Source organism: Trachurus japonicus, chromosome 19 (genome assembly GCF_045865225.1).
Source record: "Trachurus japonicus isolate A0001 chromosome 19, Traja_1.0".
Classification (NCBI taxonomy): Eukaryota; Metazoa; Chordata; class Actinopteri; order Carangiformes; family Carangidae; genus Trachurus; species Trachurus japonicus.
Genome location: NC_140925.1, coordinates 19977603 through 20230200, shown reverse-complemented (window position 1 = coordinate 20230200; position 252598 = coordinate 19977603). Strand labels below are relative to the sequence as shown.

Sequence of the window (252598 nt, the reverse complement as noted above, 5' to 3'; positions counted from 1 at the left end):
TCAATATGATGGTCCACTGAATATGAAACGACAACCAGGAGAGGGCTAGTCTTGGAGCAATGAAGAAACAGCGAGCCCAGCTCTGATAATAAAATACAAAATAGCCGCTACAGCCTATTATTTGGTTAATCTGAACAAAAAACAAAGGGCCGGATTTACTAAAGGTTTGCGTGTATTAAAACGTGTGCAAACGTGATTGCACGCGCAAACACATGTGGAACCTGATCTACTAACTGGACGCACCGAGGATTGCGTCCCTCACACGGGCAGAATAGCACGTGCGATCCATTTAGCGTGTTTGCCTTGATGAATATGTAAATATGGGCGTTTCTGCCAGAACGTGCAAAATACTGGGAGGAGTAGATGCAAATAGCTTTATTTAGCGCTCGCAATGTGATTTACCAAACCAGGAAGAGATTGCGGTGGCTGGTTTTGCGTCTTTATTCACCACGTCTGAAAACCATGTACTAACTGATACAACTTTGCCAAAACGTATGCGTTTATTGATTTGATACCTGTCAGAGCCCCATGATCTTACATCTCTGCATTTCCTCACGTCTGGGTAATTCTCTAACAGTTTTTCAGCCGTGTTAAAAGTCATTTACGCGCCGTTACGCACGGGGCACGTCTGTCCTGCAGTGCGTTCCTCTCCTTTCCTCTCCTCTCCTCTCCTCTCCTCCCTCTCCAGTAGCTACCTGGCTGCTCAGCTCCGTCTCTCAGTCCCGGTCTCGGACTGAGACACGTCACCGCTGCCTTTGCCCGTCTTTGATCCCTCTGGTCAGTGGTCAGAGCGTTTAGATCCGTGTGTCCCACCTGAGCTCTCTATTAATCCATTGGATCATGGACGGCACACACACACACACATATTATAGGTGTATTTTAGCGGGCGCAAACAATATAGCGCCCGCTATCTGGGATCTTAGTAAATCCGGCCCATAGTGTGGATTATGTGGAACACCAGCAAGCGGACCCTCTAAACTTGACAAGTAAATGAAAAGAATATCCAAAAATGTCAAACTGTTCATTAGATACTTGATCCTTTTTTAGTCCATTGTCCTGTGGTGACTTCGCAGAGGGTCACTTGAGATCTAAGGGAATAATATACAAATCTGCTAGATTAATGAGTTTCTGACCAAGAAAGCAGCAGAGAAACTTTCATGACTCTCTACAAAATCCAAAACAGCAGAGATCTCCTGTTAATGGGCCCAATAACCCCAAGATCATGAGAAATACCAGCAACAATGGCTCCGGTTGCCTCTGTTATTCTGCATATTAAATCTTTCAGTAAACACATCATAACTACAATAAGTATGAGGGAAAGCGAAGGACGGGAAAAACAGAGGTACTTACAGCCACAGACACAACCAAGGAACATGAATAATGGATAACACTGAAATACAGATCTGATTAATTTTATATTATTACACTGAGTTTTTCTAGCCATAGCTGCACTGTGCAGATTCCACTGTGTTTGTTCTTGAAAAGAATACAAATGATTCATGACCAAATCTGGTTTCTCTTTGGAAAGGCAAAGTTTTTCTATAAGTTCAATAATACATTCCAAACAGTTAGTATTTCACTAGACTTGATGTCACTGTTATTTAAACAGAGCTAATTCATGAAACTCTCGCTGATGTTGTATTCCATTATGAATAAGGGAAAAGCAGGACCATACTTTATGCACACCAGCCGTCCCACATGCCGTAAAATCAGCACCTTAACAAAGCAACACTGAATTGATTTAACAATCAGCTCATAAATGCCATTATTGTCATATGGCGTGAAACTGTGTTCTGCTTTGTACCATTTTTTAGGGGCCGATGCTCTACAATATAATGATTTCATTGTTCAGAGGAACACATGCGGCAAAGAAATTAAAGCTTCTGTTTCATATATCACTCAGTAATAATTGAAGAAATGTGTTTCTCCCCTCATTTGAAGGAAAGAAAAAAAACCTTCAATTTCTGTTTCCTTGATTTTGAAAGAAAAAAATTCACTCGGGGTGGAATCTGGAGAGAGATATTTTTGTCAGCGCTTGTCAGAGGGGAACTACCTAACCAGAGAAAGTTGTGAAGATGTTTGTGATAGACTGGGACAGCAGGACCAACTTTGATGTAGCTGAAATACAGCTCTGGGCCGTTCCACGGTTAAGATGATGAATGGATGAAAACGTTTCTGGGTAACATTAAATTGACAGTGGCAGTAAATCAAGAGGGATTTTTGTCCTTGCGGATGAAAAGTTTTGAACAGAGAAATGGGCTCGTTAGTAAAAAGCATGTAGCCTATAGGTATATGCACATAGACACATTTACATACACAACATGGATGACAAAATACACACACACCACAAATCATACAACATGCACACAGAATGTCCCGCGCAGGATTCATAAGACAATAGTGCACTGTTGTCCATATACTCTCAAAACAGACATTAGGGCTATATATCTCTCAAAGTCAGATATGGAAGTAATATATAGGCAGCAGATGAGTGTGTCTGTGCAAAAGTATGGAAAAAAACAAGATCCACAGATTTTAGCATGCTAAAAGCTCTGGGAACAGTGTGCTGGTTGGTTGCTCCACCACTTCGGTCCAGACTGAAATATTTCTACATCTACTGGATGGATTACCATGAAGTCTGGTGCATACATTCATCTTCCCATTGGAAGGAATTATAACCACTTTGTTATTCCCTTGACTTTTTATCTAGTGTCGTCATGAAGTTAACATTCAAAATTATCCACTTACTCAAGTTTATGATCAAATATTTTAAAAAATTATTGTCATGTGTTTAGTGCCATCTGGTGAATGTTAGCATGCTAACATGCTATGCCAAGATGATGCAGATGGTGCGTTTTACGTTAGCACATTTGTCAAATTTTCAGCCTGGTTGTAGCATAAATTGAACTGGAAATCTAAGCTTACCACAAATTAATTATAGCTACAGTTTTGTTGGTTCATTGAGAAAAACAGTGTGTCGTGTTAATTCTCCAGTCGGGTGCCATCAAACTATTTTCAAAGAATACAGCGCAAAAGAGATGTTAACAAAAGATTGATGGGCAGATTTCAAGATGATCACATGGAGAATATGTGATGTCTTTCTGTTTAATGTGGGTTTATTAATTTAAGGAAGGTTACAGTTTCCATCTTAAGTCTCATCAGTGGAGTGAAAGTCTTAGGGCCCTATTTTCCTGGCGCAACTCAGGGGGGCGCAGCGAGGCGAGCCCTGACGCAGCTGGCGAAGTGGTATTTTCCTCCAGTGCAACAAGGTGCGCAGCGGATTCGGTAAATTGGCAGACTGCTGTGCGCTGAGATGGGAGTGGTCGCGCAGCAGGGGGAGGTGTCGACAGATTCGCCGTGGCGCAGTGACAATTTGTTGCCGATAGACCGCGCGGAGAGTGCGCCGAAAGCTCGCCAGCTCCAACCTGGTCTAATCTCAGCGCAAGGCGAAGCGCAGCCAGCGGACTGGTATTTTGACTGCCCAGCGCGCAGTGCGTACACGTCACCAAGACCCCACAGGCAGATTTCCACAGTTCCAGGCACATTTAAATGCAATTAACAACAATAATAATAATAATCATCATCACAATAACCCCTATTTATTGTATCTGAATCAGCACATACACCTCTATCTATATAGATTGTCCCGTCACACTGATGGCAGATCAAAGGCTTGCGTAATGGAAACTCAGCCTGACTGAATTAACACAGATGAAACCAGGGAGGGACTGAGACAGCCGTGGATGTCCCAAGAGCAGGTGTTGACACTACACACTGTGCCGTTGCAGATTATCAGCTATTTATTTATTTATTTATTTACTTATTGATTTATTAGGGGCCAGCGCCGCATCGTCACGCGACCATAACAAATAAAACTGAAATGCCTCCGTTATGCACAGCTGTTTGTTTATGTTGTGATCTGTGCACACGTGTTTAAATATAGGTTAGATAGATAGATAGACCTGGGTAGCACTACATAATACGGCCCGCGACTTACAGCGTACCTACCGCTCTCTTGCCGCGTAGGTTGCCGCTTATTTCACACAAGTACTGAGTAACTGCAGCTCACTTTCCCCCCTGTTTCCCCCGTGCATTTACAGTGTAACTAGGCTGCGTCTTAGCGCGTAACTTACATCCTGCTTCACACCAACTTCCACAGAAGTACAGGGTAACTCTCGCTGTTTTACAGTTTAACTAGGCTGCGTCTTGGCACGTAACTCCTGTCCTACTTTACACCAAATTACACAGTAACTCTCGCTCACTCCGCCACTAATTACCCCGCATTTTACAGTATAACTAGGTTGTGTCTTAGAGCGTAACTCCCGTACAATTACGTCCTACTTTGCCCGGACTTACAGTGTAACTCCTGCCAGGCACATTAGAAATTAAATAGTCTACTGTACAATATGAGCACAGTTGCAATCCATGTTTTCCAAAAGTGTCAGCAGCGACATTTCACCTCTATTTCAGAGATTTATTATTCATTATTTAATTGTATGGTTTGGAATAGGTGAGAAATGGGTATAGAGTGTGGACATTTTCCAATACAGTAACAGGCTGGCTGGTAGCAAACTTACCTCTCTAAAATGCACATCTATGAAAGTCTATTTCTGTCATCCAAGGGCAAAACACAAACTATACAGTAATACATCCACAATAATGAGTCATTCGGAGAGTTAGAAAATGTTTTTATTATTTATTAACCAGAAAACACATGACACATCCACATCCATGATCATTCATAAACTTTAAGTACAGTAAGTACCCTACTGTAAGTGAGCACTGTTACCCCTCCTTAGTCTGCACCTATACAGTAGCTGTCATGCACCTACACACTACTTGTCTTAGAGTTACCCAGTAAGTAGAGGGTAACGGGCTGTATTATAAAGTAATGGCTGTTACTCCCTCCTTAGTCTGCACCTATACAGTAGCTGTCATGCACCTACACACTACTTGTCTTAGAGTTACCCAGTAAGTAGAGGGTAACGGGCTGTATTATAAAGTAATGGCTGTTACTCCCTCCTTACGCTGCACCTATACAGTAGCTGTCATGCACCTACACACTACTTGTCTTAGAGTTACCCAGTAAGTAGAGGGTAACGTGCTGTATTATAAAGTAATGGCTGTTACTCCTTCCTTACGCTGCACCTATACAGTAGCTGTCATGCACCTACACACTACTTGTCTTAGAGTTACCCAGTAAGTAGAGGGTAACGGGCTGTATTATAAAGTAATGGCTGTTACTCCCTCCTTAGTCTGCACCTATACAGTAGCTGTCATGCACCTACACACTACTTGTCTTAGAGTTACCCAGTAAGTAGAGGGTAACGGGCTGTATTATAAAGTAATGGCTGTTACTCCCTCCTTAGTCTGCACCTATACAGTAGCTGTCATGCACCTACACACTACTTGTCTTAGAGTTACCCAGTAAGTAGAGGGTAACGGGCTGTATTATAAAGTAATGGCTGTTACTCCCTCCTTAGTCTGCACCTATACAGTAGCTGTCATGCACCTACACTGTACTTGTCTTAGAGTTACCCAGTAAGTAGAAGGTAACGGGCTGTATTATAAAGTAATGGCTGTTACTCCCTCCTTAGTCTGCACCTATACAGTAGCTGTCATGCACCTACACTGTACTTGTCTTAGAGTTACCCAGTAACTAGAGGGTAACGGGCTGTATTATAAAGTATTCTTTGTTATTCCCTCCTTAGAGTGCAAATACACTGTAATTGTCCTGCAACTACAATGTAGTTGTCCCGGAGTTACCCAGTACCTACAAAGTAGCGGGCTGTATTATAAAGTATTCTTTGTTATTCCCTCCTTAGTGTGCAAATACACTGTAATTGTCCTGCAACTACACTGTAGTTGTCCTGGAGTTACCCAGTACCTTCTACTGCAGCTCTAACTACTGTCTAAGTAGAACCAGTAAGTTAGAACACAGTTTGTTTCACGAGATAACATCATCTGAAAGTACAGTAATACAAAGACAAAACTAACTGAAGTGTCCCTGACATCATAAAATAACAGATTTCTACTGGCTTTTGTTATTTACATTAAAGTTCATTTTTGTTCCTTCTGTTATAAACTGTTTCATTTAGTTTTGATCCATCTGTCTGGTCCTTCTAGGTCTAAAATAGTCAGTCAAGTCAGTTTCATTTGACAAAATGTACTTTCTAAGTTAGAAGAGTCAAGTTGAAAAGATTGTTGTGATACTACTATCACACCGGAGTGTGACACTCAGTAATGGAGAATGGATGGGCTCCTCCATAAAAGGTGATCTTGATCTTGATCCAGCTCCTTGGGTCAAGGCAGAGATCAGGGTCATGGGTGGCGTGCCATTTCCCTCGTCAGGCACCATTTTCATGGCATCTCAAAAACCTCACCTGTGTAGAAACATAATTATATATTGTATCATCAACTTCATCACATAAATGCATCACTGTAAAACAAAGTGAGAAAATTAATAACTTTGAACGGTACAGTTTTTCTCATCATGGAATACTTAATCCGGTTTTACCTTTCACATCATAAATCATTAGCCTTTTAAACCATAACTTGTGATTTTTTTGCATATTAATCAATTACAAATTATACATATTTTTTTCTTTAACTATTGAGTAAATATTTTAACCATTTAAAAATCTTCAATTTTACAAAATCAATGCTATGACCATACTGTTCACAACTGTAGGCTGCACCAGTACATTATTGTTACTCTTGACTGTATTCATCATACCATTCATTACCAACAGTAACGTTAGCTAATGGAGCTAATGTGGACAGTACTAACACAAATACAGTTCCCGGTTAGCGTGGTTCAGGGGAAAACACACACTATTATCTTTAGCACAAGCTAACATTGCTAGCTGCGTTAGCATAGCTACTTAACTCACCAAGAGGTTGATAACGCGGTCAAACTGCCGTCGCACAGGTCCTCGGTTCATCCCTCTCGTCTCCCGGGGTGTTTGCTCTGTGTTTATATCAACATATCACATCGTAGACATTGCATAATTTCCCTCATTTCTCCACTTCGTCTCCTCCTGTCGTCCCTGCGGCGGTGTCAACAAGCTCCGTCCTCGCTGTGAGGTGGGACTTTCTACCTTCTCAACAGGCAACCAATGGCAAGTGAGCAGCTTCTGGTCTGACCAATGACAGATGGTCAAATCTGAGAGACTGTGGTAGTCAAATAGGATGAAATAAGTTGTCAATCACAGTCACTCACCTTTGACCATCTGTCATTGGTCAGACCAGAAGCAGCTCACTTGCCATTGGTTGCCTGTTGAGAAGGTAGAAAGTCCCACCTCACAGCGAGGACGGAGCTTGTTGACACAGCCAGGGACGACAGGAGGAGACGAAGTGGAGAAATGAGGGAAATTATGCAATGTCTACGATGTGATATGTTGATATAAACACAGAGCAAACACCCCGGGAGACGAGAGGGATGAACCGAGGACCTGTGCGACGGCAGTTTGACCGCGTTATCAACCTCTTGGTGAGTTAAGTAGCTATGCTAACGCAGCTAGCAATGTTAGCTTGTGCTAAAGATAATAGTGTGTGTTTTCCCCTGAACCACGCTAACCCGGGAACTGTATTTGTGTTAGTAGCTACTGTCCACATTAGCTCCATTAGCTAACGTTACTGTTGGTAATGACTGGTATGATGAATACAGTCAAGAGTAACAATAATGTACTGGTGCAGCCTACAGTTGTGAAACAGTATGGTCATAGCATTGATTTTGTAAAATTGAAGATTTTTAAATGGTTAAAATATTTACTCAATAGTTAAAGAAAAAAATATGTATAATTTGTAATTGATTAATATGCTTAAAAATCACAAGTTATGGTTTAAAAGGCTAATGATTTATGATGTGAAAGGTAAAACCGGGATTAAGTATTCCATGATGAGAAAAACTGTACCGTTCAAAGTTATTAATTTTCTCACTTTGTTTTACAGTGATGCATTTATGTGATGAAGTTGATGATACAATATATAATTATGTTTCTCCACAGGTGAGGTTTTTGAGATGCCATGAAAATGGTACCTGACGAGGGAGATGGCACGCCACCCATGACCCTGATCTCTGCCTTGACCCAAGGAGCTGGATCAAGATCAAGATCACCTTTTATGGAGGAGCCCATCCATTCTCCATTACTGAGTGTCACACTCCGGTGTGATAGTAGTATCACAACAATCTTTTCAACTTGACTCTTCTAACTTAGAAAGTACATTTTGTCAAATGAAACTGACTTGACTGACTATTTTAGACCTAGAAGGACCAGACAGATGGATCAAAACTAAATGAAACAGTTTATAACAGAAGGAACAAAAATGAACTTTAATGTAAATAACAAAAGCCAGTAGAAATCTGTTATTTTATGATGTCAGGGACACTTCAGTTAGTTTTGTCTTTGTATTACTGTACTTTCAGATGATGTTATCTCGTGAAACAAACTGTGTTCTAACTTACTGGTTCTACTTAGACAGTAGTTACAGCTGCAGTAGAAGGTACTGGGTAACTCCAGGACAACTACAGTGTAGTTGCAGGACAATTACAGTGTATTTGCACACTAAGGAGGGAATAACAAAGAATACTTTATAATACAGCCCGCTACTTTGTAGGTACTGGGTAACTCCGGGACAACTACATTGTAGTTGCAGGACAATTACAGTGTATTTGCACTCTAAGGAGGGAATAACAAAGAATACTTTATAATACAGCCCGTTACCCTCTAGTTACTGGGTAACTCTAAGACAAGTACAGTGTAGGTGCATGACAGCTACTGTATAGGTGCAGACTAAGGAGGGAGTAACAGCCATTACTTTATAATACAGCCCGTTACCCTCTACTTACTGGGTAACTCTAAGACAAGTAGTGTGTAGGTGCATGACAGCTACTGTGTAGGTGCAGCGTAAGGAGGGAGTAACAGCCATTACTTTATAATACAGCCCGTTACCCTCTACTTACTGGGTAACTCTAAGACAAGTACAGTGTAGGTGCATGACAGCTACTGTATAGGTGCAGACTAAGGAGGGAGTAACAGCCATTACTTTATAATACAGCCCGTTACCCTCTACTTACTGGGTAACTCTAAGACAAGTAGTGTGTAGGTGCATGACAGCTACTGTATAGGTGCAGCGTAAGGAAGGAGTAACAGCCATTACTTTATAATACAGCCCGTTACCCTCTACTTACTGGGTAACTCTAAGACAAGTAGTGTGTAGGTGCATGACAGCTACTGTATAGGTGCAGCGTAAGGAGGGAGTAACAGCCATTACTTTATAATACAGCCCGTTACCCTCTACTTACTGGGTAACTCTAAGACAAGTAGTGTGTAGGTGCATGACAGCTACTGTGTAGGTGCAGCGTAAGGAGGGAGTAACAGCCATTACTTTATAATACAGCCCGTTACCCTCTACTTACTGGGTAACTCTAAGACAAGTAGTGTGTAGGTGCATGACAGCTACTGTATAGGTGCAGCGTAAGGAGGGAGTAACAGCCATTACTTTATAATACAGCCCGTTACCCTCTACTTACTGGGTAACTCTAAGACAAGTAGTGTGTAGGTGCATGACAGCTACTGTATAGGTGCAGCGTAAGGAGGGAGTAACAGCCATTACTTTATAATACAGCCCGTTACCCTCTACTTACTGGGTAACTCTAAGACAAGTAGTGTGTAGGTGCATGACAGCTACTGTATAGGTGCAGACTAAGGAGGGAGTAACAGCCATTACTTTATAATACAGCCCGTTACCCTCTACTTACTGGGTAACTCTAAGACAAGTAGTGTGTAGGTGCATGACAGCTACTGTATAGGTGCAGACTAAGGAGGGAGTAACAGCCATTACTTTATAATACAGCCCGTTACCCTCTACTTACTGGGTAACTCTAAGACAAGTAGTGTGTAGGTGCATGACAGCTACTGTATAGGTGCAGACTAAGGAGGGGTAACAGTGCTCACTTACAGTAGGGTACTTACTGTACTTAAAGTTTATGAATGATCATGGATGTGGATGTGTCATGTGTTTTCTGGTTAATAAATAATAAAAACATTTTCTAACTCTCCGAATGACTCATTATTGTGGATGTATTACTGTATAGTTTGTGTTTTGCCCTTGGATGACAGAAATAGACTTTCATAGATGTGCATTTTAGAGAGGTAAGTTTGCTACCAGCCAGCCTGTTACTGTATTGGAAAATGTCCACACTCTATACCCATTTCTCACCTATTCCAAACCATACAATTAAATAATGAATAATAAATCTCTGAAATAGAGGTGAAATGTCGCTGCTGACACTTTTGGAAAACATGGATTGCAACTGTGCTCATATTGTACAGTAGACTATTTAATTTCTAATGTGCCTGGCAGGAGTTACACTGTAAGTCCGGGGAAAGTAGGACGTAATTGTACGGGAGTTACGCTCTAAGACACAGCCTAGTTATACTGTAAAATGCGGGGTAATTAGTGGCGGAGTGAGCGAGAGTTACTGTGTAATTTGGTGTAAAGTAGGACAGGAGTTACGTGCCAAGACGCAGCCTAGTTATACTGTAAAACAGCGAGAGTTACCCTGTACTTCTGTGGAAGTTGGTGTGAAGCAGGATGTAAGTTACGCGCTAAGACGCAGCCTAGTTACACTGTAAATGCACGGGGGAAACAGGGGGGAAAGTGAGCTGCAGTTACTCAGTACTTGTGTGAAATAAGCGGCAACCTACGCGGCAAGAGAGCGGTAGGTACGCTGTAAGTCGCGGGCCGTATTATGTAGTGCTACCTAGACCTGGATAACATCAGTAACCTCCTCCCTCCCAGACTACTTTTGCATCATCAGCCCGTGAGGTCTGTTCGCGCGACCGGACACTGCCAGCTTGGACCGGACCAGAACATCAGTTTCCTCCCGTCTCACTTGCTCTGACAGATTGAGAGCTGTTGCCCAGTAAAAAAAAACAAAAAACAAAACACACACACCCCTTTTCCATTAATAAAGACACTCATATTTAGTAACCTATATTTAAACACGTGTGCACAGATCACAACATAAACAAACAGCTGTGCGTAACGGAAGCATCGCGGAGCGTCTCTCTTTTTCTTTTTTCTTTAGAATTTACCTGAGATGGAGATGTTAATATCTGCTCACTATGATGCCACGCTGATTGTGGTTTGCTTTGAGAGATGATTATTTATTTGTTTTCAGTTTTATTTGTTATGGTCGCGTGACGATGCGGCTCAATAAATCAATAAGTAAATACATAAATATAGCAGATAATCGTGTAGTGTCAACACAGCAGTAATCCATCCTCATCTTTCATCTGTGCAGCCTTTGATCTGTCATCAGTGTGACGGGACAATCGATATAGATGTGCTGAATGTCTATGCTGTAATCTGTATGTGCTGATTCAAATCTTCTCTTCCACGGTGAAATCAAACGTCCGCCTTGCGCGCGCGCGGATTTAAAGGCGAGGAGAGGAGCTCATTTGATTGGTGAAGATCTGACTCGGCTGTGTCGTGTACATTCCCACAGATGGCGGTCTGTGTGTAGGATTTACATACTGTTGAGAAGTATACGATAACATACTATAAAGTGGAACTTTAGTGGAACTTTATATTCCACGCCTTCTCTCCTCCCTCTATGCCATTTGCGCCGGTGGGAGGGAAGTAGGCGGGATGCGCTCCGCTGCGTTTCGAAGGAAAATTGCAATTTGCTCCTGACCACTCCCCGTTGGCGAAGCGAAGGCGAGGCGCAGGCCTGATCCGCTCCGCCTGCACCTAGTTCACGAAAATAGAGCCCTTAGTGGTCAATGACGTTTAGTCATAGGCCCTATATCTGATGCCCATTGCCCCTTTTTATATCTATTTGGAAAATATAAGCATGCTCACCATACAATATAGTCTGTCAAATAACCAATATAGCTTGAATATTGTTTCCATCTAAGCACAATTCTGTATTTAATTTGAACTTTTTGCTATTATCTTATAGGCCTACACATCTCGACCTCCATGATGGTACCACCACCAATAGTTGTGTAGCTGGGTTGAAGCCAAAACTGTGCAAACCAAACACCACGGAAATAGAAAACATGTTGGGTGTCTATAGCTGGTGGTACCTGTTTTGTGTAGATGGGAAGCCTGCGTAAAAGAAGCCAAACCACAGCTAAAATCAAAACAGCATGCGTGTTGATGTTCAGTTACAGTTTGCAAATGTTCACTGGAAACACACTGTGAATGAAAAGACTTTATGTTTCAATTGTCCCCTTGTTTTCTTTTCGTTTTTTAACGTCATGTAATGTAGTGTTTCTGGTCTAACAGGAGTTTCGTAGATTTGACCTGCAGAGAAAGAGAAGCCTTTAAATCAGCTAATAGCATATCAAACAGGCCCTCATTGCAAAAACATGACCATTGCCACAGTGTTCCTCCCATTACCTCAACATGGTGGCATAATGATGGGAGCTGACATCATGCATGCCACTGATTTCTCCCTCCGTGCTGCTTTTCAACAGCACGTTATTAACATCATTTAAGGTTTCCTCTGCAGCCGCGTGCCCTCGTCTCGCTGGACGTGGAGATGAAGAGACAGAGTGCATTGTTCCACCAGAACCCAGCTGGATCCAGTGGCTGTGAGCAGGGGCGCTGCTGCAGCTACAGTATATTCAGTCACACAGGTGGCAGGGAAATTACAGTGTACACATACTTGTAGTTTGGACGTCTTCCACTTCTGGGAGCCAATAAAGACTGCTCAGTCTGCTGCCAATGACTGCAAAAGCTATCCTTGGATGTAGATGCTTGGGCCATGCCAAGATATTGCTCACGTCCGTGCACTGCACTTACAGTACAATATGTTTTAATGATCGGATTCAATAAAATAATGATGATTGGTTCCATTAGATCCCGACAGAATATCTCTTTCAGGAGTTGGTGCACTGAAACAATTTATTTCATTCCTTACAATAGGCTTATTGTCTTTACATCTGTACCCACATAGGCTACATATGTGTGCACGCTTGCTTGTGAACTTGAACCCATTTGGTTTGCCAAACTAAAGGCTACAACTTTCTGCCCACTTCCTGTGCGGCATACGGATATCGTGTAAACACCAGATCACAAATGGTCATTTAGGTCAAACCACAGGTCTGTGTAGCACTGTTGTTGGACAAAAAACACTGACATACACACAGGCAACTTCAGAGGAAATGTGCAGCTGTCACATACTTTCAATTCATGCCGCTCTAAGAGGACTTGTGCTTGTTTTTGTGTTGTCTTTGTGCTGCCATGCCTCTGGGCAGTCACTGGTTGTCTTTACTTCCACCTCTGTTCTCATGTTTTATACAGAGTGACTAGTTTAACCACAAATCTCCTGTCTGTCTGGTGCCATCATTCACGGAGGTCCGGGAACAGCGATGGAAGAATATTTAGATCTTTTACCTTAGTAAAAGTCCCACATTGTAAAAAAAAAAAAATACTTTGTACAAAATGTACTTAGAGTCTGGTCTACAGAATGTCTCCTCTCAGTGTTCATAATCTAATATCATATTATTGGATTATTATTATTATTATTATTATTATTTAATGTTGGTTATGCTCTATTTATAGAGCTATGTAGCTGCTTAGATATAAGATGTTATATGCATCAGGGGTTCATGTTCATATTCTGCAAAGTAATTAGATACCATACCTGTCAACTAATGAATAAAGTGCAATACTTTCCACATAAGTGTTCAGGAACAAGAGATACAGCAGGTCAGGAGGTTCAAAACCCCGTTCCTCCAGTCCACCTGTCGAAGTGTGTGCAGTGCTGTGTGAAGGCCCTTTGAGTGGATTTTAAGACTAGGAAAGTGCTATGTAAATGCAGTACATTTTAATAAACATGAATATTAATGGGATGGAAAAGAAAAAAAAGTTATTTATTTCTATCCACCTTGCCAAAGTAAATAAGTTTCTCTTTACTTTCTTTTTAGGGGGAACGTCACAGATCTTACAAACTGGTGTTCACATGGATAGTGCTGCTGCAGATATGAAAACAACTGTGAAAAGTTTTTTGTGTCTCCAGTGGAAGCTGCACAAAATCTCACAAAGGGCCTTAAGTGGTGTCACTTGAGTCAGCATTAGATATAGGATTCAAGATGTAAGGTTGGACAGAACTGCGGACCTCTGAGGCCTACTCCACATCTCTGCTTGAGACTGCTGACTTGGGGTTACATTAGCCACTAAAGGCATAACACACCAGTGATCATGTATTGGTCCATAAGAGCACTCTCCTTTTTCTCAATCAATATATTCTATGCTTTAATCTTTATTGAAACTGGAAGTCAAGATGGCAACTATACTTACACAGAAATGGGATGCTGGGTGTCTGATGTCTGGTCTTTCACACTACCTCTACATTAAGATATGTTTTTCATATTTCAACTAAAAGTTACATAATTGTAGCTTTAATTTAAGAACAATATGGCATAGGACTGATACTATTTCAGTTATTTTCCTTATTTTCTATAGAAATATCTTTTCTGCATATTGAACAATCCAGTGATCACTGTGGCTTTGTGACAATGAATATGGCAGCTATTGATGTAATACATAGCCCTACTCTATGCAGTCATGCATGCAGAGTGAACAGCACACACACACATGCAGTGAGATGATAGATTAATAGTGGAGGAGTGGTCAGACCCTCCAGGGAGCCGACCTGAGGTAGAGAAGCCACCCAATCACAGCACTTCCCTGCAGTGACTCTGTTTCTGATGCTCTGCCCTGAACAAAGTCACGATGGCATCAGCAGCAACAGACAGGCAACCTTCACATGACTGCTCATCATAAAGACATCCAAATAGTTCAAATCACTTCAAAAGAACCCACTGGATATTGGATCAAAGTATGATTGATGACATATTAACAGAGACTATGAATTCATTATGAATAAATCATTGAACCAAAAGCAAGCTTCACTTGATTTATCTGATGGTGCTTTACAGTGCTGCTTTGATTAATGGACTCACAAACTGTAGTCTGAAGAACCTAATGAAATTAGAATTTGAAATTTTGTTTCATTTGAATAGCCAGCCACTGGTTTGAATAACAAATCGATTCCTCCGCGTCGTTAAATGTTCAATGTATTTAATCATTGCAGTTTTACATTATACAACATTATAAATCCATCAATACACTGAAGAAACATACAACACCTGGTTGTCTGCTAAAAGGCCCTCTCACCATGTTGTGTTATTGCTTTACAAAATGCCTTTATGTCTGCTACTATATGATGTTTTTGTCAGAGATTAGGAACAGTAGAATCCCATCACCAGACTATTACAGCCTGAAAATCAACATTAGTCACAGGGAGGAGACATATCTGATCCAAAAGCCCGACCACGAGGATTAGTCACTGTGGTAAAGGAACAAGGCTGAAGCTGAATGAGGGTTTAATGTTTCACCTTTTGATTCCTGCTTAAGTGTATAAGACAGTATCACATGTCAAATTTAGCTTTGTGCTATCAAAACAAAACCAGGAAACTGTCAAATTCATCTCAGCAAAACCGTCTGAGAGCAAATCCCACGCTGTGTATGATGACTGGGATGGATTACCAAGGCCATATCAAAGTCTGAGATGCAGGGATACTTTTCACAGCAGAGACTTTTAAAGATATGACTCATAGTGTACACATGCATGTGTGTGTGTGTGTGTGTGTGTGTGTGTGTGTGTGTGTGTGTGTGTGTGTGTGTGTGTGTGTGTGTGTGTGTGTGTGTGTGTGTGCGTGCGTGTGCGTGTGTGTCCCGTCAGTCAAGTTTGCTCAGCTGGGGTGTGTGTGTTGAAACTGTAAATTTCATCCAAGTAAAATCACATTAAACTCGTCTTTGTTGTGAGTGGAGCCAGATCTCTGTTACATGTAGTAAAATATGTTATGAAATGTTTTCACTTTTTTAAAACCCAAATATTTTTGAGCAATGGAGGAATCAATGGTGTGAGTGTTTAAACTGAACCTGGGTGACTGAACCTGAGTAGGTTATTTATTAGTTTTTATCTGATGACCTTTTTCAGGATTTGTGATTGCGAGTGTGAATTTGTTCAACTAATCTTTTCTAAAAGGGTAGGCTATATCATCACCAATACAACAAATTATCTTATTATCCTTATGATAAACCCAAAAGGGATGGTAGCAGTAGCACACACTAAGACATATTTGCTTTCATGTGCTTCTTCTTACTCCCTGACAACTGTTGGTTACAGGCAGTTGTTTGTTAGTTAGAAGTTTTTCCATTTTTTTCGGGGTGCACGTGAAAGCAGCACGAGTCTTGCAGATGTCGTCATAGTTGCCTAAATGATATTTGCCGCGAAAAAACGTTTTAACCCTATGCTAACAGGAAAACGTACCAAGGTAAAAACACAAAATAGGACACTAATACCTGAAATTACGCTGTTTTAATCAGACTAGCCGTGAAAGGAGAAGTTAAAAGAAAAAAAAGATGCGAAAAGTTAAATGACCGGTAGGCTTGTTACACTGTTGGCTAATATTAGCTATTTTATCAACAACTAGTAAGTTAGCTTGTTTGTTTTTGGTTTTAAGCTAATGTCTAGGGTATAATGTGGTGTTAGAAGACGGGAAATATTATATTTTTATTATATGTCTGTTGGACTGACAGGTAAATGTTATGTCACATTGTTTTACCTAGTTTTATTTCATTTTGCAGAGTCTGTTAATGTGATAAAAACTGAGCAGGCCTGTGTGTGTAAAAATATCAAAATGGCTGCTCAGACAATTATTGCCATCTCTGAGCTGCATCCCAACTTCTCTCATCCGGTGAGTTAATTTTCAGCCACTTACGGCAAATTTAACACCAATTTAACATCTCTCTGTTGTAGCAACAGCCCTTTACAAAAACAAGTCTCTAAGAAATTGTTGGTTCAATTGTAACTGTTTGTTGTTGGAACTGTTTTGTCTGACTTTGTTGTGTTTAAGTTGTGTTGAACTGGTAAAATAAACAAGTCCACACCCTGTAATTACTCCTCTGTTTTGTTTTGCACAGAAAGTGGCAGGCATCATCATTGGGAAAACTGATGTAAAAAGCTTCCCTGACAGAAAAAGTTGGTATCTTCTTAATAATAGTGCACTGTTAGTTTCTAAAGACACATTAATCTACCAGCACTACTCTTACTGTAGGTGTGCTGTACAGCAGCCCCCTCTACTGGATAGAGGAATAACTATCCTTTTCTTTGTGTCACCTCTTCCCTTTGGTGAACTGCAGCACTAACTGAACCTGTATGACTGCTTTTCAGATTTTGGCTCAGACAGATTCACTTTCAGCTTCACCATCAGGGACTCACACGACTTCTTCATTAATGTGACAGCCTGGGGAACCGACAGCTACATCAATGAGCTCTCCAGCAACCTCAGCGTTGGTGACTGTGGTGAGGAAGTTACTGTTGGTCTTGAAAATCTTTGAAAAGTGAAATACATCAGAGGTGTTCAATCATTTTCTTTAATCTATATAGTTTCCAGATTCATCAATATAGTAAAATGAATCTTTGGTCGTCCAGCCATAACCAGTCAGCCTGCTAATTCTGGGTGCCTAATTATTAATAAATTAAAGTCCCAGTTCTTGATTGTTACACTACAACACTATATGTTAATTTTTTGTGTAACATCTGCATTTAAAATGGATAAAGTGATATTCTGTGAGGTATAAGTTGCTGAATGAAAATGAACCTATAGTACACATGAAGAGGATTGTAACAAGATATTTTCATGAAGTTGAACACTTAACCATAGACATTTAGTTCTCGTGATTGTAAGATAAGAACATGAACACAGTGAAATGTCTGTGTACAAAATTGTTTATATTTATTATGTTTTCCAGTCACCATTGAAAATCCATTGGTCACCAACAAAGACCCAGAGAAAGGGGAGAGATTCTGTCCTACAACACCAAGGTAATTAACACATAACTCTTCACTATGGTCTTCCTGTGGTGCTCCTGGGAGGCTAGCAGATAATAACGACACAATGCTGTAATGATGTGTAAAATATGATGTATTAGTGTGTAATGTCTAATGACAGTGTCAAAATGTTGAGAGGCCTTTATCTGCTGTCTCAGCCACTACAGGCTGCTGGTGACAGAGGCTCATTCCCAGGTGTTGCTGTGTGCTGACACAGGCACCATCGACAGGTTGCTGCCACTGATCCACCAGCCAGTGAAGGACCCAGCAGATTTCTACTCTCTGGGCGACATAGAGGCCAATGGCCAGCAGCTGGACGGCACAGTGATAAATATACTGGCTGCAGTGAAATCGGTAGAGCTCAGTAAAACCACAGTCTTTCACTGTTGAATAGGGACATTTACAGCCACTCAAACACCAGTTAATAAGTTACCTTTTGCATATTTTTTTCATTAAATTGTTAGGGTTAGTTAGTATGTCCACATTTCCATCAACCTGCCTCTGGAACTTCCACAAAGTGGGAACTAGACTGATAGAAATGATTAGAAATCAATACACTGTCTATACACACTATACACTGTTTAAGTGTTTCCTTTAAGACCATGTGAGCTGAGGCCATCAGTCTGTATCCTGCAGAGAAGGTCACAGTGTCCACTCAAAATAAGTGTTTGTTGTCGAATCAATCACAGTTCAAACCGCTCGTGAAATCTGCTGGGATGTTATTAATTTTGGAGAGTTGTCTTCAAGGGGATATGCGGATTATTTATATTCTACCTATTAAATTCAAATGCTGTTGTAAAATTTTACTAACGATTCACCCTACGGGAATAAAGCAGAATGTATTTTTCCAACTTTTCCCACACACTGATTGCATTAGATTGTGGTTTTACAGCTGTCTTTTTCTCCGGCTCAACTACGGTGGAAAATAGGCTGTTAAAGTTTCCGGAGCTGAAAAACAATATTAACAAGGCGGGAAGAGTTGTTAAACAATGATCCGATGTAACCTCATGAAAGTCGGTCATGGAAAAGTCAGAACCTGTCGCCGAGGCCGTGGTGGGAAGCCGATTTTCGAGAATAGTCACAGACATTGAGCGAATATTAAGAAAAAATCAACAGGTCGAAGTCTTCAAAAGTTAAATTAATATCTAGATCTAATAGAAGTCATTGTGTCGGTGTTGACTGTGTGGTTATCCGTAAAGTTTATCCACTCGAAGGCCCTGCAGATGAGTTTCTGACATGGCCAGCGCTTACTGTAATATCACTGCATGATTTTGACATGAAGGCAAGATAACATGATAGGAACTTGAGATGATTCTGTTTACTTTTTTCAGATCGGAGAGCCAAAGCAGTTCACCACTTCAGACGGTCGCAAAGGGCAGAGACTGGAAGTGAAGCTCTTTGATGACTCTGTCTCTTCCTTCCCCCTTGTCTGGTGCGTCATGGCCATTTAGTCATTTGGAAAATGAATAAATATTTATTACTTGAATTGCTTTTCTGCCATGTTCCATCTTATTGGTCCCTTTGTATCTTTAAGTCGCCATAAATTTACCCTGGTGACGCGAAGCTGCAGATTAACCCGCCGAACTGCATGTGTGTTTGATTTTCACTCTGCTCTCCCTGACCTCTGCTTCACTCACAGCTGGGACAGAGAAGTTATTCAGCTTGTGCAAACTTGGATACCTAAGGAGACGGGTAGGTCGACGGCTGCTGCTCATTCTCAGCCACAAAAGGAATCTTTATTTAACTGTTATTCCAGCCTGTCATGTCCCATTAACATGTGGTGCTGAAGAGAGACATGAAAGTGGATATCTGAGATGTTATTGTGTGTTTGTGTTTCAGATAACTTACTGTTGTTTTAACTTTTACTCTTCATTCAAAGTCCTCTTCATAGCCGAAGCAAAAATTAGCTTTGACAGCTTTCGCAGTGGCATGGCAGCAACCGTTAACTCGAAAACCATTATCACTGTCAACCCTGGTAAGATGTTACGGCTTATTACGTTTACGTTAATTGTGCATTTACACAAAAAGAAAACTGATGCCCTGTTTTGGGAAACAAAACCAACCAACCTTGATGCGCAGTGAATGGAAAAAAAAAAAAAAACCTTCATCATCCTGCAGCTGTGTAGAATATTTAAAGCGAGGATTACATGTCAAAGTCAATCATAATTTGCTCTCAGACACCAGGGAGGCCAGCCTGCTGTTCAGCTATGCTAAACAAGTCTCCGAGTCTGGAGCCCTGGATCTAGATGAGAAGCCAGAGGATGTTCCTGGTGGGTTACAGTGAAGAATTCCCCTCATTCTGATGCTGTCTGTTATAATGAGTCTCTCTGGACCATGATGTAAAATGCTCTTTGTATTTCAGCTCTCTGCTTTTATTTCTCACACTCTTACTTTTCTGTCTCTTCTTGTAAGCTCATCTATAGGTGCTAAAAACTTAAATAAGAGGTGCAATATGCAAGCCAAAAACTCTAAGAAGTGATGTAAATGTAGAAGTCAGCACTCAGCAAACCAAGAAAGAACAAGTCTTGTGATATTCCATGTTTTTCTCACAGCCGTCAAATCCAACAAAAAGACCAAAACTAACAATGAATTGACCCTATAACAAGTACTGCCTGTGTGGCCTGTGTAGTTTTAAAGGGGGGTTGTGCAATTTAATGTCTTCACTCCCCTGATGTTTCAAGTCATTACAGAGCCTTTCATATAAATGAAACTCTGTATTTGTGAGCCATTTTTTTAAAGATTTACATCCTCAGCAGGACCAAGAACTGAGTCAGTGAGTGCTAGGGTGGAATAACGCATTCTTGGGTTTGATCTACTTGGCTTTCGTTGACAACTAAAAAGATATATAGCATAACACCTCACGGTCATTTCTTTTTTCTTGATGTAATCCAATAAATTGTCAGTGGAGTGAAAAGTGCAGCCTGTGTCACTGGCTGTTTTCCACTGTCGGAGGCTGCAGACAATGTGCAGATAATGCGGTGCTGCTTGTGTCTCTGCAGTCGACTCCATCAACGATGTGTACACAGTGAGCCAGCTGAAGCAGAAGGCCCGGGAGAACCCCGAGGCTTTCTTTGGCATCACTTACAGCTTCATTTCCAAGCTCGATCTCGATTCCTCTGTCTCAAAAGTCGTCAGGACGCACTGGTGAGTTCACACAAGTGGATGAATAGAAGGGATGCATTGTTAAAATAATGATCTGTGTGCTGCTCCAGTCATTAAACAAGCTTTTATTATTCTGTTTTTTCCTTCCTCTGTCTCAGCTCCAGATGTAAGTTACAGGTGAGCGAGGACACACAGAGCTGTGACAACCAGCTGTGTCCAGGCAGAGGTCAGGCCCTGTCAGCCACAACGGGCTTCTCCCTGCTGGTGGACGTCACTGACCACACGGGCACCCTGCACGCCTGCACCCTCAGGAGTCCAGTGGCAGAGAAGACACTCGGCTGCTCAGTCAGTACCACTGTACAGATAGATGATGATTCAGCTTAAATAATAAATGTAGTAGACCCTACATTGTTCAGTGATTGAGAACATAAGAATAGAGAGACATGCTGGTGCACATAAAAAATGTATTTTGTTTTACAACATTAAATGTGCTGCATATGTGCTTCAGCAGAGATAAACAGCATTGTACTCTCATCTGTTGCAGACGGACGAGTTCACCGGTTTGACCGATGATGAGCGAACTGCAATGAAGTGGAAATTTCTCTTGGAAAGATGCAAAATATATGTGAAGGTACCGAAGCCTCGGATTCTATGCTTTGTTGGAAAGCTATAAAAACAAAAAAACGTGTTTAAAAATGACTGCAATCTGTTGCAGATCCTCCCGTCTGCTAAGATGAAGAGTGGGATCAGAGGGATGGTCGTGGACTGTTCGCTGGCCGACCCAGGGGAGGTGAAACAGCACATGTCTGCTCTGTTGTAGTGCTGTGAACAGCACACACACCGGCCAAGCAGGAAAACACATGTTGCAGTCATAGTTCTCAGATTTGGCTGCTGTTTGGTGCTTTAATGATAAATATGTCAACAAGGGAAATTTACACATTTGTATTTTGTGACAGATGTCTGCATTATTTATTTATTTCACTTATTTATTTAAATATCTATATATTTAAGCATGTGCTGTGGGTTTGATTATTATATAACTTATACATTTAAAATAGTCAGTAGTTGTAATTGTCAATATTTAACATGTCACATATAGAGAGCAATTGTTATTGTTCCATATAGTTAAATTGAAGAGTTAAAAAGAAGATAGTAGTAAGACTTTATTTCTACATTTTTGTAATTAAAGTATACTCTCACCAACAGGATAAGGACTTTAGCCATGTTGGTGTTATGTTTGTGCCAATAAACTGGATTTGAATGAACAATTCTTCATTTTACTTTGGTCCATTTTTCTTGTCTTGATAAAATAAGTTGGGTCAATAGATGGCAGCACTGCACTGATAAATAACACGGAACTTTTAAAACGTCGTCGTATGATGCTGAGGGACATATTTCAGGGACGGACAGACTTGACATCAACACAAACAACTAAAGGTAACCATAACTTGTTATACCGTAGTTCTTCTGCAGGGAGTTGGAGAGCGTCACAAATAATGTCCAGCACTGAAATAATGTCACATTCACGACGTGTTAGCGTCAAGTAGAGACGTTTTTATGTGTTTGAATTGCACAGCTCTCAAAGAAAGCTAAGCTACATTGCTAACATTAGCCTGCACGTTCTGGGCTAAATGTTTTATTTCTGTAGCCTAACATAACTAAAGCACCTTGCTGTTGTATTGTTGTGCTGTTGGTATGTACTGACAGTACGTAAACTACAGCAGCTAACTGAGATGTGCCTTATATTTCTGCACAGCTCCTCCATTGTCGCGTCACTCCGAGCGGTGACCAGCAGCAGTCGAGCATGAATGTGAACCAGGGGACGGTGGGCAGCGACCCGGTCATTCTGGCCACGGCCGGATACGACCATACTGTCCGCTTCTGGCAGGCCCACAGCGGGATCTGCACCAGGACGGTCCAGCACCAGGACTCTGTATCCTTTATTCCTACTGACATGCTGTGACACCTTTACCCTTCAATAGTCTCATGAGTGTGTAGATGCCACAAACACAGACAAGTGTCTCTAAGCATGTAAAACCTAGGGTGTTGCAGACAATTACCGTAACTAATACACCTGTGTTTAATATGTTATTCATTGACCTATATCTAGCAGCTCCAGGATTTGTATGAACATAATATAATCACGCACACAGTTATATTCACTTATACATGCCACTTGTCAGTACGATGACCATTCTGAATGCACTTTCTGCTATTTTATTCCTCTTCTTAAGTTAGTTATATGTTTTAATGTGTTTTTTATGTTATGTTTGTATGCTCTTATATGTCAACAAGCTGCTGGATACAATACTTTCCCTTTGGGGATAAATAAAGTATGTTTGAAATTTCTTTATTTGGATAAACCCCTTGAGATGAGTCATCTATCTATCTATCTATCTATCTATCTATCTATCTATCTATCTATCTATCTATCTATCTATCTATCTATCTATCTATCTATCTATCTATCTATCTAGTGAAGAAAATCCCGCACACTTATTCCTCACTTGCAAATTATTTTTATTCTTTATGCCAACGTTTCGGTTAGAAACCTTCCTCAGGGCATCAGCCATAACCTTTCAGTAAAATGTTATAGACAAAAAAGTAAACAAACCTCCCCCTTAATGTTTGCCTCCAGCAAGTAAATTCACTTGAGGTCACGCCTGACAGGAGTATGATTGCAGCTGCAGGTTGGTTAAGAACTTTCTCAATCCTTTGCACACTTGTTCTGCGATATTAAACAGGTCTCTGCTTAAATTTCACAATAACCATTTTTCTGATATCCACTTTTTAGGTTATCAGCACATCCGCATGTACGACCTGAACTCCAACAACCCAAACCCAGTGATCAACTATGATGGAGTCAGCAAGAACATCACATCTGTGGGCTTCCATGAGGACGGGCGCTGGATGTACACAGGAGGAGAGGACTGCATGGCTCGCATTTGGGACCTGAGGTACAGCAGTGCGAGGTCATTAAGTAACCTGTGTCGTAGTATCTTCATATCAGCAGTCTAAATATTTGTCCCTGCTCATGTTATAGGTCAAGAAACCTGCAGTGTCAAAGGATTTTCCAGGTCAATGCTCCAATCAACTGTGTGTGCCTGCATCCTAACCAGGTTGGTAACATGATACAAGTCATTTACTTGTTATTTAGGCGGTTTAAGTTATGCCTGTTAAGCGTGTGCTGGTTGCCTGTAAATGTCAGTAAAATGTCAATGTTGTTTTTTCAGGCAGAGCTGATAGTTGGAGACCAGAGTGGAGTGATTCATATCTGGGATCTGAAGACTGACCACAATGAGCAGCTGATTCCTGAGCCAGAGGTCTCAATCAACTCGGTGCACATTGACCCAGATGCAAGTTACATGGCGGCAGTCAACAGCTCGGTCAGTACCCAAAACACTCTGGAAAGGCTGATACTGTGGAGCATTAAGTTAAACTCTGCAGCTAAAACAGCCTCCTTTGTCCTCTTTGACAGGGAAACTGTTATGTGTGGAACCTTGCTGGAGGCATCGGAGATGAAGTGACTCAGCTCATTCCCAAAACTAAGATCCCCGCACACAACCGCTACTCTCTGCGCTGCAAGTTCAGCCCGGATTCAACGTGAGTTCCCCTTCTCTACGAAACCTCATATGCTTGAACTAACCAATAACAATTGAAATCTTTTTTTTTTTTTGCAATATTAAGTAAGTTTGCATTTTTTGATAGTTTAACACCTGTCTTGCACTGAAATAAAATAATAAAAAGCTAGTTTTCTTGCTTTAATGTTGATATTATGTTATGGTAATATTATTATTGGTATTTTGTTTTTGTGTCATGTGCAGACTACTGGCCACATGCTCAGCAGATCAGACCTGCAAGATCTGGAGAACGACCAACTTCTCACTTATGACTGAACTTAGCATCAAGAGTAACAATCCTGGAGAGACGTCCAGAGGCTGGATGTGGGACTGTGCCTTCTCCGGAGACTCCCAGTATATCGTAACTGGTCAGTACATCAGTGCTGATCCTGATGGGAGGGTTATTACGACAGTGTGCCCCGTCACTACGCCATCAAACCCATCCGTAGTAGCTGCTTCCAATTTTTAAGGTTGTGTTTTTCTCTTGACAGCATCCTCTGACAACCTGGCTCGTCTGTGGTGTGTGGAAACCGGGGAGATCAAGAGGGAATACAGCGGCCACCAGAAGGCCGTGGTGTGTCTGGCCTTCAATGACAGCGTCCTGGGCTGAGGAGGAGGAGGAGGAGGAAGAGGGGGAAGGAGATGAAGCAACAGGAGGTGGCAGTCGGTCGCTGCAGAGGAGGCGTAAGGACTCTTAAGATGATGTGACTCACTTTTCGGATGGTTCATGTCTGTCTGCGTCAGTGGGACTTTGTAAAAGTTCTCCCTGAAATTATAATCTTCAGAAAGCTGAGGCTTGTGTTTGAACATAATGATGGTTCTTCAACAGGATGCCTGTAAGTATGCAATTATATAGATTGGTATAGGTCCAAATGAAAATACATGGTAGTGTTTAACCAAGGCCCTTACACAGGTTTAACTTTATCACTCTGTGCACAAACAAGACCAATTCCAAGTCTGTGTTTTTATATTACACCATATTTATTTTATCAGAAGGACCATTATTCACCATAACTGTGAGCTTGGACAGGCCGTGGAACTGATGAATCTCTCATGTGTGATTTATGTATAATTCATTTGATACTCTTCATTCAAAGTTAAGTGTACGGTTCTTGATGATCCCTTGCGGATTGGAGAGTAAATTAATTGAATTCCACGTCCTTGAGTTGTTCCTTTTCCCACTCTAACGGAGACAAAAAATACCTGACAGTCTTTTATTGGACAGATCAAAAACACTCACATTGCAACAGGAATGGTTACACATAATTACACAGCAGTAGTAGGTTACAGGAAATACAGTTAGGGGCATGTACAAAAAAAGGGGATCTTTCTTCTGTAATCTCTCAAGTGTGCCACCAGAGAAGGTATTAGACATGAAGGGAGTGACGATGGGGCTTTGGCGATAACCGTGACAACCTGTCTCCATCTCTTCTCTCTCGGAAGGATGGAAACGGTCTGGAAAGGGCTGGCTGCTTCACTGGTTTACTGGCAGCTGGATGGCACAAAGGGAACAGTCAAAGCTGGTTTTTGTTCTGTTTTTTTTTCTTTCTTTCTTGTAGAACAAGAGCTAAAAAGACAACTTTGTTTCCCTGATCTTTTTTCTGGGAGGAGAAGAATCTAATATACACACAGTCACTCAGGCAGGTAGTAGAAACACACAGACACGCAGATGTTGCTGGGAAAGCAGATGTCGATGCAGAAGTAGACCAGCCTCTGTTTGCCCGGGCCTGAGAGACAGAGAGAGGGTGATATGAAGCTGTGGATATCACATAGATCCGGTTTCACAGCTTCACTATGAAGACAAACCATTATAATGGAGACAGAGCAGAACACTCCTGGCACTGTTGCATTCATGAAATAGGTCACTGTCACAAATAGTTGATGATATGAAAGCAGCTTGATGAAAATGTGATATTCACACGACTATCAGCGCCACATGAACTAAGTAGTTGAGTGGGTATTAAGTAAAGGATGTGATGTTTCTTCAGTCTGCCATTTAGTGCCACAGTGGAAAGGTCACTGTGCATCTCTGGGGTCAGGTTTCAGACACTTACTGTACCGTAGCTTGATCATGAAGTTGCCAGCTGACTAATTTTAAAAACTGCCCATGCACAGCTCCGTGGGTCCTCACTAACGTCCTACTCCCTTCATGTGTAATTTCCTTTCTGATGATTTTTTAACCTTGCATCCATGCCAACATTTTGGTGAACATTTTGATCTATTTGATGGATGATAAAAAATGTTCTAGTTTCAGCTTCTAAAATGGGACGATTTGCTGCTTTACTTTGTTATTTGTGACATTCATCTGAAAATTGTTGGGTTTGGAACAAATATAATGTGAAAATATCATCTTGGCCCCTGTGGGAATTTATACAATTATTATTTCACTGTTTTCTGAGTCTGTATATTTGGTACATTTGCAGATCTACTCGTCACTCTCCTACACACTTGTCCAACAAATAGATGTGTTAATTATTTTTTCTCTTTGACATTTTTGTGACAAATTGATGAATTGAGGAAATAATCAAAAATGGTGTGGGGGGGGATTGTTGATCTTTAGGAAAACATTTCAAAAATCACTCGTGTATCTCTCAAAAAGTTAAATACGTCAATATTCTCTAATTTGTCCACCTTGTCTGCAGGGTCTCCTAAATCTTTAAATACAACAGGGAAACAATTGTGTCTTGTAATAGTCAAAATATATAGTCTAATTTTTAGAAGGACAAAAACAGCGATGGAGTTACCTAAATAGTTTTTAGAAGGAAATGTTATGACCACTGATGGACTTTGGCTCTTGGACTATTCTCACCTTTGACCCTCCTGGTCCAGTGGATGGACCTGTCCTGACACAGAGACTGCAGGGGCTCCTCAAGCATGGACACGTCCACCTGACTGTCAGCCAGCACCCCCAGGAACTCTGTCTGCCTCTGTGTCCCGTTCCCAGACAGCTGGAAGTCGCTCTGCAGGGAGACAGTATCACAGCGTCTCAATCAACAGAAAACCAAGATAAAAGTGATAGAAACTCCTGATCTGGAGTGTCATTCAGTCGCTATCGCAATTTACAGGGTCATTTGAAAACATTTGAGTGAATCAATAGTGATATGAAGAGGAACACCAAGGTTGAAACTCAAGCTGCTATTAGGGCCCATATCTTCGCCGATGAGGTCAACACGGCTGCCTATTTCCGCTCTTCTTCGTCACAAAGGCTGGGTGTAATTGCACCACTTACGCCTCCGATAGTGAACCACTTAGCGCGCTGTTATGCTTGAGTGGCTCATATTACAACCAGCTTTTCCTCAGCTGTGAGAGACCAAGACGGCCATTGTGCCCCCTCGGCACAAGAGACCCAACCACGTCTTCCCTCCATCCGTACGGGCTTAGCCCTCCTATCATAAGATTGAATGTCCACGATCAGCAGCAAAGTTTGAATACAGAGGAGCAGTGTGAGATATGTGACACCATTAGAAAGGATGGTGAAAATGCTCGGACTCAAACTGCAGCTTCTGATGCGTGGAAATGGGCTATTGTGTGAGAAGATAAGGCATAGAAGCAGAATTCCCTCTCAGTTTACCTACGTGGACCCACATCACATCTGGTTATCTGCATCACGGCCCATTCACCTGCTCATATTGTCAAATTAAGACTCCTCACATTGTCCATATAAATCATATGAGGGCAATAAGGCTCAATTCAGAACCAACAGTGTGGACATCAAGGTTCTGTTTGTGTCCAGGTATTTCCCATCCTGGTGGATACACACAACCCCTCCCAGACTAACCACTGCATCAGGTTGTATTTTAATCCAACAGGAGTCTTAAAAGCTAAAAAGCCCCTCACACAGAGCTGCCCATTGTGCCTGGCTCCAGGGCTCGGGCTCCTCTCCTGTAAGGAGATCCAGGACACGCTGTGGGGGCTGGAAGGGATCAGATGTGCTGAGGAATTCAGCCGTGGAGGCGAGAGAGAGAGGACTCTTCACGGCCCTGTACGCCTCACCTCACTCTGTGTACGGAGTGGCGAGGAAGTCATGCAAAACAAATGAAATCAAGCGGGCCCTGGCTAAGTGGAGAGAGCTATGACTCGCAGTCAGAAATGCCAGTTTGCACATTAGAGGAGACTTTAGAAAACAGCTGGCAAGACCTGAAAGGGCAACCCCCTGGCTCTGTTTCTTTTTTCTTAATATGAGTTTTAAAGTCTCACATATCCTGAACCCAGCGAGGGAGACCCTGTTATATAACACGACCACTCATTTCTCACGTGTTGAGGGCCGTTGTATAGGGGAGAAAGGTGATGATAATTCCAGGGGCCCAGCGCCCAGTAGGGCCCACAAAAAACCCCAGTGGTCTAATCTTTTTATGACTGAATTATTCTGCATAAGACCCTGACTAATACTCATAGTAAATTAGCATCAAAACAAAGTTAATAAAACGTGATAATACATAAGTAGTCCAAGAAAAAAAGTGGAAAAGTCAGGGGGCAGGGGCCCACTTTAGTATTCTTTCAGGGGGCCCAGAATTTCTAGCAACGGCCCTGGTTGAAATGTCACTACCTTGAGCGTTGACTCCTGGAGGAGGGAGTGCACGTTGTTATAGTCGGACTGCTCCATCTTCCGCAAGAAGCAACTGTCCTCCTCAACTGGTTTATAGCAAATCAATCCCTGCAGACACAACAGCAGACACTCATCACTTACAAACATTTATTTTACAAATTCTCCCATTATTAATATGTAAATCATTTTGTAGTTTACATACGTGTTTGATATCGAACAGCACAATGGACGTCCGGTTTGCCGGTGAGGTAACGGAGAAGGTCACCAGGTCATTCTGCTGGTCCACAACGGTCGACTGGTTGATCATAACTCCAGTCTGGTCCAGAGCTGCAATCCTTACAACCTGTAAAGACTGCACAAACACACTCTAGTTAATTAGAGAGGATGATAAAGAGATCGTTGATGCAACAAAAGCTGTGAGATCATGAGTTTTGGTCCTTAGTAAAGGTCACCAGCACACCTGCAATACCACACTCTTTTTAAAGTCCCAGAAACCAATCAGGATAAGTTCTAGTAACATCATCAGGGTTTATTTTTCTAGGATTTCAGTAAAAGGTTATGGTAGGTGGAGGTGTGTGCTTCATCACCTGTGAGTGGTGGTCCGACAGCCCGAGATGCCCCGTCAGACCGAGGACGATGACGACCAGGAGCAGAGAGGCTGATAGGCTTACCCAGAATGCCTTATGTGGGAAGTGACACTGGGGGGACGCAGTGGGGCCCCCATCCTGAAGAGATGTGAGCACACACACACACACAACACAGCAACCAATGACAAGAGGTTTTAAAAAGAGGATCTTGGTACAGGATGTAAGATGGAAGCTAAGGAAGCAAACAGCTGTTATCTTGCCCCTAAAATTTGCACTCATATCAAGAAAACTGCTTCCTGTCTTGACGCTGTCCTCAGTCAACGTGGATTAAAAGTCTCCTACTCACTGTGCACTGTGCTTCCTCCAGGCGGTTTTCTGAATGTTTCCAGCACCTCACCATCCTGTGTCCCTTGACGGCTCCTCACTCAAGTCTGCTCCCTTCTCGAGGCTATCGGCATGGAGCTGTGGTCATGACCAGCGCTGACTGAGACCCGATTCACCTGGCCAGCTTCTCTTTGTCCCCACAGACCTCAGATCCCCCTCCTTCCTCCACCTCCACCTCCTTCTCCTCCTCCTCAGGTCTCACCGTTTCCCTCCCCAAAAAACAGTCGCCCACTTTCACACAAAACTCTTCACCTTGCCAGTTTTCTACTTTTGTCTTCCTGCAATTTTCCTCCCGTTTTCATGTCTCCCTAGCTGCCTGATACGACTTAATATGCCTCTCTCAACCATTACCCATCTATCTCTCCATTGACTTTTGTCCCCCCTTCTGCCCATTCAAACTTATACACTTACACGAGAGACATTGGCCGCCCTCCCCAGGCCAGACAATGGACAAAGAAGTGAGGCAGGCGCAGTTTGGAAAGTCTCTCTCATCAGGTGAGAGCAGATATGCGTTTGCAACTGCTGCTGCATCCAGCCGCTGACAGCCCAAGGTGACTTTAAAGTGCAAGTTTTTGCTGTGTTCACGTTGAAGAGAGCAGAGTCTGGTTTTGGTAAAGACGGTTAATGTTTTATTACAGACTTTGACTTTGAGCATTGCTTTTGAGTGCGAGTCTGAGAGTCAGAAGGGGGATGCTGTTCCTGAAGACAAGTCAGAAAGTGGGTGGTAAAATTGTCATTGTTTCATTAATACATTTATATGACATGACAGACATTTAAACGACAGCAGTGGATGTCATTGCACCTTCCCGTGAGTGCAGATAGGAGAGTAATCTGTTGAGGTGTTAACAATAAAATAAGGAACACAGAGCTCAAGTCAAACCAGTTCAGTGCATTTTACCCCCATTCTCTCTCTTCCTGAACACACACATATCACCAGACTGTTGACATTTCTTGTGCACTTATTTCCCCTATTGAGTTGGACTCCTTGTTGCTTAAGGGGTAGTTGCACCACAGGACCTTTAAAGTACACTCAACTCTCTTCTTACTTAAAAAAGGAACATACACTTCTCTTCCTTAGCCACACTCTAACACTTAAATAACATTGAAAACAATACAATACTGAAAATTGTTGTTCTTATGTTATTTATCACTCATATAACGTAAAACTAGAATAATGGTTTAGTAAAAGACAAAAAAAGTGCTGATAAAATCTGGATAGTGTCTTTAGAGTCTTTGTCCTCCGTCACAAGACAGTTGTGACTTTGTTATAGAGATGATTTGAATCTTAGTGAAAAAATATTTCCTTTTAGAGGACCGTGGACCCTGGCATAGGACAGGCTACCCAAATTCCTCAGGTTCTCAACAGCTAGGCTGTCGCGTAGCTGCTCTCCAGTCTTGACAGACGTGCAGCAGCAGCAGGCAGTCTCATCCCTGCAGAGCTGGAAGGAGGTCTGCGATGCTCTCCACGTAGTAGTCCGGCACCATCCCCTGCCTCTCCGCACTGCCGCTCTTCTCGTGGGCCTCGGCGTCCGCCACCGTGCTGACCCCCGTGAGGGTGAGGAGGGTCTTCAGGCCGCAGTTGGAGCCCAGCATGATGTCCGTGTCAAGACGGTCGCCCACCATCAGGCAGCGCTCCCGCTCCACGCCGAACTGGGAGGCCACGCAGTCGAACATGAAGTGGTTGGGTTTGCCCACTGTCTGAGCCTGGCGCTGGGCCGCTGTCTCCACGGCCTGCAGCAGGCAGCCTGTACCTGAGGGAAGGGGGGGCAGGGTCAGGAGGTAAGAGAAACTATACTGCAACTATACAATTTTACTTTCTGGAATGTGTTTCTATGTTGTAAGATCTACAGATTTGGTTTTGTTTGCTTTCTTGAGCTTGCAGCATCTGTGTCAGTCAAGTTCAGCTTTGATAAAATTCACCTACAGGCAGAAGGTTTCCCTCTAACACAAAATCATATTCCTCAATGAAAGCTCTCAAATGGATTAAAGCAGAAGTAAGCCATCCGGTCGTTTTGGCTAACTTCCTGTCAGCCGATGGAGTTAGCAGTCCCCGCCCTCGTCCCTACGTCACCACATTCACGCGCATCCCTTCACTGCACACACAGAGAGGACCGCCCCTTTATGCCGTTCTCTCTCCTCATTGGATAAAGGTTGTAGGATACAAGGAAAGTTTTCTCCTCGGCTTACAGCAGAGCAGAGTGACTGACAGACCCGTGTTTCAGACCAAACACTATAAGTGATTGCTGTCGGAAGATATAACTATTAAAGACTTATATTAACACAAATATTCCGCTTACTTCTGCTTTAAGTATGACCTGGCTTTGATTTACAATTAGGGTGACAATTTTGAGAGTATCTTAATACTTTTGGTTATTTTAATGATGTCAGAGGAACACGGTCAGACAGGTAGTTCCCAGACCTGTATCATAGTATTTGCATTACCTCCCAGCAGCAGACACTTTAGATATTTAACCGTGTGACCTGAACAAAGACTTTCCAGGAAGAAGATAGAAGAATAGAGATGCACATGGAAATCAGTTTGGATTTTCAGCATGATCTGAAGGTAGGTTTTCTACTGTGTAGGCCTCAGCTCACTGGCCTCAACACAAATTGAGCAACATCACTTAATCCTGACATGAGATTATCCTCAAAACTTGTATTTCATGACCTGACAGACTCAAAACAAGGCCTTCGAGTTCACCAGTCAAAACAAAAACACTGTGTGTGAGTGTGTAAAAGCCTCAGTGTGTTAATCCCCCTTTAAGCCTCTTTAATGTGTCCGGGGGAGTTATTCAGTGTATTCCTACCTGGGACGGCCTTGCCCCCCTCCAGGGGCAGCCTGGTGTCCCTGTTGGTTCCCACGAACAGACAGCCCTGCTGGCTCAGGTACTGCAGGGCTCTGTTCAGCTTCATGTAGCTGAAGTGTTCATCGAAGCCCACCACCACCGCCTTCACCTCGGGGTCCAGGGGCACGTTGGCCCAGTCGATCTGCTTCCCGGAGATGTGGTCCGGCCCCACCCCGGTCTGCTGGATGCCCACCGCCTCCAGCTCCTGCTTCATGGCGTTGCTGCCTATCAGGTAGACCTTCCCCTCCAGCTTGCTCACCGTCTTCAGGTACATGGCGGAGCAGTACGCCGTGCCGAACACCTCGTCTTCCGTCACGTTGAACCCCAGCGTTGTCATTTTATCGGCGTACATCTTCCTCGTCTTGCTGCTGTTGTTGGTGACGAAGAAAACCTTCTTCCCTTTTTTCTTCAGCAGGTTGATGACCTCCGGGGCGCCGGGGATGGCCTGGTCCCCGCGCCAGATGACCCCATCGCAGTCGAAGAGGACGCTGTCCACCGACTCCAGCAGCTGCTTCACCAGCGCCCCGCTCAGCCGACTGCATTTGGACGGAGACATGGAGGAGGACGGACGGAAGGACGGACGGTAACAGAACCGGTGCGCGCTGCCTGGTTTCAAATGAAACGCCTCAAATGTGTGTCAATGCACGTCGCTCTGCTTACCGACCACAGGCACCGACGTTAGGGGCTGGAGTCAGGCTCGGTAACGTTAGCAAAGCAGGGTGAAAGTCCCAGTGTTGTCTTTGTGGTAGGTAGTAACTGGTTTGGTTTTAAAAGCGCAGTGTTGAAAGTGACAGGAGAGAAACCCAGAGCAGACCTGACCTTCTTCCTCTGAGCGTTGATTCAATTCTGACAGCTACTTCCGCACCGGTTTAAAGAGACAGGAACCACACACGAGGGAGTCCGGCCCCACTTCCGGTCTAGTCCCACAAACAGGGCGAATTTATAATACAACGCTGAATAATCCCATAATTGATCCCGTGCCATACAAAAAAAAAAAAAAAAAAATGGAGATGGAAGGCAAGGGGGGGGGGGTGGCTCCCATACACAGTGAAGTCGTGCCAAGAGACTACTTTTTTTCTACTCATTCTGTTTGTTTGTAGGAATGCACAACATCCTGAAATATATGAAGATATTAGTTAGCAACAAATCTATAATTGCCTCGATGTAGTGATCCTAAATATGAAAAGTGGCTCAATTTACCCCAGTCTCTCCTATACAAGATCATAAATACACCTATCTTGTCCAAATCTCCATAATATTCAGTGGAATTCTTTGTTGCATTCTTGTACATCTTTTGCCACCCTTAATCTTAATTTCTACCCATTCTCTTCATGTTTGTGTACACTGGTGCATGCTGTGATTGATATGTACCCATGCTCATTCTCATCTATGTAATGACTATTGAGCACTGCACTTTTGCACAGTAAGAAAACTATTAGAACGTCTCTGGTAATAGGTTGTTTTAACCACCTCAAGTATTCTGTCATATGTTACTATTGTACTTGCTACCAAAAACTGAAACCCCTCTTATTTGAATTAAACTATAAATGTCACTCATCTGTGAGGACAAAAAATGCTTCTGCGCTGTGTTGCTTGTGTCTTGTACACTAACAAATTTCTCAAACACAAAGAAATTGAAGTTTCATTTTTAATATTTAAATTCAATACTCACTTTATTCAAATCCATATTCCCAGATAAAATTGAACCTTACCAAAAACTTCCAGAAAGAAACGGCATGTTAAAGACTGTGAACATATCTGTTGTTTGCTCCAGCTCTGGGAGCATAAATGCTTTAATTAATGGCAACTATGTGACATGAAAAATTCTTTTTTTTTTAAAAGAGAGTTTGTTTACAGAAACTATTAACATAACATTTGTTTGTCCAGTCAGGAGGAGTTCTTTGGGTCAGTAAATTAGAGGTCACATACAATAAATGCAGCATGACACAAGGGACAGAAGCTTTTTTCAGTTGTCTTTTTTCTGAACAGGTTGTAGAGGGAAGAAAATCTCCCCCAGGTTTCTGAGAAGTCCTCGGCTGTAGAAGTATCTTTGAGAGTGGTCCGGCGCTGGGCCGCAGAGGTGGTCTGTTGTTGTAGTGGGGTGACAGTGCTGACACACATAACCTCGACTTTTGTACCACTCATTGGAGGTCTGGTTGACAAGAGCAAGGAAGGAATGGAACAAGGCATAACCCGCCAGCAGGAAGAAGACGAAAACCAGAAAGCCCAACATGAAGACAACTCGGGGAAAGGTCAGGAACAGATGCTGGAAGGACAGAGGGGGAAAAGAAAATTATTCGACTTGGAAATAAACATGGCTACGGTGCATGTATAGAAATAAGGCATGAGTACCATGTCCCACCTGTACGATAAACAGAGGCCCTGCCGGCTGCTGCTCTCCATTCTCATCTATGTAACTGGCCCTCAGGAGCCCTGAGTGCAGTACGGCATAAAACAGCATGTCTGCTGTTAGTAGCGCCATGTCTCCTGCCATGGCGCAGATGCTGAAGAGGTATAGCAAGAAGTAACGTGTGTTCTGAGCACCAATACAGTTGTTCACCCAGACACAGTGGTGGTCGAAGCGCTGGACACACCTATTGCAGACCCCTGAGAAACAGACAGGTGTTTAGAATCAGTAATAAATAAGATTTCCCTTTCCTTTTCAACGTGAACAATGATAAAATAATACACTCTTCAATGACAGTTTGGAATTCAGGTAAATTGTTTTGGTAGAAAATACAACACTCACTGCAATGTTTGGAGCGAGCTGGTTTTACAAGCTGGCAGGTGGGACAGGAGACCCCCGGGTGGAACAATCTTTTGTCATACGGATAGATGGAAAGCTGGGCAGCCACTTTCCTCTTTATCACAGTGCCTGGTGGATGGAGAGTCAAGAAGAAAGAGAGCTGAGTAAAAATGCTGCAGTGCAATAATCGTGTCCAGAATTACTCAGGGATTTTTTTCTGGCTATTCCTGTAAAACACCAGCTAAAAATAGCAAAATGAGACCCCTTAAAGTCAGTGATATCATTCTTCTAGACCTGATTGAATGAACAGAAAATAATGAATGAACAGAGAACAATCCTCCTGGGATATTATGAGAAGTAAATGACGCAGGCAACATGAAACAACAAGAAATAATTATGTTGTATTTTTACTGTTTTACTGAACCAAGGAAGATGCTATTAAGTTCAACCCTTGATTACTTGTTAAAATAGCTTTACCCTGCAGATGACAAAATTAAATTACTGATGTGCATGGATGCTATGTAATTACTAACCTCCTAGTTATTACGCATAAGGCTGTGTAATTTGGCAGCACGCTGTTGGAAAGGGTTACGAAAGTTCACATGCACGTTCTCACCCCTTCTACATATGTGCGAATATAATGCAGCTGATATAAAAATTAACCTGGATCTCTCCTGATGCAGAGGTAGAAGAAGACGGTCTTGATGACCAGCAGGATGTAAGGCACAGACAGGCTGATCAGAGTGGTGTCCATCTCCCTGCAGAAGCCAAACACCTCAAAGGTGAACTCTGCGTACACGGCAAACTCCAGAAGGATGTGCAGATAGATGAACATGTTGTTCCTGCAGTTAGAGGAAGATGATACAGCCTTGTTTAACAAGAAAAGGCAACATTTTCCAGACAAGACCATGCTGAAATACATTGTGAGAATAGGGGATATTTTAGTACAACAAACCTTTGATGAAACAGCCTGTGGAAGGTCCACTGTGAAAACCTCTGGAGCCATTTTGGTGTAATTGGAGCAACAACCTGTGAATTTAATTGGCAACAGCTCTGAATGCAGTGAATAACGTATTTCTAGATATTGATATAACAGCGCCACCAAGTGTCCGTTTAAAGCAGCAACAGTTAGTTGAAAGGCTCTTCTTTCTTTCTTACCTTCACCACAGAGTTGTACACTGTATTGAAGGGAGTTCGCTGCTGGCCTGAGTATTTGCAGACCAGGACCATACATGTCAGCACCACCACGACGTAGATAGCAAACAGAGTGAGGAAGTCCATGTCACCTGGCAGCTTCAGAGTCAATACAACAAGTGTTCATGGTCAAAACTCACCACCAACAGGTAGTAAACTCTACAACACTCTACCGGCATATTAACACAAAGTTTTTAGATTATTTCTGTTCATACATTGATAAGATTTGTGGACAAAAATAAGCAGTGCGTATCTTCTAAACAGAGTAGCACGTTTTGTAAGAGACGAGTCAGTTGAGTTTACGTTAGCATGCTAACCTGTGTCTATACCTACAGTCTATGGTCTATACCCGACGTTAGCTAAACCTGCAAATCGATTCTCTAAAACAGATACATAATTAATTTCTCCGTCACCTTACCTTCTGGTCTAATCACACATAGCTGCCTTGTAGTGTTTTCTCTCATGTCAACATAGCCGGTTCGGTTCTCGCCATAGCCACCAGCTTCACTTTCGGTCCATGGGTGTGTTTCTGAAAACAATGCTACTTCCTTAGCATCAATGTAGCTAACTCCCAAGCTAGTAGCTGTCTGAAGGCTGGTGGTGCTGATCGTGGTGCTGATAAGGTGGACTGTGCTACAGACATTCAAATGGTAACTTTGTCCTCATATTTATACTTGACCGTCCAAATATTGATAATATAAATTTTGAAGTTGAATACAGGCAAACTTCAAATAAAAGTTTAGCACTTTCCAATATGAAGAGATTTAGCCTATGTCGTCTTCAAGGTTTCAAATTAATTAGGCTACACTAAGTTTGTCAGCTCCCTGCTTGTTTTATCAGACTTTTTTCTTGTTTTCCGGAAAGAAAAAAAAGATGAAAAATGTTCATCTAGATTCATGAGGTCCGTTTATTTTAAGTACAAAAGCAGTGGGGGCATTATTCATAACTTTTACTTAAGTAAAACAAAGTAATATCTCACTGTAAAAATACCAGCTGCATTCAAAGTCTTAGAGTGAAAGCACATAAACAGAATCAGGGAACTGTATTAGGCTAAGTCAAGCAAAATAATATAATTTCAATGTTTAGCTAGGATCTGTGGTAGCCTATACTCATCCTATAGGCCCTCAACTAAGGATTATTTGTTCAATTGATTGATTTAGAAAAAAAAAAAAAACATCTGGGTGGGAAAAATCCAAGGTAGGCTATATTATGTCAAGTCAAACCTCAAACCACAAAATTATTTTAAAAAAAGAAAAGAATGGATGAATGAATTTAACTTATTAAAGAAAGCAAAATGAAGTGAAGTCACGTGAAATATTTGCCATTGAAATGTTGAGGATTAGAAGTATCAGCAATTAGAAATACTCAATTAAAGAGCCTTAAAATTGTACTTATGTACAGTAATTGTACTGTACAGTAGATGTACTTAGTTGAAGTCCACCAGTAGTAAGGAGTAGCTATATATTCTTTGTGCTCCAAAATTAAAACGCTTAACTCCAGTGCACACATGAATAACTAACTCAGAGTTACTTTGTATTGTTTTCCTTTTCTTACTGCCATCCAGTGCTCCACACAATGCGACGAGGCATCACAAGACACCTGTTGGATCTGGTTGCGGACATGGCCCAACACTCATATTACAGCACAACACGGTGCTGCAGAGTGGAGCATTGCTCAGGAGCTGTGTGTGCACGTCTATGGATGTTGTTTAAAAAGGTAAGGGATGTGTGGTTGTGCTGGACTTTGGATGTGCTGTTCTGTTGTAAGGGTAGTGGTGTAAGGTAATTATGAGTGTTTCTAATAATAGATAGGCAGACACTAAGCAGCCACAATGCATTGAATTAGTAGTGAAAAACATAAGACTTTTTTTTATTACCACTTATGGGAAATTGTCTTGGAACAGTAGCAGAGAAGTACAAGGCAGGAAAAAAGTAAGGAATGAATTATAAAGATACGATGTACAAATATATGTTACAGAAACTATATACTGTTCTGTACAAAAGTATTTAGGTAGAAACAGGTAGAACAAATAAAATAAAGTGTTTTAAACTATATTTCACACCATTTATGACCAATGAAACAGCAGTTTTACTATTCTAGGTAAATCCTTAACAATAAAAACAAAGTACAACATAGATAGATATGCTTAAAAGTAATATGGATTTTCTGAAGAACAAAGCTCTGCAGTTGTAGCCTACTAAGACAGTTTTATCAGACTCAGCTGCCTGTGAAATATCACTTGAGTGAGCAGTCTTGGCAGTGGTGTAAGAGGAGAGTTTGATTGAAGCAAACCGTGTGTGTTTGCAGTTATAAACCATTTGTGTTCAATTATTCATTTTGGACCGGACTGTCTATTCCTTACTGTGTGCTTTGCCACAGTCTGCCACCCAGTCCTCCCATCGAGCTGACCGGCTCATCTATTGCACGTCTGTCCGTCCTGGGTGAGGGATCCCTCCTCTGTTGCTCACCCTGAGGTTTCTCCGATTTTTCCCTGTTAAAAGGGTTTCCATGGAGTTTTTCCTCAGTCGATGTGAGGGTCTAAGGACAGAGGATGTTGTTACGATGCCATGTAAAGCCCTTTGAGACAAACTGTTTGTAAAAACGGGCTATACAAATAAAATTGCCTTGCCTTGCCTTGCCTTGCCTTGCCTTGCCTTGCCTTGCCTTGCCTTGCCTTGCCTTGCCTTGCCTTGCCTTGCCTTGCCTTGCCTTTGCCACTAATGACAGTTCACACTCCAATGGGTCCACCTGCAGGCTTACCCAGCTCCCTCTCATCAGCTGTAATCAGTTCTCATTTGACTTGTTAACTGCAGTGGATTATTGACTCACCAACTAATGACTTAATAACATGCAATGAAAACATCAGCAGTGCCCTATCAATAATATGAAATCTCATAATAATGTCTTGTTGATATCTCCACCATCTGCACAGTCTCTCATATTGTAGGTTGAATGGTTTTTGTGTTTTTCGTAACAGTCTGTTGTTATTGTTAAAATATGTTAAATATTAACATTTGAGAAGCTGAGACCAGTAAGTGGTTTCACTGTTGTTGATACATTTTCTGTCAATCAGTCTAACAATGAATTGTTTCAGCACAAAAACATCTTGTGCGTCAATAGATGGAATGGGGGACACAAGATCCTTGCTGTCCTTTGCCTATAATTAGGGCTGAAACTTACATTTTTATCAGTGATTGATATCCCAATTTATCAATTTCTTTAAAAATAGAAGGCTCTATTTGATGGACAAGAAAAAAGGTACTGTAATATAAAAAAAGGACAATACATTCTGTGGCAGCAGTGTGTGTCCCACACAGTCCAGCCCAGTGATTAGACCACATGACACAGAATGAATGGGCTGAAAGTGACAGAGACTGCACCAGTTTTCACTGCATCTGTCTCATTGTTCCACAAATAAACCTATGTCACCGGGATCATTGGAGCGATGATATTATTAAATAAATAAATTAGCACATTTAACATCAAGCTAAGCCTGCATTGTAAATTCACTCCAGCATTGACCTAAACTCTGTGCAGACTGATCATGACAGTGCTGTGTTTTCCTCATTTTGACTTGTCACCTGACAACACGTGTCCTGAGGTATGCCTGTTTCTTAGATGGAGCCACTATAGGGAGTGTATGTATTCATCAGGGAGGGGTGCATGTGTTCCTTCAGTGTTAATGACAAGGGGCTGGAGGAGAGCTGAAGATTCAGCTCATAATCCTGCTAATCCTACAGGCTAAAGTCTTAAATTGCCCCTGCTCCCTCTCAATGGGCTCAACATTTCAGCGTGCTCGCCTCACACACACACGGACACGCAGAATTCCAGGCAAGCAGACGCTCCAATTAGTACTCATCAGGCTTTCTCGCAGCGACGCAGAGTGATTCTGGGCCAGGAGCGGTCCCTCGGAGAGCCACCTAGCCAAGAGAGGAGGAGAAGGAAAAAGACACATTGGTGTATTTATAGAAAAATGAGGCCTCACAATACCCTTTTTGGAGAGAGAATTATTAAGGAGCCGAGGTGCGCGGGTGTACGCGTCCCAGTTTTCTGATTAACACTGTGCAAGCAGACTGGCCCAAGGATGAATCAGGGATGAGACGCAGGACTAACTCCTTGACATACTCACAAAGAGACTGCACTGGCTTTTCATGCACACTCACCCTTTGCTCATGAGGCGGCTGCTGTGGTTTCAGGGTGGATGAATGGGGCAATGTTTTGAGATTGTCACGCTTTCTGTTTGACCTTGGGTTGTGGGGTGGTCAGGGGGGAGGTTGTTTTTTTTTTGTTTTTTTTTGACATTATATTTGAAAGGACAGATTGGATATTAGCCTCCTAGCAGGTCACCTGCTATTTGACATTCAAGATGAAGAAGTTTTTGCAAAACAAAAAAGGCAGATACTCTTTTCGGCAGAGCAAACGGGGCTCTCGGTATCCATCTAAAGATTTCTGTAAGTCTTTTATCAGTTTTGTCCAATGTGTGAATCCTGCTGTGCTGTGGCTTTAGAGGCTGTGGAGCACATCATTAGCCTCCAGCTGAGCATGAGGCTTTATAGTAGATTATATTAAGCAAGAGCCAACATGTCAATTTTTTTGCAATTCTCTGTTTTTCATATTAGAGGTGTCAAATATGAGCTCAATTCATTCTGATTTAATATTTCAACCCAAGCCTTAGCTCTCAGATGCCTTAGATTTGCAATTTTGCCTTATTAATTCAACATTACTGCTGTTTTGATGTCCTTCCTGCTTATAACTCATGAGTGCAGTGCAGCCAGTGGTGTGCTCTCTTACTTTGCTGCCTAATTACTGTTCAACAGGCAAGACGTGCATGTGCGCTGAGTTAAAAAAAAAAAAAATTGCTGGAGGAACTTTTGCCTCTCAAGCTAATTAAGGTCACAATCTCTGCGACGCCTTAATTTGATTGGCTGCTATGGAGTTTGTGAACCAGGTCAGGGACCGCTGAGTGTGTCATGGCTCAGGGTAGAGGGTTACGGAGCCGTTCACGATAGTACAACCTGAGACACGGGAGACGGCAGGAGGAAGGAGGCTGGGAACAACTGCGTCAAATATAAATCTCCTTTAAAGCATGCAAAGGATTGCTTGATCTAAAGCGTGTATTTGCAGTGCCAGTAGACATGGACGCGTTTGCCGCTGTGGGTAAGTGTGTTTGACCATGTCTGTTTTCATTATTTCCCGCACCTTACATCCTTTTTCTCTCCCATCTCCATCTTTCCCTCTCCTCCCCTAAGTCCTCAGCATGCCGTCATCCAACCAGGGCTGGCCTGAGGATTTTGGTTTCCAGCTGGGTGGGAATGGACCCAGCTACATCCTGTTTGTGGAGGAGGGCAGCAGCGCTCACCTGGCCGGGCTGCAGGCAGGGGACCAGGTCCTGGAGATCGAGGGCCACAATGTTTCCACCCTGGGTCCGCAAGCTGTCGTCGCCATCGCCCAGACTCAGAAGAACATCCCTCCCAGTATCGGAGTGGTGTCCCGCATACAGCAGGTCTTGAGTCCATCACAGCAATACTGCATATGTGGATTAATGGCTGTGGAATTACATGGCATGTTTAAGTAACTAGTAGACCTGGTGTTTTTGTGGGTGATGATCTGGGCTCAAACATTGGAGCAGATTCTTACATTTTATAATTTTTTTCCCACCTTACAGATGGACATCATACCAGGTCCAGATGGTCGTTTTGGGTTCACCATCGTGGGAGACTGCCCCCTGCTGGTGGAGGACTGCTCGCCTTGCTCTCCAGCCGGCCGCGCAGGTCTGAGGGCCGGCGATTACGTCATGGAGGTCAACGGAATCCCAGTCAGGCAACACGAGACGGCCGCGGCGCTGATCAAGGCATCCCAGGGGAGGACGCTGCGCCTGGGGGTGCTGTGCCTCGGCCCCAGGCAGAAACACAGCATCAGCATAGAGGACAGTCAGATGGGAGGAGAGGGCGCGAGACTGGACCGTAAACATAAAGCCCTGGAGTTCAACAGGAAGGTAGGTCAAAGACACACACTCACCTCTAAGTCAGTGCAGTCCCACATAAACTCATTTGGTCGTTTCATAGGAGAGATTTGACTATTAGTGTTTTTTGTGCGGCTTTTTTACTGGTTTAAAGATGACTTACAAAATTGTATTTGAATATGGTGAGAACTGTGGCTTGCTTGCCTACGTTGCCAAGGAGATGCTACTGTCAGTCATATGTAATCAACCCTGCCTGCACAGCCCAGATTAAGAAGATTACCTGAGTGTTAAAGTCTTAATAAGTAATACCAACAATGTTTTTCTTCAATTTTAAAGGACCAAAAGCCACCCCAGTCTAGATTTACATCTCCTGTCTCTGGCTTCACTCTGGAGCCAGTCAAACGAGAGGAGGCTCTCTTCTGATTGGCTGACCACTTCCCAGTGGTACAATGAAAAATGCTCCAGATTTCAGGGAACCAAATCTTTTAAGGTGGGATGGCAGGTCTAGGTGGGCAGGGCTTTGGCATGGATAAGGTGGAATCTGGTTTGTTGTGACATCACAAAGTAACAGAAGTCCTGATGGTTCATTTTAAGAGTCTGTCTCTAAACACAGACTATGTGCATTTCTGGTGCACTGAGAGCTTTTATAATTAAAGAGACATGGAACTTTTACTTTCACTTAATACAATAAGGAATCTTTAAGTTTCCTTACTGCTTATTCACACTATAATATTTAATGTTATGGTGAAATGCTTGTGGTCAAATCAAATTGTTTTTTTGATTTTATAGTGAGAGAACAATACAAATAGAGACCTATATTGTCATGGTAACAATTTGGTACTGAACTACAAGGTTACAGCATCTTGTCCTCAAACTGCTCCTTGCTTCTGACATCACTCTGCAATCTCCATCAGGTTGACCAGATTTTAGGTGATGAGCCTGAGGTGAAAGAGAGACTGTTCTCGGTGTTGAAGCAGTACGCAGCGGAGAAGAGGGTTGAATGGTTGGCCTCTGTCCTGCCAGAGGTGCTCACCACTGACGAGCATCGCCAGCTCCTCTCCAACATCAGGTAAGAAGTGTTTTATCTCCCATCACAATGTACTATCTCATGTGCTAATACATAAGAGTAATGACAGTCAGCACTGCTCTTTTTGTTACTGTAAAACGTCCTCTGTTGTTTAGTTATTACACCCTCTCTTGGCTTTGTATCCTACATACTTGTCATTTTCAAGTCCCAGTGAAAAGTAAAATAATCTGCAGGGATTTAATTCATAATAACCACATAAACAAGCTTTTCCTGTTGCTCATTCTGTCATAGGATGGATTAGAGGGGGTCCCACCCACTGTCAGGCATTATCAAGCTTCACTTTAGGTTTAGGTGGGCCCCATCTGGCGTGTGGGGTTTAATCCACAGTGACCCTTCAAGTCGCTTAAAGACTCATCATCTGTGTTAGTGAAACTGAGAGACTAAACTGACTTGGATGGAGCGGAGCTTAGAGTTTTCAGCAGTAAATGAGAATTGGCAAAGTGAAGTGAATTCACAGCATGGAGGTGTCTGTGATGATGAGCCACGGACAGATTTAGTTGAGCGCTCGCGTCACGGGAATCTTTCAGCATTGATGGCCATGCTGCTCTGTATCTGCTGTTCATTAAAAAAAAAATACTGGATCTACACCCAACAGGTTTTTTTTTGATGGTGTGTTGAAATATGGAACAGCGCCAGGTAACTGAATGTGAAAAACCATTCAGACAGCCAGAATTACCTGATGGTCTGTGTGCCCAAATCCCCTCCATCCCTGCCTGTCTCTAAATCCCTGCACAGTTTGTGCACAGATTGCACTTTTCCCACAAGTTGAGCCAAACTAATCTTTTATTCTCTTACTACACTGGCTCCGTCCACTACTACTACACCACTTTCAGCTCTGTTTAGTGGTATTTATTTATATACTGTAAGAAGGGTTTCCAGCAGCGGCACGGACTCAGTGTTGGGGTAGTTGCCTCGTATTCTACCTGAGATGATGTGAGGCAACAGGATTTTTCTGTCTTTAATTGGTCATGAATAATTCAAACACCGTCCACCAAGAACTCCTCATTGGTATTTGTGTAATGAAGGACACTCCTATTTGCACGAGCACCAATAATAACACTGAAACCATCTCTCGGGGGTTTTTCCATCCCCCACTCATCTCACAACTCCATCTCTCTCTCCCTCTCTCTGAGGGGGTTTTTATGTTTTGTTCTGATGGATTTTCTTACTGTTGCACTGAGAGCTCAGGCACTTCCATGCTCTGTCAGTGTGGTGACCGTTTTCCCTTGACACCTGGTAAAGGCAGCCTCCCGCCTGCACCAGGGTCCCACCATATATCTGTTATCCTCCTCAGCCTGGGAGCTGTGTACTGTAGCAGTGGGTGTGTCTGCTGTTCTGATCATTCCTGCCATAGATGGTGAAACTGGTGTCTAGATTGGTTTGATTTCTGAGCTATGTGTGACAGCTAAAACGATGAACTGCCTGGGGTGAGTACATCTTTTTATTTCTTTTAAATGAAGCTTCTGTATAATGTGGTTTCGCTTGGTTTTTCGCTTTTGATGGAATTAAAAATGCAGCTTCTCTAAGTCTTGCAGCTGGGTTGATTTTTACCAGTGCCAACAGCAACATTTTTCTAAGTGAAATGGGAGGTGGGTGAATATTTAATGCAATCTGACACAGGAGACGTTGATTACTGCTGCTGATGTTTAATGACATGTTTGGAACTTTGATATGTCCCAGCTGTTTTCTAAAATCTCTTCCAGCCAATTTGCTGTAGAGCTTTAAATCTATCATTTATTAATTCAAGTGAACGCTTGACAACATGTTCATGCTGTTTGATGTGATGTGACATTACTTGGATGGATGGGCAGCGCTTGTTGAAACAGTTAACAATACACAGACCCGCTGCTGAAGTCATTAGGGTGAGTGATGCTGTGCTTTTAGGATGTAATCTCATGACACGTGTTTAGGTGGGTGGGGAACTGTGTGTATGTTTGTGTGGTACATGCTCCTGAGCACCATGTTGACTTTCAGATTACATAAATATTCCTTTTAAACTTTATCTGCCTGTATCATACTGAGTGTGTGTATGTGTGTGTCTACTCTGGAGATAGCAGTAACTTTAAAGGGACAATATGTGACATTTACCCCCATCTAGCGGTGCGGTTGCATGTCGGCACGTATTCTTGCTGTTGCGTTTACGTAAACTCGGGCAGAAGTCAGAAAAACAACACAAGCTGCATGTATCAGGATAAACAAGCCTCTATGTAAACAAACGGTCCGCCAGCACGAGGCAAAACAATACAGGCGTGACAATATGTTGTCATGGTGATGTCGTATTGTTTACCTGACCCACATTTTCCGGCTTTCTCTCGTCGAGTAAAATAACATCCAGTCGGTTTGCCGACGGCGTCACTCACGGCGTCATTCAGGTGTCTGACTGCACCTGAAGGCAACACCAGTGCCTCCGTCCTTCCTCACACTAGCTACACGGTGGTGACAGTTTTAACAGGCGCTGTCTGGAAAACTTTCTCCCCGAGCCGAGAAGCTCCGGCGGCCCGAGTTTGTGGTTACTTACAGCCACGGTGACACTGAACGTAAAACATGGCGATTCAACATGGCAGAGAAGGTTCGGTGAACCCCCCCCTGTATGTTTGTAACGACTTGTAACATCTCATTCTAAGGTACGAGAAAGCACTCGTTTGTATGCGGGCGCGATTCCACTTCAGTGAAATACGTATTTATGAAAGCGATATTTGATTTTTGTCAATAAAAAGCCAATAAAGTCCCATACTGTCCCTTTAATATCAGATGTGTTTAAAAGCAGATGTACTGTACTTATGTAGCTAAACCAGTCAACCAGTTCTAACTAGTCATCCAAATTAATACAAGAAGAGTGATCAGGTAATGGTTGGTCCTATCCAGTCACAATACTGTAGTAACCAGCTCCTCCATTCTGCACTACGCTACATGCACTAAGCTTACCGGTACTTTTTCAGTTGTGTTTATAATGATTGTGTTTAATCTTAACTATGGGTGCTATTAACTGGAGCCAGTTTTAAGCTGTCGCACTGCACAAAATGAGAAATATTAGCACCATAAAGCTGTTTTTATTACATTTGATGATGAACACAAACAGATAATAGAGAAAGTGCTCTCATAAATTCTCTATATCCATAAATATAAACACAATTTTTCACTAGAAAGAGAATTTCAGGCTTCTTTCCATGACAGTACAGTAATAACCACCTCTTACACACTGAAGGAGGAACAAACACCTCAATGGACCATTATGAAGAAAGAAAGAAAGAAAGAAAGAAAGAAAGAAAGAAAGAAAGAAAGAAAGAAAGAAAGAAAGAAAGAAAGGTGATAAAAGAAGAGAGAAAGATTTCATTTGGTATTGTTAATTGAGAACTGGAAATAGAAAATATGTTGTGTTTTGTGGTGGGTGAGTCTTACATACGTCAAGATAAAGGTTGTTCTGAGGTCACTGTAGGAAATAATAAGACAAACCAAATTATGTTTATTTTCTAGGCTTCTTTTTCCTTTTAAAGGTTGTAAAGCTTCTCCACCTCGTGTTTATAAAAACAGTGAAAATGAGACTGTGAGAAGCCAAAATCACTCTTGTTGAACTGGTCATAGCTCGAGCGGCTTCATTGGATCATTAGCAAAAACAACCGGGGGGTGGAGAGGGGGGACACTGATCTGACCACCTCCTGGTGATGGGTGACCAGTGACTGGAACCAGCATTCAGCTTTTAACAAATATTTAAAGCAGATTTAGAAACGTGAATAAAGGTGCAGGCATGTGCAGTACTCTGCATATGGGACAAGTATGTTTACATTATATGTATATATGCAGTGTTCAGCCCTGCCTGGACCTGCACATTACGTAACATCTTATTATACATTTCCCATTGTTCTCTCTGCTGGTTTTTTAATTTTTTTTTATCAGGATGCCTTCCATGGCCATGGGCACACTTTGATCACACATGTCGTTAACTTTATTAATCCAATGTGTGTGTGTGTGTGGATGAGACATGGCTGACCTTTTCCAATACCACTGTGTCTAAACACCCTGGACACAGACCCGCTCATCTGATTCTTTTATAATTCCACAGCTTTTATCCCTAAATGCCTCCACCACTCGTATTTCACTTCTTAATCAGTGTTAAAAAAAGAAGGAGGGCAAAACAGATCAATGAAGGAGGAGTCCACCACACAACTCCCATTAGTTTAGAGGAGGCATGTTGTTACATCACATCGCATGTGTTCAGACATGGCAACAAATCACACAGTTGAAGACTTGGTTACCTGAAAGCGGAGCCACATCTGGACACTTGAAATGAAATGAGGTCTCCTCTTTGTAGTTTTCTGCTTGTCATTCCTCCCTTTTGAGAAATCTGTCCCTTCCTCCCTGCTTGCTTCCTCCTCCACAACCCTCCTTCAGATAATTATAGATCTCTGTTCTTTATAAATGAGGTCAAATCAGAGCGCTCATTTAGTTTCCAGGAGTTGACGGCGAAAACTTTTAGTGATGAGGCGGCTGTTTCAACAGATGGCTGTTCGTTGTGAGGCCCATCAACATCTGCATTTATAAAAGCAGAATGCTGATAGCGGCAGCCACACGTATACTCTTGCTCTTACACTCACACAGACACGCATCCTCGCACAGACAGGTGCTGTATGTGTGTGAGAGACGGAGACGAATTAGCGCTGTCATATGAATAGATGACAAATAGCAGGGAGGCGCAGATAGCAAACAGAGGGTCTGTGTGGGCTGCTACACCTACATCACTACAGAACATGTATTTATATCTCTGGAGTTTGCCTCTTGTAGCCGGTAGTCTGCGCTCAGTCAACACCGTCTCAGACTGCAGTCGTGCATTTCAAACCTCATCACAATCTGCAGAGACAGTGACAGCAGACTAAGTATATGTGGCCTATATCTTTTACTGAAAAGATTTGTCCCAAAAATGAGACACCCGCCATTTGTTAAAACCAGCAGCTGCACTGAAAACAGTCACAGCAAACACTAATATATAAATAGTCTATGTTTAAGGATTGCATGTAATGTAATACTGACAGTGACATTATAGCATCTTTAAATGATTACCGGAATCTCTTTTGCTAAATATGGAAGACTGGTTGAAGATAAGATACCTTTTATTTTATTTTCTTCTTTAAAAAGTGTGAACATGTGAAAAAAATAAAATTTTCCTACATAAAAGTCAAATCTGCAGACCTGTACTCTCAGGTGTTTTAGTGCACTGTGACATCACAGTGAGGTGTGTTTGCAGGAGTAACAGAGCACACACCTGCTGACAGCGAACCCCACCTATTGGTGATGCTGAGAAAAAAGAAAAGGTAGTGAGAAGAGGAGACATCCTAACTTTTAGATAAAAGACTCACCTCAATCTGTCAGCCACAATCTGTCAACCTCCACACTGCCTAAATGACTCAATTGATCTTTTTGTTGGAAATCAATAAAGTAAGCAATACTTCAACATAGACAAGTATTCAATTGGCTGCTGAAAAACTGTGAAATCCACAATTCCATCAGGAGACATTGGAAAGTTTGTGAAAAACACCAGACAGCTGAATCGCTGTCCTTTTGTCTTGTGTTGTTGTGGTTCTGAAAGGAGAGCTCCTGAAGAGGGGAGCAGCATGTGTTGTCATTTACTAAACTGCCACTGGGGGGAAAAACAAATACTGTATGAGATCTTTTTTGTAAATTTCTGAATTCTGCCTCTTTTGCCTGCATAGATTTGGAGTATCAAACTTTTTTTTTTTAGCTCAATCGATCTGTGATGAATTTCCCCACATGCTGTAACTCATTATCATCAGTATATAGTAGGCTAGTGGACATGCTTCAGCTCAACTGCAGTGTGTTGTATTAACATTTCGGCAGCATCTACTGCACGACACATGGGGAGATTAGTTATTTGAGTTTGATTAAAAACTGAACTATCTTTAAACATGAAAAACAAACTGAGTTGTGATTTTATTTTTATCTGGTTGACAAAATATGAGCACAGATTAATAGAATGACATGATGTCTGTATCAGCACACATATATTATATCCCCACTGAGAACTTAGAGGAAGCAGTGCAGAGACACCAGTCAACAGTGTTGCCACAAAAAACCTTTAATTTTCAGCTATGACTTCTACCAGGAATAATTATTTGTTCGGCTGTTGCATTGTTATATCATCCTGGTAATGACCCTATAAAGACAGAATGGCTTTTGCTCTATTTGCATCTTTTCTATCTCTACCTCTCTTCTAGTGTTGTTGTGACCTTTAGATTCCACACATAAACAATATTTTAATATCTGCTGCACTATAAACTACAGAGGCAGCAGGTTCTTTGTATTTACCCAAATACCTTTTAAAGCCCCACTATGTAGGATTTGTGGTACTGGTACTCTGGTTGAGAACAGCAACTGTCTGTTACCTTGTTCCCAGAGAAGCACAGTAGCCTACGTGAATTTGTTGCCGGTGTCTGTGCCGGTGCTGGCACCATTGCCGGTACCACTGCCGTCGGTACCGGTAGCAGAACCAGCCGTGCCGTCGCAATTGCCAGTACCATTGCCGGTAGTGGTGCCGAGCAAAGCTCCAGAGCTCGAGCTCTGGAGGGGAGGCTGGTCGGCCGTGCAGCCCAGCACAGGGTGCTCATGTGTGGGTGAGAGGACCAGGGAGACTGGGCTTGAGCTCGGGCTCTGGAGCTTAGCGGAGCTGCAGTGTACCAGGACCACGGTGTTCCTACCCGCCCAGGAAAGTTACATAGTGCAGTTGCAGCCGACGCGGCCCCACTCAGGCTGCAGCAGCGGCACTGTTCATCCTATTAGTGATTTTTCTACCAATGAATTTGGAAATGAAAATGGATTTAGAAACAATATTTTAAGGTTGAAAAACTACATAGTGGGGCTTTAATGAAATGCACATAATAGTAAACAGCTGTGTCTAATGAAATGAGCTGCAGACATTCCTTGTGTTTTCTGTGAAGTTTTTTTTTATCCGCCTCTCTCGCTCTCCTTCCCTGTGTACAATAAGTGTGTCCTAATTGCCTTATTTACAGTAGCTGTCACAGTTGTTTTTACGCAGCTTAATTAGCTTCGCGTGGACACGTAGAGCGGTAGCTGTTGTCTCTCCCTCGCCTCCATCGCCGAGCTTGCTGCTAATTACTCGACTGGTGGTGGTTGTTCACAGCCCGCGCTGCGCCCTGTCTGCCGGTGGCTGATTCCTCTGATCAGCAGATCAGCCAGTCAGAGGCGCAACAGACGGGTGTAGGTGGGACCTCAAAATGCTTGTTTGTGCAAATCTGTGCTCCCTCTCCGAGCTCTCGGTTGGATCTTAACGATGCCGTGATTCAACAAACATGGAACCAAATGATTAACTTCTGACTCAGCTGACACATCTGATCGGTTCAGCGATGGTGCATGCTCAAATCTTTCCCACATTTCCTTTGGGTCCAGTTTCAGAAAAAGACGCAGTGAAAGCATATGTGACATGCTGTGTGTTTACACTGCGTATTCCACGAGAACTTATTCACCGTTGTCATAATAAAAACCTCCGACACTAAATGATTTTGGCGAGCTGTCATGGTGCATCCCCATAAATGTGGTTATAGAAAGTGTGTGTGTGTATTAAAAATCAGTTAGCAGCTGATGTTTGTATGTTTTTATGTGTGTGGGTGTGTGGGCACTTTGTCTTGTCTCTTGGCAGCTATTCTTATTACTTGAATGAAAAGTTGTCTGTTTGTTTGTGTGGTGGGGGAACAGTTCTTATTGTTCTGTTGTCATCGGCGGCGCTGCTGTGTGGTAAACAGCCAGCGCTCCATGTGAACAGAATAGCATGTGCAGTACACACTCATCCCCTCCGTCTCTGACATTTGTTTTGTACAGATAAGTGGAACCTCGCTGCTCATTTGGGCAGAGATGAAAACATGTCGGTAGCAGCAGCGAGTACTGGAAAAGGTCAAGCCAGATTTAGAGTTAAAGCAGCCTTATTTTATTTCGGTGAAGTTGTCATACACCTGCTGGTCATTAGGCTCCACATTATAACCAACCCTGAAAAGGCTAACACATGAGAAGTGTGGCTTCTAGGGATGTCAGGATTAGGCAAGGCATGGCAAGGCAATTTTATTTGTATATCCCGTTTTTACAAGCAGTTTGTCTCAAAGGGCTTTACATGGCATCATAACAACATCCTCTGCCCTTAGACCCTCACATCGACTGAGGAAAAACTCCACAGAAAACCCTTTTAACAGGGAAAAATCTGAGAAACCTCAGGGTGAGCAACAGAGGAGGGATCCCTCATCCAAGACGGGCAGACGTGCAATAGATGTTGTTACAGACAAGAAAACAGTTTATAACAGAGAATGTGGGAAACATGGAAATGTTAACGACAGCTGAAGAAGGAAGCTTCTGGTAGGCAAGAGAGGCAGGGAGAGCAGGCCAGCTTAATGGGAGGACTGGATGGCAGACTGGTTCATGGGAAGGGAGGGCAGGCCGGTTTAACAGCAGGAAACAGAGAGTGGGAGACACCAAAGCCAAACTACAAAGTGCAACAGATAACAGTTCAAAATGAGAGGAGAGGAGAGGAGAGGAGAGGAGAGGAGAGGAGAGGAGAGGAGAGGGCTCCATGTAACCAGATGTGTCCCCCAGCAGCCTAAGCCTATAGCAGCATAGCTATAAAATGGTTCAGAGCTACCTGAACCAGCCCTAACTAAAAGCTCTGTCATAAGCCGTTTTCCCACTAAAATTAGCGGGTCGACGCGGGTTTTTTAAACGCGGGTCGACCCGCAGTTGGCCCCTTTCCCATTGACCAAAATGAGCCGAGTCTGACCCCCCCGCTGAGGGATCAGACAGAGCATAAACCAGTCGCCCCGCTCTCATCCGCGGTGCAAGAGACACACACAGTCATGCCACAGCCGCCCGCCGAGTGTCCGTCCGCCGAGGCAGACTCTCTGGCTGGCTGACCTGGAGCACCAGGACCGCGGAGGACAGAGAGTCTGCTGCGGCCGGATGACGGACGTCCGCGGCACAACACGTCAGTTAAACAGACTGTCACTTCTTTTCTTTTCTCTTTTTCTATCGTTTTTGGTCAGTGTTCTCTGATCTTTTGATCCCAGTCTCGGATGAGAGCAGAGCGGAGCAGAGCCAAAGATTCACCGTCTTTGGCAGAGCTTTGTTTTGGTACGTGATATGAGACGCGACCGGCGCGATGACGTAGCGTCACGTAACGTTTAGTGTCATCACGTAAATTAGCGGGTTGACGCGGGTCTGGCGTTCCCACTGCAAGCCGTTCGGAGCCGAGCCGATTAAAGGCGATTTTGCTCGGTGCGCCTTTCCCACTGCCACCAAAAGCCGATTGTTAGCGGGTTTAAACGGGTTTTTTGGCCAGTGGGAAAAGGGTAATAGAGGAAGGTCTTAAGCCTAGACTTAAATGTAGTTAGAGTGTCTGCCTCTCTGACCCATGGAGAGAGCTGGTTCCACAGTACTTGTTTTCACAATTAATCACGGTATTTAACACTACAATTAATTGATCGTACAGATTCCTAAATACCGTCACTTTCTGAAAAAGATTATATCGGAACCAAAGTAAAGGAAGATGCACAGATACTGGTCCATTTACCTTACCTAACACTGAATTGGTAGGAATTTGAATGTTAGGGTGTCATTTGTAATTTAAAAAAATGATTAAAATAAACTTTTTGGTATAGATGACAATTAATGACTTAAATATTTCAAACACTTCCCCCGGGGGATTAATAACTGCTCCTATATTAAGAGTTTAGTAATGTAATTATATTTTGACTATATTTGATTTTACACATTCATAGTGTTGTAAAATGTATTGATGCATAATAATTGTGATAATCGTAATACCGTGATTATTTCTCTGACAATAATCATACCAAGAAAATCTATAATCGTGACGTCTCTAGTGGCTTCCTGATAGTATAAGTTGGAAATCAAGTGAAAACATCATCTAACAGGATGAAGCGGCTTGTTAATTGTTCTTCACAACTGAATCAGAGCAGTTTAGTAAAAGCTTATCCACCTACTCAGCGCTGTGTTAATTATGCTCATCTTTTATCTCATAAAGCTGCAAAACAAACTATCAAAATAGAAGAACAGTTAAGGTCCGAGGTCAAGGCGATGATGCCGGCTTCCTGCTCTGTGCTCAGTGACACAGAGGTGAGGCGTGGACGGAAGTGTGGGAGAGCGAGAGAGGGAGATACTGTAGAGAGAGAGAGAGCAGAGAGAGAGAGAGAGAGAGAGAGATAGCAGTGGAGAAATCCCATGCTCGCTCACTCCCACACCTTTTTTCTCTGGCTGTATTCTGGCTCTGGTACCTCACGCTGCAGCAGTGAGACTCCAGCAAGCAGCCGAGTGATGCCAATGGTTTCCTCGCCGTCTCTCTCCTCAGAGCAAGATCTTCTCCTCTCTCTGCCTCCTCGTTCAACTTGTCTTCTCGTCTCCCCTCTGGGGACAAACAGTCGTCTCCGCGTCATCTGTCCGTCAAAAGCCTGTTTTCTTTTCCTGTCTTTGAATCAGAGCGCAGGAGGAGGAGGAAGCCTGTTGATTTCAAATTAGCGTGGACTGGGATTGTGAAGATTGATCTTAGTGGATGTTTTGACTTGCTGCTGTTGTTTCACTGGGAATCCTAGATCCTAGAGTTATGGACTGTGTGCTTTCAGAGTGGATCGAGGTGGATCTGTGATGTGGATCCATCTTCTTCTCGTTGCTTTTTTTTTCTGAAGCAACTCTTGTGGACAAAAAAAAACAAAAAAAAAAACTTATATCACCCCTTATTATTTTTCTTCACATGCCACCATGTTTGCCAGAATCTTCATCCCCAAGAAGCACCGGCAGCGCTTCGACGAGGCCGTCTCCCAGAACGTGATCAACCGGCTGTGCCGCAGCAAGAGCATCAGCGAGCCACAGGGCAGAGTGCGGCGCAGTCGGAGCGAGGACCACTCGGAGCGCCGCCACGGGTCCAAACGGGCCAGCTCCGTGCCCAGGGATGGAGGAGAACCTGGAGGGAGGGGTGACGGAGAGAGAGACCGGGGCTTAAGGAAGTCCGTCTCTGGGATACCTGCACATCCCCCCATCGGACCCAATCAAAGGTAAGCAGATGAGTATGAGTTGTTTCCAACAGGTTAATCTCAATCCAGTCATTCACTGACTTACTTCAATATTTTTGATCATTTTGATAAAATAAGAATCAAAAGACAAAATATGTGATTTTATCTTGTTGCTGCTCTGTTTACAGCCTGAAGCTCTGAGTCCAGATATGAAACTAAACTTAAGAAACAAAATCTGTGTTGATAAGAATCATTTAATATAAGTTACAATGTATTTCTATTTCTGTCCTTCACCTATTCAACATGTTAAATCTGCATTTAGCCTCTGACCGTTCCACCTCCTCGGCTCAGTCTCCACCCACAAACACACTGATTACACGACTGTCCACTTAATAACAGTCCCAACGGGGTGTCGGTGCACTCCCACACTCCCACGCTAAGCCAGCTCACTAAATCCCAAGATCTGTCTTCATCCACAAGAGGAGAGGGAATCGGTGCGGGGCTGAATACTGAATATGTCAAGAGTGAACATTTGGCAGGTCACGCAGCAATACTGTAGGAGACGAACTGACAGTGTCAGATGGGAGAGATTACATCATGTGGTCACAATATAAAGTTGCTGATAGATAGATAGATAGATAGATAGATAGATAGATAGATAGATAGATAGATAGATAGATAGATAGATAGATAGATAGATAGATAGATAGATAGATAGACATTATACATTGTCTTCTAAAGAGATTTGGATTTTGAATGGAGTTGCCCCCAGATGTGTGTGAAGTATTGTTTTACTATAACTACAAAAGAACATATTGATACTCTAAATCAATCAGTATAGATTGACCATTGTCTACTGTGGCTGATATTGGAGCTGCAGTACAATGTGCCAGTCGTTGGCGTCTCAGTGGATTCCACTAGTGACTGATCGATTCTCTTTAGGTTGTTATGTAATATTTTGAGGCTCAGTGACTTCATATTAAATCAGAAGAGGCCTTGAGCAGCCTGACAGTCGTATACAGTCAGTTCCTCAAGTGTTCTCAAGGTTGATGTCGCTCGCTGTGGCTTTGCAGCTCCACATCCTCCTCACACACACACACATGCACGCAGAGCACAGAATGCACCGATCTGCATTTAGCTTGTCTTACATAACAGCCAGTAACTGCAGATATCAAACAATACGTTTGTCTGTTTTTTCTGTTTTTTCTGTTTCTCCCCCTTTTTCATCTTTTTTTTTTTTGCCCCCCCTCCCTGTTTACATATCAAGGCAGTGTTTCCTTGAGTCGTTTCCATGGCAACATGCTGCAAGAGTGTCTCAGCTTTAATGTAACGGGTACTTCCAGAGTGGCTTCCTCCACTGGGGGTGAAAGAAAATGAAGTGCCACCATCAGCAAAATGTCAGAGCTTGTTTCTAAGTTGAGGGGTCCTGAAATATTTTTATTTCCACCGGAAGATGTTTGAGCAAAAACACAAAGAGAGAGAGAGAGAGAGCAGGTGTGTGGAGTGATGTGCAGGGAGAAAAAAAAAAAAGAGCATCATCCTCTCCGCTTGGTCAGACTCCCACAACAGGAAGTGACGAATCAAAACAAAAGTGAAGCACAAACAGCTTCGTAAACAGCGGAAGGTGATGGCTCCCTCCAGGGGACAGCTGGGCCGCCGGGCCATTCACAGAGAGATTGTTACGCATCAGTGGCGCTAAATGATGTCACAATCTAAACAATTGACTGGTTAGTGGGCTGACAACAATTATAACAACTGATTAATCATTTAATCAATGACGATCAGAGGTAGCAGACCAAAGAAATACATGGTAAATAGTTGAGATTACACAGAGATAGCATTTTAATGTAATTTGACACATTTTTGTTTGAAACTGAAATGATTTATTGTCCTGTTAGTGCTCTATTGCTCAACAATACTTTGCACATCAACACAAAACAACATCTTCAAAATGCTGTCTGTGTCTGGAGCAGTCTGAAACTCAAATGAAGTGAATTTACATTTATCCAAAGCAGAGAATAAAAGCAATTGAAATAATAATCAACCTTGATATATTTCAGAGTTTCAACTCTGCACTGAACCATATAGTAGTGTGTGTAACCTTGAGAAATTAATAGCAGTGTCGCTCTGAAAGGAGAAGTGTGGAATAAATGTATTCTCTGGTAAAAGGTCGTACGGTTGCGACAGGAAAGGCTCTGTTCTATTAGTGATGCAAAAGAGGTGCATTACATAATTATATCAGCTAAAAATATTTTATTTCAGTGTGGAAAAGAAAAAATTGAAGAATTCGTGTCACCCCGCCGTAAATGATCTGTTCGCTCCTTCATCTCACAACCCATTTCCGTCTCCCCCTCAGGATCGTCCGTGTCTACAGGGGGAAGAAGAACTTTGGTTTCACGCTGCGAGGTCACGCTCCCGTCTGCATCGACTCCGTTATCCCAGGTAAGAACCGGTACAGCACGCCTCCTCACCGTGTGTGTGTGGAAGGTCGAACCAAATATTGTTCTACTGTATGCCGGCTGGCGAGGAGAGGGGGTGGGTGGTGGTGGTGGTGTCGGGAGGGGGAGTGGATGCATTTTATGTGGGAGAGTCTGTTGTGATGCCAGCCGCTGCAGGTCGAAGGTGATCAGGAGGTGTTTTGTGTGTGTGACTATGAGTGTACCAGGAAGTGGATTTGTCTGACTCACCAATAAAATGTTAAGAGGAAAACACTGAGGACAGGCTGTGCTGTGCTGTAACACACGCTTACAGCTGTCAGCGCTGGTACAGTCAGGGATTTTACACTTAACTCCTCTTTGGAGTCGGAGCTTTCTACCTGCTGCTTTTATGTTTTTCTTCACAGTGAAGGCTACTGTAGGTCTAACCATCAGGGAATATATCGGTTCTGTTGACTCTTATGTCCAGTGCCTTGAAATCACTTACAAATGAGCTCTAAAACAAATAAAGGGGTTACATAAGCATCACGTAGTTTTATAACACTTTAACACAAAGCTTTCTGCTGTAGTTTCCTTCAGAGAATCCCAGAAGAGCTTCATTGTATCCAGATCAAGCAGCTTTTATTTCTTTACTTGAATTCACTTATAATACACTAGGATTATATAGAGTTTGATGTTTTGCAAAATGCACAGTGGCACCGTATGTGGGTGAGAAAATCAGATTAGTAAGACTTGAAGGTGAGACTGACAGAAATACTGAAACTATTACCTGGTGTCACCCTGTTCATTCACTGTCTTACTGACAGTAAGATGCAGGGCCGTTGCATAGGGGAGAAATGTGATGAAGTAGGGCCCACAAAACCCCCCAGGAGACTGATTTTTTTGTGACTAAATTCCTCTTATACACAGTCAATCAAAAAAGTGGTGATGAAAAGGGGGTGGGGGCCCACGTCAGTATTTTTTCAGGGGGCCCAGAATTCCTAGCAACGGCCCTGGTAAGATGTGTAGATGGAACATGAAAAAACCTGACTCCAAATAAGTGATGAGTGGACTGCACTGCACTTATATACAGCATAACAGGCAGGTCTTATTGACCACTCAAAGCACGTAGCCAGGGTTCAAACTTAACTTTTTTGCTCACTGGCCAACTGGCTAGTGAGCTTTAAAAATCTACTGGCCAGAAAGATTTTTTACTGGCCAAAAATTATGTATAGCTGTTTTGTATATTTTTCATTGTGTTGAACTGTTATAATACACTCATAAGCATTTTTAACACATATCATAGCTATTAGCATATTTTTGTGTGGAATAAAGGAGTCAAGTTTGCCTTTTTTCCCTAAAAGGTTTATTTTAGGGATGCACATGGTTAACCGTTTAACCATTAACCTATAACAAGAACTTGACCGAATAATACTATCAGTTATTTATATATATTTATTTATTAGCTCCTTATGTCGTCAACTCATGGGGGCGTGTCGACATGTGCAGTCTTCCACTGCCTTCAGTCATATTATTTAGTAGCTAAAAGTTTCACAGGAGGACTGACACTGTGCACCATGAAGGAAGATCAGACAATAAATGTAGCCTACACGGACATAGATGTGGATAGGGGTGCACCGAATGGCATTTTTTTGGCTGAAGCCGAATACCGAATAAAGTCAAAACGCTTGGCCGAATAACCGAATAATACCGAATACCGAAAGTGGTTATAAAGTTTTTAAATAAAATATTTTTTTAAACTTAATTTTCAAAGAAAGTAAATGTTTATTGACTATTCTGACAGTTTTTGAATATTCCAGTTGCCGTTGCTCATCAAAAAAGCACAACAAGTTATATAAAGTTTTTCATTTAGCCTGTATCAGCCCATTGTGAGTGCTGAAAGATGCAAGTACATTCCAAAAAAACCCAGGTGTCTTTTCAAACAGTGGTTCCTAACCTTTCTTGGTCAGATTTTTTTTAATTCATCAATTAGGCTACTAGACATTTCAGGCGACCTCATTTGAATTTCAGGTGACCCCACATGGGGTCCCGACCCCAACGTTGGGAAACACTGTTTTAAAAGACGTCGGCCACGGACGGAGTGGGCGACAGCTGGGACGAGGAACTTTCGTTTTAACTGCTGCAGTCGTCTCTCCCTCTCGTAGCCTACTAGGCATGCTGTTCAGGGTGTTTGGTTTTTAAATGATTCATTAAAAGGCGCGTTGCTACGGGAACGGTCCCCTCACTCAGCATCTCAGTGGCCGTGTCTCCGCTGCAGACAGGACGCACCGCGCTCTTGGAGAATACACACGTGCGCCGGCTCACAACCCAAGCGTCACAACCGGGTCGGGAGGAACAGTAACAACAACTAAGTAGTTTTTTTTTTTCACTCGCCAGAGTGGCCAGTCAGCCGGCTTCATTACTCGCCAAAGCATCAAAGTTAGTCGCCACTGGCGACTGGCGACCGCTAATTTTGAACCCTGCACGTAGCATATTTGCCACATTCACTCATTCCTGAGTGACAAGGGCTTCAGTATTTTTCCTAAGAAGGAGCCAAGAATCAAACCAGCGATATTCTGATTAAATCCACCAGCGCTGCTAAAACTCACTAATAAACACATTATGTTTTGTTTGTTTCATTCACACTTATGAGTTCCCCAGGGTCCCTAGGAACTTTTTATTGCTCTAATTCTTAAGTAGCAACTCAGTTTAACTGTAGTTGGTCTGTTTTCACTGCTGAAGGAAGTTCTGGATAATGTATGACTGGCTGCTTTGTACCAGACACATTACTACCATTAAAATTAAACTCTGTTAAATATTTGTGGGGGTAATTTCTACTTGTAGCCCCAGGTGAACATTTTAATGACTTTTTTTTTTCTTCTAAATTTCCAGCACTTGAAGGTTATTTAATTAAGTGTTATTGCTTTGTGAAATAAAAGTAGCAGACAAGAGAACCTGTGAAGTTACTCCTCAGGGAATTTGCCAGATTCCTCTGTGAGTAGGGAGGTGTGTTGCACGCGTGTGTGTGTGTTACAGTACGTGTGTGTTTGATGATGACGGCACCATTCCCTCCCACCTCCATCTCCCACAATGGTGTGCTGGAGCGGCCAGAGCGGGCTGACTCAGTGGGCCTTATGGAGGCTGATATGGAGATGGCGGGGGCGGACAGCATGTGTCTCATCGTGATGTGAACACACATGCTTTATCGATAAGCAGGAAACAACAAGCTCCACGATATGAGGGTCTGTTCTCGCGGCCCGCGAGTGTGCCCAAAGCTGAACACACACACACACACACACACACACACTACCATCATCCCAACTGTAGCGATGACAGATGAGGAGGCGATGGATTCCAGATTCCACCGGAGATTGTTTTGACAGCACTGTTTCCTTACGTAATAAGATTTAACACGGAGATCATCCCGTTTGTTGATGGGCTTTGTTGGGTGTCACACACAGACTGACAGCATCACATTAGTCACCATCTCTCCCTGTTGAGCCGGCTGCTCCATGCACCTTGTTAGCCACTGCCTCGCTCTCTGGTTGATGTGTGACTGTCTGTCTCCCTCTCAGATAGCCCTGCTGAGGAGTGTGGACTGAAACCAGGCGATCGGATCCTCTTCCTCAATGGACTGGACATGAGGTTTGTCTTTAAATGGACACCATTTTATCATTATCATTAACCACAGCAGTAGTGTTGAATATCAGGGCTTGTTTGTGGTATGAAAACATCTCCCAAAGCGCCAGAGAGCACATGAAGCTTTTATATGATTTTGTCAAAAGTTTCTCTGTCATCGTTACTTCGCTGTCCCCCCAGGAGAAAATGGAAGACAGAGCCCTGAATTAAACCCTCAAAAATGTGTTGCTTTACAAAATTTATTACCACATCTAACTCTTCTTTGTGGCAGAAAGACGGTGAAGTTTTTTTTTTACTCTAGAGACAAGTCGAGTTTTAACAAGACTCAGAGTCTTCAGCCAAGTTAGCAGCCCTGTGAGGTGAATACTGATGTTAGTTTGCTTTAATGTAATTCTGACAGTGATGTTTGATGGGAAATGTTTCCTCTGGTCCCCATCTTATATTAGAGTCAGTGTGCCAGCATTTTCCTAATATGTTTTAACGCTAATCCGACTAGAGATTAATTAATCAAGAAACCTGAAGCTCATAGATTTTAATGGATATGTTTAAAGTGGAGAAGACTGTGCATTTCTAAATCATAAATTAGAATAATTAATGGATAACTGGGAAAAATGTATTCACAATGTTACAGAGAAACATCACTCGTGGCATTTGTGGCTCATTTTCTCAGTCAGTTTTTTCTTTCTATACAACACAAACTTTGTTGAGGATTATTTTGAGATCTGTTACAGACACAGCAACGTCATTCAGCTTGAAATCTGAGACACATTTGAAGAAAATATCCGACTGATGCTGAATGAAAAATAAAACAAAACAAAAAAAGATCACAAAGGGAATTCAAATCAAAACAAAATTGAATGACACATTCATCCAGCCGTTACATAACTGTTATTTCAGTCTGGACCAAAGTGGTGGGCCGACAAACAGACCGTTGGACCGATGCTGCCGTCCCCAGAGCCGTGCCTGGCTAAAAGAGATACACAAGATTATACACTGAGCAGGAAATTGATCGAACACATGACAAATGCACAATTTGCAGGATATAGCACTAGATTACACTGGTATTGATTAACCATGCTGCGTGTGGCTGCAGGTACAGCGTGTGTGCACGGGGGCAACGCACGTGAGCACAGGCCTTTATGTAAACTGGACTTCTCCCGTAGGAGTCGTGGTAGTTCTTTTGTGGACTTTGCAACTTCTCGACCTTCTGCCTCTGGAGCTTCAGAGATCGAATGTGGGAGTGCAGATAAGAAATTCATCATGGCTGAAATTGAATAGTGCTTATACAAGCTCGGCAAACACAGCCAATCAACGGGCGCATCGGCCAACATATCCAGTGCCGTGTGAACAAACAGTGTTGCTCACCCTGCCACCTTGATAGCCATGTGATAGGAGAAATGCAGAGCTGTTCCCATGGCTGCTTGATGTACTGGTTTGATTGGCGCTGTATAATTTTCGCCGCGCTCCCTGATAACACGGTGCCGCAGCAGTAGGAGGTGATCAGGAAAACAGTGGGAGTTGTTCACCACAGAGAGAAAGAAAATAAAGTACATGAGATGTGGGAGCTTTCACCGTGTTGTTTACAAAGTGAACGTATGCTGAATAGGAATGTTAGATACAGGACTTTTAGAGCAGTCGACACATTGTGAAGTAAAACATTTCAGTCCAAGTTTGTTTGTATTTGTTCATAGATTACTATTTATTTCTCTGCCAAGTTAATAATGTAATTTCCCTGCAGTAATAACAAGTGATCCTGTGTCTTTTTCAAAAACTTACATTCTCATTATAAGGTTTAAAAAATAATAATTGTTTATGAGCACAATGAAACAATTTGTAATTTTATCCTCTGAACCCTAAGGAGCTCTCAGAACTTTTAACAGCACCTCACCATCTTCATCAGTGTGAGACTTTGGCCACCAGGTTACAATTATACAGTTCGATTTACAAGTGACTATAAATATTCATATTATATCATTATGAGCTTTGGGAGCAGGATCAAATCGTTATGTGGGAGGATGTTTTCCTGCCAGGGGATCACAGCATGAAAAAAATGCTACATACAATTCTGTTTTATTTATTCATTTTTTCTTCTTTATGTTAGTTTAATAGTTTGTATATGGATAAAATATGTAAAATACCGGATAATTTCACTTCTTACATACATTATTTATGCCCTATAACACTTGGGAGACTTCATCTGAAAGTCCATCCTCTCTATCCATTATTAACATCTGTGAAATCTCTCTGTGTAGGAACTGTTCCCATGAGAAGGTGGTGTCCATGCTGCAGGGCAGTGGGGCCATGCCCACTCTGGTTGTGGAGGAGGGTCCCTCAGACTACTCTTCAGACCAAACGGACCCAGAGGAGTCTCCTAACCTGGCCCCCACCACCTTACCACGCTCTAGGTCAGTGCTCGCCAACAAAACTGACAAAGAAAAAAGCCCAACACATTTAGATAGATACACAAAATGAAAATGCCTAAATGGGGAAAAACTGGTGATGGTGACTGTGTCGGCTGTCCAGGTCTCCAGCCCTCAGCTCTTTGCAGTGGGTGGCAGAGATCCTTCCACCAAGCATCAAGGTCCATGGGCGGACCTTCAGCCAGCAGCTGGAGCACCTGCTGACCATCCAGGAGAGATACACAGTCTGCAAGGCCCTGGAGACCTTCTTCCAGCACAGGTCAGTGGGATGGAGGGGGATATGTTGGTCTCCAGCGTGAACTGATCCAGTGTTAAACATTGAGAAAAGCAGAGGAATGACAGAGAGGAGAGAAGCTGCTGCTGGAGGGAACATTTCTTTGTTCCAGAGATGGAGCAGCCCAAACATCTCCACACCACACAAATCTGTAAAATCCAAGGCAATATTTATATCACGTTTGATATTTCATCTTCTTAAAAAAAACATGAGAAAAGAAAAGAAAAGAAAACATGAGCTCCTGAGGACCAAGCAGTAGGTACAGAGTGTAACTTTAAGCTCAGGTTCCATCATCTGCTCCTCTACGTCTTTGGTAAGACAAATACTGTAAGAAAATTAGCTGTTGCTTGGGAAACAGTGTTTTTAGCATATATCAGGCTGCTGAAGATATTTTAATGCAGGCGAAAGGAAGAGACAATGATTGATGGATGAAGAGCGCAAAAACAATGAAGACGCAGAAGCTGAACAAGAGGCAGTGGTAATATTTCCTAAAGTATGGAGGGGAGAAGAGGAGAAGGAAGGTGAATCTACTCTGCAGATGATGTCAACGTGATGCAGCAGGATTATAGAGGAGAAAAGGCAGCTGAATTGTACTGTACATGGATACAGTATAAAACCCCAGAGGCATGAATCTTAGCACAACTGACATCCCTGTTATCCTCCCACCTTTTTTATAATCTGTTTTCATCCTCAGCTTTACGTGTCCGCACACATGCAAATACTATACATCTAAGTGAAATCCTTGCATCGCATGGCGGTAAATTACCCAGCAGCAAATAGGGTTGTGTTACATAAGGATTACATGTATGGCCATGTGTGTGTTTTGCAGGAACGTGGACACCCTTATAGTAGACATTTTTCCTGTGTTGGACACTCCAGCCAAACAGCTGATCTGGCAGTTCATCTACCAGCTGCTGACCTACGACGAGCAGGAGCGCTGCCAGGGCAAACTGTCTCGCTTCCTTGGTTTCAAGAGCAGTGGTGAGTTTGTTATGTTTTGTTATCCACAGTTTTTTTTTGTTTGTTGAAATAGACACAAAGAAACCAGTTTGTCCAATAATCGTTTAAGTGTAGCATAATGTGTGTGTGTGTGTGTTTTTGCAGCCGTGTTAGAGCCTGACGCAGGTCCGGAGCATCACCGGCGGAGCAGCTCCATGCGCGTGACGGGGACGTCGTACCGCGGCATCGTCCGAGAGAGGAGCTCCGACGACTGCATCATCGGGACTCACCTGGGAATGGGTACGAGGCACAGAACATCCAAAACAAAGACATTTCCCTCCAGTGAGACGTCGCTGATGAACAAGGTTTTATCGGCCTATAGCACAAAAACATTATCATCCATCTCCAGGGGGTTGTTTGCATTTATAGCGAGGTTTCATCAGCTTCCAGCTTCTTGCTGCATTAAAACCTCTCACGAGTATGAAAATTTCATAACTGAGCTGAGACTTTCTGCTCAGACACATCACCTTTGTCCTCTGTTTCTCTTTAGAAATTCTCTTAAAAATTTTCCTTTTTAAAAACACAAGTGTGCCTCAACAAACTCTCAACAAACCACACTGTTGTAGGTGATGGTGGTTTGTTTCATCCTCTACTCTAAGATAAAAAAAGATTTTATTGATCCCAAAGCTGAAATGTACATGTTACACAAGACACTGGCAAAGGGACAAGAAAGTGAAAATAACATGTACACAACAATAATAAACCACTGTTAATGTAGAATGTACATACAGTAGTATATATAACAGAGATTGAAAAAAGAACAATATGGTGTGTGAAATAGTTTGCATTGGTATCCAGTCAAATATTAGACACAGCACACAGCTCATTCATTTAGTTCTCATTGTTGTTGTAGTAGCCTTTTTTGGGTTCAAATCCCAGGATATATAGAGATATAATAAAGTCAAGGGAGAGATAACAACACAGCCTTTCCTTTCCTGCGCTGCTAATATTCCCTTGAGCAGGACATGGAGCCCCACCGGCTCTGAACTGCTCAGAACTCAGTAATCAGAGCTGGCTCTGCGCTGGTCAGCTCCCAGGAGGGGCTGTTTGTAAGTGCAGCGGGATGTTGCTGGAAAACAAGCGTTCTCAGCAAATCCTCTGCAGGTACTTGAAGGTTAAAAGACCAATAACTGTCACCACCTGTTCACACATGAACTCCACTTCTCAGCTCTCTTTGCTTTTGACCAGCTCTTTAAGACCTATTCATTCAAAAGCACATGTTTTTAATCCATCTGTGGCTGTTTTAGACTTCAGGAATTTCATTCATACTTTCTCTGTTTTTTGTCGTCACCATGGCTAATTCTCGTTTTAGTATCTCAGCTTTTCCCTTGTGCTCTTCCACACTGTCCTGCTCCTCCACACGGAAAGAACCTATAGGTATTAATATAGGTTTGAATATGTGACATACTGTACATAAAATTGGCCGTTTTCATATATACGCATATATGCTATATATGCACAGATAAACTGCATATAGGTTTCATATATGCGCATATATCCTCATGAGGATATATGCACCATATATATATATAGCATATATGCGTATATATGAAAATGGCCAATGTTATATATTCGAACCTATATTAAAACCTATAGGTTCTTTCCGTGTAGGCCGCTTCACCCTCTCTCCTCTCTCTCTGCTGGAGGTGGACAGATGACGAGGCTTTCCTTCCATGTGTCACTGTTCATGCTTTATTGTGCTTTAGGAATTCATGTCGATGAATCCGGGAGCCCGGAGGAGAGGCAATCAGGAGATGGAACCTCCTTCCCCGAGTCCCCTGACCTCAGTCATGTAGGTACAACCGCTGCTGGTCATGTTATCTGTGCTCTCTGCTCTCACATCATTTGAAGGTCTGCTCATGATTATTTGATTTCCTAAAAAAAAAACGAAAAAAGCAGCAGATCTTCAAAGCAAATAAAGTGTTGTGCTAACCATCTGGTCATGCCTCCACTCATAGATGACAGGTGTGTACACGGAGCTGGAGAACGTGTACGCGGGGAAGGGTGTGCCTCCGCTGCAGGGCGGCTCCTCGGTGGAGCCCGAGAGGCCGGGACAGACCGAGGCCTTCGGGCGCTCTCTCTCCCCCCTCACACTTCCCCCTCTCACAGGTACTCCGGGGCTGACACACACACACACGCCCCCCAACGCCCACCTACACACAACAGTGAACACACTCGACGCTTTCATCAGCGATTCCCACCCATCTGCCATCACGGTCCAAGATTTTGCACATGGGATCTTGATGTTGGGTCCTGGTGGTACATGACTGATGCCATGTTCATGTCATGTTGTATTTGTGTCAGTGCATTTAATTAGAGAAAATTAGCAGCTTTAATCAATCTTGATATGAACATGGCACAAGAGGAGTGGACGTTTGAATGTGTTTGATACAGAACTCATTCAAATCTTCCAATCTATTTGTGTGCGCATAAGCCTGCAGTTTACCTTTTTGTTGCCATGGCTCCCCTCTCAGAAGAAATTATCCCCAAGGCGACAACAAGAATGGCCAAGAGTGTCACACATTATTTCTAGAGGGATTAAGTAGTTGTGTAAAATGTAAAAATTTCCCAGCACCATGTGGCAGAAACATGTGCGGTGTTAAAGGAATAGTTCACTCAAAATTGAAATTTCACTCATTATCTACTCACCCTCATGTCGACTAAGGGCTGGGAGAAGATTCAGAGTCCTCCGTGGCTTCTCAGAGTTACAGGGGGTCTCGGCGTAGCAGTGCATGTCCATATAATGGTTGCAAATGGATACCAACTGTCTTCGTAACAAAAAGACACACCAAAAACATCCAAATACCTCCATGCTGCTTGTATGTAATGTCCGTCTTGTATTGAAGCCCCGAAATGCGAAATTGTTCCGAAAAAAATTAAATAAGTCTATATTTCAAGCTTGTGTACGAAGACAGTTGGTATCCATTTGCAACTGTTATATGGACATGCACTGCTACGCCGAGACCCCCTGTAACTCAGAGAAGCCACAGAGGACTCTGAAACTTCTCCCAGCCCTTAGTCGACATGAGGGTGAGTATAATGAGTGCAATTTGAATTTTGGGTGAACTATTCTTTTAAACATTCCCAACAGCAGCAGCAGCAGCCATCTTTCATCTCTTTTCTTGTACAGGGAACCGTAAATCGGGGCTGTCCCTGTCCTGGAAGGAGCCTCTCCCCACCCCCGTGTACGAGATCCACCACCAGAGCAGCGTGGACTCCAACCCCTACGTCAGCCTGGAGAGCCCCCCGGCCTCCCCGCAGCACCCAGGCAGCGACCCCAACACGCTCACCCGTCGCAAGAAGCTGTTCACCTTCTCCCGTCCGCCGCGCAGCCGCGACACCGACAAGTTCCTGGACGCCTTGAGCGAGCAGCTGGGACACCGGGTCACCCTGGTGGACGACTTCGTACCCGGGGAGAATGACTATGAGGAGGTGAGGAAACCACTGCCTCCAGTCAAGCACACACCATCAGCTCTGTTTATACAAACACAGCACATGCATGTGTTTATGCTATTTTAAGCCCTGATTAGTTTTTAAGCTTACGATGTCAGTATTTTAATATGTTAATTTGTTATTCTTAGCTGCACTATTTTTGGTTTTTCCTTTCACTGAACTGGCAGCTCTGAGAGTTAGCAGTATGCTACGGGGTTCCTCTCTCCTCCTCAAACTTTTTCTAGGAAATAAACGAAGTGGGAAGCACTTTGACACATTTCACACACAATAATTTTATCGCATCTACAGTATGCCTTCTACTCCTCAGAGATGGGATAACCACCTTAGTGTTTGCTACAGTAAAATGAATTCCAATTTCAATTTAATCTATATACAGTACTGCAGAATCTTAACCGTTATCTCAGCAATTTTCTTTTCCCTCCCTGACTGGTTGTGTTCAGCAATGCGGGGCCCAGCAGGAGGATAAAAAACAACACAGTACTGCAGCTGCCATATAAAGATGTTGCAAAGTCTTAGAGATTTCATGTTGCACTGTTTTGCAGCTGCACAAACAAGCTGAACTATATTTGTGGATTAAACAAGAGAAGCTGAATCCAAATGAACTGACTCACTGCCTTTAACTTGTCAGTTCGCTGACGTTAGCACCAGAATCTATAAAAAAAAGCTAAATACACCGCTGACAGTTACCCAAGGCCACTCTTCTAACCCTTCATACTACATGTATACTGTCCTTGAGTAGAAGTCACATGTGTGATCACACCTAGCATCGCAGCCAGCTGCTACTAACTCACAGTCACTGGTGCAGTGAAAGGAACAAGGCATTATGGGGCAAGGAACTTTAATTTAATTCAATGCTTCCCCTATTACATTTAAAGCTGCTACAGTACATGGAACATATACAAATATAATTTCTAACTTAGTTCAAGTGGGAAACCTCACTGTTATCATTTGACATAATGAATAAAATGAGGCTCTATTTAAAAGGCTGTATTTCATGCCAGTTTAGCTACTTCTACATTTCCTACCATAAACTTAAAAGTGATATAGTATCATCATTATCCTTGGTGCTGTAAAGCAGTACCACATATTTGCTGTGTAACCTCACCCAGCTGTACACAATGGGCCTCTGCACTGCAAATCCGTGTAGCGACTGTAATGGTCTTTGTGTTCATGGTAATTATACTACTGTCTCACATTCACATGCTAAAATGTTATATTTTGTCATGTTGTATTTACTATTTTATTGTATAATGTTGCACTAAGAACAGACAATCTGTTGTTTGAGCATTTCATTATTATCAACAACTGAGCAGATGAACATGTGATTATAGTCATCACGTTGTAGTGCATAGCTGCATGTTTACGCTACAATCAACACTTGTGTCACATGAACAGATATATGAAGGTGATTGTCTTGGTTTCAGAAGAAGAGGTGTGACTGTAAGTAACACATGATACTCAGTTATACAGTTATAGAGTCTAATTATATCGCAGTGTTTCTTAATGGAGATCTAAGGTTATGATAAGGTGCTGGCTGATGTTAATGTCCTGTGACCAACATTAGACCTTAGTCTCTGTTTTTAGAAATACATATAGTATGTAATTAACTGGGTTGCACTCAATTTAAAGCTGGCATTGTTTTTATGTTGTTTTGGGAATTTTACAGTAAACTTTGCATTGTAATCTTTGGCTGTTATAAATAGATGAGTAATGCATCTGATGCTGTCTATGTGCACGTGTGTCAAAGCTTGTAGACCAACAGCTTGCATTTTATTTTATTTTATTCTTTTTTGTTGCTTTTATGGCCTTTATACCCCATAAGAAGAAGAAAAAGAGAAAGAAAAATAAATAAAAGAAAAAGAATAAGTGCATTTAAGTTTTACAGTTGAAACTCTTGAGTTGTTTAATTGGCTATAGGAGTATTAGAGTAAGTTTCTGGCTCCAGATATCTAACAGCAACAAACTGTCAGAACCTAAATTAGACGAGCTACAGTACACTTTTAGATCTTCTGTTATGTGGACATTGTGGCTGTCGGGTCTGATGATACTCCTCTCCTCCCCACAGATGAGTTTCCTGGAGGACCAGGAGCTGGGCTTCATGCCGCGGCACCTGAGCAGCGGCAGCAGCGAGGAACACAGCAGCAGCGACGAGGCTTCATCTCCCTCCTACTCCTCTGGATCTGAACCCATCCCGCCTCCTCCCACCCAGAGCCCCCCACCTCCACCAACGTTCCAGTCTCTGATCCCGCCCCCCGTCCAGTTCATCGACCCTGTCCCGCCCATCCGCTTCTCCCCCGAGCACATCCCCCGCAGCCGGATGCCCTTCCAGCCGCACCACCCCATCATCCCTCCGCCCCCGCCCCCTCCGCGGACCCTCCTCTCCAGCCGCTCCCCTCTACACAACATGCTCCCCACCAGAGAAGATGCGGACAGCACCCACCAGCGCATCCAGACCACCTCCACCCGTCTCACACACGGCCACGCCACCACGCTGCGCTCCACCCAGCCGTCCCGCCCCTGCTACCTCCCGCGCCAGCTCAGCCAACCGCAGCCTATCCGCCAGCCGTCCCCGCAGCCGTCCCCTCAGGTGCTGAGACCGAGCCAGCTCGTCCTCCAGAGGCACCACCAGCTCCACCACCAACACAGCTACCAGGGCCCGCTGCCGCCGTCCCTCCAGGAGCACAGCACCTCCCAGTCCGCCAGCCAAGGCCCCGCAGGCTCCCAGCCTCCAGGCTCCCACTCCACCCTCCCCACTCACACCAAGACTTATGAAAGCACACGGAAGGAGAACCAGTCACAGCAGGTAATGTGTCCTCACAGTGGGTCAGTTACCCACAGTTACAATACCCAAAGACACATTTTATATCCTCTTTTTAAATTGCAGTCCCATACAATCATTATTTCCCAAAGAAGAAACAAACAATTTTATGAGATCTACTCTAGATATCCATCCCAATTATAAAGTTTTAGCATTATGGAGATACAGTTAAATACAATTGATCAATTCAAATTAAATTACAGATGATATAAGGTGATTAAATAGGTGAAGCATATTTAAAATCTATAGCTGTAGACTGGAGACCGGTCCAGTGTTTCCATGGAGACGTGGTAAAGCCTTTCCCCTCCTCCTTGCTCCCTTTCTCTGTCACTTCCCTTTCTCCTTTACTTTTCTTCCCCTTTTGCTTCTTCTTCTCTCTTCTCCAGTATTTCAGTAAAACAGCAAAGAGTAGAGAGAGATTTATCTTCTTTACTCTCTCATTAATCATCTCTACACCTTCACATTTATCTTATGATCCTGTGGTGGGGCCCAACTCCAGGTCTGGGAACCACTGGACTAAATTGATTTAACACTACAGCATAAAAAAGTTCAAATTTGCTCCATCTCCAACCAGACACAACAATAAAAATCCAGCTAAAATACAATGCCTCAGCCACATGAGACATTTTTATTGAACAAATAGTTCAACTTTTGTTACTTGAAGTATGTTCTGCTGATTTATCTCCTACAAAACAGCAGCTTGTTCCATTAAAATAAAATATCTTAGCACTTCTTCCACCACTGGTGACACATGAGAGATGTTCATTCATAAACAATGACAGTGCAGGGTGGTGCAGTGCAGCAGTACCACTGCATTAAGCACCTAGCAACAATAATGTCACAGAAAATAAAAAACAAGTGTTGGAAGCATCCCTCTGAAGAGCTGTTACTGTCTTAGTGCTTTTACAGAAATAGAAGAGTGTTGCTTCTATTGGCAGTTTGCTCACTGTGTTTCTGTAACACGTCTCAAGGGGACAGAACAAAAGCACAATGAAGGCAACAGGAATATGTTGCTCTGAAAGGACACGCTGCTTTAAGACAGAAAATATAAAGCACATTTCAGTTTGTGTTCAGTGCAGCTGGTTTTGTAAAGTCTGAGTCAAAGTCCTCAGGTTCTGACATCCAGACAGTTTACATGAAACTCTCTTGGTGGAAAGAAAACATTTGGGTTTTTTTTGGTTTTAACTTGTGAAACTTCCAGATGTAAAAATATCGAATAAATTAAACAAAGTGTTTTTTCTTTGTAATCTCTAAGGTTCCACCACCGCCACCTCCACCCCTGCCCCCACCCTGCGAGCCGCCTCCGCTGCCCAAGCCGGGCCACCACGCCTCGGACACCAACCACATGAGTGTGAAGAGGCTGCGCTGGGAGCAGGTGGAGAACTCTGAGGGAACCATCTGGGGTCAGGTGAGTGTGTGAGCTCTTATTACTCTTCGGCATAAGGCGGCGTTTCAGGCCGCAGCTCGGCTTCGGAGCTTAAACACGGTAAACAACAGTCTTCCCACTTCGGCTGTGAGTTTTCTCACTCCTACGTCTCTCTCCCCATATTTGGAAAAAAGAAAAAAAACTACTCATCTCTTCTGTGGTGTCTCTGATGAGTCATGGTGGCATCAAAGCAGAAGCCTTGTTTTTGTGACTAGAATTCATGCTGGGTTTATCTGCTCTTTTTAGACTTTCTGTTTGTCTCCACCAGCCTGTCAGACATGGATTAAGTCTGATGTCTGGGTATGAAGAGATTCTTCAGACATGTAGGGAATAAAGCCTTGACTGTGTGTGTAGAGAGTACAGTGTGTTCCCCCTGCCTGTGTTCAGCTCGGTGAAGACTCGGACTACGACAAGCTCACTGACATGGTGAAGTACCTGGACCTCGATCTGCACTTCGGGACCCAGCGAAGATCCAGTGAGTGGTTCTGTGCATCTGGTCACTGTTCCTCACCCCTGCATCATCACCATCACCATCATCATCATCATCATCACAATCATCAACAGCATTATTATTTATCAAAATTTGTGAATTTTGTGTTTATATATTGACATCGTCTGTTTTGTTTATACCTTCACAGTTGTGATGTTCTCCATGAGCTGCTTTGGAGCTGCTCCATTCACCTGCTCATCATATTCATTCTCCATAAGGCACCACTCCCCTCTTCTTCTTTCTTCTCCTCTTGTAATAACACGGCTCTGCCAGAGGAGAAACACACCTCAGCGTCTCCTACACGCAGCATTCTGGCCTCTAGCAATTCAAATGGCAGAGCTGTGTTATTAACCCATCAACCCCCCTCACTAAGCCACTGTGTGTGTGTCTGTATGTGTATGTGTGTGTGTTGACCCCCGGTGCCTGGAGAACACATCCTTACACTGTTGTTAAAATTATCAGTCTCTCCTCCAGAGCCAGCCTTCGTTTCCGAGAACTTTAAAAAGAAAGACGTGGTGGAGATTCTGTCTCATAAGAAAGCCTACAACGCTTGTGAGTACCACACACACACTCACACACACATCACAGAGAGCCACACACAGCTGAGAGGTTGAGACAAGATATTTTTATCACATTACACAACATTATTATTTTATTCTGTTTTTATCATTTTGGGTCAATTTCAGTTGTAATTCGCAAAACATTCTTAACCCAAACTCTGACTTTACAAATAAAGTGCAAACACTGAGCAGAAATTTTACTAATAGAAATGGGGTAAAACAAAAACTGAGCTGCAGTTCTCAGTGAATTTATGGACACTTTGTCATACAGCACATTGGTGCACAATGTAGAGCTTTGGCAAAAAATAAAATAAAATAAAGGTTGTAGTTTCTGTACTGACTGATACAAAGAAGAAAAAGGCAAAGTACAAAACAAAATGATCAACTCCCACACACTGTCTGTACTTGAATAAAAAAATTTAAAAAACCCTTTGTTTTGGTCAAGCAGCCTCAAAATAACTCATGAAATGCATTGAGCTGACTCATAATTATTGAAAAGCTCAGAACAGAGAACAGATTCCACCTGAGAGTCCTCTGCTCACAGTCTGGTTCCTAATGAAGAGACATCTGTTTGTGTTGTTGGCTCACTCACTGTGACAAGATGAAGAGGTGGAAAATGTTTGATCTGTAAATCTGAAGAACCAAAGAGAGAGACAAGAGTGTGGGAAGAGAAGCCGTGGTGAGAGAAAGGTGTGCCGTGTTTGTGCAGGTTTTCAGGAACAGATTCTTACGGCCATCCAAGAGAGAAAGCTGCGTTAGATCTGATGCGGATGAAACTCCATCATCTGATGTGAGCAGGTTTGAACTGAACAGGGCGTTGGCGTCAATAAGTTCAGACAGTGATGTTCCATTAGCGACAGTTGACAATCAATAACCATTTTATTTTGAAAGGTGATCAGAATTGAGTAATGAAAACAATGTTGTGATGCTCTGATAAAAAGCATTTTATTGCAGTGTTTTTTATGATTTTAAAACTGGATATAGTGAAAATTGAGTTAAAGTGAAAAGTTTCCTGTCATTTATATAAGTTCTAAATCTTCATTTCAGGATTTAGTCCTAAGAAGTAATACAGTGAGTTTCAATAGCATGTTGCATATAACAAAAACTTGCAGAAAAGCAGAAAACATGTTGTTTGCAAAGATTTTTATTACAATGAAGAATCATTTTGACAGCTGGGACTTCACTGTGATATGTAGACTGTAGTTTATGATACTGTGGATGACGGGTTCAGTTTCCTGTGTAAGTGAGACTTGTTTCACTTTCTTGTTGAAGTTTTTCCACTTTCTCTCTCGGCAGGTTTTTGGATGTAATTTGGAGTTTTATAATCTGACGCTCCTTTGAACACAGGAGGGAATCTGAATAATTCACAGTGGGAGATGACACATCTTCATAAGGGGATGAAAGGTTTTATGTGTAAATGAGTGATCCATTCCCTCCCTCCTCATCCTCCTCCTCTCTGCAGCCATCCTCATCGCCCATCTGAAGCTCTCGCCCACCGAGCTGCGTCAGGTCTTGATGAACATGACCACCAACAGGCTGGAGCCGGCCCACATCAAGCAGCTGATGCTCTACGCTCCAGACGAGGAGGAGGTCAAACAGTACGAGCAGTTCGACCAGGACCCGGCCAAGCTGAGCGAGCCCGACCAGTTCATTTTCCAGGTACAACCACAAAAATATAAATCAAATAAATCCAACCTGACCCGAGTTTTACAAGCAAAGCAACCATGTAGGTAAACGAGTGGTTTTATGTGTTACAGATGGCAAGGCAAGGCAAGGCAATTTTATTTGTATAGCCCGTTTTTACAAACAGTTTGTCTCAAAGGGCTTTACATGGCATCGTAACAACATCCTCTGTCCTTAGACCCTCACATCGACTGAGGAAAAACTCCATGGAAAACCCTTTTAACAGGGAAAAGTCGGAGAAACCTCAGGGTGAGCAACAGAGGAGGGATCCCTCACCCAGGACGGACAGACGTGCAATAGATGTTGTTACAGACAAGAAAACAGTTTACAGTTTGTCACAGAATGTGCGAAATATGGAAATGTTAGCAGGAGTTGATGAAGGCAGTCTCTGGTGAGGGGGGGGGGGGGGGGCAGGGGGAGCTGGCCAGCTCGATGGAGGGGGGCTGGGTGGTAGACTGGTCCATGGGAAGGAAGGGGAGCCCGGCCTAACAGCAGGGGAAGGGGAGGGGAGGGGCGGGGGGGGGGCGATGCAGGCGCGGCTGTGCAGAGAGATGGAGTTCCGGTGGACCTGCGGAACACAGAGAGAGTGCGAGACACCAAGGCCAAACTACAAAGTACAACAGAAAATGACAGTTCAAAATATACTGAGGAGAAGAGAGGAGAGGAAGAGGAGAGGAAGGAGAGGAGAGGGAGAGGGGAGGGGAGGAGAGAAGAGAAGAGAAGAGAAGAGAAGAGAAGAGGAGAGAAGAGAAGAGAAGAGAAGAGGAGGAGAGGGCTCTGTGTAACCAGATGGGTCCCCAGCAGTCTAAGCCTATAGCAGCGTAGCTATAAAATGGTTCAGAGCTACCTGAACCAGCCCTAACTAAAAGCTCTGTCATAGAGGAAGGTCTTCAGCCTCAACTTAAATGTAGTTAGAGTGTCTGTCTGCCTGTTTGACCCATGGAGAGAGCTGGTTCCACAGTAAAGGAGCCCGGTAACTGAAGGCTCTACCTCCCAGTCTGTTTCTAGAGATACTGGGAGTCACTAACACTAACAGACCTGCACTCTGGGAGCGGAGTGCTCTGGTAGGACAGTAAGGAATGATTAGTTCTTTCAGATAGGTTGGAGCTTTATCATTAAGAGCCTTATAAGGTCAGCAGAAGGATTTTGAAGTCTATTCTAAATCCACAGGAAGCCAGTGGAGAGAAGCTAAGGTGGGAGAGATGTGCTCTCTCTCTTCCTAACTCCTGTCAAAACCCTCGCTGCGGCATTCTGGGACCAGCTGGAGACTCTTTAGAGAGTTTCTTCGGACATCCTGACAGGAGAGAGTTGCAGTAGTCTAGCACTAGAAGTGATAAATGCATGTACTAGTATTTCTCAGCATCACATCTGGGAGAGGATATTCCTAATCTTAGTGATACTGCGCAGATGGTAAGAAGGCGGTCCTAGTCACGTGCTTTATGTGGGAGCTAAAGGAAAGGTCCTGGTCAAAATGACTCCAAGGTTCCTCGCGGTGGTAGTACTCGGGGTCAGGGTGATGCCATCTAGAGTAGCGATCTGATTGGAGAACGTTTGTCCCTGAGATGTTTAGGTCCAAACACGATGACCTCAGTTTTTATCTGAATTCAGTAGCAAGAAGTTAGAGGACATCCCGGATCTAATGTCTTTCAGACAGTCTTGCAGATTGATGAGGCGGCTTCTGTCATCTGGCTCCATGGACAAGTAGAGTTGCGTATCATCAGCATCACAGTGAAAATTTATTGAGTGCTTCCGGATGATGCCACCTAATGGGAGCATTGTAAAGAATGAAGAGGATTGGCCCTAAGAACTGAACCCTGCGGTTACATCCATACGTAACTCTGCTATACTCTGAGTGGTCGTTATTTAACATTAACAAATTGAAACTGTCAGATAAGTATGACTTAAACCATTTCAGGGCAGTTCCTTTAATCCCTATTTCATGATCTAGTCTCTGCAGCAGGATGCTGTGGTCGATGGTGTCGGAATGCAGCACTGAGGTCCAAAAGTACAAGAACAGAGACGAGACCTCTGTCTGAAGCTATAAGAAGATCATTAGAGACTTTGACAAGTGCTGTTTCAGTGCTATGGTGTTCTCTGAATCCAGATTGGAAAGCTTCAAAGAGCTCGTTGCTGTGCAGATGTTCATGTAGCTGCTCCAGGACAATCTTCTCAAGGATCTTAGAGAATGTAAGGAAGGTTGGATATAGGGCCGATAGTTGGCAAGGACATCTGGGTCAAGAGAAGGTTTTTTAAGTAAAGGGTTAATGACAGCCACCTTGAAGGCCGTCTGTGGCACGTAGCCTGCGCTAAGGAAAGATTGATTTGGTTCAGAAAAAGAAATGTTAATTAAGGGGAAGACATCCTTAAGTAGTCCTTGTCGGAACTGGATCCAGCAAACATGTGGCTGACTTGGAAGAAGTAATTGCAGAAGTTAAGTCTGACAGGTCGTATGGGGAGAGAAGCTGTCCAAGTGTGTACCAAGTCTGGGAGGTGCTTCTATGGGTAACCGTAATCTGTGGGCCATTACTAGCAATTTTTGTTCTAATATTATAACTATCTTTTCGGTAAAGAAAGTTTTAGGAAGTCGTTTGCTTGCTGAGAGTTGGAGGGATGGATGCTCAACAACACTATGGTTCTTTGGTTCAGCCTGCCACAGTGTTGAAAAGGAACCTGGGGTTGTTCTTATTCTTTCTATTAGAGATGAATAGTAATTGCTTCTAGCATTACGGAGTTCTTTTTTATATATTAATAAACTATCCTTCCAGGCTTGACGGTCTCTTCCTCATGTTGGCTGGAATGTGTTTTCCTTTCCAGCTGTCCTGGTCTTCTGTTTCAAAGCACGCAGTTTGGGCTGTACAGGGAGCTATTCTTTCTGATTGATAACTTTCTTTTTGAGGGGAGCTACAGCATCAAGTGTTCCAAGGAGTGCTGCTGCTGCAGTGCTATCCACAAGATAGTTCCACCTGTGTGGGGGTGAAACCAGCATAACTGCCCATAATATGGTTACAGAATGTGGTGAAGTCAGCATCACTGCCCATAATATGGTTACAGGATGTGGCAGCAAGCTCTGCTGGAATAAGCTCTTTAAATCTAGAAACAGCCGTGTCAGATAGACATCTACTGTAGCGGGATTTTTTCCCAGGTAGGATATAATTTGTTAAAGTAAATTCAAATGTTATTAAAGAATGGTCGGACAAGACGGGGTTCTGAGGAAGAACTGTGACATGGTCAGCTTCTATTCCATAAGTAAGTACTAAGTCAAGGATATGATTAAAAGTGTGAGTGGGTTTGTTTACCCTCTGAGAGAAGCCGACTGAATCCAAAAGTGACTTGAATGCAGTAGCCAGACAATCATCATCGACGTCCACATGAATGTTAAAGTCACCTACTATAATGACTTTGTCTGAACTCATTGCTAAATTTGACAGAAAGTCAGGGAATTCTTCTAGAAACTCAGAATAAGGTGCAGGAGGACGATACACTACAGCAAGTAAGAGTGGTTTTTCTGCTTTCAGATGCTGATGGTGCCTGAGTACAAGACTCGTCTGAGGAGTCTCCACTTCAAGACGACGCTGCAGGAGAGGACGGAGGAGATGAAGGTTGCGTACGATTACATCTACAAGGCCTCAGTGGAGCTGAAGAGTAGCAAGAAACTGGCCAAAATCCTGGAGGTAAACATCCAGAGCAGAGAACAGGGATGTAAAACTGTCAGTTTCTATGGTGACAGGTGTTATTAAATTCATTTTTTCCTGCCCACAGTTTGTTCTTGCGATGGGGAATTACCTGAACAACGGGCAGCCTAAGAGCAACAGGACGACCAGTTTTAAGATCAACTTCCTAACCGAGGTACAGCGTGGTCACCTGCGCTTTAACCACACTCTGTGTATCTGGATTTTATTTTTTTACCCTCCGGGCGTCATGTCTCATTCTTTCCCTTTATGTCTTGCAGCTGAGCACGACCAAAACAGTGGATGGAAAATCCACCTTTCTGCACATTCTGGCCAAGTCCCTGTGCCAACACTTCCCTGAGCTGCTCAACTTTTCCAGAGACCTTACAACGGTGCCTCTGGCAGCCAAGGGTACGGGGATGTTACAGCAGCGTGGCTCTTCAGCTCGGCTTTCCTTCCTGAGAATCACCGAGTAGCTGAATGTAGCCGTTCCATCCTGTAAAAAAAAATGCTAATTCCCACACAGCAGCCGGATGTCAGCGCAGAGCCGCCAGACTTTACTAAAAACATCCAAATTCATGCAGATTTATGCCGTGTTGGTTCACATTTCAGCTTGATGTTAAGGCTGGTTAATAGTTTGCATATTTTAATTTTGAAAGTGTTTCTAATGTTGTACTCATATTTCTTCATGTGTGCATCTGATTGGTCCAGTGAACCAGAGGGCCATCACCACAGAGCTGGGTGACCTTCACACCACCATCCAGGACATCAGGACGGCCTGTCTGAAGATCCCACCCACCTCCGAGGACCACTTCGCTTCTGTCATGAGCGTACGTTCATAATTAATACACAACAGGAAGTGTATCAGAGGTTTTCATTTGACACCAATTATTTTAAATGCAGCTACCGATTGATGAGATTTTAAATGATTAAAGGAACAGGTCAACATATTGCAAAGTACATTGAACTGACCATCACTGAGCTGCAGCTGGAGAGAGGAGAGGCATATATTTTCTCAGCAAGTAGCGAATAAGTATATTGTTCACCATTTTCATACCAGATAATAAAATTAAGCAAGTTGGTTTTAAAGGAATAGTTCAACATTTTGGCAAATTGGCCCAGTGCCATAATCCTTATAGTTTTAGCAGTAGGTTTGTTACCTTTAATCATTGGTGCAAGCTAATTTTAGAACGGTGGAGCAGAGCCGCGAGCTGCTCAGAGCTACGCTATGGAGGACAAGTGGACAAGTCGCCGTTCTAAAAGTAGCTTGCACCAAAGGTAACAAACCTACTCCTAAAACTATAGGGATTATGGCAATTGCCAATTTGCCAAAATGTTGAACTATCCCTTTAACAAATGTTACCAACCTACTGACATGACGTTATATATGTGAGATGAGACATACTGTGTGTCTGAGCTGATTCCTGATTTGTTCAGTAGCGTGTGAGTGAAGGAGGAAGTGATACAAGACTTCTTCAACAACTAATACAGCACTACCACAAATCTGATCTACAGATTTTGGAAAGTAAACTAGTCCCCAGTACAGATAAAGGTCCAGAACGCTGGATGCTACATTTCCCAGAATTCCCAGAATTTCCCAACTTGATAATAAGTAGTAGTAATTTGTTGTTAGATTCTCCATCCATGGTGAAAACTCCACTCCTCTGGTTGAAACACAAACAACTGTAATTTCCACATCCCATTCAACATCACACCGATGACATCATGGTGACATCATCAGGGTTATTTTCTCAGACTGTAGAAAACCTCTGCAGAGCCACACACCACTTTGTTATAATTGTTTCTATTGGCTGATTTTTACCCCACATGACGTGTTCCCCTCACCGCTTGGCCTTGTGCGCCCACAGAGCTTCCTGGAGAACAGCCACCCTGCCATCCAGTCTCTGGAGTCTCTGCAGACCCGCGCGATGGAGGAGTTCTCCAAGGTGGCCCTCTACTTCGGAGAGGACAGCAAGTCCACCAGCACGGAGGCCTTCTTCGCCATCTTTGGAGATTTCATTACCAAGTTTGAGGTGAGAGACTGTGCTGTTGTTTTTATGGTAGTCGACAGAACCGGTGAGGACGAGCTTGACGTGTTCTGGAGAGTGAGCAGCTCAGCTATATTCTGATGTATGCAGCAGGTGTGTATCCGACTGAAACCCCCAAAACATGGAGGTATTCATTAGTGTTAACACAGACTGACAGCCTGCAGCTAGAAAGTGATTATACAGCAAAGAGCCGCTGTCTGCAGAATAACCGAATGTGCTCTAAATCTGAAAATAATATGGCAAAATACGTATAAATCAAATGAGATTATGGGTTTTGTTTTGCAGAGGGCTCTGAGTGAGACCCAGACTCCAGAAAACCCCAGAAGCCCCAGACTGTCTTCCCCTCTGGCCTGGTAGAAGCATCGAATGCGGGCAGACGTCAGGCCAAACCAACACGGCCAGTTTGGCTCCATTTTCTCTCTGCTCTCCACAACCAAAGTGCCAAGATCACACACACACAGAGACACTGAAACCCAACAGGAACAGAGACCACATCATCTATAGCAAACGGAAAGAGACAGAAGGAGAGGAAATCTACTGTTACAGTGTGTAGTTAATCAGAGTGCAGCAGCGCTGTTATTCCAGGTGCTGGGTGGAGCAGAAACATTCAGGTGTCCACAGGTCGACTAGAATTCACCACACACTGAAGACTCACACTGGGTTTACATTACTTACATCTCCCTTTAATACACTCTTATACACTTTAATACATGTTACATAGTAAAGGATTCATCAGAGAAACCGTCCTCACACGTGCGGTTGCTTCACTTCATCTCGATGCTGCATTAAAATGAGATGTAAGCAATGAAAACAACTGGTCTGGATATTTACAGATTACTTGCTATGTTTATTATAAAACTATACAAAGTTTATATTTTCTATCAGGTCATATTTGAAAATTGTTAAGAAAAAAAAAAAAAGAAGCGTAGATGTAGACTGAGACAGTTATCTGGGATCAAGAGGATTCCCATGTGGTGTGTGTATAGTGTGTACAGACAGAGTGTTTGATCAGACAGTTCATACTCACTGCCTCCCACACAGCAGGGTTTCATCTAAAGGTCTAAAAATAGAGGATATTTGGAGTTTTTACAACAACGTGAATCCACATCACTGATTACAGATGTGGTCGTTTTCATCTAATTTACTGTGATTTTAAGGAGCATCGTTGGCGAGAAATTAGATTTTCTTCCCCCTCATGCAGTGAGTTGAAGTGGAAGTCGTCCACCCAGAGCTCTGTATGACTGTTGTCCTGCATATTACATTTCTAATCAGCTGATAAGGATCAGATGACCACTTCCAGTGGAAGTGAAACAAGACCATACAATTGAACCACTGCTGAATTCTTTACGTTGAAACTAAAATGTTAAAACTGAACTCAATAGTATTATAAGTTAAAAGTTTTAATTCCTTTCTTTGAATTTTCCAGTTAGTAATGTCAAGTTGTGTAATTCAGAAAACTTAATTTGCTCAAATTCAATGGGTTATGTGTGGATCTTAAAATGATATTCAAGCAAAAAAAAAAATTGTTAAATTGGATTAAGTTCAAATACCAAATCTTAATTTAAATAACACTAGAAATTAGCAAATGATCAGGAATTGAATTGATTAGACCCCAGTTCCATCAGTTTACAGCTGGTCAGTCAACATTTAGTATCTGTCTGAATCAGTGAACCTTAAAAAGAAAATAAAAAATGAAATAGTAAAAATCTTTAATGTTTAAGAGGTGAATTCAAAATTCATAATTTAATTTGTTTCAGTGGTTGGTAACTCAATCATATTTAAGTATTCAGAAGTGATAACATTTTACGTTTACATTTTGCTGCTTCTATTGTCATCATTTTGGCCTTACTTTAGCTTCCATAACATTGTTCACGGCGTGCTTTTAGATGAAAGAAAGAAAGAATGACATTAGCCACGTAGCTTCTAGTAAATGAGGCGCTGGTCATATTCACATGATCAAGGTGATTCTGCACGAGTGGCTAGAACTGTTTATGGACCACATCCTGTCACATCCACATCCACATCCACATCCTTTACTCTCAACCATTCAGCCTGTGTCTTATTCTGACTGTTCTTCCTAAATCAGATCCAGATTCATTCAGTAAATGCCCTCATTTCTTTACCCATACTGCACCTTTAAGTGAGGGAACACTGACTAGATCAGCACATGGTGACATTTGGCTCATACATCATCTGTTTGATGAAGCGTGTGGGTGGAATAATCAATCTTTATCAACAGTTAGCGTCGTCTCTGTCAGTCTGGTACATAAAAGCCTGGCTGAGGGGACGGCTAATGGCTCTGCACTTTGTCAAGTGTTTGTTTGAGTGTTGTGAACGCAGCCCCGCTTGATGACGTGGGCGACTGCTGAATGAATGAACATCAAAACGTGTGGGGAAGAAGAGGAGAAAGAAAGAAAAAAAAACACCTAACTGTAAATGGTTACTTCCTGCTTCTCTGGTCGTTATGGTGATCTCATGACTCATCTACAGTACAATGTACCTGTAGCTGTGTTGTTATTCATGACTCATGTTGATAACTATTGTTGAGATTGTAAATTTACCGTTTTTGCTATGCATTGCTCGTCATTCTGATTTTAAATTGTATGCTTTTGTCCAAAGTCCTAGTTTATTTCCTCCCTCCATCCCTCCAGACCTCCACCCCCCCCCCCCCCACAACAGTCTCATTTCATTCCTCCTCCGTGCACAGCAGCTTTAGCCAGGCAGACGAGGTGAGCGCCATCTCGTAGAAGTGCAATCCTAGCTGGTACGAGTGTATAAACTGTGTTTCTTGTCCCAATCAATTGCATGTTGGTGAAGTTAACGTATTAAGATGTGCAGCTGGTAGCATTTCCCCTCCCTGGATATTTTTAGGTTTAACCTGAAACCCATCTCTGTTAGGTTTATTCATTGGTTAATGGCCTACAGGTTCCCTTTTCTAACAGTTTTGTATGTTTTCATGGGTAATTGCTCATGTTTTGTGCTCGTTTTACCTTCTGTTTGGTTCAGTGCTGTCAAATAAAGAACATGTTTTTGATCTATAAAAAAACATCATGCTCGAAAGTACAAACTGTCTGATTTATCTGTGACTCCTGATGAAAACATCTATCTACAGTCTGGTATTGACTTGAATTACAGCAACACCAACTAATGTACTTTCCCCTTTACAGTGATGACATAAATCACTTCCCAGTGATCATATGAATGTTTTATACAGTGTAAAGCAGATTATTGAAGGTCAAGATTTAACTGAAAAATTTATTAGAGGTGTAAAAGGAACATTAGAAAAAAAAGTTGTTCCTCGAAAACACAGAAGAAATCATCAGTTTATTCTGACATAGTGGTGTAATGGTTTTTTGAGTGGATCCTCATTCTGTTTTTGTCCTTCACAAACCTTTTTACCTGTTTACAGTGAAACACCATGGGTAGTTTTTTATACTGCATTTTATTTTTAGAAATTAAAGTGAAATCGTAGTTTACAGTCAGAACAGAAGCTTCAGCCTCCAGGAACCAGGTATTCTCAGATATTTTTCTACATCTGAGTAATAATTGATAATTTACAGAAACTGATTAATTCCCTGGTTTTTACCTTTATAATCAATGTGGGTTGTTTTTTTCATATCAGAAGAATAACAAATAATTCAATATTAAATTCAGCTTTTTAGAGTTTCTGAGCATTTAACTCTCATATTTTCCACGCACACAGACAGAAACCATGACAGACTGAAATAGTTTCTTCATATACTTTATTTTCTTTGGAAAGGGGGTATAACCAAGCATTCATATTACATGTTTTTATTCCACATTTGAGCTCACCAGACAGCATACATACAAAACTATGGAGCTTAAAAACGCAGCATTATCCTTTTTGTGGTTTAATGGCATTTGTTTTGTCTCGACGAGCGTGGACATCCCAAGATCAGGGGATGCACGGGGATAAGGCAGCGAGGTACAGGAGCAGAGAGAGAGAGGAGGGGATGATGATAATAACAACAACAGTAATAATGCTTGATTGTCTCTGAAAAACACAGCAAGTTTTCAGGGCAACTGCAACATCTGAAACTCTCCATTGGTACCATATCAAGTCGGCTCTGGAGGAACCACACTCTGTGTTGTGTTCGAGGCCAAAAAGCAAAGCGTACATAGAAAATACAACAAAGCCATCTCTTTTTTTTTAATATATATATATTTTGACCCGGCAAAATCTAACACCACATCACTACTGAGGAGTCACAGCGGCGTGTGCTCTCAGCTCAGTGGGAAAGACTTGGAGAAAAAAAAAAAAATCCTCTACACTAGGAAACCACTCATCAGCCTGCGCTCAAGTGCAACATCAGCTGTTTTATGTGTCTTTCTGTTCAAAGATCCAGAGGCTGGGAAAACAAAAAGAAAGCTCTCCCTTCACTACATTCACTCTCACACAGCCTGTCGCGTCTAAGAACACCAAGATGGAGGAAAAACAGAAAAGGCAAAGAATCACTGACGGCGCTCAGGCTGGAGGTGGTGGTAGGGGGTGGGGAGGGGGGTCATTCACCCTGCTACTTCAGCTTCAAATAAACCCCAAAGAAATCAACGCATTTAAATACACAACTCATGTGGAATAATACACAACCGCTGACCACTTCTATTGCAGAGGGTCAGATCACCGTCCTTACATCCCTGAAACGTAACTGTTGCCAAGACAGCTTCTTGGAAATACTGTAAGTACTAGGAGCCGAGTATAATATCCTCCGTGTACGTTGTTGTAATAGTAAATATATAATAATGCTTATTGTATGGTCCTGGGAGGAACCGATAAGGCATGATTTACATTTAAAGACTGCATTAATTATGTCAAGCCACAGGGAATGTGTGTTTTTTTTTTTAACTTGGTAAATAAATACAAGAGTGAGGGTGGGAGAAGAGAGAGAGAGAGAGGGGTTTCCATACAAAAAGAAAAAGAAAAGAAAGAGGGGGAACGGGGGATAATCAAGTGTTTGAGGCGACTGGAAACCTGCAGTCACCAGCTACACCTTAAGCAACAGTTTTGGTTTCTATGTACTTTACTGGCTGACCCCCTCACCCCTTTCCTCCCCCTCCCCTCCCCTCTCCCTCCCTGTGCTGCAGAAATACCTTCCTCTTCTTCTAAGGCCATTTATTCAACAGTAAAAAATACAAAAAAAAAACACCTCACACCAAATTCCACACAGGTCCCATCAGTCCTATATTTTTTTAAGTTTGTTTGTTTCTTTTGGCTTTACCCCCCCCCTCCCCTCCCCATGACCCCCTCACTGTAGTCAGTACCCACGCTACATCCTTGTTAGCACAGTGGACTGACGGAGCTACTGGTCCTCGTGCTCTGCTGTTTGCCGCTGATTGTCTGGAGCTTGTTCTGCAGGGAGCGCGGTGTAAAGATAGACATGATGGTGACGTACATATAATGTGTGTGTGTGTGTGTGTTGCACTTTACAGTCTTTGAGTCAGAAGTCTCCTCGCAACCACATCTGGCACCATCATGGAGGTCAGGTGGCCTCTGCAGGTGAATAACGGCTAATGACAGCTTTTAAGGCTGCAGACGAGACGGTGGGGGTGTGAGGAGATCGCTTCACGTTGGCTGCGAGTCGATTTACCCCAAGAGGTTTCAAAGATTCAATTATTTTCATCATCAATTATTTTCTTAGAGCCAATATAGTGAGAAAAAAAAGAGTCCAATTATATTTACAGATGTAAGTTGCTCGTTTTGTCAGATTTTCCTCTTATTGTCACAAAACAGGCAAATATTCACATTTTAGAAGCAGGAACCAGTGAATTCTGGGCGTTTTTCTGAAAGCTGACTCATCGATTATGAAAATTGTTGCTGAGTCACTGACTCTCAGGATCCAACACCGACATTATTACATAAGTCACATCATGTATGAGATGGAAATAATCGCAGCTAAGCAGTTATATCAAAACTGATGTTCACATCAAGATGATACTTTAGTTTATGATGACATTGCCCGAGTGTATTTAATTCTGCCGCAACAGTGGTACAAAGCCAGTCCACCCAGAGCTGTGTGACCTCCATCATGGCTGCCAGAAGCTGCATTATGTCACATTAAAGTCCTTCATTTACGCTGGACTGGGAGAAGATAACAGCAGAGTTTGATCTCTCTGAGGAGGCTGCAGGTCCGGGCTGGGACTAAAACAGAAGGAGACTAAAATGAGGTGTGTGTATGAGAGGAGGTGCGTGGGCGTAATGGACCGGAGCGTGTCCTCGTCTCCTCCTTATAGGACAGTGCTCTCCGTGTCCAGGTCACAGTCTTTGGGAAGAGGCGGGGAGAAGGAGGAGGAGGAGGAGGCGGGGGCCGTCGCTGGCTGCTGGTCTACAGCGAGCTCAGGGACCAAAGCTCGACTCAGCCCTTTGAAAGACATCGCCGGGTCTGGAGGTGGGGAGAGACACAAGACGGAGGACAAACAGAGTCATGATGAGGAGAGAGAGGAAACTTCAAACTGAGATAAATGAAGACAAATCCACCAGAGCAGAGCCTCAGTCACTGTTTGTGTTTCCGTGCATGCAGACACTCGCACACAACACAACCAACAAGACTCTTCATGCCCACATTCATAATCACAAACATGTGCGGCCTCATCCTGCAGCATGAAAACATTTGAAGCCGGTGTAAGTTTGCCATCCAAATGAGACTGTGTCATATTTTCCATAACGTTAAAGACTGCAGCAGAGGCTCGGAGTCACAGCAGGGGGCGACGTTTGCTCAGAGACTACGAGGGAGCGAGGGAGCAAGCGAGCGGGGCAGCAGAGCAAACAGGCAGCGAGAGCAGATGGAAAAAGTGAAGTGTGGGTAATCTGAAGCAGGAGCAGTGAAGCGGTTTGGAATTAATCTGCTGTGGGGAGAATAACGCTGGGAATCCACAGTTGACATCTGAGTGACATACAGTAAGAGCTCAAACTGAAGGTTGAAACATCCTCAGCTACATCAGTGACAAGACACAAACAGTCCAGTTATAAACATGCATGTCATGGTTGCACATGCTACATAAAGGGACACTGCTTTTGAACCACTATAATAATACCGAACATAAAAAACAACACACAATACTTCACATTAAAGGGATAGTTCACCCAAAATTCAAATTTCACTCATTATCTACTCACCCTCATGTCGACTAAGGGCTGTGAGAATTTTCAGAGTCCTCCGTGCTTTCTCTGAGTTACGGGAGGGGGGTCCGCGCAGCAGTATTTGTCCATATAATGGTTGTGAATGGATACCACTTTTCTTCGTCCAAAAAGACACACCAAAAAACATCCAAATACCTCCATAGTGCTCGTTTGTAATGTCCCTCTTGTATTGAAGCCCCGACATGAGAAATTGTTCCGAAAAAAATTAAATAAGTCTATATTTTAAGCTTGTTTGTAGCGGAAGCTCCCAGTGTAGTGCAAATCTCACATGATTTGCACTGACTGGCGGAACAATTTTTCATGTCGGGGCTTCAATACAAGAGGGGCATTACAGACGAGCAGTATGGAGATATTTGGATGTTTTTTGGTGTGTCTTTTTGGACGAAGAAAAGTGGTATCCATTCACAACCATTATGGACAAATACTGCTGCGCAGACTCCCCTGTAACTCAGAGAAGGCACGGAGGACTCTGAAAATTCTCACAGTTCTTAGTGACAGTGAGTAAATAATGAGTGAAATTTGAATTTTGGGTGAACTATCCCTTTAAAAAAAACTCATTCTGCCCACCGACAGTTGAGGGTTTGGTAAATGACAGTTTGTACAAACACATCAGTTTCAAACCCTTATATACTTATATATCACATTTCAGAGACTGGAGATGAAGATGAGTGACTCATGATGGATGAAACGCTCTGATGCCAGACTGTCATATTTTACACATGGTGCCCTGGTGTTTACTCCTCATGGACTTGTGTAATAATAGCTACTGGAAATACCTCGGCCTCGGGAGGAAACAACACCTCGACAGTGACGGTTCAGGAAGGCGAGCGACAAAAGGACGACGCAAGACGGCGAGAAAGAAAAGATCAGGCTAATTTCAGTTTGTAGATTCTTATTTGATGTGATGGTTTCCTTGCTCACCAGCAATTAGCCTGTAATTACTTTAATAAGGCCTTAGGAAATAGGAAATCTATTTGTATGATTTTTCTTCCTTGCTCACCAGCTGGCAGCACTGCACTCTGTGTTTCCTGTGTACTGTATTTTTCATAATGACTTGAACCATCAGGTCACCTTCCCTCTTCCTTCTGTCTAATGTGTTTATATTGAGTGTTAAACATCAGACACAGGCCCCTCTTAAAAGGCCGTCCAGTGTAACAGTCGAGCATCAGGGCTGAAGTAAATGAGCTGTGATGGAGGCAGCAGGCAGAGGACGGTGTTCATGGTGCTGCTAGTGAAAAGGTCAATTAACGACAAACCTCTCACAGTGTCTCTTTAACCTGTGGAGGTATTAACAACGCGAGACTGTTAGAGAGAGTGCACAGTGTTAATCAGTGACATTCACATAGAGGCTAAAAGGAAAAGTACTGTCCGTGCAGTGAGAGGCAACACTCACCCATCATCTTGTAAGCAGTGGCACAGATCCCGTTAGTATCATTGGTCAGTGTGTTGGGTTGGGGTGGCGGCGGGATGCTGGGTCTGTTCCGCGGCTTGGGGACGGGTCGCGGCCGCGGGAGCGAGCCCGACTGGTAGGGGGACGGGGACGGAGGAGCGGCTACGTCCTGGGTGGCGGTGGAGGGCGGAGGGGTGTCCGGAGGGGTCGGGGTGCCCGGGGGCGAGGGGTCGGCGCCGTGCTGCTGCTGATGCTGATGATGCTCAGACGCGTGCTGCGGCGGGGGGCTGGCCTGCGTCGGGGGCTCGGGGGGCGGATGGCTGGGCGCGTGGATCGGCGGCTGGTTGCTGGAGTGGCGTCTGGGCGTGGCGCACGGCTGGGTGGCGGGAGAGGTGGGCGAGGTGGGGGAGTGGCTGGACAGCGGTCTGGGGGTGGGGCTGAGGGACTGGGAGGAGCCTGAGGAGAAGCTGTTGTTCACTGAGTTGCAGGGCTGGCAGGGAGGGGGGTTGGTCGGTTTGGGGGGAGCAGGAGCCTGCTTCTTTGTACCTGCTTGATAATCAGTCGTGGAAAAGATATATTCAAAAATATATTTCCTGGACGGCATACATGCTGTTTTCATCTGACATGTTGCTCCCACTGGAATACTGACACTGACACCAAGGGATAGTTCAACATTTTGGTAAATTCCCCTATTGCCATAATTCCTATAGTCATAAGAGTTGGTTCATTACCTTTAAATCTTGTTTTGAGATCTGCTGAGCAGAGACGCAAGCTGCTCAGGGAACACAGTGGAGGTGAACGGTACTGGTCCCCTGTCCCTCAAAACTCATAAAATACACAATCCAACAACTCCAAAACGCTCTTCTGGAGAAGTTGGGACCTGCACATTCACCACGCTATGAAATAATAATGTACCACTGTACCAGTACGTTACAAGTTTTTTTTGAGGCAAATGCGTAGCCGGAACTACATTCAAGATATGGCTGCTGGGCGGAGTGATTTCAAAAGTAGTTCCAAGTTTTTGCTTTGTGTGTCGTAATGTTACAGTACATAATTATACATGATTATTTCATAGTGTGGTGAATGTGCAGGTCACAATTGGTCCACAAGAGTGTTTTGGAGTTGTTGGATTGTGTATTTGATGAGTTTGATGAGGGACAGGGGACCTGTACCATTCACCTCCACTGTGTTAGCAGAGCAACTCACGTCTCTGCCCCGCAGGCAGATCTCAAGACAACATGCATCGATAATTAAAGGTAATGAACCTACCACTATGACTATGGGGGATTATAGTAATAGGTGAATTTGCCAAAATGTTGAACTATCCCTTTAAAAAAGATAGAAAAATTATAAAACTAAAAAGGTGGAATTAAGAAATAGGCTAATAACAAAAGCCAAAAGAACTATCTGCCATATATCTGCTAACAATATGATAGAAATATGTCTATTTGGACCAGATAAGTGCAACTCTTACCTCTGCGCATCATATGAGGACTAGGCCCCATGGATCCAGCCCCGGGGGTCCCAGTACCCAGCTGTCCTGCAGCCTGGCCGCCTCCTCCAGAGCCATTCCTCTGGAGCAGAGGCGTCTGGGCGGGCGTGGAGTCCCGTAGCTTTGGGTTGCTTTAGAGAAGACGGGAGAAGAAAGGCCTTTAAAATCCTATAAAATGTGAAAGTCTGGGCACTGCTGAGTGGTTTTTAATGAAGAATAGGCTGTTAAAGCAAATGTGGCATTGTTTCAAAGCGAGCTCGTCTGCAGAGTTGAGTTTGATAAATGTAATCTGGGCGTCTCATCTAAATTTACCTTCCCAACAGAGTCTGTGGGACAAAAGAATGCCGAGCTGAATAGTGTTATCTGTGTGGAAATGAATGTTGTCCTTTCACCAGCTAAATCAAAGACACCCTTCAGCCGTTGCATAACAAGCACCAATGTCCAGGCTTCTCAAAGCAGTTTGAGCCAGTTAGTGTGAAGTTCCTGCTGATTCCAGTGATTTGGGGAGGAAAAGCAGAGGGATGGGAAGTCGAGAGGCCCTGAGAGTGACTGTTAGCGGAATGACAGCAGCCATTGTTGTACTGTTTCAGTGGGCTGACCTCAGACAAGTCTGGGCTGCATAGCTGGAACTGGTGGTGGTGAAAGAAAACTTGCGGTTTTTCGCTGGAGAAACAAGCCGAACCAAACTGACCGAGAGACGAGGAGGTGTCCACAAGCTAGCAGTGAAACATGCATTACTAATCCATTACGCTGTAAAAGGGCCAGTCAGGCTGACCTCATCAGTTCTCAGAGAGGTGCATTAAAGTATAAAAGCATGTCTGTCTCTGTCTGTCTGTCTGCATGCTGTGTCATTCTCCAGCAGTGATGCAGGAGAGCAGCTCTTACCTGAGCTCTTCTGTGTGCTGGGCTAGAAGCTGCTGAGCGGCTGCGAGGGCAGCCAGACCCTGCGCCAAGCTATGCTGGGCTGTGTCAGGCCCCGAACCCCCCGGAGGAGCTTGTGGCTGGGGCTGGGGCTGGGGCTCGGCCGAGGGCTGGGGGACCTGCCCGGCCCCGTGCCCCTGCCCTGGAGCCTCCACAGGGGGTAAAGGAGGCTGGAAGGCAGGTGAAGTGTGCTGCTTTCTACCTAAGGTGTTACTGCCTCTACGAAGGGTGTGGTCCGAGTGCTTGTTAGGGGTGCTACACAGGGAGAGCAAGGAGACAGTGAGGGAGAGAGAGAGAGAAACAGAAAACAGAGCAGGATAGAAAATCACCACAACCCCAGAGCTCTGAGAGAAGTCAGTAAAAAATAGATTAAATATCGATTATAAGGATCAGATTTAGCCCAAATTATACCAGAAGCAAAAAAAAGACAGGGACCAGGAAGAAGCAACTGGATTATAGGTCAAATTATTTCCAAAGTATTAACTGGAGTAGGTAACGACAGCTGTGGGACGGGGAGATACAAAGCAAACTCCGGAGGTGATTACTTGTCTTTGCGCATTGTGTCGTTCTCTGGTCCCACCATACTGCCAGGCCTCTTCCTCTCAATGGTGCCGCAGTCGTAGTCCAGGTGGTTGTTGTGGTTGGACGCAGGTATGGGCATCGCAAACATGCCCGACACGTTGAACTCCACCTCTGCGGGAACAGACGAGGCTGGATTAACCCACACGGACTCATACAAGAGGTTGGGTCTACTCATCTTGTTGAATTAAATTCAAATGAAAAAAACTTAAAGGGACTACAAGCACTTTCGGAAAGCAAAGTGTTGTCACACTACATTTCAAGACGGATGAAAGCGAAAGCATTTGCCAAGAATGTTTTCATTAATCAAGAACGAAAGTCGGAGGTTCGAAGACGATCAGATACCGTCGTAGTTCTGACCATAAACGATGCCAACTAGCGATCCGGCGGCGTTATTCCCATGACCCGTCGGGCAGCGTCCGGGAAACCGAAACTAGGAAATGCTGGGTGAGTCGACCACTAAATAATAATATCAAAATAACTATAACGACAAAACGATATATTTATCGAAAATTGACCCATTAACAAGTGGGTAACGTAGATTCATCCACATTAATATGAGACTCTTTTATAACCAAAAGCAAACTCCTCGGGGTCTCAATAATAAAATTTAATATTTAAAGGGGAACTATGCAAGGTCACTTTTTTGGTGTTTTGCTAACCCTCCTCCCTCCCCTACCTGGCAATGTGCATTTGCTTTCAATGAAGCCGACTAGAAGGCAATACCTGGAGTGATGGATAACGTTAAATATCATATACGTGTTACGATGTGTATATTTGTGTAGTCTTATCTGTCATAAAGAGATTACAGGTTACGGGGTGTGCATGCGGTGCTGCTGACACGAGAGCCAGGACATCGGGTGGCTGGTTTTCGGCCAAGAGACGCCAGATGGAAGACAGAGAGCCTCCATTCTCCCCGAAACAAGTCATTTAACCATCACAATTACTCCAAAGCTGTTTAATAGATTAATTGTTTAAATTTAATAAAGGCAAAAATCCAGCATAGTTCCTCTTTAACCTGTGTTTTAATCACTACACTATAGGTCTTTGTCTTCATTCAAAGATGATGTCAGTGGTTGACAACCCCCAAACACAAGGTGTGGGTGAGTTATGATAAAAAAAAAAAACAAGGTCATTTTAGCTTCCGACACACAGATTTAAATCAAACCCACAATGAAAAAAATGTTTTGGACCAAAGAAGTGGAAGTATGTGACATCTGTTTAGTAAGTTTTCACTGCAACCTTCAAGTTGACCTCCAGAGAACAAACCACAGACTGGGCCTGGACAGACACACAAGTGATCTTTTTCTTTTCTTTTTTTTCTCATTATGGTGCCTGGAAGTTTTATTGTTGCTGACTTACTAGAACGTTAAGATGAATTGCCTTCAAAGGGTTTCTCACTAATGCAACAGTAGGCTGCGTAGCTGGGAAAAAAGACTGGGCTGTGATACGATACAATAGGTGGAGCCTCACCCTCAGGAAAGAACCAGTCTGCGTGCTGGATGATGGGCTCCACGATGGCCACCACGTGCACAGAGGTAGCTGCTGCCATCTCAGCCAGAGACCTGATTGGACGCGTACACAAGAGCAAACATGAGATGCTTCCACTATAATTAGAGTGGCATGGTGAAATACGCTAAAATAACAGACTACACAATCCAAGACAAGAAACATGTCTGTCAAAGAAGGTTTCATTTTTACAAACACCAACTGTAGCTATTTCTCCCTCACCAATAAACCCCCCCCCCCCCCTTCCCCTCTCTCTGTGCCCCCTCTCACCCCTCAGTCTTGGCCCAGAGCAGATTGGGTCCCAAGACAATAGCGATGTTGCTGGGAGTCATTTTGTTCACCTCGCTGTCCTGAGCCAGTTTGGCTAAAAACTTCACCAGATACCTGCATGAAAAAAAACAAACAGTGTAACCACAGTCACATATAACAGAACAATAATAGCATTAGTGTCACCGGTTTCTTCCAAAAACGACTAACCTCAGGTTGGTTTTGTTGTTCTTTGGTAGCTGATCACACACAACCCAGAGTGCCTGGAGCCTCTTGTCTGGGTCTGACACACTGGAGTGATAGGAAGCAAATATAACAAAAAAAAAAAAGCGGGTATGTACTTTGACCAGGCTACAAAAACATCCTTCCCTCATTTACTGCAGTGCAGTGACAGATCTGTTTAATACTGGCACACTTGTGTGTTTTGAGCCTTACATACCTGGATGCCTGGATCCATTCATCATAAAGCTGGTAGGACATTAGAGGTTCAGGCAGCTCCCTCAGGTAGGACTTCAGTGCTCCTGAAAACGCACAATTGAAAGTTTTCATGCCTAGGCCACTTATCTGGGCATCAAACATCACTAGAGGTCGTCACAGAGAGAATATTGGAAATAAATAGAGATTGGTTCGGGACGTACCAGCAACAGCGTGGGGGTCAGAGTAGAACTCCTCCAGTTGTGAAGTGGAACAGTCCAGTGCCGCCTTCAGTTTCTTTAGCTTGGACGCCCCTGCTGCGATCCTGAAGAGACCCTGACGCACAAACACGCACACACACAAAGACAAATAAACCACAGTAACACTGCCAGCAAACAAAGATACATGCAGGCATTCAGTGTGCGCACAACACCCTGTGCTTTCACTCGCACACGCGCGCACACAGACACACGCTGTCTGAACAGTCAATTACAGATAGACTGTGTATAAACCCACTACATAAACTACCCCTGCCAGCTGCACATAATGAAACCTTAAGGCAGGCAAACAAACACACCCTCACAGCTCAGCCAGCTCTTTACTTTGACACATAAACAAAAGCCGTCTTCACACCATAATGACAGAGACTGGACTCGCCACGGAATGAATAGGGTCACAAATAAAGCCCCTCGCAGTTAGCACTTGCACTCTCTCTCTCTTTTTTTTTTTTTTGCACAAACACAAACACAAAGAGATGTGATTTATGGACGGGGGACAAGTAGATTCTATTGTATTCTATATTTGTTTCGGGGGAAAGGACATAGAAAACATTTCATAAATCACCACAGTAGCATAACGGCCGACAGTGTCTCTGCAGCAGCTTTGGAGAAACACAGGAGCTTCCCCTGTTTACAGTTTATCTGTCCGGCCATCTCCCATCCCATCTCCTTCAGCCTTAAGATGTTCATGTGAACAAACAACTTGAAGGTTGGAGGTGGAGCTGCTTATCACAGCCACGGCTTCACGAGCTGTTAACGGCTGAAACAAGGAGAACGGAGGAGCAACAAACCAGATGAGCAAACAGAATCATATTGGATGTTATGCTACGCTACGGAGGCTGATGCCCCAACGGGATCATCAGTGGTTTTGCATGAATTTATATATTTTCTTTATTGTCTGTGTTTTTTTTCACTGGTTTGAAATGGACAAGATTTAGTTGGAAAACTGTGAACAACATCTACTCAGCTACATCCTGTCATAATGAAGCAGAATGAGTATTTGAGAATGAGAATAAGAATTACTTTATTAATCCTCCATGAGAAATTAATTTGTCTTTCAGGTTATCTCTTTATAATTACTAACTAAACAAGTCATCACTGCTTATTTAGTTCTGAATATTTCAGATTGTAGAAAATCACTTCACTTGTGAAGCCAGGTTTCCATGGGCTTTAGAATAAAATATAATAGTAGTGCAACTTTATTAAAGGTAGCAAAATTTGTCAAATCCCTTGGATTAAAAGTGAATCCACATGAGACCACTGGAGAAATAACAATACAGCAAAAAGAAAAAAAACTTTTAAATTATATTTGTCAGTTGAGTTCCCCTTTAGGCGGCGAATCCAAAAATATTGTGAGCACCTCCTCTGGGTCATGCTGCTTCTAAATACCCATCAAAACAGGCACTTCTTTCACTTCTTGGGTTAGGGTCGTTGCACAGAAGAATCCACCCACAGCTCACGGCCTACACTTTTTAATCGATCTGGAAAATAATCTACGCGAGGACTAGGTTTCTCCTCCTCCCTGCCGCTCCGACTCAACCTCCTCACCTCTTCCTTCATGCCAGTCTCCAGGAGCATCATCACACAGGCCTCTAATGGCAGCGCAATCTCCCTTCCGCTCCTTTTCAGGTGTTCATCCAGGCCTGTGCCAAACGCAGGCTTCTCTGTCCACGAGTCTAATCACAAAGGGAAGATTGATAGTGAGGAGAGAAAAAACAGTTGACAAGACACAGACAGACACATTCACATTGTTTATTAATCCGAGAAAAAAAGAAAAACGGTGGAAATGAAGCTGCCGTAGATATAACCCGTCTGTCATTCTGGTATGCAATAAAAAAAAAAAAAGATTGCAGTACTGATACAGGACTCAGTTGCGAACCAGCCTGTTGCCGGTCTGGACGGCAGATTTCTGGGTCAACAACGCTCCCTCGGGCTGCTTCCTAAACCAGTCCGCTCCTCCTCGCTCCCCCCACAGGGTGCTGTCAAATAATAACCACACGCTGTTCGCCCTGTCTCTGTGTTAACGTGTGAGCTAATGTGCGAGTGAAAGGACAGGACAGAGGAGTGTAGTGGTGGGGTGAGTGGGGATGGGGGGGTGGAGGAGGCTTCAAAACCCAGGTGGGTGTGATGTGAGACGAGGTGGGGTGTTTGTATGCATGTGTGCGTGGAGTTCATGAGTCACCACCACATGCTGGGAGACCAGGCTTGTCCGGTTTAGACCACATGTGTTTAGTGCAGGAAAAAAAAAAACATAAGCTCCTTGAACAGGACAGCTTTAATAGGAGACATTATATTGGTAAAATTTTGAAAAAAAAAAGATGATTTCTGAGGAGGAAAGCAGCGAAAACAAAAAGACTATTATTGAATATCTGGGCCAGTTGTGGCATTCAGCAGTGACCACAGCTGAGGTAAGTGTAGTTCAGAAAAAGACCCAGAATAGTTGGAGACAATGCGGACAACTAATAGCAGACCATACTCATATTTTTTGGACCTGCCCCGCCTTGCAACCTTTCTGGACCCAAGTAGAAGCTACAACAAAGAGGATTCTGGGATTTGATATTGACTTCACTTGTGTCACATCTTATTTGGGGAATATATCAAAAGATCTGCATAACAGGGACAGATATTTATTAAAGATCCTCATGGCAGCAAGTAAAAAAGCAATAACCAGATGCTGGCTTCTTAGAGAACCTCCCACCCTGATCCTATGGAAAAATATAATAAATGACATATACAGTATGGAACGTATAACTTGTACTTTGAGATTACAGAAGGAAATTGGGGAAAGATTACTAAATGGGCTAAATAGGTTACATACCTAGCCGACGCAGAGTGTGACAGCTGAAATTGTTGTAGATTGTGAACAAAAGTTTATCACCCTGTGGCGAGCACTTATGTGTATTATTCAATGTGACTGAATGTTTGTATATGACCTCATGTTTGTGTTATGAAAAGAAAAAAGAAAAAAAAGTATTAAAAAAAAGAAAAAGACCCAGAATGACGTCACCCAAAAGGTGTAGACAGTAGGTGGTGGATTTCTAGGAACACACACCTTCTCAAAAGTTAGACGCCAAAGAAAAACACATGCATCCTTCAGAGGCTATATATTTTGCACCGCACAGGGCCGTCTTGTATGTAAAACAACTTTGCACTGTTTCGTGTTAACTGGGCGTGTGCGGGGAAAAAAAGGCGTGTTTGTGTGTATTATACCTTGCTGAGCCTGGATGGTTGGCAGGACGCTCTCCAGAAGAGTGAGAGACTTTCTGTGGTAATCAGCTTGGGCTTCTAAGAGCTGCAGAAACAGACCGGAGGGAATGGATGGCCAGCAGAATGAGACGAGCAGTGAAAAGCACATGACAGAAAAGTAAATAAAAATCTCTGGCCAAGTCCTGCGTTTCCCCCCGGTTTTACTCTGCAGCTGTGAACGTTCCCACAGAAACTCAGGCAACAACACACTTTCTTTTTCGTTTTTTTTTTTTGACTTGCTGCGCTCACCGTGACAAAGAAGCGGGCATAGTCGCCTTCTTTTGAGAAAAAACTGTACATGTCTGCAGCGAGTTGATCCTGTGGAGAAAAAAGACAGAGAGTTAGGAGAAAAAAAAGCACTTTTCTAAACAAGATCACATCGGCAATCGATTATAAAATAGCGACAATAGAAGGAAAAGTGTAGTTTTATTGCACTGAGCCATGATTCATTTATCAAAGAACTCCCATTTCCACTTCAGTGTCATCAGTCAGAAGAATGGATACTTCAGGTGGCACGAGGACAGGCGTCAGTGGTCAGCTCAGCACCACGTGAGTCGTAAATCCTCCTGCTCCTGGCAGAGCTCAGAGGGACTGGGGAGGGAGGGTGGGAGGGAGGGGCTGGTGGAGGGGAAACACAAGGCTCTGCGCTTCCTGGACAGAAAACCTGACACACAACACGCAGCTTCTACACAACGAAACTTACCAGTGACTCAACTTAATAGAAGCACACGCACTGAGCTGACAGGGCATTTTGGGCCGTTGGTGTGCGTCAGCAAACTGGGTCAGAGGGCCCGAAGGTCTTGGACTGTCCACTCGCTGTGGTGGTGGGGGGGTGGATTTTATGGCGAAGACTATTTCCAGTTGTTTTGTGTTTTGTTTTGTGTTTTGTTTCTTTTTTTGTTTCAGTCCACCCAGTCAGACCATAAATGACCTTTAGCCTTTCCATTCATTTAGGATCAAAGACTCTAGACTACAATGAAGCAATAGCTTTCCATATAAAGATGTGTGAGTCATCTGGATGCATTAAGTCACCTTGCAAAGCTCCACTTTGTTCATGGCCTCATCCACCTCCTCCTTGAGTAGGTCAGCCTTGGCCGTCAGTGCTTGTGTATTTGTTCCTGAGATTATTGACTTGGTTGCCTGCAACCATCTGAGGAAAAGGAGAATTGGAAAACAGGATGAGACTATTTCTGTGACACAGTGCCGCGACGTGATGTTCGGGGAGGTCGAATGTGGAACTCGGTTTCGTTTTTTTTTTTTCTCTTGTGCCCGCAGGACACATCAATATGGATAAAGCGGTGAGGCAGACCTTGCTCTGGCAGAATCGTAGTCCAGCACTAGTTTGGCCAGCTGTTTCCTCTGCTTCAGGATGTTGGGGATGTCCACCTACAAAAACGAGACCCAAAAAACACAAAGTTGAGAAAGCCTAAGAAGTTATTAGATGAAAAAGACCTGAGATATTGCTTTTGCTCTTCCTGTTCCTGAATAATGATACAGAGGACCCTACTGTTGATTTAACCTTTTAATGGGGAAATAATAGAAAAACCTGTAATGGCTTTCAAGTTTTCAATACTGTTACTTCACTTGGATTAGCAGGCAACATCTGTGCCGTTTAATTAATATTTAAATGGCATAAAAGTACCGAGACACACCAGAAGAGAAGAGATAACTAAAGACAGAACAAAAGTTTCTGGAAACACAGATACAGATGTCTGATCGCCAACAGTTTCTCCTGTCAGGGGTAACTTGGTGTAACAAAGTGGACAGATGGCAAACCACAGTCAAAGTCCATTATGTTTAGCTAATGTAGCGAGAGCTGGAATCAGCTTTGTTTTGACTTTTTCTTCTCCTACCTCACAGGATCGCGTTACCAAAACTAACCAGCAGCATAGTATGCGAGTCCATGTGACCTGTGCTGGAAAGCTCCATTTCATTTGCAGCTGAGCAGCGCACAGCAAATAGACGGTCAACTAATCTTTTCCACTATGATTTAGACCAAACAAAGCAAAGAAAAGGGTTGTGATTGCTATTTTAAACAAGCAGAGGAGATGTGAAAAGGTTTTTTTAAATATTCAAACTTTGTGTTCAACTGTTGCTGTGTCCGGCCGGCCCGAGGATTTCTGACCTCTGCGAGCTGGCTGAGGGGATCCAGAACGTCCTTCTCTATCTGCAGCTCGTGTTGCATCAGTTCGGATGCCAGACGGTTCTCGGCCTCGCCGCACACTTCCATCATCTTCCTGTTAATGCGCACGCCAGCACAGAGAGAGAGAGAAAGAGAGAGAGGGGCGTTAAAATCGCAACGTATTCATGCATCATTATCTGTACTGGGTGAGGATGTGAGGCCTTCTGAAAACAGTGTCATGACACGTCAAATTATTCACATTACAATACAGATGGATTACAATCTGTGCCACTAGCACACTACGTAATCCTCTGTCCCAGTCAATAACTGAAAGCAAAAACAGGTCAACATAATGTTACCACACACACACACACACACACACACACACACACACACACACACACACACACACACACACACACACACACACACACACACACACACACACACACACACACACACACACACACACACACACACACACACACACACACACACACACACAGGCTCAGCGACAGTGATCCTGCATTGTTCTGGACAACAGTTTCTCAAATGATGAATTCCCCCCAGCCTAAAAATACACCGAGAACCACACAACAGTGTAGCTGACAGATGATATATCATAATTACTGGCGGACTGACTCTGATGTACTTTCTCTTCCTCATTATTTCCAGACAGACACATGGCTGCCGCAGAGACTTGGAGACATTCACTTTCTAGATCCTCAACTACAAACTGTCTGGTCCTTTTTTTCTACATGTCTCTTGGTCATGATGAACAATCTGATCCTCACGTAAGGGAACTGCCGAAAATCCCGTCAACACAAAAACCAAACAGTGCAGATTGGGTTGCACCTGAATGCGTGGCCTCGTATTTCACGCTCTCTGAGGGGTGCATCTGCTCCATATAGCAACAGTTGCCGGGGAGAAAGAAAGAAGCGGCAATGTGGTGATGTGTCAATCAATCGCCTACTACTCACCCTATCAAGGAGTCTTCTCCCAGTTGGTTTCCGCCTTCCACCATCGCTTGGGACAGTGATGTCAGGGGAAGCTTTTTCTGTGGATACAGATACAGACAGTGAGATTGAGGCATTCAGTACTTCATAGAGATGCATAGGTACCTATATCTTTACAGTAGTTCAATGGAAGACGTTGAAAACAATGGAAAGTCCATTACAGACTTTCCACTGAGCAGTTCAACGGTAAATTCACAGAGTCAGGAAGAGGAAGAGAGATTTCCAAGCAGGCGGAAAATACAAAGTTAAGTGGGATTTAAGATGCAAACTAGGGAAGTAAGACATCTATCAAGTGACAATACTGCAGCTTTTTTTTTTTTTTTTTACAGCTCTACAATTTATGTTTGGGCAAAAAACATTTATGAGTCTTCAACATCCTGTTTTTTTTTTTACCAAAGAATCCCAAAGGCAACAGTGTCATGCAGAGTGAATAAAGATGACAGATGTCTGAATGGGAAATGGAGCAAGTGGTGCTGAGGACCAGAGAGTGGAATAAGTAATCAGTGGTTTTTTACCTGCCCATTTCCTGTATAGAGGCGTGGTACGGACTGTGGTGCATTTTTGGGGGGGGTGGTGTGGGGTAGAAAACACAAAAGAGAAATCATGGATTGTCGTTGGCCTACTGTGGATAACTTGAAACTAAAACAAAACAGTGAGAACTTAACATTTGTGTGGGAAGTGATCTTAAAAAAAGATCATCTGGTACACTTCCTGTACGGTTGATTTAGTTAAGTGTGTCGAAAGTAAACTGGAGCTATAACAAAAGGTCTCATTGGAACATGCTCTGTGTCTTACATGTCTCTTCTCTGCGTCTGCGCCGATGTGTCCCTGCAGACACGACACCATCCTCTTGTGTGTGTTGTGGGACACCACGCGCACCAGCTCCATGCGCCGCTCGATCTGTGCAGGAGATAAAAAACGTGCAGGAAGAGCTGTTCAGCAAAAACATCCTTCATGTACAGTGTCTCACATCAAGTTATTCAAGAGCAGGATGAAAGATCTCCTGCAGAAAAAAAACAAAACAGCATAATACAAGTTTAATTTTGATAAAAACTCAGGACTGGACAACATCCTGTCTGTCTCCCTGTGTCAGCTGACATTGGCTGACATAAGGCAGGGGCACGGTTCACCCTGGATAGGTCGGCAGTCTATCACAGGGCCGACATGAAGAGACAAACAACACTCACATGTTCACTTTCTCACCTACGGGCAATTTCAGAGCCAGCTGTTAAAGGGATAGTTCAACATTTTGGCAAATTTGCCCATTGCCATAATCCATATAGTCACAGGTGTAGGTTGATTACCTTTAATTGTCTGTGTTTGTTGTTTTGAGATCTGCTGGGCAGAGATGCGAGCTGCTCAACAAACACAATGGAGGTGAACGGTACAGGTCCCCTGTCCCTCAAAACTCATCAAATACACAATTCAACAACTCCAAAACACTCTCGTGGAGAAGTCATAACCTGCACATTCACCACGCTATGAAATAATAATGTAACATTATGAGACTGAGTTGTTTTTGAGGCAAATGCATAGCAGACACGGCTGCTGGTACAGGTAATTCCAAGTATTTGCTTTGTGTGTAGTAATGTTACATAATTATACATGATTATTTCATAGCGTGGTGAATGTGCAGGTCACAACTTCTCCACAAGAGCGTTTTGGAGTTGTTGGATTGTGTATTTGATGAGTTTTGAGGGACAGGGAACCTGTACCGTTCACCTCCATCATGTTTGCTGAGCAGCTCACGCCTCTGTCCTGCTGATCTCAAAACAATATGCACCAAAAATTAGACATAATGAACCAACTCCTATGACTATAGGGATTATGGCAATGGGCGAATTTGCCAAAATGTTGAACTATCCCTTTAATCTAACATGCATGTCTCTGGTCTGTGGCAGGAAGCTGAAAGGTCCCAGACCTGGGAATCAAACCCAGAGCCAGAACCTTCTTGCTGTGAGGCAGCAGTGCTGCCACTGTACCTCTGATTGCTCCAGTACCAAAAATAAACACAGGTTGTTTGCTGTCTTTATTACCCAACATAATCATGCAAAACAACCTCTCTGGAGCCAGTGTTTGTTTGTCCTTTCAGGGCTACTATAGAAACATGACAGAGCAGCATGATGAGCTCTGTGGAAGATGACCCGCTCCCTATATAGAGATGAATCCTCGGTCTCAAGTGGTTATACACTGGGGGGGGGACATAACGTCTGCTGTATTTCTGCCAACAGATCCTCCTTCCTTTACTCTCACCAACACCTGTAACATGTCTCCATATTAAACCAACACATCAGTGTGACTGCACAGTGCACATTTAATGAGTGATGAGGTCCAGCTCCACGCAGAGTTACGACGTGCTGCGGCCCTGCGGGAGTCAGGGGTCAAAGTATAAACCTGATTGATAAGGCCCGTCCCTGCGGAGCGACACTGGAATGTTATCTTTGAAACACATGACTCATCGGAAGTGTCTCCATAGCAACGGCCACCGAGCTGTGACCGAGAGCGACGAGGGGTTCTTTGGCTTTAAAAAAGAAAGGAAAAAAAAGACCTTTTTGATTACACACAGGCTTTCTCCTGTGTACGAGGCCGACCACACAGATCCACTCTGTGCTTTTAGGGTGACAAGACATAATACTGTCATTGATGGGAAGGCACAGCTATTCTGGCTTAAGGACAGAGGCTGACTGAAGCTCGGCAGGGCGACTATTCACTGTCCCTGTCGTGCCAGGTGCCTGACAGGGACAGTCAGCGTAAACATTAGACTGACTGTCAGCAGCCTGTGAAAAGAACTGATGATTGCAAGTTACTGTTCAAGTCTACTTAAAAGTCAGGCCAGCGGAGTCTGATGATGCAAAGAGCTGCTTTAGATGAGCAACACTTGGACTTTCCCAGGCTGCGTGTTAACACAGCAGGTGTCCTCTACTAGGTCTTCTGGTTTTTTTTTTTTCATTTTTTTGATGAAACTCCGATGAGCTGATGAGCTGCAGCAGGACTCTGTGAGTATCTCAAAGGGACAAACATGAACCCGAGGAGTTGGGACAAACAGTGTTGCGAATATGAAATGGGAACGCTGAGGTCCAGAGGGCAAAGTGAGCAGAGATGGAGAGAGACAAACGCAGAGGGAGGATCAACCAAATACCAGACAATTGTGTTCCAAAAACAGAACGGAGTCGGAACTCAGGAATTCCACAGCAGATATCCGCCTCCGAAACATCGTTCCTCCCCTCTCTGCTTTGCCTCCCTCTGTTCTGGCGCTTCTTACGTCATTCCTGACCCGTGGTGGCCCCCGGCATTCCCAAAACAGCTGGGTCAAATACAAACTTACTAAAAACACACTCACCCACACACACACGGCTTCCATAGGCTATATGTTTGGGAACACTGATTAGACTCAGTCTAGTGAGTACCTGGCACAAAACAAGCTGGGGATTCCCCTCCCTGTGCTCCAGGGGTGACGTTCCTACGTGGGTGTATTGGAAGTGTTTTGGTTGCATGGCACTGGGAGCGCTGTGGTCTTCCTTTAATTGTGAGACACATTGCCTAACGCTGAAAAAAAATGGCATGGAGGAGTGGGAGAACCTAAGCAGAACCATAAGGAAGCCAAAAAGGATGATGGGTGTGTTTTTCCTCTTTGCTATGTGATGAGGTCAACAGCTGGTCAATCCCATGACGCATCAAGGAGCAGGGAATCCCGATGCAAAGTGGGACAGACGGGGGGAGAAAAAAGACAGAGAAGGTGTGTGTCTGTGTGCCAGTGTTTGTTTATTTGGTTCCTAAGAGAAATGATGTGAACATGTCTGGACAAATCCAGAATGAACAAAAATAGTACCACATGACACATTCAGCCTGGATTTCCTTCAGTGCCATTGATGAACAAAATAGTCTCTGTTTCCAATAGTGACGGGACGAACCTGGTTGCTACCGTGTGAAATGCCCTCGACTACTACGCCGGAGTTCTTCTGTGGTGATCGCTGCTGTATAGAGGAGCAGCGAGGAATGGACAGCTGGCACGGGAATGCTGGGTGGCTCCCTGGCTGGCACCCCCTGATGGGACAGGGTGGGAACTAAGAGGGGGGGGGCCGGGGTAGGACTGAGGAGCTGCTGCTGCTGCTGCACCCACCACCTCTCATCACAGAGGTCAGCAGCTGACATCTGACTTCTTATGGTCACTTTCAAATCTTTGAAGTAAGAGGTAATTAGAAGGAAAAGTGAACAGTGAAAATCCCTGTAAGTGTATTTGGTGGTGGATTGTTTGGAGGGGAGTTAAAGGGATAGTTCAACATTTTGGCAAATTGGCCCATTGCCATAATCTCTATAGTTTTAGGAGTAGGTAGGTTCGTTACCTTTAATTGTCGGTGCAAGCTATTTTTAGAACAGCAGAGCAGAGCCGTGAGCTGCTCAGAGCTACGCTACAGAGGCTAATGGGATTTCTTGGTTTCACTCATCAAACTAATCAACTACACAATCCAACAACTCCAAAACGCTCTGGTGGACAAGTTGTGACCTGCACATTCAACACGCTATGAGATAATAAGAGAAGAGTTGTTTTCGAGGTAAATTCATGCAAAACCGCTGATGCACGTTCTCGTTGGGGGCGGTTTTTCAGCAAGCAGTCTCTGCATTTGCCTCGAAAGAAACTCCGTCTCACAGTGTTCTGTTATTATCTCATAGCGTGGTGAATGTGCCGGTCATGACTTGTCCATGAGAGCATTTTGGAGTTTTTGGATTGTGTATTTGATGAGTTTGATGAGGGAAACCAAGAAATCCCATGAGCCTCTGTAGCGTAGCTCTGAGCAGCTCATGGCTCTTCTCCGCCGTTCTAAAAATAGCTTGCACCGACAAATAAAGGTGCAAGGTACAACCTTTATTTGTCATAATCCCTATAGTCATAGTATGACTATAGGGATTATGGCAATGGGCCAATTTGTCAAAATGTTGAATTATCCCTTTAATAGAAAACCCCTCATTGTGGTAGAAGAAGTGGGAAGGCAGAAAAAGGAGTAGGAGGCTGAGAGAAAAATTCAAATTCAAATTTAAGCGAAAAATAATGTAATAATACTATGGTTTCCTAAGCGATTGTGGGATTGAAAAGAGCATTTCTGTTCTGAGGGAAACAGCCATCTCAGGAATGAAGGGGTCAAGTGATTTCCGTGTCTCCGGCCCTCACTCCCTTTTCCTTTTATCGGACAGAAAAGTCCCTGTGAAGCGAGAAAGGGAGCCTGCAGAGTCACAGTGGCCCATTTCCAGACTGACGCTGAACAATCGTGTCTTTGAGGAACAGTGAAAGTCAATTGTCAGAGATAATACGACATCCTCTCTTCAGTGAGAAGCGCCCTGAGAGGTTAGTCACCGCTGCTGCTTGTCCACTTGCATCACGCTCACGCAGGCCTTAAAAACAACTAAGATGTTCTTGCTGTCACTCAAATGTGTTTCTTGACCATATATAGGCTCATTTTTTTTACTTCCACTCCACCTGACAGAGGAATTAAAGGATCCGTCAGCAGCTGTTTGTTTATGTGGTGGTTACAAAACAGGGTGGGGGAGAAGAATAATCAAACGGAGCATGTCAGACATTGTTTCTGTTCTCAAGTAAGCGACACAAAGCCAGCTGAGGTTTGTTTGTACATCTATGATGCCTCCCCGTTCACACACAAAGTCAAATCTTCATGGCTGGAATGTCTTTGCTGAGCAGCCAAATTTGTCCCAACCCCACCTGCTGTCTGCCTCCGGCAGGCCGCAGACGCTCGAGGTAGTTCACACACCCCGCCTCCCTCCCTGGGGAACACCTGCACCAGCAGCTTTCACACACACTGCATCCCTACTGTGTCAGCACTAGTCCTGTTTACAGGTCTTGATATCAACAAGGCAACGCTCAAGCCGAATGCATTGATTAGAGGAGATGAAGTGACTAATAAGTGACATCAACTGCTGCTTGGTCAGCATGAATACTTGCATACTTTTGGGCTTCGTCAGCACACCATCCAGCTGCTCTCTAAGCTACAATCAGACCCTTTTCTGTTGAAGTCAGTAATGAAATTGAAACTTAATTCTGCATCTTCTGTTACAAGTGGTCATTATTTTGGTGTTGCGGCCCGTCACACGCTGACATGAGAGACAAGTTAATGGAGACTTAGAGAAGATGAGTTGCCTGGGAATAAGGAAAAGCAACTGAGAACTAAAATGTCTTTTGATGGGCCGAGTATGGGAGCTGCATCGCTGCTGCATGAATCAGTAACCAAGTAGAAAATTGGTATTTAATGATATGTCTGAAGTCGCAGATCATTACCAGGGGAAAAATGCAATCATGTGTAATGGGGGCATTCTACCAATTTGTTATTCCAATTATAAACTGCACCGATGCTCATCAACGATTAACACACTTTTAACGGAACTTACTCATCTTTAGCTTGGCAATATTTTGAGCTGTAGGGAAGACAAAACTGAGCCTTCAATGGCATATGAGAGAAAATTAATAAGTGCCTACATGACAGGAAGATGGAATTAAAAGAAAACGTATTTCACCTGTTTGCTTAAAGCAGAAGTAAGCAGAATGTTTGCGTTAATATAAGTCTTAAATGGTTATATCTTCCAACAGCAATCACTATATAGAGTGTTTGGTCCGAAACACAGGTCTGTCAGTCACTCTGCTCTGCTGTAAGCCGAGGAGAAAACTTTCCTTGTATCCTACAACCTTTATCCAATCAGGAGAGAGAACGGCATGAAGGGGCGGTCCTCTCTGTGTGTGCAGCCAAGGGATGCGCGTGCATGTGGTGACGTAGGGACGAGGGCGGGGACTGCTAACTCCATCGGCTGACAGGAAGTTAGCCAAAACGACCGGATCGCTTACTTCTGCTTTAAGTAAAATTAATTTTAATCATCAACATCAAACTGCCACATTCATGTGAAATAATCTGAAACCAGAGCTGACACTGGGAATCAATTCAAACTGTTGGCATCATGATCACACCAACAGGTCAAACCTGACACCAGTTTTGAGATATTAATGTTTGACTACATCCTCTCTGTAAAGCAACATAAACAGAGTCATCTGATTCTGCCCAGGAATGAGGAGGAGATAAACCAAAGATTCACAAAACCTGCATCAGTTTAATGTAGAAAAAGCAAAACAATAGAGGTGGAGGGGGAAAAAATCCATACAGCATAGTGCTGCAATATTTTGTGGGACAAAAAAGAATAAACAAAAAAGTGAGATGAGCAGCATCTTATTGAATAAAGCAAATCACAATATGTTATTGCAAGTCAGGATATCATATTGATAATATCATGTCATGACTTAGGTATCATAATATCATACCGTGGGGCTCCTGGTGATTCCCACCTCTACTAAACAATAATATTGTGCCTAAAGCATGTTCATCTCTTATTTCACAGCCTGTCCATGGTGGACTATTGTTAGACAAAACCTGTTTGTCAAATGAACCATTTTAAATCAACAGGGACAAAAAAAAAGTGCAGCTACTGTTGAACAGATGCTCCCAGTGTTGGGAGCTGGTCGGAGCTGTACAGTCAGATTAATGATTTACCTGTAGGAGGTCATCGCTGAGGACTTCTGTTTTCTCCGCTCTGTGGGTGAGAACAGAGAGCGCTCACATTAGCATCGACAGACAATAATACAAGATAAGCAGATGTGCTTGAATGCTGCTCTGTTCAGTCACTGCGAAAACATCTGCCAGACAAATGACAGAGACTCGTCTCCAGGCGGAGGTTCGACATCAAAATAGCGGCAGGTATCGACCGGGGCATCCGTGGGAAACGCTTCAGAAGAGTAAGGGTGTATTGAGTTTTGTTGCCATGGCTCATCAAGGCTGGTATCTAGGCTGGAGGCCAAGGCAAAAAACCTGACTCTTCACACTACAACTGCAGCTGGATGCTCCTTTTTCAGGAGTCATGAACTGTGACGAGCTTGAATTTTATCTGACAGTGAACATATTCTGCTTAGCTGAATGAGAGAGAGTCAGGGAGAAAAAGTGCAGCGCCGTCCACGTTGCCCGACACGCTTTGATTTCCTTAAGCCGCCGCTAGCCGAGGGCTCACGGTGTGGTGCATGAGGCGGCCGCGCAGCCTTGCTCTGCCTGAGCCTATTAATAGTAAACTAATAGTTGGACTTGAAGAGGTCAGACAGATTAGATTCACTTAAAAGGAGAAGGCTGAGAAACACAGACTCAGCTCAAACTGCTTATCAACACCTTCACACAGGCTGGTGACTACGGGGAGGAAGAGGACGTGACGCTGCGGTCACAGCGTCACTGACCAGGAGTCAGGTTGGGTGCTGGGACTTAAATACAACCAGAGGACACATTAAGCAAATCTGCAACGTCTAGACTTAAGTGCACTTCCAGAAGGACATTTACACGACAGGACGTCACATTATGAAGCAATTACATCCAGGTATAACAATGATTTGATGCACATGTGTTGCAAGAAGGAGAAAAATAATCTCATTGGCATGTTTGGGTTTTTTTTTTTTAATGACGGATTGATCTCATGGAAACTGACACCTCGACAGATGGGAACTGCCAATGTGCATGACTGATGGGACTGATGCAACACCAGTGCTCTTGTTTCCAAATTTAAAATCTGTTTTTAAGTCAAGTTAAAATGAGGCCATGGACTGATGCTGAGGAGCTGCAAACTGGGTCGATGGCCAGCCAGTGATTTAATGACACGCCATAACACTGAGTTTTATTATGTTATTGATGAAGATGCTATTTAAAGAGAGGATTGGTCATGTCTAGTCAATACTCCATAAAAAGCTCTTTGCTGGCCTCACCATCTTGCTGCACCCATGCAGTTAAAGGGATACTTCATCCAAAAATCGATTCACCAATTATCTACTCACCGTCGTGCCAAGGAGGGGTTTGGAGAACTTTCGGAGTTATCAAAACGCTTTTGGAGTTCCAGGGGGGTCTGGCTGGAAACGGATTTTCATATAATGGCAGTGGATTTTGCTCATTTTTGAATCGTCCAAAACACACTATGAAACATCCAAATACCTCCACACTGCTTGTCCGTACTGACTAGGGATGGGACTTTTTGTCGACAAATCGACAAAAAATCGATACATGCTCCCCTCGACAAAAAAAATGGAGTGTCGAAATGTCGAGGGGGCGGGGCTTGTGGGATTTCCATGTGTAAATTGCCTTTTGTCTTTCAATATTTCCTATTCAAATAAACAGCAGAAAGTGCCACTTTTCCCCTAATGAAATAAAATATTTTAAATAAAACAAATCCACTTTTTCTAAATGGGATAGCTACTTGACCCTCATTCTGCTTCACATGTGACGGGAGCGTGCACGCATGCTGACAGGCGACAGAGTCAAGAGATCTGCTGTCCGGGCTCCCTGCAGTCTAGGTGATGGTGCGCTGTTGATGACGAGTCCGGCTCAACAAAAAGGGCTCCCAGTGGCTCTGTTGATGTTTGTGTGAATGTGCGAGATTTGCTGCGAGATGTTCTGTTTGTTGTTGCAAACCATTGGATGTATGATGTAGCCTAAACATGGAAGAACATCTTGCAGCAAATCTCACGCATCTAGTGCAGCCACTGGGAGCTTCTGCTACAACAAGGCTACAAACAGAGATCAAATTAATTTTTTACGTACAACTTTTTCATGTAGCGGCTTCAGGACATTTGGGTCAGTACAGAAGAGCAGTATGGAGGTATTTGGATGTTTCATAGTGTGTGATTCAAAAGTGAGCTCTATCCGCCGCCATTATATGAAAGTCCGTTGCCAGCCGGACCCCCCTGGAACTCAAAAAGCGTTTTGATGACTCTGAAAGTTCTCCGAACCCTTCCTTGGCATGATGGGGTGTAGATGATTGGTGAATTATCAATTTTGGGTGAAGTATCCCTTTAAAGGAGAACGCTAGGCACTGGATTGGCTGCTTGTATTCTCTTGTTATTGACTTTCAGTGGCACACAACTGGTTAATCCAGAACTAGAGTGGGAATTTATCCTCATCAAACAAACTTTGTTAAATTTTGACCATGGCCGGTTAGGTGTGTACTCTACCAGGAGCCAGGTAGCTGTGGGAAGTTTGGGAAGAGTAATTGCTTCTAGTAGAGCTGAGAGATAATTAATCAGCCTCGGTTTTGACTCATTAACTAATGAGTTCAAGTAAGAAATAAAAGGCCAGTGAATTGACTGGTTCAAGTTTCTCAGATTTTTTGTTTCTTTGTGTCTTTTACTTTTTTTCAACAGTGAAATATAGTTTTGGTTTAAGGCTGATAAAATAAAACAGCACTTGGGCTTTGGGAATGTGTGACAGGCATTTTATAACTTTAATGATTGATCAATTCACCCCAGCCAAAAAAAAAAAAGAGATTTGGATTTGGTTAAATGAAAAAAAAGTGAACTGGTTCCTTCAGCTCTTTAAAGGATAATTTCCGTTTTTTACAACCTGGACCTTATTTCTAGCATAAAATAAGATCATTTTACTCACCCAGACAACTTTGGTGTCATTTGGAGTTGTTTTGACGAAATTAGCCCCAGTGGAGTGGCGCGTATATCCTTATAATGCGAGAGCACGGGGCACGCAATGCAGCCTCTAAATAACACATTATCCGCCGCAAAACTCGTTCATTTCGCCAATATTTTGTTATGATACACTAGTGCTATTCCCCTCCGAGCCCGTGGTGGCATGTTATCAACATGCTGCGCCTGTAGGTTGACTACTAACCTCTATGTGGATGATGTCATCTCCTACCGCTGCCCGGCGCGGCTAATTTGCTACGGCTAATGCTATGGTTCGTTTCTGCGTGTTTCTGACTTGTCAGAACAAAATGAGCAGCTGGATGAAGTTCAGCTTCCACAGGCTTCCTCTACTCAACCTGGACTCACTAAAGCTCTGGCTAGTTGAGCTAAAAATGGACCCGAATGCCGAAGCAGAATGATTATTATCAGAATGAGCCGGGCATCATCCAGATCAGAGGTTAGTAGTCAACCTAGAGACCCCGGATGTTGTTAACATGCCACCACGGGCTCGGAGGGGAATAGCACTAGTGTATCATAACAAAATATTGGCGAAATGAACAAGTTTTGCGGCGGATAATTTGTTATTTAAAGGCTGCATTGCGTGCCCCGTGCTCTCGCATTATACGGATATACGCGCCACTCCACTGGGGCTAATTTCGTGAAAACAACTCCAAATGACACCAAAGTTGTCTGGGTGAGTAAATGATCGTATTTTATGCTAGAAATAAGGTCCAGGTTGTAAAAAACGGAAATTATCCTTTAATGTCGTGCAGCACCTCTGTGGCTGTAATCCTAAACTTTCTATATCTTCACTTGAAATGATGACAGGTGATGTACAGGTAGTGTTGTGTCTGTCACCCTCCTGAGCGACGGGACTGTAGACGGTGGTTTGCCTGCTTTTAGGGTAACTGGAGCTCCGGGCCCTCCTCCAAAAACTGCTTTCTATGAACTATAGTAACCTTGTCACAGCTGCTTTCAATTACGACATAGAGGCAGAGGCAGAGAGCAGGGGGAAACAGAAAGAGACGGACAGAGATGGGATGATATTATGGGGGTTCGAGAGAGGAAGAAACACAAATACAGAGATTTTGGGGGCGGGTGGGCTTAAAGACTCCTAAACGTGCCAAACCAGAATAATCTGAAGGCTTGAGATGAATGGAAAGAGTCTTTTTTTCTCTCTCTCTGGAGGAGCGCCACAGCCAAAGCTGGTGAGGTCACACTCACAGAAACCTACAGACAAGACTTGCAGTGAGCTGCAGGAAAAACATGAGCTGCACACACACATATTAAACTGCACACGGACATACACAGCGTGACTATGAAGCCACAGTATAGAATCCATGTTCTGGTGTAGTCTACATGCTGCAGAGCTCTTTATGTGGCCCTGTAGCAAAACCACTAAATTCATCAACAAGACTCATCCCTCCGTGAACACTCGCCTACAGATACATACCCTGCAAAATAGGTCATTCATCTTGTTCATATGCACAACTAATTTGGCCTATAACTTCTGTTCTACAACAAGATGCGTGCACACTGCACGTAGGAAAATCCCGGAAAAATGGAGGTGGTGCTTAATATTTTTCAGAAGTGATGAGTTTGCACGGGCCAGCTACCAGATTTCTGCCTGTTGCAGTGTGAGATGTTTTTTTTTTTATACGTGGGTTTTTGCAGTGGCTGCAAAAAAACATTTACTGTTTTTCCCACCACAACTACACATGCTGTTCAAACACCGCTTTACATCTGGTCCACTTAATGACCTCTGAGGCTCATGAGCTGAATCTAATCAAAACAGCAAAGGAGACCAGACTAAACTGTATACATGCCAAGAGTAATACAAAAGCTTGATGAGTGATCCAGCTCTAATAAGCGAGCTGTGCTTGCTTACTGTGGCTAATGTGAGCGAGAAAAATATGGGAATACATGATATTTGCTAATGTTGCCCCTAAACTGGTGTTTGCTGCTTAATGATCAGCACATGTGGAGGATAGTTGGAGTTTGTTGGTTCGTATAAAAAGCAACACTTGTGTGAACCGACCCCCCGCAAAAAAAGCACCGCGTCACAGCAGCAAAACTAGGCTGTGTTGCGGTGCCGAGCGGAGGACAAACAACAACAAAACAACAATTGTTTGGCCGGCGTCAGCTGACCCGGAGCGAACAGAGCCGACCCCATGGTGCCTGCATGCGCTGAAGCAGGAGCCTTTGGAGGAAAAGTGTGTCACTGCACGGCACGCTGCATGTGACTTCTTCTTCACGACGAGCGATCCTCCCCGTACAGAGACGTGGCCACTGGTTCAGAATGGTAACCATGACGATCTACTATCAAAAGTGGAAGGGGTAAGTGGAGGGAAGGGAGGGGGGTAAAGTGAATACTGCAGCCATAAGCACAAAAGAGCGGCTGTTGCGGGCCACTCGACACAATCAGCAGGCTGAGGAACAGGGAGGGTCCTCCTCTCATGGCTGCAACAGTTGGCAGCTTAAGGCTCAAAGTAATGGATACTGGACCCGGATGAAAGGAGCCCAGAGAATAAGAGAGTGACTCAGCCCATGCAACCTGCCTAATGTGGCTGATTATGTGAGCTCTTAGACCTGGGCAGGAGTGAGAATAACACTGGGCTGAAAACTGGACATGTAGGCTAGATAGCTCAAGGCTAACCTGTACATCATGCCACGGCTGACTGCTTCCTTCCCTGCAGAATATTTATATCCCATTACTGTAACAATTAACAATTTAAAGGGATAGTTCAACATTTTGGCAAATTCGCCTACTGCCATAATCCCTATAGTCATAGGAGTTGGTTCATTACCTTTAATTATCGGTGCATGTTATTTTGAGATCTGCAGGGCAGAGACGTGAGCACAATCCAACAACGCCAACACGTTCTCGTGGAGAAGTTGTGACCTGCACATTCACCACACTATGAAATAATCATGTATAATTATGTAATATTACGACACATGGAGCAAATACTCAGAACTACTTGCGCTTTTGAAATCACTCCGCCCAGGAGCAGTGTTGTTTTCGTTAACGATGACGATGACTAAATATTTTCGTTGACGCACCTTTTTTTCATGACGATAACGAGACGGTGACGAGATAAACATGGCTCTCTGATGACGAAAACATGACGAGACGTGTGTGAGTTTTCGTTGACGAGACGAGAACAGACGAAAATGTTAGTGGTAGGGCTGTGATCGCCTCTAAATTCCATATTATGGATTGTCATGACTCTAAGCTTCACATGATTTAGCAACGGCTCCGTCAACAACAGAACAACGCTGCTGAGACGAGCCGCGGTGCGCCCGGTGCTTGTGATTAGAGCAGCAGAGAGCAGCAGGCAGTGATCAGCTGCTCCGGTGACCGCGGTGCAGCGGCTCCGCGGCGCTGACGGGTGGTCAGACGTTCAAAATGCACGACATTTCTGCTTATTGTGCGTATAACCTGTCAATTAAAAATCAACAAGTATCTGCAACGCTGCTGCATCCCATCCTTGTGTGGTCACGCCCACCACCTGGCATGCAGCGCACATTCTGCTCAACACACCTGCCGTCACTCGACCAGAAGATATATGGACGCATTTTAAATATAATCCAGCAGAAAAAAAACTGAACCAGGCTACTGTTACCACTATCTGTGTGTAGGGTAATGCATAATCCTTAGACCATAAGCTATTGGGTGGAAACATTATGTAACCATTCCTTTATTGAATTAATTTGTTAAAAGACTTTTTTTTTTTTTTTTTTACTAAAACTGACTAAAACTAGACGAAAGTTTTCGTCGACTAAAACTAGACTAAAACTATCACATATAGAAATGACTAAAATTGACTAAAACTAATAAGTATTTTCGTCAAAAAGACTAAGACTAAGACTAAATCTAAAATGCCTGCCAAAAACAACACTGCCCAGGAGCCGTGTCTGGAATGTAGTTCTGGCTACGCATTTGCCTCGAAAACAACTCTGTCTCGTGATGTTAGATTATTATGACATAGCGTGGTGGATGTGCAGGTCACAGCTTGTCCATGGGGACGCTTTGGAGTTGTTGGATTGTGTATTTTTGAGGGAAGGGGGACCTGTACCATTCACCTCCATTGTGTTCACGGTCTCTGCCCCTACCCCTATGATTATAGGGATTATGGCAATAGGCGAATTTGCAAAAATGTTGAATTATCCCTTTAAATAATACTTGAGCATATGGTAAACAGTCATCTGAACATTTTGTCAGTTAACCAAATTAACTGTATAGTTACTGTTTTGAGGCCCTAATCCATTTAGTTTGTCACGTTGGTTTTAGACGACAGGTAAATGACGAGTTGAGTCAAAACCACCCAGCATGTTGCAACTCAGATGGTTTTGATTATCATGATTAAAAGAGTTGCATACTGCAGTCATCCATCTTACATTTTGTTCTCTCTCATTTATTATCAGGATGAAAGCAGAGATTACTCAGAAAAACAAACCTATCCAGAACCATGTTGGTCTAGTTTATCACTGGCTGGTACAGGAGTCATCCTGTCCTGGGTAATTCAGCAGTAACATATCGTTAATACTTGTCTGGAAATTTCCTTTCAACTTCGCTCCTTAATAAATGAGTCAAGGATTTTCAAATACAATAGATCTGCATTAGCTTGCGTAACACCAGGCTGATATGCCTATTGTTGTGGTTGGATATGGTATGAAAGAGGATTATATAATACAGCTGTTCATAATGCCAGTGAATTATTAACCGAGAGTGAGGAGAAAAGCTCCGATGAAAACCGTATACATTCTGTCACAGTGCACTGGAGGTGAAACTTTAACTATCTGTGATTTTGTCCATTCTGCTTTAGAAATCACTGACCTGCTACAGAACAAGGCATCTGTGGTTAACAGAGACTCATGGTTCAGTTCATTAGTGATAAACTCATCACTGACTAAAGGCCCATTTATGCTCAACGTTAAATACGCATACGGATACGGACGGAGCCTTTCGTCCGTACTCTGCGTTCATTTCGTCCGTTTTTCGTCCGTTTCCACAAAGCTTACGGATACGCACCAAACGGAGCAGTACCACCGGAAACCGTGGGGGCGCTGTTGCTGTCACTACCCGATACGGAGCCTAGAGCCAGTGTGAGACAGAAGAAGAAGAAGACACGACAGCTGAATGAGAGAAAAAAAATTCTCCTCCTCCAGCTGTGATTAATTTAACGGCCTTACCGACCACCGCATCACATAACGAGTCTTATAACGAGTTTTCTTCTTTTATTATGTACATTATCAAGATCTCCTCCGTAGTCGCCATGTTTGTTGTCATAAACTTTTGACTCTGAGCTGCCCCCTAGTGGATGTGTTGGATAACATCCATGCCAACGTTAAGGACGCATGGAAGTATGTGAGCAGTGACGGTAACAACGTTTGAAACGGACGCATACAATTACGTCCGTACGTGGAGCATAAATGAGCCTTAACTGGTGTTACTCTGGTGTGGCCAAATCCTGATACACTGGTGCATCAGTCTATACCAATGCAGCGTGTGACCCATCAGGAATGCCCACAGGGAATGGATTAGTTAAGGCTTTAAAGAGCTGGACTGTGAATCTTCAACTTTTATAAAATAAAAAATAAAAAATTCAACTAGGCAGGAAGTCACTTTGTCATTTGCAGGTAAGATTTATCCTGGCACATGTTCCCCTTATACTTTGAAGTGATGTTGAAGTGCTGATCTGCTTTGAACAGAGCCAGACCAGCTGTTGTCTTTCTCTCTGGTATTTCTATTCTATTTATAAGATTAATATTATAATTCATAAAAATGTACCAGCATAGTGACATCTGTTAGCTGCTGATGGCTGAGGAGCCTCCTGTGACTCAAATGAACTTGGATCTGTGTTTTACAGGTTCATATCAGGTGAGGTAACACGTTTTTAGGGCCGTTTCCTACACTATGCAACACCCTTCGCCTTCAATAGTGACTTCCGTGATCACTCCTTGATTAAACAACAACATCGCCTGACAAACTTTATCTCCAGCTCATTTCCTGACAATTACAGGAGGTGATCTCATTATCGCGAGCACAACAGAGAAAACGTGACCACTTCAAAATCACCCAAACAGTGACAAATTCCGCCCTCGTTCCTGGACCTACGGAGGAGGATTGTTAGCTTATCTTTACACAGACGGTCATTAGAGCCCGTAACTCTGTATTCATGCGTTATCTCCTGCTTATCTCCTCCCAGGTGTTACTATCTTTCCTACTAACCAGCAGCCACCACGCAGAAAAAGGGGCCAGGGAGCTCAGAGATAGCTAACCGCAATGAACTCCCACAAGGAGGTCCCAAACCCCCCCGCCTCCCCTGGCATGAATCATATTCTGTTTTTACCCTGCACCTCAGTTTCACTCTCTGCTCCTACATCCATTTTCCAAGCATTCTCTCTCTTCTCCTCCTCCTTCTCTCTAGAAAACATGGTTAGCATGTCTCTGGGAGGCAGTTTCCTGTTTGTAGAAGAAGAAGGAGAGATTTCCTCAGAGCGACTGCTCGCTGGACACAGTGTTCTGCTTTCACACAATCACAGGAACCCAGGGGGCAGAGGAGAGCGGGCCCTTTGCACTCCCAGCTTTTTTCGCAGACGCAGGTACGAACCCTTAATGGACAAAGCAGCAGAGCGCGCAGCTTGCTCACTTCCCCCTGACGAGATCCCTCGATTCATGAGGAGCATGTATATGAGAGCACCAGGGATTAACCCTAACGTGTGCAAACAGAATGAGCACGAGGCTACTGCACACACGCGCGCGCGCAAATGTCTGTTTTCTTCATCGCAGTCTCTCCGGTCTTAATTTACTGCTGCTACAGTTCAGTGAGGAAATTATGAGTATTCCAGCTGCCCGGCCTCCTCTGCTCTCCGGTCCTGACTGTAGGAACATTATTAGGGTAGATTCTCTTTGTGGGCTCTGCCGATAGTGTTTCCATTAAATAAACATGATGAGGATGGAGAGATGACAATTAGTATGTGTGGTGCATCTCTGCCAAACTTCCTGTCCAATAACCACTCTGCCTGCTTGCCTCTGCATATCCACGATTATCCCTATCCCTAACCCTCAATATATAATTAGTGTGACTGCTGAAGCAGTCACACTATTGTTCTTCTGTTTGGCCATTTTCTTCCGCCTTTTTACGGTCTTCTTCTAGTCCTTCATACTTTGTGCTATTTCAACAATTCATATATCAAAACGTGCAGCTTTTTTTGAACTTTATCGGCATTACTTTTCTCTTTTTAACTATTTATACTTTTTCAAATATTTAACTTTTTCACAAAAAATCTCACATTCATCAAAGTCTCAACCTGTCTTCTTGATAACTCCACTGTAGTGTAGTGGGTAGGGTAACTGCTTGCCAACCCTAAGGTCACTGGTTCGAATCCAAGGGAAGAACTCTTGTTATGTTATGTTGAATTCTGCTCTCCTCCCCCGCCTTCAATTGGTTACAGGTGTTTGTTATCTCCTTGATTACTCATACCAGTTTGCAGCACATCATCACATTACAATGAATGACAACAGTTTTGAAAGCAGTGTGCTCTCTGTAGCCGAGTGGCAGAGTAAAGGTTTAGTGATCATATGGTCATGGGTTCGATTCCTGCCTCAGTCTTTTCACTTCATTGCTTGACTTTTGATTCCAATTATTCAGCTGTCATTGGACAGTCTTTGATTCCTCATAGTATAAAGCTCATTGTAACTCAGGTTCTCTGTGGCCATATGGTTAGTGCTCAGCCTGAAATTCACAGACATTTTCATTCTAAGTCATTCAAGCTTGACTCTCAAGCTTTCTTGATGTTGACAGTGTGCAGATCATTAACAGACAACAGTCTCTGCAACTGTGTGTGCACTGTGGCCTAGAGGCAGAGTGGAAGTCTAATGACCATGAGGATGTGGGTTCGATTCCGACCTTGGTCAAACATTTGTATGGTGATCACAGCTTGCACTATTTGCTAATTCTGCAACAGCGTTCAGTTGCTGTCAGCAGTCACACCATTTCCATTCTTGGAAATGCTTTTTCTAGTTTGATCTGTAATATGACAAAAATGATCAGGACTGTTCATAAATAAATAACGAGATCCCCAAAGGTTAATTTCCCGGCTCAAAACATCACTTTTAATGGTTAAACTGAGATAGGGATGGATTAGTGAATGGGGATACAATACCTAAAGTAATGAAATAAAAGGATGATCAAAATATCAGTAACTTCTAATCAAACTACTGTATAGTGCTGGTCAATCAGACCATGTAAACTGACTCATAAAACACATAATCATGCTCTGTTCTTCTGGTTAAATCATAACTTTTTGTCTTAATAATTTGTCGTTGAATAACAGATAATCAATATGCAGTTAATCTGATGAATGATCAATCATATTTCAAACTTAGTCGTTCCGGATCCTCACATTTGAGTGTCTATGACTAACTGAATATAATCATGTCTCCTGTTGTTCCTGTTCTTCCCTACTGTTTGAAATTACAGATGCATGCCTGCATATATTTATTAGTATTTGGTGAGTTGATAGAAAAAATAATCATTGTTGCACACTTTTTTTTCCATCCATGAATTTCATTTTTTCATTTCATTTCCTTTTGCTTCTGTCTAATTGAAAAAGACACATTACTGTTCTCAGCCTGTCAGTGATGTCCAGTGCCTGGTGCACCCGCTGTCCGCCTGAGGTGGCAAACACTGTTGACTCCCTCACGCTAACAACCACTAAACACACATACAAAATGCCAGAAGTCATAAGAGCCGACCTCCGATGATGAAAACAACCTCTGACGTGTCTCACCCTCTTGTCCTCTAAAGGCCGGGGCCACAGTCACTGCTACTTTAGATATCCAGTTACACACACAGTGACACTGTGTGTCATCACACAACAGCATCATGTTACTAGAAAATAGGCCTAAACACAGCAGAACACATCCCCATTGTCAGGATTTACGCTCCTTTTCTAAAAGTGGATCCATTCACTTATTACCTTAGACGCTGCCACATGCTTCAAGTTAAGAGAGGAAGGAGGCTTGAAGCAGAGGCAGACACTCACATCGCTTCAACACATTAATCGGTTTTTTATGCTTTAAGTTTGATGTCTGGGCGTCTAGTGTTTCCCTAATGGAGAGGCTGTTTCTGCCACTTTATCAGCGCAGACTGAGAGTGAATCTTGCAGTAGAGTGGTGTATAAAAAAAGCATTCACATTAGTGCTGTCTCACTCAGGTCTCTTCCCTTAAGATCATATCTGAACTTTGCAGCGAGGAGCAGAACCCAGATGCTGACAGCTCATTGAAGGCTTTAACCCAATAGGGACACACCTACATATTGTCATAATTTGGTAGGCTATCTGTACAGGTCATGCTTGAACCAAGTTGCTGAACTGGTTTTTCCTAGGACTGCTGCAAAAATGCACATCGGTATGGGCTGATTATGGTGGGAAAATATCAATGTATTACCTCAGCTTCCAAAAATGTCTGTTAATGTACCACTAAACTACCCAGCCAGCCCAGCATGCCTAATGTTTTCCAAATATCCACAACACACATCTGCTATTTTACCCAACAAGCCATTTGGACCCCTGGCTTGTTGTTTATTTCCCACAATATAAGACAGAGCTCGAGCTAACACTGTGTAAAAAGGCTGATTCACTCTTCACAGAGGGACATCTGGTCGGACAGCAGTGTGGACGCTTGCACACATAAAGGAAAGCCTTTAACACTCCTCTATCCAGTTTTTATTAACAGCGCCGTGCCCTAAAGTCTTGTTGTCAGCTATTAAAAGCAAATGACTCATTCATAACAGACTTAATCGGGTTTGATTGCATGACTTTAAGTCATTTTCTCTTAGTTCGTTCCCACAGTTGTAAACAGAGCAAGTAAAGCGGGGGAGAGAGAAAAAAAAGACTTGCAATGGCTGGTTTCAAGATAAATCAAGATGCACGAGTCCTGGAGGTCACTGAAAGGAAAAGTGGTGTTTGCTGCTGTTGTGCATCAATGAGTAAACAACTTCAACACTTGCCTGCCAACTGTTTGATTGGCGAGCTGTTTCATCCGATTGAACTGCTTCTTCATCGTCGCTCCTCTGCCTCTCTTGTCTTCCACAGAAACGCTTCAAAGCCTTCAAAGCTTTGGTCGCTCATGAAGTTCCCAGGGCCTCTCTCCGGTTTAATTCCCCCCGAAACTGTCGCTATGACAGAGGAAAACAAGCGAGAGCCATTGAGCCCCAAAGCCAATTAAAAATAGTTTGTAGCCTCGCTAGCCCACTGAGCTAGCCTTTCCCAAGTGGAAATACTAGAGAAAAATCCCCGTTGGGGGAGACGGCATGTTCCGCGAGCCTCCTTTTTTGTCTGTTTCCGTACATTAAAGTCCCGAAGTTAAGCCGTGACTAACTTTCACCGGCTCCGGCCGCTTCTCATGCCGCTTCTCGGGTGTCTTCGTTCCTCCTGACCCGTTAGCCGACGAGCTAACGTTACCGAGCTGGATAATCCCGTTGGTCGCTTTTACCCCAGCGCGGAGCACGGAGCCGAGTGAACAGCGGCGGCGACGACTCACCTCTCACAGAGGGAGGGAGAGAGGGAGAGAGGGAGGGAGCAGCAGGAAATAACGTTACAGAGCACCGGAGCATCAGGCAGACAACAGCACCACCTCCCCCTGGACACTGACAGGAGAAACCCACTCACTCATGGAGGGAGAGAGTTGCACTGATGGGAAACACACTTACTGAAGAAGAGTTCAGTAACAACACTCAGACAAAGTCAGGTAAAGTTACTGAAATTCTAGGCTAGTAGATCAAAGTATTGTGCAGATTTAGTACAAGGCTCTTAAGAAAACTTTAGCCTACCTAACAACATCTAGACAAGATTTGAAAAAAGAGAAAGCCATTGTTAGCCAAAAGGAATAAAAGGAAAGGAAACCAGTTTGTGGAACAATCTCAACAAAGAGATCAAATAATCCAAAACAAACTTTTGTAAAAGTTGTTTTTTTTTTTTTTTGCGCAACTGCATTGGCCTGCTCTGGCCTCCACAGAACAGAATATCTATGACCAAGCAGATTTTTACAACACATGGAGAGGAAAATACATTTTGCATTGATCAAAGTGTCAGGAAACACCAAAATTGTGTATCAATAATTGTACATTTTGCCACCATACTGCAATATATCAGCCATCTTGATTCGACTGTGACAACCGGTGACAACTGCCCAACCATGTCAAACAGACGAATGCAGTCCTCTTAGGGGTGCATACAGTGTTTACTTTAGTATTTGTTTATACAAATGCAAACACAAACATTTTTTTGCACAAATAAAAGTAAGTTATACACTAATTGAATTATGGTTTACATCATAGTGCTTGAGGGCGTTGAGGAATGCTTTAAAATAAACAAAAATCCACCAGTATTTATCCTTCGTCTTTTTCTGGAACCACTTTCTGGACACTTTGCTTTATAAGAGACAAAAACAATCCTTTCCATTCCAAATACGGAGAACCATTATGGTGTCTTGGGGGTGAGTGTTTGTATGTGAAATTAAACTAATGTCTGAAGTGATTGGCCTCTTCAAAATGAGATGCAAGCAACGGCGGTATCAGGGAAATAGGCTTTATGGGAAACAAGCATTAGCACAACAAGTCTGGGAATTGAGCCCACATCCTTTTTCTGCTGACAACCAGGCTACACACTGGCACTTAATACCGTGAAACCCAAGTATAGCTAACTGACTCAGTAAGATGACTTAGACAGTCTTCAATCAGGATACAAATGCATTATGTCTCTGTAGAATCAAAGCTATAGATCTATACATTTCAGTTTGTTCCTAACTTAACAATCACTCCAGTCATTTATATGAGTTTTAACATTGCTGGAAATACTTCTGCAACAAGAGCTCTGCACCCTGATCACAGATGCATCTCTCACTTGGGGTTTTTCTATGAATGCAAAAAAAAAAAAAATTTTTTACATATTTGAAATCTTTGATGCCAAACTCACATGCAGCTGCATATTTCTTCCTTTGAGAGCTCTCATGTGTGCACACACAAATTTAGGTCACTGAGCTCTCTGCCACAGTCCCTGCAGCTGCACATCTTGTCATAGTCTTGCAGCTCAATGTGAGTAAATTGGATGAAGCATAGCCTACGTGGAATTTGTTGGGCTTCTCGCCTGTATGGAGCTTAGGTCTTACAAAATTTTCTGCCGCTGGCTTTGCAGCTGTATGGTTTCTCCCATGTGTGACTCTCACAAGGATTTCTTAAAAAATGATGAAGTTTCTTCCACAAGTAGGACAAGCCTTTCGCTTTGTAATTTGATTTCAACACTCTACATAAAGTCCTCTGAGGAATTCAGACACACTCCACAGATGCCACTAAGGAATTGTTGATTATCTGAGTGACATGAGGCGTCTTCGGGGAGGTTGGTTTGATTTTCCACACAATTTGCATGAACATGTGTCAGTGGTTTGGGATATTTCATGTGGCTCTTGGATGTCTGAACCTTTGTAATGTTTTCACCCTCTTTTTTTTGTAAATCCTCAGAGTGAGCCAAAGTTTTATTCCAGCAAATGCTACTGTCTGCTCTCTGGCAGACTTAACAACAGTAGCCTAGTGTAGGTTAAAATCAATCTGTGGATGACTAAAGGAAACTGGGGAACAGACAGTAGGCCTAGATATAAAAAGGAAAAACATGGTGATTAGCGATTAACACAGAACGTCTCTGGTAGGCTAGACATAGGCTACGTGGAGTAAAATAAAAATGTTTTTAAAAAATAAAAAATAAATAAAAATTTAAAAAATCATATAACGATAAAACAGAGACAGTGTAACTATTTGAATTTAATTGTAGGTTTGTTTTGTTTCATTACCAGCAAAAAAAAAAAAAACTTTTACGGCGATACCTTTACTCTGAAAAGAACAACCGGAAACGCAGTACCATCACTTCCGGTTGAAAATGTGAAAACATTCATAGCTGCGACCAACTTGTTCTTAGCGAGAAAAAAATATTGCAGCCTCTTTGTACACATTTCGTCTTCTCGTTTAACTCGTTATTTATTAACTGCACGGGACAACTCGAGCTAGCCGACTATGCTCTCCGTTTCATTTCCGCTCTCCCCTGTTTTGCTAAATAAACCTATCAAATTCACATTGAGTTAGCCAGCTAGCTTGTCGCAGCTAAAGCCGGGGGAGCAAAAGCAGGTGGATGAGGTTGTGCAACGTTTACGGTTTTAATGTTGACTGCATAACGTTAGGTCTAGGATCAATAAATGGCAGCTCGGCAGCCCTTCACAGACTCGGACACTGCAGACGAAGCAGTGAGGACGACATGTGACGATGCAACCACATGCAAAAGGTAACCTGAGCAGCACTAATAAAACCATTAACCTCAAATAACGTGCACCATGAAAAATATAATTTAAGGGGAAATTGATTGTGTATACCACCTTCTTATTCATATTTTATTTTTTTTTATCTTTTTTTTTCTAGGTTTGCCACCAGTAAAGGCTACTGGAAGGACCCATATATCCAGTACTTTGTTAGATCTGTAGGAGAAAGGAAGGCACCTGAAATCAACAGAGGCAAGTTACACAGTCCCATCTGCTCCATACAATAAAGTGGTACAAGCTATTATATGAAGACAGACTGTAAATAACATGATTAGTAGTAAATACCACAAGACAGGCCTGTAGCAAGTGCCGCATAAGCAAGTCATGTGTACAGTGTATGCTGCAGAGCAACTATGGGTCATAACGTTACTGTGTACAATGTGTTAAGTTAATTTTCACATTGATTGACCCAGTTGTCTTTTTTCTATAAAGTTATTCAAATACCATGTTTCTCAAATCATCTGAGTAATGTCTTTTACCATGCCACCTAACTCCCCTATCCTCTAATTTTCTTTCTCACGTGGTGTGACAGGATACTATGCCCGTGTTCAAGGGGTGAACCGTCTACTTGATGCGTTTCTAAGGAAAGCAGAGTGTGACTGTCAAGTAATCAACCTGGGTGCTGGACTGGACACCACGTTTTGGAGGCTAAAGGTTTGCAGATTTGCAGCTCTGTCCCTCTAATGTAGAGATTTACAAAATACAATTGATTGTGTCCTCAAAAAATCACAAGGCCCAGCTCTTTACTCTCCCTTTCTCTTTGTGTTTGTTGTAGGATGAAAACCTCTTGCCACGGAAGTTCTTTGAAGTTGACTTTCCTACCATTGTGGCTAGGAAAATACACAACATAAAGTAAGACAAACAAGGCAATGTACAAACCAAAACAGCCACAGGTTCCCTTTGTAGCTTACTGTTATAAATGTCTAACTACATTTGTATATTAACATGACTAAAAACAGATAACACGGGTTTGTAGTTTTATTTATTCATGACCACATTTACACAACTAATATTGATTCAAGCGATCCGGTTGTTTTCGCTAATGCTGCGTTCCTGGTAGGCTTTTGAAATCGTAAATTACAGCTTCAAGTCACAACTTACGACTTTGTAGCGTTTCAGGTAACCCACTCATGTTTTCCGACCTGTTTTACCTGTGAAAACTGCACTATAACGGCCACTCGTAACTCCCGACCCGTGAACTCGTACCAGATCAAACTGATACAACTTCACAGGTCGGAAAAACAGGAGTTACGAGTTGCCTTGAACGCACCATAACAGTCCTCGTCCCTACGTCGCCACATTCACGGCGTCCCTTGGCTGCACACACAGCCCTGCATGCCGTTCTCTCTCCTCATTGGATAAAAACTGTAGGATACGATAAATGTTTTCTCCTCGACTCAGAGCAGAGCAGAGGGACTGACAGACCCGTGTTTCGGTCCAAACACTCTATGTAAGTGATTGCTGTCGGAAGATATAACTATTTAAGACTTATATTAACACAAATATATCACTTCCTTCTGCTTTAAAGTGGCACCAGCAGATCATGTTTTCTCCAGTCTGGCCTCTTGTAATGTAGCCTAGAGAACTGTAGGGGGAGACAAAGGTCTTTGTTAAAGGAAACAACCTCTCAGCACGTTCAGTTGTTGTGTAGACGACTTCTAGGGACACTGGTAAATTTATATTGTATGCTATACACATACATGTCCCCTCCATTAATAGCCTTTTAGTCTATTGTATACAATAATTACACCTAGATTTACTTAATCTCTACATAAGATGTTGCATAGTTGACTCCGAAGTGCTTTTTCCCTTAAAAATGTACAAATGCAATAAATTATAAACAGTAATTTTAATTTATTTGGGTTTCTATTAGCTTGTAAAATCTATAACATATATAAATATGCATATAATTCGTCGCCATTTCACTGACTTTCCTTCTCTCATTCATAAATATGATTGACAAACTATTAGAAACACATTATTGCATAACAGAATTCATTAAATCACATATTAATAATTAAACAACTTTATGGAATAGATTTATTGCAGGACTGTTGTATTAGATTGCATCATTTGACTCTGTATAGAGTCAACTCTATATAGAGTCAAATGATGCAATCTAATACAACAGTCCTGCAATAAATCTATTCCTCCTAAAGTTGTTTAATTTGTGCAATAACTTTGTGTAGAGGGATGGTTTTCAGTTATAAATAAGTGATTTAATGAATTCTGTTATGCAATAACGTATTTCTAATAGTTTCTAAAAGCGCCACCAAACATCATCATATATTTATATATGATGTTTGGTAGAGCTTTTGAAACAGAGGACTATACATGATGATTATACACGTGTACTGGTTTGCATGCAACTTTTAGGTTAAATGACGACATGTAGCTGTTTGTTATTGTGAAATGTTATTTTCTCTTTTATCAGGACAAAGCCACCTCTGTCCAAGCCCATCATTGAAACCCACTCAACAGACTCCTTATTACTAGGTAGGCTAGGCATTGTGCATCTATGTGGTTCAGCTCTAAATATATTTTACTCCATGTTAGAAAATATCTCTAAATGTGTGTGCATTCTTTTTGTTTGTTTGTTCAGATGCCCACAGCCTGGACTCAGACCGTTACTGTATCATTGGAGCGGACCTCAGAGACATTTCAGGATTGGACGAAAAACTGAAGAAGTTCCAGCTCAACCCAGAGTATGCAGCCACCGCTGGGTCTCGTCCTAATATTATTAGCCGTACAGAGCAGCCGAGGGAGAATTTGACCAAAGTTTACAGCTCTCTACTGGTTCTTTTTTTTCTGGGCACATCTGTGTAGATCCAAGAATTTAAGCTTATCTCTTGCGTTTTCTCACAGTGAGTAACTATAGATAACAGACACAGTCTACACAGTGACGGTATGGCTGGCATTCAGATACAATGTTTGACGTCTGGGGTCTCATTTGAAAGGATACCCCACCCAAAGCGTACACTCTGACGTGAAAACCGTGCTCAGTATGTCGAAAACAGTCAGCGATAAGCTAAATGTGCTACTTCAAAGATGCATTGTTTTTAATCAACGTTTCTGAGGAGGGTTTAATCGTTTGTGATATTGTGAAACAGGTGGAATCCATTGTAATTTAGTTATGTAGTTAAATTCAGGAGGAGAAAAAAAAGAAGATGGAAACTTTCAATGTAATTTCACCAGTGACCATGGGCAGGTTGATATTTATTTGTTAGATGGTGGCTGTTTTTCTTTTTATATGAGAGGAAGTTTTCTTTGGTGAGGACAGCCAGACTGCCAGACTCTTTCATCTGAACTCATAAGTCCCTTTTTATTTTACCTTTATTTATCCTTAGAGGTTTTATAAAGCGGATCTCTCGCTTTCAGGAAGCTTCGGAGTATGAAATTATCTTTCTGGCACCAACACTAAAGACTGTAAAAAAGTAATATTCCCCTCCAATTATATTGTAGCGGAGTTGTTTGTCTTTGTATCCCTCCTGATGCCCAGGAGATTATGTTTGTTTTTTATTAATTAGGTGCTATATCTCAATAAGTTGACACATTAATGACATGTGGTGGGAAGGAAATGGCTTATTATCCTGATCTGTCACACGTAGCCAAGAGTTTTTGAGGCCAAGAAATCTTGACAGTTTGCTTTCATGCACTTATAAATAATATTTTGATTGAAATAAGATTAGAGCATTATTTTTATTTTAATGTCTCCAGATTACCCACACTGCTCCTGTCAGAGTGTGTGTTGGTCTACATGACGCCCTCACAGTCCTCTAACCTGGTCAACTGGGCGGCAGAGACCCTCCACACCGCCATGTTCATCAACTACGAACAGGTAAACACATCCTGGCTTCTGTTGTCCCTGTCTTATCACAAGGAAGTATCTGGTTGTAGTCTAAAAGGATTCTGTTAAAATGATCTTCTCCATCGGGGCGTCGCGTGGCGTAGTGGTTAGAGCGGGCGCCTGTGCTATACATAAAGGCATAAATGCCCAAAAAACATACTTTAAAAAAAAAAAAAGATCTTCTCCATGCATGCAGTTAATGGCTGAGGTTGTTTAAACGGACTTGGGAGAATAATATCCAGTAGTGTTTTTGTGTTTGAGCTTAGGACTCAGTAATATCACTTTCCTCAAGAACGAACCATCCAACTCAACATTATCTGTGTATCCAGGTGAACATGAGCGATCGATTTGGCCATGTGATGATTGAGAACCTGCAGCGCCGACAGTGCACCCTGGCAGGAGTGGAGGCCTGTCAATCTTTGGACTCTCAGGTAATCTCTTCATCTGGACTCACTGGAGTTACCTGTACCTATGTTTGTAAACTTAAAGGGATAGTTCAACATTTTGGCAAATTTGGAAATTCTAGAAATAGCTTGCACCAATAATTAAAGGTAACAAACCTACTCCTAAAACTATAGGGATTATGGCAATTGCCCAATTTGCCAAAATGTTGAACTATTCCTTTAAATTAAAATATGTTCAGATTTTCACCTACCGTAATTTCTTAATAGATAATTAATCTGTTCACAATGAAAACCTAATTCAAACATTCACAGAGTGGGCTAGACTAAGTATATGAACCTCTCAGTTAATAGCTTCAATAAAAGCCGATTGCACTCAGAGTGAACCAACCTGGAGTCCGACCCTCTGAGGACGAGGCAGAATGAAAACATTTAAAGGACATTTAGATAATATATTGTTAACATGGTGATTTCAGAAAGAGCGGTTCCTGAAGACGGGCTGGGAACACGCCGACGCTCTGGACATGATGACCATCTACAGTATGCTCCCTCAGGACGATGTGGCGAGGTAACTCTTCCATTAGACCCGTTGGTACACAACCTGTCATACTGTACCGTCCAGATTTAGTGTTCAGTTATACGTCTTATGCAATGTGAGCAACTCTTCTCACCACAGTCATCACATCCTCTTCTTCTCATCTGCCACTGTATGTGATGACTCAGGGCGGAGCTGTGTAACCACCTGTTGACAGAACAGTGTGTACTTAAATCACTGACTGTGAATTAGACACTCATGTTTGAATACACAATACTCTTCTTTTTTTTTTTTACAAAGATAAAAACAAATTAAATATTCTACAATCATTATCATAACCTTGCTGATGTGTTATATAAGAACTTTTTTTTTGTTGGTGGATGCCGCTCTGTTGATAGAAATGTGCCAGCAATGTGGCTGACCGCACCTCGTTTTAAGACCAGCACACCCATGGGTGCTCAGATGAGCGCAAGCACATTTGCTAATTGCACGACATGGACTGTCTACAGGAAAATAACAACTGTGTCAGTCTGAAACTAACAATGACACTATGCCTTTGGGAACTATTAGTTTAAACACACCTAAGATGAAACACTGAATAAACGATGAAATACCTTTTCCTGTCATTAATTCCTCTCAGGATTGAGCGACTGGAGTTCCTGGACGAGAAGGAGCTGTTGCAACAACTTCTCCAGCACTACAGCATCTGCTGGGCCACCAAGGACAAGCTCAACCTGGGTAGAGCAATGATTATGTCATGTCTGTTAGATTTCAGTCTTATGAATGGCGATGGGTCAACGCAAGGATCATTTCCGACCAACATGGCGCCACTTTGCGTCACCTTATTTACTTTGCGTTACTCAGATGCGTTTAAATGTTCATATTTCCACACATCCGCCCACTTTTTAGTGTCTGGTGTGGTCATTTACAAGAATGGGTCAATCTTCTGTTTCCTCAGGTCTGTCACAGTTGGCGTTTTGAGTGTGGAACTGCTCCGCTGTTTGGAAGTGCTTTACAACTCCGTTGGCCAAAATCAACAGCAGAGACGTTGTAAAGGAGTCACTGGGAAAGAGGAAACCCGTGTCCTCAGTCGGTCTGGCAGTAGTTCCAGTTTGAAAAACTCCCGGCATCAGCAGAATGTGATTGCAGCGGCGTCGTTTGTACCCAAGTTCACTTTTGAAAGATAAAGAAGGAATGTTGTGAACTGTGAAGAGGTTTGTCACTACACTAGCACCAAATCATACAAGAGTGTAATCGATTGTCTTTGATGAATTTGCTTCAAAGGCAAGTTAACAATCGCAGAAGTATTATTTCAAAATTTGCTCCTTTGTCCTTGTCTGGATCTTATGTGCCATTTTAATTTTATTTATTGATCAGTTGTACTTCCAGCCTCATTGACTCAAAAACATTTAGTGTAGATGCATGCAATAACTAGTGTCAATCCGCAACAATTACATCACACACAACTACCGGCCTGTTAAATCTTTTTCTATTCTTACCACTAGTTTTCAAACAGCAAAGATGACGTGACAGATTAGTTTGTAACAGATTATATTTGATGACTGCTGTTCATGTGCAGCTGATTAAAGATTTCCTTTTGTGTAAGACCATGTTTTCATGTTCATTTATGTACTTTTCACCACAATACATGAATCTGTAGTTACTGAATATCAATTTAGTTGACAATCTGAATAATTTCATAATATGACCATTGACCATTTTAATTTTGATCTTACATTCATTCAACTTTAAAGCTACAGTTGGTAAGTTGGTTGGAAATTTCAAGACGATACACAGTCAGGTCCCTTAGCCATAGCACAGGCACAGACGGCGTACCGTATCCATAGCAACCATAGACTCCAAAACTATCTTGCGTCTCTCTCAGCATGAAACAATGAAACACACGACACGGGCACAGCTAGCTCACTGTAACAACAACAGTCTTACTTAGACTTGTTTTCGCTGTGTAAACAGTCGTCGTCCACGGTGGCACCAGCAGTTTTACATTTTTCGGCTGCTCCACCATTGTACGAGCTGTGAGTTCCTGGCTGCTCCTCCTGCCCCCTGTACATAACTTTTGGCAAATATGACCGAATAATTGTTACCAACTGCAGCTTTAATTTAAGCTTTAATGGGTGTCTTAACATCCGAGTCCTCCTTTTATTTACTCGAAGAGATGCAAAATCATGTCTTAGATTGGGTCTTATGTCGCTGGTTATATTTATTCACATTAGGGTATCAAAACAGCTAATCTTCAAACCCAGGCAGAAGAATATGGTAGTTTAATAAGTTATTTCACACTCAAAACACTGCATATATCAATTTATTGCAAGCTTTCAGTTTTTCAGGCCTGAAGCACAGTGTTTTGAGTGCAGTTGCTGTTTTGTTGTTTTCTACGTTTCAAAGTTCAGCTCCAGCACCTCTTTGAAGTTATTTTGCCTACGGATAAGCGGTGGCCTCTTTCACAGTTTAATAAGTTATAAAATATCAATATTCAAAACTCTGGAACTCAAATCAGTGTCACTTTTGGATCAAAGTTCTAGTCGTAATTCAGCTAAACCAGAAAAGACCACCACATAACCTGTTTAGAAGTTAGAGAATAGAGAAGTTCCTCAGTAAGGGATCCAGTAATAGTCAGTAAAGCTAAATTACAAACAGGAGATTAAAACTAAAAATTTGGTTTTTCCAAAATTTAATAAAAATGGCCGAAAATAATGCACTCAAATTGAATCCATAGCAACATATTTTGGGTGTTATGCTTTATTTTGAGAGAGGTTTTTCTCATATTGATGAATCCACAGTAAATTATGACTTTTTACTTGACTCAGCAGTTTTCTTCGAGTCTATTGAGGTTTGTAGTACACCCACTGTTGAGTGACAAGAGGCTGCTCATCCTCATCTAATTATCTGTACCTTCTTGTTCTCTGACAGCGCTAATAATTTTGTGACCTTCGACTGATTGAATGCCAGCAGTCTGGGGAGTATAAACAATTACAGGAAGGTGGGGCATGGGAGGAGAAAAATAACTGGATGTGCGTATGTCCTTGATGCATCATCCTAAGAGTGGACTATATAGTGTGTGTACATTCCCCAGATCACCCAGTGCAGGATTGTGGTCCACGAGTGGAGCAAGTGAAAAAAAAAAGTTAATTTCCAACTAAGTCATCATGTCGGGGATAGAATCCACTAAGGCGGAGGTGTTCACGGTGTGTGAGCTGGGGGAGCAGGCGGCAGAGAAAAGCTCCAGCAAGGTGGACAAGCAGAGGTGCATATTCGAGCAGCACGTGCAGCCCTGTCTGGCTGAGCTCTTCGGGACCAGCCTGTTTGTGTTTGTGGGGTGTGCATCTGTGATAGGCAACGTGGGAGGTGGTGTGGTCCAGCCTGCTCTGGCACACGGACTGGCTCTGGCAGTGCTCATCATGGTGTTCGGGCAAATCAGGTAAAGACTGATGATACTGTATATATATGTTTATTTATTTTTTTACATGTTTTGAATGGTTGATGTCCAATGGTTTGGTTGTTTTTGTTTTTGGTGTCCAAGATGTAGTTGCTCTTGATTTCCTCCTAAAATCATGTTCTTCTCACTCTTTTTCGAATAAGTATGATTATGCTTTTGTGTTTTTATTTCCAAATTTTGTTCTACAACTTGTTTTTGTTATTTACATATGAAGGAACAAACTACAGGTTTAAAAAAAACAAAAGGTTCAGAGCTATTGATATTTTATATAAAATATAAGTGTCATTTAAATGGAGTTGACTTTCATATGTCATACGTTCATAATAATACAGATGATCATTACTCTATCCCATATCAGGTATATGGGTGTCATTATTATCATCTTACAGACACAGATTAAAGGTGTTATTTTTTTCTAAAGTGGGGGGCACTTTAACCCCGCGGTGTCCTTGTGCATCTGCCTGTGTGGAGGGATGGAGCTGATTCACCTGGTGCCTCATATCCTGGCTCAGATGTGTGGAGGGATGATTGGAGCTGCTTTGGCCAAGGTAAGAAATAAGTAAGAATAAAAATGTTGGATTTATATCTCATAATTTGAATTTAGTAAATCAGAATACTGGCTCAGCAAAATACCAGACAACTGGAATCTTTATCAAGCTTTAATCCTTGAGTTATTTAATGAAAATTGATCAATAAAAAATGTTGAAATGACTAAATACTGTGGACTCCATTCATGTTCATCATGATTTTTACTCATTTCACTCTGCTTTCAGGCAATGTGCCCCACCAGCAGCTACAGTGCTGCCGTCGGAGGAGCTCTTCAGCCCAGCACCAGTGACCTGGGTAAAGCTACGGTGGCAGAGGTGGCAATGACCGTGTTCCTCACCACAGTGGTGATCATGGGGGCCGTCAACAGGCAGACACGTTCGCCGTGGGCTCCTCTCTGCATCGGCCTCGCTGTGACGGCCAACATATTTGCAGGGTAAGTGCCTCAGTAGGGCGATCGAGGGCGTGGCCAGAAAGAATTGGTGTTAAGGTCCAAAAATCCCCAGCGCCACCGCCACCATTATTCCATTCAGTTCTATCACAGTCCATCAGAGGACAATTGGACAGCAGCCAGGACTTTATAAACACTCACAGTCAAGATGGCAAAGAGATAAGCATATCTACTTGTAGTAAGTTGTATATTTTCTTCATGTCTTTTAAATAATATCTTTTATTAATACTAATAATAATTAATTAGTTTCCTATAAAGAAACTTTTGTTTATGTTCTCTATTTGAGCTTTTTTTTTTATTTGAGAGAAATCCTTTGAAAATTATATTTAAAAAAATTATGGAGAAATAAAAATGTAAATAGAATGGAATAGAAATAAAAATGACCTGCTCTCTGGTGGTAAAATACCAAATCAATTACCTGTTAATCCGGACACCCCATAGACTGTACTCTCCCAGGATATTCAATGGTACAGTCCAATGACAACATTCCCCCACATTTGTATTTATTATCAGTTATCAGATTATTATTTATTTATTACCGGCCAGGGTAGCTGACTGTTTAATATTTAATATCTGTCTAGGGAGAATTTCCAGTTTCCACTTTCACACAATAACAAGCGTGACTGTGTATCTACTTCACCCAAAATTGTCTCCTTCCAGTGCAGTAGCCTTATCATTTAAGCAGTGTTTTATGGTTGTAGAAAGAATCATATTCAATGTATTGCTTATTTTTTAATGTTAACTGTTAACTAAAGGTTGATTAAAAAAAAAAAAAAGTAGTGGAGAACTTTTTTTTCTCCAGTACTAGTGTTTCTGTCTCTGTTGAATTTTTGTCCCAGTAGTAAATACTATACTAATATCAATTGCAGGAGAAATTGTCTTCAATGTCTTTTTTGTCTCTTGGTAGTCCTTAAATTAATTGTAATTAAAAAAAATAATCAGATTAAAACCACATTCAAATGTGAGGCACAGGTTTTGCACTTGAGGGAATCATGAGCAACAGATTAAAAAAGGAACTGAGGCAGCAGATGATGACATACTGATCTTAAGCCCCAAATGTATAAACCAGCTGGAGTTTCATTGTTGGTCTGTGCTGCCTGTTGTTTCAGAGGGGTGGTGTCTGGAGCCTGTATGAACCCTGTCCGAGCCTTCGGTCCTGCAGTAGTGGCCAACCACTGGAACCATCACTGGATCTACTGGGTGGGACCTACGTGTGGTGCACTCCTCACAGTCAGCCTCATCAGGTATACAGCACCCACTGATAGATTTAGAGTCATATTTAAAGGACAATTCCGGGCGAATTCAACTCTGGGGTGTATTTTCATATCATTTTAGGTCTAAAAGAATGAATCTGAAGATTTTCAGTTTAATCGCTCCTGTTTTGCGGTAGTTGCATCTGTCCCCGCGTCCCCACGGCAGCAATGAATGGGAGTGGATGTAAGTTCCGCTGTTTAGGCTGTTTCCAGCCCTCAAAGCCGCAATTTTTTTCCACAGACAGCGTCAGATGGCTACTCAAACATGCACCGAGAAGTTTATTTACTTCAAGCAAGCCGACATGTTTGTAAAACTAGATCTAATTCAAAGTCTCCCGGAGTCTCGCGCGAGACCCAGTTGCCGTGCGCGGTGTGTTCACATGCAGTGGGAAAAGCTACCGTTTGTGTCATAAACACAGGAATATCAACTCTTTACTTGCTTCAAGTAAAAAAAACTTCTCGGCGCATGTTTGAGTAGCCACCTGACGCTGTCTGTGGAAAAAAATGTACACTTCAAGCAAGTAAAGAGTTGATATTCCTGTGTTTATGACACAAATGGTAGCTCCGACTGCGCCTGAATACACCAGCACTGCAACTTCGGGCTCGCGCGAGACTCCGGGAGACTTTGAATTAGATCTAGTTTTACAAACATGCCGGCTTGCTTGAAGTAAATAAACTTCTCAGTGCATGTTTGAGTAGCCATCTGACGCTGTCTGTGGAAAAAAAATGCGGCTTTGAGGGCTGGAAACAGCCTAAACAGCGGAACTTACATCCACTCCCATTCATTGCTGCCGTGGGGACGCGGGGACAGATGCAACTACCGCAAAACAGGAGCGATTAAACTGAAAATCTTCAGATTCATTCTTTTAGACCTAAAATGATATGAAAATACACCCCAGAGTTGAATTCGCCCGGAATTGTCCTTTAATATACATACAGCTTTTAGCATTCACTGGGTTGGTTATAAACAGGCCAGTTGTTATTTTGTTAATGATATAGGGATCTCTTTTTTTTTATTTTTTGGATGTTATTTTAAATTTTTCGTTTGGAAGAAAAACATAATATAAGACTTTAAGACTTAAAGGAGACATATACCTATCCAAAAGTGACTCCACAGGACCTTGTGAAAAGGGCTATTTGTACATTTTCTCTGCTGATGAATGTGATTTTTCTGGGAGTGGTTGGTGGTTATAATCACCGTCTGAGCATTGCTACGTGTTCAGAGCTACTTTGAGGCTACAGTGACTTGCTATCAGAAAGGATGGGACGAGGTGGTGCTAGCTTGTTAGCATGCTAACTTTATGGACAAAATTAGTATGGACGTTTCTTTCTTGGAAACGGCTCTAAAGTAAAGACATGAAGTTTGATGATGAATTTACAACATTCTTTCAAAACTGGTAAGTAAACAGCTGGTAATACTAATGTAATGCTACTGTATGTTGTTGTTGCTTAGCACAACATGCAAATACCTCCTAGCCATCGTGTTCTAACCATGATGTTGAATCGTGTGTGGTGCTGTCATAAATGCCCTGGAACTGAAGTATGACTCTTTTTGCAGGTTGTTGTTTGGTGACCAGAAGACACGAATTATGCTGAAATAAATGTCTAAAACAAAGACGGGACACCCCGGCTGACTTGACGACAGCTTCTGCACTGACACAACCACTGTAATATAAAATTTGAAATACTTAATCAAAATGTTCACAGATGTATCTGTACTCGTATCAGCTCTGCCTGTTGGATCTAGGTCAGTCAGTGACATGTTTGTATTTCAAGATTCAATAAAGTTCTTGGTGATATGATAGGGCTTTGATAACCCGTCCACGTGTTTGATGTCAGCTGGAAAAAGACCAGAGATGTTTGGTCATAAATATCACACATCTAATTTTTACAAATGATCACATTGTGTTATCTGTTTACGGTCTTTTTGTGCTTATTGTTTGGGTCAAAGTCTCGAATGGAAAACTGTGCTTTGATAGTTTTATTGCATAAAAGAAGGTGCAAGGACAGGGCACTGCACTGCACAATAAAGCTAGATTAGAATCATAAACTAAAACTTGGCAACAAGTGTCAGTGAGAAGCCTTTTAAAAAACAGAGGTATTTCAAAATTATACATTCAGTGTGCATCCTGACAAATGGACGAAGATGAACCATCAGCACAGTAGACACACCATACGTCTGTGTGCTCATGATGACCGCTCACAGAAACTGCACATAATATTCTTGTTCTCTGTACATCTCAACATGGATAAAGACAGAACAAGCACAAACAAGACTAGTGTTTGAATTAAATCAGTTTTGTTATAAAAAATAAAAAAATTTAAAAAAAAGCAAGCCTCTGCAACTTGAACATTTTTACACAGAGTTCAAACAAGGGATTTGAACCGAAAATGCATGTAGGAGGCAAATCCTAATCTAAAAAATAACTAAAATGTTGAATAAATTTGGAGTAAAGTACCAGTATCTCAAAGTCATACTTCGGTGTAAAATGTACTTATAGAGACATAAACCTGAGTATCAAATGTCAAAACACTCTAATATAATCTAATCTAGACTGTTGCAGCGTGTTTTCACACATGAAGGTGAGCAGAGTGTGGAGTGTTTGAACGCACTGACCTACAACAGTGTAAAGTCTGTAGTCAAGGTTTATCTTATCTAACTAGGTTATTGTGGGTTACTGCAAGTTTGCTCGTGCATCTAGATAAATAAAATAATAGCGATGAAGAATAAAAGGCTTGTCTAGACAACACAGACTGTGGTTGACCTTGAACTTGTCATGACTTTTGCATGTCATCATCTCTTTTACAAAAAGGTGAATTTGAGGTCTCCGTCCAGGACCGGCTGGATCTTGGCAAGTGTCAAAGAACTCCAGGTCAGGGTGGGGGGTTATATTGACATTATGAATTCTCACCTTTGCCTTTTTATGAGATGTGATGCAATTGCAGTTCAGTGTGTGCCACTCGAAGGTGACGATTATAAATAACCACAACACCTTGACACAGTCTGCAGACGGGTGCATGCAGGTCTAAAGGTGCTGCAGGTTCCCGGGTTAGGATCGCAACAAACATCTCTGCAGAAATGGGAGTTGAGAAAATGCAGATGGAAGACACAGACTCTACTCTTATGGAGAACGGCAAGAAACAACCTGTGTCCAGACCTCCCAACAAATATGAAACCTTGTTCCAGCCCTGCTTTGCTGAGATAGTGGGGACTATGTTCTTTGTTTTCATCGGCTGCGTGTCTGTCATCGAGAATGTGCCGGCAGCTGGACGACTGCAGCCAGCTCTGGTGCACGGACTGGCTGTGGCAGTGATGGTGGCGGTCATGGACAACATCAGGTAAGAGGTTGGGATGTATGTTGGGGTGTTGTGTGTGACCAGGGCCGTTGCTAGGAATTCTGGGACCCCTGAAAGAATACTAAAGTGGGCCCCTACCCCCTGACTTTTCCACTTTTTTTCTTAGACTATTATCATTTTTTATTTAACCTACTTTATTTTTATGCTAATGCAGCATTACTATGAGTATTAGTCAGGGTCTTATGCAGAATAATTCAGTCATACAAAGATTAGACTACTGGGTTTTTTTGGGGGCCCTACTGGTCACTGGGCCCCTAGAATTATCATCACCTTTCTCCCCTATACGGCCCTGTTTGTGACATTTGGTGAACTTTTTTCAAACTTTTCACTGCCACTTCTCCCACTCACTTGCAGTGGCTCCCATTTCAACCCCCCCTTCACTATTGGCATCTACCTGTGTGGAGGCATGGAGCTGTCAATGGTGGGCCCATATCTTGTGAGCCAGTTGATTGGGGGAGTCCTTGGAGCTGGAATGTCAAAGGTCATTTGAAAACGCACCACATGCTAAACTGCACATTATTCTGAAAGGTTATCCCATTTAAAATGTAATCAAAAGTGTTCATGTCTTATAGATAATGACCCCTCCAGAGCGCTACCTTAATGCCACAGGAGCAGCCTTCGATATCCTCCAGTCAGAGAGCCAGCTGTACGGGGCCATCTTTGGAGAGGTGGCCATGACCTGTCTGGTCACCATGGTGGTGCTGCTGGTGGCAGTCAACAACAAGACAAAAACCCCACTGGCTCCTTTCCTGGTGGGCTGCACCGTCATCATCTGCGTCCTGGCTGGGTGAGATAAAAAGACGGATGACCATGATGCAGTAGCTCATGTGTTCAACATTTACACCCAGTTTGATGGAAAAGTAACCAGCTCCTCCTAAAAGGAGATGATAATAACTGACATTTATTTCAATTTAAATAAACTGTGGAAAAAATAATTAACATTTCTGTGAACTGAAATATTCAGTTTGAATGTTCTCCATCTGGTCATGACTTTATACAATGTCACATCTTGTTTTATTAATCATACTGATCTAATGTTACACTGTTGTTTAATTCTTCCTTGTTTTGAATTATTATAAATTTGAGATTTTATTCACATCCAGCTTGTAAGAGAAAAACAGATGTTAATGATAAAATGCAATATTTATTTTAATTGAATTTCTTTTCAGAGTGATTTATTCTATGGTTTTCTCTGAAAGACACTTTTTCTGTTTTATATTAACTTTTATAATTCCTAATTTCATTTTTTGAAATCGACACTTTACATGGTCAGAAACAGGCTGAATGTACCTTTATATGATCGAAGTTTTTTTTATTTATTTTTTTTAAAAATTTACTTTTCAGATAATTCATATGAGTAATTTTAGAACTCATAAATACATTGATGGTCTTTATTAATATATATATCATCCTACTATTAGGAAATTTGACAAATGTGAACGCACATTTACACATTTTAGATCTCAACAAACAAAAATGTAAAGGATGTATATCGTATAAATAATCAACATGTGGCTTATTCCTTCTGGTTGGTGCAGGGGTGATGTATCAGGAACGTGTTTGAACCCCGCCAGGGCTTTCGGTCCAGCTGTGATGACAAACTACTGGACCTACCACTGGGTCTACTGGGTCGGACCTGTAGGAGGAGGCCTGGTGGCCGCTGCTCTGCTCAGGTAGGAGACGACACTCCAAGACATAAATGAATACATAGAAATGTCCTGAGCCAGAACAGATGACTTACAGTGTCTCACTTTCTTCTGTTTCAGGATCGTACTCGGTGATAATAAGTTACGAGTCATTATGAACTCATGACAGCTGCTGTGTTTATTGCCCAGGTGATAATAAACCTGCACGTGTCTCACCAGATACCAGTATAGAATAATGTCATACTCAATGTGTAGTCTTCTTTTCTTTTCTTTTTTTTATATCAAATTGTATGATCGTGTGATCACTGCGTGGATTTTTCTGTATGAAATAAAGGATAGAAACTAGTTGATCTTTTTTGCCCAGTTTCTTTACATGCGACTGTTCCTTGTGCAAGATGGAAACCACAGATAAGAGACGACACAGTTGTTGTTTTTTTGTTTTGTTTTTTTATTCTTATGCTGTTTATTCGTCAACTTTTCACCATGGGTTGCATGGTCATGTTGTGACAGACCGCAATCCCCACTGCAGACGGCTTAGCGGTATCTCTCGGAGAGAGCCAAGGCCAGGTTGGTGAGGAATTTGTCCGTGGCGACGTGGGCCTCGGGGGTGAAGTCCTTCGGGAACTTGTTGGCGACCACCACGAGGATGCAGTGGGACAGTATCTGCGGACGGAGGAAACAGTCTCATAGCAAACACTCTGCACAGCTAAAATCTATCTCAACAATTTGGTAAAAAATCAACAGAGCAAGAGAGAAGTGAGTGTGTGTTTCTCCTCCAGTTCCCCTCGACTTAATCTTACTCACTATATCTAAAAAATGTCCTCAATTAAACCTTAAAAAACAAAAGGTAAATGTGTCTTTGTGTTATCAAATTACGTTCAGTTAAGTACCAGATAGATTTAAACACAACTTCAATTGTTCCCCCGCTCCCCACTCAATACTCGTGCGTAATTTGTGCGTAAATCAAGCTCCGTCTGTGCGTAAAAATGCGCGCAGCTGATGCCAGCGAGAGAAAAAACATCGAGCTTCAGTAATTTCTGCAACAAAATAAATAAATAAATAAAACTCATGAAATCCTGATGTGTCAGTGATTATGTCGGTGCCCCCTAGCTCACCTTAAAGTTGGTCGGATCCACTTTAATCTGGAAGGCGTGCTTCTCACTGAGATCCAGCAGGCCGTTGATCATATCATCGATCTTGGCCACAGCCAGACCGACACCGCCCATCACCTTCTTTCCATGGGCCTTCACTGAGGCGGAGTTGGGGGCCAGGTCGGACCAGTGGGAGAAGTAGATCTTGGTTTGCGGGTAGACGGTGATCATCCTATAGAGAGAAAGAAAAAGAGAAGGAGGCATGTTGGACTGGATGTGGTAGAGAACTGTACTAACACAAACATTCAACATTCAGTGTACACAGTGAAGGTTGCTGACTTCTTACGCATATCTTTCGTTTGTTTTCGAGCTCCAGTGGCGCAATCGGTTAGCGCGCGGTACTTATAAGGCAGTATCCAGCGGAGTGATGCCGAGGTTGTGAGTTCGAGCCTCACCTGGAGCAAGATTGTTGCTTGGGATTCTTACATTATATCGTTCCACGAAGGTCAAGTAACATAACATCATCTGATTACCCTGTATTTGAAAACCACATGTCTACTTGATTGTTCATTGTAAAACTAATTTACAATTAATCGAATCAAACGTGTCAAACTGACTTTTTTTCTCTTGATTTGAAAATACTTCGGTCACTTTGGTAATAAAATTCATCTAACAGTGCTCCATGATGTGCAGGTTGAGAAGTTTTTACAACAGCGATGTATTTGTCAAAATGAAAACAGTGCACAAACTACATTTGAGATCAAAGCGGACACTCACCTGCTAAGGGCATCAGCTCCAACGTCATCAGCAGACTTGCCGATTTTGGCCCACAGTGCCTTGACTGCAGCCTTGTCTTTGTCGGTCAAACTCATGTTGGCTTGCGTGTCTCTCCTTCTGTACCTGAAGAGGATGGAAATGTCCGGTTACTTTGGGTGTGCGACTTAAATTCAGTTGGCTCTGTAGTCACACCCACGAGAACCGGTGCCAAAACGCGTCCACTGACGCAGATGGGACCCTTCACTTACGCCCGATAGTACCGTCAGTGGCCTGACGTGACCTGGTGGGTGGTATCAGGTGGTCACGTCAGGCGTCAGTTGGCAAAACAAAAATCCTCATTTACGTTATCAGATGCAAAAGACCGCGTGTATGATGGAAAAGTTTGACATGTAGACGTTGAAGGTGTAGTTCACCACGAGGGCATCTGAGGTCACAGGAGTCAGGGATGCAGAAACTCAGAGAGCTGGGAAATAGGTCAAAGAAGCAGCTCACACCTGCACAAGGGGATTAACAAAATCGAAGTAATGTTTACATGAGCGAAAAAACCTCTGGGTGCTTGTTCTCCAAATATTCATTGAAATGAACTCTTGCACCACAGAAGTAAAGATCAGTCTTAGAGTGAAAACTTTCTGTTAACCAGCTTTGTTCTTGAAGTGTCCCTCAAGCGATTCCGAGGATTATATTTATGGGACAATATTAAAGAAAAAACATTTGAGCCATGAGGTGCATTTAGATAATTAAATTAATTATCTTATTTAATTAATTAATTATCTCATTAACCACCAAGTCAGATCCCACAGCCAAAAACAACACAGACAATACACTCATAGTAGCCTATGCAGCAAATAAATACTTAGTCATTGAGACCTTTAAAGCTGGATGAGAGTTCAGATAAAAAACACATCCAGCACACAAACAAATAGATAACACCATGTTTAAAAGCTGGAAGGAGTTATAGATATTATTAATAATAGTAATTATAACATTTTGTGGGATTATGTTTTAAAAAGAGCAATTTATTCAATGAGATCAAAAATTGGATTAATTAAATTAGATTAAATTACTTCATAATATTAGGCTTAAACATTAATTTGCATTTCCCGCAGCAGGTAAATTCATTAAAAATAAACAAATAAAGATGGAAGCGTTTCATATCTCAGCTGTGTGAATCCTATAAGATTTATCTGTGATTGGATTTTTTTTTTTTTTTTAATTCGAGCATTTTTGGCTCTGGTCATTAATGAATGTCCTATCATGGGGAGGAAATGTTGCTCATAACCTTTATCACCCAGCTCAAGTATTTTCTCAATCAAGACATATGTGGATGTGGGCAGCGAGTGCGTGGGTGGAGGGGGCACAGATAACATGAGGGTGGTTTACAGAGATAACGCACTTTGCTGCAGCCTGGCAAACACACAGGTTTCAGGAAATTTAAAAAGTGAGTCCTACTATGAAGTTTTCTTGTTTCTTTGAGAAATAAATACCTAATTGATATTACATTCTTAACAAGTGCAACAAAGCATTTTCTTAATAATTGAATTAGCCTAAATTGCATTTTAGTAAGCCTTTGTAGATTCTTACAATTGTTTCTCAGGCTGTTTTTACTTAGATAAATTATAAGATGGTATTTTAACAAATGCATTAGTAATGCATGACTGAAAAGCTGTGGTCTTATCTCGCCCAAATAATGTTTACATGTAAAACTAAGGCGAAAGGAGTTCAGTTATAATTACTGGTTCAGTTAAAGGGATATTTCAACATTTTGGAAAATTCGTCTATAGTTTTTGTAGTAGGTTTATTACTTTTAATTGTCGGTGCAAGCTGTTTTTAGATCGGTGGGGGGTAGATACACGAGCTGCGCGGTATTTCCACGCATCCCCCATCAAACGAAATACAGAATACAACAACTCCAAAACACTCTCCTGGAAAAGTTGTGACCTGCACATTCACCACGCTATGAAATAATAATGGAACGTTGCGAGACGGAGTTGTTTTCAAGGCAAATGCGTAACCGGAACTACATTTCAGATACGGCTGCTGGTGACTGACTTTAAAAGAAAGCTCTGGGTATTTGCTTGATGGGTCGTAAGGTTACATAATAGGTTATTATTTCATAGCGTGGCGAATATGCAGATCACAACTTTGAGTGTTTGTGTTGTTGGATTGTGTATTTATAGTTTAATGAGGGAAACGTGGGAATACCGTGCAGCTCGTGTATCTGCTTGCACCGACAATTAAAGGTAATAAACCTTCTCCTAAAACTATAAGGATTATGGCAATAGGCGAATTTCAAAAACAAAAAAGGACTGGCAACACTGTAGGGGCGATGTTTTTTTTGTTCAATAGGCGAATTTGCCAAAAATGTTGAACTATCCCTTTAAAGTTAGGCCTGTGAATGGGGTTAATAGAGTAGAGCTAAGAATGAAAATATTCGTGAAAACTGTAAGGAATAGAAAACAAAACAAAAACAAATACTAAATATGCAGTTGATGGTGATTTTACAATCATGTTTAGAAGAGGGTTCCTGGACAAGATGATAAAATAACATCAATTAAAAAAAAAATCCGATTTGCCAAGTTTTTCCTTCACACATGCACACAAGACCTGATCTGCTCCACTCCATAGTTAACATCAGCTAAAACGTATACGTGCATCATGCAAAAGTGTTCTTAAAGTTGACCTGCAACACAGGTCAAAAAATGCTGACGTGAGCCTTTGGCATCTCTACAAATCTGTATTATCAAACTATGCAGGACCTTCTGGACAAGTCTGAAGTTTATCTGCTTCACCTCATCTCCAGCCTATGGCAGCAGCCCTCTGCCCTCTGACCCTGTTAAATAGGCGCTGGTCAGATCTATTCAGCGTTTTGAAGCCTGAACAAACAAAAAAGAAAACATGGTTGAGTGGACTGATCAGGAGCGCGCCACCATCACTAGCATCTTCTCCAACCTGGACTATGAAGATATTGGCCCCAAGGCTCTGTCCAGGTGTCTGATCGTTTACCCCTGGACTCAGAGGTATTTCGGTGGCTTCGGAAGCCTTAACAACGCTGAGGCCATCAAGAACAACCCTAAAATCGCAGCCCATGGAATCACCGTGCTGCACGGTCTGGACAGGGCCATGAAGAACATGGACAACATCAAGGCCACCTATGCCGAGCTGAGCGTGCTGCACTCCGAGAAGCTGCACGTCGACCCCGACAACTTCAAGGTAAAGTTTCCCTCTCCGCAACCTTTCTCTCCATCACTTTATTGTCCGATTTACAAATCACATCAATGAACAGATGAAATAAACCTCATCCACTCCCTCTGTGCAGCTACTGGCTGACTGCTTGTCCATCGTCGTCGCCGCCAAGATGGGAAAAGCCTTCACCCCAGACGTTCAGGCCGCTTGGCAGAAGTTCCTGGCCGTGGTGGTGTCTGCTCTGGGAAGGCAGTACCACTAAACTGTGCAGCGTCCGCATCGGGAATACCCGGAGGAGATCTCTAACGTCTGTTCACATGTGTCATGTGTCTGCTCCGTGAAGAAATAAAAGATCACTGAAGCAAAGCTGCTCCTGCTTTTCTCCATTTCTTCGTTTACGCGTGTGTAATTACACACAGCCATCGTAGGTTTGGTAACGGTTCGATTAAACAATTCAAGTTTGTCAAAAGAGAAAGAAAACAACAAGAGAAAAGAAACAAGAGAAAATACAAGAAAAAAAATCAGATTAATCATAATTATACTGATATATAGGGTGGGATAGGCTAAGAAGTTATTCCAAGTCCATCAGAGAACCGCCCTACGCAGAGCATTGGAAGACATTACAATTTACATTTATCCCCTCAATGCATCACAATTTGGACTCTTCTGCTCTCGTTTGATTATTTAAACCCCAGGTATGAGATGATACTTAATGATTTATATATAAAATTAACCAATATCCTGTTATTATGTTCACAATGGGAAAAAAAATGATTATATGGCGAACAAGTTAAACAACATCAATAATAGCGAATTTTCTCTTTATACACTGTGTTACACGTACATGTATATCTTATTGCGTGAAAAACCTCATGTGTTTATTACATTGCTTTATATACAAATAATAAGACTGACTATATAGGCTGCTCCTATATGTAAGCTGAGGGAAGTCATTGCACTTGCCTCCTACTGTGTTTCTTAGGGTCAGCTGAGGACAAGGAGGCTCTAGGTCTTTAGATCTAGTTTTTTTTTCTGATGCATACACTTACGCATTTGGACCATATCTCATGCTTCAGTTCAAAACAGATAAGAGCTGCGACGCGCGAGGACGAGAGCAAAAAAGGTGGAATAAACCGCAGAGTCATGTCTTCAACGAGCAGAGTGGGACACAGTCTCATGGGTTTTGTTTTAAATCATTAGTGCTTTCCTCTCACCACCAAATGATTTGCAGCTGCATGCAAGTTGGAAAAAAGAAAATGTTCATGGATAGCAAAAAAAAAAAAAAAAAAAGAGCACAATTCAAAAACTAAACCAAATGTACGCTATAATATAGTATCTTTGCAGATGTATTTGGAAGAGGGTTCATTTTAGACAATATAAATGACAAGTGTTTGTTCACATGCACGTAAAACCTGATCCGTTCCATTGTTTGATTCTGTAATTAACAGGTTATCACGTGCATCATACAGAACTGTTCTTAAAGTTGACCTGGATACAAAGGTTATGACTCATCGTCTCCAAAAAAAAAAAAAAAAAAAAGCTCAATTTAAATGTCGGCATAAATCTGTATAACAATGAACCAAACCATCCAGAACCTTAATCTAGACAAGTCTGAAGTTTATCTGCAGTACCTCATCTCCAGCCTATGGCAGCAGCCCCCTGGGGGGCGCTCTGACCCTGTTAAATAGACGCTGATGGGACTGAGACAATACTCAGCGTTTTTGTTTGAATCCTGAACAAAAAAAGAAGCAAGAAACATGGTTGAGTGGACTGACCAGGAGCGTGCCACCATCACCGGCATCTTCTTCAACCTGGACTACGATGATATTGGCCCCAAGGCTCTGTGCAGGTATGGAGAAGAACACTGTTCTGCAAACATGTTTGTTCTCTTTCTCCAACTCACCTGTGTCCTCCCTCCTGCAGGTGTCTGATCGTTTACCCCTGGACTCAGAGGTATTTCGGTGCCTTCGGAAACCTCTACAACGCTGAGGCCATCAAGAGCAACCCTCAAATCGCAGCCCATGGAATCACCGTGCTGCACGGTCTGGACAGGGCCATGAAGAACATGGACAACATCAAGGCCACCTATGCCGAGCTGAGCGTGCTGCACTCCGAGAAGCTGCACGTCGACCCCGACAACTTCAAGGTAAAGTTTCCCCGTCCGCAACTTTTCTCTCCATCACTTTATTCTTCGATTTACAAATCACAAAACCCCCACATATTCACGAATATTTTCCATTTTTCATAAACACCAAATAACATTAATGAATAGATGAAATTAACCACATGATTGACTCCCTCTGTGCAGCTGCTGGCTGACTGCTTGTCCATTGTCATCGCCGCCAAGATGGGCAGTGGCGCCGCCAGGATTCAATTTCAATGTACGCACAAAACGGCAAATAGGCTGCAACAATTTTTTTTTCGGGGGGGGGGAGGGTCGCTGTGCCTATCATGCCACGTAGCAATGGGACTTGTCATAATATACTGCACAACTGAAAATATTGTTGCGACCCCGCAGTAATGTTGTTGTGATGTTTAAGTTGTGTGATTCCTGACTGACTGTGAATGTGTACGGGCAGGTAGCGTATGGTTGGATGAGAAGCTGAGGGGCCGGGGTGAGTGTGAGGAAGACAGTGTGTGTAGGTGAGTGAGGAGGAGCAGAGGAAAAAGTGAGAGAGCTGTCAGATAAGTTTGTGTTATGTTGTTGTAGTTACATCGGGTCGGACGCTACAATATCAATAACAACATGTGCTTAACATAGACGTCGGACGCGAAATAGCCGCGGAGCTGAGCCAGTTTCCTTTCGGTGCCGTTAACCGACTGTGCCAGATGCGCCAGAGCGCGCACCTCTGTGCCAGGCTCGCGCTCTGCAGCGGTTTGTGTTGATTCATCTTAACAGAGCGCGTGAGAGATTAACACACACAGGCTACACACATACGGGTTACACATACCCACAGACACACAGCTGATGGGCCGAGGCTCCCCCAGTGGGGGCTCAACCTGGAATCGGCACTTATGAGTCCATAATCGCGGTGCAGACGAGTGAGTTTGGAGCTAGAGAGGAGAGACCTTCATTATCGCTGCTCTGCTGCGTGTTTGTGATCGTGGGTTTGGATCTCTCTTTTTTTTTTTTAAATGCCTGGAAAAGGCTCAACTGTCTTTTTGACATTTCTATACTGGACCGGGCGTAATCATCACATAGCGGTAGTGTAATAGGCGCCAGAAATCAAAAAGAGACAGATGACATGATGTAAACGACAATCACTGGCTTTTACGTTAGGCTTCCACTGATTGGTTTAACAATCAATGAACTCAGCACGTTTAGCCTGTTACAAACAACAAGCGTCTTTATCACACCCGCTCAAAATAAACAAAATTGCTTCTTTTTTTTTCCACCCATGAAAAAAATTGTACGCACAGTGCGTACAGGATTCCGGCTGGCGGCGCCACTGAAGATGGGAACCGCCTTCACCCCAGAGATTCAGGCCACATGGCAGAAGTTCCTGGCCGTGGTGGTGTCTGCTCTGGGAAGGCAGTACCACTAAACTGTGCAGCGTCCGCACTGGAGTTTGTTCACATGTATTATGTGTCTCATGATCCGTGAAGAAAATAAAAGCCTACTGAAGCAAAGCTGAACCTGCTTTTCTCCATCACTTCTTTTACGCGTGCGTAATTACGCACAGCCATCATAGGTTACAGGTAACAGTTGGATCAAATTATTCAACTTTATGAAGAGAGAAGAAGAAAAGGTTAATCATAATGATACTGACACTTCCAATAGAGTGACCTCTCAAACTAATGTCATGTGTATCATTGGCACTGATTTTGAGAATCACCACTGGAACAGTATGGTGGAGCAGGCCAAGAAGTTCATCACAGTCCATCAGAGAACCGCCCGAGAAACTACAATTTTCATTTGTCCCCTAAATGCATGACATTTTGGACTCTTCTGTCAAGAACCTCAGCTGAGCTTAAGTTCATAAATCAACCTTCATTTGTTTGAATGAAATTGTTTGTGTTGCACAGCGCACTAATAACATTTGAGCTTACAAATCAAGCTCAACCGCAACATGTTAGATTGAAATAATACTTTTCCAAATATAATAAACATGATCGTGTTCTCATGTTCAAAATGAAGAATTGTAATATTTATTACATGGAGGACAACAACATCATCATTAACAACAACAACAATCCCTTCCTTGGACAATGGGTTAATTACGTTGTACGTATAGCCTATGTATATTTTCTTGTGTGATAAACCTCAAAGTTTTCGTAACATTTCTTGACGTGAACTGTTCTTCAGTTATGTTTTTGGTAACACTTTATTTGACGCCTATCTCTCTAACGCACTGTCTATAACCACACCTAAAATGAGTTATAATGCAGTTATAACACTGTATAACTATAGTTACAAACGCTCATAAATGATCATAATGCTTTATAACAATAATCATAACACACTATAACGCATTTTATCATGACTTATAAGGTCAGGTATTATAATACGATATAATTGTTAGTAACTTGCTGACAATGTCCACATGGATAATGCATTATGGATAGTTATAATGTGTTATAATTGGCTTATAAACGTGTATAACTATCATTATAAATGCTCATAAATAAGACTTTGTAACAATAAGCATAACACATTACAGAGAATTATAACTCTATTATAATACTTGACCTTATAAGCCATTATGAAATGCTCTATGTGTTATGCTTATTGTTATAAATAATATAAATATAATTTATGAGTGTTTATAATGATAGTTATACACGTTTATAACCCAATTATAACACATTATAACTATATTTATAATGTATTATCGATGTGGGCATTGTCAGCTAGTTACTAACAGTTATAGAGTATTTTATACCTGACCTATAAGTCACAATAAAATGTTTTATAGTGTGTTATGATTATTGTTATAAAGGAGTATGACCACTTATGAGTGTTTATAACTATAATTATACAGTGCTATAACTGTTATAACTCATTATAAGTCTGGTTATAATGCGTTATAGAGGCGTCAAATAAAGTGTTACCATGTTTTTAATAAATGTCATTCTTTAGTAATAATTAGACGGAATGCAGACATGTTGGTCCTGTGTAAGCTGAGGGAAGCCCCACACTCCCGTATTGTGTTTTTTAGGGTCAGTTGAGGACAAAGAGGATTAAAGTCTTCACATCAATTTTTTTTTCTGTGTGACGCATGAACTTACGCATTTGGCCCATATCTGAGGCTGCAGTTCAAAACAGATACCAAAACTGGCCACATATGAAAAAAATGTGTTCATGGAAGGTAAAAGAGAAAAAAAAGAGCACAACTCAAAAACCAAACCAAATCCATTTTAATGAACTATCCCACATAAACCTTTACAGACATTCAAAACAATTTTTTACAATACTTAATATTTGCTACAGCTGCAGCCACCTCAGTATGAAATCTTGACCCAGCCCACATCACCATCATCTGCACCCACCCATCGTTTTTTAAATTTATCAACGCACACAGGCAGTGGTGCGGTGTGGTGTGGTGCAGCAGCTAGACAGACTGTAACTTCTCAGTGAATACAGCAGGTGGCCCCATTGCTACTACACCCCCATGAATTTTATTTACAGATCATTTTAAATCTGAAAATACATCTACTATTGCACATCTCAGCATTTATTTTGTAGTAGGCTGAGTATTCCGCTAAACTGAATTGCCCCTCTGGGATAAATGAAGTCGTCTGAAGTCTGTAGGCTCTGGTAGTTTGAACATTTTCATACTTATTATAGTGAAGACTGATCCTGTCTCACAGGGGTTCAAGGAGCAGAACTTACGATGAAAAGAAAAAACTGATAAACACTTAAAAAAAACAGAATTTAAGATGCTTAAATTGCAGGTATTTTGCAGTTTTATTTAGAGAATGGTTCATTTTAGTCAATGTAAATGTCATAAATACATTTAATTAAAACTTGCCATGTTTTTCCTTCACATGCACATAAAGCCTGGTCTGTTTCATTGTTTGACTGTAATTGACAGGTTATCACGTGCATCCTACAAAACTGTTCTTAAAGTTGACCTGGACACACTCATCGACTATAATAATAATAATAATAATAATAATAATAATAATAATAATGCAGTTAAATTTGGGCATCTCTATAAATCCATACGTATACCAATGAACCAAACCATCCAGAACCTTCTGGACAAGTCTGAAGTTTATCTGCAGCACCTCATCTCCAGCCTATGGCAGCAACCCTCTGCTGCAGGGTGGAGGGAGCTCTGACCCTGTTAAATAGACGCTGGTCGGGCTGAGCTAACATTCAACCTTATTTTTTGTTTGAAGCCTGAACAAAAAAAGAAGCAAGAAACATGGTTGAGTGGACTGACCAGGAGCGCGCCACCATCACCAGCATCTTCTCCAACCTGGACTACGATGATATTGGCCCCAAGGCTCTGTGCAGGTATGGAGAAGAACACTGTTCTGCAAACATGTGTGCACTGTTTGTTCTCTTTCTCCAACTCACCTGTGTCCTCCCTCCTGCAGGTGTCTGATCGTTTACCCCTGGACTCAGAGGTATTTCGGTGCCTTCGGAAACCTCTACAACGCTGAGGCCATCAAGAGCAACCCCAACATCGCAGCCCATGGAATCACCGTGCTGCACGGTCTGGACAGGGCCATGAAGAACATGGACAACATCAAGGCCACCTATGCCGAGCTGAGCGTGCTGCACTCCGAGAAGCTGCACGTCGACCCCGACAACTTCAAGGTAAAGTTTCCCCGTCCGCAACTTTTCTCTCCATCACTTTATTCTTCGATTTACAAATCACAAAACCCACACATATTCACGAATATTTTAAATTTTTAATAAACACCAATTAACATTAATGAATAGATGAAATTAACCACATGATTGACTCCCTCTGTGCAGCTGCTGGCTGACTGCTTGTCTATTGTAATCGCCGCCAAGATGGGAACCGCCTTCACCCCGGAGATTCAGGCCACTTGGCAGAAGTTCCTGGCCGTGGTGGTGTCTGCTCTGGGAAGGCAGTACCACTAAACTGTGCAATTTCCGCACTAGTTTGTTCACATGTGTTAATGTGTCTCCTCCGTGAAGAAAATAAAAGTCTACTGAAGCAAAGCTGAACCTGCTTTTCTCCATCACTTCTTTTACGCGTGCGTAATTACGCACAGCCATCATAGGTTTGGCAACGGTTGGATAAAAAAAATCAAGACAAACATACAAAAGAAAAAATATAATAAATCAGGGTAATCATAGTAATATCCTGTGCACAGTGAGGATTTTTTCCCCCACTGTTATAAAACAAAATATATAACAACGCTAATAACTTACTTTGATCTTTGGCAACACGAATCAGTTGCTTCTATATTCGCACTGCACAGTATGTTTTTTATTGTGGAAATAAATTATATAGATAGATATATCATAGCTGTAGCTGCAGGTCAGTGATAGGCTCCCTGAACCTGATCGCACAAAGCCTGTATCTGCTTAGGCATTAAAAACAAAAGAAAACACACCTCTGGATTTGTTCGTTGTCATTTATTAGTGCAAGCTGTCTCAGAAAATTCTGAACAAATTAGCTAGTTAGTTTTTTATGGTCAGCTGAGGACAAAGAGGATCTGGGTCACCAGATCTAGTTTTTTCTGTGTGATACACTCACATTTGGACCATATCTCAGGCTGCAGTTCAAAACACATAAGAGCGAAACCGCAGTCATAATAACCAGAGTGGAACACTTTCAAACATGGTTTTTATTTTAAATCATTATTGCTTTCCTCTCACCACCAAAAAAAAAAAAAAAAAAAAAAATCAACCCGAATGCATTTAAGAAGCAGAGTGTAACTTCTCACTGAATCCCTGTGGTGGCCCTGAAGTGCAAAACACAACGGCAAATCAGACAACAACGGCAAAAGAGAAAACACAACGGCAAAAGAGAAAACACAACGGCAAAAGAGAAAACACAACACAAACAGAGAAAACACAACACAAAAAGAGAAAACACAACACAAAAAGAGAAAACACAACGGCAAAAGAGAAAACACAACACAAAAAGAGAAAACACAACACAAAAAGAGAAAACACAACACAAAAAGAGAAAACACAACGGCAAATCAGAAAACACGACAAATTACTAAACAACGGCAAATCAAAAAACACAAAAGCAAAAGAGAAAACACAACACAGAAAGAGAAAACACAACGACATTAACCAAACCGGAAAAGGTAGGTACCCTCGGGCTGGTTTAGGCAAAGACGGTTGGTTTAGGCGTGTGAAGGGAGTGGTTAAGGTTAGGGTAAGATGCAGGGATAAGCTTAGCCTTGCAGAGGCAGCCAATCAGAGGCAGAGTAAGGCGGGTCTTGGCATGGCCATAGTAGGAAAAAAAGTATCGCAAGCGGGACTAGCACAGAGGCCGCTATGTATTGCCCAAAATGTTTTGCTTTTGTGTTTTCTGATTTGCCGTTGTGTTTTCTGTTTTGTTGTTGTGTTTTCTGATTTGCCGTTGTGTTTTCTCTTTTTGTGTTGTGTTTTCTCTTTTGCCGTTGTGTTTTCTCTTTTTGTGTAGTGTTTTCTCTTTTTGTGTTGTGTTTTCTCTTTTTGTGTTGTGTTTTCTCTTTTGCCGTTGTGTTTTCTCTTTTTGTGTAGTGTTTTCTCTTTTTGTGTTGTGTTTTCTCTTTTGCCGTTGTGTTTTCTCTTTTTGTGTTGTGTTTTCTCTTTTTGCATTGTGTTTTCTCTTTTTGCGTTGTGTTTTCTCTTTTTGCGTTGTGTTTTCTCTTTTGCCGTTGTGTTTTCTCTTTTTGCGTAGTGTTTTCTCTTTTTGTGTTGTGTTTTCTCTTTTTGTGTTGTGTTTTCTCTTTTGCCGTTGTGTTTTCTCTTTTTGTGTAGTGTTTTCTCTTTTTGTGTTGTGTTTTCTCTTTTGCCGTTGTGTTTTCTCTTTTTGTGTTGTGTTTTCTCTTTTTGCGTTGTGTTTTCTCTTTTTGCGTTGTGTTTTCTCTTTTTGTGTTGTGTTTTCTCTTTTTGCATTGTGTTTTCTCTTTTTGCGTTGTGTCTTCTCTTTTTGTGTTGTGTTTTCTCTTTTGCCGTTGTTGTCTGATTTGTCGTTGTGTTTTGCACTTCAGGGCCACCGTAGAATCCAGCAGGTGGCGCCATGTCTACCTCTGGCCTCATGAAAATGGACGGTAAGTTCTGCAGGCTTCACTCTTCTTCTTTCTTCTTCTTTAATTCTCTTGCGCGTGGCGCGTGGAGCCAACCAGGTTAACCAGCTTTCTCCAGCCTGGCTTCACTAATGACTCTCATTTAAAGCTTTTGTTGCAATACACAAGTCAGCATTTGTCTTTTTAATTTTTTTGTAGTAGACTTTGACATGTGAATATAATCTATATTAGAAAGTCACATTAATTAATTAATTAATTAATTAATTAATTAATTCATTCATTCATTCATTCATTCATTCATTCATTCATTCATTCATAATCATAAGCAATCAAGTTACATTACGTGAATGTGTATTGATGTTAGTGGTGTCTGGTTTCTAATAGACTGGAGCTGTTAACAACTAGGAAATAAGATGTCACATATGTTTGCTACTTTCAGCACCAGAGACACCTCAGGACTTAAACAATTTATTTCAGCACAGTTATTACATAATTTATTACAACTTTATTTTTAACACCAGAGACAGTTGAGTAAATGCAAATCTGTGCATTGATCATTTTAGATGTATGATTGATGATGTTGCCTTGTGAAAGATTGGATTGTTTTCAAAGGCATCATTAAAAAAAGAAGGGGTTGTCTTAGTCCCAAATCTGTTGTTTATTAATACTAATGAATGAGTTCTATAAAATAATTTTACATTTTCCATGTTCCTTGTCCACAATACACACTGACTTTTTACACAAAGGTTAAAACAGATATTGAGCCTGATCTAACTGATGTTGATAGAAAACATATTGATTGCCTTTACAGTAATCAGTATGAAGTTACCGGTATTATTAAAAAAATAAGTGTTTGATTTGTGATACCCTTTGTCAAACTTATTCAGTGACCACTAGATGTCGCACTGTTACTGTGTGAAGCATCACTGCCACCAGCTTTTCACCCAGCAGCCTACAGTATGTGGTTAATGTCCTGTTGAACACCAGGGACACAGTGACAGCTGCTAAACAAGTCAACAACATTGTAACTGTTGCAAAAGATGGACCTAAACACGACAACAACACTATATCAGACTGCCCAGAACAAACTTTATAAACTGTAACAACATTATTAGAAAGTACACTCTTGAAAAATTTACAACTTCCTCTTCTGCCTCTTTTTCTTATTCGTCGCATTTATTGGTGGAGCGGCTCACTGCAGCCTACGTGAAAATAGCTAGGCTCATGTTTTTTGTTTCTTTTGCTTTTTTTTTTGGACGAGGTTCATTTAGATAAATTGATATTTGTTAGGATATGTATGTAAAGGCTAGCCTAGAAATCTAGACGCACCCTAGCAAAAATATATATTTTAATGATATAGTCTGGCTTGTCAGGCTATAAAGGCGCAATTTTGCTTATAAAACGATAATTTAAAGTAACACTATCACGAATTCCAATTCTTTGTTCGACCACTAGATGGGGCCAGTGGTGCAGCGTATCTTGTATCTTTGTGTACAGACAGTTATGGCTCCCCTGGACCTATTGCATGTTTCCGTTTTTTTATTGCTAATACTGTTGTATTTGCGATAGTGCTACTTTAAAGTTGTATTATTTTGGGTGTCTACACCATGGCCTCCTTTCCGTCTTTCAAGGTTGCTGTTGTTTCACATTTATTTTGGCATGTGAAAATCATTTTTGCATGATACAAGTTTGTCATTTAGTAAGTCATCAGTCATGGATTACACGCTGAAGAAGTCACCTTTGCCATCTTCAGTTAGCAATGGTACTGTATAGCCTACTGTTCTGGGTGGAGGCCGGGAATATTAATATAGGCTAATAATGACTTTTCTAAAGTTATCAGAAGTATGCTCGTTTCCAAAGAAAAACTAAATATCTATATTCAGTCTCATATTAATTACACATTTATTTTTTGCATGATACATGACTGCAAGATACAGTCTCCATAAAATCAAGAGTCACATCTCTCATGAGGAAATTAGTTTTGATGCATTATTAAGTCCTAAATGTTATAGTGTTCTACAGCATAACAAATTGTAGCATATTAAGTACAAGTTTTTATCACCACAAAGATTACATAACAACAACAATTACACAGAAATACTACATATCATGTAGTATCATATAAATATAAATTGTATAAATGTCTTGTATAGTTCTTAGAAGCATGTGGCTGAGTCTCATCTGTATTTCTCAGCGAGTACAGCTGCGAAGGCCGACAGGTACTTGTCCATTGCTGCGTGTGCAACTGGCGAGAAGTCATCGCCCATGTGACAGGCCAGAGTGACGAGCATACAGTGTGAGAAGAGCTGCAGGAGAGATGAGAGTTTGTTACTGACACAGAACTGAAGAAGAGTCAACAAACATGTGAGGAGATTTGATTTAACTTACTGTTGTTGGTTTATTAAAGGGGACATAATGGCAATATCACTTTTTGAAGGCTCTTTAACATATATTTGTCTTGCCTTCTGACCCCAAAATGTGAGAATTGACAAAAAAAAGTAATGTGCAGGCTCCCTAGGTTGAAATCCACGTGGTTTTACGAGCTGTTCCCTCAGTTGTCTTCTAGTAATGTAACTAGGGTTCAAATTTGCATAGCCCCACTCCTACCTGGGGCCGGTAGGACGGGCAGGGTGGGGCAAGCAGTGGCTCATTTGCATTTAAAGGGACAGGCACTGAAACCAGCCGTTCTGAACAGGGCTGTTATGAGAGGATGAAAAGAGCTGTGATGTTTGATCCTTGGGGTATTTTGACCAAAGCATGTCACAGATATGTATTTAAGACACCTGGGAACTTTTTTAATTTGTGGAAAGGGGAAATAATATGTCTCCTTTAACCTTCTATAAGTAAAAAAAAAAATTAAAAAAAATGCAACACCAAATTATGACTAACTTTAGAAAATTGAATTTCCTTCTTCTTGTTCGGGCAAAAATTAGCTTTTCCTGTAGGTATTTCAGAGTAAAAGCATGTGAGTGCCACCTCATCCCCATCATACCAATTTGTTTTTACTTACTGTTGTTACTTCTTTTTAAGACTTTAACAGGAGCAGTACAATACATTGCATTATTGTTTTTTTCAATATAGTGCAATACCTACAAAGACCTGTGTATTGTTGTATTAGAATACATACATACAATACAAAATATGTCACAAAAATGCTTGCTCTGGGGCACATGTTGTTTGATTTGGTCTGATATTGACTTTCTGCTTTGTCTGAGGAGCTGCACCTTGAAGTTAGTTGGGTCTATCCGCAGCTGGTAGGCATGCAGGGTCTGCAGAGGGGCCAGTGTGACGGTCAGCTGGCTGATGTCTTTGGCTCCCTCCGCTATGGCCAGGACGATCTTCTTCCCATGAGAGAGCAGGTGAGCGGAGCGAGCGCTGATGTCTAGATGGGAGAAGTACGTCTTGGTGCCTGGGTAAGAGGCAAACATCCTATGGGGAAGTCAACAGTGAAATGAATTTTAATGAATGTGAAATGGTTTGTTACTGAAATACCAAATCAACATTTTGTTGCTGCTGCCACCTGGTTGGTTGTGGTTGCTTAATGAATAATTTGCCCATGCTTTATAGGCATCTTTCAGGGCTGCACACTATTCACTATGCAACATGACAAAGTGTAATACCCAAATCAATTCTGTCAAGGTAAAATATGTCACAACATGGTTGTGCATTGTCTGTACCATAGGAGTTGTGTTTCCCAGTTTAAGAAATCATAAACCCAAGATGTAAAGGAGCATGTTTGCTATAAGATCCAACAAAAATCACATCATCAATTTTAGATATAGTGTAATGAGGCTTTTCTACTTATAATACAACATCAACAGGAGTTAGGGAGTCAATAGTAGGGGATTAGATCTTCATAGATGAGCATTAATGAACACACACCAGACTTATTAAGTAGAGAGGCAGGTTATATATAATGATATTTTTAATGATTCTGAATGAAACACATGTTTTCCCAAGAGTTTATTCCACCGCAGCTACTTTGTATTTTAGAAAAATCTACACAACATTGTGGACCTACCTAAGAAGGGCATCTGAGCCAAGATCTTCAGCCACAGGAGTCAGTTTTTCCCATATTTCTGCAAGTAGCTCCTTCTCCCTCTTTGAGAGCATTGCAGCCTATTGCATTGATCAGCAGAGAGTCAAGTGTAGCTGAATATCCAGAGTGAGAGACGACTTAACAGCAGAGGTCAGAGAGGAGATCACAATAGGCGACAAAAGTGTTAATCAACCATTTTATCACCAAAATTAACAATGAAACGAAGAATTGTGAAGAAGATGAAGTAAGAATTCCTCCCGTGTGAGAAAATGAGGTGCAGCAGTAAAGGTCTCTGGCAGCAGCCTTGTTGTTTCTCTCCTCTGCCTTATCGGACAGCAGCCAGGGTTAGGGTGGGGACTCCACACCACTGCACTATCTGCTGCCCCACGTGCGTCACACTGGGTATTTCTACCATATCACACATGTGGTTGACCTCAAAATGCACCAGTTTAGGTAAAAGAGTATTTTTAGATGTTATTCATTCCTCTCAGCTTCCAATTAGTAACATAGGTTAGTGTAAAAATGAAAAACACATAAGGCAATAAACCTGTTTTTCTTTACATATTGTTCAATAAACATGAATTTAACTTAAAAAACAACAACAACAAAAAAACATTTTCTGACCGTTTCTCTTCCCACGCCTTGACTTAATATCTGAATTTTAATTGGTATATATGGGCCGAGGATTTCAGGTCCGATGATATTTTGCAGTTTGAAGCAGGCTTTTACAGATAAAGTCCTTCAGCTGCTGCTATCTGCAGCCCCATAAACTGTTGCTGACAAGACACTGGGCATGTGGCCAAAATGTGTTAGATACTATTGTGAGGACCACAACAGTTTGTGTCTTGAGTGAGGCCACGGTGCACAGCCAGAAATGTGACTGTGAAGAGTTGGGTTTTTAGTGATGCTCACATTTGCCTTAGAGCGAATCTATAATATAAAACTGGCCCTAGACTCATGGTCTGTAGTGTGATAATCTGAGAAAACAGATGTTAAGTTAGGAATCTGCATATTCCTCACCATTGTTAGATGAAACAACAAAGGTCTTCACACAGGACGTCTCTTTAAGAAAAAGAGAATCAAAATCAAGCAAACCAGTTTCTGCTTTTTGTAGTGCTGTCCTATTGTAATACACCAAATCTGAACCTGGCTTTGTGGCCCACTTTGCCCACTTTTTTCCCCCCTAAAGTATATTTTTGGGCTTTTAATGCCTTTAATTGATAGCACAGTGAAGAGAGAGACAGGAAATGGGGAGGCAGAGAAGGGGAATGACATGCAGGAAGGGGCTGCCTGATGTGGGATTCGAACCAGGGCCGCCTGCAGCGAAGACTATAGCCTCAACATGGGGCGGCAGCTCTAGCAAGTGAGCTAAACGCTACCCCCACTTTGCCCACATTTTGATCAAGACTTGATTCAATTCAGTTTTGGTGTGGACCTGCACAAATGCTCAGCAACCCACTTGGATTATTCAAAGACTAGAACAACATAAAACATGACAAAACTATGTCAACTCTTGTTATATATTTTAAACATTCATCTAATAGGAATAGAGGAAATACAAGAGGATCATACAGTAGAGTTCAGTTGGCTGCATGGGGGCTGAACCAGGAAACCTTTAGGCCACACAATGGCCCACATACACACTCTACCCACCACCATGCAAGCAGGGTTTCTAGAGCTCTTGATGATTGCCCCTTGGTTATCCTTCATAAAGCATATTTCAGGTTTTTCACCAGTACAGGTCAAATAAAAAAAAAAAACACAACTCAGACAGATTGTGATGGGTTTGAAGGGATTAAAGCTTGAGAGAGAAGATAAATGAGAGGAATCACAAGAGGAAACACACAAACATTCTTGTTTAAAAAGAAAAACAAACAAAAAACAGCTTGATGTTGCTTTTTTATCAAACGTGCATCACTGTTGACAGCACAGAGTAAAGGCTCAGGGTGGGCGATAGAGGGTCGCATGTGCCACTGAGATTATCACCTCTAGAGGGGTGTATAGTATTTAGGATGACCTTACATAAACCCCTTCAACCCACCCTCAACCCTCCCATCCCCCAGCCCAGACATGTACAGTAGCAGATTCTGTTCTAAAACTGTGATATTTATGGTACTTTGACACTGGTGAAGAGACGTAATTCATTATCTTCTATCTTACCTATCTTATTCTATGTTACCTAATTGTTGTATTGTTTTGGGGACTATGGATGTAATTTAGCACATGTGCTAAATCCGGTGTATTTACTGTGGGTACTCTAGCACCCCCAGTGTCCATTAATATGCATTGTCCCGATGAAATAAACAAACAAAGTAAACTAAAGTTATTCTACTTTATTTCCCCTCTGTATCCGAAATGCTCTGTTAGAGCTAAGGGACTCTTTAAGGCCTCCTTCTCTACCTATATCTTGGTGTAAACAAGACAACCGGTCACCATTTTATCAATCATTTCATTCCTTTCCTTAATATTGTGTTCTGTTTTCAGCTGTGATCAAGTAATAGTTCTCTTGAGTCAATTTGGGTGTAAAGAAGTTGCTGCAGGTGAGGCTCAAACTCACAACCTCGGCATCACTCTGCAAATTACTGTCTTATAAGTACCGCACGCTGACCGATTGCGCCACTGGAGCTCTTCAACAGAAGTGACGTGACGGCTCTGAGCAAACACACTTCCACATGACAATGGAAGTGTTGCCAAGTGGACATAAAAAGTTGTCTGTCTGGCTTGGATGCAGTTGTCGTTCAATGCTTTTAACTTTGAAAGCCAAACTTGTCCAGCAGTCTTGTGCGCAAAGACCTTGTTGCCATCAGTGCAGGTGGATTTCCTCTAACTTTAAAAGCCAGAAAGCACTTTACAGGAAGGGCATCAGAGGGGTTGATAACTTTGTTGTATAATGTTGCTGGTGCTACTTGCAGTGCAAGGCTGGAGCAGGGGCAACTTGAAAATTTTAAGCGTAATGACAAAAAAAAAAAAGTATGACTTGGACAGTGTTGTGTTGACCGATATATTCAGTGTGAGGTATTTCGAGGAGTGTATTGTCCTGATTCTGATCATATGTAAAACTTCTCTGCTCCAGGTGAGGCTCGAACTCACAACCTCGGCATCACTCTGCAGGTTACTGTCTTATAAGTACCACGCGCTGACCGATTGCGCCACAGGAGCTCTGCATTGTTGCAGGCAAGTTCTACTTCAGGAACCACATGCGAATAGACAAAGCATGACTGAAATATAGAAAACATCTGTATCAATTTTACACCACAGGTCCTGCACATATTCACAGAACAAAAATGTGCTGCAAGTAACACAGACAACAACAAACATGTTGTGAGCCTGGACGCTCTTGTTCAAGGCTTTTATCATCCATTAATGAGCATTTATGATACTAGTGATTGGTTCACCCAAGACAGACTTTAGTAGCAGGTCTGAACTGAACTATTTGCACTGTGTTTAATTTGTTTGCTCATGTTTTCTAAAGCTGCAGTGTCACCACATGTGTAAAACTTCTCTGCTCCAGGTGAGGCTCGAACTCACAACCTCGGCATCACTCTGCAGGTTACTGTCTTATAAGTACCGCGCGCTGACCGATTGCGCCACTGGAGCTCTTCAATAGAGGTGATGCGACGGCTCTGAGCAAACACACTTCCACATGACAATGGAAGTGTTGCCAAGTGGACATAAAAAGTTGGATGTCTGGCTTGGATGCAGTTGTCTTTCAATGCTTTTAACTTTGAAAGCCAAACTTGTCCAGCAAAGACCTTGTTGCAATCAGTGCGGGTGTATTTCCTCCTAACTTTAAAAGCCAGAAAGCACTTTACAGGAAGGGCATCAGAGGGGTTGATAACTTTGTTGTATAATGTTGCTGGTGCTACTTGTAGTGCAACGCTGGAGCAGGAGCAACTCAAAGATTTTAAGCGTAATGACAAAAAAAAAAAAGGTTCAGTACTATTATGTTTTATTGAAAAACCATTGACTAACATAACAAAAAGTTAAGCTAAGCAGTAACGCGTAGTCAAGAAGATCCAGTCATTCATTAGTACTATTTATTTCATGACTTGGACAGTGTTGTGTTGACTGATATAGTCAGTGTGAGGTATTTGGAGGAGTGTATTGTCCTGAATGATCATGTGTAAAACTTCTCTGCTCCAGGTGAGGCTCGAACTCACAACCTCGGCATCACTCTGCACGTTACTGTCTTATAAGTACCGCGCGCTGACCGATTGCGCCACAGGAGCTCTGTATTGTTCCATGCAAGTTCTACTTCAAGAAACACATACGAATAGACAAAGACTGACTGACATATAGAAAACATCTGTATCAATTTTACACCACAGGTCCTGCACATATCCACAGAACAAGCAGATACAGAAATGTGCTGCAAGTAACACAGACAACAACAAACATGTTGACAGATGGACATGAATCAGTTGTGAGCCTGGACGCTCTTGTTCAAGGCTTTTAACATCCATGGATGAGCATTTATGACACTAGTGATTGGTTCAGCCAAGACAGACTTTAGTAGCAGGTCTGAACTGGGTCTTACTATTTGCACTGTGTTTCATTCATTTGCTCATGTTTTCTAAAGCTGCAGTGTCACCACATGTGTAAAACTTACCTGCTCCAGGTGAGGCTCGAACTCACAACCTCGGCATCACTCTGCAGGTTACTGTCTTATAAGTACCGCGCGCTGACCGATTGCGCCACTGGAGCTCTTCACTTTTGGCTCTGAGCAAACACACTTCCACATGACAATGGAAGTGTTGCCAAGTGGACATAAAAAGTTGTCTGTCTGGCTTGGATGCAGTTGTCGTTCAATGTTTTTAACTTTAAAAGCCAAACTTGTCCAAGAGTCTTGTACACGTCTTCAACAGGACCTTGTTGCAAACAGTGAGGGTAACTTTAAAAAGTGTAATAACAAAAAAAAAGTCTTCAGTATTATGTTTCATTGAAAAACCATTGACTTAAAAAAAACTTAAGCTGAGCAGCGACACGTCAAGAAGATCTAGTTACTCATTTGAACTATGATATATCAGTTAATTATTTTATGACTTAGACAGTGTTGTGTTGACTGATACGGTCAACTTGAGGAGTGTTGTCCTGAATGATCATGTGTAAAACTTCTCTGCTCCAGGTGAGGCTCAAACTCACAACCTCTGCATCACTCTGCAGGTTGCTGTCTTATAAGTACCGCGCGCTGACCGATTGCGCCACAGGAGCTCTGCATTGTAGCATGCAAGTTCTATTTCAGGAATCACATGCGAATACAACGCATGACTGAAATATAGAAAACATCTGTATCAATTTTACACCACAGGTCCTGCACATATTCACAGAACAAGCAGATACAGAAAGTAACACAGACAACAACAAACATGTTGACAGATGGACATGAATCAGTTGTGAACCTGGACGCTCTTGTTCAAGGCTTTTAACATCCATGGATGAGCATTTATGACACTAGTGATTGGTTCAGCCAAGACAGACTTTAGCAGCAGGTCTGAACTGGGTCTTAATATTTGCACTGTGTTTCATTTATTTGCTCATGTTTTCTAAGCTGCAGTGTCACCACATGCGTAAAACTTACCTGCTCCAGGTGAGGCTCGAACTCACAACCTCGGCATCACTCTGCAGGTTACTGTCTTATAAGTACCGCGCGCTGACCGATTGCGCCACTGGAGCTCTTCACTTTTGGCTCTGAGCAAACACACTTCCACATGACAATGGAAGTGTTGCCAAGTGGACATAAAAAGTTGGCTGTCTGGCTTGGATGCAGTTGTCGTTCAATGCTTTTAACTTTGAAAGCCTTGTCCAGCACAAAGACCTTGTTGCAATCAGTCCAGGTGTATTTCCTCTAACTTTAAAAGCCAGAAAGCACTTTACAGGAAGGGCATCAGAGGGGTTGATAACTTTGTTGTATAATGTTGCTGGTGCTACTTTCAGTGCAAGGCTGGAGCAGGAGCAACTTGAAAATTTTAAGTGTAATAACAAAAAACAATTCTTCAGTATTATGTGTCATTGAAAAACCATTGACTAACACAACAAAAGCTTAAGCTGAGCAGTAACATGTAGTTACCAATTGCGCCACTGGAGCTCTGTACATCGGTACATCTGTACAAGAGTCTTGTGAAAAAAGCAAAAAGCTTCAATCTCTCAGTAATGTTGGAAATCCATAGATTGACATCATATCAAGTATTGTAGGTTGACCAGTAACACTAAAGCTGTTCTATGTACCATTACAATGGTGGCAGGTTGCACCACAGGAGCTCCACAAGAGCCGCAAAAGTTCAAAGACAAGTAGAATGAGCACAAGCCGGGATAGAAAACATCTGCAAATATTCACAACCCATGCTGCAAGTAGCACAAATAAAAACTGATGTGTCCTCTAGTAGTGGACGAGAAGATCAGAACCTGGCTAGGACACTTCTGTTGTTAAAGCAAGTGCTTAGCATACACTTGATAATGCTTATTGCAACACAAGTCAAACATATTGTTCGCAGGAAATCCAGCTGCTCCAGGTGAGGCTTGAACTCACAACCTCGGCATCACTCTGCAGGTTACTGTCTTATAAGTACCGCGCGCTGACCGATTGCGCCACTGGAGCTCTGAAATCAAGCACAATGGAAAAATAATTCGGTATCACTATTGATCAACATCACAGAAGTATTTTGGATTAAAAGGAGCAGCTATATAAAGCTGTTATATCTGCAAGTCATCCGATTAAATTATCATGATCCATCAATTTATTCTGTTACTGAATTGTTTGTAGATAAAATTTAGATTACTCAGATATTTTTCTTAAAATCAAAGTTAATAGAAGTTAGTTTCTTTCAAATCAACACCCAGGGACGTGAACCTATAAGGATACTGGATTAAGACTATTTAGAAAGAAGAAGAGTTAAACTAAATATTAAAGAATACATACAACACATAATGTGGATGGCAGTAAGAAAGGTTAATTAATTGCTCATTTGATTTCTCTCTAATGTTTAGAAAAGCCTCCTGAAGCGTGAACGCGCCTTGTTGTAAATCCCTTTTATTTCTGCCCACACCGATAATCCTCAAAGCTCGTTCTCTGCGGCTCTGCATTGTAATCAGCTCATTCAATAGGAAAGCAGCTCTCTGTATGTCCTGCACGTAACGTGACTCTTACTCAGTGTGTAACACAACAAAGGGCAAAGAGTGGTGGAGTAAATACAATTTAGAAACAAGGATTCATTGCGTAGGCTGCACGAGGACAGACATTTGTTAGTGCCAGTGCACCTGCATGAGTGTGTGTGAATTGTAGATTACGGTAGCTTAGAAAGAAAAGAAAGAAAAGAAAAGAAAGAAACATGCAAAAAAAAATCTACATTTCAGACTAACCAACAAAAAGACTCAAACTTAAAATAAATTTAAATTGCACAATATAGGTGCCCTCCTCCCATCAGTAGTTTAGATCCAGCTCCCCACAGATATAGGCCCATTTCTCAGAAGGCTTGCCAGCACTGCTTCCTGTCCCAGCAGCAGCAGGAGGAGGAAGAGGAGGTTGGTGTTAATGTTTTGCAAAGTTGTAACCAAGCAACTTGCAACCAAACCTGCAGTAAGAGGAAATATGTTCTCCACTATTCAGACACACACAGGATTGATTTCTTCCCATTATAATTTCAATGTAGTCCCTAAATCAAAACTATTTGTGAGGCTGTTTGCAGGTTCATTGGAGCAGAAATATTAAATAAAGTGCACAGTGGAGTTGTTAAGGTTTTGCTATAGTGGCCTGGGAATTTTCTAATTCTAACACAAAACAAAACATTGTGCACACACTACTTCATATGAGTCTTGTCAGCATGAAGCCTGCTTTCTGTACTTGTAGATTTTGTAATATTCAGCATCTGCTATATGTTTGCATGCATCAAATTTGGAAGATAAAGAAAGCCACCTGTGTGTTTGAAAGTCTGTGAAGTAATATGCAAATAAAAAACACGTGTATTTTTTTCAAGACAATTGAATTGGCACAAAGATAATGGCGAGCAAACTGAAAGCTCGGCGTGGTTTCATTTCCCCCAGAGATTCTCAGGACATCACTTGCAGCTTCTGTCAGCATCCGTTAACATGACGTTCCCAGAATAGCTGCAGCTTGTTTTTTAATATCTGATTCCAGGTAAAAACGAAAAGCTTTCAACCTGATACACTGGAATTCATTAGTGTTTTGTGTTTGCACATCATGCCGCCACCTCAGTGAATTCAAGGTGTTAGCCCCACACACTTCCTGTATTTCATTATTGTTAGAAGTTATTTGCACCATCTCAACTGACATCTCTCAGCTGGAAAGTGATTAATAATTGGTTGATATGCCCTTGGTTACATAGATCTGTTTCTATAGTTATGAGGCAGTAATTATATAGCCTACTTTATTTTTCTTTTATTCGCCACCTGACTAAATGTCAGATTCCATCCCTACCACACCCAGAAACACCTGGCCAGGCTTGTATGGGACATAAATATGATCCTTCTCCTGAGCTCTATCCTATGTGCTGTATCTTTTCACATCAGGCAACCACATTGTTGCATGGACTGAATGTTGTGGTGAGCGGTGGGGGCGGTGAGAGATGGTGGTCAGATTAATCTATCAGAGGTTACTGTTGACTGCAAAGAGACCTGGGAGGTGTAGGGGGGGAGTAAACAACAACTGCTGCACCACCTATGAAAGAAAGAAGCAAGAGATGACAGGGCAACACAATGCAACTGCATGCAGCATTAGTAGGCTACGTATCAGAGCATGATGTCTTCCTCCATACAGGAGAAGCCTCATTCAGAAGAAACTCAGCAGACAATTGCAGCAAATTCTTCTCTTGACTCTCCTGACTATATTAGTTTCAGTGACAAAAGGCAGAAACTCTGACTCAAAAATTATGCTTGCTCTGCCTCATTTTTTATCTTCTACTTATTTAGTTTAATTTCAAGCTATTAATTCAATACATCAAAAAGAAACAAATATTTGTGCATCAGTGCTGGATTGCCTGTCTGGAGCAGTTCATGCACGGCACTGGAAAGTACCTAACTCTCACATTACCTCAGGCCTTTTCAGTATCATAAACATCTGCACTACTGATATCACAGAGTTGGTCAAACAGAGAAATGCACCGAGAAAACATATGGACATTTCTAATTTGACTAAAATTTAATAATTTAATATTTAATATGTTTAGTTGTGTGTGACAGCTCTTAGCTCAGGCCTTAATAGAAGCAGTTTTCTAAATGTAATCTTAATTTTCTGTTCTGAGGTACTCTTTTACAGCTCAAAAACTGTTAATAACTGTATACACTTTTTCATTTCATAGGGATTGCTAGTAAACATAATTTTATTATTATTTGGGGGATTTGAAATTAGCCTATAATCAAAAATTTCAAAGCACCAGTTAGTGCAAAAGCATAAAAAAACAAAACAAAAACAAAAACAGAAATGCATTAATACACAGTTCAATCTGGATAACTGGCATTGTGTAGCCTACTTTAATATCCAGTGGCGCCGCCAGCCGGAATCCTGTACGCACTGTGCGTACAATTTTTTTCATAGGTGGAAAAAAAAAGAAGCAATTTTGTTTATTTTGAGCGGGTGTGATAAAGACGCTTGTTGTTTGTAACAGGCTAAACGTGCTGAGTTCATTGATTGTTAAACCAATCAGTGGAAGCCTAACGTAAAAGCCAGTGATTGTCGTTTACATCATGTCATCTGTCTCTTTTTGATTTCTGGCGCCTATTACACTACCGCTATGTGATGATTACGCCCGGTCCAGTATAGAAATGTCAAAAAGACAGTTGAGCCTTTTCCAGGCATTTAAAAAAAAAAAAGAGAGATCCAAACCCACGATCACAAACACGCAGCAGAGCAGCGATAATGAAGGTCTCTCCTCTCTAGCTCCAAACTCACTCGTCTGCACCGCGATTATGGACTCATAAGTGCCGATTCCAGGTTGAGCCCCCACTGGGGGAGCCTCGGCCCATCAGCTGTGTGTCTGTGGGTATGTGTAACCCGTATGTGTGTAGCCTGTGTGTGTTAATCTCTCACGCGCTCTGTTAAGATGAATCAACACAAACCGCTGCAGAGCGCGAGCCTGGCACAGAGGTGCGCGCTCTGGCGCATCTGGCACAGTCGGTTAACGGCACCGAAAGGAAACTGGCTCAGCTCCGCGGCTATTTCGCGTCCGACGTCTATGTTAAGCACATGTTGTTATTGATATTGTAGCGTCCGACCCGACGTAACTACAACAACATAACACAAACTTATCTGACAGCTCTCTCACTTTTTCCTCTGCTCCTCCTCACTCACCTACACACACTGTCTTCCTCACACTCACCCCGGCCCCTCAGCTTCTCATCCAACCATACGCTACCTGCCCGTACACATTCACAGTCAGTCAGGAATCACACAACTTAAACATCACAACAACATTACTGCGGGGTCGCAACAATATTTTCAGTTGTGCAGTATATTATGACAAGTCCCATTGCTACGTGGCATGATAGGCACAGCGACCCTCCCCCCCCCCCGAAAAAAAAATTGTTGCAGCCTATTTGCCGTTTTGTGCGTACATTGAAATTGAATCCTGGCGGCGCCACTGTTAATATCCATCACATTGACTTTTCTTCAATAGCTGTCAGTGTGGCATTTAAATCAGTAGCCTATTTAATGCTGAGAAACACAGTAAATAGCTTATGTAACCATTCATATATATTCCCTAGTCTATGCTGTCACTCGATTTTTATAAAACCTTGTAATTAGTAGGCTACTACAAGCCTGTAGTATCGGATTTCTACCGGGGCTGCGCTGAGCTCTGCAGGCCTGTAGTTGCTTGGCATGACCGCTAGGGGGCAGTGTGCGGCCGGCCGGCGGAGCGGCGTCTCTCTGTGAGTCGGTCGGTCAGTCAGTCAGTGACCTGTCATCCAGCAGCAGCAGCGGCAGCAGCGGCAGCCGCAGCCGCAACAGCAGCACCGTGGGCGGCGTGGGGACAGACAGAGCAGCCGTTGTGCCTCACACAGAAACCGGGCTTTCAGTGACTGATATCTCACATCTACTTGTCACGTTAACAACGCCTTCGTCAACATCTGAAGCTCGCGCTTCATAGTGAAACTACTCTTCCTCGTGTCCTCGTGATGCGTGGCGGGGATAAGTTGGGAAGGGACCGGCGTTAGCATCTCACCGGAGAGGAGAGGAGAGGAGAGGAGAGGAGAAGAGAGGAGAGGAGAGGAGAGGAGGGGGCTGCCTGGACCCGGGGCTGCAGGAGCCGGACTCAGTTGAAGGTAAGCGGGGAAAGCAGTTGGTGTTACCCCGAGTGTGGTCGCTTGACACCGGCTGTCATTGAGCGCTCAGCTCGGCGTGAAGGCGGAAACAAGGAGCTGTCAGCATCTCACACACACGGTTGTAACGGCGCTGCAGCACATGGGGGTCTCTCTCTGGGTGGGGTCTCCTGAGGTGTGTGGGAGGAGAGGGGAGGGGAGGGGGTGCATGGGTGTTTGTGTGTGTTATGTGTATTGTGATGTGTATTTGCATGGAGACTTTTGCACATCTGGACTAACTTCGAATTTTTGAAGTTATAATATTAATTTGAGGAGTGAAACGGGTGAAGGAGAGAGGTACAGGTGTACGTGTAGCCTACGCTCTCTCGCAGCAGGGCCGTTGCAAGGAATTCTGGGTCCCCTGAAAGAATACTAAAGTGGACCCCTGACTTTTCCACTTTTTTTCTTACTACGTATGTATTATCATTTTTTATTTAGCCTACTTTGTTTTGATGCTAATGCAAAATTACTATGAGTATTAGTCAGGGTCTTATGCAGAATAATTCAGTCTACTACTGGGGTTTTTTGTGGGCCCTACTGGGCGCTGCATGGGCCCCTAGAATTATCATCACCTTTCTCCCCTATACAACGGCCCTGCTCACAGACACAATTTATTGATAGAGAGCAGAGCAATATGTGTAGTTGCATGCACATAAAGGACATGTTTGCATCCACTCACTCTCACACACAAACACACACACACACAGGTTGTGAGTGTGATGAATGGATTTCAAAGTGCTGCTTGGTCCGGTGCTGTGGAGATGAAGGGGTTTGTGTTTGGGTTGCTGGCTGCACAGAAATCCCACAGAGACAATTAAACTACTGACCCGTGCCATCAAGGATTTGTTTTGGCTTCCTGTTTGGAAAGATGGTAGGAAGCAGACTTTTGGGCCAGATGGCAGGAGCACACACACACACACACACACACACACACACACACACACACACACACACACACACACACACACACACACACACACACACACACACACACACACACACACAGACATACACACAGAAATACACATACACACACCTGGAGTAGCCGAGCGTAGAGGGCTCAGGGCTCAGGGTTTGAACCTGTGAACCTGCAGTGCTCAGTTGTGTGTGGAGGCTCAGTGCAGAGGTAATGGAGTGTAGAGAAGTGAAATCAGTGAAGATTCATATCCACACACACACACACACAGATGCGTGTTTGTAGCTGTAGCGACCTTCCTGACTCCAGTCTTTGAGTTATAACTTGCACTTTTTAGTGACTGGATTCTTTTCCAGCGCTTCAACCTTGGCTAACACAATGTAATGGAACTTAAACAACCGTAGAGCATATCCACTGATTGAATGTTTTATTTTGGAGGGAAGACACATCCCTCTTCCTGTTAAATATCAAATTTTACCTTCTAACTTTGCATCAGCAGGATTTTTTGGCTTTCTATTGTCAATCTTCAGCTGTTTTATGTGTTTTTAGGAACCAATTGCCGGTGAATGGGCCTGAGAGATTTGGCAAAACACGTAGAAACATCTCTCATTTTGACATGTAAAAGCAATTGAGATAAAAACAGACTGATGAATGGGATCATTATTGTGATTGATTTGTTTTATCATGTTACAAAAGAAGGATTTTAACACTTTTAAAAATATTCATTCTGCTGAGACTGGTCCCGTAATCCAATAAAACACACTGACTGACTCTAGATTGCAAACTGAAAGTGCTTCACATAGTGTGAAGAAGACACCCAGTAAAGGAACACACCCACCCACCTACACACACACTCATGCACACTCTAAACAGGAAGTCGACAGCATCCTGGAAGATGTTTCATCCGCCGCGAGCTGTCACTCGCTGCAGTAGGCGTCAGTACTAGGCATGGTGGCGTTGTGCAGGTGTGTTTTTTTATCTCTTTGTCTCTCTTCCCTTGGCACGGCGTCAGCGAGGTTACCGGGTTAAGCGTGTTTGAACAGGTTTTGATCAGAAAGCGGCAGCGACAATAGCAGGTTTATATCTGGGCCGCTGCTCTCAGAAGAGCAATGCACCTTCATGTTTATGCGGAGCCCTCCGCTGGGTGCATCAGGGTGGAAAACTGGTTTGGTTTTTTACAGGCGCCCTCCAGCATTTTCACAATGCATTTTTCATGGCAGCGCACACGCACGCCCAGGAGTGGATCTTCTCCAGTGCCTACAAGCTGGGCTGTTTATCTTTTCCCGTGTTTTGTGCTGTTCCTTGTCACTGCACCAGTTGTCAAGACGTCTGTGGCCAGTAGTGACGTGTACATCAGTAAAAGCAGTATCTCAAAGATCTTACACAACTTTAAATCGCTGTTCATATGAGATTTTAATCTTTTTCTTCTTCTTCTTGTTAGGACATATACCCCACGTTTAATGCATGTCTAAGACAGCACTAACTGAGAATTAGTACCTTTAAAGCAGAAGTAAGCGGAATGTTTGTGTTAATATAAGTCTTAAATAGTTATATCTTCCGACAGCAATCACTTATATAGAGTGTTTGGTCCGAAACACGGGTCTGTCAGTCACTCTGCTCTGCTGTAAGCCAAGGAGAAAACTTTCCTTGTATCCTATAACCAGTGTTTCCCCCAGAAAATTTGTTAGTTAAGGTGGTGTCTGACCTGTTGACGGGGGGGGGGGAGCGGAGCTGTCGACGGGGGGGGGAGCGGATCGATCGTCGGGGGGGGGGGGGCGCGCTATAATATAATTTTTTCCAGCCCTTCAAAGTGCAGGAAAAACGCAGTTTTTATTTGGACCTAACCAACTGCTGATTGGCGGGCGCTAACCCTAACGTGAGTTGGTTAGGTCCAAATAAAAACTGCGTTTTTCCTGCACTTTGAAGGGCTGGAAAAAATTATATTATAGCGAACAATGGAACTGTGTATTTTTTTCAGGTAAAACCTCTTTTAGGCCGCGAAAATAGGCCGTTTCTTTGGGTCTGTTCACAACACTGTATGTTGTAAATCTCTGGGCAGGGCTATGGGCTGGCGTTGCTAACGGGAGGAGTGCAGAGAGTCTTCTACTGCAATTAAAGTACTTAGGGGCTATTTGTAGATCATACAACCCCACTTTAAAAAATGCTACTATCCCTTTAAGTCACAAATTGAACAACACACACTAATGTAAAACAGAGAAAATCAAAAGACTCTTCACATCCTGTTAAACCAGTAAATCTTTGTGTCTTTAGTTGTGTGTTGGGTGGTCCAGACTGAAATGTTTTCTAGACTATTGGATGCACTGCATTTAAATTCCATACAGACATTTACGGTGCCTAGAGGACGAGTCTTAATGACTTTGATGTTGACCCTGACTGTTCCTCTCCATGAGGTTGATATTGTGGCCTACCCACTGGGTCGTCATGAAATGTGGTGCAGATTTTCATGTGTTTGGAAGTTATAACAACCCTTATTTAAACTTGGAAATATATTGAGGAGCAACCTCATTTACAATATAGCCGAGACACAAAACATTTGAGGACAAAACAAAACACAAAACGTTTGAAAAGCATATCTGAAATACCAAAAAGTAAAAGTGACAAAGATACACTGAAAACAGAGAAGTCTAGTTAAAAACAGGAGCAGTTGGAAGGTGCAGTTATGGATTTAAATTGTCCTAAAAGCGTGGGAAGTTTCAGATGGTTTTGCAGAGTGTTCCAGGTTGCAGGTGCACAGTAAGAAAAACTGGACTTTCCAAATTCAGTGTTAACAGAGGGAACCTGCAGCGTGAGCCAGTCCTTTGAATGTGCATGATGGAGACTTGCATTAAAAGATACTAAAGAGTTAATATAGGATGGTAAGAGACCAGCGAGAGCTTTATAAATAAATAAAATCCAGTGTCTCTCATGCCTGTTAGATAGCGAGGGCCATTCAACTTTAGCATACAGGTCACAGTGATGAGTGTTGTAGCTGTTGCCTGTAATACATCTCAGGGCTGAATGATATATGGTGTGAGTTGTAGATGATGCATGCCTGTATAAATTGTCTCTATAATCTAAAACTGACATAAAAGTTGCCTCATAAGTTTCTTCCTGCAATGAAGAGGAAAGGATGATTTGTTTCTGTAAAAAAAAGCCTATTTTTTTGTCTTAGTTTAGTGACCAGTGATGTTTGAAAGTAATTTTGTCATCGATCCAAGTGTGGTCGATTTGTATGTTTTTTCATGTGGTGCCACCCTCAGGTTATATCCTGTGGTGTATTGTGTTTTGTGAGATTTAGCACAGTTGCAACTTTGTGGTTAGTTCAGCTTCATCCTGCTGGGAACAAGACTGCAGAGAATGAGACCTGAATAGTGTTTGTGTTTTTTCATTGATCCAATAAGCTCAGTGTTCAGTCGTCTGTGTCAAGCTTCTCCGATAGTGAATACCGAGCAGTGAGTGAGTGAGTGATTTTGGATACAACCATTATCTGCATGCTAACATGTAACTTCAAGGGATAGTTCAACATTTTGGCAAATTGGCCCATTGCCATAATCCCTGTAGTCATAGCAGTAGGTTCGTTACCTTTGATTGTCAGTGCAAGCTATTTTTAGAACGGCAGAGCAGAGCTGTGAGCTGCTCAGAGCTACACTACAGAGGCTAATGGGATTTCTTGGTTTCCCTCATCAAACTCATCAAATACACAATCCAACAACTCCAAAACGCTGTCGTGGACAAGTTGTGAGCTGCACAATCACCACGCTATGAGATAATAACGGAACATTACGAGACAGAGTCGTTTTAGAAGTAAATTCATGCGAAACCACTGATGCGCGTTGCCTTCAGGGACAGTTTTTCAGCAAGCAGACTCTGTATTTACCTCGAAAACGGCTCAGTTTCGTAACGCTCTGTTATTATCTTATAGCGTGGTGAATGTCCAGATCACAACTTGTCCATGAAAGCGTTTTGGAGTTTTTGGATTGTGTATTTGATGAGTTTGATGAGAGAAACCAAGAAATCCCATTAACCTCCGTAGCGTAGCTCTGAGCAGCTCACGGCTCTGCTCCGCCATTCTAAAAATAGCTTACACTGACAATTAAAGGTAACAAACCTACTGCTATGACTATAGGGATTATGGCAATGGGCCAATTTGCCAAAATGCTGAACTATCCCTTTAAAACTGTACAAGTTTGAACTCTGTTGCTCTGAAACCAGCAGCACGGTGCAACTTACACTTGTGATTTATTCACAGTAAAAACTGCACAAAAAAATAAATTCATTAGAAGAGATTTGTGAAGCTAGGCGCAGAGGTTTCTGTGGTTACTTTGCCATGATCTTGTAGCTGCTGCACATTAAATGTAACCTGCAGATCTGCCGTGCGTAGTTGTGGTTTGACAGTGACATCATACCTAGCTATAAGCTTCTTCAGACCCTTGATCGTTTCATATCACAATCAACAAATCAACAAACTCAGACCTGGGAAACTTTGAGCTGCTACATGAAAGATTATCAGCGTCTTGGCTGTGACTCTGCCCTGATGTTTTTCTGACTGACAGGTGAGGGCAGGAGTAATTGAAGCTATCGTGCAGTTAGTCTTACTCTCCGTCACCCAAAATGCAAAATAATGAAGATTTGACCTGATCCCCAGTGATCTGGAAAAGGATTTCTCTAATCCCCCATCTCTCTCTCCCTCTCTCTCTTTGCATCTCTCCTGTCTCTGTGTCTCATCATGTCTCTTTCAGTTTTTGTGTCACACTCACTTTTGTTCACCATGACGCAGAATCAAAACCAACATGGCCTTATCAGACTATCAGAGCGCTCAAGCAAATCAATAACAGATGATAAAAGAAAATACAAAGCAAGTTCTTCATACTTGTGTCACTTTACACCACAAAGTGGGAAATCAAGTATTTCTATATTTCAGGACTCACCAGGGTCATTTTTTTTAAACCTGTATTTAGTTACATAACATAAGGATATATTGTACTTATGCTTATCTTCTTGTTAACATCAAGAATTAATTAAATCCACCCTCTGTGTTTAAAGTCTCACACCCACTACTGTGTTGTTGGTTTAATTTTCCTTTTCCAGCCTAGAGATAGAGACAGAAATAGAACGGCTGCAGGGATTTAAAAAAAACAGCACTGCACATCAGACAGATTGTCGAAGGTTAAACTGTGGCTGGAGGATCACTGACTTTACAGTGGACACACGGGTCACCGGGAGGTCACGACTGGATCATTTACGTAAGGGTGCGGGGTGATGGATAATGAGCAGATGTACAGTTGTCGTGCAGTTACTTTGAAACATCCATCTTATGAATGTTAATAAAATCCAAACTAGGTTTCAATCTGCCGGACTGGACAGAGCTGTTGACAGAGCTGGGGAAGTTGCTTCTATTTGAGTCAGTTCGATATTCTTGTGCAACTACAAATGGCTGCACAGTGCAACCAGCACGGAGATCTGAGAGAGACGTGACCTGAAGCAGGTAATTCATTTGAAAAGGTTGTGGTTTTACAGATAAAAACAAAAACATGACCGCGCTTTAACCACTGCGCAATAATCAGCACCCGGTTCAGCTGTGTCTAATACCTTTAGCTCACTTTCTCAGCTGTTGGTCTGTTGCTATTTTAATACTTCCCCCACCACTTTTAGCTTTATTTTCATGTATGACAAAGAAAAAGTGCCAAATCCTAACATTTGAGAAGGTACAATATTTCAATATTCATCCAATTTTCATTGAAATGCCTAAAAAAAAACCTATTATCAAAACAGTTTATCACTAGACAAATTGATAATGATTGTTACATTTAGCCATCACTTTCATTTCACAATTGGAACATTTATGCCTTTATAGTTGTTTATTCATTCAGCTCATGTCTAACTGTCTGCTACATGTTCTATGAACTTTAACAGTATTCAGATGTTACATTGTTATCTCCATTTTTGTACATAAATTGAACTCCTGCATGTTAACATGTTTTATGTATAACTATGAGAAATGACATGCCAGGAAGTCATGCAGTTTTCAGTGATAAGATTGTTGGTTGTATCTGATGCATCTTTGAAAAAAAAATCAAAATATGAAACAATGGCGGTCAAACGACTGCAGAAATTTTTCCCATTAAACTTTTCTTTCATTTTGCCTAAAGAAGCAGTCAAAAGAAAAGAGATCAGATCTTTATCTTGAACTCGGAGCACAAGTCGTGGATGAATAGCAAACTCCTGTCAAAGAGGAATTTTAATCTGCCCATTATGTGGCGAATACTCGTCTCCAAACTCTTTTTCAGTGTCGGTTTGATGACAAAGATGTCCCATGGCCAGGGTTGTCCCGAGGGACTCCACAGACCTCTCTGTGATGATGCTGAATAACTCCTCTCTGTTTCTTTGAAACCACAATTATGACTTCCATTTTTTCCTCTGAGTATTCTTTTCAGAGCCAATTCCCTCTCCCCCCGGCCCCGCTATCGTACCCTAATGTGGCATCTGTGGGCAATTACCATTAACTTTTCATACAAGGCCAGCCAACAGAGGAAGCTGTTGTATTGGAGTTCACAGCATGGGTTTACTGGCTGTGTGGAGGGATGGCAGGAAGGAGTGATGGTGGGAGGGATGAATGGCTGCTGAGGAGGCCTATTCATGTCTCCAGGCGAGACCGTACTTGACTAGACTCTTATTGTGATGGCAACCTTCCTGTCACCACACAGCTAACACAAAACTGCTCCATATGAGGGTCAGCTGAGCTGTCCTCTTTGTCTCCTGTCCTGCCTGTCAACCTCTGTCTTTCCATGTCTGTTTCTTTTTTACTGCATTAGTTCATATTTACCTCATCGTCTCTAACAAACAGTTTTGTGTTCTTCGGTGGCAAATTTAAGCTACTTCGAGAGTCGCCGGGTTCACTGACTTGAATTACGAGACAAAACTGATAAATTAATGAAGTGATTCGAACAGCATTAAAGCTGATGCAGTTTATATTTAGGCTCATACATAGTGTGATAACATGAGTGGTTTCTGTGACCTTTAAACTTACAGTATGTAGGATAATGAGAGGATGTCCTGTCATTACCATCAAATGCACAACAATTGGCCAGTCTATGCAGTTTGTTAATTAGGCCTACAGTAAACACAACACAACTCCGCCCATACATCTTTCCCTGAATGAGGGAATAAATTAGCTCCATAAAATGCTTCTATATAAAAGAAAGATAGATATTTATATAACTGTACTGTTTGCAAAATGAACTGGATCACTTATAGTTTTGAGTCAGCGTCATTCAGTGTATTTTCCCAATAGCCTACATTCTGTAACATGTATAAGTCATTTTTTAAATTGTTTCAGTGACGCATTTTACCACAAAACCATTGACTCTGTGACAGAAGTGCTTCACACAGCAGCTGTGACCCGAACCTGTCTGATGACATAACTTTATAGTATTTTCCGCTTTTTAATCCGCACAATAAAAAAACATTGCATGATTCAGTTTGTGTGTGATTCTTTATAAGACTGGTTTAGCTGAATGTTTCCCCCCCTGACAGACAGACAGGAGCAAAAGAAAGCTCACTAATTAACCACACGGCTTTACAGGGCAAACTCAGAAGTTTCAGGCCATCCACTAAGTTGACTGCAAGTTTTTTGAAGCCACCATGACAGTCCGTGGGAAGCAGTTGCTTGTGTCCATGGGAGTAAATCAATATACTAGGCTAGTTGTGTGAAAGTTTGCGATTAACTGTAGAACAAAACATCTCTTAAAAATATTTGTATGCACGTTTGTATCTGGGTTTTTTTTGAGCTGAGTGAAGTTCAGCCAGTAGTATTTTTTTTTAGTAAGAATCAGTGTCTGTTCCTGTTGGTTAGCATACTGGGTTTACTACTGTACTCTAGCTAATTAGCCAGCAAATGAATTAGCCCTGTGTTAGCCAGCAAACCGCCAGATGCTCAGCTATGCTAGCATTGCTAACAGGACAGTGTTCCTCTGAGCCTCCAAACCTCTGGCTGATGTTACAGAGATACACCCATCTTTATAAACAGTCTTTGTTCCTGCCGCTTCCTTTTTGACTCTTTCAACCGAGCGCTCCCAGTGACCCTACTAAGACCTTTGGCATAAACATGATAATCCTTCTTTAGCTGCTACAAACAGATATTGCAGGAATTGATGTGAAGGGAAAACAAAAACACTGAACATTTGGCTGATATGTTCTATGAGGTCATTATGTTGATAAGAAATGTAATGTTACTTTATAGACTCGAACATCTTGTTGTTGCAAACCAGTGATTGATGAGCGATATTTAGCTTCTGTTCTCTGGCAACTTCCCTTGGATAAATATCACGCAGTGAGTAATTCAGAGTGGATTTTCAAGTGTGGTTGTTCAAAGTGTTGTTTTCCCCGAACTCATTGAACAGCAATGTTAATTCTGCGAATGTGGTCAACATGTGGTCGATCAAGACGTCTGTTATCTTTTCTGCAGTCTGGTACAAAGTGCTTCTTTAATACTACCTTTAGTTTGAAGTTGATAAAACCTGTGGTAAACACGGGTTCATGTTCACTTTTGATTTGATGGTCATGCTAGTCTTGAGTAAAAACATGCTACTTGGTACATGGTATTTAAGTACATAAAGACTCAAAAAAGACTTGACCTCAATTACATAAACCTCATAATTGCAACTTTAGTTTGTCTTGTTTTTCTTTGGAGATCTTCATGGATGTTTTGGAAGTGAGTTTGTAGTCATTGGCGGAGCGGTCAGCCAGAAGGTTGAACATGGATTTAAGCAGTGATGCATCATTTAGAGATCTGCTGTGTCTCATTCAGCCTCCTGTATGGTTGATGAGAGAGCGCTTCATCCCAGATGTAAACGTTTACTCCTACTTACTCTAAACTCGCCATATTATTCCATATTATTCGAGCCAATGTGTTTTTACACAACAATAATGTACAATATCTGGGAAACTGCTCCAGAACAGAGGAAACTGCATTTTGTCCTCAACATTAATCTATTGCAGAGTAAGGTGCTTAATGCTGACAGTAAAGAACAAAATAATGCCAAGTAAAAGTAAAACAAGGAAAGTAAATAATTAAAATCCTTCCACTGAAGTCTGCAGTCTGCTTTTGTTCAAGCAGTGTCTCTTTTGGTAAAAAGGGTATTTGACAAAAGAGATAATTAATTTTGTATAAAAAAATTCACTGCAAGGTAAGAATAGCATGCATGTTTGAAGTTGCTTTTTATGACATAGCCACTGATGTGTTCAAGTGCTCTGGCAGCACAGCCAAATCTGTCATGTTTGAGTTCAATATGGATCATAAAATGAAAAAAAACAAACAAACAAAAAACCACAGAAACAAAAACAGGGTGAAAGGAAGAGGCATGAGAAAAAAATGCACTTGACATTATTCCTATATTTCTATGTAACACTGAAGTAGAATGCCTTTGGGCAGCCATTTTAAAAATGCTTAAAGTTAGCAACACTAACAGTTGATAATATTACTAACATTATGACTTCTTTGTGTCTAAAGATGTGACATGGTTGCTAGGACAGTTGTTTCTGGCTTAAAGTGATCCGTTTGCTTCTGATAATAAATAATTTGTGCTCATATTCTGCTGTTGCTTTCTAGCTAGTTAGCCAGCAACACTGTTGTCTGTTGACAGTTTTGCCTGTGTTGCACCCATGCTACATTATGGAAACATAATTACTGTGGCCTATTAACAATGAGTGTTGAATCAGGTCTCTTTTCTGATTATCACCCATTTATAAAAATAGCAGTCAATCAATCAATCAATCAAAGGTAGCCTAAAGGTAGTGCAACATATCTGCAAGTTGTTGATTTACATCATGGCTTGAGGTTTTGCTTTTATACACTATAAATATCAAGTGACAAAAGAAAACGTCCAAGGCACTTCTCTAGCAAAAAATAAAAAGCCTTTATTAGGATGGGTATTTCATGATGAAATGGTTGAAATACATCAGCACCAAAAATGGAGACTGGGATACAACCCACCCATAAATATTAAGTGAACCTAGGCTTTTTTCCCATTGTTTCTTCAGTTCTCAGTGTTTTGTGTTGTCCACCTGCTGTTGATTGGCTCTGAAGCAGTGTGAAACAGACAGCCAGCCCTCAGTCTCAGTTTCTTCTCCAGAGGTTTCTGCTCATTAGTTTCCACTTCTTTCCGATTTGTTCTCCATCTCTTTTGCCCTTTTTTTTTTACTTTTGATCTGAGCTTCTTCTCCTGGCTCGTCACTTCATCCCTCAGTCACCAGATGTCCTCTTTGCTGAGAAAAAAAACTCTCTGCGATCCTTTTGAGACCTACACCTGGCACAGGAGCTAAGGACCATTATAGTCCCTCTCGTGGCATTTGCGGCAGTCGACTGTGCCATGAGGTGCTGGAGCAGTTGAAGTGATGAATGGCAATGCTGCCTTTTTGTTTGGGGAGATTTTCCATCAAGTCGTTTCTGCCAGACTTTCTGTAGCTGCCAGTGAAGTGTTTCTGCTAAACCTTAAAGGGATAGTTCACTCAAAATTGAAATTTCACTCATTATCTACTCACCCTCATGTCGACTAAGCGCTGGGAGAAGTTTCAGAGTCCTCCATGCCTTCTCTGAGTTACAGGGGGGGTCCGTGCAGCAGTGCACTGCCATATGACGGTCGCAAACGGGGCTCACTTTTCTTCGTCCAAAAAGACACACCAAAAAACATCCAGATGCCTCCATATAGTGCTCATCTGTAATGTCCCTTTTGTATTAAATCCCCAACATGGGAAATTGTTCCGAAAAAAATTAAATAAGTATATGTTTCAAGCTTGTTTGTAGTGGAAGCTCCCAGTGTCTCAGTTCACTGCTTTGCCTGTGTCAGTGCAAATCTTGCTTGATTTGCATTGACACCCAGTTCACGGCTCCGCAAATCGCGCAAGATTCTGGCAGAGCAACACTGGGAGCCTCCGCTACAAACAAGCTTAAAATATAGGCACGGTTGACTCTGAAACTTCTCCCAGCCCTTAGTCGACCTGAGGGTGAGTAGATAATGAGTGAAATTTCTATTTTGAGTGAACTATCCCTTTAATCCCAATCTGATTTTCATTTTACTCAAGCTTTTACGGACATGCAATCCAATCTGAAGACATCTTTATAAAATATTAAAGAACCTGTTTAATGATGTTGAGGATGCAGAAACATTCATGCTGCCTTACCAGTATAGGTATATTATCACTTGATCAAATTACTAGGGTTTTTTTTTTTTGGCAAATATGCTAAATGTGCAGTACATTGTGGCACAAATCAGTTTATGTCACTAATGTGTTGACAGCTTGTTCCAGGTATTGCAGCTGTAAGGCTTCTGTTTAACTATCTGCTCTGCACAAAACAATGAGCATGCTTGTCCTTATGAGTCAAGTGAAAGTGTGAAAACTGGCTTCAGGTAACATTAAGCTGTCAGTCATACTGATGTGCAGACCGGTGCTCTGTTATCTCTGCAGCTTCAATAAAACCAAACTTGCGTAATTGCTGAGAGGCAGAAACAGGTAAACTGATGCAGATGTTGTGCATAGACAGACAGACAGACAGACAGACAGACAGGGACTCACGCACTCTCTGCATGCATAGAGGTATGAATTAACAAGCACAAACTCATGCACCACACTGTCCCGCATTTTTCAAAGCACGCAGCAAGCCCACACACTGAAACTATGCAAATGGGTGTCACATGTTGTTTAGACATGTATCCGTGAGGTTGCCGACTGTTTTTGATCGAGAAGGGGAAAAAAACATCTCTTCCACGGCCATCTTCCTTTTCCCTCCACAGTATCATGCTGTTTATTCTCTACTTTGCTGCAGTGGATTTCCGTTAGATTTTTTTTTTTTTTTTTTTTGCTCATTGACTTGATGCAGAGTGTCTTTGTACCCCTTTGCTCCTTTCATCTTCTCCCAAAAGTCCTTTTACTGCTTTGTTCATCTCTCCATCTGGTATTGCAGTTTCCCCCTGAATTATACCAGACAAGAAACAGTGCAGAGCTTGTGGCCACAGCTTTAATATCATGTTAACACCGTGGTACAACACAAACCAGCCATAATGAATGCGTAGCCTACAGGACGTTTGAAAAATTTCAATGTGGAAATATTTTTCATGCCATCAGCACCGACTGTGAATACTGAAATCATTAGAGATGCCAGGCAAAAGCTACCTCCAGGTTTTATTTGATGGCAAAGCTTCGCAAAAAATCATACCAGCGTTCCTGTGCAGACTACTTTGTCAGACATGTGTGGGTGTGAAGTGAAGTGCAGTGGGTCGAGGTTTGAATATATGCCAGACTAAGTGCCTCTCCTGCTTGTGAAATTTAAATTCAGCCTCCCCACAGGCGAGGTGTCAATCTGCAGCAGGAAACATTTGATAGCAGTAGCCCATGCCAACGCTTTAATCATCCCATAATAACTTTCATGGGAGATATTTCTGACTGTGAGAAAAATCTTAGACTTTCTGATTATGCAAAGACAAGAGTGTATGTGTCGGGGAGTTGGATGTGTAGTTGTCGATTTTGACTTTCCCCGCTTCTGCCCCGGTTTCAAGTTGCCAATTAAATCTCTCCTGCTTAGGCGGCTGAGTCGTAGAGAGACATGATTGCACCAGAGACAGACAAACCCTGTACACCTGACCTCTGATCTGCTCTGATTGTCTGTGCAACTGTTTATCTCGGTATATTTAAGCAGCTTTCTTTGCTGTTCCCTTATTTATTAAAGGGCCAAAGGACAGACTCACGGAGGGGGAAAAACAGCTTCCTTTAACATTTGAAGCTCACATTCATTTCAACCCTGGTTGGAATTGCTGCTCTCTACTGCTGCATCAAGCTGTTATTTTTATTATTGATGTATCAGCCAGTCATTTCAGTCACAGAAAACAAGGGAATGTCCAACCAGCACTTCAACACCAAAATATTCAGTTTATTACAATGTAGGACTAAAAGCAGCAGGGAAAGTTTCTGTAACCTTAAAATATTTGTCACACTTACTTGAAAATTGTCACTAAACCAAAAGCTAATTAGTTTTATTTAATTTAAATTGATTGTTGCAGCTCCAGAACCTTCCCAATATCAATGTCTACAATCAATCAGCAGCAGCCTTTTGTACACATTGCAGTTTAGTCCTACTTAGGCTTCACATATGATTGCTCCTCAGGGTTTAATATTTCATTACTTGTATTGTATCATTCATGAGTAATTGTTGGGTACCCTTTATGTAACATATCTGAAGCTCCAGAAGCATTAGTAACAATGCACTTTCAGCCACATAGGAACCAGCCAGCACGGCCAGTGTAACCAGTTTGACCACGGTCACGCTTCTGCTGTATAGCAGGTAGAACTGAGTGGGAGAAATGCAGCTGCAATGTACTTCCACTCTTAACAGGAATGTGTGGTATTTCCTTGCATCAAGTGGAGGCAGGTTGGACAAAAGTTGCAGCACGTGAGGAATCAGTGATGGGCCGTAGAGCTGATCATTGTGCATTTTAATAAAGCAAGAGGTCTGTATAGAACCATAATCTCCACAATTACTGATCATTGCATGAAGTTACAGGGTAATAACCAATGCCCTCGTGGTGTGGGCATCGGTTGTGGCACCTAAAATTGCATTTTATCGTTGTTAGTAATACTTATACTCAGATTTATTTTAGTATTTAAACACCAATAAAACACTAGATTCATATTTCCTGTGAACAAATAAAACTGTCAATCAAAAATAGCATTTACTACAAAGCCAGCAGGTGATAGTTTTGAAGTTGCTTCTGATTTACGGCTCAGAGTTTCTCATAGTGGCAGATGGAGGACGGATTGAGAGGCAAATGGAAAAAAAGTAAAGTGAATGAGAAAAACAAGCATCACCGGGAAGTGTGTAGGAGATATACAAGTCTTCATGGGCTTCAAAGGTGTTTTGTGACAGAGGGCGAGAGGAGCTTCAGGAAATATGGTCTTAATCATGAAGAAACACAAGCAGTGATCCTTAATTGTACAAATCTTTGAACCAGCTTGATTACAGTGTTTTTTTTATTTGGCATTAATTGTTGTTGTAACTGTCATTTGAAAGTGTGTATGTGTGTGTGTGTGTGTGTGTGTGTGTGTGTGTGTGTGTGTGTGTGTGTGTGTGTGTGTGTGTGTGTTCCACATGTGGCAGCCTCCCTGGAGCGCAGCAGCACAGTGGCTGATTGACTAATGAATCGCTCACTGACGCGGTAATCTGCGGTAACGAGATGAAAGGCGGACACCGCAGGACAATAAAAGTCGTGTTTAGACAGATGGTTACAGCTCATTAAGCCCCCCCTCCGCCCCTTACTGCACGTGTCTGTCAGTGGGTTATGGGGCGAGTGAGTAAACTCCAGACTGATGTTATCATTTGGAATTACAGAGCCAATCAGTGTCGAGTCAGCGTCTGTTTTGTTTGATGATAGTTCCTGGGTGGCTCAGACATAACAGTCTTAAAGCCCGGAGCATTTGTTAGACCGCTGCTCTTGTAAAGAATCAAAGAAACAAATTTGCTCCAACACCAGAGTTCAGAGATAAATCTACAGTGTATGACACAGTGGAGAATCAACGATGCCATATGGCAACATTTTGTTTTTCTGCAGAGATAAGCTTTAATCGTACTCTTTGTCTGCTCCCAAATCCCATCATCGCTAAAGGTTAATAGATAACCTAGAGTCATTAAGGCCTTGGCGAATCAGAAAGTAGAGTTTAGATGAAAATGTTGGCCAGGAAATGACAAATTTCTTTCCATCGTGTGTTGTTTATTCTCCCTGAGATGGTGATTTCTCGTTGTGTACCAGATGTTTAATCGGTTATTTGTGTTTGTTTCTTTTCACCAACCTCTGCAAGTTGTATCTGCAGCATCTAAAAATGCAGCAGATGGATTTATAGTTGTTCCGAAGTAAAAAAAAAAAAAAAAAAAAGAATAAAATGAGCAGAAAAATGGCAGTGACATTTGAGGTCACTTTTATTCATATTACATCATTCCAAAAATCAGGCATGGCATGGTGTCGGGGATCAGGAGAGCAACCGGTCAGATGGGGTCTTCTTCGCAAGTCGAGCCAGGAAGTCTTGGATGTGATTCCGCAAGGTCCGCACAATGATTGCTTCGATGACTGAATCCTGTATAAAAATCACAAACTCCCGAAACTGCCCTATCACCTTCCTTAGTTCCTTCACTACATTCCTGGAGATCTTTTTGATGTATTTGGTGTCAGGGGAGACTCCCTCTGTGTTTTCGAGACCCTCCATCGTCCGCTTCACCATGCTCTCGGTGTAAGTGGCCTGCTCCTCCTGGCTTAAGTGCTGGACAGCACCGAACTTGGTTAAAACCCTGAGCGTGAGCTGGGTGACGAACAGCTGCAGCTGGTCCTCACGGCGGCTCTGTACCTCGGTGGAGCCGCTGGAGGCTGAAGGCAGAGCCGACGCAGTAGATGTGGGAGTGGGATCTTCTCCATGCTCCTGGACCGTTGTCCTTGGCCTGTCCTCTGTAGGTTCAGCCATTTGTTCCATGACTGATGCTGGTCAGCTCTGTCAGAGGTCTTTGGGCGACTACAGACTGTCTCCAGAGACATGAGACCTTGTCCAGAATCTGAGCATGTGTTGCGTCATAGTGAAGATTCTGATTCTAGAATGTTGTGTTCCCTCAGCAGAGCAGATGCACCGTTCAATATTTGTTTATTTATCACAAGTCATATCGTCATGGCAATGTTGAGCGGTGCATACTTTCCTCATATCTTATAGGCCTGCTGGATTACACACACAAACACACACACATATACTCAGTGCAGTAGGACTGCAAACAGATAGGAAACGACCTGCTGTGTTATGACTGTAACATCTGGCACAGATGAGCCCAGAGCATACACACTCCTGTGGTGGTACACACAGCATAACTCTCTTTTAATCTATGCAGCCCACTCGTGCTGTGTTACATCAGAACAGAGTGGATGATGGAGGGGAAATGGAGATGCACATTTTTCATTTTTTTCATTTTCATTTAAAAAGGATCAGATCAGAATGCAGCAGTTCCCCCAAAATCAGGAGATTTAGGTTTAGTTGGGTTATGAGTTTCTGATAGAAATCATCATCCAATCTCTGACCTCATTGTTTCTTAGTGCTAAATGTATTTTTCATTCCCACTTTAATTGAAGGCAGTTTTATTGAGGCTGCAATCAATTAGTCCCCATCATGAACACAGTTTCCGAAAAACACAGTGCATTAGCACTAAAGTTAAATGTTCCCCATGGGAGCTGTTGGCCAGGTGCTGGTGCCTGTTGGAGCGGAGCAGTGCCAGTGTAATGAAGCTCAGACCTACCTGGGATGTCTTGGCATTAATCTGCTGCTGGGACCCAAACTAATTAACTTAGATGTGTGCTGGTAATTGTCAGTTTTACTTTTTTTTTGTGGAGCAAAGAATCCATGACATAAAAAATCATGAATCTTCCCCAAATATACAATTTACCTGCCAAGATAAATAAATATATATTTGGACCTGATATATTCAGTATCTGGCTTTCTGAATGAGGCCAAAGTAACCAAAACTGTTCAGATTTATTTCAGTTCATATGACTTCTTCCTGATAAAAGTCTGTAGTTTGTTATACTCTTATCAGCGGGACTTAGGCTCAGAACCCATTATGTTACCTCAGTCGTGACTTAACAGACATTTATTTCAGCGTAAATCTTTGATATTGCCATTTTTACACCAGCATTTGAGCATTTTCTAGTTTACAATAAACTAAATGGAGCCAGACTCAAGCAGCTACTCGAAGAAGTTCCCCTGTGTTTGGTTCATTTTTCAGCCTTGGAGGTTGCCACTTAGCAAAAAAAAACACAAAAAGACATCTTTGTTCTATACTACAACATATACTAGTACATTAGTACTAGTACGTTAAGCAGCAGAGTAAATGGTAATCCCTTGTGTGTTTACAGAAGGAAACAACCTCAGTATGGAAGGAGGGGGCAGAAATGAATCAGAAGAAAGAAAAGAAAAAGAAAGAATAAGAGGAGGGGGATGGTGGGAGGTTTAGAGAATAAAAGAGCATAGAACAGAGATTAGGTTTTTGGACCGCTTAACATAAAGATCCATTGAATACTGAAGCTTACTGATGTGCTCTCACAGTGAGTTGCCGCTGCACAGCGACTCCACAAGAGCAAAAATTGGGGAGCAGTGTCGAGACAAGTCTGGCCTCAGTGCCAAAGTGCTTCCTTTGTTTTATTCTGTCTATGCATGTCAGGAAATGTCACCGTATGTAAAGAAGATCCAGTTACACTGCTGCTGTGGTCTCCTACAGTATAGACACATCAGACTGCGGCGGCTGATATTTCCTGTGATGCTTTGTCAAAAGGTCACAGCTGTAGCTTCACATTACGGTGGTTTGACTGAGACAGCTGAGACTAAATGAGAGTTCATTTCAGTATAATATTATACAGTCTAACTTTATCATCAACTTTCTACCATGGTGCTGTGTTACTGAGCTTTTATGCATAAAATTCGGAAGTAAGTCTGAGAGGAAAAGGTGCAGATAATACTCAGACTGAGAGCTTCTAAGCTTTATCTGATAAATCTCAAGTTAAGAAGAATAGGAAATATTCCAAGCTTTGGCGATGAAATAATCCCAGGGTGACGTTCACTCTCACTCTCTCTCTCTCTGGTTTGAGTGTGTGGGGATGGGAGACACCACTTCCTGCCTGATGACACCATTGCTGCATGTCGCTGTCCAGTCAGGGGTCGGTATGAGCCTCTGAGGCCTGACAGCAGGATGATGTCATGTGGTGTACAGCACAGGGATTACAGCCCCTAATCTGCCATGAAAACCCAACTCGAGAAAAAAAACAGCAAGAGATCATGATCATGGAAGAGCAAATGGTGGATATTTGAAACAATGATGAAAAAAGAGGAGATTGGTTCTGGACCACTCGGCATCTCCTCTTCATCCGTATGGAGGATTGTGTGGGAGAGTGAAGCAATGGTCGTCAAGTGAGTGTTTTTATATATTGTGTGTATATGTGTGTGTGGAGGTCCATATTCATGTTGTATAAGTAGTCGGTTTGTTTTTTTTCCCTCGGCTCTCTCAGTTCATGTCAGTGTCCTGTCCTCACGGCCGCATAGTGTGGATCTCCACCACAGAATAAGCAGGATGTGGTGAAGGATTGTTCTGGTGAAGGTTTCTATTTGCAGGGGTGTGTTTATCCTCTGTGACCGTAAGAGAACGTGTAGCCTTCCACATGTGACCGCAGAGAGACCAAAACACTGACATGGACAGTCAGCACCGTGCTGGTCTCCCTGTGATTTTATTATACATACATAATTTGTATGTATGTACACACACACACATACTATACTGTATGTATGTATGTATGTATGTGTGTATGTATGTATGTATGTATGTATGTATGTATGTATGTATGTATGTATGTATGTATGTATGTATGTATGTATGTATGTATGGATGGATGGATGGATGGATGGATGGATGGATGGATGGATGGATGGATGGATGGATGGATGGATGGATGGATGGATAGATAGATAGATAGATAGATAGATAGATAGATAGATAGACAGACAGACAGACAGACAGACAGACAGACAGACAGACAGACAGACAGACAGACAGACAGATAGATATTTGTCGGTGCAAGCTATTTTTTAGAACGGTCGGATCAGAGCCGTGAGCTGTTCAGAGCTACGCTTCCCTCATCGAACTCATCAAATACACAATCCAACAACTCCAAAACGCTCTTGTGGACAAGTTGTGACCTGCACATTCACCACGTTACGAGACACGGCTTTGCATGAATTTACCTTGAAAACAACTCAGTCTCGTAATATTCCATTATTATCTCATAGTGTGGTGAATGTGCAGGTCACAACTTGTCCACCAGAGCGTTTTGGAGTTGTTGGATTGTGTTTTTGATGAGTTTGATGAGGGAAACCAAGAAATCCCATTAGCCTCCGTAGCGTAGCTCTGAGCAGCTCGCGGCTCTGCTCCGCCGTTCTAAAAACAGCTTGCACCGACAATTAAAGGTAACGAACCTTATTGCTAAAACTATAGGGATTATGGCAATGGGCTAATTTGCCAAAATGTTGAACTATCCATTTAAGTAATTTTGTTTATCATATATAACAAAATGTTTCAGGATGAATACATGAATCTAAAATCATGCCCCTCCCCCCTTCACCTCGGTAAGTCAGTGTCTGCCAGCTTTGTTGAGCTGCATGAAAACACATGCTTAGCTCCCGCTCCTGCAGTGATATTACACTTACTAATCACACTCATTATTAGTCCAAGCACACACCTCTGACTGAAATCCACAAGTCCTCACCTGTCCTGTAGGCACTGCCTTCTGGGAAATGTAAGAGGTCGTTATCTAAATAGACAAAGCCAGGTTGTGTGAGAGTGGATATACTCAAAACAAAAAGAAATATACAGTTGAAGTGCAGAATAGACACCTTAACTGATTGTGTTGGACAAGTGAAAGTAACCAAACTGGGTTTTTTTTGAAGGATGTGGTGCCACTGTTTATGTGTGAGTGTGTGTTTTCACTCTCGGGTTTGGAAGCACACCCCGTCCTGTCGGTGTCGGTGTGTGTCAAGAGTTCCTCCAGCTGCCAGTGCTGAATATCTCTGAGCTCGTTAGACTTGACTTTGGCCAGGAGTCTGACTATCGGCTCCAGGTCTCCGTGCGATGGAACAGGTTATTGTTAAGCTAATGGCTTCATGGCGGGAGCGAGGAGCCTGTAATTTTATATACAGCAATGAATCACAGAATGATTCACAGCCGAGACCTACAGGAGCTCCTCTTTGGTGGTCGCTCATTACATCGCACCAGAACCGCATGCAGATGTCCTATTATCCAGTAATAGTTCCCTCACTCCCACTCAATGACTTCCCCTTGGCCCAAAAGAGCGTGTACGATAGAACCTGACAAGAGGAATCCTAAGGTTTTCTCTAACTGAGCAGCACCAGGCACAGACACACTGCAGTGAGGTGAATGGAAAAGCCTGTCTGTTGACCTATGATAGAGAAGAAGACATATCAACTACTACTTTCCATCTTCTATTGTCTACTCTCTGAGAGATTGTGATTTCAATAACTCACACTGCTGCTGTTGTGGCAGATGTTTAATCAGTTAATGGTGTTTGGGTTTTTTCAGCCCAGCAAGGATTCATAGTGAGCAGATAAAAGACATTTCACTTTACATTTGTATAGCACAAACATACATGTTAAGGCACTGAGTGAGCTGTACGGACCTTATGATATCATGGAGATAAGGCAGAGAGGGAACGTCGCATTTCAGCCTTCATACGGATTTTGTAACATATAAGAACTATGGCCAAAAGAAGGCCGAAGACACCCGCAATAATGTTTGTCACTAAACTGCTTTTCTTTGCAAGTTGAGCTTTGATGTGAGTCTGCGCAGACTGCACAATCGTTGCTTCGAAGTCTTGAATCCCCAGCTGCTGCACATCACGTACCTTCTTCTTTAAATCCCTCAGGACAGCTTCGCAGATCTTGTCGATGTATTTCTTGTCAAGGGAGACGCCCTCTGTGTCCCTGAGACCCTCCATCGTCAGGTTCACCAGGTGCAATATGTAGATGATTCTGATCACCTGACTCTGGTTATCGAGAACGCGGCACACCGTCAGTATCTTCGCCATCAGCAGGGTGACGAACGATCTCAGCTGGTCTTCAGGGCTGGTGGAGGCTGGAGGCAGAGACTGAGTTCCTGTCTCAGCTGAATCGTCTCCGTGCTCCTGGATGACTGTCTCTGGTCCGTCCTCCAGAGGTTCAGTACTCATGTTCAAGTTCTCCACGACTGCAGACCTTTTGAGGAGCGAGTGTTTAACATTAAGAAAAGATACAAAATATATAAAAATGTGGAAGAGAGGCACAATGGAATCCACCAGGGTTATATTATGTATGTGTTACCTGCTGCCTTGTTCCATCCTGGCTTGATCCAGCTTTTTATTGACCCACTGCCCTGTTCAGCCTCCTTCAGCTCTCTCTCCTTCTCTTTTTGCCTCCGGGTTGATGTCAGTGCAGAAGTCACTCCAATATCTAAGTCTACTGCTGTAAGTTAACTATTACAAAGTGACGCTCGATAGGAAGAGCAAAGAGGAACAGATGCTTAAGTATGTCAGTGAAACTTAAAAATGAGACGTGCACTGACCACAGAAAGTCACCTGTTGTACTTTCCAATCATCAACAGCCTGTGGTCTGTATCACTGCTACCACATACAAAAACAACAAACTCAACCAAAAGAAAAGACCCTGTTGCAGGGCTATACAGCACACTGCTCACGAAAAGTTGGCAATTTGGCTTTCAGATTAAATTTCATATTGCACCTAAAATGCACTGTAACCTTTACAGGTAAACTTAATTTGACCTTCTCTAAACTTTTGAATGCACATGTCTTGTTTAATGATTCATGCTTATGACATAACATGCTGTTCTCTAACAAGGTGATTAACCTCAAACATCACAAGTGTCTGATCCATGAATCAATGACAGTTTGGCTACATGACAACTTATTGACACACTGACAGCTTAGCTTAGCTTTTGTTTCAACAAATAGTTCGAGATGAATAAATTACCATTACATAGTTCTACTTAAATGTCCTACTTTCATGACATAAAATCACTGTAGCATGAACCTTTTACATTTTCCATAAATTTCACCTGAAAGTCGAATATCCCCTTAACTTTTTATGAGTAGTGTACAGGCAATGTCCTAACAGCAGTGGCCTGGGTTCAAATCTGGCTCATGTCAATTGCTGCAAGTCATCCTCATCTCTCTTTCCCCCGATTTCCATCACATAAAAAGCCCAAAACTATTTCTTAAGAAAAAAAAAAAAGTTAAAGCAGGATTTCAATATAGCATCATTGACATTCATCCTTTTGATGTGATCTGTTTTATAAAGTATAAAAGTAGGGCTGGGCGGTATACAGTACCGGTTCATACCAAATACCGGTGATTTTTTTTTAATGATATGAATTTTTCATATACCCCAATACCAGTGAGTGTGTAGCGTACAAAACATTGAGAACACAGAGCGGCGGAACGTCGCCGGTAAAATCCCGACAGTATTCAGAAGAATTTGTGATGAAGGGATTTACGTCCACGAGTTGCAACCCACTCGAGCCATCGTGTTTTTGTTTTTTTCTTCTGTGGGGAGAAGTTAGCAAACAGTGGCATGAAGCTGGCTCATCTCCAGCCGCATCTCAACACAAAACATGCACGTCATGTCGGTGAGCCTCCTGACTGCTTCATGAGGAAACTTTATGAATTCAGGTTGGTGTTACATGAGATTTTAAACGACAGCATCAAAGCGATTAACTTATAAAGTCAAGGCCACTAATGCAGGTGTGTTTCACTGCCTCAGTTAACACAGACAGAGAGAGAAGTCCTCTGGCTCTCAACCTGTTGGAGTTATGATCTGAAGCCACACCTCTGATTGAGCACAGTCCCCCCATGCCACCGTGTTACGAGTCACAGACTGACTTGCAAAGTAGCTAGGCCTACTGTCTGGGCTTTTTTTGTGTGTGTGAAGAAATGTTTATTTATAATTGATGTCATAAATTCATTTTGAGAACAGATATTTATTCGATAGCATTTTAGATTGATGATTATTCTCATGTGCAAAAATCTTTATATATAATCAAGTTGATTATTTTTTTAGTCTGTATTATATTAATAAAGGGTTCTGTATTTTGACTGCAACAGTCATGCATTCTGATTCCTTCAACTCAATACAGTTATAAGTGCCACTGCCACCTCTTTGTGAACAGCAGCATTTTGTGGGACCATTCAAACCCGTGTTAATACTAGTCTGGATACTAATGTTCTTCTACAATATTCACCCCTCGTGACAGTAAAATAGGTCATTCTAAGCCAATTTACTGCAGTAATTATTCTCTAAATTATTAGAAAATGGGGTTAACATCCAGTCATGCATGAAAAAAAAAATACTGTCAAATACCGTGAAACCGATATAATTATGAAAAATACTGTAATATAAATTTTTGGTCATACCGCCCAGCTCTAGTTAAAAGTATAAAGTTATTTAGTCACCATGAAAGACAGAGGGACAGAATGATGTTCAGAAAAATAGTTTCATATATAGTTATTGAACTTCAAGGGCTCTAGTTTCATAGCAGGTACGCCGCGCCACAAAACTAGGCCCCCAATTGTTGAATGGTGAATGGTGACCTGCATTATTAGGCACCAATGACGAGTAGCTTACTGATTAGTACAGACATTTTATCTGATTTGGTGCCGAAAAACCCACTGAATAAATTGCAGAATTGTATCAGTTAAAAACTTTGCAAAGTTTACAAAAGACCAAACTGATACTGTTTCAAGTTGAAATTTCAAGACAGCCGGCAAGGATATCTAATAATAAAAAAAAATGACAGAAAAATAAGGAAAGATGTTGCATTCATTCCCATACAGAAAAACTAACAGGAAAACCCCTTTCACTCTCCAAGTACCATAAACCCTTTCCCCATAATCCCAGCACACAGCAGGATGAGTGGAGGCTGTGGCTTTCTATTGTGTGGCTTTCCCTCTCTTTGACAGACTCTGTATGTTAATCAGCGGCCTGCTGCACTCAGACCACATGCTTGTGTGAGAAGTCTGTTTAAAGAGGTTGGGACACACTCGGAGTGTCTGTCTCTCCTCATGTGAGTTGTGCCTGAGTGGAGCAGGACGGCCTCACACCGTCAGGTCCTGGCTCCATCTTGTGGTGCTGAGGCACAGCTGCTGCTGACCCTCCACAACACAGCCTGACTGTCAGCACTGCAGAGGCTCCAGTGGCGCAATCGGTCAGCGCGCGGTACTGATAAGACAGTAACCAGCAGAGTGATGCCGAGGTTGTGAGTTCGGGCCTTGTTGTGAGTGTATTGTTCGCTCTCCTTAGATTGTGATTTCAATAACTGAGTCACTGCTACTGTTGTGGCAGATGTTTCATCAGTTAATTCTGTTTCTCACCTACCTCAGCAAATCAGATGGTTCACAGTGAGCAGATAAAAGACATTTAACTTCACATTTACTTGTATAGCACAAACAAACATGTTAAGGCACTGCACTGAGTGAGCTGTACGGACCTTATGATGTCATGGAGATAAGGCAGAGAGGGAAAGAGGACATGTAGGGGAGAGAGTTTTCAACGCCCTGAACGACAAATAGCGACTAGCCACGTAGAGAAGATGAAGCCAATTGTGATGGCCACGAACTGCAGCAGATCTTTTAACTTTGCAAGTCGAGCGAGGTCTTTGATGTGAGTCTGCACAGACTGCACAATAGTCTGAAGTCTGGGTCCTGTGAGAAATCCACCAGTGTTATATTATGTATGTGTTACCTGCTGCCTTGTTCCTTCCTGGCTTGATCCAGCTTTTTATTGACCCACTGCCCTGTTCAGCCTCCTTCAGCTCTCTCTCCTTCTCTTTTTCCCTCTGGGATGATGTCAGTGCAGAAGTCACTCCAAGATCTAAGTTTACTGCTGTAAGTCAGCTACTACAGTGATGCTCGATAGGAAGAGCAAAGAGAAACAGATGCTGAAGTAAGTCAGTGAAACTTGAGACGTGTACTGACCACAGAAAGTCATCACAGATCACATCCGGATGTGAACCATCTGGTTGACCTGGAAAACAACAGCCTGGGGTCTGTACAACTGCTACCAGACTCCTTAAAGGGCAACTTCGGTTTTTTTCAACCTGGGCCCTGTTTTCATATGTTTTTCTGTATATGTGAGTGATGGATAATACTTTTATTGAGGTCGCTGCAGTATTGAGCCGGCCGGGCAGGCAGCCTGCAGCCCAGCTAACGCTCTTCAACCGGGCAAGTGGCTCCCGTCAAAGTTCGCCCTATAATCGGGGATTTTTTTTCCAACTGACAGGCTCAGATAGTTACAATGAGTGTCCGACAACATACTAGAAAGGAGAAATGAACGTATGTCTCTACCTTCTTTGACTGGCAGTAGTCATCCCCGGTCAAAGTGGTCACAGCAGACCCTGTGGTCGGCACGGCGCAGTGCATCGACGGGCATGTCAGCATCCATTTGTAGCACAGCTAACTGTTAGCCCTAACTTGTGAAAGCTCTGTGAAAGCTGCGCTAAGAGCAGCCCAACAGACAGCTTCAACTCTGGCCTGTGTCCCTTTGTCAGCACTGCAGACGCTCTAATGGTGCAAACAGTAACCAGCAGAGTGATGCTCAGGTTGTGAGTTTGAGCCTTGTTGTGAGTGTATTGTTCGCTTGCCCAGATTGTGATTCAATAAGTGACACATAATACTGTCTTGGCAGATGTTTATTCAGTTAATTCCATTCCTTTCTTTTCACCCATCTCAGCAAATCAAATGGTCCAGAAGGAGATAAAAGATATTTCACTTATGTGTATAGTACAAACATACCGGTAGGCTACATCTTTTTTTAAAGTAGCATATATTTTTAGGCTTTTTCACCTTTAATTGACAGGACAGTTGAGAGAGAGACAGGAAACTGGAGGCAAAGAGGGGGGGGGTGACACGCAGGATAGGGCTGCTCGACGCGGGATTCAAACCGGGGCCGCCTGCCGTGAGGACTATAGTCTCAACACATGGGGCGGGTGCTCTGAGCTAAACACCGCCCCACAACCATACATCTCAAGGCACTACACTGAGTGAGCTGTACGGACCTTATAATATCGTGGAGATAAGGCAGAGAGGGAAAGAGAGGACGCATAGAGTAGAGAGGTTAATACAAAAGCGTGTAGATCAATTTGACTATACCACCCAGGAGCGCAGTGATGAAACTGCGAACCACAACTTTCCGTATAGTCTTCCAAAAACCCTTCTTTTCAAGATGAGCTTTGATGCGAGTCCGCACAGACTTCACAATGGCTACTTCGAAGTCTTGAATCTCCAGCAGCCGCCTGTCACGGAACTTCTTCTTTAAATCCCTCAGGACAGCTTCACAGACCTTGTCGATGTATTTCATATCAGGGGAGACGCCCTCTGTGATGCTGAGACCCTCCATCGTCACGTTCACCAGGAGCTCTATGTAGGTGATCCTGTCCTCCTGACTCTCATCCTTGAGAATACAGCACTCAGTCAGTATCTTCACCATCAGCAGGGTGACGAACGATCTCAGCTGGTCTTCAGGGCTGGTGGAGGCTGGAGGCAGAGACTGAGTTCCTGTCTCAGCTGAATCGTCTCCGTGCTCCTGGATGACGGTCTCTGGTCCGTCCTCCAGAGGTTCAGTACTCATTGTTCAAGTTCTCATGACTGCAGACCTTTTGAGGAGCGAGTGTTCAACATTAAGAAAAGATACAAAATATATAAAAATGTGGAAGAGAGGCACAATGACTGCAGAAATCCACCAGTGTTATATTATGTATGTGTTACCTGCTGCCTTGTTCCATCCTGGCTTGATCCAGCTTTTTATTGACCCACTGCCCTGTTCAGCCTCCTTCAGCTCTCTCTCCTTCTCCAAGATCTAAGTTTACTGCTGTAAGTCAGCTACTACAGTGATGCTCGATAGGAAGAGCAAAGAGAAAAGGATGCTAAAGTAAGTCAGTGAAACTTAAAAATGAGACGTGTACTGACCACAGAGAGTCGTCACAGAGCACATCCAGATGTAAAGATCAGCTGCTGTTTAATTACCTGCTAATCAACAGCCTGTGGTCTGTACCGCTGCTACCACATACAAAAACAAGAAACACAACCAAAAGAAAAGACCCTGTAGCAGACAGCTTCAACTCTGGCCTGTGTCCCTTTGTCAGCACTGCAGAGGCTTCTACGGTGCCATCAGTCAGCTCGCTAGTGACCAGCAGAGTGGTGCTCAGGTTGTGAGTTTGAGCCTTGTTGTGAGTATTGTTCGCTTGCCCAGATTGTGATTCAATAAGTGACACATTGCTACTTTTGTGGCAGATGTTTATTCAGTTAATTCCATTCCTTTCTTTTCACCCATCTCAGCAAATCAAAAGGTCCAGAAGGAGATAAAAGATATTTCACTTATGTGTATAGTACAAACATACCGGTAGGCTACATCTTTTTTTTAAGTATATTTTTAGGCTTTTTCACCTTTAATAGACAGTTGAGAGAGAGACAGGAAACTGGAGGCAAAGAGGGGGGGAATGACACGCAGGATAGGGCTGCTCGACGCGGGATTCAAACCGGGGCCGCCTGCCGTGAGGACTATAGTCTCAACACATGGGGCGGGTGCTCTGAGCTAAACACCGCCCCACAACCATACATCTCAAGGCACTACACTGAGTGAGCTGTACGGACCTTATGATATTGTGGAGATTAGGCAGAGAGGGAAAGAGAGGACGCATAGAGTAGAGAGGTTAATACAAAAGCGTGTAGAACAATTTGACTATACCACCCAGGAGCGCAGTGATGAAAGTGCGAACCACAACTTTCCGTATAGTCTTCCAACAACCCTTCTTTTCAAGATGAGCTTTGATGCGAGTCCGCACAGACTTCACAATGGTTGCTTCGAAGTCTTGAATCTCCAGCAGCCGCCTGTCACGGAACTTCTTCTTTAAATCCCTCAGGACAGCTTCACAGATCTTGTCGATGTATTTCATGTCAGGGGAGATGCCCTCTGTGTCCCTGAGACCCTCCATCGTCAGGTTCACCAGGTGCTTTATGTAGGTGACCCTGTTCTCCTGGCCCTCATCCTTGAGAATACAGCACTCAGTCAGTATCTTCACCATCAGCAGGATGACGAACGATCTCAGCTGGTCTTCAGGGCTGGTGGAGGCTGGAGGCAGAGACTCAGTTCCTGTCTCAGCTGAATTGTCTCTGTGCTCCTGGATGACAGTCTCTGGTCCGTCCTCCACAGGTTCAGTACTCATGTTCAAGTTCTCCACGACTGCAGATCTTTTGAAATGTGGAAGAGAGGCACAATGACTGCAGAAATCCACCAGTGTTATATTATGTATGTGTTACCTGCTGCCTTGTTCCATCCTGGCTTGATCCAGCTTTTTATTGACCCACTGCCCTGTTCAGCCTCCTTCAGCTCTCTCTCCTTCTCCAAGATCTAAGTTTACTGCTGTAAGTCAGCTACTACAGTGATGCTCGATAGGAAGAGCAAAGAGAAAAGGATGCTAAAGTAAGTCAGTGAAACTTAAAAATGAGACGTGTACTGACCACAGAGAGTCGTCACAGAGCACATCCAGATGTAAAGATCAGCTGCTGTTTAATTACCTGCTAATCAACAGCCTGTGGTCTGTACCGCTGCTACCACATACAAAAACAAGAAACACAACCAAAAGAAAAGACCCTGTAGCAGACAGCTTCAACTCTGGCCTGTGTCCCTTTGTCAGCACTGCAGAGGCTTCTACGGTGCCATCAATCAGCTCGCTAGTGACCAGCAGAGTGGTGCTCAGGTTGTGAGTTTGAGCCTTGTTGTGAGTATTGTTCGCTTGCCCAGATTGTGATTCAATAAGTGACACATTGCTACTTTTGTGGCAGATGTTTATTCAGTTAATTCCATTCCTTTCTTTTCACCCATCTCAGCAAATCAAAAGGTCCAGAAGGAGATAAAAGATATTTCACTTATGTGTATAGTACAAACATACCGGTAGGCTACATCTTTTTTTTAAGTATATTTTTAGGCTTTTTCACCTTTAATAGACAGTTGAGAGAGAGACAGGAAACTGGAGGCAAAGAGGGGGGGAATGACACGCAGGATAGGGCTGCTCGACGCGGGATTCAAACCGGGGCCGCCTGCCGTGAGGACTATAGTCTCAACACATGGGGCGGGTGCTCTGAGCTAAACACCGCCCCACAACCATACATCTCAAGGCACTACACTGAGTGAGCTGTACGGACCTTATGATATTGTGGAGATTAGGCAGAGAGGGAAAGAGAGGACGCATAGAGTAGAGAGGTTAATACAAAAGCGTGTAGAACAATTTGACTATACCACCCAGGAGCGCAGTGATGAAAGTGCGAACCACAACTTTCCGTATAGTCTTCCAACAACCCTTCTTTTCAAGATGAGCTTTGATGCGAGTCCGCACAGACTTCACAATGGTTGCTTCGAAGTCTTGAATCTCCAGCAGCCGCCTGTCACGGAACTTCTTCTTTAAATCCCTCAGGACAGCTTCACAGATCTTGTCGATGTATTTCATGTCAGGGGAGATGCCCTCTGTGTCCCTGAGACCCTCCATCGTCAGGTTCACCAGGTGCTTTATGTAGGTGACCCTGTTCTCCTGGCCCTCATCCTTGAGAATACAGCACTCAGTCAGTATCTTCACCATCAGCAGGATGACGAACGATCTCAGCTGGTCTTCAGGGCTGGTGGAGGCTGGAGGCAGAGACTCAGTTCCTGTCTCAGCTGAATTGTCTCTGTGCTCCTGGATGACAGTCTCTGGTCCGTCCTCCACAGGTTCAGTACTCATGTTCAAGTTCTCCACGACTGCAGATCTTTTGAGGAGCGAGTGTTCAACATTAAGAAAAGATACAAAATATATAGAAATGTGGAAGAGAGGCACAATGACTGAAGAAATCCACCAGTGTTATATTATGTATGTGTTACCTGCTGCCTTGTTCCATCCTGGCTTGATCCAGCTTTTTATTGACCCACTGCCCTGTTCAGCCTCCTTCAGCTGTTACACAGTGATGATCGATGGGAAGAGCAAAGAGGAATAGATGCTGCTGCAAGTCAGTTAAACATAAAAATGAGACGTGCACTGACCACAGAAAGTCATCACAGAGCACATCCGGATGTGAACCGGTCTGATTTACCTGCAAAACAACAGCCTGTGGTCTGTCCCACTGCTACCACATGTGCATAGAAGAACGAGAAACACAACCAAAAGGAAATACCCTGTTGCAGACAGCTTCAACTCTGACATGTGTCCCTTTGTCTTTGTCAAGCTTTGTTCTGAGCAGTGAAGAACTGGCACTAAAAAGAGGCTCTGACATTTTTGACAGAGAGGCCACACTAAAACTATATATTGTAGCAGTGATCATTCAGTGATGATGAGAAAATGCATTGACCACCAAATTATTTTCTACTGGGTGGAATCGTACCCAGGCTGCTTTATACTGTAGTTCCTGATTATAGGGGGCTGCTCTACCAAGTGAGCTATACGCTGCCCTTATGCCACCATATTACTGTTTTCAGAGCTGGCCGGCCGTAAACCAGCTAACCCACTTTTTTTTTTTTTTTTTGTGGCAACATCAACACGGCTGTATCTTCACGCGATTGCCTTGGCCGCATCATACTGTATGCGGCCGTTGTGGCATTTGCCTGTATTGCTCTATGGCGAGTCTGTCACTGTTTGCGAGTGTATTGTTTACTCTCTCAGATTGTGATTTCCATGACTGACACACTGCTACTGTTGTGGCAGGTGATTAATCAGTTAATTGTGTGTGTCTGTTCACCTACCTCAGCAGATCAAATGGTCTAGAAAGATTCACAGTGAGCAGGTAAAAAACATTTCACTTCACATTTAATTGTAGAATACAAACTTGTTAAAGGGATAGTTCAACATTTTATAAAATTGGCCCATTGCCATAATCCCTAGCAGTGGGTTCGTTACCTTTAATTGTCGGTGCAAGCTATTTTTAGAACGGTGGAGCAGAGCCGTGAGCTGCTCAGAGCTACACTACGGAGGCTAATGGGATTTCTTGGTTTCCCTCATCAAACTCATCAAATACACAATCCAACAACTCCAAAACGCTCTGGTGGACAAGTTGTGACCTGTACATTCACCACGCTGTGAGATAATAACAGAACGTTACGAGACAGTTGTTTTCCAGGTAAATTCATGTCCGTTGGGAGCAGTTTTTCGGCAAGCAGTCTCTGCATTTTCCTCGAAAACAACTCTGTCTCTAACATTGCGTTATGTGCAGGTAGAGAGGAAAAGGGAGGACGCGTAGGGGAGAGAGGTTACTTCGAAACCTTCAACAATTTGTATATAGAAACCCCAAAGGCAGCGATGAAGACAACAAACGTAAGCATGATCCTGCATGTGTGATCCTTCTTTGCAAACTGAGCTTTGATGTGAGCCTGCACAGACTGCACAATGACTGCATCGAAGTCTGGGTCGTGTGGGAAAATTTGAGTCTCCAGCTGCTGCCCATCACAGAATTTCTTCTTTAGTTCGCTAACAACAGCTTCGCAGATCTTGTTGATGTCTTTCATGGACAGGTCAGGGGAGATGCCCTCTGTGTTCCTGAGACCCTCCATCGTCAGGTTCACCAGGCGCTTTATGTAGGTGACCCTGTCCTCCTGGCTCTGGTCCTCAAGAACACGACACTCAGTCAGTATCTTCTCCATCAGCAGGGTGACGAACAATCGCAGCTCCTCCAGAGATTCTGTACTCATGTTGAAGTGCTCATTGACTGCAGACCTTTTGAGGAGCGAGTGTTGAACAAAAGATACAAAATATATATGAAAATGTGGAAGAGAGGCACAATGACTGAAGAAATCCACCATTATGTATGTGTTACCTGTTGCCTTGTTCCATCCTGGCTTGATCCAGCTTTTTATTGACCCACTGCCCTGTTGAGCCTCCTTCAGCTGTTACACAGTGATGCTCGATGGGAAGATCAAAGAGGAATAGATGCTGCTGCCAGTCAGTGAAACATAGAAGCGGGATGTGTACTCACACCCAACGAAAGCCCTCACCGAGCGCATCCGGATGATGATTTGATTTTCCTGCTAATCATCAGCCTGTGGTCTTTTCCACTGCTACCACATACAGAAACAAGAAACAAACAAATGACAACAAGGCAAAAGCCTGTTAACCAGTTAATAATCCATCTGAAATCACAACTCTTGTCTTTCTTTCATCTGTTTGCGTGATTTTATAAGACAATGTTGCAGCCCAAACTATTTCTATAGAAAAGTCAAAGCAGGATTTCAATATAGCATCACTGACATTCATTCTTTTGACATGGTCTGTTTTATAAAGGGACAGAATGATGTGAAGAAAAATTGTTTCATGTGCAAAAAGGGGGCTGCCGCTTCACCCGGCTGGCTCTCTGCCAAGGTGCTGGAGGTATCAAAAAGTGTCCAAACTAAAGGGAAAAATCTCCGCACACTTGGATCTATGCAATTTATTTTATTAAAGGCTAAGCTTTCGGTCTCAGACGACCTTCATCAGAGCAATACACTGAGACAATGGACAGGCAGGTAGAAAAGCACACACACTCCCCAATCCAAGAAAAATTGTTTCACATATAGTTATTGACCTTCAAGCGTTGAACATGGTGACCTGCATTATTAGGCACCACTGACGACTAGTTTACTGTTTAGTATAGAAGTTGTATCTGATTTGGTGCCAAAAAGACCCACTGAATAAATTGCAGAATTGTACATAGTTAAAAACTTTACAAAGTATACAAAAGACCAAATAAAAAAGTTGACATTTCAAGACAGCAATCAAGGCAATCAAAAAAATAAATAAAGGAAAGATGTTGCATTCATTCCCATACAGAAGAACTAACAGGAAAACCCCTTTCACTCTCCAAGTACCATACACCCTTTCCCCATAATCCCAGCACACAGCAGGATGAGTGGAGGCTGTGGCTTTCTATTGTGTGGCTTTCCCTCTGTTTGACAGACTCTGTATGTTAATCAGCGGCCTGCTGCACTCAGACCACATGCTTGTGTGAGAAGTCTGTTTAAAGAGGTTGGGACACACTCGGAGTGAGGGACAGCATCCTGTCTGTCTCTCCTCATGTGACAGTTGTGCCTGAGTGGAGCAGGACGGCCTCACACCGTCGAGGGTCCTGGCTCCATCTTGTGGTGCTGAGGCACAGCTGCTGCTGACCCTCCACAACACAGCCTGACTGTCAGCACTGCAGAGGCTCCAGTGGCGCAATCGGTCAGCGCGCGGTACTTATAAGACAGTAACCAGCAGAGTGATGCCGAGGTTGTGAGTTCGAGCCTCACCTGGAGCAGTCAAGTTTTAATCTAAAATGTGAATTTGAGAAAACATTCTCACGTAGGAAATGTTCAATCTGTGAGATTTATCATATAATCAGTTTAAACAGTCTGTTGTTGATCAGGGAGTGAACACACTGCAGTGCCTCTTACACACAATGAAGTTGAATTTGTTTTCACATTTCTTATAGTTGTACTCAAATGTGCAGATGCAGCATCTGGATGTTTTTATTCAACAAATGAACCATTGTTCTGAAGAATAAAATTAAAACATAATTGTGGCTTTTTCCAAATCAAAATAATCCATTATCACAGCTCATTAAATTATCTGGACTCTTGCAGTGAATGTATTGTGGCGTGTCAGCTCAGCACCACCGGGAGCCGTGGATTACTGTCGCTTATTATCTGTGCACATTCTGTCTGTAATTACTAAGCAAAGCTGCTCAGTTTGGGGGTTTTTTGGCTTTTGGATTAATTTGACAGTTGTAAATTTTTGCCGTTTTTTGTGTCTGAACATATTCCCACTGTGTGAATTGTCCCACAAAACTAACTCCTCTGTTTGCGTGTGTTGTCCAGCTGGCAGGTGTAGGGAGAGGCGGCGAGGATGGATGAGGCGGGGAGCAAAACCAGCAGTCTGCAGAGGAAGAAGCCACCATGGCTCAAACTGGACATCCCAACCATCCAGCTGACGCCGGACGAGTCGCCGCCGACACACACCCAGGTAAAAAATACAAATCTGAAAACTCGACCCTGGTACTGAGTGTGTGTGTGTTTGTGTGTGCATCATCGTCCTCTGCTGTGTGTGTTGCAGCCAGTGAAGCGCCTGCGCAGCGTCAGCATGCCAGGGGAAAACCCTCAGACCTGCATCGCTGCCATGGAAACTTCAAACAACTACCTCAGACCTCCTCTGGAGAGACTTCCCTCCTTCACACAGTCTATCAAGAGGTCAGACACACACACACACACACACTTTGCTGAGCTTTTCCAGCTGCTAATTTCCTGTGACATCATGTGCACATCTGATCTTCTCACTAATTCTCTGCTTTAAATCTTTAACAAAACTAACTTTAAAGCTGTGGTCTCTTCTGATTTAACATAAATTAACAAAACTGTCTTTTATTCTCTCTTTTTCCCCCTTTTACCTATTTTTTTCACATCTGTTTTCCCGCTGCCTCCCTGTCCTCTCCTTCCTGATGTGCTGTGTGTGAAGTGAGAAAAGGGTGCGCTTCGAGCGCGTCAACACAGTTCCCCCAAAGGGCCAGAGGAGCCCCAGGAGGGTGTCCACTGTTCGAAGGCGCTCCTGCATCCCCAAAATACTGACGCGACGGCGTTCATCTATACCCAAACAGATCATCAGGTACAGGAGAGGCTGAGGACAGAGGGGGGATGACGGGTCTTTGAAGGTGTCTGAAGTTTCTGTCTGTGCTGTTGTTGAATTTAACTCAGAGAAAGATGATGAAATGTTGTTTCAGTGTTAACTTGACAATAGGTATTAGACAGTGTTGGCTCAGATTATATCAAGGGCAGTAATGACAATACTAATACTATTGTTTGCCAGATCACTCCTTATATTTAAAAAAAACTTTTTGCACGTTACTTTTAAAAAGTAATTTGTTATAGTTACTAGTCACTTTCCCCAAAAAGTAACTGAATTAGTACATTATAAAAGTAACTAATTACCAGGAAAAGTTGCTTTTCTTCTTCAAAACATCACTTCTTGAGTCCAATAACAGCGAGTAATGGCACATTTTATTGTCAGTAACAGTAACGGCCTTATAATGGGGAAACTGTAACTTTTTTCATTACTTTTTACTGAAAAAAGTAGCGTACTATATATATAGTACACCAGAGTGTGTATGTATATGTACCACGTGTGGCGGTTAGCAGTACTGAAGTTAAACTCACTCACCCATAAAAGATGTGCTAATCCACTTGCAATGTGGTCATTGACCTCCTGGCGAAACGGTTAGCATTGTCGCCCTTGGTGAAGGAGACCTGGGTTCAACACCCACTCAGGGCAGGCCAGACAACATTGGTCACATATGTATGTGTACAAGGTTTCTCTATGCCCATCACTGAACAAGGGTCCACCTTGGTGGAGACCAACATATAGCAAAAAGGACCTGAATAATGTCTTTTTATTTGCCAGGTATCTTGAATCAAATTGTAATGTTGCTCCATAACTGCTGGGTAAACAGGCAACTTTTCAGCTCTGCAAGTGCCATATCAGCTTCAAAGGTAACCGGTTATTCACAGCTTAATCTCCCCCTGGGTGGCCTGACAAATTCTGCAAGTGCAGGTCTAAAGCAAACAATGTGCTGTCAGGTATTTTCAGCACAAATAAAGTCGGGCTCTGTTACAGAAAATAGGTCCAATGAGTTATTTGATGACTCCAGCAGAAACAGAACAAAGAAATGAACTATTGACACACAAGGCATGTTGAGGAAACTATTTTCTGGTGTTGCACCACCACCACACAGCAAGGAGTTATGATAAAGAACACATTTGACTGATTTTTCCACATCGGCGTTGGTTTTGTCTCAACATTTACAGACTGGAATCAACCCAGCGCTCTGAGTCTTTTTGTGCCTTTGTGCCGTGACGCTTTGAGGAGAGCACATAAGTGGTGTATCGGTGTCAGTCCAGGTGACACACAGCACCACATGGTTTGAGGCAGACAAAATAATACAATTACTCACCGGGGACTGTGTGTGCCTCACAGAGCATGAGGGCCACATCAAAGCGGCCCCTCCCACCGCCTTAAATTGAATGTAAGCGTTCAAACACGGAGCTGAGACTAAAACCTAGAAAACTCTCTCCTCAAAGGAGCGTCTTAACGTCTTAACTTTATCATGCTTTGGTTTACTGGCCAGGTATTAGTGTGTGTGAGAGACGGGGGATTAATTCGTTTGATGTTTGTGAGAGAATTAATGGGATTGAGGAGAAGTTTGTGTGTGTGTGTGTGTGTACTTGAGTTGTTGGGGGTTAGCTGAGGTACTTGAAGGAGGTTATAAATGCAGGATAAATCTTCCTCTATTCAAACAAAAGTGTTTGTCTGTGTGTGATTTGCTACACACTACTGGCTTGTAGGGTAACAGGGAGGGCGCCCTGGGGTTTGTTGATCTGGAGGACAACGGGAAAGATTTGCATGAGTCATTTTTCATGTCAAGGAGCCATTCATCTTGAAATCCTTTTAACTGCTGACACGAACGTCTTCCATACAAAGCAAGGTGCGGTTCACACTACGGGCTATGATTTGAAGAGGTTGAACATACTGCTCCTGGTAGTCCTTCTCCATTGTATGTATGTGTGTGTGTGTGTGTGTCATGTTTAGGCATGTCCCAGTGCCCTTCCTCCATCTCTCCTCCCTCCTAATGTGTATGATGTTCTATCTCTCTTCTTTCCCTCCTTCTAATCTCCCATTTCCTGTGGAGTGCTGGTATGTTAGAGGGAGAACTGGTGTTTACACACACTCCTGCACAACAAGGCAGATAGAGAGAAAGGAGAGAGAGAGAGAAGGACCTCATTGATGGTGATCGTTGGGGGAGAATATTCAGTTTGACAAGGACCAGAGCTGCTGTCGTCTTTGCCCAGTAGGTCACATCCTTTTATGCAACGTCTTCTTGAGGATGGATACCGGGAGGCCTGCCAGACCCTGACACATTCACACACTCTCTCACACATACACAGTCATATGGAAACTTCTGTTGTGTGTTCGGGACCCAAGGTCAGAAAATATGAGATCCTCCCACTCCCTGTGCGCTGAATGACTGGGTCCAGCCGGCGGACGTCCCTTCCGTGGATCTCTTTACATCGGGGGCCACTCGCCGTCTGAAGGAGGATATCTTTGCCTGCCTTTTTTATTAACCGGCCGCTCACGGACAGAGCAGCAGGACAGGGATCTTACACAGGGTCTGCACATGTGGTGTTCATCCTTTCTTTGCATAACAGCGAAGGTACCGCTGGCCTGGATTTCAGGAAATCCCCTTATGGAACATTGTATGTGTGATCTGCGGAGGATCGGTTTGCGTCCAGCGGATCAGGGTTTAATACGGGTCAGGGGGGAAACGGGGACAGTATGTTGGTGATGCTGGTGGTGATGGAGGCGACGTGGCTCCACAGTCCCACTCCCCCTCAGGTATGACCCAGACCCTGAACCCCTCCTGGAGCTCTGTGGACAGGTGAGTGTGCTGTGGTTTCTGTAAACAAAAGCAGAAAATACTCATCAAAAATGCTTGTGACATGTGACACGTTGGCCAGTGAATGGAAATAGTGAACAAAACCCTTGTTGAAGTGTGAAAGGATCAAGGTTATTCAAAACTCAATTCAAAAGTATGTGAAGCTCGATAGCACTCCCATTTTCTTTATGGTAAATATGACACTACAGCCTTGATGTGGTTATGTTAGATAATACAAGATAGAAACACTTACCCTGACCATGTCTTTCTTTGGTAGATTACAAGAAATATATGTAAACTAATGATCTTTATTAGTGCTAGTTGTTGAATTTTGTTTCCCGTAGGTAGAGACAGGCTCATTATTTTTGCTCCATTTCCAGTCTCTGTGCTAAACTAATAAGCTGCTGTTGAAAACAGTCCAGTCCAGCCTTTAAAACCTCATCCAAGGCAAGAGAGATAATGATATTAGCAGCAATCTGTACTTAGATGTCAAAAATAAAAGTACCTCTGCTGTAAAATCACACCATCTATGTTTTATTGTACATTATATGGTATATGAGTTTTATGCCTTACCATCCAAACAGCATTTTAAGGCTGTATCTGCTTTAACATATCAATGCTGTTGACAGTGTAACTGATAATCTGTGTTTTTTAAGTTTGAGTGAAATATCTGAAACAGCAAAATAATCAGGAACAGTGGAGTAATAATTATGCTGTTAACATTTGTCTTATTGTATAGATTTATAAACATCCATAGTTCTGCTCCACTAAAATCTTGTTTTATCACCAGCTATGACAGCAGGACTGCTCTTGTTTTCACCTGAGATTTTTGAGTAGTTTGGCATGTGTAAATAATACTAATATTGGGCCAAAGTTACTGGAATATGTAATTTCATGACCATTTAGATTTTTAATGGTCATCTTTATTGTGCCACAGTAGACATTTTGTCTTTTCATGACACAAAAACTAAATTTAAACATAAATAAAGACATTTTACACCCTTATTTTAGGGCAGGGAAGAAGTCAGTATAAGTCAGTACAGTATGAATGCTAACGAATGCTAGTTGATCATGTTGAATTGTTTTTACTTACTATTACTAATTCATTTGTTCTCAATAAATGGCAGTTGGGTAAACTGATGCACAGTATCGGCCCAGCCTTATGGAGCGGAAGGTGCAGTAGTGAAGGAACAATCAAATCTGCTCTTTTAATGATCCATCCATTCAGCAAACTCAATACCTATTAAACATGCCCACATTTATCTTCTCTACTTTCTTTCATCTGTTTGCTCAGTGGTAACTGGGATTTGCCCCTCGGTCTTTTCTCACAGATGAAATGTCTAAGACTGTAATTACAGGTGATTGCTGCTATGTGTGAACCAGCCTTATCTCTGAGATATAGAGGGTAGTTCATGTGGTTAAACAAGGCTTTCATCTTTAATGTGTGATGGATTTATGTTGTCATGAATGTTTTATTGAGATGTGTGGGTGAAAATGTCACATGCTTGTTGGTACACGTGCGGACAGACAAATAGCTGCTTATCTAAACAAACTCAAACAACTGTCATCCTGTCTGAAATGGGCCTATTAACAAAGTGGCCACATCACATCTTACAATCAGTATTTTTTCCGTCATTTTCGTATCATGCTTTGACCGCCGTCCTCCTGGCTCTCACTGTACCCTTCCTCCTCTATGTTTGGATCTCCCCCTCCTCCTCCTCCTCCTCAGAGAGGCCCAGTTTGACCCCCATGTGTTTCTGTTTTCCCAAACCTGTGTCTTCTCTCTAAGAGATTCCTCTTCCTCCTACAACAATCAGGTCCACGCCGCCCCTTGCCTGCCCTTGTGCAGCCTTAAAAGGCTTCCCCAGCTGGCGTCTTTCTTGATGATGAGGGCTGAGTGTTTATTACTGAGTGTCCTGCTCTCCAAACAGTTTCCCCAGCGTGGCCTCCCCCCTCCTGATCGGTTGACACAGCCTGGCACGCAGGCACTGTTAGTGGAAGGGGGAAAAAAAGACAGAGATGCACAGAGGGAATGCATATTTATTGAGTTTAAATGCAAAACACAGACAGACCGGTCATGTCAGGTAATCCACTGCAGGACAACATCTGCTTCTTCGCCGCTGACTGAACAGACAGCAGTAGGCCGCGTTACGAAACAAGACGGTGTTTTTCATCCAGGCCCTCTAAGCTGGGCCGACTGTCCACACAAACACGCACGCACACACAGAGAAAGATAAAGAGAGGAGAGAGAAAAAAAAATACTTGAGGGGAGCTGAATTCATGGGGATTTCTTTCAAATGTTTTCATCTGTCAGCTGGGTTGCAGATCCTGACCCATATCCCATCCTGATTCTTCATTATCGCATCGCTTTATCTTCATCTGGAAGGCAGATCTGTGCTATTGAAGTAAATCTAGTTTTGTATATTGTCTTTGTGTTGTGGCCAAAGGTATTTTGTTTCTATTCACCCCACATGCCCTCTTTCTTTTTTACACATGGAACTCAAACTCACAGGTTTTTAATATATATTTTGGTGTGCTGTTTAGCATTAAAGGTGCCAGTTCACAAAGGTTTTCAATATTGAGAAAACCTGTGAAACCAGATGTCTCTTTAGATGCAAGGTTCTCTTCATCAGTGCACACAAGGAGGCAATCAGCAAATGACCCAATTTACCAATCAACTAATCCCCAACAACCAGCTGTAGGCTAGTGAATCAACTAATCACCATATTGTTCCTCTGATGAGGAAGGATGTATGTTTTAATCTGTCTATTAATCCAAGTTCAGATGAAGGCTAAAGCTAATTGTATACAAACATTTTCTTGGATAGTTGACATGTAGGTTTGGCTTGGCTGAGTGTCCTTTCAGAATTAACTCAGTGTTTGAACTTGATAAAAGTGACTTTACTTAAAAATACATACTTAGCTTTTATTCTTTAATAGGTAGGCTACCTAAACAGTAGGCCTACTGTACAACACAATAGTAGCCTATTAGTGGTGCTTAGCTAAGTAATCATGCTATCATGCTAAACTAAAACCAAAGTCCTTCTAGGCTAGATACAATATAGAACGTCTCTGCTAAATCTAACATTTTATCAGCATGTTAGTAGGCTATTAGCAGGTTATTAGCTAGTTAGCATATAGCTCAATGCACTGTTACTCCCTTATAGGCCTAATGCAAAATGTCAGCACACTGGAACAACAGGGAAATCACCTGTTATTGTGACTTGGGAGTGCTTACCAATTTTTTTTATTTTTATTATTTTATTCTTGTAGCTAAACAGGCAAAGTTAGCTGTTTTTGTTATCTTGCATGCTTGTGTGAAAACAGGCTGTCACTATGATTGAATTAGCTGATCTCACTGGTATTATTTGTGAATATTGGACAGGTTTTTTGTGAACTGGTGGTGCTTTTGCAGCCATTATGACAACAGTTTGTTTATGTGACCGTTGTACTTGAGGAGATAAGATAAGAGTCTCACCGAGCCAGCAGCATTGCTGTTGATACTCAAATCAAAAATGATATTTTCATAACATTAAATGACAACTTAACCTGTTTACCTTGATGTATTTCTGTCACAAACAAACACATCAGAATATTCAGATTTTGCACATTTACTAACCTGTCTGTCCTTTCAGAGGTACGGCTGACTGGTTCGGGGTGAGCAAGGACAGCGACAGCACCCAGCGATGGAGGAGGAAGAGCCTGCAGCACTGCAGCCATCTGTATGGGGGTCTGAAGGCTCAGGTGATGAGGGAAATGGAGCTCCACAGCCAGGACAACCTCTCCCTTGCCAGCACTGAGACCCCTCCTCCCCTCTACCTCCCACCCCACCACCCCAGTCACCACCACTATGGCATGCAGAGGGTAGGCTAGCGCCAGGGGCACTTTGCAGGGATCAAGGAACAAATGGGGCAGCTACTCACTTTTTCCAACTTTACTTCCCTTCCTCTACTTTTTCCCTCACTTTCTCCTTCACACATTACATTTATGGTGCTTGCTTGGTCAGCTTGCCAATAGTTAGACTGATGGGTTTTGGATGGCTAATACAAGGAGCTGATGTTTTTGTTTTTGAATGTTTAATTTCAAAAAGCACACTATTATAATGGCACTGTTGGTTTAGTTCAATTTCTGCAATCTGATCAATAAATTACATTAAAATCAGCTCTGGTATGACAGGTATGATATACCAGTCATGTCCAGTGCTGGACACCCTCACCAATCTGCATGTGTGATATCATAAAAATCATAAAATACCAGTTTCCTGTCACTAAAACCCACCAGTTAATTAAAACAGCTTCTTTCCACTTGATATATCAGTCTACCCTCGTAGGCTACACATGTGTATTAATAGGTGCATCCCTGCTCGTCACTATTCTTTTGCTGTGTGATTGATGTTGTATGCGGCTTCTCTGATGAAGTACTGAGTGTGTTTTTCTGTGTGTGTGTGTGTGTGCGCGCGCAGATTGTAGACCCACTGGCCCGGGGTCGTGCCTTCCGAATGGTGGAAGAGGTAGACGGCTTCAGTGTCCCACAAACCCCCATCACGCCCGGCACCGCCTCCCTCTGCTCCTTTTCAAGCTCCCGCTCCGCCCTCAACCGGCTGCCGCGACGACGCAAACGGGAGTCTGTCGCTGTCATGAGTCTCAAGGCCGCAGCAGCACTTATGAAGGTGTTACTTTTTGTTTATATAGTGGAATTTATGTCGAACATCTCCCAATGACCAAGTGCTCTCTTCGCTTCGCAAAACCTGTGCTTCAGGCTCGTCTAAGCTGCTGCTTAGTGTTCATAAACTGAATTTACATATTTCGTCTGCACATTACACAATGTAAATGTAAATTAGGAGCTCCTTTAACTCCATTACAGTCAAGTACTGTAGCAGTAAATTCAGTCTATAAGAGACTGTGATTGAAAAGGAGATTGAGCTCAGGATATACAATGCTTTACATTTTAATGCTTTATAACTTTGAGTTTGCTCTGAGTTTCCATGCACATAATGCACACATTAATCTCCATTATTTTATGATTTTATGGAGAGATTCTTAGAAAAACTCCATTTGGTATTTTCTAACACGCTTCTGTTTCCAACACATATGAATGGACGGGATTTATTTCTGAGTGTACCACTACATTCCTGCTTGTGTATTCATGTATGTGTGTGTTTGTAGGCATGTTATGTAAAACCTGAGCTCAGCTGTCATGCTGTGGATTAAACTCTTACATATATGTTACATTAGTAGTATCTACTAGTGCGTGTGGAGGGGAGGGGAGTTTCTCTAGTCTAGCAGATGGTCCATGATAATACAAAGCGAATGCTCAGATATCTGCTGGATTGTGGTCTGAATATTAAGTAGAGGGGTAATCCAGTGACACACAGAGGTCACTGTATTTAGAAAGTGGCACGCACTGCTGGGAATTCCTCCAGATAAACTGTCAGGCTCAGGGTATACCCTGTGTTTTTGACTGTCTCTGTAAAAGCAGAGATAATAATGATGATGATAATAATGCTGAACACGTTGGTTTCATTTGCTACTGGCAGTAAAACCCTGTTTTCATAGCGGTCTCAGTGATGAACTATCTACTATGCGCAGATCTATTTGAAATGTTCAATCTATGCGGTTTGGTTTTGTTTGTACTCTGCTGATTATGTTTGCTGGCTATGAGTATGTAATCTGTATCTTGTAAGCCCTTATAGCCTGGGCACCTTAACTGGTGTGAGACACATAAATACAATTCATAAATACAATTCAGTTCAATGTATACAGTAGTGATGCGCGGGTTGGCTTTTTTTCCAACCCGCGGGTCCCGCATCTATGAAGTAATTTGACCCGCCCCAGCCAGCCCCGCACCAGCGCATCTATTTTCACAGCCCGCCCCGACCCGCCCCGCCGCTATTAAATGGGCCACACAAATTTATTCAATATGGAAAATAGCTCTGAGTGACATAAAACTGACAACAATAAATTTAAATCCAGAGCCAGTATAAAAATAGGTTAAACAATATAAATCATAAAATAACATCAGATGAGGCTTGCGTTTTTATAGATTTCTGTTAAATTTATTAGGCTATTTGTAACAAACATATTACATTACAAAGTAGGCTAATAATAACAACACTAGCCTATGTAATAAACACTTAGCCTAACTGTAAATTTAATAAAACACCGAGTCATTTCACTGTAAATGTAATAAAACTATTCTGTCCTCAGTGTGTGACTACACAAATTGACAGATAGCGAACAAGCTCCAAGAGAAACTCAGAGGCAGGAATGAAGTTGAAGGGCCTTTACTGAGGTCTTGAAACATTTTTTGTAAAACTGAAATGATACAGAAAAATAACAATTACTGTATTGTCACTAAACTAACATAATACATTCACAGGAATGATAATGCAAATAGCTGTAGGCTAGTTGTTAGCTTAGCATTGTGGTAATAATCCAAGGACCGAACACGTCAAGTCCCACGTAGGTGAAAGGTGGCTCTGTACTCAGGCGATCGGGGGGCAGATCTGCCATCTTCTGCTCAGCAGCTCTCCCACGAAGCTTGTTACACATGATGCATTTGTGAAGAATACCATTGATACATTTCCTGGCCCCAACAATCCAGAACCCTGCTGAGCGGATGGATCCTTCGGTAAAAACACGACCTTGGTGTCTGACCTTTTCATGATAATGCCTCACAAGCAGCGTTGCGATGTGGCTGCGGCCTGGGATGACAAGAGGCAGCTTTTCTCCTGTGTCGAGTGCCGACTGGTTGAGCCTACCTCCTATTCTTAGAAGGCCATCTTCATCCACATAGGGATTCAGCTTTCTTAGAGGGCTGTCTTTTGAGATGTTCTTTCCAGCGGCCAGACAAGAGAACTCTTTGCTGTAAGTCTCTGTTTGTACACACTTTATGATGAGAGTTTCTGCTTTGAGCAGCTCTTCTGCTGTGCGAGGCCTTTTGCATTGATGCCAGCCATTGCAATCCGCATGCTTGGCCACAGCGGCACTTTCTTGAGACTGAGTGATGTGCGTCAGGAATGCTATGGCTCGCACCAAAGATGTCCAAGATGAGAACCGCTCAAAACACTGACATCCCAGGTTAGTTGAAGGAACAGAGAGCGTGGTAGCATGAGAATGCACCTCAGTGTCAAGATCTGGAGCGACAAGGTCGTATGGCTCCTCTTCTGAAGTGGACACTCCTTCCAGTAGGGACAAGAAAGGGGGCCCAGTGAGCCAAGTCGTGTTAGGGAGCTCAGCTGCAGATACAGACCGAGTGGCGTGATCTGCCAGATTCTGTGTGGTGCAGACATAGTGCCACTGCTCAGGTTTGGTGGACTTCCTGATTCGCTGCACTCTGTTGGAAACATACACATAAAAACGTCTAGTCTGGTTATATATGTATCCTAAGACAACCTTGCTGTCTGTGTAGAATTGCAAGGAGTCTACACTGATGTCTAACTCACTCTTTACTAGCTCTGCAATTTCTACCGCTAATACAGCTGCACCCAACTCCAGCCTCGGGACAGTGTGGGCAGCCGCAGGAGCTAGTTTCGCTCTGATTTGAGTTGGCTTACGAGGGTGGTATACACCAAAGATGGGTAGATACCATCGCTCGACTCCCTCTGACAATGGTGGACTCTCTGCCTGGTCATGATCAAAGATCTTTTGCATGAAGCTCAGAAAGTGAGCTTTCATCTCAGGCTTTCTTTCTAGGGTGCGTCGAAGAGAAGTAAGGCGACTGAGAGCCTGCTCTCGATTGTTTGGGAGCCGTTGCCGAGGGGATCGAAATGGAAGAGGTGCCACCCAACTATTGGTGTTGTCCATGACCATCTCTCTATCCATGAGCTCCAGGAAAAGCTTGTCTTCAATGGAGAGACCCACCTTATCATCATCCTTGGTTCTTTCAAAAAATTGAGCTGCCGAGGCTGCAGTCATCGAGGACTGTGGTGCTGAACTTTTCCTTCACTTTCAGGTGCTTAGGGCATGGAGAAAGGAGGGAAGGACGCCCATTTTCCAGTACGTTGGTCCGAAAGGAAGTGACAGCCGCTGGCTTGTGGGCTGAGCCCAAGCAGACATTGCCAACGACAATCCAGCCAAGGTCTAGTCTCTGAGCGTAGGGAGCGTTGGGAGGACCATTGCGATGCTCTCTGACCTTATGAACCTGGAGGATGTCACGTCCTAGAAGAAGTAGTATCTGAGCCTCTGAATCTAGATGTGGAATCTTATGGGCTATGGACTTCAGGTGAGCATGGTGCTACGCAGCTGCAAGTGTCGGGATCTCCGACCGATCGTCTGGCATGTGATTACACTCAATGAGTGTGGGAAGCATCACTCTTGTCGTTCAATCCAATGACTCCACCATAAACCCTGTAGCCCTTCTCCCCGATGTTTCAGTAGTACCTGCACATGTGCGCAGTGTATATGGCGACTCTAACCCTTTGATTTGGAAGTGATTGAAGAATTCGGACTGAGCCAATGACTTGTTACTTTGATCGTCCAAAATAGCGTAAACCCTAATGGCTTTGTCTTGGTGTGCATTGGGGTAGACTCTCACTAGGCAGATCTTAGAACAAGATCTAGGTTCCTTACCTCTGTCACAAACATCTGTGCACCTGGATGTGACCGCTGACTGAGGTGCCTCTCCTTCACCCTGCCCGCCATGCTCTAAGGAGGGGTCTCTAACGTCCCATGGAGCAGGTCCAGGGTGTAGTGCAGCGATGTGGCCGTCGCTTTCACATTCTGTGCACTTCAAGGCCACTTCACAGTTCTTAGCGAAGTGAGCAGTAGAAGAGCAACACCTAAAGCAGATGCCGTTCTCTTTAAGAAAAGCCTTGCGCTCCTCAAGCGGTTTGCTTTGAAAACCTCTACACTTTCTTAAAGAATGGGGTTTTTTATGGATGGGACATTGCCTATTGATGTCACCTGGCTTGCTGCTCAAACTGTCTGACTGAGACGCTGAGTGTTGCAATGCTACTTCAGTTTTGTGAGCGGACACATGACCTTTGATGTATCCTGACCTCCTTTCCATTCGTTCAGGCTTCGATGGATCCATGGAGAATCGGTGGTAACTGTTCGATGAAACTGTAGGGAGAGCCAAGAGTGTGAAGCTAGAGTCATTTCTTCTGCGTGCTTCGTTACATATGAAGTCTGTGAAGAAAGCAAATGGAGGAAAAGATACATTGTGCTGCTCCTTGTACAGAGAACCATGAGCCAACCACCTCTCTTGCAGACTGTATGGCAACTTTCCCACGATGGGGTTGACTCCCCTGGCGGTATCCAGGTATGAGAGACCAGGTAGGTAGCCCTCAGACTTGGCGGACTCTAACTCCCTTAACAGGTCTCCCAGTTCCCTGAGCTATAAAGCGTTCTTGGGACCGATTCTAGGGAAGTTCTCTATCCTCTCAAAAAGAGCTCTCTCGGTTACTTCGGGGGAGCCGTAACACTCCTCTAAGCGATCCAAGGCCATCCTTAAGCCTATAGCAGGATTAGCCACATGCACAGAACGGATCCTTCTGACATGCTCTGAAGACTGGTTTCCTAACCACTTTGTTAAAAGATCAAGTTCTTCACTTGCGCTTAAGTTAAGTCCTTCTATGGCATTGTGAAACGAGGACTTCCACACCCAGTAACTTTCTGGGCGATCACTGAACTTGATGAGACCAGAGTTCACAAGCTCGCGACGTACTAAGTACCTTGTGACATCACTCATACCAGTCCTATCATCCGTATGCGGCTGTAATGAAACCCTGTTGAGAGGTAAAGCAGCTGGCTCTGCAAAGGGAGGGTTAGCAGGGGGTTGGTGATGAACTGCTGGCGTCGGCCTTTTGGGTTGCTGTGCCTTGTGGTTGTCGTTGTCCGTCGTGGTGCGTTGACGAACCACCAGCGTTGCCCTCTCAGGCTGCTTTGCTGCAGGAACGTCACCCCTAGGTAAGGCTTGAGAAGCGCCACTGTCCTCTCCAGGAGTGCACTCTTTTTCATCTGTTTGGACGTCAGGTTTGACAGGTGACAACAGGGTTGGAGTATGGTTTAAGTTCTGGAGGCTCTGCATCACTAAGATGTAGTGAGTGCTGTTCGACATAGTCGCGGGTGCGCTGCATGGCAACATGAACTGAATCGCGGCGACTCACGCTGCCCTCTTTGTCTCCCGTCTCCGCTGCTGCTTCGAGGACTTCAGCCTCTGCCAAGGCTACAGCTACCTCTTTCTCATGTTTTAAAGTTGCCAATTCAGCGATTATGTGCGCCTCTTTGACTTTCACATCTGCAGCTAGACGGGCTTCTTCCACCTTCGACTCAGCAGCTAGACGGGCCTCTGCTATTTTTAATTCAGCTTCTCGCTGAACGAAAGGAGCCATTGCACGTACAGCTTCGGCTTTAGCACGGGCTTTGGCTGCATTCCTGCTAGCTGAGGAAAAATAAGATGAGGTGGAGGAGGCAGAACCCTGTGATTTTGCTTTGGCTGCAGCATCCTTTTCTGTAACATCATAATCTTTGTCGGTTGAGTGATCCTGTCTGGCTTCACTAGCATGTGACATCATGGATTGAGCTTCTCCAAGGATGTATGAGAATAGGTGAATATGGAGACCTTTGAGAGTGAGGCGTTGAGCTTGCACGGTACCTTTCTTTCCTTGAAGCTGTAGCGCCTGCTGTGATATCGCTTTTTTACTATTCTGTCCTCAGTGTGTGACTACACAAATTGACAGATAGCGAACAAGCTCCAAGAGAAACTCAGAGGCAGGAATGAAGTTGAAGGGCCTTTACTGAGGTCTTAAAACATTTTTTGTAAAACTGAAATGATACAGAAAAATAACAATTACTGTATTGTCACTAAACTAACATAATACATTCACAGGAATGATAATGCAAATAGCTGTAGGCTAGTTGTTAGCTTAGCATTAGCACGATTTACATGTGAATAAACATAAACATTTATATAACATTTCAATATTTACAATGCACCACTGGAATCTGTGTAACAACACAATTAACTAAAAATTGTGAACAACACTCACAAGCGATAATTTCGTAGACACAAGCAGCAGAAGGAAAAAGATAGGCTAGCTGGAGCTGCAAGCAGACCGCATGTAGAAGCTATGCATTTCCTGCTCATACTCTGCACACTGTCATGTCACCAAAACCACCTTTCAAAATAAAAGCTTGAATTAAACTCAAGGTAATGAGTTAAATGTCAATGGGCGGAGAAAAGGAACACAAATACAGGCAAAGTTCACACAGAACATGACAAAAACACTTAGTAATTTCACTGTAAATGTAATAAAACACTGAGTCATTTCACTGTAAATGTAATAAAACACGTAATCATTTCATTGTAAATGTAATAAAACACTGAGTCATTTCAACAAAACAATTTTCAACAACAAACACCTCCGCAAATTAGGCTAAATGAGGCTTTTACAAACAACCTGTTTTTCTCATAGCACATAATAGGCCACCGAATTCTGTTCCACATATGGCTATTTTTATCTAGGCATTGACATTTTAACGTGCACTATGCAAAAAAAGAATAGCATCAACTGTGCCGGGATTTAGTCTGTTTCGCCTGGACTCGAGCACCCGGCCGGCCGAGCTGAACGTACGCTCGCTCAATGCACTAGTTGCTGGGATGCAGAGAATCATTCTTGCCACCTTGGCAAGCATGGGGAAGGCATTGGACTGTGACTCCCAGAAACGTAGAAGATCATCCCCATCAGAGAAGAATGTAGCCCTGAACCTCATCCTTCTCATCTTCTTCACCTTCATCCTCCCACTCGCTGAACTGATCCCTTTTTCTTTTGGCTCCCTCGGCTCCCTCAGCTAAAAATAAAATGTAAATACAGTTTTACTATTTGTCCGCCGTAACCTACCAAATTGTTGTTAAATGAACAATTAAACTGTCATAAGATTAGGCCAATAGGGCATTATTTTTGTTATTATTATTATCATCATTGTTATAATTGTTGTTGTTATTACCGTATTATTACATTAGCTGCTGTCGTTACTTACGTCGATCAGTGGCCTCTGGTTCTCTTGGGGCTGGTGTACGCTCTCGGTCAAATTCCCTGGCAAGTCGTCTGGCCTCGTCATGGACAGCAGTTCTCTCCACAGCTGGAAGCATCTTGAGGGACTTGAAACGTGGACAAAGAAACGTTCCAAGCTTGTGGGTGATGCTGAGGGACAGTTTCTCGTTTAAGAGCTGCATTGCCCGTGCTCTTATGTAAACCATGTACTCTGGGTCACTGTGTTGTGGCTCGCAGTGTTTCTGTAGTTTGAAAAACCAAAGCACTAACTGAATGGTAGGATATTTGTCACCTTCGAGCTCTTCGGTAGCAGTTTTAAAAAGCACCAAGAACTCAGAGATCGTTTTCAGCACGTCCAGCTGAATGCCCTCTAGTCTGTCTAGCTGGTCTTTTTCTTCCATCGCTTGTTGGATTTCACTGTATTGTTTGGTGACTGACTGCATCATTGCCACTTTACTGTTCCATCGAGTTTCACACTCCTGTAGCCTATCACAGCATGGGGCAGGTTTACAACTGCACTGGATTTCTTCAGGTAAGTTACAAGGCTTTTGCATCTGTCCATCACTTGACTCTCATGTATGCTGGGGTGTTTTCTTTGATGTCAAATGTGTGTTTAAGCACGGTGTTTATGACATGGTCCCTGGTCACTCACGAACGTGACATTTGGTAAACGGCCAGCTTCTATCCCGAAGTCATGCAGCTCCCTGATCATTTGCTCGTTGAGGTTGCAGGCTGTCTTTTTAAGAGTTTGTTGTGATCATCAGTCCACATGTCAGTCGTAATTCCAATGCCACAATCCAGAGCTTTATTGATCTCTTTTGCAAGTTTTTTTTTTTTTTCTGTGGCCGTCGCTTTGGCTCTGTCACAGACGGTTTGCCTGTGAGGGAGTACACTGCTGGCATCCACACGTCCGTAACGTGCCCCGACATTAATAAGACACTGAGCTCCAGCACAGAATCCTATACGATGTCAAAAGGCCACAGATCTTGACAGCACAGGTCAACGCAGGCGTCTGTGACATCCGATTTGATTTGTGTTGGGATTTTCGGGCATTTAAGGAACGCAGTTATAGCACTTTGAGACACGTCCTTAGAGCCACAGACAGGCCTGCTCATGGTTGAAGTGCCTGATTTGTGGGTCGTGTTTGTATATTTTTTCACAGTCATTACACTTCACATATCCGGTACTTTTTTCTGCAGCAGCATGAACAATTTCAGAAAATCTCCCCCAAACTGTCGATTTAGTCTGATTTTCTTTTGTTTTGAGTTTATAAATCCCCGAACTTAATCTCTCCCTCACCTCCTCCATCGTCTTCTTCTTATTTTTTAAATCTTTTGTTTTGGCCGTTGCTCTTGGCGCTCTCGTGACGTCAGACGTGCACAGCCAAGACATTACACATTAATAATTTATTTTAATAATTACAACATTAATACACGTTAATTTATTTTAAATTATTTTATTTTTATTTTTTTATGACCCGCCCCAGCCCGCACCGCAAATAAAGTAAACATTTCTTGACCCGCCCCGCCCCGCCCCGCGGGCCACGGGCCGGCCCGCGCATCACTAGTATACAGTATATTATCTGTGTGCAAATGCATCATATCTCACCTTTTTATATCTGTTTTTTTTATATCTCAATCTCATTTTATTATATTAGAGTGATTTATTAGGGGGAAAAAATCATTATACTGTACGTCAGTTTGATACCAGGAGATGATGTTTGTGTTTTTCTGTTTGCCAGGGCCGCACATTAATTGATAGCACCACAGGGCGACACCGCAGACGGAGCTTCATGCCTCCTAGTTTCTTTGAAGACGAAACTGTAGACTTTCCTGATGAGCTGGACACGTCCTTCTTCACCAGAGTGAGCAGTGGACACCCATCCACAGCCTAACCTTTCATTATTCTTCACCTGCATTAACAAGATGAAACGCAAATAATAAATCTGCACTTGTTTTTTGCGGTTGTTTCTGTCAAAAAAATAATAATTGAGAGCTCAAGTTACAAAATCAGTAGATTATACATTTATTGAATCACAGCTTGATTAAATTGTGTTTTTCACCAGAATCATTAAGCTCACATGCCAACAAGCTTTTACTAAGTAAAACAAAGTGATCAAATGTTTACTGAAAGCACGCTATTGTGGTTTGAGCATATACTGTATAATATAATGTGATAGCCATGTATCTATAGGCTACCCTGTATAAAACTGAATATATTTGAATTCCTACTTAACTTGTTGTCATCTCTGTAGGACGGCCTGCCTGATGAGTTGTCCACCTATGCAGACGATGTTTTTGAGACACCATCAGAGGCTGCCCTCAAACCGCTGGACGAGAGCGAGCTCACAGGAAGTGCTCTGGATAGGAATGAACTGGAGAGGAGTCACCTCATGTTGTGGGTTTAGAGCATTTTTTACTGAATTTTCTCCTCTTCTGACAGGATGATTGAAACATCTGACACATTGGTGTGCATTTCTTTCCTTCGCCTCTCTCATCCTCAACCCAGGCCTTTGGAACGAGGCTGGCGGAAGACAAAAGATGGCTCTGTGGCCCAACCTAAGGTCCGTCTGAAACAGGAGGTGGTGAGTGTCAACAGCACGCAGCAGCGGGGACAGAGGATCGTGGTTCCTGTCAAGAAGCTGTTTGCCCGAGAGAAGAGGCCGTACGGGCTGGGCATGGTCGGCCGTCTCACAAACAGGACGTACCGCAAGCGCATTGACAGCTTTGTCAAGAGGCAGATCGAGGACATGGACGATCACAGGTACAGTAGATTATTCTGTTGACTGTTCTCTGAGGTGAAATTAAATATAGTTTTTCATCAATATTCCAGCAAATGGAGCCTGAAATAGTTGTCCTCTCTTCCTCAGGCCTTTCTTCACCTACTGGATCACATTTGTCCATTTGCTCGTCACAATTCTGGCTGTGACTATCTACGGCATTGCCCCCGTGGGCTTCACACAACATGAAACTGTGGATTCGGTGAGTTTATGATCTGTGGATTGCTCTGTTTGTGACTTCACGTTGAGTTTTTTTTTATGAATGAGTAAAACAAGTACACTCTTTCAGGTGCTGAGGAACAAAGGAGTTTATGAAAATGTTAAGTTTGTACAACAACAAAACTTCTGGGTGGGGCCGAGCTCGGTAAGTATTTTCTATTTCACCATCTTCTACCTGTACTTGTGTTTTACTCAGTGTGATGGTTAAAACAGCAAAGCACAAATGTTGTAATCTATAATTGTTTAGCTAGCACAGCTAATTAAAAAATACATTAACACACGATCATCCTTTTTGGGAAAATATTTATATTTAAAAAGACCCAAAAAAAAACATTTTTGAACTTGGATTTTTTTAGAAATAAAGTGCGACGCCAATTTCTTTTGGAAAAAATTATCGCAACAAATCAAGATAAGGTGGAAATGCATGGACGAAATTTTGATTACAGAGGTGGGGGGGACACAGCTGGCCTGAGTTGGCAAGAAGATAACCCAAAATTTAAAAGGTCTGCAATGAAGAAAATATAAGGCTAATATCTTTTGTATAGTTTTATTTATGAAGAAACTCTGAATTCCTTTGCTGCTGTTTTACTCTAACTATCAGCACCAACATAAAAATGAGTTCCAACTGTGAGAAATTACTGATTACAAGCGTGATCATTGGTGGATGGAGGCTTCAGACGCACGTACGTGTAGACTATAATCAGTCACATTGCTCTGATCATGTCACAAAACCTGGCGATCAGTGTTTGGGAAATTATAATTAAGGGGCTGTGAACGCGATTTTATAACTTTATGATTACATGGTTCGGCTGACGGTGGGTTGTGAGGTCGTGGTGGTAAAAAAAAAAAAAAAAACTGTGGAGATCACCTGAACAGGTATCACACCGGAGCGGCTCCTCAGTCGGAGCAGGAGCTTCTACCTGGAGGAGGTCTGTGTGTAGGCTACTGCTCCAGCGGGGCTGTTTCTGTTTAAACAGCTGATTAATGAGCATCTGTCCTATCTGTCTGAGTGACAGCAGGGACGGCCAATCACACGTTAGCAAGAAACGACAGGGCCAATTGATGAGCTTGTGGTTGGCCGAAAGGGAAACAGGCTTCAGCTTGAGCGGCTGTTTTCCGCTTGGTCCTAATGCTTGACCCGTTTCTGTTTAATATAGCGTAACATCGTTTTTGGACGGTAAAACTGCAGGGGACCAAGCCTGCCTTTGGAAAAAGTGCAGGGGACATGTCCCCTGTGTCCCCCCTTAAAATTACGTCCGTGTGGAAATGCATAACAAAAAATGGGAAAAACGTACTTTTGAGTAAATGTATACTAAGTAGTTACTGTTCATTTAATTTTTAGTAGTTTCACATCCTTTTTTTTTGTTGTTGTTTGTTCTTGTTGTTTTGTTTTGTTTTGTTTTTCTTGTGTGTGTTTTTGCTTTTCTGTCCTGTTTTGGTCATGTTTTGTTGTGTTGTTAGGTTTGCTCTGTCGTTTGTCTGTTTTTTTGGTCAGTGTATTGTCGGTTTATACATTGTGTATGCCTGTTTCCATTTTAAAAAATTTAAAAAAATACATTAACTAATTAACTCTAAAGGTTAACACCAAAAATAATTCATAACAATTGAGATACTTAAAGCTTAACTAGTAATCAGTAAACAGTTGAAATGAGTCAGTTACATGTGATAGATAAATGATAATTAATAAAAGATAAATCAGTGGTAACAACTGCTGAAATAAATGATGAATTTAACTATAGTTGTAAACATTGTATGAACTGTAGAGTCACTAAATCTGGATAACTGGTGCTGGTGTTTGAGTGCATCTACTGGTGAAGATCCACAGCCTCACCCCTGTCCTCTCTGCTGCAGGAGGCTCTGATCCACCTGGGAGCCAAGTTTTCCCCCTGCATGCGTCAGGACGAAGAGATCCAGAAACTGATGCAGGAGAAGAGAGCGCGAGAGAGAGAGTCGGGCTGCTGCGTGAGGAACGATCGCTCCGGCTGCCTGCAGACTCTACAGGAGGAGTGTTCGGTCAGTGAGGCCAGAGTCACATGACCGATGTTACCTAGACATTACAGCCATGTCTGTATGGAGGAAATGATCATCAGACAACCTTGTTTTGTAAAATAAGATGTAAATCATAAAAAAAGCATTACTATAAAATAAAAAAAACATTACTCTTTGTAATCTGATTACAGAGTACTCTGGCAGTGTGGGTGAAGTGGCCTCAGCACAGCAGTGCTCCCAATTTGAGTGGTCAACTACGCCAGTATGGTTCAGTCTGCCATCAGGACCCCAGGTAACACAACACCACTCTCTGTTTGTGAGATTGTTATCCTTTTATTTTAACTACAGGTAGAACAGCAGTTTGTCATCTCTGCTGTGAGGACAGATGTCAGATTCTCTCTGTGTGTGTAGACGGTGCTGTTTGGGACTCGGTTCTTCTTGATAGTCGACAGAAATCTTCATGTTTTGATCTTGATTTGTAGGATTTGCCTGGAGCCAGCCTCAGTTTCCCCTCACGAGTGGCCTGATGACATCACCAAGTGGCCAGTGAGTATATTAGCATATTATAGATATTAACAGCTGTCTCTGGTGGAAGTGGTCATCCCTAAGTTCAGTTGTGAACGCAGCCAAGATACACTGAGGACAAATTTGAGGTCCCATCAACCACAATCGGATGTGGATTTTCCTTTAGCAGTGTGAACACAAATGCACCCTGGCCTTATTAAAGGAGCAGTTACTCTACTGACGTCCTCTGGCAAGGTCTAATTAGTAAAGACAGTTTCATAATGAACTGGAAATATTTCATTTTTAGTGTTTCAAATGAATATGATTGATTTTCTGAACAACTTCATGTCACTTCACACGTTAACACAAGCACACTGACAATGGATCCATCTGTTGATTGACTAAAAACAACAACGCATAACAAAGAATGTGGAGACACATTTCAAAGCCAGGTGTGAACAGTTGTACTGAGAACTGATCACTTGTGAACAGATCACCGCGGACACATGTTACTGTAAAGCAGGTCTGAACAGGGTCAGGTTTTTTCTCATTTCTCCTGGTGAAGCTCAGTCAAACTGTCATTCAGTTTAGATAAGATATTAAAAACTCACCTGTGGTTGTCATCTGTAGGTTTGTACAAAGTACAACTCTGGATACCACACCAATCTCCCCCACATAGACTGCACCATCACAGGCCGGCCCTGCTGCATTGGAACCAAAGGACGGTGAGGATCAGTGTTTGATCAGGAGTTTGATCATCCAGTATAGATTTACTTTTATGCTGAAATGTTAAAATATGGTGTTTACACTACTCCTTTGACGTTTGAGTTCATACTGTGAAATGACGCTGAAACCAAGACTAATGAGACTCACTGACTGAACAGTACTCATTTAAATAACAGAGAAAATCTGAAGCAGATTACATTTTTTTGAATAATTATTTTCTGGATTTTCCTTTTGAGCTAATAAAGCTAATGATGTGTGTGATGTTGTAGATGTGAAATCACTTCCAGAGAATACTGTGACTTCATGCAAGGCTACTTCCACGAGGAGGCGACTCTCTGTTCACAGGTAGAAACAAAAAGGCCACACACCTCTTTTTACTGTATTTATAACCTTTAATTTTCTGCAACTTCATACAATAGTTGCCATGTTTCCTAATTCAAAAGGCTTTTTCACCTAGGGTATCTGTGAAATTGACTCCCAACCTGAAGGTCACTGCTGTATACAGTACAGACTGTGTGCTGAGCGGTTGCAGCACTGGAGTCGGTGTTTTGCCGTGATTTGACTTTGGATTGAATTCAACAGTCAATTCCTCCACAGGGTGGCAGTGGATCTACTGTCCTGACTGTTTTTCTCCTGACTTTATCTTCCTCCTCCAGGTGGCCTGTATGGATGATGTGTGTGGTTTGCTGCCTTTTCTCAACCCAGAAATCCCAGACCAGTTCTCCAGACTCTGGTTGTCACTCTTTCTTCATGCTGGGTGACTGAATTTCCCTCTTTTTGTTTCGTCTAATTCAGAATGAGCCTGAGTCTTTAGACATGAAAGCACAACTGTTTTATGTTAAATTTTTAAGATTCAACATGGGTAAAAAATATCAGGTGGATTTGGGTCAACATTAAAAATAACTGTGTCTCTGTGTCTGCAGGATCCTGCACTGCCTGGTGTCAGTGCTGTTCCAGATGACGGTGCTGAGGGACATAGAGAAGCTGGCTGGCTGGCTCAGGATCTCAATCATCTACATGCTCAGTGGCATCACTGGCAACTTGGCCTCAGCCATCTTCCTGCCCTACAGAGCAGAGGTACAAAGTCACCCTCAAAGCAAAATGATACACACAATACAGCATCATCTTGAACCTCAGTGGGTTCTGCATCTTTTCCTTGAAAAAAATCTCTGTTGTGATTTGGTGCCATATATATAAAAAATTGACTGTATTTTATTTTAATGTTAAATCATAAAGAATTCTGAAATTTGTGAAATAAGCTCATGAATTATTTAAAATGAGCACAACATTATGAAGTTTGTTTTAATACTGCGATTGATTTCAATACTGAAACCTACCAGGATAGCCAGGAGCAAGCCCATCTAGCTACTATAGGTCAGTAGCATTTTAAGGCAAATGATTAAAAACAGATGTTAGTTAGTTCTCGACAACAACATTTTCTGCGTAATAAGTGCTGACTCGCTAAATGAATTGTTGATATTAGAAATAAATAGAGATGTGTAAATCTGTAAAATGAGAACTTTTGTTTATGTTTTCCTTTTTCATTATAACAATTTACATTTTCTGGGATTTTCTGTTTACCTTGGGCTGCCGCAGCAGTGATGTTCATTGAACTCATGCCTGTACAGATGTATTTATTTAAATGTCTGAACTACTGAGTTCCTCTAAAGACTTTGTCAAGATTTTTTTTTTTTTGATTAACTGAGCTACCTCAGACTTAGATTTTATTTGTGCTGATCTCTCCGTGTCCCTGCATTCCTCTTTCCCCCCTCTCTTTTCATCCCTCTCTCTCAGGTGGGTCCTGCAGGCAGCCAGTTTGGGATCCTGGCCTGTCTGTTTGTGGAGCTGTTTCAGAGCTGGCAGATCCTGGAGCGGCCGTGGTGGGCGTTTGCCAAGCTGCTGGGCATCTCTGTCTTCTTCTTCTCCTTTGGTTTGCTTCCATGGATTGACAACTTTGCCCACATCTGCGGCTTCATATCCGGATTCTTCCTGTCTTTTGCCTTTCTGCCGTACATCAGGTAGGCGAAGAGAGGGATGTTTGTGCCTCTGAGATTTTTAACCTTTAACACCGTGAGATGAATAATGCTCACTTTTCTTCTTCTTTGTCTTCTTCTTCTTCTTCAGTTTCGGGCGCTCTGACATGTACCGTAAGCGGATCCAGATCTGTGTCTTCCTGCTGGTCTTCCTGGGTCTGTTCTCCGCCCTGGCCGTTCTCTTCTACGTCTACCCGGTCAAGTGTGAGTGGTGTGAGTACCTCACCTGCATCCCAATCACTGACAAGTTCTGTGAGAAGTACGACCTGAACGCTCACCTCCTCTGAACGTCAGCGTTTTAAAACGTCAGCTGGAAGCAGCACTGAAGTTTGACTGGTCACAACATTTCTAAATGTTGGACTTTGATGCAGCTGGAAAATGCACATTCAGCTGCAACGGGACGTTTGACTGAGCAGGAACATTTCTCCTGGATTATAGCATTTCAGGAGGGTTGTTTTTTGTGTGTGTGTGTGTGTGTTCCTATGATCGTAAGGTACAACAATACTTCAACGAGCCTCCAGGTATAAGAGACTAAAAAAATACTCACATGCACGGGAACAAAACTTGACTGAGAAGGACTAACGGTGGATTTCTGTGTGACTGATCTCTAGCTGGGCTAATCAGTGGCCAGTCACACAAGGAGGAGAGTTACAAAGGCAACGACTTCCTGCCAAACCGGTTACCTCTCTTCTTACGTGACTTGACAGCACCCCCCGGTGGTTAAAGGGGGGCACTACAACCTGAGATGGCTGAGAAGAGCAGTGGACTTTCCATTTGTACTTTTATACTGATGTCCAAACAGTTTTGTCCATGTACTGTTCTCTTGGAGTTAAAACTCAACAACAAATGAAAAAATTCAAACGTGCCTTAGACACAAGCACACACACAAACACACACACATCTTTTGTGCCATCAGTTTGTGTCGACGGTTTCTGGCATCATGGATCCTGTTCTTAGTAGGGAACTTCACAATTTGACAAAATCATGTAAAATATGTTTTCACGCAGCCTTTAATGCACTTCTGTCACAGATGAACTGTTTTTATATTCACCCTGTGTTCCCACTAGAGAACACAGCGATATGTTAATCTGCTGCATTGTGAATGGCTCTTACAGTCTCTTTTGTGTATGTTGTTTTTTTTTTATCCATAGTGGTTGCGTTTTAGCTACCTAACAATAAACACAACAGAACACTCACAATGGCTTGTTGTTTTTTATGTTTGTGCTTCCTTTTGAGTGAACTACCACAATGATAAACTTCATCGTTCCAGTTGAGCTTTGAACTCACAACCTCTGCATCAGCGTGCACATGACACAACTTACTCAGCCGTGGTGACACTGGAGTGTGAGAGCTGCATTCACCACATCAGAGTAGTTCAAGGAAATTCATTCAAAATACATTTTCACAGTCACCTCTGTCGACTATGTATTAAAAGAAGTAGTATAACCACAATTTGTATCCCACTTTTGTGTTGTAAATGAATGAAAATTATTTTGAGCAAAATTGGGTTTGATTTGGTTGAAATGTGATGAATGAGTCTGATTGCTCTGTGGCTTTTATCAAATCCTTCCTCACACAGTCCTATGACCCCATACTGACCCACAGATGAATCAGATATCTAATATAAAATAACATAATAATCACTCATTTACAGTTCATTAAATTCACACTGATTTGACAGACTGGGGTATGTCTGTTTACACATTTGACCTTCCTTATTAGTGTCTTGTTCTCTGCTTAATAAATCTGCTTCACTTACTTAATGAAAGCAGTGATTATGTAAATTTAACAGTCAGTGTCAGTGACCCTGGTTGTCCTGCCCTGGATACTGACACTGATCCTCTTCCTGTTGATTAAGAAAATAGATGTTTCATGTTCTCTCCCTGAAACTGGGACTTCACTTCAAAAAGTGAGAAAAAAAACATGTTCTACTTTATCATTTAAAACAAGACGCCTTTTTAAAATGTTATTAATGTTGTAAAATGCATCACTAGAAAACCATACCTATAAAACTATAATATCTCTGAATATCTATAATAGCTTATACTCTTGGATAGTTCAGGACGATGATGATAATATTACAGTTCATGCTTGTGATCATTGGAATAGACAAATAATTGCAGTATGTCCCACATAAAGTAAAATAACACCTGATTTATGATTTTGTGTTAATGTTGGGGAGACATAAAACTGGTGAGAGAACAAATGGTACGCCCCAGGAAATAGGATATGTGCCTCGTGAAAATGTGTAAATCAAATAAAAAACCTAAATGTTTTTAACAGACAGAGGTTTGTGGCCAGAGAGGCAGACAGATAAAAAAAAGAAACAGATCTAGAGCAGAAATGAACCCTCAGATGCAGCGATCTCTACTGACCAGCTGCCTGATTGAATTAATCAGCCTCATTGTCCAGGACTATTGACATCTCCTCTTCATTGTTTACTAAGGTCACACAGCCAGCTCCAGTGGCGCAATCGGTCAGCGCGCGGTACTTATAAGACAGTAACCTGCAGAGTGATGCCGAGGTTGTGAGTTCGAGCCTCACCTGGAGCAGTAAGCTTTTACTGTGGTGGTTTGAAAAGAAACGAAAAACCCACCCACACTGTGACCGACTGATGACCAGAGACAGCTATTGATCACACCAAGCATCTGAATGGCTTAACTCCAATAACAACAAAGACTACAGGCCTTGGCTGTCATTCAGTAGCTGCCATGAATAGCAAGTATAGGTCGATGTGTGTTTCTGTGTGTGTGTGTGTGTGTGTGTGTGTGTGTGAGCCTCTCAAAGCTACTTCTGATTGTCACCTTCAAGCTATATCAAGATTGAATTTAAATCCTCCATAATCACATTACACTGAAAAACACACACCGTAAAGGTGTGTGGGTCAATAACTGAATAAGCTTTCTATCATTATTATAATTCCCAGTGTGACATGGTGAATACATTACTCAAACAGCAGCAAACGCGGTGCATGAGAGGTTAGAGTGCATGCCAAGAAGCTGCCATGAATGATCGCTGGTTCAGTCCCAGCCATTTTCTCTCCCGGCCTTCACTCTCCTATCTAATGAAGCCATAAAAGCCACAAAAAACTAACTAACATGAAATATAACTAAAGAAAATAAAGGATAGCAGCATGAATGTTATATATATTCTCTCCGCCATGCCTTACTCTTGGTGAAGACATTAATACTGGTAATGCTTTCAGCTTTGAAGTGTTCAATGTAGAATTATCTCAGCATGTTGCAGCACCTAGTTCACGTATGTTTCACATGGAAATCTCACATAGACCAAGAGACTTTCCATGTCAGACATTTTGACTTTTCAGGGCAGGGAGAGTTTCAGGTTGCTGACTCACTGCTGTGGCTTATTCACCTTGTTGTATTGTTAATATCATCAGCTCCACCAGTCGTCTTTCTGCTGTGCAAAAAGTAGTATTGTTCAACCTAAAAGCAGCTGCGAGGTTTTGGCTGTGGCTGCAAACAGACCAAGCTGTTGAGAGGCACCATGGATAGTCGTACCAGTGCCAAGACTTCTAATCGTGTATTATCAGAGCTTACCTTGTACACTCCACACACCAAAATAATAAGGTATTTTGGGATTTAAAGTGTACCCAAAGATTGAGGTAATCCTCATAAATCTTTCTGTTTCTTCCATAACCCCTGGCCAGAGTTCTTCAAAGAGTCTATTAATATTTTTTATTTTTTTGTGAGCAACCATAAGATGCTTTCATGCCCCCTGGAATCCACGACAATCCCCCTCCATGGCTGGATATGTCAGCCTCACTTGTTGCTTCTATCACCTACTCAAGTTAAGACGTCTGTTGTTTTTCAGGAATGCCCACTAGATGGCAACCCAGGACCTATAACCTACAGGTTGAACCTGGTGTGCCTACAGCATGACTGCTGCTCAGGGTATAAAGCAATGAATTACAACAACATTGTGGCATTGTTCTTTGGGATTTGAATATCATTAATTCAAACAGAGGGCTTATTAGCGTGCAGAACTCTTATTGCTGCCCCTGATGCTCCCTGTGTTGTCGTACCATTGGGTTTGTTCATTCTTACTCCCCTCCCCTTCTCTTTGAGGGTACACACACATAATTGCTCTGGGCTGGCATTCGTTAATTCTTGTCTGTAATTGAGTCTAAATAAGTGTGTACTTATGTTAGAGAGGAGCTCAGAGAGGCTGAGCATCACAAACACAGACAACACTGATCTGCATGCTAAACACAACAACTATAACTTGTGCTCATTTTGACATTCCCCAAAGTCCACACTCCACACTGCCTTATACAAAACAAAAATATTAAAATATAATTTACATTGCCCATATAAACTGAAAGGTTCATAACATGCTCATCTTCAAAACATTAGGATTTAGGAGTTGACACACCTACGATGGTAAAAAAAAAAAAAAAGAACACGTGTATTCACTTTTATGGCGTTGCAGCAACAATGTAACGATTAATTTTCTTCCTCTACACGTCCACAGAATTAGAGGGAGGGTGATGGAGACCTTTGCTTCGGCTCCTCAGTGTTATTGATTGTCAAGCTGTTTGACATTTTGGTCATAAGGTTGTTTCAGGGCAGTGAGGCAACTTCAGCACTGGACCTCTCCTTGAAGACTCATCATCGTCCGTGTTTGCTGAAGAAGGTGAAGTGTTTCTAATGGCACTCAATGAACCTGGACGATCAATCAAAAAGAGAAGCAATGTTTTGGGAAACACATTTAAATTTTTCCTTCTGGGAGTTTAATGAGACGATCAATAGCAGCAGGTTAGCTTAGCACAAAAATGTAATGTTTTTACATGTTTATGTGCAAATGACAGTAAACAAATTCAATGGTTAATTAGTTCATGACCTTTGGAGATGCAATGTGGATTTTGTTCCCTTTCAATAGCCAACCAGGTGTCAGCTTTAGTTTACAGTAATATTTGGCATTCAGACAACAGCTGATGAGACAAGCTTTTTACAGTAACACACAGTTTCCTTTTTACACATTCAACAAATAATAACAATAGTCGCAAAAGGAGCATTTCTTTTCTTGTAACTTCAGTGCTGAGGTCCCTTTTAGCTCTGTTTTTCAGCTTTAATCAACTCCTAAAGGAAATATATAGCGACTCGACTATGCACTCCACTATGCTAACTTCTTTCTGTGACTCTTGAAAGATGCTACAATGAGTTTTTGCAAAACAGCATTTATGTGACTGACCCTTTTCACATTGAGTTCACATTCTCATTTGATACTTTTTTATTTATTATATAAACATTTATGATAGCAGCTTTAAGTAAGATATAAATACCATGGATTATTCACAACACGATATGTGAGCTAATAGCCTCTGTCCTCGTCCTCTTTTTGTCACTATAAAAGCTACTGGAGCAGCTAATAGTGACAAATTAATGACCCTGCCAACATAAAGATCCTGAAAAATCATCTCTGGCTGTTTGGGCTAATAGAGGCAGCACCCAGAGCCATTAGACCTCCTCCCCCCACTCACTGCCTCCCCCATCCCCTGCAGACTCCTCATAGGAAATTACCTCCCCTCTCTTCCCTCTCCTCCCACCTTCCAACCCCCTTCACACACTTCTCCAATCCAACGCCATCCCATCATGACCTCCTCATCTTCATCCTGTCCATTTCATGCCTCCATGTTTCCATCACTCATTCATCATTAGGTTTTTTTTCCAGCCCCATCTACCCCTACTCACACCTCTGCTGCACCCCCAGCTCTCCATCATAGCTCCTATAGAGATGGTAATGTGACATGAAGAGGATGGTATCTACGAGCCATTGATCAGCATCAAATGAGACTCACATAGACACACTTAGACACGACCTAATCCCCCCCCCCTCCTCTTCCCCAACTAATTTTCTCTCTTTGATAAAGTTATTTTAGGGCTGTTTTTGGTACAATAGAGATAGAGAAGAAGGTCAGCAAGTGAAAGAAAGAAAGACACACAGCAAATAGCCAACGGGTCGCCTGCAACTCATATTCAAATGGAGAGTAAGAAGATAGATAGATAAAAAGATGGATAGACGGAGATTGTAAAGCCGTGGAGATGAGAAACCGGTTGGTCTTATATAGCAGCCTAGTGAGTGTGGTGCACTTAAGTCTCCTCTAACCCCTATAGGAGCCCATAGGGTAAGATAGATAGATAGATAGATAGATAGATAGATAGATAGATAGATAGATAGATAGATAGATAGATAGATAGATAGATAGATAGATAGATAGATAGATAGATAGATAGATAGATAGATAGATAGATAGATAGAGCTGCTGTTGTTGTGTCTGCCTAGAAAGATGACCCTGAAATGGGACCCTGACAGCTGGCCAACAGGTGGCCACTGACAGACCCTCTCTCTTCATTGTGCCTGGAACAACCAAGACACACACACACACACACACACACACACACACACACACACACACTCCTCAGTCTCAGCACCCAGGCCATCAGGTGAAGGAGGCCAACCAAGAGGTGGGGGGGAGGCGGGCCGGGTTGATTGTGTTTATGTGTGTGTGTGTGTGTGTGTGTGTGTGTGTGTGTGTGTGTGTGTGTGTGTGTGTGTGTGTATGAGAGAGTGATGGGGGAGGGGGGAGGCAGGCCTAGCACACACCTGTCTGATGATCCCACCTATGGCAGAGTTGATGGAGAGTAATGTTATAGCCCCCTCCCCCCCTTCAAACCACATGGCCCCATACACCACCTGGACTGACAGTGAGAAACCTCCCCCTGTGAATGTGTGTGTGTGTGTGTGTGTCTTCATTGAAGTGTTTAAGCCAAATGACATTGTTTTCCCCTGGTAGTTAAATGTTGCTGCCATTCATTTCATTCTTTAATCCAGTCACCAATTTTATTGTGGGGGGCGTGAGTTCACGGTTCATGGTGTGGAGTGTGGACTATACTATACAGTAATGACAAAACAATGACACCTGAATGAGGTGGAGAAAGTGACCATACATTTTGTCTGGCCTTTGACTCTGAAAAAATGAAACATGTTTGTGGGATTTTCTATCTATGATCTAAAGCAAATCTACTAGAGAGTAGTTTGTCGAGGTTATTTCTTTTATTATTCTTACATTCTTGATACACAACATCTTTACGAACATTGCGGACTCTTTTTTTTGTCCACTGATCTTGGCAGATTCCGGTGTCGCAAACCCTGAAGTTACACATACTCTATACAATTACTCTCTTGTACAATAGCTACTGTAAACATGAAGATCACATGCTTATGTTGTCTGGAGCTCACCTCTGTATGAACTATTGCTGCTCGTCAGTATACTTACCAGGTCAGCACAAACTTTCCCTGTTTTGGGCTGTCTCATCCAGTTCCATTTTGTTCCTTTTGAAACCAAACACAGGGGAAGCTGAAGGCTGCACGCTGCTCTTTATCCAAGGTGACATGTGTTTCGGCAGACCAACTTCATCTATCTTCATCCTTGAGTTCTTTTCTCTTGGAAAGCTTAAAGGCTGCTTGAAAAAAGCTTCAGACAATAATACATCTCTTCTTTCTGTCTGTGTAATTCCATGAGATCCATTAGATGTTCAAATTAATCAGATGCTGCTACATTATCTGATTCTCTTTTTGTTTTACTTTGAAGAAGCCTCCCCCAGAGGCCAGTAAATCTCTTAACAGAACCATATCTGGATACCTTCCAAGCTCCTGACAGACCATAGTATTACAGCTTGTTATTTTAACTGCTCAGGAGTTGCTTTTATAGTGTATCTATCACAGAGGTGCACTCTGTTTCTAACCCTGCCTCGGGGAACTGCTTCTGTAGATCATTAAAGGTCCACCTACGTTATTGTATAAGTTGAGTAGCAGTTCATTTGCATTTTGCTTCTATCTTAAGTCCATGAGTGTCCAATTAGAGTCCATGAAAGGAAACTACTGAGTGTCTCTTCCTCTTCCTTCCTTAAATCAAAAGAAGAGCCATTAAAAAAAAAAAAATTGAGACATCTTAACTGAAGATGCTTTGACAGGATGTGCAGACTTTGTTTTACATTTAAGGTATTATAGAGACCGTCATATGCAATCACGCTGAAATTCTGAAGATTTTGTGTGTGTGTATCTGGATCTTATATAGTGCTGTAATATGACTTACTCCCTGAGCCCCTCATACCCTCTACACACACACTGGCCTGTCATCTCCAGAGGACAACCCTCTTCTTCCTTACCATGTGTCCTCCAGCCGTCCTGTAGACCCACTCTTATCCTCTACTCATTGGCTCCTAGTCAGTAATTACACACACACACACACACACACACACACACACACACACACACACACACACACACACACACACACACACACACACACACACACAGGTGCACCTACACACACACACGCACACACACCTCATTAGTGATCACTCTAACAATACTCTCTCCCTGAATGCCCTCTCAGAATCTCTCTGATGGTTAGTAATTCTCTCTTTCTTTCTTGCGCTCGCTCGGTGCATGTAAGTGTACGCAACCACCCCCCATCCCGTGTGGGTTACGTCTCACTGGATTCATTTTCATGGAACTGTTATCTGATATTCACACAGCACACATGGGACCCAGAGGGGAACGACAGGAAGAAAGGGAGAATGTCAACAATCAAAAAAAAAAGAAGAAATAAATAAATGAAAGCAAAAAAAAAAGGCACTGATCGTGACTCAATGTGAAAAGAGAAAAGATGAGATAAACGCAGGAGTGTGTTGAAGTTAATGCACTGTCCAGTAAAGTGTGCGGTGGGTGAACCCCAGGGTTCAGTGTTAGGCTCCACAGTATTTAGTCCTGAACTGATCTTCCACAACAGGAGCACTGGAGAGAATGACAATGTATCCTGATGACAAAATCATGTCATTGATTAAATACTGGCAAGACAAACAGCACCAATGAAAGCCCCTGATGCTAATTTTCATCAGGGTGAAAATACCATGGTTACTCAATAGATCTTGATGAAATAATTGATCAGAATGTTCAACCAGAGAAACATACCAAAATCAATAAAAACAAGTGTGGGCACCTCAATGGCTCATCTGGAGTGTACCATTCAGGGTTCAGTCCCGAGTGCATTACTGGCGTGTGACTGTACATGTATGATGAAAATTACTTATGAATGTGTCTTCCATTGCGAAACACTGAGTGGTTGATAGGACTTGGAAAGCGCCATGTACAGTCTGTAGGCTATACTGTACCATGTTGTTAATCTTAGATTATATTTGTGTAAAGTGTTGAGGTGTTTTATTATGACCAACCACGTGGCTGCAGATAAAAAAGGAGTTTGAAGTTAAGCTCTTGCTACATTTATGCTTATTATTGCATATGTCGCCTTATAAATATAAAGGAATGATTAGAAATACATACATCCACCCAGTGGATGGTTCCAGATCAGCAACAAGGATGTGATCCCTCACTGGCTTCCCACCCTGTAAACATTCTTTGCCCAGGCACAACTGCTGGGCATTTAGCCCTGGATCCTACAATGAAAGGCAAAACTGTTGCTCTGCCATGAATCCAGAACATTCCTTCCTTACAATCTACTTCCACAAACAACTCGTATTCCGTCTTCTTTAAATAAAAAAAAAAAAAGTATATTCCTTGAACTCAACAACCTTCAAATTGCCTTTAAATATGTGTATTGTATTATTTTATTTTAATATAGTGTGCAGTAGTCATAAAATAGTAGCGTCATAAAATGATCCTACTTGTACATATAGTTTTACAGTGTGAAGTGTAAGTGAAAGAGAACAATCTGCCATATTTCCAACACTGTCCTTATAGTCGGTGGAATGTGGCTCTCCCACATTGCACTTTCTCTCATTGTCCTTAATGAGATGGTCTGGTTCCCCTTCTTCATTTCCTTCTGTTCCAAGTTAGCGATGGGTCAATGGGGATGCATAGCTGTGAGGAAGGGGCCATTGTGTCCGGTGTAAGACAAGCAGGACTAATCATTTTACAAGGCAAGTCTGGGCCTGTCTGAGGCTCGGAGCGGTTTGCTGGCTGTTACCAGTCAGTCGAAATGGTTCCTCATTATGACTCAGCAAAAGGTGGATGAGAAGGAAATGCAGACAATAAAGGTGAAATCACAATTATTGTGTTGAAGATAGTTTTTACTTCTGCAGTTTTATTTAGGTTAAGGGCTCCCTATTAGTTTATTTTGAACAGTGTTCTTTTAAAACTCCTTTTTTTTTTTATTGAAAACCTTTAAGAATGTTTGACCCATTGTTGTGTTTTATTTTTTTCCACTATAAGGACAATTTATTTAATCTTATAACCTGCTTTTTTCTCGCTGTAAGACACTTTGTAATTTTGTGAAGAAAAATACAATACTATTAATTATACACTGTTGCCGATAAAGTAATTTTAAAAGAATTCTCATGAAATGATTTTGACAATGTGATATATTCTTAATAAAGTGTAGGCCTATATCTGAAAATTAAACTATACAATTAACTTTTATAATAGGAATAAAAAGAAGAATGTGTCTGAAAATAAAAATATTCCAACTTTTTGGGCAACAGTGTATGATCATAATAATTTACAATATTTTTCCCCCATTATCCCATTTGGCAGGGGACACATTATAATCCACTTATGTTATAGTTTCACATCTTTTTATTGCAAAACTACATAATGTAAAGTCAGTGGTGTAATGTTATTTATGCTCTTGAATTCTATACATAAGTACAGCTTCGAAGTTCTTGTAATTCAATTCTACGACAAGTTGGAAATATTGTATATTTACATGGTTTTATTTCTGAGTGTACGCGCAAAATACACAATTACAAACATAGTTAACGATTCATCTGCAACAGTGAAGGCAACTTACACTTGAATACACTGCTGCGCTTTTATTTTGATAGCTAACAGCCAGCTTACAGCAGTCAGGAAAGCATGTGTGGCTATTTTGGCACACAACAATCATAGGGAGAGCTGGTGGTGACACAGCATGACAAACAGCTCACTCCGAACTGACTGCTCGCCTGCAAGAACAAACACACTCACATTCCTGTATGTCTCTTCATGGTTACCACTTGAATTTGTTGGAGGTGGAGGGGGGGGGGGGGGGTTAGTTCTCAACATGACCTGATGAAACAGTGTTCAAATAAAAACTCCATCGGGTTGGTGTAAATGCAGCATGACATGCAACTTGCCCTCCTCAAAACATTAACTAATGCAAATGCACGCAGGTCCGTCTCCACAAACCAAATTATATTAACTTCAGCTTCCATAAACCTCCAAGTCTCGCAGCAGAACATGTTGTTCCACTTGCCTGAGCATGGCTGAGGGGCATTTTTGTTGGTCAATCATCAGCGGTTGCTGCAGCAAGACGACCGTGAAATAGGATCCGATTCTAAGAAAAAAAATCACATACTGTATCTTTTGCCTCTATTTGATACATAACAAATTTATGCAAAGAGAAAGCGGCCACCCTGTCGGATCATAATGTAAATCAAGCTCAATCATCGCAATTCCAGTTCTCCAAATGTCTTAACATCCCATCTCTTTCTTTCCTAATCTTCCTCCATTCCTCCTCCACAGCTACAAATCAGAGCCTCCCCTGTCTGTGATACAATTTGACAACCAAATCAGAGTCTCAGGAAGGCACCGTGCGCCATAAGACGAGGCCAAGACTAAACACTGTCATCAACGCTCATATAATGTGCAATTTTCTCCCTGACTTTCTGTTTCTGAGACTGGCTTGAAAACTCTCATCTTGATGGGCCTCGCTATTGATTGGTCTTCCTCCCTTTGTGAAAAAGGCCTGGGAGTTTAAAATTGATCTTGAACTTCGACAATCAGCTAATCATCGTCTGATAAGTGAGAGGAATCAGACTCGAGTGTCTGACGCTGTGTGGAAGGACTTGGTGTGAAAGGATGAGTCTTGGGGTTTTGCTGGGTGAAACCAGTGGAAAATTCCACCGGCGACCCCTGCGCCTCCGACCGATCGCACTACCTCTGCAACAGCTTCTGTCAATACGTTTAAAAGGATTAAGGTTAAATCAACAGCAGAGTCTTTCCTCTCATCGCTTATCACTAGACATCTGTAAACTCCACTTTGGTTTGTCATTTATATCATGTGCCTTTTTTAGGAACTCTGTGTGTGTGAGGTAGAGAGGACACACACACACACAGACACACACACTGCTCCATACACAATCTGTAGTTGTCAGCTGTTTAATCTCAAACTCTCCAATCTGTTTACTGTGGGTCACCTGCGTCAATAATGGCTGGATGTGGCTCTTCCTCAAGATAAGTCCCCCCCTCCCTTTGTTTCCTCATCTCTCTCTCTTTCTCTCAGTGCAATGGAGAAATAAAGGTGCAGTTTTTGTGCAACAGAAAAATGTCAATCAGCGTGGCCGTATCGTATGTCACAGCCTTTTAAGTGACGGTTGCGTGTGTATTTGTTCTCATAAGAATTACTGGTGAATATCCTCCTTTGCTTCTTGGCTCCTTGCTGCCATCATCTTTCATTTCTGACAGGCTTTGTGGCATCGCCAGGGCAAGTTTGGGCTTGCACAGCCAGCCCTCCCAAGGTCTGAGGCATGCACACACATACACACACACACACACACACACATGCACATACACAAAAACACAGAAGCGCACACACATTCATACACGCAAACACAACCTCTCCTCCAATCAAATGGAGACCTTGTAAATGGTCTACAACTAAATGGCTGATTTTGGAGAGAATGCAGCACTTCAGACGAGGCCAATCATGTGTGGCTTCTGTTAGAGAGTCGCCCGCTAACCCGTCTGACCTCTAGCCATCGTCAAGGAGAGGGGGCAGCATTTTTTATTTTTTTTAATCTTTATTTTATTTTATTTTTTGAAATAGGTAATCATGAGTGTAAGACGGACTCACCTTCACTGTCTGAGAGGTTGGCTGTCGGTGGATACAACATTTTTGGACATATTGATGGAATTATTTCAGGTGAAGGTGGATGAAAAAATAAAATACAAACAAAACATGCTTGTGCTTTAGCAGCCGCCCTGTAATTGACACGTCTGGTTTAAAAAAAAAAAATCTGGTCATAATCACCGTTTCCTTTATTCCTCCTCTCAAGTTAAACACAGAACAATTTGTCCTTAACAGTTTTCCTGTCCATTCAACCTGCAGCTCTACCCTATTGGGTACATAAAACCAAACCCCTCCCTCGTCAAGCCTGACAAAACCAAGTACATAAACCCAACAGCTCTACCATCCTGCCTCCTTCCCCTGGTATTATACCCAGCAGACACAACAAGCACGATGTTGGGTGTTTACAGGGGAGGGGGCCTTAGCCGGTCCTGCCAGGCGCTTTATGGTCTGGGCTGGGTTGAAGCAGTGAATGGGCCCCTGCCAGTAGCCAGCGGTGGTCAGGGCTATACGTGGGAGAGGGTCTCGGCAGGCAGCTATTGTGATGGTAAACGGGGGTTTGAATGGAAGAGGATGGGCAGGACACACACATAAAACAGCGGAAAACATGAGGAGGGGAGGGAGGGAGGGAGAAGGACACAAACACTTGACCACCTCAGAGATGGACATTCAAACCGTGATGGAGACATAATAAAGACAAAAACCTAGCCAAGGCAATGCAGCTGCCTCCATAAGGACACGAAGGAGCTACAGGTGACTGCACATCAAGGTGCTGCTGAAGCTGCAGAACTTACAGTAAGTCCTGCAGCTAGATGATATCACGTGAAAACATTGGCTTATTTGTTAAAAGAAGATGAAAGGTAAATATACTGTTGCACATTTTTTTTGGGTGGAAACACAAAGGCAGCATGTGTCAGCTGCCTGTCTGGAGCAGGGAGGGCAGAGAAAGGGTTAAAAGGCTCTGGCTGCCTGATAATCCTCCACCGTTAAAAGCCCTCCAGAAAGACGTGACGTGTGTGAGGTAATCAGTAAAAGATTCAAGTGTGGCTCTGAGTGTGTACACACACACACACACACACACACACACACACACACACACACACACACTCTCTCTCACACACACGCACACACACAGACACAGAAGCACAAACACCACTGAACGTACAAAAAGGGAGGGAAAAGGCCGACTACAGGAGGGAAGAAAAAGAGAATAAACATTCCTCCTCTCACTCTTTCTCTTTCTCTTTTCTCTTTCTCGCTCAGCCCCTTTCCTTTTCTCCTCCGTTTCTCTCACTCGCTCCATGCAGTGTCAACACAATGTAACAGAAATTTCCACCAGAGTTAAGTCTCGATAAAGCGAACACACACACACACACACACACACACTCACACACACAGTGAGATCCGAGGACGGCCTTTTTCCTTTTCTTCTCCATCATGTATCTCTGTCTTCTTCTTGTTCTCTTTTTCTGCTTCTGTTGTTTGGGGCACTATCCACACACCATGCAGGCATTTCCCATTGTTAACAGGTGTAATTTTAAAAAAAGAAAAGAAAAAAAAGCACACTTCTGCAAAATTGTAGTGGAGAGGTAGAACATGTGCACTTTGAGAAAATGACAACTTTGGAAAACTTCAACATAGCAACTGTCTGTCCTCTCCAGCTCTGTCATGGCTAAAAAAAAAGGAGAATTCATTCTGCTGTATTGAAACAGATTATTCTACCATGTATGTCACCTTCTCCCCCTGTGTCTCTGCCTATGCTCCGACATTTCATCCCAAATACATTCATTCAGGATTTGTCATCACCATAATTCTTCCCCTCCCTGGCTCAGATGGACTAATCAGTCTGTGGCCAACGATATTCAATTGCCCTCCGTGTCACAGCATCAAGCATTCAAAACTTGGCATTTAGATGTTAAATTGACTGTCACTGATAATGGGATTGTGTTCATTCAACCTGGGCGCTATAAGAGGCAGCACAAAGCCTATGAAACTGACAGAGAGAGGGAGGGGAGTGAAGGGTAGGGACACAACTTTGACCTCATTTCCTACTACAGTGCATACCCCATGTTTAATAGTTAAGCAGGAAATTTAGATGGTTAGCAGCATGAAAAGTTTACTGGCAAGTACTGGCAAGATTGTGAATCAGTTAATTCCCAACCGTGAACTGACTGCGAACTGAAATTCATTCAGAGGTAACACAACATTTTCTATTGACTATGATACGATACAATATGATATGAATACAATACCATATGATAGAAATTTGAAGGTCCTTGTTCGTAAGATGAGGCAAATGGTATGACAACTCTCCATGTTTCTTTTCCTGTAACTTATTATTTTTTATTTTTATTTTGTCTCAATAGCTTGCTCTTCCGATAGTGAATCACTGTGGCGTCTATTCTTGTTGCTAAAGCCGAGGTTATACGTAGGTCAATAGCAAACTACAGCTAAGGCAGCTATTGACCATTTGAGGCAAATAAATAAAAATTTGACATCTCATTGTAATATTGGTGTACCTTTGGCTTTGTATCTCAGCATTTTAGTGTCAGTGTTAATTTATGTCCTTCCATGTGAACAAAAGGTGAAAACATGTCTTGGCCACACACACACACACACACACACACACACACACACACACACACACACACACACACACACACACACACACACACACACACACACACACACACACACACACTCTGTGCCCAGTGCAGTTTGCGGGTAGTTGGCCTCTTCCCTGCAGCCTCCCAGAGGAACATAGATGTTAACTGGCATTGTTGGGGGGCTGAGCTGAGGGTGGTTTTTAATAGCTCATGATTACTCTGGAGAGGGGAGCCCATAATTACAACCACAAATGATTTCACGCCCCTCACCCCCATGATGTGCTCTGAACCTAATCACAGGGAAGCACAGAAGGGGTTTAGCGGAGGAACAGGAGCTCCGACAAAAGAGGTCTTCCCTTTGTTTGCTGACAGGAAATCAAGAAAATGAAATGTGCTGTGCTGTTTTACCAAGTAAGTGCACCGTGCCAGTTTATGGAAAGTTGGAGGAGTTCTTCCTTGTCTACATTTCCAACACACTGAACACATTGATCATACAAACACAGTTCCTTTATTTGTAGGATGCTACAATGATTGGGTGTATTTTTACATAAAATACAGAGGTCATTTGTAGATCAAGATGTATTATCTTAAAGGTACATTGTGTAGGAATTACTCCCATAGCGTTGCGGTTGTATATCGCAAGCAACCCAATCGTATTATTCATGCTGCATTCATGTGAAATCGGGCAGACAGCAGACGGAGTACAGCTGCTGCACGTAATGGCATAAACAAGCCTCTATGTAAACAAGTGGTCCATCAGCACGAGGCAAAACAATACACGTGACAATATGTTGTCATGGCGACGTCGTATTGTTTACCTGACCCACGTTTTACCGTCTTTCTCTCGACGTCTGTGACTAAAATGACATCTGGTTTGTTACCGACGGCCGTCTACCCGACTGCACGTGAATGCAGCATTAGTGTAACGCTCCATTCCTCCTCACTGCGTTACCGCGGTTACTTTTCACAGACGCCACGTCGACCTGAGCCGACAGCTCCGGTGTCTCCGCTGAGTTTCTGTGGTTCCCTACCGTCACGCTGCCACTGAACGTAAAAACATGGCGACACCACATGGCAGCCAGCACCGAGCTTACCCGCTCCATGTAGATATGAATGATATGAACGGCAAATTCAGAGTTTACCGGAACACTTCAGTTTGTTGATGGGGGGGATTACTGATAAATGAAAAACAGACTTTTGAATGAAATAATCGATTTTCGTGAAAAGATAACAGGAGAAGTTACACAATGTCCCTTTAATACTGTATTGGATATTTTAAAAAGGCAATCTTCTGCTTGTGCTTTTCTCATATGTAAAATGTAGGCAGCTCCATTTGGCAAAGTTAGAGAAGAAATAAAAACAATTATCAAGTTTTATTCACATCTGTTCACTCTTCCTGACATATTACTGTGCCCCCTGTACTTGCTTTGATTACACTGAAGGTTTCTCTCATAGAGACTGCTGACATCCTTTCATCTCCCTCCATTCCCAACCCTTCAAAAGCTTGCAAAGGTTTATTTGCCATTGCCTCATTTGTGCTTGCTTCTCTTCTCCATTAAATGCAGACTAAGGGCTTCGGTGAGACAAGCACAGTGGCGCAACATGGGTAACTGTTGCTTTGTAGAAAGATGGTGCATTTTCACAACAATTTAATGTCAGTATTTCTTAGGAAACTACCGACATCTTGACCTTGGTGTCCTCAAACGTGGCAACAATCACACACACACACACACACACACACACACAGTAATAGGCGTTCACATGCTTTGATACAACTTAACAATGAGACGGAGTTAGCATTCTGCCCACACATCTCCTGTGCCCAGCTCATGCCAGCCAGAAAGCCAGCCAGACACACTAACAATGGCCAGACTACATGTCCTTAATGGAGGTGCAGACAAACAGAGGAATGCTGACGAGAGGACGGCGCTAACCGTACGTCTGCCCACATCAGCCAGCTCTCAAAAGAGATTGGCCAGGAACGCGTAAACTGGCCCTGCAGGAGTAAAATAGTAAAAAGGGGGCTTCTCTTCGTCTTCTTCTGTTTCATTGTGCGACTTAAGTCTGAAAGACAAAATGCTGGAACGCGAACAAGTGTCCGACACTAACCCGAGGCTGTAACACTGACTTACATTACAGTTACATTTTACAGGCAGTGGCAGTGGAGCAATGTTTCAGTAGTGAACACAACCAGTAGTTGGAGCAGCAGAAGTGGTTTGCAGCCTTCTCTTGTGTGACATCCCTCACATCCTTGTCTCAGATGAACTCAAGCACCACTTCAGTCAGTTGATGAAGAGTTTGAGGAAGAGATGTTATTAATTGCTTCAATCACTTACAACTTTTTATCATTTTAACCAAGTGTTTATCAGTTGCTTTAATATATTTCCCAGTACTTTAATCTTACTTTTTAGTTTTCAATGTTTTTTGGCCATTTCAACAATTCATCCATTGACCTAAAGCTTCTGTCAGTCTTTTACCTTTTTCACTACTTATCTACAACCTATTTAAGATATTTATTTATTTATGTTTCAGCTGTTTGACAGTGTATTCATTACTTTTCACTTCATTTTTATTTCTTCCAAAAATCCAAAATTTTTTATCTTTGTAATTATTTATTGACTCGAATCACCATTTATCTAATTAGCTGTATCTTTTGACAGCTAATCCAGGTCTTTAAGCCAAATGTTCATACTCTTAATCACAATATGTGATAAAATTCCCCAAATACTCCCGTTAAATTTGTTTGACAAAGCCTTTAACAAGCTGCAGAAATGATTCAAAGCAGAACTCTGGGATGCTGCTGTGAAGTCACTGTTGTATTTACTAAAAGATTTTCAAGCGATGGATGTCTAACTTTAGAGCAGTGTCCCTCGTTCCCTCCAATAAAACACAAGAAACATTTCATCTCACATTTTCCTCATTAACATTTCCCTTAATGATGTTCTCCGTCCTCAGTGTTGGAGCTGCCCCAGCTGCCTCCTTCAGTAGAAGAGTAAACAATCTGAGAGCTCTCTGCGGCTGCAGACACAGACCGCTGTGGCCTGTTACTCTCCCCACCGCTAATTGACCATCGGCCAAAGGACAAACCTCAGCCCTTCTGCTGCGTCCCTCCCCCCACTCTCTCTCATCCTCTCTTTGTGCATCTCTCCCCTCACTGCCACCCTCCTCATCACTTGCATCCCGGTCTTTCATCTCCTTTCTCTATATGTATCAGTTGCTCTGTCACAGTCCACCCTTCCCTTAATTTTCCTCACTCCTCTTTATCTTACATTCCCCTCTCTTCTTTTGCCACCCTCCCCTCTCCTCTGTCTGCCAGAGCTGTCTGCAGTCTTGCATAATTAGCTGGACCGAGCTGCCGCGAGTCTGGTCCAGGTCTGGCTCGGGCTCAACCCGGCTCATTACCGAGAATATGTCTGTCTGTCCTGCCTCCTCCTCTTTCTCCTCCTCTGTGTCTCTTTACCGTCAGCGTCTATAGAGAGTCAGTCTGCGGATTCAGATGGTGAAGAAACACAACAATGTGTCCCTGGGATCAAATGCAAAGACACAGAGACACTGGCTATGTTCACATTAGACTGACAGGGTCCCTTTTCTGGTCCTATGTGGGACAAACTTGTTTTTTGTAAACAGTGAAAAGCACAAATTCACAATTCTGATTTGAATCATGTGGCAAAATTTGGTATCCATAGATGAGGGGCTTAGGTTTGGGGAATCAAAACTGAGAAGAGCAGTAGGGGTGTTTGAGACAGTTCTTTTCAAAACCAAATGTGTTTATTTCATTGAGAACAGCCACAGTTGAAGCCCACGCAATTGGAACCTCGGTTTTGGAAAGTTACAGAAAAACAGCCATCACAGATCATTCCTGTCTGATGTTTGGACAGAGTGTAAACACGTCCTGCTTTCCACACTTGAACTGGTTCTGGTGTCATTTTATCAGCAGTGTAACATGTACACAGCACAGTTCTCATTTCTATACTTCAGTCAAATGCAATTTCAGTGCTTCAATTTGAATCAAATGTACAAATGAGAAATCTAAATCCCAGCCTCTTTGTCTAATGTGTCAAAAAATGCAATTTTATTGAATTCCATGCCGTATCCTTTCAGTTAGTACCTGACTTTCTATGCTGATTAAATTATCCCTTGGTGTCGTGGCACCACAGACTTCTGTCACTTTTGAAACATCCACAAAACAATCACTTCAGCACTGTCATGAAGGCCTGTGAATGTAACCAAGAAGCAACAGGGAGAACAATTACACAGTCTTTGACTCATACAAATTGCATTATAATGCATGGAGCGCTTTGATAGTGACTAAGAAACAGCATTGTCTTGTTCAAAGCGTCACAGTGGACTGTATGTGGAGGCCTGTGTGGCACCACTTGTCTCTCTGTACATTTGGTGCCGTGCTAACGTATCTTTAAAACTGATGAAAGTGTGAAGGTTTGTATCGATGCTCAATGGAAAAAAATGAATAAAATAGAATAGAATAAAAAATAATATACATAGTATCAGTCATTTATATATATAGAATAATATGATAAACCAAATGAGAATATGAATATAAATGACAAAATACAGCAGAACAAAATGTAGAAGACCTTCACAAAGCATACGGGATGTTTCAGTCCTACAGTACTAGGCTGAAAACTGAAGAATTACTCCCATGTGGTTCCATCGTCTGAGTGTTCAATCGAAACTGTCAAGGCTCGAAGGAGAACAAGATGTCGCCAGATAATAAAGTTGGTTATGTAAGTTTTCTAACCAAAAGACTTCTGTTCCAGGTGAATTATTTTTTATACCACCAAGGGTAACATTTGTCCAAAATTGTAAAATGAATATATTTCTTTTTCTATTATGACTTCATTTTTCTAACAGTCTTACCTTGGTATAGCATGATTACACACACAAAGTGTGGTTTAGATAAGAAAATAAATCACAATGCGCTGAATTTCTGTACAAATAGTTCTCCAACAGGAGTTTTTGAAACTGCATGATTTCCACATGAGACAATTTATCTGGAGTGCACTCACTCTGTGGGTGGTCAAATAAAAAAAATAACAGCAAATTAAAAGCTCCTCCACTGGGACATTTTCAAGAGACAGCCTGAGCCAGCGCCTATAGCATCAGACAGTTTCATCCATCCATCCATCCATCCATCATCCATCCATCCATCCATCCATCCATCCATCCATCCATCCAGCTATACCTCTTATTCATGCGGGGTTGTTTGGGGGTTTGAGCCAATCACAGCTTCGTGTCTCATGTCAAAAACATTTTAAGATGAAAACATGTTATGTAAGAACTGGTTGCTTTAAAGAGCTATTTGTACACTTTCTCTGCCTATTTTTTTTAGTGGTGGTGATTTTATTTACAAGAGCTTCAGCCATTGTGGGATATAAAAGACAAAGGGCTATACTTAACCTTGTGGTCCTGCAAGGGGGGCTCTTAACATTCATGGTAGTCTGTGCACTATTGTCCTCCCTCTCTGTAAACAATTTTTATCAATAAAAATGGAGGAGGACATTACTAGATCTAAACAGAATCATGCTGATTGTATAAACATAGTAAATTGTTATGGATTATGAACGGTAATTCAACACCTTCACATCCTCTGATTGACAGTATATCACAAATATTAGAATTTTGATGTTTTTTTGTGTCAATTACAGAGATTATTGTGATCATTGATCATCTCTGACACCATGGATCAGAATGTTCTTGTCATACTAACTCAGGCCCAAATCTGGATTAAAGTATGATGAGTAATGCAATTCACTGCGGTATGTTCAAGAGGAGAGAACAACTGACCCAAGGGTGCACTACAATTGCAGGTCATGCTAGGGTTACATTTTGTTAGGCTACTAATTGGCCATGAAGGGCACACTGCATCATTAGGGACAACATGTTTACTCTCATCTTGTTTTTTTTGTCACAACTCATTCATTAATTGCTGATAATAACAGTAGACATTCTGGACATTATAGTTCATTATGGGCTGGTTTTTGTTTACAGTAGCCTACAGCTGACTGGACTTTAACTTAAACATGATGTGAACTAAGAATTTGTGTCACATCATGACGAAGTGTGGTTCATTTATTTAAACGAGTGGTCTTTTTAAAGCCATGTTTCTTTTATTCTTAGTGTTATCTCCTCATGTTACACCACCACCTGTAACCCATATTTTGGCTCATTGTGCTCTCTTCTATCTCTCCCTCTCTCCATTACCTCTTGTCTCTCTTATTTTCTCCAACTCATTTACAACTCAAAGTCGTGTCTTCGCCCCACGGTACTGCCTCTGATCTTCCTCTCCTCTGTCATGTCCGTCCTGTTCTTACTTCGCCCCTCGCTGCATCTCCTCCTCCCTCTCAGTCTCTCTGTCCTTCTCCCTCTTCTTTCCCTTTTTTCTCTTCACCTTTTCCCAGCGGAGGTCTTGGATCGCTTTGTTCTCCAGTGGCTAATTTGACTGTTCTACTTGCCAACCAAGCAGCGGGAGCTTTGTGTGTGTGTGTGTGTGTTTGTGTGTGTGCATGCTGCAGTTCTCCCCTGCCAGCTGCTGTTATACAACACAAGTTCTTGCCTTTACACTCAAACACTTCACTTGTCAGCAAATAAACACATGCACAAATATACATACACACACAGTTATACACGCACATATACACGCACCCAACAATATCACATCCTTAATGTCGACCAACATGTTTTTTTTCACTCATTTATGCATTTGACTGTTACTAACATGGATGTGTGCAGGTTTTTCCTCCATCAGCATTCTTGTCAAGTGTGATGAAACGTTAAGTGGTTATACTTCAGGTTGTATACGTTATCTCCGTTTTCGTAAAGATTATCATTATATGAGGTTTAAATTGTATATGTCTTCTCCTCCAGTGCCTCTCTACATGACAGACATGCAGACAGGCGTGAAGTTAAAGCAAAGCAGCGATTGGTTCCAGCGAGCAGTCTAATCAGCCATCAAGCATGAGATCCTTAAGTGGCTCTGAAAAGATGAGACACACACACACACACTGACAGAGAGAGATAGAGAAATGAGTGCGTATCTGCTCACGCAAATCACATGCAAATGCAGAGTTAAATATTGAAAGCCACATACAAATACATATGTGTAAATCAACAGACACACTGATACCTATCATCAGGCTCTAATGGGACTGATCTGAACCCAGAGCAGCAGAGCACATGATGTGCTAACAGACTGATGTGCTAAGCACATATCCGCACAGAGTCGCACACATGCACAAATACACACACACACACACAGCTCATATGAGCCTGATATCCTACCTGTCAGAGGCAGGTGTGGTCCCAGACGACCCAATCAGTTTTAATTAACCCCTTGTGGTGGAAGGTGGGTGGGGGCAGGTGTGGGAGGGAGACAGGAGAGCGAAGGGAGAGGGAGGGAAAACCTACTGAAGAGAAATTTGTGCTGTCATCACAGGAGAGCCGAGAGAGGGAGAGAGAGAGAGAGAGAGAGAGAGAGAGAGAGAGAGAGAGAGACAGAGAGAAAGAGAGAGATGGGAATTGACAGTAAAAAAGAAAAAAAAGCATCCCTGAAAAAACATGTCTGATAAAGTGTTGCTTATCTATTCCTGGAAACCATCGTTATAGTTTTCTCAAAAAAGAAATAGCCACTAAAAAAAAAAGAAGTATCTATTTAATTGTAAATTACAAAACTTCCCTGAAAGGCCAACACGACATAGTACCTATAAGGAAATTTTAAAAAGAAGCGTTTGTTGCTACAGTCATTACATTCCTGTTCTTTGTTACATTTGCATTCATTTGGTTAATTCAGGCCTCTATATTTTTGCAATGTCGATTTGAAGTTGTGCAAAATTGTCAAAATTTCAACCACAATTCTCTGCAAAATAAATGAACAGACTAGATTCAGCCAATAACAAGATCCATGTGCTTGGTTGGGTGCTGATAATTAATGCTCTGGGACACATTTTTGCTTGTGTGAAACTCACTCTGTTTGCCATCGTTAAACCAAATCCCAAATAACCAACTCATGCTAATGCATCTTAAACCCCTCATAGTAATTATGTGCACACTTTTGAATGGTAACACCTGTGTTAAAAACATGTTATACCTTCTCAAACAGGAACAATTTGACATTTCCCAGTATAGTCAATATCAGATTTGATACCATATCTCATTTAAAATATAAAAAATAGCTGGTTATTCATTTTTTATGCCTTTGACTGGTCATTTCTAACAAGGCACCCCAACATAACAAGAGTGACTCAATCTAGGAATGTGATTATTTTTCCTCCAAATTTATTTTTCACCTACAGACTGGCACCAGAGTGACGTCATCAGTGAGACTCACACACAGACAACTACCCAAAACGACTGAGAGCTTATGGGGAAAATGAACATGAAGAGTTGTTTTTGTGCCTGAAAATGCACCACAGTAACGAGTGGAAAATGTTCATTATCTGAAGGAGCAAATCAGCCTGGCGGCTCAGAGAGGAGAATTCACTGTTAGCTCCAGAGATCTGGTCAGAGCCTTGGATTTTATAAAGACTGTGGATGGTTTACACACAGAAGCTGCAGGACCAAACAAAAGTTTCATGGTCAGTCAACTCTGCTATTCACTGCTGTAGAATGAATACCGGCACCAGGGCTGAATTTGATATGAGGC

At 42.5% G+C, this 252598-nt stretch overlaps 17 protein-coding genes and 11 non-coding genes across 41 annotated transcripts; 13 read left to right on the top strand and 15 right to left on the bottom strand.

Annotated features, from left to right (window-relative positions):
• Positions 1-16678: 16678 nt before the first annotated feature.
• On the top strand, positions 16679-22064 carry meiob (meiosis specific with OB-fold). Its single transcript, XM_085761125.1, has 13 exons — positions 16679-16784; positions 17011-17068; positions 17261-17392; positions 17842-17914; positions 18079-18274; positions 19252-19352; positions 19560-19612; positions 19800-19895; positions 20098-20190; positions 20920-21064; positions 21181-21367; positions 21567-21653; positions 21738-22064. The coding sequence occupies exons 1-13, from the start codon at positions 16728-16730 to the stop codon at positions 21840-21842; spliced, it is 1383 nt and encodes a 460-aa protein (XP_085617251.1). The 5' UTR covers positions 16679-16727; the 3' UTR covers positions 21843-22064.
• A 344-nt stretch (positions 22065-22408) lies between these two features.
• Positions 22409-25798, top strand: mlst8 (MTOR associated protein, LST8 homolog (S. cerevisiae)). The gene is made up of 9 exons (XM_085761126.1): positions 22409-22459; positions 22779-22955; positions 23661-23712; positions 23817-23979; positions 24066-24141; positions 24256-24408; positions 24501-24625; positions 24847-25010; positions 25134-25798. Exons 2-9 carry the CDS (start codon positions 22827-22829, stop codon positions 25250-25252), a joined length of 981 nt encoding a protein of 326 aa, XP_085617252.1. The 5' UTR covers positions 22409-22459; positions 22779-22826; the 3' UTR covers positions 25253-25798.
• Positions 25799-25854: 56 nt separating this feature from the next.
• Positions 25855-30319, bottom strand: bricd5 (BRICHOS domain containing 5). Its single transcript, XM_085761127.1, has 7 exons — positions 30122-30319; positions 29776-29913; positions 29391-29540; positions 29189-29296; positions 27452-27602; positions 26273-26369; positions 25855-26134 (listed from the first exon to the last, which is right to left on the bottom strand). Exons 1-6 carry the CDS (start codon positions 30173-30175, stop codon positions 26275-26277), a joined length of 696 nt encoding a protein of 231 aa, XP_085617253.1. The 5' UTR covers positions 30176-30319; the 3' UTR covers positions 25855-26134; positions 26273-26274.
• A 1010-nt stretch (positions 30320-31329) lies between these two features.
• pgp (phosphoglycolate phosphatase) lies at positions 31330-33853 on the bottom strand. Its single transcript, XM_085762376.1, has 2 exons — positions 32967-33853; positions 31330-31910 (listed from the first exon to the last, which is right to left on the bottom strand). The coding sequence occupies exons 1-2, from the start codon at positions 33559-33561 to the stop codon at positions 31585-31587; spliced, it is 921 nt and encodes a 306-aa protein (XP_085618502.1). The 5' UTR covers positions 33562-33853; the 3' UTR covers positions 31330-31584.
• Positions 33854-34642: 789 nt separating this feature from the next.
• On the bottom strand, positions 34643-37511 carry zdhhc4 (zDHHC palmitoyltransferase 4). The gene is made up of 7 exons (XM_085762374.1): positions 37364-37511; positions 36910-37044; positions 36707-36780; positions 36415-36593; positions 35755-35880; positions 35368-35612; positions 34643-35271 (listed from the first exon to the last, which is right to left on the bottom strand). The coding sequence occupies exons 2-7, from the start codon at positions 37030-37032 to the stop codon at positions 34972-34974; spliced, it is 1047 nt and encodes a 348-aa protein (XP_085618500.1). The 5' UTR covers positions 37033-37044; positions 37364-37511; the 3' UTR covers positions 34643-34971.
• On the top strand, positions 36875-82565 carry grid2ipb (glutamate receptor, ionotropic, delta 2 (Grid2) interacting protein, b). Of its 7 annotated transcripts, XM_085762371.1 has the most exons (27): positions 36914-37094; positions 38510-38661; positions 42195-42448; positions 42611-42940; positions 43822-43976; positions 54788-55069; positions 57384-57469; positions 61017-61086; positions 63333-63485; positions 63604-63759; positions 64604-64755; positions 64879-65013; positions 66480-66565; positions 66732-66882; positions 67904-68205; positions 69622-69666; positions 70292-71029; positions 72300-72452; positions 72858-72945; positions 73435-73512; positions 74983-75179; positions 78719-78874; positions 78963-79049; positions 79153-79282; positions 79583-79701; positions 80740-80904; positions 81205-81822. In XM_085762371.1, exons 3-27 carry the CDS (start codon positions 42203-42205, stop codon positions 81274-81276), a joined length of 4332 nt encoding a protein of 1443 aa, XP_085618497.1. In that variant the 5' UTR covers positions 36914-37094; positions 38510-38661; positions 42195-42202; the 3' UTR covers positions 81277-81822. The 7 variants fall into 7 exon arrangements, with proteins under 7 accessions (XP_085618498.1, XP_085618497.1, XP_085618494.1 ...); XM_085762372.1 differs by lacking the exon at positions 69622-69666 and having other exon boundaries at positions 36875-37094; positions 81205-82565; XM_085762368.1 differs by lacking the exons at positions 36914-37094; positions 38510-38661 and adding an exon at positions 40714-41396.
• Positions 82566-84645: 2080 nt separating this feature from the next.
• Positions 84646-122359, bottom strand: arhgap17a (Rho GTPase activating protein 17a). Of its 6 annotated transcripts, none has more exons than XM_085761787.1 (21): positions 121822-122359; positions 108854-108893; positions 102105-102209; positions 101825-101857; positions 101274-101350; positions 100297-100408; positions 99481-99557; positions 99204-99321; positions 98421-98489; positions 98136-98217; positions 96474-96601; positions 94872-94983; positions 94673-94754; positions 94444-94524; positions 94237-94350; positions 93931-94022; positions 92424-92571; positions 91843-92133; positions 90940-91088; positions 89469-90014; positions 84646-87317 (listed from the first exon to the last, which is right to left on the bottom strand). In XM_085761787.1, the coding sequence occupies exons 1-21, from the start codon at positions 121872-121874 to the stop codon at positions 87163-87165; spliced, it is 2664 nt and encodes an 887-aa protein (XP_085617913.1). In that variant the 5' UTR covers positions 121875-122359; the 3' UTR covers positions 84646-87162. The 6 variants fall into 6 exon arrangements, with proteins under 6 accessions (XP_085617913.1, XP_085617914.1, XP_085617917.1 ...); XM_085761788.1 differs by having other exon boundaries at positions 89469-90011; XM_085761791.1 differs by lacking the exon at positions 91843-92133.
• Positions 122360-124740: 2381 nt separating this feature from the next.
• lcmt1 (leucine carboxyl methyltransferase 1) lies at positions 124741-131562 on the top strand. The gene is made up of 11 exons (XM_085761263.1): positions 124741-125140; positions 125275-125366; positions 125707-125828; positions 125950-126026; positions 127609-127670; positions 127777-127879; positions 128892-129012; positions 129351-129452; positions 129899-129990; positions 130598-130695; positions 130916-131562. The coding sequence occupies exons 1-11, from the start codon at positions 125055-125057 to the stop codon at positions 130936-130938; spliced, it is 978 nt and encodes a 325-aa protein (XP_085617389.1). The 5' UTR covers positions 124741-125054; the 3' UTR covers positions 130939-131562.
• A 1317-nt stretch (positions 131563-132879) lies between these two features.
• Positions 132880-137483, top strand: LOC146967889 (aquaporin-8-like). Its single transcript, XM_085760842.1, has 5 exons — positions 132880-133396; positions 133836-133962; positions 134188-134396; positions 135521-135655; positions 137223-137483. The coding sequence occupies exons 1-5, from the start codon at positions 133125-133127 to the stop codon at positions 137263-137265; spliced, it is 786 nt and encodes a 261-aa protein (XP_085616968.1). The 5' UTR covers positions 132880-133124; the 3' UTR covers positions 137266-137483.
• A 1163-nt stretch (positions 137484-138646) lies between these two features.
• Positions 138647-141008, top strand: aqp8a.2 (aquaporin 8a, tandem duplicate 2). Its single transcript, XM_085761533.1, has 5 exons — positions 138647-139003; positions 139376-139502; positions 139594-139808; positions 140560-140694; positions 140788-141008. Exons 1-5 carry the CDS (start codon positions 138744-138746, stop codon positions 140831-140833), a joined length of 783 nt encoding a protein of 260 aa, XP_085617659.1. The 5' UTR covers positions 138647-138743; the 3' UTR covers positions 140834-141008.
• Positions 141009-141122: 114 nt separating this feature from the next.
• Positions 141123-142660, bottom strand: hbae5 (hemoglobin, alpha embryonic 5). Its single transcript, XM_085761336.1, has 3 exons — positions 142536-142660; positions 141783-141990; positions 141123-141330 (listed from the first exon to the last, which is right to left on the bottom strand). The coding sequence occupies exons 1-3, from the start codon at positions 142628-142630 to the stop codon at positions 141202-141204; spliced, it is 432 nt and encodes a 143-aa protein (XP_085617462.1). The 5' UTR covers positions 142631-142660; the 3' UTR covers positions 141123-141201.
• On the top strand, positions 142128-142221 carry trnai-uau (transfer RNA isoleucine (anticodon UAU)). Its single transcript has 2 exons — positions 142128-142165; positions 142186-142221. It is a non-coding gene; the product is annotated as a tRNA-Ile (tRNA).
• Positions 142661-145391: 2731 nt separating the features above from the next.
• LOC146967885 (hemoglobin subunit beta-1-like) lies at positions 145392-146084 on the top strand. The gene is made up of 2 exons (XM_085761282.1): positions 145392-145745; positions 145852-146084. Exons 1-2 carry the CDS (start codon positions 145431-145433, stop codon positions 145978-145980), a joined length of 444 nt encoding a protein of 147 aa, XP_085617408.1. The 5' UTR covers positions 145392-145430; the 3' UTR covers positions 145981-146084.
• Positions 146085-147430: 1346 nt separating this feature from the next.
• On the top strand, positions 147431-149291 carry LOC146967884 (hemoglobin subunit beta-1-like). Its single transcript, XM_085761244.1, has 4 exons — positions 147431-147567; positions 147642-147864; positions 148027-148077; positions 149174-149291. The coding sequence occupies exons 1-4, from the start codon at positions 147476-147478 to the stop codon at positions 149261-149263; spliced, it is 456 nt and encodes a 151-aa protein (XP_085617370.1). The 5' UTR covers positions 147431-147475; the 3' UTR covers positions 149264-149291.
• A 2759-nt stretch (positions 149292-152050) lies between these two features.
• On the top strand, positions 152051-152812 carry LOC146967883 (hemoglobin subunit beta-2-like). The gene is made up of 3 exons (XM_085761243.1): positions 152051-152181; positions 152265-152487; positions 152650-152812. Exons 1-3 carry the CDS (start codon positions 152090-152092, stop codon positions 152776-152778), a joined length of 444 nt encoding a protein of 147 aa, XP_085617369.1. The 5' UTR covers positions 152051-152089; the 3' UTR covers positions 152779-152812.
• Positions 152813-156594: 3782 nt separating this feature from the next.
• hbae4 (hemoglobin alpha embryonic-4) lies at positions 156595-159253 on the bottom strand. Its single transcript, XM_085760879.1, has 3 exons — positions 158914-159253; positions 158117-158321; positions 156595-157198 (listed from the first exon to the last, which is right to left on the bottom strand). Exons 1-3 carry the CDS (start codon positions 159003-159005, stop codon positions 157070-157072), a joined length of 426 nt encoding a protein of 141 aa, XP_085617005.1. The 5' UTR covers positions 159006-159253; the 3' UTR covers positions 156595-157069.
• A 2210-nt stretch (positions 159254-161463) lies between these two features.
• On the bottom strand, positions 161464-161557 carry trnai-uau (transfer RNA isoleucine (anticodon UAU)). Its single transcript has 2 exons — positions 161520-161557; positions 161464-161499 (listed from the first exon to the last, which is right to left on the bottom strand). It is a non-coding gene; the product is annotated as a tRNA-Ile (tRNA).
• Positions 161558-161996: 439 nt separating this feature from the next.
• On the bottom strand, positions 161997-162090 carry trnai-uau (transfer RNA isoleucine (anticodon UAU)). The gene is made up of 2 exons: positions 162053-162090; positions 161997-162032 (listed from the first exon to the last, which is right to left on the bottom strand). It is a non-coding gene; the product is annotated as a tRNA-Ile (tRNA).
• Positions 162091-162434: 344 nt separating this feature from the next.
• trnai-uau (transfer RNA isoleucine (anticodon UAU)) lies at positions 162435-162528 on the bottom strand. The gene is made up of 2 exons: positions 162491-162528; positions 162435-162470 (listed from the first exon to the last, which is right to left on the bottom strand). It is a non-coding gene; the product is annotated as a tRNA-Ile (tRNA).
• A 538-nt stretch (positions 162529-163066) lies between these two features.
• trnai-uau (transfer RNA isoleucine (anticodon UAU)) lies at positions 163067-163160 on the bottom strand. Its single transcript has 2 exons — positions 163123-163160; positions 163067-163102 (listed from the first exon to the last, which is right to left on the bottom strand). It is a non-coding gene; the product is annotated as a tRNA-Ile (tRNA).
• Positions 163161-163541: 381 nt separating this feature from the next.
• On the bottom strand, positions 163542-163635 carry trnai-uau (transfer RNA isoleucine (anticodon UAU)). Its single transcript has 2 exons — positions 163598-163635; positions 163542-163577 (listed from the first exon to the last, which is right to left on the bottom strand). It is a non-coding gene; the product is annotated as a tRNA-Ile (tRNA).
• Positions 163636-164048: 413 nt separating this feature from the next.
• On the bottom strand, positions 164049-164142 carry trnai-uau (transfer RNA isoleucine (anticodon UAU)). Its single transcript has 2 exons — positions 164105-164142; positions 164049-164084 (listed from the first exon to the last, which is right to left on the bottom strand). It is a non-coding gene; the product is annotated as a tRNA-Ile (tRNA).
• A 368-nt stretch (positions 164143-164510) lies between these two features.
• Positions 164511-164604, bottom strand: trnai-uau (transfer RNA isoleucine (anticodon UAU)). Its single transcript has 2 exons — positions 164567-164604; positions 164511-164546 (listed from the first exon to the last, which is right to left on the bottom strand). It is a non-coding gene; the product is annotated as a tRNA-Ile (tRNA).
• An 828-nt stretch (positions 164605-165432) lies between these two features.
• trnai-uau (transfer RNA isoleucine (anticodon UAU)) lies at positions 165433-165526 on the bottom strand. The gene is made up of 2 exons: positions 165489-165526; positions 165433-165468 (listed from the first exon to the last, which is right to left on the bottom strand). It is a non-coding gene; the product is annotated as a tRNA-Ile (tRNA).
• Positions 165527-171024: 5498 nt separating this feature from the next.
• Positions 171025-229664, top strand: rhbdf1b (rhomboid 5 homolog 1b (Drosophila)). Of its 3 annotated transcripts, XM_085760744.1 has the most exons (20): positions 171025-171109; positions 204620-204764; positions 204855-204988; positions 205254-205400; positions 211856-212084; positions 212683-212889; positions 221957-222079; positions 222470-222612; positions 222724-222978; positions 223085-223196; positions 223284-223358; positions 225065-225226; positions 225394-225494; positions 225685-225748; positions 226337-226431; positions 226702-226777; positions 227089-227189; positions 227356-227509; positions 228227-228450; positions 228557-229664. In XM_085760744.1, exons 2-20 carry the CDS (start codon positions 204648-204650, stop codon positions 228750-228752), a joined length of 2715 nt encoding a protein of 904 aa, XP_085616870.1. In that variant the 5' UTR covers positions 171025-171109; positions 204620-204647; the 3' UTR covers positions 228753-229664. The 3 variants fall into 3 exon arrangements, with proteins under 3 accessions (XP_085616870.1, XP_085616871.1, XP_085616872.1); XM_085760745.1 differs by lacking the exons at positions 171025-171109; positions 204620-204764; positions 204855-204988; positions 205254-205400 and adding an exon at positions 207469-208224; XM_085760746.1 differs by lacking the exons at positions 171025-171109; positions 204620-204764; positions 204855-204988; positions 205254-205400 and adding an exon at positions 207842-208224 and having other exon boundaries at positions 211856-211964.
• Positions 191416-192245, bottom strand: LOC146967873 (uncharacterized). Its single transcript, XM_085762286.1, has 2 exons — positions 192086-192245; positions 191416-191980 (listed from the first exon to the last, which is right to left on the bottom strand). The coding sequence occupies exons 1-2, from the start codon at positions 192100-192102 to the stop codon at positions 191416-191418; spliced, it is 582 nt and encodes a 193-aa protein (XP_085618412.1). The 5' UTR covers positions 192103-192245.
• Positions 203967-204060, top strand: trnai-uau (transfer RNA isoleucine (anticodon UAU)). The gene is made up of 2 exons: positions 203967-204004; positions 204025-204060. It is a non-coding gene; the product is annotated as a tRNA-Ile (tRNA).
• A 1259-nt stretch (positions 229665-230923) lies between the features above and the next one.
• trnai-uau (transfer RNA isoleucine (anticodon UAU)) lies at positions 230924-231017 on the top strand. Its single transcript has 2 exons — positions 230924-230961; positions 230982-231017. It is a non-coding gene; the product is annotated as a tRNA-Ile (tRNA).
• The last annotated feature ends 21581 nt before the right edge of the window (positions 231018-252598 follow it).

Excerpts from the sequence above, each read along its gene's own strand:
- meiob (XM_085761125.1), top strand. The coding sequence starts at position 16,728 with ATGGCTGCTCAGACAATTATTGCCATCTCTGAGCTGCATCCCAACTTC. Across the intron at positions 17,069-17,260 it reads AAGCTTCCCTGACAGAAAAA|ATTTTGGCTCAGACAGATTC; the intron begins GTTGGTATCTTC and ends ACTGCTTTTCAG. Across the intron at positions 21,654-21,737 it reads GATGCAAAATATATGTGAAG|ATCCTCCCGTCTGCTAAGAT; the intron begins GTACCGAAGCCT and ends AATCTGTTGCAG.
- mlst8 (XM_085761126.1), top strand. The coding sequence starts at position 22,827 with ATGAATGTGAACCAGGGGACGGTGGGCAGCGACCCGGTCATTCTGGCC. Across the intron at positions 24,626-24,846 it reads AAGTTCAGCCCGGATTCAAC|ACTACTGGCCACATGCTCAG; the intron begins GTGAGTTCCCCT and ends TGTCATGTGCAG. Across the intron at positions 25,011-25,133 it reads CTCCCAGTATATCGTAACTG|CATCCTCTGACAACCTGGCT; the intron begins GTCAGTACATCA and ends TTCTCTTGACAG.
- bricd5 (XM_085761127.1), bottom strand. The coding sequence starts at position 30,175 with ATGGTGAGGTGCTGGAAACATTCAGAAAACCGCCTGGAGGAAGCACAG. Across the intron at positions 29,914-30,121 it reads TGGAGGAAGCACAGTGCACA|GATGGGGGCCCCACTGCGTC; the intron begins GTGAGTAGGAGA and ends ACATCTCTTCAG. Across the intron at positions 29,541-29,775 it reads TGTCGGACCACCACTCACAG|TCTTTACAGGTTGTAAGGAT; the intron begins GTGATGAAGCAC and ends GTGTTTGTGCAG.
- pgp (XM_085762376.1), bottom strand. The coding sequence starts at position 33,561 with ATGTCTCCGTCCAAATGCAGTCGGCTGAGCGGGGCGCTGGTGAAGCAG. Across the intron at positions 31,911-32,966 it reads GGGGGGCAAGGCCGTCCCAG|GTACAGGCTGCCTGCTGCAG; the intron begins GTAGGAATACAC and ends CCCTTCCCTCAG.
- zdhhc4 (XM_085762374.1), bottom strand. The coding sequence starts at position 37,032 with ATGGACTTCCTCACTCTGTTTGCTATCTACGTCGTGGTGGTGCTGACA. Across the intron at positions 36,594-36,706 it reads CACAGGCTGTTTCATCAAAG|GAACAACATGTTCATCTATC; the intron begins GTTTGTTGTACT and ends CTCTAACTGCAG. Across the intron at positions 35,613-35,754 it reads AGCTCGCTCCAAACATTGCA|GGGTCTGCAATAGGTGTGTC; the intron begins GTGAGTGTTGTA and ends TCTGTTTCTCAG.
- grid2ipb (XM_085762367.1), top strand. The coding sequence starts at position 41,312 with ATGAAGAAGTTTTTGCAAAACAAAAAAGGCAGATACTCTTTTCGGCAG. Across the intron at positions 57,470-61,016 it reads CATCGACTCCGTTATCCCAG|ATAGCCCTGCTGAGGAGTGT; the intron begins GTAAGAACCGGT and ends TCTCCCTCTCAG. Across the intron at positions 61,087-63,332 it reads CTCAATGGACTGGACATGAG|GAACTGTTCCCATGAGAAGG; the intron begins GTTTGTCTTTAA and ends CTCTCTGTGTAG.
- arhgap17a (XM_085761787.1), bottom strand. The coding sequence starts at position 121,874 with ATGAAGAAGCAGTTCAATCGGATGAAACAGCTCGCCAATCAAACAGTT. Across the intron at positions 94,023-94,236 it reads CTCTGGGCCAAGACTGAGGG|GTCTCTGGCTGAGATGGCAG; the intron begins GTGAGAGGGGGC and ends GCGTCCAATCAG. Across the intron at positions 90,015-90,939 it reads TCCTCATATGATGCGCAGAG|CAGGTACAAAGAAGCAGGCT; the intron begins GTAAGAGTTGCA and ends CTGATTATCAAG.
- lcmt1 (XM_085761263.1), top strand. The coding sequence starts at position 125,055 with ATGGCAGCTCGGCAGCCCTTCACAGACTCGGACACTGCAGACGAAGCA. Across the intron at positions 125,367-125,706 it reads GGCACCTGAAATCAACAGAG|GATACTATGCCCGTGTTCAA; the intron begins GCAAGTTACACA and ends GTGGTGTGACAG. Across the intron at positions 129,991-130,597 it reads CCTCAGGACGATGTGGCGAG|GATTGAGCGACTGGAGTTCC; the intron begins GTAACTCTTCCA and ends AATTCCTCTCAG.
- LOC146967889 (XM_085760842.1), top strand. The coding sequence starts at position 133,125 with ATGTCGGGGATAGAATCCACTAAGGCGGAGGTGTTCACGGTGTGTGAG. Across the intron at positions 133,963-134,187 it reads TTGGAGCTGCTTTGGCCAAG|GCAATGTGCCCCACCAGCAG; the intron begins GTAAGAAATAAG and ends CTCTGCTTTCAG. Across the intron at positions 134,397-135,520 it reads ACGGCCAACATATTTGCAGG|AGGGGTGGTGTCTGGAGCCT; the intron begins GTAAGTGCCTCA and ends CTGTTGTTTCAG.
- aqp8a.2 (XM_085761533.1), top strand. The coding sequence starts at position 138,744 with ATGGGAGTTGAGAAAATGCAGATGGAAGACACAGACTCTACTCTTATG. Across the intron at positions 139,503-139,593 it reads TTGGAGCTGGAATGTCAAAG|ATAATGACCCCTCCAGAGCG; the intron begins GTCATTTGAAAA and ends CATGTCTTATAG. Across the intron at positions 139,809-140,559 it reads ATCATCTGCGTCCTGGCTGG|GGGTGATGTATCAGGAACGT; the intron begins GTGAGATAAAAA and ends TGGTTGGTGCAG.
- hbae5 (XM_085761336.1), bottom strand. The coding sequence starts at position 142,630 with ATGAGTTTGACCGACAAAGACAAGGCTGCAGTCAAGGCACTGTGGGCC. Across the intron at positions 141,991-142,535 it reads GGAGCTGATGCCCTTAGCAG|GATGATCACCGTCTACCCGC; the intron begins GTGAGTGTCCGC and ends TTCTCTCTATAG. Across the intron at positions 141,331-141,782 it reads TGGATCCGACCAACTTTAAG|ATACTGTCCCACTGCATCCT; the intron begins GTGAGCTAGGGG and ends CTCCGTCCGCAG.
- LOC146967885 (XM_085761282.1), top strand. The coding sequence starts at position 145,431 with ATGGTTGAGTGGACTGATCAGGAGCGCGCCACCATCACTAGCATCTTC. Across the intron at positions 145,746-145,851 it reads TCGACCCCGACAACTTCAAG|CTACTGGCTGACTGCTTGTC; the intron begins GTAAAGTTTCCC and ends CCCTCTGTGCAG.
- LOC146967884 (XM_085761244.1), top strand. The coding sequence starts at position 147,476 with ATGGTTGAGTGGACTGACCAGGAGCGTGCCACCATCACCGGCATCTTC. Across the intron at positions 147,865-148,026 it reads TCGACCCCGACAACTTCAAG|CTGCTGGCTGACTGCTTGTC; the intron begins GTAAAGTTTCCC and ends CCCTCTGTGCAG. Across the intron at positions 148,078-149,173 it reads CCGCCAAGATGGGCAGTGGC|ATGGGAACCGCCTTCACCCC; the intron begins GCCGCCAGGATT and ends GCGCCACTGAAG.
- LOC146967883 (XM_085761243.1), top strand. The coding sequence starts at position 152,090 with ATGGTTGAGTGGACTGACCAGGAGCGCGCCACCATCACCAGCATCTTC. Across the intron at positions 152,182-152,264 it reads GGCCCCAAGGCTCTGTGCAG|GTGTCTGATCGTTTACCCCT; the intron begins GTATGGAGAAGA and ends TCCCTCCTGCAG. Across the intron at positions 152,488-152,649 it reads TCGACCCCGACAACTTCAAG|CTGCTGGCTGACTGCTTGTC; the intron begins GTAAAGTTTCCC and ends CCCTCTGTGCAG.
- hbae4 (XM_085760879.1), bottom strand. The coding sequence starts at position 159,005 with ATGCTCTCAAAGAGGGAGAAGGAGCTACTTGCAGAAATATGGGAAAAA. Across the intron at positions 158,322-158,913 it reads GGCTCAGATGCCCTTCTTAG|GATGTTTGCCTCTTACCCAG; the intron begins GTAGGTCCACAA and ends ACTTCCCCATAG. Across the intron at positions 157,199-158,116 it reads TAGACCCAACTAACTTCAAG|CTCTTCTCACACTGTATGCT; the intron begins GTGCAGCTCCTC and ends TCTCTCCTGCAG.
- rhbdf1b (XM_085760744.1), top strand. The coding sequence starts at position 204,648 with ATGGATGAGGCGGGGAGCAAAACCAGCAGTCTGCAGAGGAAGAAGCCA. Across the intron at positions 212,890-221,956 it reads CCGCAGCAGCACTTATGAAG|GGCCGCACATTAATTGATAG; the intron begins GTGTTACTTTTT and ends TCTGTTTGCCAG. Across the intron at positions 227,190-227,355 it reads TCACTCTTTCTTCATGCTGG|GATCCTGCACTGCCTGGTGT; the intron begins GTGACTGAATTT and ends CTGTGTCTGCAG.